This window comes from Capra hircus, chromosome 14 (genome assembly GCF_001704415.2).
Source record: "Capra hircus breed San Clemente chromosome 14, ASM170441v1, whole genome shotgun sequence".
NCBI classification, from domain to species: domain Eukaryota; kingdom Metazoa; phylum Chordata; class Mammalia; order Artiodactyla; family Bovidae; genus Capra; species Capra hircus.
The window spans coordinates 30,475,234-30,763,591 of NC_030821.1; the positions used below are offsets into that span (position 1 = coordinate 30,475,234).

At 36.2% G+C, this 288,358-nt stretch overlaps 1 protein-coding gene across 1 annotated transcript; it reads right to left on the reverse strand.

Moving 5' to 3' along the window:
- Positions 32,722–240,403, reverse strand: LOC108637478 (CUB and sushi domain-containing protein 3-like). Its single transcript, XM_018058092.1, has 7 exons — positions 240,397–240,403; positions 239,473–239,560; positions 206,561–206,685; positions 109,571–109,692; positions 67,409–67,512; positions 34,188–34,300; positions 32,722–32,828 (listed from the first exon to the last, which is right to left on the reverse strand). Exons 1-7 carry the CDS (start codon positions 240,401–240,403, stop codon positions 32,722–32,724), a joined length of 666 nt encoding a protein of 221 aa, XP_017913581.1.

Below are 288,358 nucleotides of genomic sequence, written 5' to 3' on the forward strand. Positions count from 1 at the left end.
ACATGTCATACTTCCAAGTTACAGTTAATAAGATTGGCTCCATTGTATTGCCAGTGAAACTCTATTTGACTCGAGCCAACTATCTTGAAGATGAACATTTTAGTTAATAAGGTGAACTATGTGAACAATAATGTATTTATAATTATTTCCCTGTAACATGATTTTTTTTTCCCCTTGAAAAGTTATAGTTGTCAACTACAGCCTTCTGGTCTGCCTCCTATTAGCAGTAGAAGTCATTTAGTACAGTTGCTTTGCGTAAGTTACCACCAGATGGCATTCTTGTGTCTTTGATCATGCACACATTTCTAAACTAAAAACTACATTGTGGTTCTTGTTAAGTTCTTTGGGCACATTATTTCACTTCTCAAAGTATTCATAGTATCATAATAAATAAAGAGTACGGGACTAGATGGTTCAATTCAAATACAGACTATTAATATGACCAAATAACTGCTCTGTCCATGGTACTATACTAAATGTGCTGAGGGGTAGAGAAGTGAAATATCAAATCTTTAACTATTTGTAGATAGTAAGCATTCAGCAGAGTTCTTTATATGCCTTCTGGTTAATTAAATTGTCAGATTCTTTGTTGTTTTCTATTCTGTCTGTAAACATGTTGAAAGTAAGTAGTCGGACACGACTGAGCGACTTCACTTTCACTTTTCACCTTCATGCACTGGAGAAGGAAATGGCAACCCACTCCAGTGTTCTTGCCTGGAGAAGCTCAGGGACGGGAGCCTGGTGGGCTGCTGTCTATGGGGTCACACAGAGTCGGACACGACTGACGTGACTTAGCAGCAGCAGCAACAGCAGCAGTAGGCAATTATAAAAGCTTCAATGTGGCATTCTAAGAACTTTATACTTTATTATATGTTACTCAAAATTACTTTTCTAAATTGATTTCCCATAATATAATCCTCACAGATTTATCAAAGTTTTTTGTTTTTGTTAATTAGCTGGTAGGCTTTTGGATGATTTGTGTTAGTAAAGCAGGGAATTTATGCTTTATAAAGATAAATTTGGAATAAAGAAGGCATATACTAGGGATACAAAGAACAGTGAGAAGACTATAGTTAATCAAGTAAAAAAAGAAAAATAAGTAGCTAAGATGAGTATATCCCTCCTTCTGAGAGATGGGATCATTTCAACAAGTAATTTAGAAAAAGAATGGTTAGGAGGTAGAGTAGAAGATGATTCTGAATTTCTAGTTGAGATGACAGAAAAGTTAGTGAGTTATCACCCAAGGGGTGGGGAATATGAAAAAAAGGTTTTAGTAAAATGCAAATAATTTGTTTTGGACATACTGAGAATAAAGATTAGTGGTGATGAAAATATTAACAATTTGATATGGAGTTCAAGAAAGAGGTGAGAGATATATTTTATAGGGAAAATCCTATCAAATATACTTAACAAAATCAACAGTGAACTTTTTTTCTCCTTATTTTGTTCCCACAATATGTTTTATTAATACAACAAATATTTTTGAAGTTTAATTAAAATTTTGAAATTTAATGACCATATTATATGAATAGTAATGTGTCACCTATCATCTAACATCTGTGAATTGAGATGTTAAAATAATGTATCTGAGTGGAAAATAAGGATATTTATTTCTACATTTAGTACAGAAAAAAAAACATACCTATTACATATTATTTATTTTGATTTAAAATAAAATGGAAATGATGGAAATTCACTGACAATCCAGTGCTTAAGACCCCTTGATTCCACTGCAAGGAGCACAGGTCCAAACCATGATTGGGAAACTAAGATCCTGAAAGCCATGTGGTGAGGCAAAAAATAAATATAAGATGGAAATGTTGGCTATTAAATTAAATTTTTACGTTACTTATTAAAATTTGTCAGTCAAGTGGACAGAAATCAAATTTTAGGTATGGAGAATAATTGTTTCATGTGGGAATTATATTACCTTCAAAGTGCTACAGTAATATACATGGGCTCTGGACAGGATTATGAAGTACAGATGCTTCTCTGATTTTCTCACACATGAAACTCTATTTTTTTTTTCCTTGCTGTTGCTGATGCTGCTAAGTCGCTTCAGTCGTTTCCGACTCTGTGTGACCCCATAGTCCGCCGTCCACCAGGTTCCCCAGTCCCTGGGATTCTTCAAGCAAGAACACTGGAGTGGGTTGCCTTTTCCTTCTCCAGTGCATGAAAATGAAAAGTGAAAGTGAAGTTGCTCAGTCGTGTCCAACTCATCACTACCCCATGGACTGCAGCCTACCAGGCTCCTCCATCCATGGTATTTTCCAGGCAAGAGTACTGGATTGAGTTGACATTGCCTTCTCCGATTTGCACACTAAGGAAGATTTAAAGGACTTGTTAAATGAATGTAGGGAGAACAGCTTCTCGTATAAGTTTAAAAAAAATTAAATATACTGTTCATGATTTTATATAAAATCAATATGTAGTTCTTTGAAGGTTTAATAAAAATATCAAAATTAAAACAAGGCAAAGAAGAAAAGTATTCCAAAAAGTAAGTTTCTGAATAAAGACAAATTACTTTTTTCTAAAAATTCATGAGTTTATACTTTGATTATAGTTTTATCTTACTTTAAAAGAAGTATATTAAGAATACTTAATTTTTTCAATTTATCATATTTATGCTTAATGATAAACTTGGAGACTAAGTATTCAAAAGTTTTTCATTTGTTCAAAAATGTTTCACTTGTTATTTCTCCTACTAAGTTTCGTTAAATAGCTATAATTAAGACATTTATGAAACCTTTTATTTTACTGTTCAGTTTAGTTCAGTTCAGTCGCTCAGTCATGTCTGACTCTATGCAACCCCATGAATCTCAGTATGCCAGGCCTCCCTGTCCATCACCAACTCCCGAAGTCCACTCAAACTCATGCCCATCGAGTCGGTGATGCCATCCAGCCATCTAATCCTCTGTCATCTCCTTTTCCTCCTGTCCCCAATCCCTCCCAGCATCAGAGTCTTTTCCAATGAGTCAACTCTTTGCATGAGGTGGCCAAAGTACTGGAGTTTCAGCTTTAGCATCATTCCTTCCAAAGAACACCCAGGGCTGATCTCCTTCAGAATGGACTGGTTGGATCTCCTTGCAGTCCAAGGGACTCTCAAGAGTCTTTTCCAACACCACAGTTCAAAAGCATCAATTCTTTGGCGCTCAACCTTCTTCACAGTCCAACTCTCACATCCATATATGACTACTGCAAAAAACATAGCCTTGACTAGACGGACCTTTGTTGGAAAAATAATGTCTCTGCTTTTGAATATGCTATCTAGGTTGGTCATAGCTTTCCTTCCAAGGAGTAAGTATCTTTTAATTTCATGGCTGCAGTCACCATCTGCAGTGATTTTGGAGCCCAAAAAAATAAAGTCTGCCACTGTTTCCACTGTTTCCCCATCTATTTGCCATGAAGTGATGGGACCAGATGCCATGATCTTCGTTTTCTGAATGTTGAGCTTTAAGCCAACTTTTTCACTCTCCTCTTTCACTTTCATCACGAGGCTTTTTAATTCCTCTTCACTTTCTGCCATAAGGGTGGTGTCATCTGCATATTATTGTTAGAAGTGAATTAATTTTTAGTCTTTATATATGCATTTACTCTTTGAAAAAATAAAATATAGTAAGAACCACATTAGCCCTGGCCCTTTCTGCCTTTATTTCTGAGCTATAATATGACATTCTATAAGTGCGTGCATGCTCAGTTGTGTCTGACTTTTGCAACCCTTTAGACTGTAGCCCACCAGGCTCCTTTATCCATGTGATTTTTCAGGCAAGAATACTGCAATGGGTTGCCATTTCCTCCTCCAGGAGATCTTCCTGACCCAGGGATCAAACCCACATCTTTTGCATTGCAGGGGAGTTATATAAGTGATAATTTTCTGATGTATCAAAATGTGAAGATGATATTTTGTTATATACTGTTTGCACAATGGTGATTCTTCTTAAAAACATGAATTGTTAAAATATGTAACAATAGTAAATAAAGAATAGTTAAGGATTGGTGAAAATCTGTGTAATATAACCAACTTAATTATTTTTAGTAATCAGTAGAGCACTGGAGAAGGAAATGGCCACCCACTCCAGCGTCCTTGTCTGGAGAATCCCAGGGACGGGGGAGCCTGGTGGGCTGCTGTCTATGGGGTCGCACAGAGTCAGACACGACTGAAGCAACTTAGCAGCAGCAGCAGCAGCAAAGTCTGTGCTGTAACAATCTTGAACTATTTTCAAAATATTTTATGTGTTCAAAACAATTTAAAATATTTGCTCTTTACATTAGTATGTTTGAAAATTACAGTACCTTTACAAAAGAGGTCAGTGAACAAATTTGTGCAAAACAGTTCAGACTCAAAGAAGCACCATGGCTGTGTTTGGATAAAAAGGCTAGCAGAAGGCTCTGAGTAATATGTGAGGGAAGGACATCCCAGGACAATTATATAAGATGAACAAGGAAGGGAGACCTAAAATAGTTTATGACTTGTTCCAGAAGCAAAATATCATTGATGCTTATAGGTAATGAGGGAAATGAGGGAAAGGGGCTCATAGATTTAATCATGGAGAATCTTTAATACCTTGATGAAGATATCAGATTTTACTCGAGATAAATGTTATACAGTAAAGGTAAGATGAAGGGGAAGTAACAGGGAAGGACTTATATTTCAGATATTCACTCAGAGCAGAAAAGAAAATAGTTTGAAGAGAACAAGGAAATCAGATTGGAAGATGTTTTCTCTCTCTCTCTCTCTTTTTTTTTTTAAATTTTTTTGGTGCCAACAATGTTCCATTACTTTACCATTTTTTTAAATTTCTTTTAAAATTTATTAATTTTAATTGGAAGCTAATTACTTTATAATATTGTAGTGGTTTTGCCATACATTGCCATATATTGACATGAATCAGCCATGGATATACATTCAGGCATGAAATGGTGAGGTACTGAGACTGAAAGAATACTAACAAAGGGATGGATATGAGAAATAAGCAACAAACAGCTAGGTGGAGGAACTGATGAGAGAAAAAGTGAGGGGTTTAGGATGACACTAAGGTGAATATGATCATAAAGTGTCTGAATTAATGAGTGTTTTTTTTTATTCAAATCTCTGAGTGAGGATATACTTTTTCTTGGACGATTGAAAAGTGAACCCTGCAGTCCAGTGTGTGGAAAGTGACTAGAGTCCCTGGCTTTCCACATGAGCATCACGCTGTAGTATCTCATCTTAATTTCTAGGGCATGTGTCCATACTATCTCCTCGCTCTTTATTCATTCTTCAATCCATGAACATTTTCAAAGGGTTTACCATGACGAAGGGCTTATTTGCTAGCTTTTTCCCCATGCACCCTATTCCTAAATTTCTATTTTAATTTCTCATCGGGAAACCTTTGTTAATTTACACAAGTTCCTTTCTTTGCATCTGGACTCTCCCTACTGTCATTTATTTCTAATCAGATCTCCTGGATATATTTTCCAAATGCTTATTAAAAACTTAGGAACTATTACAAGCTTCAACTAGCACTACTAGCTAATCATTTCTGAGGGAAACCAGTGCAGCATCTAGAGTTCTCTGTTGCTGAGTGATCTGGACCACAAACTCCTCTCTAAAGTGTTTTGTTTCTTTTATGCCCATTAGCTAGCCCACCCATACTGCTCTCATTTCCCTTTGATCCTTCTTTACTGAGTTTTCTATGATGAAAATATTTCTATACGATCTGTAATTGTACTGGAGAACAGTTCTCAACTCTGTCTACCCTCCAGCAGTGAGAAAGGAGTTGGGGACACAGATTTACTCTGTGAGAAAACATTTACACACTGTAACCAATGTAACATAGAAACAATTAACCTACTTGACTTGAATCTAATCCATGTGACTCCATGCTTGGAAAATTAATGGCATTAAATTTTTCAGAAGAGAGTACACATGTTATAAATGTGTTATATAACATATAAACACATGTTATATATGTCATGAAGACAGATGAAACATAACACTTAAAGTAGAACAAAGGTCACTCACTAAATCCAGAATCAGAAATCAACTTCTCTTTTATGCTTTCTTGTATATTTCTTTCTTTTTATATCTTCTAGGAATTTTAATTTAGTAGGTTATATGATATATTTTGATAATATATATACACACACACACATATATATCAACAGGTTCCTGCTATAACAAAGATGTCTTAGAAATTCATACCTGAGAAAATTTATTAATGACGGCTATGCTGCACCACTTTTTAAAAATCAGCATCTTTATTACTTCATAGAGTAGACAGTAAATGGTAAAAGCAAAGCCCTGAGAAAGCGTTTTCGTTGTTCTTCATGGTGCCAGGGGTAGAAAGGATGATTTCCTTTGATAGTTGGCCACTTTGCTCTGGCCATGGGACAATTTAATTCAAAAGGACAAGCAGCATCAGAGAGATAGAACTTATGTTCTAACTTGAAAGATCAGTCTTTCTAATGGCACAGCAAGCTGCCATCATTAAGAACTCTAGAATTAGAACCGGCGTGTTTAAATCCCAGTTCAAGTACTTATTAAATTTGTAACCTTGGGCGAGATAGTGAACCTTTAAAACAACTGCAAAATGTAAATAATGCCTTAGCTTTTAAGCCTTTTGTGAAGATTAAGGGGGGTCAGGAGTAATAGACAAGTACTTAGGGACTATGCCACAGATTCAATGTGCAGTAAGTGGTGGAGCAATCTCTGGTAATTTTCCTGCGATAGAAAACTTTGGGATTCCTGAAGTAAAAATAAAGTAAGAAGATTTAAAAAAATATGCAGGAATAATTCTGGAGAAAATTAGAGATTATGAAGCTATATATGAACAAAGAATGGAAAAGGACAGTATGGAAACAAATTAAGTTTATAGAAATGTATAGCAAAAGACAACAATCTTAGAAATGATACTATAATGATTTGACATGGGGCTAGCTTGCAGGGGGAGAGTGATTAATCTTGGTAGCAGAAATGCATAACAACACATAGTTATGTGGCCATATACAAGTTACTTCTCATCTGTAAAAACTGGTTAGTAACAATAACTATGCCACTAGGACTTTACGAAGTTTAAATTAGAGTTAATATAAGTACAACACTAGATGCATGCTTCATACCCACTGATTGCATTGTAGATATGACTGTTATAATTATTTCAAACAATGCCCAATTGTGTAGATATCTAAATAATTTGCATACAATATCTGCTTAAATATTGACTCATACTTTGATAGTATCAACTGAAATTATTTTCATTAATTATCTTCTATTTCATATCCATTGAATGAAGTTTTTTTATTTATAAGACCTTTCCCTTCTGTTATATTATTATTTCTTAGAGTTCACTGAGCAAGGGTTTTATATATCTGAACTTATTAAAACAGTTCCTAAAACTAGCTGTACATTGGAATCCCCTAGGGAAACTTAAGAATGCTAATCTCTGGATCTACTTTAGATAAATAAAATCAGATTCTGTCTCCAGTGAAGGGGTGTATTATTAAACTTCCCCAGGTGATTTTAATGCACAGCGAAGAGTGAGAATGTAGTGTTGTAAAGGAATTTGACAGTTTCTGTTCTTCCTTCTTTCAACTAAAGCTTGCATTATTTACAATGATGTCTATCTATTGATATCTATCTATTTACCTACCTATTATCTGACTGGAGAGTTTCACACCCAGAAGGCACTAATAAAGTTTTGATAAATACATCAATTTTTTCTGGTAAATATAAGGTTTTCCTGGTAGTTCAGTCAGTAAAGAATCTGCCTACAACGTGGGAGACCCAGGTTCAATTCCTGGGTCGGGAAGATCCTCTGGCGGAGGGAATGGCAATCCACTCCAGTATTCTTACCTGGAGAATCCCATGGACAGAGAAGCCATGGAATCACAAAAAGCTGGACATGACTGAGCAACTAACACAAATATATCAGTCAGGATCCTGGCAGGCAACAAATGGCACATTGAATCTGGGTGTGGGCTGCTGCTGCTGCTGCTGCTAAGTCGCGTCAGTCCTGTTTGACTCTGTGCGACCCCCTAGACGGCAGCCCACCAGGCTCCCCCGTCCCTGGGATTTTCCAGGCAAGAACACTGGAGTTGGGTTGCCATTTCCTTCTCCTTGGGTATGGGAAGAGGGTGATAAAACTAGCAAATAATGCTGTTCCTTGGGCTAGTGACAGCAGGAAGCTGCTATCATTTCTTATGCTCCTGCTGCTGCTGCTAAGTTGCTCCAGTCGTGTCCGACTCTGTGCGACCCCATAGATGGCAGCCCAAAGGCTCTGCTGTCCCCGGGATTCTCCAGGCAAGAACACTGGAGTGGGTTGCCATTTCCTTCTCCAATGCATGAAAGTGAAAAGTGAAAGTGAAGTCGCTCAGTCGTGCCCGACTCTTAGCGACCCCATGGACTGCAGCCTACCAGGCTCCTCCATCCATGGTATTTTCCGGGCAAGAATACTGGAGTGGGTTGCCATTACTTTCTCTGATCATTTCTTATACCTGTCTTTTTATTGCCTCAACAAATATCTCCCTCTCACTTTCAGCTAAGAAACTAAAACCCACAAAATGGTTGTTACTAATCTGCTACAATATATTAAGGCCCTGTCAATGAAAGAAATGGCACATTTACTTACATTCCAGCACAAACTTACTATCTCTTGGTCTTCTCACACATAGTTTATGACCAGTATTTTGAGTAGCACTGTACAAGATTATCCACATCAGCATGAGAATTAGCTGAATATATTCCATGTAAAACCAAAACAAACAATCAAAAACCTCCTTTTGTCCCACATTTCCCTCCAGCTATTATCCTTCTACAGAGCTGACTGTGTTTATTGCCTCTAATTTATTTTATGGAGCACTCACAAAGTTATTTCAATCAGGCTTTATCAAGTCACTCACTCTGTCAAATCAGTAATCAATTTTCAACCTTCACCTTCCACGAATTTTCAGTAGCATCTTTTTTCAGTAACATCTGACATAGTAATTCATCTGTGCCAACTTCTACTCTAAGTTATTGATTTAGAGTATTATATACACAGTCACCAATTCCACATGCCTCTTTAAAGATCAGTCAACATTTCAAACTTATTATATGCAAAACAGATTACTTATTTTTTGTCCCTGAATCTGTCCTTCTCATCATCTTATCTCTTCTCACAGTTACCATGTTTTGTTTTGCTTTCTCCCCAAATCCACACCATTCTCTCATCTGGACTCTTGCAATACCCCCTTAAGTACTCTCTCTGTTTATCTTCTTAAGGTATTTCCTTAACACATCAACCAAAGGGATACTTAGAAAATATAAAATATATGTTTATTCTTCTTCTCAAAACCCTACAGTGACTTCTCAATTCTGGATATAATTCAGAACTTATGAAGATCTATATGATCTAAACACAGCTCACTCTACATTTTCCAACTATCTCTGTGATATCATCTCCTACCACTGTCCCCTGTAGACACCCTCACGGCCAGATTGGGCATTTTATTTTTTATGGAAACACTTTAATGTTACTCACTTTTCAAGAGAGACTTAAAAGACAATCACTTTTCAACGTTCAAATTTTTCATCACCGATTTAAAAGACAGCGCTAAATGTTAAATCTTATGAATCATATGAAAATGTTAGAAATGATATGGATATATGTGTGAGCTTTCATCATGTATTCCATGTCTGCAATCATCACAAGACACATAATTTGATAACAATATGTGTGATGAGTTATACCTTAAAAATTACAATTTTAGAGGAAATTTCATTTTTTTACTATCTTCTAATGAATCCTCATTTGACTTTTTCAGTGTAAAAAGTCTTCTGAGAAGTGACATCCCCATCATGGTGGCATGAGACATTTTCTATTCAAACTGGTATCAGTAAAACATTCATAACTCAACAAAAGTCCCTCTACCCAACATGCCAGGGCCCTGGAAAATTCCACACACCTGCACATCAAAGTGGGTGGGTTGGGACTCACAGAGGTGGCGGAACCAGAGGAACAGTACAGATGGTGCTTGTGATCCCAGACAGATGGCCAAGGCTGCTAAGTCTGCTAGCCCCAGAAAACCTGGAAGCATCAGGATAGGCAGTGCATGACACTTGGACCTTCCAGCTGCATCCAAACACCTGGCCACAGGAAATCAGCAGCAGTGGCAGCTGAGCGCAATCCCAAGCTTTCAGCTGCAGAGGTGCATGTGGCAGCAGGCCCTCTGCTGCCCGTGGTGGTGCTTACAAGCACAGCAACCCTGAAGAGGCATCTGCAAACCCAAATCACACCTTCCACTTCCCCTGCAGCAGTGTAGCCAGTAACTCAGGAAACTCCTCTTCCCACCCCAGCCTCCCCCAGGACAGAGTTCAGTCATTCGGTCATGTCCGACTCTGTGAATCCATGGACTGCAGCACGCCAGGCCTCCTTGTCTATCATAAACTCCCAGACCTTGCTCAAACTCATGTCCATTGAGTCGGTGATGCCATCCAACCACCTTATACTCTGTTGTTCCCTTCTCATCCTGCCTTTAATCTTTCCCAGCATCAGGGTCTTTTCCAACGAGTCAGTATTTTGCATCAAGTGGCCACAGTATGGGAGCTTCAGTTTTAGCATCAGCCCTTCCAATGAATATTTGGGACTGATTTCCTGTAGTATTGACTGGTTGCATTTCCTTGCAGTCCAAGGGACTCTCAAGAGTCTTCTCCAACACCACAGTTCAAAAGCATCGATTCTTTGGTGCTCAGCTTTCTTTATAGTCCAACTCTCACATCCATACATGACTATTGGAAAAACCATAGCTTTGACTAGATGGACCTTTGTTGGCAAAGTAATGTCTCTGCTTTTTAATATGCTCATTCTATGAGCATATTAAAAAAGTTATGTTATCATAGCTTTTCTTCCAAGGAGCAAGGATCTTTTAATTTCATGGCTGCAGTTACCATCTGCAGTGACTTTGGAGCCCATGAAAACAAAGTCTGTCAACTATTTGCATTGTTTTCCCATCTATTTGCCATGTAGTTGTGGGGCCGGATGCCATGATTTTATTTTTGTGAATGCTGAGTTTTAAGCCAGCTTTTCACTCTCTTCTTTCACTTTCATCAAGAGACTCTTTAGTTCCTCTTCACTTTCTGCCTTAAAGTTGGTGTCATCTGCATATCTGAAAGTTAAAGTTGAAAGTTAAGTCGCTCAGTTGTGTCCGACTCTTTGCAACCCCGTGGACTGTAGCCCACCAGGCTCCTCCATCCATGGGATTCTCCAGGCAAGAATACTGGAGTGGGTTGCCATTTCCTTCTCCAGAGGATCTTCCTGACCCAGGGATCGAATCCAGGTCTCCTGTATTAGAGGCAGATGGTTTAACCTCTGAGTCACCAGGGAAGCCCTGCATATCTGAGGTCACTGATAATTCTTTCCGCAATCTTGATTCCAGCTTGTGCTTCATGCAGCCTGGCATTTCGCATGATGTACTCTGCATATAATTAAATAAGCAGAGTGACAACATACAGCCTTGTCGTACTCCTTTCCCAATTTGAAACCAGTTCTTTGTTCCATGTCCGATTCTAACTGTTGCTTCTTGACCTGCTATAGATTTCTCAGGGGGCAGGTTTGGTGGTCTTATATTCCCATCTCTTTAAGAATTTTTCACAGTTTGTTGTGATCCACACAGTCAAAGACTTTGGCATAGTCAATAAAGCAGAACTAGATATTTTTTCTGCAATTATCTTGCTTTTTCTACAATCCAGCAGATGTTAGCAATTTGATCTCTGGTTCCTCTGCCTTTTCTAAATCCAGCTTGAACATCTGGAAATTTTCAATTCATGTACTATTGAAGCCTAGCTTGGAGAATTTTGATCATTACTTTGCTAGCATGTGAGATGAGTGCAATTGTGTGTTAGTCTGAACATTCTTTGGCATTGCCTTTCTTTGGGATTGGAATGAAAACTGGCCTTTTCCAGTCTTGTGACCTCTGCTAAGTTTTTGAAGTTGCAGTACTTTGGTGCAATCTAAAAAACGACCAAATGATCTGTTTATTTCCAAGGCAAACCATTCAATATCACTGTAATCCAAGACTATGCCCCGACCACTAATGCCAAAGAAGCTGAAGTTGAACGGTTCTTCAACTTCATGGATGAAGAAGAGACACTGACTATCCCACTGCCCCAGGCAGTGACCTGTGGTGATAGTAACACCAGCAACAGCAAGGCATCAATGACCTCAGAGGTAAACACAGTGACAGAGAGGCCAGCGGGCAACACTTCAGCAGATGCCCTGGAGGGTAGAAAGTACAGATTCTCAAATATAATCAGAGGCAGCACAAGTTAAGAAAAACTACAATCTTGTGTTAGGTTGCCACCTACTGGAAAACAAAAAAGACCTCTTATTATAACCCAATAAAAAGAATGTGAGGGGTGGGGTGCGACTTATATCTAAAGAAGAAAGGTGTTCACTACTTCAAATGGGCCAGGAGAAAAACAACTAAACTCATCATGTACCATGAAGAAACATAGTAATATGGTATTAAAAAAAAAATTCTCTAGAAACCAAAGTCATGAAACATTGTAATCTTACTGATAGAGAATTTAAAATAGCTGATATGAAGAAACTTACCCAGTGTCAAGAAAACTAAAAAAAAAAAAAAAAAAAAGCAATTCAGTGAGTTCAGAAATAAAATTAATGAACAGAATGAATACTTTACCAAACATATTGAAACTCAGAACCAAACAGAAATCTGGGAGCTGAAGAACTCAAAACATGCATTAGGAAGCAGTGGAAATAGAGCAAATGATATAAAACAGAGAATTAATCAGGTTGAATATAGAAATATAGAAATTATATTTGTAGAAAAGGAGACAGAATAAAGACCTTAAAATAAAAAGAACAAATGCTTCAAGAACTATCTGACTACTCAGAAGGGCAAAGTTTGGATAATGGTATCCTGGAAAGAGAAGAGACAGAAAAGGGAGCAGGAGAAAGACAAATACTGCATGGTTTCATTTACATTTGGAATATAAAAAAAAATAAAATAGCAAAACAAACCAAACAAAAACAGACACATAGATACAGAGAACAGAGTGAATGATTAATAAAGGAAAAGAAGATTGTGGGGGGAGGTAAATGGGTAAAAGGGATCAACTATATGGTGATAGATGCAAACTAAAGTTTTGTTGGTGAGCACACTGTAATACATACAGAAGTCAACATATAATATGCATATGGAACATACAATGTTATAAACTGATGTTACCTCAATTAAAAAAAAAACTTTTATTTTGTCCAGACTCAAAATCATATAAAAATTACCTTTTACAGTCAGTGAACATCTGACTAAAATAAAGAAACTATATGACACTGACAACCTAGAACTCACCGCATGACACTTTAAACCTATTACTTTCCTGTGCCACTGATGACTACAATGAATCTAACTTAAACTAGATTTTTACCAGAAGAAAGCTCTACATTTTAAGAGACTAAAATAAAAGAAAAAGCTTTTGTTAATAATGACTTAGCACAGAAGCACAGTTGTGGTTTTCAAGTTACTGCAAATATTACTGAAATGCAATCTGTCTTTCAAATCTCAACATATTTCAGGTACATTAAAAAAAAATTCCTCAGCTCCTTCAAGTAAATAATATTTCATGTTCACTGAGTGTTGCCTTGCTCACTCATAAATGTGCTGAAAATATTCATCTAATCATTTCCAAAATCTCCATCACTATTTTATTACTTGATTGTTATCTTGACATTTAAGGTTTCCTATCAATGTCAAATTATTAATTTGTATTTAATTTTTAGAAGCAACACTTTTTTTGTGAAACTCAGAGTAAGGAAATTCAGAATTCAGTCATATTCTATCTGAAACAGCCATTTGACTCTAACCAACTTACATACTTCTCTAATTTCTTTTGTCATCTGTAAGCTAGTTTCAATCTGGTAAACTGCAAGATCTGTGACAACTTGAAATGTGAAGTCTATGTGATTATGTCTGGAGAAAAATGGTGCCTGCCTGCTTCTGACTTGCCCCTTCAATGTCCCTAAAACTAGATAAATAACCAAGAATGAAAATAAAACCATGCATGACTTCTGCCTTCAGAATACTGCATTCCTACTTGTCTGTAGAGAAAAAAAAAAAAAAAAAATCCTACAGAGTTCAACTGCACAACAGTGACTATAGAGTAGAGAAAGTAAGCTTAAGAACATCTGTAAAAAGGCACAGAGGACATAAACAAAACAGACGAAATCATCCCCAGATAGAGCAAGTCAAACATTAAGTGTCAAAATAGTAAACACAACACTTGGGCTGAGCCATTAACACTGTTGATTAAATGAAGAGGCTTTAAAGTATGTGGGGCTAAAAGTAGCAGTCTCAGAGAGCCTTAATTACAAAAAAGACACACTTTTAGCAAAAGAATAGTGTTAAATGAGGAAATGAGGCAGTGAAGGAAAATAATTTTATTTAAAAAAGTTTAAAAAAATCTTTCTAAAAAGAATTCTAAAGAAATAAGACATGGTGATCCTTCTCTCACCACCGCCCCCCCCCCCACAATCATCCATTAAAAAATAAAAATAAAATAAATAAAGAGGACAGTAGAGAGCATTCTTGAACTACGAATGCTGTCCATGAAATGAATAGAAATAAGAAAAAGCCAACCACATCTATAAAAAACTACTGTGATACATCAGAAATGGGAATCAACACATTTTGATGATAAAAATTTTCCTCTGAAAACAATCATGAGGTTTAATAAAATTGTCATACAACACCTAAACTAAATTAAATATATTCAAATGATGAATCAGGGATCTTAAAAACCTTGAATGAGAAAATAACCAGTAGGACTTAAAATGGACATAAGACAGTTTATAACAAAATAAAAGTTGATTTAACTAAGAAAGAGGAAAAATGATTAAAATTATACTAGAAGTGAAGATAAATAGACAAGTCATTCCAGGAAGAAAGATTCAAATGAAAATCTTACATAGGAAACTGAATAAAAGAAGGAGGAAACAGAATTCAGGAAAATGAAATAAAGAAGGAAAAGGGATCAGTGTAAGCAGTTGAAATGCAAGACATATAGATAGCATGTTCATTTAGTACTCAGCAAGAAGAAAATTTAATCAGTGGAACAGAATTCATATTTATATGTATAAACTAAAAAAAATTCCAAATATAAAGAAGCCTAAAGTCTGTATCTGACCTTTCAAGCCTAGACCTAGAAGGTAATAGAAAAAACTGACCTAGTATAGTTACTTCTCAGGCTGATTTTTTTAAACAAACAAACAAAAATATTGTAATGAATCTTTTATTTAAAGAAAAATAAATGCTTTGAGGGCCTCCAAACAGTTAAGCTGAAAAAAGTTACAGTCACAAGAATTAGACTGGTATCAAGAGTTTTCTAAAACAATATGCAAAATAGGGCAACAGTGAAGGATCATGTCCAAAAAAGTTAAAGGAACAGATGCACTCACAGGATATTATGTCCAAATGTCCAATTAAGCTGTCCTTCAAGAAAAAAAAATACACACACACACACACACACACACACACACATATATATGGTCTTGAACATGAAGAACTGACAGAATATTTCACACATGTTCCCGACTAAAAAATGTTACTAGCAGAAGAACTCTGTCTGATGAAGAGATGATTGGAAAAATTTTGGCAAGGAATATGAGAAATTTGTTTTAATTTTAGAACTTAGATTAAAATAAGATTAAATGTAAGGGTAATTCATAGATAAATAAGAATATATTAAATATTATATTTTCTGGCAAAGTAGAAGGAATGCAACAACAACAGAAAAAAAGAAGGGAGAACTTTGAGCTTTTAGGAAAGCAGGACAGCCTTTATTGTCATTTCTGGATCTAGGGCTTCGTGAAGCTAGAATAATTTTGGTACCCTCCTCATCCCCTTGTCCTTTTACCGCAAATGTTCTAAGCACAGTTTTGTTTCCTAATGTAAAGAGAACAGAAGAAATCAGGTATGAAAACCCAAATCTTCTTAATTCTTCCTTCCACTTCATGCTTATATATTTATCTGCATTCAGACTCATCATTAGACATTTATTTCTTATATTTGACATGTCTATTCCTGCTTAGGGCTTCTCTATATAACACCATATGTTACAATTTTCTCAAGGACATTTGTGTGCATTGCTGAGTTTCTAGCTACCCAATTACCACTAAATCTATCAAGAGATTTATTTTAGATGAGCAAAGCCTTTCTGGATTGTGGACCTTATACTATAACATACTAATGTATATTATAATTACTACAGTTAGAACTGGACATGGAACAACAGACTGGTTCCCAATCAGGAAAGGAGTACGTCAAGGCTGTATATGGTCACCCTGCTAATTTAACTTATACGCAGAGTACATCATGAGAAACGCTAGGCTGGATGAAGCACAAGCTGGAATGAGGATTGCCGGGAGAAATATCAATAACCTCAGATATGCAGATGACACCACCCTTGTGGCAGAAAGTGAAGAGGAACTAAAAAGCCTCTTGATGAAAGTGAAAGAGGAGGTGAAAAAAGGTTGGCTTAAAACTCAACATTCAGAAAACGAAGATCGTGGCATCTGGTCCCATCACTTCACGGGAAATAGATGGGGAAACAGTGGAAACAGGGCAGACTTTATTTTGGGCTCCAAAATCACTGCAGATGGTGACTGCAGCCATGAAAATAAAAGACGCTTACTCCTTGGAAGAAAAGTTATGACCAACATAGATAATATATTGAAAAGCAGAGATATTACTTGGCCAACAAAGGTCCATCTAGACATGGCCAAGGTTTTTCCAGTGGTCATGTATGGATGTGAGAGTTGGACTGTGAAGAAAGCTGAGCACTGAAGAATAGATGCTTTTGAACTGCGGTGTTGGAGAAGACTCTTGAGAGTCCCTTGGACTGCAAGGAGATGCAACCAGTCCATCCTAAAGGAGATCAGTCCTGGGTGTTCATTGGAAGGACTGATGTTGAAGCTGAAACTCCAATACTTTGGCCACCTCATGTGAAGGGTTGACTCACTGGAAAAGACCCTGATGCTGAGAGGGATTGGGGGCAGGAGGAGAAGAGGACAACAGAGGATGAGATGGCTGGATGGCATCACCGACTCAATGGAAACGAGTTTGAGTGAACTCTGGGATGGACAGGGAGGCCTGGCATGCTGTGATTCATGGGGTCGCAAAGAGTCGGACATGACTTAGCGACTGAGCTGAACTGAACTGAGATAGCATATTAAAAAGCAGAAACATTACTTTGCCAACAAACGTCCATCTAGTTAAGGCTATTATTTCCAGTAGTCATGCATGGATGTGAGAGCTCGACTATAAGGAGAGCTGAGTGCTGAAGAATTGATGCTTTTGAACTTTCGTATTGGAGAAGACTCCTGAGAGTCCCTTGGACTGCAAGGAGATACAACCAGTCTATCCCCTAAAGGAAATCAGTCCTGAATATTCATTGGAAGGACTGATGTTGAAGCTGAAACTCGAATACTTTGGCCACTAATGCAAAGAACTGACTCCTTTGAAAAGACCCTGATACTGGGAAAGATTGAAGGTGGGAGGAGAAGGGGATGACAGAGGATGAGATGGTTGGATGGCATCACCGACTCAATGGACATGAGTTTGAGTAAACTCTGGGAGTTGGTGATGGACAGAGAGGGCAGCCATGATACAATCCATGGAGTCACAAAGAGTCAGACATGACTGAGTAACTACAGTGAATGGAACTGAACTGAACATTTTAGCTGATAGTAACTACTTGTTCTTTAAATCTTCTCATAAGATTTGAGAATCTTCACAAGATTCTCTCATACTAAAGAATCAGCCTCCCAAATAAAGAGCCAAGATTTCTTTCTTGAGTTCCAGCTGCATTATTAACAGCTCCAAAATGATGGAATACAGTGAAATTATATGCAACAAGCCTAAATATATTTAATTTCCCGACATCTATATCAGATCCTTCTTCCTACAACATGTTTCCTTAATGTCACGGCTGTTCACCCAGTAACTCAAGCAGAAAGCTGAGCATTATCTTTGACTATCCCTTCTATTTCAACACTACAGTCACGCATCTGTTCAGATTCCAGGGTTTGCCAATTTTGTTTTGTAAAGGTCTCCAGATTCTATTGTCTTTTTACAAGCTCTATTGTCATTATCTTGGGTTTGGGCTTATCTCTTTTCTTCATGATTAAGAAAACTTAATTTACTTTTCCTTTTAATTTCCTTTCTGTACAATTATCAAAATGATATTATCCAAATATAACTCATACACTATTCAGTCAGTTCAGTTCAGTCGCTCAGTCATGTCCGACTCTTTGCGACCCCATGAATCACAGCATGCCAGGCCTCCTTGTCCATCACCAACTCCCAGAGTTCACTCAGACTCGCATCAGTCGAGCCAGTGATGCTATCCAGCCATCTCATCCTCTGTCGTCCCCTTGTTCTACTGCCCCCAATCCTTCCCAGCATCAAAGTCTTTTCCAATGACTCAACTCTTCACATGAGGTGGCCAAAGTACTGGAGTTTCAGCTTTAGCATCATTCCTTCCAAAGAAATCCCAGGGCTGATCTCCTTGCAGTCCAAGGGACTCTCAAGAGTCTTCTCTAACACCACAGTTCAAAAGCATCAATTCTTCGGCGCTCAGCCTTCTTCACAGTCCAACTCTCACATCCATACATGACTGACTAGACGGACCTTAGTTGGCAAAGTAATGTCTCTGCTTTTGAATATATTATCTAGGTTGCCCATAACTTTTCTTCCAAGGAGTAAGCGTCTTTTAATTTCACGGCTGCAGTCACCATCTGCAGTGATTGTGGAGCCCTCAAAAGTAAAGTCTGACACTGTTTCCACTGTTTCCCCATCTATTTCCCATGAAGTGATGGGACCAGATGCCATGATCTTTGTTTTCTGAATGTTGAGCTTTAAGCCAACTTTTTCACTCTCCTCTTTTACTTTCATCAAGAGGCTTTTTAGTTCCTCTGGTTGTGTCATCTGCATATCTGAGGTTATTGATATTTCTCCCGGCAATCTTGATAAACTATTGATAGACTATTACCCACTACTTAAATCCCTTGATAGTTTACCTATAGCTTAGAGGCCAACCTCTACTTTCATCTGCTGGTACTTCATTCTTACCAGTATGCTTCAGAAATAACAACTACTTGTACTTGACCTCTTTTGGCTAGGAGTTCAGGATTCTTGTACCTTTGTCTGTGCTCTTTTCTCTGTCTAGGATGTGTATACATTTACAGCTTTGTTGACTTGATATTAACTCCTATCTAAATCCTGCCTTGTCCCTTGTCAAATTATTAAGTCTCTGCCTGGTGCTATCATTGTGCTTTTATTATTACATTCACGACAATACATTTGCATTTGTTTTTATATATGTCTATCTCTTATCTGACAAGGCAGGGATTATGTTAAAGGAAGAGCACGTGCCCACAGCAAATCTCATCATGATCTATAACCTAGAGGCATTTAATGAATGTTAATTGAATGAATACACAGATGAAGAATACAAATTATAATTTAATATATCACTGTAAAGCATTTATAATTTTAATATCTTACCTTTCACTTCTATTCTTAAGAATAATTTATAAAGCTTCTTTTGAACTAAACTAAAACCATTCTTCTTTTATATGTAAATCTTGCTATATAAATATTTTTGTGAATAAGTTAATATATTTAAATATTCACATAGACTGTTTCATCATGAAACTAGTTAGAGACAAGAAAAATACATGGATTTGTAGTCACAACTGAGTGGACCTCAAAGTCACATGATTATTTAAATGTTGCAATTGGAACACTGAAATTATTTACAGATGTGAAGATTAAATAAGTTAATATATTTCCAACTTCTGGTATGATATTAGGTGTATAATGGATGTGCAAGAAATGTTAATTATTGTGCCTCTTTTGACAGTTCCAAAAAAGCCACATATGGAAAAAAAAAGTACATTTGCAGAGGTCAGCTTATCTTTTAAAGAGTAAGAGAGTCCAATTGCCATATTCCTATTATCTCCTTATCCAAACTATGGGAGACATAACAGCAGCCCTGTTGATACCCAATGACCATACTCTTGTAATTTATATTATCTAGTGCACTGCTGCTGCTGCTGCTGCTACTAAGTCGCTTCAGTTGTGTCCAACTCTGTGCGATCCCATAGACGGCAGCCCACCAGGCTCTGCCATCTCCGGGATTCTCCAGGCAAGAACACTGGAGTGGGTTGCCATTTCCTTCTCCAATGCATGAAAGTGAAAAGTGAAAGTGAAGTCACTGAGTCATGTCCAACTCTCAGTGACTCCATGGACTGCAGCCCACCAGGCTCCTCCATCCATGGGATTTTCCAGGCAAGAGTACTGGAGTGGGGTGCCATTGCCTTCTCCGATCTAGTGCACTAGATTCAACAAAACAGGGTTCTAACCCACGTGACTATTATTTTAATCATATTATATTCTTCTGCTTTATTGACTTACATTTCTTATTTATTTTTCCTCTATCAAACTCCCCAAATACATACACACACGTGCAGACACACATACAAACACACTTCACTAAATTATTCTTCTTAGGAAAATAGGATCAGCTTTTATATATAAACTTCAAATTGGCTGAGATTTAAGTGATGAGAATTTGAACTGTTCAGAATGCTGCTGTCCAAATACCATCATTTAGGCTAGGTCAGATTTCCAAATCTCATTTTAGAAGGTATGTTTTATGGGATGTCTTACATTCTCCATTTTGTTGGAATTTCAATTCCCTATCATGATATCGAAAGTTGATGGGAATATTACCTTAAAACATTGTGAGCAACAGATTTGACATTGTGAGCAACAGATGTGAGGCAGCGTGAGCTTCACCAAAAATCCTATTATATATTCCTAAAAGCTAAAAAAAACATTTAAATTAATTTTAAAATTATGCTTCAGTCTCAGATCAATGAATATTACATTGTTTCATTATGTTTCCCTCAGTAGCCTTGTCTGCTAATTCTACATTATAACTACTTGAGGAATACAATCATGGGTAAGGAGTTGTAGCTGATTCATTGCTGTAAAGACCAATGAAAATATAATTCAATTTATTTCAAATCTCATCCTACATATGTATTGACCTTCTGATTTATTCTGTAAAAGAACCCTAAACAGGGCTGTGACTTTGGATCTGATGATTTAGTGTAACAGCCTTTACACATTTGTTGGTATTTTGTTTTCACTTTAATTTTCTTATTTTTAAGCTAAAAATATTTTCAGAATGTCATGCATCTTTTGTGACCAAAATTTGACATTGTACTGCTCCCCTCCCCCTGCTCCAAAAGACACACAAGCATCACTGTCACACAACATATTTTTAAATATGTGTAAAAATTCAGAAAACTTTCTCAGGCATTGTCAAGTTATTTTCTTAAGTAGAAGCAAAATACGATTTCCCTTCTCACATAATCTCAGAACACACAAACCATAAACAAGAAAAAAAAGTACACCTCATGTAAATATATAGTGACTGCCAATTTAATTATTTACTTTGTACTTACATTGTATGTGTTGCTTGAATTTTTATATTTGTATGAGTCATTTCATCTGTTTAGGGATGAAATGTATCCCTTTAATTATCTAAATTGATTTTATAATCAAATTAAAAGAAAATTCACATCTCCTTATTATTACAAGGGATACATCAAGCAGAAAATGATAATGTTATTATTCTGAGTGGTTTTTGTAAGTCAACTTGATTCAAAGTTTTCATCTGAAATAAAAATGTAGTCTGAGATATTGTGAAACCTACCGTCAATATGACAGTTAAGGGTACTAGCTAGAATATACTGTTTACCGATGCTCTCAGAAAAATTTTTATTTTTTTTCCATTCCTTTTCCTCCACCCCTCCCACCCAGCCTGCAAAGCAACCATAGAAACTGAATAGCAGACCAAGTTAGAAGACTGTATTAAACAGATCAGTGGGAAAAACCACCTGAAGATGTTAAATACTTCTACTAATATAAAATAGTAACATTTTATAACTATTTCTAGATATCTCTGGGAGCACTATTTGATTTCTTTATTATTTTTTGAATTAAAACAAATTTAGAGAAGTTTTAAGTTGACCGAAAAATTGAGAAGAAAGCACTGACAGTCTCCATATACTCCATACTATCACACAATCACAGCCTCACCCACTCAATGTACCACACTAATGAGCTGACACAGACACATCATCATCAGAAGTCTATAGTTTATATTAAATTTCACTGGTGGTGTTATACATTCTATGGTTTTGACAAGTGTGTGATAACATGAATCTCACTGTAGTACCAGACAGAATAGGTTTACTATTCTAAAAGTCCTCTGTGTTCCGTGTATTTGTCCTTTCCTCCCCACAACTCCTGGAAACTACTGATCTTTTTACTATCTCCATAGCGTTGCCTTTTACATAAAGAGGTATAGTTGTAATTATATAGTTTGTGACCTTTTCACATTCAATTCAGTTCAGTCGCTCAGTCATGTCTGACTCTTTGTGACCCCATGAATCGCAGCATGCCAGGCCTCCCTGTCCATCACCAACTCCCGGAGTTTACCCAAACTCATATGCATTGAGTCGGTGATGCCATCCAGCCATCTCTTCCTCTGTCGTCCCCTTCTCCTCCTGCCCCCAGTCCCTCCCAGCATCAGAGTCTTTTCCAATGAGTCAACTCTTCGCATGAGGTGGCCAAAATATTGGAGTTTCAGCTTCCTTAATTTAGTAATACACATTTAAGGTTCCTCTATGTCTTTGTATTGCTTAATAGCACATTTTCTTTCAGGACTAGATAGTATTCCACTGTCTGGATGTATCACAGTTTATTTATCCATTCACCTACTGAAGAACATCTTGGGTGCTGCAAATTCTGATAATCATTTATAAAGGGACAATAAATATACATATGCAGTATTTGTGTGATTTTATTTTCATTTCATTTTGGTAGATAAATATTAAAAAATTGTGACTGCTGAATCATATATTTAAAAATACATTTAGCTTTGTAAGAAACTGATGACTATCTTAAAAAGTGGTTGTATTACACTGTATTTCCTTCAGCAGTGAATGAGAGTTCCAATTGTTCCACATCCACATAAACATTTGGTTTTGTCAGTGTTTTGGATTATGGCCATTCTATTAAGTATATAGTGGTATCTCATCATTATAATTTGTACTCCCTTAAAGCCTTATGATGTTGAATATCTTTCTATATGCTTACATGCCATCTGTATATCTTCTCTAGTGAGTTATCGGTACATGTCACTCATTTCTAAACTGAGCTGTTCATTTGCTTATTGTTGAGTTTTAATAGTTGTTTGTGTGTGTGTCTGTTTAAACTACTCCTTTATCAGATGTGTTTTTTGCAAAATGTTTTCTGCTATTCTGTATCTCATATTCTCATTTTCTTTATGCTGTCATTTGCAGACAAGAAGTTTTTAATTTTAATGAAGTCCAGCTTATATATTACTTCTTTCATGCCTCTGGTGCCATACTCAAAGTTATATAGATTATTTTCTATAAGTGATATAGTGTTGCATTTTACCTTAGGTCAGTAACCCATTTTCAGTTGCTTTATGTTAAGGGTTTAAAGCTTGTGCCCTGATTCTTTTTTTTTTTTTGCAGGTAGATGTCCAGTTGTTCCAGGACCATTTATTGAAAGGATTATCTTTGCTCCACTGTACTGCCTGTGCACCTTTGCACAGATCAGTTATCTTTATTCCTGGGTTTTCTATTCTGTTTTCCTGATCCATTCTGTTGACATGAAATTGAGATATTGTGGGAACTCTTTAAGTTCTGTAAACATGTATCATGTTGTTTTTTTTTTTTTTTTTTTTTTTTTAGGAACAATATCCACAATAGCATTGATATATATTTTCTTGCCAAAAATATTTAGTAGATTTCTGATTGCTGTGAGTACCTCCATCTCTTTATATATTTTCTAGCTGTATCTTCTTTTAACTACTATCATTAAAGGGGTGTTTTCTCTTTTTCCATTTCAGAAAGAACCCTTATCTTGAATCCCCACTTTATCCTTTTCATTTCAGAAGTTACATCCCTGGTCCAGTTCCGTTTCATCTTGCTAAGACCACTGCAACAACCATTGTGATTTTATTCCACATTAAACCACCTTCTTCTTAAGGTTAAAAGATATATAGTTGACACTTAATTATGTGAGAGGTAGGGGCACTCACCCTCCAGGCAGTATAAAAATCTGAGTGTAACTTTTGGCTGGCATTTTGTATAGATGTTCCTCCATATACGTAGTTCCTCTGGATCTGCAGCTTCGTATCTGTGGATTCCACCTACCACAGACTGTGTAGCATTGTAGTATTTATTACTGAAAAAAATCCTTGAATAGTGGGTTGGTACTGTTCAAGACCCATGTTGTCCACAAGAGTCAACCCTGTATCCATGTATGTATGTATACATATATATATTTCTAACTTTCCCAAGGACTGTCTTCCTGTTTTGTTGTTATGCTGAGCTTCCTTCTGAGGAGCTACCTGGGAACAATGCTAGCAATAGGCTCTGTTACCTCTGTACTACTTGGAAGTGGTCTGGTTGGTGGTGGCTAGGTACAGACAAAAGTACAGGTATAATACACATGTGTGTATATGTGTATATACATGTGTGCATACATATATATGAATAAATATGCAAACATACATACATATATACACACAAGAGTAGACTCCTGAGAGTCCCTTGGACAGCAAGGAGATCAAACCAGTCAATCCTAAAGGAACTCAACCCTGATTATTCATTGGAAGTGCTGATGCTAAAGTGGAAGCTCCAGTACTCTGGACACCTGATGCAAAGAGCCAGCTCACTGGAAAAGAATCTGATGCTCAGAAATACTGAAGACTAAAGAAGAGGGTGGTAGAGGATGAGATGATTAAAAAGCATTACCAACTGAATGGACATGAACTTGAGCAAACTCAAGGAGAGAGTAGAGGACAGGGAGGCCTGGCATGCTGCAGTTCATGGGGTTGTAAAAGTCTAACACAACTTAGTGATCAAACAAGAAAATATATGTCTATGTGTGGGTCTGTGTGTGTGTGTGTGTATATATATATATATATATATATGTGCTTATATATGTATATACACTTTGATAGATTAAGATAGACATTCAAAACTTTCAGCAATGATTCAATCAATGCTTTTTTATTAATATGAGAATTCTTTTTGCAAACTAGATTATTTAAAAACATTTACTCTCTTTTCCCACATTTTTGGACAGAATCCATTGTCCTACCTTTAATTCTGGTCTTGCATATTGACTTGACTTGGCCAATGAATTTCAGCAGACAAGAAGCAAGAAGATATTTACACATGTCTGTATGGTTGGATTTTTATCCTATGTCATTGTCTAGGGCACTGGTGTCAGAAGAATGAATGATGCATGAATTCAAATTCATCCTAGATCAGCCCACCATCAGCCTATGCTTAGCACAGACTTGTGAAAATAAATAACTGTTGTTTGAGCTAATAAGTTTGAGAATGGTTAAGATTACCACTATGTCCAAGAAATAACATAGCATTACATTCAGATAATAATTTATTTATATGAACAGGTACCTCTTTGCACATAGTCAGATTGACACTATTCCAAAATTCTGAATTAAAACTATCACAATTTCTTTCTCAGTTGAGATAAGCATATAGAACATAGGGATCTTACTTAATCAAATGAATAACTTTGTTCTCCTCTGCCATTAATGATGACATTCTGAAAATATAAATACCAAACATATCTCACATTTTACCTTCTGCTTATAACAGATAAGGAAAAACATTTTAGTCTTCAATAATTCTTTTACTTCCTTTGATACTTCTCTTTGATTTGAAATATCTTCCCCAGTTAAAGTGGATATAATGAATAACCACAGCACAATATGTATAAAAATAATTATTACTGGCATTGAGGGAAAAGACACATTACTTTGATTAGAAATCTTGATGACTATAGATTATCTGACAGAGGCTTTGTACAGCCTACAAGAGTTTGTCAATCAGTCAACTCAATATATATATATATATATATATATATATATATATATATATATGTAGTCCAAAGAAATAGAGGAAAACAATAGAAAGGGAAAAACTTAGAGATCTCTCCAAGAAAATTAGAGATAACAAGGGAACATTTCATGCAAAGATGGGCACAATAAAGGACAGAAACAATATGGACCTAACAAAAGCAGAAGATATTAAGAAGAGGTGGCAAGAATACATAGAAGAACTACACAAAAAAGATCTTAAAGACCCAGATAACCACAATGGTGTGATCACTCACCTACAGCCAGACACCCCAGAGCTTGAAGTCAAGTGGGCCTTAGGAAGCATCACTACAAACAAAGCTAGTGGAGGTGATGGAATTCTAGCTGAGTTATTTCAAATCCTAAAAGATGATGCTGTGAAAGTGCTGTACTCAATATGCCAGCAAATTTGGAAAACTCAGCAGTGGCCACAGGACTGGAAAAGGTCAGTTTTCATTCCAATCTCAAAGAAAGGCAATGCCAATGAATGTTCAAACTAAAGCAAAATCGGACTCATTTCACACACTAGGAAAGTAATGCTCAAAATTCTACAGCTAAGTTTCAACAGTACATGAACCAAGAACTTCCAGATGTTCAAGCTAGATTTTAAAAAGGCAGAGGAACAAGAGATCAAATTGCCAACATCCACTGGATCACAGAAAAAGCAAGAGAATTCCAGAAAAATATCTACTTTTGCTTCACTGACTACGCTAAAGCCTTTGATTGTGTGGATCACAGGAAACTGGAAAAATCTTAAAGAGATGGGAATGCTAAACCACCTTACCTGCCTCCCATGAAACCTGTATGCAGGTCAAGAAGCAACATTTAGAACCAGACACAGAACAACAGTATGGTTCCAAATTGGGAAAGTAGTATATCAAGGTTGTATATTGTCACCCTGCTGATTTAACTTACATGCAGAGTACATCATGTGAAATGCTGGGCTGGATGAAGCACCAGCTGGAATCAAGATGGGCAGGGAGATATATCAGTAACTTCAGATATGCAGATGACAGGCACCACCTTTATGGCAGAAAGTGGAGAGGAACAAAAGAGCCACTTGATGAAAGTGAAAGAGGAAAGTGAAAAAGCTGGCTTAAAACTCAACATTAAAAAAACGGAGATCAAGGCAACTGGTCCCATCACCTCATGGCAAATAGATGGGGAAACAATGGAAACAGTGACAAACTTTATTTTCTTGGGCTCCAAAATCACTGCAGATGGTGACTGCAGCCATGAAATTAAAAGATGCTTGCTCCTTGGAAGAAAAGCTATGACAAACCAAGACAGTATATTAAAAGCAGGAACATTGCTTTGCCAACAAAGGTCCATCTAGTCAAAGCTATGTTTTTTCCAGTAGTCATATATGGATGTGAGAACTGGAGCATAAAGAAAGCTGAGGGCCAAGGAACTGATGCTTTTGAACTGTGGTGTTGCAGAAGACTCTTCAGAGTCCCTTGAACTGCAAGGAGATCCAACTAGTCAATCCTAAAGGAAAACAGTCCTCAATAGTCACTGGAAGGACTGATGCTGAAGCTGAAGCTCTAGTACTTTGGCCCCTTGATGCTAAGAGCTGACTCATTAGAAAAAACCCTGATGCTGGGAAAGATTGAAGGCGGGAGATGAAGGGGACAACAGAGGACGAGATGTTTGGATGACATCACTGACACAATGTACATGAGTTTGAGCAAGTGCTGGGAGATGGTGAAGGATAAGGAAGCCTGGCTTGTTGCAGTCTATGGGGTCACAAAAGTCAGGCACGACTGAAGAACTACACACACACACACACACACACACACACATCTTGGATATATGGAGAAATATAAAGTGTAAAGCAATATAGTTCAGTTGGTAAAGAATCTGCTCAGTTGGTAAAGAATCCGCCAATCAGGAATCTGGAATCAAGGAGATCTCAGTTTGATGGGGAAGATCTGCTGGAGAAGGGATAGGCTACCCACTCCAGTATTCTCGGGCTTCCCTCATGGGTCACCTGGTAAGGAATCCGCCTGTAACACGCCTTCAACCCCTGGGTTAGGAAGATCCCCTGGAGAAGGGAAAAGCTACCCACTCCTGTATTCTGGCCTGCAGAATTCCATGGACTGTATAGTCCATGGGGTCACAAACAGTCGGACATGACTGAGCAACTTTCACTTCACTCACAGAAGTAACAGTTTATCATTCCACTTTGGGCTCAGGCAGTACCGATAGTGACTGTGAGAAAAAACTGATCTTTATATAGGACTCAGTTTTCTCAGATGCAATAATTATAATTGATTCAACTACCTCAAAGTCTCTTCCAGCTCCAAAGTTCTATGATTAATTATTTAACTAAATACTAGTCCCTGTCCTCAGAGGAAAATTGCAAAAGCTATCTACCTGGGAGTGGGTGGAATGATCTTTTTCTTCCATGGGAAAAAATGAACATCTTTCAGTCTCACAGATTCAGTTTCACAGTATGTTTTGCACCAAAGTATGACTCACACTTTCCCACCTCTCTAGCCATATCCAGGACTACACCACAGTTTTCTCTCTCTCCATTTTGGCCATATATCCAGGAATTCCATCAAGTACTCAAATGAACTTGTCATCTAAACACACTCGTCTTGCTGTCCAAATTCTAGCCTTATTAACTCTTACTCAGCTTTATATCTCAGTCTGTGTTTACCTTCTCAAGAAAGCTTTCCCTGAGGTTTGCATTAGATGCCTTGGGATAGTCTCCCAAAAGTACATTCCCTTTTTCATTTTCATCACTCTTCGTATTTACCACTATTTTTAATGTGTTAGCCTTCATTCCATTATTCTGGAAGCAGTGACTAAGTATCTTATTTTTTGCTATGTACCCTGTCCTTCACCATGCCTGGTATATAGTGGAAACTCAACAGTTATTTCAAAAAACATGATTTTTAATACTCTACTGCTACTCATTCTCATTCTGGGGGTATAGATACAAAAAGGTTAACCCTCACTGCAGACTGTGACAAAGTCAAACTGAATATTTTAGGAACAGTAGTTTCCTGAAGAAACTTGATGTACTCAATGCAAAGTAAAATAAGTACTTTCAGCTAAAAAAAGGTAACAATAAAAAAATAAATTTTATTATAAGTTTTCATGAATCATGCTAAACGCCCTCTTTATTCTGAACATGGACTGAAATGTTATCATAACAATCACCCACAAAATACTACATGCTATTTAGCAATTTTCCCAAGAAACACTTTTACAGGCAATATTTCAGTAAAGAAAATGAAAATTATATGAAGAGAAGAAATATTTCAAAAGACACAATAATGAAAAAACCCAAGGGGGCTCACTAGTTCTGTGTTAATAGGCCACCACCAGATAGAAAAAATTTCTAAGACAGAAATTTTCCTGAGAACTCAAACAAAGAATGTCCCATTGAAGGTGTATCAGTTTACTATAATGAATAAATATTGACTATAATATTTTTGGACAGTACAATGAACATATCAATATTTACTTTATAAAATATAATAGAGTGTCAGAATTCAAAGGAAATATTTAGTCCAAGCTCCTTGTTTTAAAGACAGAGAAACTTTCCTTTCAGCATTTACTGAATCAGCTATATACATGGCACACCTTAGAGGAAAACACTTATTTGCACAAATGAACTTAGATTCTGATCTAATCCCACAAACATTGAAATATATCTCCATAACATGCTAACATTATGTTTGTATGTGAAAATAATTGAATTCCTAGAAAATTTAAAAAATATTTTTGATACAATTATAATTATTTTCATTATTTCCAGAGTGCATTTTTAAGAGACTATCAATCATCACCTAAGTATGTTCTTTAGATGACTTTGATCTAATTTAATTGAATTCACTTGAGATAGAGTGAATATATATATATATATTATAGGCCTATATTATATATACATATATATACATATATATAGGCCAATTTCTGAACTATAACAGAAATATTAAGGCAGATAAAGTAATCAAAATATTTAAAATATTTTCCATTATTCTACAGCATGGTTTCAGTGATAACTAATTATGTATCAGTGCCATAATTAGTCATATAAGAACCAAGGAATTAATGCTACTTTTTAAACATCTCAATAAATCTCATGAAATGATTTGAGAATTAAAAAAAAAAAAAACTGGAACCAAAACTTAATCCATAAATAATAGCATTAAGGCATATGTCCTAAGACTAGTAAAGAATTTTATTCATTATAAATGTATACTGTCAGTAGAATGTGATTAGAGAACACTAATATTTTCATGTTTCCTTTCCTGATAAAAGCAAAGAATGTATTGAATATTACTTTCTCAACTGTAACTGTTCATTTCTATGAGTATACATTCTCCCTGGGATCCAAGTAAGGTGTTTTTCCACCTTAAATTTTTTTTGAAAATACAGAAAAGAAAAAGAAAGAAATATATCTGATTCTACTAGCATTGAAATATAATGTAAATATTCTCTTTTTTTTCTATCTTGAAAGAATTAAACAAAGAGATCACAAATGTGTTAATCAGGACTTAACTAGTGACATAAACTGAACTCATCATGGCTTAAACAAGGAAAAGTTTATAGCCTTATGCAATTAGATAACCAAGGTCTAGTATTCCCTTCAGGCAGTTAGAAGTTTCTATTTTTTCTACAGTACTGTTTTTCATTCTTTTCATCTACTGGTTCTTCTAGTAACAAAAGTTGGACACCAGTAGGCACCAAGTTGGCACCAAGTTAAATGATCCTTAAGAGCATATAATCTCAGAAAAGCGATTTTCTTCCACCTGGAATCTATATCAATTGCCCCAGGTCCTAGACTGATAACTGTATCAAAAGGAATTCTGATTAGCTCGGCCCAAGCCTATAGACCCATACAGAACTAGAAGAGATAAGGTTGATCAAAGCCTAAAATAGAGCTGATAGAAGAAAGTGGGAGGATTGCTGGGCAAGCTAAAAAGCAGATGCTGCCAGAGAGAGAAAAACTTACTCTTTGTAATTAGTTTACATCACATGGGGTCACAAGAAGTTAGACATGACTGAGCGACTGAACTGAACTGATAAATATTTGGATAATATATCTTTACTATTCTTTATTTTTTTTTAGAAAAAGTTTTTTTAATAAGCTAGGTATGAACTGTTAATATTTTTGAAAATTATTATCTATATCCTAGAAAAATTTCTAACAAGATATAAATGACCAACATTAATCCAGGAAGATACGAAGAGGCTTACAGTCATAGAAAAACAATTAAATTTCCTAAATATTTAACATTGAGTAAATGACCAAATAGTCTTATAGCTATGTTCTCTCTTACAAGGACAAAATACAGAAGAAAATGTATGCTTAGTTTATAGGAGATCTACGTTAATGTTATCTCATGAAAAATCTATAGGTGATTAAAAAAATGTCTTTAGATCAAATAGAGAAAGTTTTTGTTTTGCTTTGTTTTGTTTTTAAGCAGGTGTCCCATTTAGAACCAACATACTACTTAACTGAGAACATGGTAATTATGAAAATTATTTTTAGTAGGCAAAGTTGCTAAACTTATATGCACATCAAAATTTGAAACTTCTCAACATGAATCCTGCTTCAACTTTGAGCTCAGGTTTTAAATTATGGGAGATGTAAAAACGTGATTTTCACAGTAGGAAAACTAAACTTTTGAGGATGTACCTTACCCATCGTATTATATAGGTCAACTCATTTTTCCAGCTTTATTGAACAAATAATCATTAATTACCTATGAGAACATAGCAGGGGCTTGCTAGTGGAAATTTAAAGATGAACATGATGCATTTTTGAGGATGGCATGGCAACCCACTCCAGTATTCTCACCTGGAGAATTCCCATGGGCAGAGGAGCCTGGTGGGCTAAGTCCATGGAGTTGAAAGGAGCTGGACAGGACTGAGAGACTAAACAGAGGGGGAGTTCTTCTGTAATGTGTGGAGTTAAGGAAGGCTTCACAGAAAAATACTTGAACTTTGTCTTAAAGGATGAGTGATGTGATGTTGAGTTTAGAACTGAATATGGATCCAGACAGAATTTACTGAGTGTAAGGAGAAGTATGAAACAACTTGCTGGGTTCAAAGATCATTTTATAAAACTTAAGTGTAGAAAGAAAAAAAACAATCTGGAAGATAAGCACTATGGAGGTTCTGGACTTCATCTTTAGACAACAAAAAGTCTGGAAACATTTTAAGCTGGAGGGTAATATGATCACCTTTCTGTTGCTGGAAGATCACCATTAGCAGTGTGGATGTGAGACTGGAAGAGACCAGGTTGAAGGGTGGGAGAAGAGTAAGGACATTATTCATTAAGAATTTTCTGGGTTTGTTTGAAATATCTCATCTTGGTGGATGTTAGCACAGGGATTGTTGGATATATTCTTTTTCTGTCACTATATTATGTTCTTGCTAAGATAGAAAATATCTGGCTATTCTTTATTTTTCTTTCTTTCTTTTTTTGCATCACCTCATGGCATGTGGGAGGGATCTTATCTTAGTTCCTCAATTAGGGATTCAACCCTTGCCACCTGTAGCAGGAACACAGAGTCTTAACCACTGCACTGCCAGGGAAATTTTAGTTGTTCTTTCTATATTCAACAGCTCATTCAGTAGGTGGCACATAGCAGATCCTTAAGCAGTACATATATTTTAAAATTGTGTTAAAAACTTAGCAGAAAACAAATTGTGCTACTTTACAATGTACTTCCAGTTCGTGAACTGCAGTGGAGACTGCTGAAATATCGATGGCACTCTCCTGCTGCTCTAAACTGTTCATCAACTTTGAAACCTGTATTCTTTGCTGAAACAGTGTCATTAATGATTAACACAGCTTGAATGATTCTAGACTTTCTAATATTTAACTTTCATAGGGTGAAGAAAATAATAAAACAAAGAGGAATATAATTTACAGGGGAAAAATCAAGAAAAATAAAACAATCAAGGCATAGATACTTGCAACAGAAGCTGACCATACTTTAACCTTTGTAACTTTGTTTTATTTTCTGGGGATAGATGTGGATTTTAAATGGAGTAAGGATATATTTAAAATTATAATCAGGCTAACCTTTTTATTTTTTAAAACTGACATTTATACGGATTTCCTGAACTATTCAAATTAATGTAGCATCAAATTTAGTCTCAAGTTAAAAACACAGAATGCATGTGTCCTGTTCTTCCTGACAACACAATGCATTCCTTTCCCTGTGTCCAGATAGAAAGGCATGACAAGCCAATCTTTGAAAAAAATAAACTCTGGTTAAAAATTATTATTATGCAAGTAAAAGAATTCTGTCTACTTTACAATCCACTGTTGAACTGATATAATAGAGAATAATACTTTTATAATAGAAAAAAATAAAATCAGATAGCAATATATTCTGATGTTCTGTTTAACATTTTCATCTTTTAAAGCATAGATTTTAATTAAACTTAATAACGTACATATGTTTTCCACCAGAATTTCAAAACTGCATTTTTGATATGTACATTGAGTGTATACCTGCACATCCATTTCTCTATTTGACTTTAAAAAGGTTAATCATGTGTCAGAGATATTTGTGATTTCAGTGTCTGCATCTACCTCAAATGGAACTGAAACAAAAGATTGTGTTATACACATATAATTTAACATTAATCTGCAAAACTATCAATATTGGGATGAGTAGTTGCAATTTAAAACATCTGTGGTCCATAATTTACATAGAAGTTGATAATCTGAACACTCATACCATGCATATAATCTGAGAGATTCACAGATGCATTACAAAATAAAAATAAAGAATTAAGTCCTTTGCTATGTGTTTAAGTAATTAGTAGATTTTTGCCAGGCAATTTGTATAAAGTTTATAAAATCACATTGCATATTCTTGGAAAGGCTAGGAGTCCAAAGTGACTAAAGCCTAGGCACTGTATAGTGGTATAGCAGACTTAAAGGAGAGATGAAGTATGTAAGATATACTCATTTGAAAGGAAAGGCAATTTTTCTTAAAGAAAAGTGAAATCAACATTTGTAATTAATTTAAAAAGGAAAGTGTTACATTGAAATATACTCTTGCTTGTATGCTGGGAAACTTTTATAGATGCAATTAAACTTGAATTTAAACGTATTCCCTGGTGTTATTAAGGTAACATATTTCCCATAGTAACAAGTTATCATTACCTTTGTAGTTAACCTTGAAGCCAACAGATCCAACACTTTCATCTGTTTGAAGGTGCAGCCACATTTGGCTACTCATGCTTACTATCAGGTCTGGCACAAAGCTTCCAGTCAGCCTAAAAAGAGGTGGATAGAGAGAGGAGAAACAGATTATTAAAATACCACTGCACTGGCAGGGAAGTTTCTAGTTGTTCTTTTTATATGCAACAGCTCATTTGAATACCCTCTGTAAGCAAATTATGAGACAGATGAGTTTCTCACAACTTTTCAGCTAGAAACAAACAACTGGCAGATTAATTTACAAGACTGATAGAACAGACAAATAACATAATTTAGTGATCAATGTTTACTATAAACAAGTACTATTTTATGTGCTAAACTAGGTTATATCTTTCAAATCCCTGAGGCAAGGTATTAAATTTTAAATACTGAAAATCTTATACTTCTTTTAAATTGAAAGAAAAAAAGAATCTATAAAAATCTTTAACTTGTTGCTGCTGTTTTCACACCAGTAATGTACTTCATTTTAACCTTTCAAGTTTCACAGAACTTCGTTCTAAAGAAGCACTGTGAAAAATATTTAAGTACTGTGCAAAACAATAAAATGACAAGGAGTATAATATAACCCTTTGCAATACTGATGTCAGGCTAGCCATGTCAAGTATGTTTTACTGGAAACAATTTTATTTTAAATAATATGCTGCTAATTTGATATGGCATCACTGAATCTATGCATCAATAAGCTCATTAAGTAATGTTCACTTTTATAACCTTAAGAAGAGAAATTACTTAATGATTCCACTGTCGTTAATAATGCTCGGTCACATGTTTGAACTGAGGCAATAGTCATACAAAAGAGGAGAGCAAATGAGTAAATATGACCTTGAGGGAAAAAGTCTGTCAAAAATACAAACAGTTAAAACAACAAAAAAATAACTTTTTGTATTCTTGACAGACTTTTCCCCTCAAGGTCATATTTACTCATTTGCTCTCCTCCTATATCTGCCATACAACCCAGCAATTCCACTGCTGGGCATACACACCAGGGAAACCAGAATTGAAAGAGACACATGTACCCCAATGTTCATCGCAGCACTGTTTATAATAGCCAGGACATGGAAACAACCTAGATGTCCATCAGCAGATGAGTGGATAAGAAAGCTGTGTTACATATACACGATGGAATATTACTTAGCTGTTAAAAAGAACACATTTGAATCAGTTCTAATGAGCTCGATGAAACTGGAGCCTGTTATACAGAGCAAATTAAGTTAGAAAGAAAAACACCAAAATGGTATATTAATGCATATATATGAAATTTCGAAAGATGGTAACGATGACCCTATATGCCAGACAGTAAAAGAGACACAGATGTAAAGAACAGACTTGGACTCTGTGGGAGAAGGCAAGGGTGGGATGATTTGAGAGAAGAGCACTGAAACATGTATATTATCATATGTAAAGTAGATCACCAGTCCAGGTCCATGCATGAGACAGGGTGCTCAGGGTTGGTCCACTGGGATGAACCTGAGGGATGGGATGAGAAAGGAGGTGGGAGAGAGGGTCAGGATGGGGAACACATATACATCCATGGCTGATTCATGTGACTGTATGGCAAAAACCACCACAATATTGTAAAGTAATTAGCTTCTAATTAAAATTTAAAAACAAAGAATACAAAGAGGAAAGAAGAATGGATCCACTGCTGAGTAAAATATCCATCATGATAGGGAATTCTAAATTACATACTTAAAAAATATATTTTTAAAAGAAGAAATTCTCAAGTGTTTACCTACTTTATTGCTAAAAACATGAAATTTTCTGAAAAATTACAGGAGAGAAGGTATAAAGTTTCCCTTCCTAATATTGATAAAAAGAGCATCCTAATATAAAGCTGTGTTCTGGATGAAGGCTATGCTATAATTACACTAGCAGAGGGCAACATAGAGGACTGTCGCATTCTTAAGGCCACCATGGCCGCAGAATGTCCAGTTCTTAGTCAACCACCAAAACTATAAACCATGATCAACAGACTGCATTAGCAATACAGCTATGCCACCAGTGTTGACTGTTACAGAATTTATTGGAATCATCACAAATGAACTCAGTTAAATATTGTGGTGTAATTATGAAATTGTGCATAATATTGAGGAATAGTGTGAGATATAAAGATATATAAGATATTATAGAATTTTAGACTATATTCACTTCATTCTTGCCAAAGGAAATAAAAGTTTTATAATATAAAGAACACACATACATTATCCTTTGTAATATATGTGCATATCATATGCACATATGCATACATATATGCATTATCATTTGAAAATTCCATGGCACATGAACCTTCAATCTTCAAATTGATGAGTTCAGAAACACTCATTTTCTGAGCTACAGTAAAGAGACAGGCTTATGGGCAAGAGTGAGGACTCAAGCTCAGAGTAAAGTAAACCCATTATGAAATGGTCATGAGAGTTTAAAACTATAGGATATACATCAGCTACACCATATCGAATATGCCACCAATCTATTTCCTAGTGAATATTAAAAGGTGTGTTTTTTTATAAGATTAAATTGTTCCTCTTTATTATATCCATCTCAGTCCTATACTTTTTTACCAACCAAAAAACTTTAGTACATTTAATTTTGTCAGTTCATAGAGAACTGCTAACACATATAGGCTAATTGTTTCACTGACAACTTGTACTCCTATTGGCCATAATTCTATCTGGTTTCCAACGAATTGGTGGTGTAATAGTAAAAATAAATTTTAAAATAACAATTAAATTAAAAATTTCCCCAGTATCAAAATTTAAAGACAATTCCCCCTTTCTCTGTAGCATTTCTTTTAGAAAACTTGCAATTATAAATGACAAAATTCCTTACAGATGTATGTCAATTTTTTAAGCTAAATATGGCTCTTGTCATTTTTTCATATTACATAAATATATTTATTTGAGGCTTTAGGGTTATCTCTTTGAACTGTAAGCATCAAGGAAATGTCACTCTGTCTCCCTATTTCTGCAGGAGCTTAAGCCTAGCATATAGCCCCGTGATGTTAACTCCCTGCTTGCTGTAAAGATAGAAGTTCTATCCTCCCTTTTGATAAGGACAAACATCATGTATACAAGCAGATTGTATCTGTCTGATACATAAGGAGTGAGATTTAGTTTTACTCACAATTTCTTTAGCAGATTGCCTGTGATGTCTATCACTTGTCTGGTTTAATGCTTATTCAATATTAAAAAATGGAAAAGGTCAATTTTCATTCCAATCTCAAAGAAAGGAAATGCCAAAGAATGTTGGAATTACCACACAATTGCACTCATCTCACAAGCTAGCAAAGTAATGCTCAAAATTCTACAAGTCAGACGTCAACAGTATATGAACTGTGAACTTCCAGATGTTCAAACTGGATTTAGAAATGGCAGAGAAACCAGAGATCTAATTGCCAACAAGGGTTGGATCATAGAAAAGGCAACAAAGGTCCAGAAAAACATCTACTTCTGCTTTATTGACTACACCAAAGCCTTTGACTATGCGGATCACAAAAAATAGGAAAATTCTTTAAGAGATGAGAATACAAGACCTCTTGACCTGCCTCCTGAAAAATCAGTATGCAGGTCAAGAAGCATCAATTAGACCTGGACATGGAAAAATAGACTGGTTCCAAATCTGGAAAGTAGTACATCAAGGCTGTATATATTGTCACTGTGCTTATTTAACTTATAAGCACAGTCTATTATGTGAAATGCCAGGCTGGATGAAGCACAAGCTGGAATCAAGATTGCCAGGAGAAGTATCAATAATCTAAGATACCCAGATGACACCATATTTAAGGCAGAAAGTGCAAAACTAAAGAGCCTCTTGATGAAAGTGAAAGAGGAGAGTAAAAAGGTTGGCTTAAAACTCAACATTCAGAAAACTAAGATCACGGCATGTGGTCCCATAAATTCATGGCAAATAGAAGGGAAAACAATGGAAACAGTGACAGACTTTATTTTTCTGGGCTCCAAAATCACTGTAGATGGTGATTGCAGCCATGGAATTAAAAAGACGCTTACTCGTTGGAAGGGAAGTTATGACCAACCTAGACAGTATATTAAAAAGCAGAGACATCCCTTTGTCAACAAAGGTCTATCTAATCAAGGCTATGGTTTTTCCAGTAGTCATGTATGGATGTGAGAGTTGGACTATAAGGAAAGCTGAGCACTGAAGATGCTTTTGAACTGTGGTGTTAGAGAAGACTCTAGAGAGGCGCTTAGACTGCAAGGAGATTAAACCAGTTGATCCTATAAGAAATAAGTCCTGAATATTGATTGGAAGGACTGATGCTGAAGCTGACGCTCCAATGCTATGGCCCCATGAAAATGCAAAGAACTGACTCACTGGAAAAGACCCTCATGCTGGGGAAGATTGAAGGCAGGATGAGAAGGGGATGACTGAGGTTGAGATGGCTGGATGGCATCACTGATTCAAAGGAGATGAGTTTGAGGAAGCTCTGGGAGTTGGTGATGGACAGGGAAGCCTGGCATACTGCACTCCATGGGGGTCACAAAGAGTTGGACACAACTGAGCAACTGAACTGAACTGAACTGAATATTAAGAGTGCTTCATTCTTTCTACATTTTTGGAGAGTCTTAACTTGGTTTGCATGAGATATTATTTTTAATTATATTTCCTCAATAGTTTGGTGATGAGGATGGGATACAAATGACAGTTCCACAATTAAATGGACCAGCTGATGCTCTTATATAAAAGACTGAATTATAAAGTCTCCCTTATAGTGCTCTGCTCTTTTGGAATACTAGTTAGATGAACCACGCTCTCCAAATTTAAGATTTACTACTGAGTAACCCTGGTTAAATTGGGCTCTAAAATCCCTTCAGGACCATGATTAGCTTTGATGATGAAAATATATGGGAAGCCAGGAATGCTGCCTAAAGTTCTTTTTTTTTAATTTAAACATTTTTTATTTTGTATTGGGGTATAGGCAATTAAGAATGTTGTGGTAGTTTTAGGTGAACAGTGAAGGGCCTCAGCCATATATATACATGTATCAATTCTCCCTCAAATCCCCTCCAATCCAGGCTCACCTGCAGTTTTTAAGCAGCTAGTATCTCTGTCACATTTGGAATACTTATGAGAATACAATTTTTCAAGATGTATGAGGGATTTAAGGGGGGCACATTATAAGCCCATTAATTACTGGTATTTGAAGAACTAAAAGGCCTCTTGATGAAAGTGAAAGTGGAGAGTGAAAAAGTTGACTTAAAGCTCAACATTCAGAAAACTAAGTTCTTGGCATCCAGTCCCATCACTTCATGGCAAATAGATGGGGAAACAGTAAAACAGTGCTGACTTTATTTTTCTGGGCTCCAAAATCACTGCAGATGGTGACCACAGCCATGAAATTAAAAGACGCTTACTCCTTGGAAGGAAAGTTGTGACCAACCTAGACAGCATTATGAAAAAGCAGAGCCATCACTTTGTCAACAAAGGTCCATCTAGTCAAGGCTATGGTTTTTGCAGTAGTCATATATGGATGTGAGAGTTGGACTATAAAGAAAGCTGAGCACTGAAGAATTGATGCTTTTGAACTGTGATGTTGGAGAAGACGCCTGAGAGTCACTTGGACTTCAAGGAGATTAAACCAGTTGATCTTACAGGAAATAAATCCTGAATATTGATTGGAAGGACTGATGCTGAAGCTGAAACTCCAATACTTTGGCCATCTGATATGAAGAGCTGACTCATTGAAAAAGACTCTGATGCTGGGAAACGTTGAGGGAAGGAGAAGAAGGGGATGACAAGATGAGATAGTTCGATGGCATCACTGACTCAATGGACATGTGTTTGGGTGGACTCCAGGAGTTGGTGATGGAAAAGGAGGCCTGGCATGCTGCAGTTCATGGGGTTGCAGAGTCAGACATGACTGAGCAACTGAACTGAACTTATTGGATGGATATTATTCTAAGAATAATGATTTGGATAGCCAGAAGGAAAGACTGAGGAGAATGAAGAAACAAATGTGAGAATCGAAGAGCTCTCTTTCACAGAACCCTCTTCTTCCTTTCTTTGCTGTTCTGCTCTCTCTCTCCCCTTGCATCTCTCTATTCTTTTTTTTTTTCCAATTTCTAGTTTTTTAAATTTTTTTAAAATTTAATAGACACCTGGGAAGAAGGATGTGATGATCTTTTAGATACATGGTTCCCTTCATGAGTAAATTTCCCTAAAGAGAAGCCCAATGGCATGACTTCTTTAGTTCCTACTGAATTACCTGCCTTGTTTGAGAACACAGGCTTTTAAGTCTCATATTCTAGCTCTGAACCCACGCCATATCTTAGCATATAGTCTACCTCCAGAAGTCTGTTATCATCCATATATCATGTATCTAGGAAAGCAAATGTTATAAGAAGAGTTACTTAGGGAAGTGTTGAAAACTTAAATAAAAATTCTACTCCTATATGAAAGTGGCAAGATGTAGTATAGTTTCACCAGTTACTTGGGGAAAAAAAGGAAAAAATAAGTATTAGTTTGATAAATATACCAACATAAGAAAAAAGCCATATAGCCATATAATTCTACTATTTTTTCTTTGTCAAATATGTGGAAAATCAGCTCTTTTGATATAATCATCAGTGAAGCTTATGCCATTGAGGAAGTTACCCAGCCTTCTTGAGAGCTGATATTCATATGAAAGTTTCTTTTCCTGTTTTCCAGAAGTTTTCAGAAGTTTTACACAATGTGTTTTCAATTTACATACCTACACTTGTATAGGTGCATAAGCTACTGTGGGGATTCTGAAACCAGCAGACTTTGGTCATTTGATGGAGCAAGCACACTGGGGACCAGAAGATAACTCACCCCACTGAGGAGTAGTGGCTATCCACCACACTCTGCAACTATGGAAGAAACAAGGGCTTGGATGACCCGTCAGAAGGGCTTGGATGACCTGTCAGAAGAGACTGCTCACAGTCTTTTTTCTAAAGATGAGCTGGGAGAGACTGCGGTGTTGTATCTAGATAACAAGTGAGTTCCCCATTACTTTCTATAGGTGATCTGTTGGAATCTTCTCAAATACATGCCTGGGTCCAAGGGAAGATAAAAATTGTCCCCTGGTTCTATCTTTATCCTTGGCTCTCTTGCTGATTGGTTGTGGTTGCTGAGTCGCTAAACTGTATTCAACTTGTTTGTGACCCCATGGGCTGTAGCCCGCCAGACTCCTCTGTGCATAGAGTTTTCCAGGCAAGAATACTGGAGTGGGTTGCCATTTCCTTCTCCAGGGGATCTTCCCAACCCAGGGATTGAATCTGTGTCTCCTGAAGTGGCAGGCAGATCATTTACTGTTGAGCCACTAGGACACCCTCTCTTACTGATTATCTAAATTCAAACTAGGAGAAAGGAAGAAGGTTGGCAAGGACAGACTACTCTCAAATCTTAGAAGCAGCTACTCAGGAAACAATATTGAAAAATATGAAGACAAAAAAGTTAAAAACTGCTGTGTTAACTGTTCCATTAACACTATTTACTAAAGGAAATAACCTTTACTCTGGCCAATCTGTGAAGACAACACAAAAGAGAAAACCATATGTCGTTATTCCAAGAAATTCGGATTGGGGAAAAGAGACTCTAGAAGATGCAGAAACTGCAGAAACAAGAGAATGAGGAAAGCCCAGAAAGCTAGGGAATAACTGTCAAATGGTTTACAACTGACAGACTGAGGGAGTCTCAGCAGTAGGAACTGATAAAATTTATGTTTGAATAACTTTTCCTCAGACTAACATAGCCTTGCTTTTTATGATAGATACAGGTGCTACTTATTCTGAAAGTGCCCCAGAAATCCTTCACTTTCCATCTGGTGATAGACCAATTCAGGTTGTTGGTATTTTAAATCAGGTTTATATGTGTTCTTTTCTTCTGTGATTCCCACATGAACAGATCTCATGACTGAGGAACATGTTTTCTTACTCTCACTTTATTCTCCTGTAAAGCTATTGGGGAGAGATCTCCTGTGCAAATTAAAACTACCATATTGTATACTCCATATGGAGTATCTATTTAATGTCCTGGGAAAAAAACTGTCTTACTTGGTTATGGTGTGCCTTCTAAAAGAGAAGAAATGTAGCAGCGAGTGGCAGTGTTATACTGTGCTATGTTGGAAAAGTAATCTGAGCAGAAATAAAGTAATGTATCATTTTTGGCCTTGCAATAATAATACTGGTTTAATTTGAGGTGTAGAACCAATAGAAATAGCTTATTAAAAAACATAAGCCATGATCATGTGTCAAACAATAGCCTCTGTCGATAGCTCAATTAAGAAAAAACAAATCCAGCTACAAAAAGAATAAGAAAAACAAAGGATAATAATAAAAGTACACTAACACTGTAATATTAATTCTACCAAATTTCCAGCAAACAGGAAAGGTAAATTCGATGAAGATGGTAAACCTTAATACAAAATCTTAAAGAAGTAAATAAAGCCATTGCTCTGTTAATACCTTCAGTTTTAAATACTATAACTATTATAACTGTGTAACAACCCTCTATGGACTTTCCAGGTAGCACTAGAGGTAAAGAACTTGCCTGCCAATTCAGGAGATGAAAGAGACTCAGGTTTGATCCCTGAATCAGGAAGACCCTTCTGGAGGAGGGCACGGCAACCCACTCCAGTATTCTTGCCTGGAGAATCCCACAGACAGAGCAGCCTAGTGGGCTACAGACCATAGTGTCACAACAGTCAGACATGACTGAAGTGATTGAGTGTGCCTGCACTACCTTCTACAAAGTTTTTCTGCAATTTACCTATGCTCTGCTTTATTTTTTTCCTGTTTCTCTCATCTAAACAGATTTATATTCTTGTTTGTTTTTACTTATGAAAAGAAGTTCAGTATTTATGGCAAAGAGTTCCTCAAAAGTTTCCATACTCTTCTATTATTCCTTTAGCCATTTATAGAAAACTTAGGGGAAACTTGTTTCCTCCAGAAGGATCTATAGGCATTCAATATATAGATGGCTTGCCAGTAGCACTGAAAACTAAACAGTAATGCAAAACTGAGGCTTTGACTTTATTACAATTTTGCCCTTCACAAGGACATAAGGCCTCACTGGATAAGCTGCAATACTGTCAAACTGAAGGATATTTACAGGATATATTGATGCTGAGGGTCCCCAAGAATTACAATATAGGGTGAAAGTGTGAAATTGAAAGTTTCTCAGTCATGTCCAACTCTTTGCCACCCCATGGACACTGTGGCCAACCAGGCTCCTCTGTTCATGGAATGTGGCCTGCCAGTCTCCTCGGCCCATCATATTCTCCAGGCAAGAATATTGGAATGGGTAGCTGTTCCCTTTCTCGGGGGAATCTTTAGAACCCAGGGATGGAAAAAACAAATTCAGCTATAAAAAGAATAAGAAAAACAAAGGATAAAAGCCCTTCTTCTTCTTTTGTCATTAAAATAAAAGTGCTACTTTTGGAATTTTAACTCAAAAGTTGAGATGAGACCATACATTAATAACGTGTTTCTCAGTTCTTCTGTAGGCCATGACACTGTGGATACTGGGGTGCTGTGAGAGCAGCAGGCATGTCTTTAAAAAGGCTTAAGAATGTTGTTGGGTCACTTGACTTATTTACATGCCTTACTGTTGTGACAGCTACCTTCCAAGAATATAAGATCCATAATTTGTGAATGTGGCATCAGACTAATTATGAATAAGTACTATTAGTCAATCCTAACATTGTATTTTCTATTCATTTTTTTTTTACCGGATTCTGATCAAATAGATGATCATGGTAAAAGAAGACAGCACTAGGCCCCGGCATGTTTTAACTGATTCTTGTTCATAATGCTCTTTTAATAACAGGTCATATACACAGGAGATGTGAGTTCGATCCCTGGCTCAGGAAGATCCCCTGGAGAAAGAAATGGCAACCCACTCCAGTAGCCTTGCCTGGAAAATTCTATGGAGGAGGTGCCTGGCTGGCTACAGTCCATAGGGTTGCAAAGAGTCAGATATGACTGAGTGACCAAGCACTCAAGCACACACATGCTCAGGATAAAAGTGACAAACTTAAGGCTTCAGATGCTATGGTGACTTGGTTATGAAATTTTGGAAGCTTATATTTGGCCTTGAATAGGTTGAAACTAGCAGCCTAGTCAATAACAGTAACAAGAATTGTGATTTTTGATATATATACACACATATGCATACACACACACACACACACACCTGTGTCTGTCATGCAAAAGAGCAAGTTTGGAAAGCTAGAGGATTCTCTACCTTTAGGGCAAGTAAAATATCTCATGAAAAATTGATAGTTGATTTTTTAGAGGTTGTAAAACTGTCTGCTCATATCAGTAATCCATTGTAGAGCTCATGCAGGGCAGAATAAAAACTTCTGAAGGCAATGATTTTGTTGACAGAGATGTAAAAGCCACTGCTAAAATGTGGCAGATTTCAAACTTTGGAGCCTCACATTTAACACAATAAGAGATTTTTGTTAACTTCCAAGTATATACTTCAAAAAAGGAAATGTACAAATGAATTGAAAATGGGGCTAAAAGAAATTCAACTGAACTTTTGGAATTATCTGACAAAATCATTTCTAAGAAGAGTCTTTATTTTCTTAGTTAGTAATGTTGTGCTATCAACATAATTTTCTAAGTAAAAGAGGAATTTTAATGGCACTAGACTCTTATTTACCTAAAAGGTGAAGATATTCATACCACATTTAAGAGATGAGCAATCTGTCAGCAGAATTATTTATAGGTCACTCCTGAAGTATGGTATAGGCAGTTTCCCCAATCAAATCTACCAGAAACTTAGTGCTTTTGAATTTCATAGAATCAATGCCTGTAGAAAGTAACAGACTTTGTCTAGTTACAGTGTATATGATGTCTGAATGATCTGAAATTTTTCCCACTTCAGATGCCAATACTCAGGTAGTGGTAAAGTCTTCCTCAATACACATATTTTCTATATTTTTGATACTAGAGCACCATGAACCAGAGAGAAGACGTCATCTTATTCCCCCTGTCATCCAGTAATTATGTAAATGTTTAAAGATTCCCAGAGAATGAATGAAAACCATTTGCTAAAATTTAGCAATACACAGATTAAAACATCCTGGAATTTTACTTCTAGGCTTGTTGAAAATTAGAGCAAACCTTGCAGGCAAGCATCATATTTTTTCCCTTTGAACTTATATTTGGCAGACCTATGAATCTGGGGCATAGATCATGTACTGTGCCCGATATAAGTGAATCCTCTCATAATCATATTCAATACTTCAAAGGGCCTCTTTCCTCCCTAGAAGCCCTAAGATGTACAGTTACAAGGACCTTGAAGGACCCACTGGAAGAAGTATGCCACCTCTATTGCCTAGAATATTCTGCTTACATAAAGGTATTCCAGAAGATAGACAGGCTGCTTCTGTGCTGGAGGAACCGTTTGAAGGGCTACTAACCACCCATATGGCTATCAAAGTGAAAGAAAAACCCAGGTTAAAAAAAAAAAATCTATGTTTGCAAAGTGAAGCCAGCATCTCAGAAGGACTGAACAGTGTTTCCTAAAAAGAACTGGAAATAAATTTTTTTAGAACCACTGATAATGGCACCAAACTTAACTGAAAGAAGGTATTCCAGCAAACTACAATTCTCATGAACCACTGTGCTGTCCTATTCACAACACTATTATTTCAAATATTTTAAGACTAGAATTTCATTAAAAAACACATCCTAATTTTTGTTCTGTATCCCATTAATATTTCCCACAATCATTACTTACAAACTGATCTAAACAGTACTCCCAATAACTGAGACAGCCTTAATATGACTCCTAGCTTCATTAAGCTTTAGAGGGGTTATCATCCTGACTATAGGCTCTGGCCCAAAACTTTTCTTAAGAGAATTTACTTTAAAAAACTTTGGTTGCAGATCTTTTCTCCATCTTTGATATGTAAATCTTGTTCATAATGCTCTTACAACCAGGAATATCTCTCTCAAGGACTTGGAAGCCATCCTCTTGAAATAAAATCATCATAGGAGATAGCACTCCTACTTTCCTGAGTATAGAGCCCAACTTTATTAAGCAACTATTAGCAAACACAAATGGGCTATTAACGTTGACTAATCTCCCACCTGACTTCTCTGTGGCTCAGTGGTAAAGAATCCTCTTGCCAAGCAGGAGATGCAGGTTCAGTCCCTGGCTCAGGAAGATCCCATGGAGAAGGAAATGGCAGCCCACTCCAGTTATTCTTGCCTGGGAAATCCCATGGACAGAGGAGCCTAGCAGGCTATGTACGGTTCATGGGGTCTCAAAAGAGCCGGACACAATTCAGCAACTAAACAGCAACAATCTCCCACCTAAAGTTTCCTAAACCTACAATGTTTGTCGCTCAGCCATATCTGACTCTTTGTGACTTCATGAACTGTAGTCCACCAGGCTCCTCCGTCCATGGAATTCACCCAGCAAGCATACTGGAGTGGGTAACTATTCCCTTATTCAGGGGGTCTTCCCAACCCAGGGATCAAACATAGGTCTCTTGCATTGCAGGTGGATTCTTTACCATCTGAGCCACCAGGGAAGCTCAACGTTTTTTAGTACTTTTCTACTAGCTCACCCCAGCACTTAGAAACCACCTTACCTTTTCCAGCAGAGTTCAAATTGTCTTCCCTATAGCAATAATCTTAACTCTCATTTCAACAGTCTTTAGCCCTATTGCAATATTCCTGACTTCTGTAGCAGCAGTGTTGAATGAAGTTCTCCCTGACTGTTTACTTGGCCTGACATAATTTGTCTCTTGTACCAGTAGAGACATGATCTGGTCTTACAGATCCAGCAGTCCAATTACTGACAGAGTAAAACTGAGAATATCTTACTAATTTTTCTATAATACCAAAATAAAAGTAACTGATATGCATTCAGATACTCAATCTCTAAATTTCACATACATACACACACAAACAGAAAAAAAAAAAACTGTGTTAACTAGTTTGATTGCAAAGAAGATGCAGCATGAAATGTATAACATGAGAGACAAATGAAAATCTGGCATTTATACTTTAAGAGTGCAGGAGACAGGTCTAAAGTCACTCGATTAACTTTAATATACAAGTTCCTTCCAGTCCAAGTATAGATAAACAAAAGTAGATGTTTATTCAAACATGTAGAGGCTAAATGTTATGCTATATTAAACAATTAATGGATTACTGAAGAAATCAAAGAGGAATTTTAAAAATACCTAGAGACAAATGAAAATGAACACATGACAATTCAAAATCTAGGGAACCCAGCAAAAACAATTCTAACAGGGGAGCTTACAGTGATAAAAATTTACCTCAGGATAAAAGAAAAATCACAAATAAACAACCTAACCTTACACCTAAAACAAACAGAGAAAGATGAACAAATAAAATGCAACATTAGTAGAAGGGAAAAAATAAATATCAGAGAGAAATAAGTAACAACACAATAGAAAAGATAATGGAACTAAAAAAAAATCTAAATTAAAATAGGTCTTTGAAAAGATAAACAAAATTAAAAAAAACTTTTAGCCAGACTCACTACGAAAAGAGAGAGAGAGAGAGAGAGAGAGGGTCTAAATCAATAAAATCAGGAATGAAAAGAGGTTATAACCAACACCACTGAAATGTGAATGTTCATATGAGACTGCTATGAGCAGATACACACCAATATGATGGACAATCCAGAAAAAATGGATAAATTCTTTGAAAGACACAATCTCCTAAGATTGTACCAGTAAGAAACAGAAAATATAAACAGATCAATCACCAGTACTGAAATTGAATCAATAATTTAAAAAACCCCAACAAATAAAATTCAGGGGCCACATGGCTTCACAAGAAATTCTACCAAACATTCAAAGAATTAACATGTGTTCTCCTAAAAATTTGTATAGGAACATAATAGACCCAAAAGAGGCAAAGCAATATTGAGAAAGATAAACAGACCTGGGGAAATAAGGTTCCCTGATTTCAGACTATACTACAAAGGTAGAGTCATCAAAACAGTATGGTACTTGCACAAAAAATAGACACTTCAATCAACAGAACAGGTAGAAAGGCTGAAACTAAACCCACAACTGTGGTCAAGTAGTCTATGAAAAAGGAGAAAAAAATACACAATGGACAAAACACAATCTTTTCAATAAATGGTTGGATAGCTACATACCAAAGAATTAAATTAGAACATCTGCTAATAACATCTACAAAAATAAACTCAAAATGGATTGAAGACCCATTTGTAAGACTAGATACTATAAAACTCCTAGATGAAAATAGAACACTGTTTGACATAAACTGCAGCAATATTTTTTTGGTATCCATCTCTTAGAGTAATGGACATAAAAATAAACAAATGAAATCTAATTAAACTTAAAAGCTTTTGCATAGCAAAGGAAACCATAAACAAAACAACAAGACAACCTACAGAATGGGAGAAAATATTTGCAAACAATGCCATTGACAAGTGATTAATCTCCAAAATATACAAACAGCTCATGCTGCTGCTGCTGCTAAGTCGCTTCAGTCCTGTCTGACTCTTAGCGACCCCATGGACTGCAGCCCACCAGACTCCTCCGTCCATGGGATTTTCCAGGCAAGAGTACTTAAGTGGGGTGTCATTGCCTTCTCCGACAAACAGCTCACACAGTACACAAATAAAGCAAACAATGCAATCCAAACAAATAAAAATATAATAAAAGAAATAAATAAAACTATGCAATGCAAATAAAATAAATAAATTCAAATAAAACAAAATAAATAACTGCAAATAAAACAAAATAAACCCAAATAAAACAAACAAATAAATACAAATAAAACAATGCAATCCAAAAATAGGCAGAAAACCTAAACAGACATTTCTCCAAATAAGACATATCGATACTGATAGCCAAAGGCACATTAAAAGATGCTCAAAATTGCTAATTATTAGGAAAATGCAAATCAAATTTACAATGAGGTATCAACTCACACTGGTCAGGATGGTCATCATCAAAAAGTATACAAATAATAAATTCTGGTCAAGAAGCAACAGTTAGAACTGGACATGGAACAACAGACTGGTTCGAAATTGGGAAAGGAGTATGTCCAGGCTGTATACTGTCACCCTGTTTATATAACTTATATGTAGGGTACATCATGCAAAACGCCAGGCTGGATGAAGCACAAGCTTTTTGGTATTAATAAGCTCTGCTACCCAGATGACACTACCCTTTTGGCAGAAAGTACAGAACTAAAGAGCCTCTTGATGAAAGTGAAAGAGGAGGGTGAAAAAGTTGGCTTAAAAGTTAGCATTTAAAAAAAGAAGATCACGGCATCTGGTCCCATCACTTCATGGGAAATAGATGGGGAAAAAATGGAAACAGACTTTATTTGACAGACTTTATTTTCTGGGGCTCCAAAATGACTGCAGATGGTGGCTGCAGCCATGGAATTAAAAGACACTTGCTCCTTGAAACAAAAGCTATGACCAAACTAGACAGAATATGAAAAAGCAGAGACATTACTTTGCTGACAAAGGCCCAACTAGTCAAAGCTATGGTTTTTCCCGTAGTCATGTATGGACATGAAAGTTGGACTACAAAGAAAGCTGAGCACTGAAGAACTGATGCTTTTGAAATGTGGTATTGGAGAAGACTCCAGAGAGTCCCTTGTACTGTAAGGAGATCAAACCAGTTGATCCTACAGGAAATCAGTCCTGAATATTGATTGGAAGGACTGATGCTAAAGCTGACACTCCAATACTTTGGCCACCTAAAAGTGCAGTGAACTGACTCACTGGAAAATACCCTCATGCTAGGAAGGATTGAAGGCAGAAGGAGAAAGGGATGACAGAGGATGATTGGATGGTTGGATGGCATCACTGACATGATGGAGGTGAGTTTGAGCAAGCTCCTGAGTTGGTGACAGACAGGGAAGCCTGGCATGCTGCAGTCTATGGGGTCACAAACAGTCAGATACAACTGAGCCACTGAACTAAACTGAACTGGAAAAATGCTGGTGAGGGTGTGGAGAAAAAGAAACCCTGCCACTACAGTGTTGATAGGAATGTTAACTAATGCAACCACTATAGAGAACAATATGGAGGTTCCTTAAAAAACCTAAAAACAGAGTAACTACATGATCCAGCAATGTCCCTCCTGGGTAGATATCTGGAGAAAATTATAATTAGAAAAGATACAGCACACCAACATTCACAGTAATATTGTTCATAATAGCCAAGATATGGAGACAATCTAAAAGTCCATTGACAGATAAACAAGATATAGTATATACATACACACACACACACACACACACAAACACACACACACACACTAGAATATTCAGATCAGCTCAGTTCAGTCACTCAGTTATGTCCGACTCTTTGCGACCCCATGAATCATAGCACGCCAGGCCTCCCTGTCCATCACCAACTCCCGGAGTTCACTCAGACTCACATCCATCGAGTCAATGATGCCATCCAGCCATCTAATCCTCTGTCATCCCCTTCTCCTCCTGCCCTCAATCCCTCCCAGCATCAGAGTCTTTTTCAATGAGTCAACTCTTCGCATGAGGTGGCCAAAGTACTGGAGTTTCAGCTTCAGCATCATTCCCTCCAAAGAAATCCCAGAGCTGAACTCCTTCAGAATGGACTGATTGGATCTCCTTGTAGTCCAAGGGACTCTCAAGAGTCTTCTCCAACATCACAGTTCAAAAGCATCAATTCTTCAGCACTCAGCTTTCTTCACAGTCCAAATCTCACATTCATATATGACCACTGGAAAAACCATAGCCTTGACTAGACGGACCTTAGTCAGCAAAGTAATGTCTCTGCTTTTCAATATGCTATCTAGGTTGGTCATAACTTCTCTTCCAAGGAATAAGTGTCTTTTAATTTCATGGCTGCAATCACCATCTGCAGTGATTCTGGAGCCCCAATACTAAAGTCTGACACTGTTTCCACTGTTTCCTCATCTATTTCCCATGAAGTGATGGGACCAGATGCCATGATCTTCATTTTCTGAATGTTGAGTTTTAAGCCAACTTTTTCACTCTCCTCTTTCACTTTCATCAAGAGGCTCTTTAGTTCTTCTTCACTTTCTGCTGTAAGGGTGGTATCATCTGCATATCTGAGGTTATTGATATTTCTCCCGGCAATCTTGATTCCAGCTTGTGCTTCTTCCAGCCCAGCATTTCTCATGATATATTACCCAACCATAAAAATATTACCCAACCATAAAGAAGGAATTTTTTAAAATAGTCTGATATGACTGAGCAACTGAACTAAACTGATAAAAAGGAATTAAATTATGGACTTGAAGCAACTTGGATGGACTTAGAGATTATCATACTACATGAAGTATGTCACACACAAAGAGACAAATACCAAATGATATTCTGTATATGTGGAATAATATTTTGTGAATGTACACCCAAGACAGGTGCGTCATGGTGGAGGGTCTGACAGAATGTGGGCCACTGGAGAAGGAAATGGCAAACCACTTCAGTATTCTTGCCTTGAGAACCCCATGAACAGTATGAAAAGGTAAAATGATAGGATACTGAAAGAGGAACTCCCCAGGTCAGTAGGTGCCAAATATGCTACTGGATTTCAGTGGAGAAATAATTGCAGAAGGAATGAAGGAATGGAGCCAAGACAAAAACAATACCCAGTTGTGGATGTGACTGGTAATAGAAGCAAGGTGCGATGCTGTAAAGAGCAATATTGCATAGGAACCTGGAATGTTAGGTCCATGAATCAAGGCATATTGGAAGTGGTCAAACAGGAAATGGAAAGAGTGAACGTTGACATTCTAGGAATCAGCGAACTAAAATGGACTGGAATTTAACTCAGATGGGTGAATTTAACTCAGATGACCATTATATTTGCTACTGCAGGCAGGAATCCCTCAGAAGAAATGGAGTAGCCATCATGGTCAACAAAAGAGTCTGAAATGCAGTACTCGGATGCAGTCTCAAAAACGACAGAATGATCTGTTCATTTCCAAGGCAAAAGATTCAATATCACAGGAATTCAAGTCTATGCCCCAACCAGTAACACTGAAGAAGCTGATGTTGAACGGTTCTATGAAGACCTACAAGACCTTTTAGAACTAACACCCCAAAAAGATGTCCTTTTCATTATAGGGGACTGGAATGCAAAAGTAGGAAGTCAAGAAACACCTGGAGGGTTACAAACAGGCAACTTTAGCCTTGGAATACAGAATGAAGCAGGGCAAAGGCTAATAGAGTTTTGCCAAGAGAATGCACTGGTCATAGCAAACACCCTCTTCCAACAACACTAGGGAAGGCTACACATGGACATTGCCAGATGGTCAACACCAAAATAAGATTGATTATATTCTTTGCAGCCAATGATGGAGACGCTCTATACTGTCAGCAAAAACAAGACCAGGAGCTGACCGTGGCTCAGATCATGAGCTCCTTAATGCCAAATTCAGACTTAAGTTGAAGAAAGTAGGGAAAACCACTGGACGATTCAGGTATGACATAAATCAAATCCCTTATGATTATACACTGGAAGTGAGAAACAAATTTAAGGGACTAGATTTGACTGACAGAGTGCCTGATGAACTATGGACTGAGTTTCGTGACACTGTACAGGAGACAGGGATCAAGTCCATCCCCATGGAAAACAAACGCAAAAAAGCTAAATAGCTCTCTTGGGAGGCCATACAAATAGCGGTGAAAAGAAGAGAAGTAAAAAGCAAAGGAGAAAAGGAAAGATATAAGGATCTGAATGCAGAGTTCCAAAGAATAGCAAGAAGAGATAAGAAAGCCTTCCTAAGTGATGAATGCAAAGAAAAAGAGGAAAACCACAGAATGGGAAAGACTAGCAATCTCTTCAAGAAAATCAGAGATACCAAGGGAACATTTCAAGCAAAGATGGGATTGATAAAGGACAGAAATGGTATGGATCTAAAAAAAGCAGAAGATATTAAGAAGAGGTGGCAAGAATACACAGAAGAACTGTATAAAAAAGATCTTCACGAACCAGGTAATCATGATGGTGTGATCATTCACCTAGAGCCAGACATCCTGGAATGTGAAATCAAGTGGGCCCTAGAAAGCATCACTATGAACAAAGCTAGTGGAGGTGATGAAATTACAGTTGAGCTATTTCAAGCCCTAAAAGATGACGCTGTGAAAGTGCTGCACTCAATAGTCCAGCCAATTTGGAAAGCTCAGCAGTGGCCACAGGACTGGAAAAGGTCAGTTTTCATTCCAATCCCAAAGACAGGCAATGCCAAAGAATGATCAAACTACCACACAATTGCACTGATCTCACATTATCTCACTCATCTCACAAGTAATGCTCAAAATTCTCCAAGCCAGGCTTCAGCAATATGTGAACCATGAATTTCCAGATGTTCAAGCTGGTTTTAGAAAAGGCAGAGGAACCAGAGATCAAGTTGCTAACATCCGCTGGATCATAGAAAAAGCAAGAGAGTTCCAAAAAAACATCCATTTCTGCTTTATTGACTATGCAAAAGCCTTTGACTGTGTGGATCACAATAAACTGTGGAAAATTCTGAAAGAAATGCGAATATCAGATCACCTGACTGTCCTCTTGAGAAACCTATATACAGGTCAGGAAGGAACAGTTAGACCTGGACATGGAACAACAGACTGGTTCCAAACAGAAAAAAGAGTATGTCAAGGCTGTATATTGTCACCCTGCTTATTTAACTTATATGCAGTGTACATTATGAGAAACGCTGGGCTGGAAGAAGCATGAGCTGGAATCAACATTGCCGGGAGAAATATCAATAACCTCAGATATGCAGATGACACCACCCTTATGACAGAAAGTGAAGAGGGACTAAAAAGCCTCTTGATGAAAGTGAAAGAGGAGAGTGAAAAAGTTGGCTTAAAGCTCAACATTCAGAAAACTAAGATCATGGTATCCGGTCCCATCACTTCATAGGAAATAGATGGGGAAACAGTGGAAACAGTGTCAGACTTTGTTTTTGGGGGCTCCAAAATCACTGCAGATGGTGACTGCACCCATGGAATTACAAGACACTTACTCCTTGGAAGAAAAGTTATGACCAACCTAGATAGTATATTGTAAAGCAGAGACATTACTTTGCCAACAAAGGTCTGTCTAGTCAAGGCTATGGTTTTTCCTGTGGTCATGTATGGATGTGAGAGATGGACTGTGAAGATAGCTGAGCACTGAAGAACTGATGATTTTGAACTGTGGTGTTGGAGAAGACTCTTGAGAATCCCTTGGACTGCAAGGACATCCAACCAGTCCCTTCTAAAGGAGATCAGCTCTGGGATTTCTTTGGAAGGAATGATGCTAAAGCTGAAACTCCAGTACTTTGGCCACCTCATGCAAAGAGTTGACTCATTGGAAAAGGCTCTGATGCTCAAAGGGATTGCGGGCAGGAGGAGAAGGGGACGACAGAGGATGAGATGGCTAGATGGCATCACCGACTCGATGGACATGAGTTTGAGTGAACTCCGGGAGTTGGTGATGGACAGGGAGGCCTGGTGTGCTGCGATTCATGGGGTCGCAAAGAGCTGGACATGACTGAGTGACTGAACTGAACTGAATGTTACTTATGTGATTGATGAGAACCTAGGAGAAACTATTTGGGCCTAAGTTAAAAATTTAAATTTAAGCTCCTGATGGAATTACTCTTAGTACTGATTAGGTAATATTTTATATGAAGCTACAAAATAATAATCAAATTGCTAATCATTTACAAATATAAGCAATATAGACATCCCTATATTTTCTTTTTTTTTCCACTATAATTTAAACAATTAATGTAGGTTGAGAGAAAATTTTTGACCATTGCTAACCAAAAATCTGCTTTAATGATTCACCTGTACACTAAACCTAAAAGTTATTCCTCCAAAGCTAGTATTGTATTGAATTTTTAAATTAATCTCATATTGCTAGCAATCACATTGATTTGTATTTTACCATGGACTTACTATATATTTAGATAATTGAAACAGTCAAGATAAAATAGAAACAGCAAGAGATAATTAGAACATTGTACTTTTATTATAAAATAGTCACAAAAAGAAAAAATTATAAATGCAAATACATATTGAAAAAAAAACATCAAAGTTCTCCTAACAACAAAAACTTCTTGGTACTTGGCTCCAGGATGTATCTTCCTCTTGTTATAAAGGTAGGAGTTTATATTTTTCCTTTTCATAAGAATAATTAATACAGGAAATTATTATATTGGCTTATCTGTATAAATGGGTTAGACTTTTTCTCTTTCTGCAGTCTCTATAGCAAATTGCATATAATATGCATCACAGTGTAACTTAATCCATATTTGATAAATAGCTGTGAAAAGAAGTGAAAAGCATAGGGGAAAAGCAAAGATATACCCATCTGAATGCAGAGTTCCAAACAATACAAAGGAAAGATAAGAAAGCCTTCCTCAGTGATCAATGCAAAGAAATAAAGGAAAACAATATAATGGGAAAGACTAGAGATCTCTTCAAGAAAATTAGAGATACCAAGGGAACATTTCATGCAAAGATGTGCTCAATAAAGGACCGGAAAATGGTATGGACCTAACAGAAGCAGAGATATTAAGAAGAGGTGCCAAGAATACACAGAAGAACTCTATAAAAAAGATCTTCACGACCCAGATAATCATGATGGTGTGATCACTCACCTAGACCCAGACATGCTGTATTGTGAACTCAAGTGTGCCTTAGGAAGCATCATTATGAGCAAAGCTAGTGGAGGTGATGGAATTCCAGTTGAACTATTTCAAATCCTAAAAGATGATGCTATGAAAGTACTACACTCAATAGGCCAGCTAATTTTAAAAACTCAGCAGCAGCCACAGGACTGGAAAAGGTCAGTTTTCATTCCAATCCCAAAGACAGGTAATGCCAAAGAATGCTCAAACTACCACACAATTGCAGTTATCTCATACACTAGCAAAGTAATGCTCAAAATTCTCCAAGTCAGGCTTCAGCAGTACGCGAACCGTGAACTACCAGATGTTCAAGCTGGTTTTAGAAAAGGCAGAGGAACAAGAGATCAAATTGCCAACATCCACTGGATCATGGAAAAAGCAAGACAGTTCCAGAAAAACATCCGTTTCTGCCTTATTGACTGTGCCAAAGCCTTTGACTGTGTGGATCACAATAAACTGGAAAATTCTGAAAGAGATGGGTATACCAGACCACCTGACCTGCCTCTTGAGAAACCTGTTTACAGGTCAGGAAGCAGTAGTTAGAAATGGACATGGAACAACAGACTGGTTCCAAATAGGAAAAGGAGTATGTCAAGGCTGTATATTGTCACCCTGCTTATTTAACTTATATGCAGAGTACAATATGAGAAATGCTGGGCTGGAAGAACCACAAGCTGGAATCAAGATTGCCAGGAGAAATATCAATAACCTCAGATATGCAGATGACACCATCCTTACGGCAGAAAGCAAAGAGAAACTAAAGAGCCTCTTGATGAAAGTGAAGGTGGAGAGTGTAAATGTTGGCTTAAAGCTCAACATTCAGAAAACGAAGATCATGGCATCTGGTCCCATCCCTTCATGGCAAATAGATGGGGAAACAGTGGAAACAGTGGCTGATTTTATTTTTTGGACTCTAAAATCACTGCAGTGGTGATTGCAGCCATGAAATTAAAAGATGCCTACTCCTTGAAAGGAAAGTAATGACCAACCTAGACAGCATATTAAAAGCAGAGACATTACATTGTCAACAAAGGTCCATCTAGTCAAGGCTATGGTTTTTCCAGTGGTCATGTATGGATGTGAACGTTGGACTATAAAGAAAGCTGACTGTCGAAGAATTGATGCTTTTGAATTGTGGTGTTGGAGAAGATTCTTGAGAGTCCCTTGGACTGCATGGAGATCCAGCCAGTCCATCCTTAAGGAGATCAGTCTTGGGTGTTCTTTGGAAGGACTGATATTGATGCTGAAATTCCAATACTTTGGCCACCTGATGTGAAGAGCTGATTCATTTGAAAAGACCCTAATGCTGGGAAAGATTGAGGGCAGGGGGAGAAGGGGACAACATTGGACAAGATGGCCGGATGGCATCACCAACTCAATGGACATGAGTTTTGGTAAACTCTGGGAGTTGTTGATGGACAGGGAGGCCTGGCGTGCTCAGTTCATGAGGTTGCAAAGAATTGGACACAACTGAGTGACTGAACTGAACTGATAGTAAAATGTATTCATTCTTTTCTTCATTTTGAAGAAAGGAGTTACTGGGTTGGTAGGTTACTTTAAGTGTATTTTCTGAATAATCAGTGTCTCACTTAGAATCCTGCTCTTTGCATCCAGTCTCAAAGGCTAATTAATGTTAATATGCTTTCAAAGACTTTGGTTTTGACACAAACTATAGGATATACCTGCTTTAGGCAACTTTGTATCCAACCCATTCCCTGACAGTAAGGGGTCCTTATGGGCCACAGGGGAAGGAGTTAATTCATTTTGAAAAACTCTGAAAAGTCTTCATATACCTTTTATGTGTTTTTAGTACATGTTTTTAAACAAATTATCTCTAAACTTAATTATTAAAAGCTTCTTTAGTATGTATTTATTTACAACCTGAATGACCTCAGGGTTTATAGTGCATTCTAACCTCCCTAGTTAGCCCCTTCATGCTAGAATAAGAGTTAAAGCTCTAAGTAAGTGCACTGAGAAATATCCTTCAAGCACTCCTGTACAATATAAAATAAAAAGACAAGTTCTATTAAATTTCATTTAGACTCAATGCCTGATTTTCTTCATAATCACTAGGCATTATGGGTACATCCATTAGAAATAAAAACTATAATAGTCCTATATTCCAACATATTTTTGTATTTTACAAATATGTAACTTTTGCCTTTTATAGAAATAGATTTATTATTCTTTCTTTTAATACAGTGGTATCAAGGATGGTTTATACCTTCATTTTTGGATACATACAATTGACTGAGGATAATGATGATGGCTACAAAAGATAGATTAACAAACATCCTGGAATATCACCATTAAAGTGACAGCAAAAAGTGTCATAACCTCACTCACATCTGTTAGGGGATGGCTATTAGTAAAAAGGCAGAAAGTAACAAATGCTGGTGGAGAGGAGAGAAAAAGGAACTCTTGTACACTGAGAAGGCAAGCAGTAACGAATGCTGGTTTGGGAGTGGAGGAAAAGGAAATCTTGTAGAATGTTGGTGAGGATATAAGCCAATACAGACCCTATGAAATAGCATAGAGATTCCTTAATAAAGTACAAACAAAACTACCATAAGATCCAGCAATCTCACTTCTGGCTACAGATATCAAAAGGAAATGAAACCATTATCTAAGAGTTACGTATAATCCCATTTTACTGCAGCATTAATCACAATTACAGGGGTATGAAAACACCCTAAGTGTCTGTCAGTCTGTCAGTAGATGAATAGTTTAAGAGAATTTATACATGCACACACACTAAAATATGGTTCAATCTTAAAAAAAGAAGGAAATCCTGTCATTTGCAGCAACATGGGCGAACCTGGAAGGCATTATGATAAGTGGAATAAGTCAATATAGAAAGACAAATGCTGCTTGGACTCACATAGAAGGAATTCCCCCACCAAAAAAAAAAAAAAGAGAGAGACAGCGTGAAAGAGTCTTAACTCATAGAAACAAGAGAGCTACCAGGTATTGGAGAGTGGCGGAAATAGGTAGAAGTTTGTAAAAGTTTACATATATTTAGTTATAAGATGAATAAGATCTGAAAGTCTAATGTGTAACACGGTAACTACAATTGGTAACACTGAACTGTATAACTGAAATTTGCTACAAGTAGAACTTAGAAGTTCTCACTGGAAAAAAAAATAAGGTAAATATGTAAGGTGGTAGTACATATGTCAATTAATCTGATGGAAGAATCCTTTCACAAAGAATACATATATTAAATTATCTCATTGTATAATTTAAAATGTCTTATTTTTTCATCAATTATACCTCAGTAAGTCTGAAGAAAATTAAAAACAAATGAAAAAGAAAGGAAAATAGATAAAAATACTAGAAGAACAACATACAGATTTCAGAATTAAAATACAGGGACTTCTCTGGCAGTCCAGTGGTTAAGACTTTGTGCTTCCAACGCAACAGGTGTGGATTTGATCCCTGGTTGGGAAGATAATACCCCATAAAGTGTAAGGTGGGGCCTAAGAAATACATAAAGTACTGTGGAATGATGGGACTACATGTATGTTAGTTCAATTAGGTAACTGAGTAGTGAATAATTGTGGGTTTTGCTTCACTTAAGGTCTTGGGTTTCAGAAATTTTAATTTATTAGCTAATTCTAAAGCATAATATATGTGAGAGTAGTTGGAACAGTTCTTATAACAGATACAAAGAGATTTCTATATTAATATTTGTTTTTAGGAAAGATTTGAAGGTCAAGACCTCAGCACATACATCTTTGTACTCTTCTATGGATACTTCATTTACATATTTAGCACTCTAACAAGGTACTATGCTTAAAATAGTTGGCATTTGTAGGAAGAACTCTAATATGTTTACATACCTTTTCTATATTTTGTCTTAATTTGTTTTCTATAGTCACTTTTGAAATGCCTACCATAGTACAAATATTCTTGTTGAAGAAGAAAAAAATATCTACTAAAAGCATCTTAAGACAATTTGTCCCAATTGAATCCAACACAAAAATAAATACACAAAAACTCCAAATTAAAGCCATGCTGCTGCTGCTGCTAAGTCCCTTCAGTCGTGTTGAACTCTGTGCGACCCCATAGACTGCAGCCCACCAGGCTCCTCCATCCCTGGGATTCTCCAGGCAAGAACGCTGGAGTGAGTTGCCATTTCCTTCTCCAATGCATGAAAGTGAAAAGTGAAAGTGACGTCGCTCAGCCGTGTATGACTCTTCGAGACCCCATGGACTGCAGCCTACTAGGCTCCTCCATCCATGTGATTTGCCAGGCAAGAGTCCTGGAGTGGGCTGCCATTGGGCTTCCCTGGTGGAGAGTACTGGAGTGGGGTGCCATTGCCTTCTCTGCAAATAAAGCCATAGTGATTGCTTAAACTGCAGTAAAATCATCAGTATTTTCACAAAACAAACTAAAGTATAATAGTAAACTGCTTTCTTTTTTTTTTTTTCTTCAGTAAAATCGTCAGTGTTCTCATAATGGAAAATGTGACTATAATCACACTGAGGAAATAATGAAGAGTCATAAAAATAAATTATCTCTCCTATTTAACACTTTGTTGCTAGTAATCAAATGTCACAGAGATTATTTCATACTGCAGCCTAAAGGAATCTCCAGGAGCATGCATTTATTTTTGCCCAATAGCAAGTCATTTGAATGACTGCACATCAAATTTTGTCCACATGAGACAACTGCTACTGTCAGTTTGATTGTTTTCTTGCATGTGGTATCAGTGAACACTGTTGAAATTCTGAAGCCAGAGACTAAATGTCCCCCTGCTGCCAAAATTTATATGTTGAAACCTAATATCCAATGTGAGGTTATATGAAGGTGGGGACTTTGATAGGTGATTAGGTCACGAAGGTAAGCTCTCATGAATATGACTGTGTCCTTATATAGGAAGCTCCTGAGAGAACTCTGCCCCCATCTGCTATACGTGGACACAGTAAAAAGATGACCATCTATGAACCAGAAAGTGGGTTGCCAGCAGACACAAAATCTGCTGCCACCATGACCTCTGACATAGCCTCCAGAACTGCGAGAAATATATTTGTTGTTATAAACCACTCAGTCTATGCTATATATATATATATATACACCATTACAACAGCCTGAAGGCACTGATACACCAGGTAGTCCTCTGCATAGTGCTCTACACCTCATGGTATGCCCTTGTTAATGTTTGCAAAGATTTCCTCCTGCTGGCATGTTTCAGTTGATGTGTCTTGATGCAGATTTAATTTTTCCTCTCCTATTATAATTCATGCAACACCTAACAATGTTAACACAAGCCTTAGGCATTTTGGAAAATCCAAGATGAGTAATAGTCGCTGCATTCAAGGAACTTAAATGACTGTGAGCATGTATTGAATGTGTGTGTGTGTGTGTGTGTGCGTTTAATGGAGAAGGACAAGAAGGTGTGCAAGGCAGAAATAAAAGCAGTGAAAAAATATTTTTTTTCTTGATTTTTAAAAACTATAATATAAAATGTGAAGGATTTTTCTGCATGGTTATTTTCTAAGTCCTTTTTATACTGTTACCATCCATTTCTAAAAATATCACCTTGTTGTTATATTCAGTATATTCCCTTCTTTCATTATCCTATGGTGTCACTTAGTATTTAGATTTTCATTATTAAGAGTAGAAGGTACAAGAACAAATTTGGAAAGGTATAAGTCCCTGGTTGTAGAAAAGTTTGCTCAAGGAAAATATCTTATACAGCAGTCTGACAGCAGGGTGTCATTTTTAAAGAATAAATTGTTGACTAGTTTAAAAACTTGTATCTTCAGCTAAGTAGCTTGTCCAAACATACGGGCCAATGAGCTGAAAGAAATAATAATAACCTATGAGAAAAAGGAAAGCTACATTTTCTTAAAGCTAGTGTGAATATTATGCATTTAATATTATTAAAATAAAGAAAGTATTAATTTAAAATATATCAGCACAAAATAGGGTATGCATGTGTGTGTACATGAATGTATATTTAAAGCATACATATTCAAAATAAAAAGATGTCCCAGGGAAGAGTGCTGTTAGAACATACTACCAATATATCTGAGAATTAAATTTTACATTGTAAACAGATACAGCACACTCAAATTATTTTCAAGTTGCTGAATTGCAAAAATGATATGCTTTGTACTTCAGGGAAAGAAATCATAAAAATTATTTTTTAAAACTTTCCATAATTCATTTTTAGAGGATTATTTTAGCTGTTGGACATGTTATGACTATATAGACTATATTTTTTATGAAGTAGAATATCACAATCGATTTTAAATTTTAGAGCCTAAATATTAAAAGAAAACTGGAAACAGAAGCATCATGTAATTCCAATGCTTAATTCAATTCCATAAAGTAAATAAAATGGGATGGATTTTTCCTTTATTTGTTAAATATTTTAAAAACTGAGATATCATGTGTTTATTAACCTAACCAGAACTTATAAACTTAAATATATAGACTGAATTCATCCTCTTAAAAAATACTTTGAAATGTGATATTACATGGGTCTCTGTTTAATGAACATAGTGTCCATGTTTTACTATGTTCCTGACTTTCAGCTATCTAAATTTTTAAGTAAATTTATTAGTTTTAATTCCAAAAGTTAAATCTCTAGCACATGGATCACACTTAACAAAAATGCAAAACAGAATACATAGACAAGTAAATACATTGCTAAATAAAATGTTTAAATGGGGACTATTTTACCCATTAGAAGAACATTATTTCAAATAAATTATTTTAAATTAATTTAAAGAAATAGTTTATTGACAATTTATCATGCCATATGCAATACTTTGAGTTTGAACAAGCTTCAGGAAATGGTGAAAGATAGGGAAGCCTGGTGTGCTGCAGTCTGTGGGGTCGCAAAGAGTCAGACATGACTGAATGACTGAACAATAAAAATGCAACACTATTTTGAAACTTGGGCAAGATAGACCCCTTCCTTGACCCTTTCCTCTGAATATTCTGTAGCCCACCTCTTGCCCAGGGTTGTGCTTGCCCACACCCCCTAGGAGATCATCGACTAATTTCCAGCTGCAACATGGTAAGAACAGAAAATAATAGGAATTAGGACTAAATCTTCTAGAGTAATTTGAAATAATAATTTTGTCTGGTGAATTTCTTTAAAAAAACCTGAAATGCATTTATATGTGTTTTTATTTTATTTTTTCTAATTTTTTTGTTTCATTTTGTAAAAGTATCAGTGCAAAACAAATTTAAAATAAAAGCAAATCTTTTAGTTTACGGTTTGTTTAAAAAGTACTGTTCTACAACTCCCTGAAAACTAGTACTCCTGGAATTTCCTGCTTCCTGGACCCTCATAAGCCTCTTTCCAGGTCCACGTTCTCAGGGTCAGAACACATGACTATATGTGCACTCTTAGACCCAGTGGGCACCATTTGCAGGGAGGTGTGGGCAGTTAGAATGTATAGTCTGGGAAGTCTATATGCATCATGAAGGACAGAGCTGAGTTTGGGAATAGAGGCTGACCAGGTGCAGGCACCGCACTCCAGTACTCTTGCCTGGAAAATCCCATGGACAGAGGAGCCTGGTGGGTTGCAGTCTATGGGGTCGCACAGAGTCAGACACGACTGAGCGACTTCACTTTCACTTTTCACTTTCATGCACTGGAGAAGGAAATGGCAACCCACTCCAGTGTTCTTGCCTGGAGAATCCCAGGGACGGGGAAGCCTGGTGGGCTGCCATCTCTGGGGTCGGACAGAGTCGGACCCGACTGAAGTGACTTAGCAGCAGGTGCAGGCAGGGGCTGGGACCACTTCCTCATGCTTTGATGTTCCAAAAAGAAAATGTACAACTGTGCTCATTTCACAACTAGCAACATTATGCTCAAAATCCTTCAAGCTAGGCTTCAGAAGCACATGAACCTAGAACTTCCAGATGTACAAGCTGGGTTTCAATGAGGCAGAGGAAACAGAGATCAAGTTGTCAGCATTTGTTGGATCATGGAGAAAGCAAGGGAGCTCCAGAAAAGCATCTACTTCTGCTTCATTGCCTACACTAAGTCTTTGACTATGTGGATCACAAGAAACTGGAAAATTCTTAAAGAGATGGGAATACCAGACCAACTTACCTGCCTCATGAGAAACCTGTGGGGTCAAGAAGCAAAAGTTAGAACTGGACATGGAATGACAGGTTGGTTTAAAATTGGGAAAGAAGCATGACAAGGCTGTTTATTGTCACCCTGCTTATTTAACTTGTATGCAGAGTCTGTTCTGTTCTGTTCAGTCGCTCAGTCGTGTCCGACTCTTTGCGACCCCATGAATCGCAGCACGCCAGGCCTCCCTGTCCATCACCAACTCCCAGAGTTCACTCAGACTCACGTCCATCGGTCAGTGATGCCATCCAGCCATCTTATCCTCTGTTGTCCCCTTCTCCTCCTGCCCCCAATCCCTTCGAGCATCAGAGTCTTTTCCAATGAGTCAACTCTTCGCATGAGGTGGCCAAAGTACTGGAGTTTCAGCTTTAGCATCATTCCTTCCAAAGAAATCCCAGGGCTGATCTCCTTCAGAATGGACTGGTTGGATCTCCTTGCAGTTGAAGGGACTCTCAGGAGTCTTCTCCAACACCACAGTTCAGAAGCATCAATTCTTTGGCGCTCAGCCTTCTTCACAGTCCAACTCTCACATCCATACATGACCACAGGAAAAATCATAGCCTTGACTAGACGGTACATCATGGGAAATGCCAGGCTGGAATCAAGATTGCTGGGAGAAACAGCAACAACCTCAGATATGCAGATGATACCACTCTAATGGCAGAATGCGAAGAGGAACTAAAGAGCCTCTTGGTGAGGGTGAAAGAGTGAAAATGCTGACTTGAAACTCAGCATTAAACAAACTAAAATTATAGTATCCAGTCTCATCACTTCATGGCAAATAGAAGGGGAAAAAGTAGAAGTAGTGACAGATTTTATTTCCTTGGGCTCCAAAGTCACTATGGACAGTGACTGCAGCCATGAAATTAAAAGACATTTGCTCCTTGGAAAAAAAGCTATAATAAACCTAGACAGCATATTAAAAAGCAGAGACATCACTTTTAAGATATAGATCCATACAGTGAAAGTGACAGTTTTTCCAACAGTCATGTATGGATGTGAGAGTTGGGCCATAAAGAAGACAGGGTGCTGAAAATCGATGCTTTTGAATGGTGGTGCTGGAGAAGGCCACAGTCCTTTGGACTGCAGGGAGATCAAATCAGTCAATCCTTAAGGAAATGAACAATGAATATTTATTGGAAGGACTGATGCTGAAGGTGAAGCTTCAGTACTTTGGCCAACTGATGCGAAGAGCCCATTCATTGGAAAAGACTCCGATGCTGGAAAAGATTCAAGGCAAGAGGAGAAGAGGGCAGCAAAGGATTATATGGTTAGACAGCATCACTGACTCAATGGACATAAATCTGAGTAAACTTCAGGAGATAATGGAGGTCAAAGGAGCCTGGCATGCTGCAATCCAGGACGACTTAGCAACTGAACAAAAACAGCAGCAGTTTGAGTGGATACAATTCTATTAGGTTCTCTTATCATAGAGTCTTGGAGTTCAAAGAAATTTTTATCTAATTTCAATTTTGTAAAATCTCTGTTAGCTAGTCAAATGACTTTTATCTGAACACCTTTAGGAGGTAGCTGGGGCCTCTCAGGTGGCTCAGCAGTAAAGAATCCACCTGTCAACGGAGGAGATGCAAATTTGGTCCCTGAGTCAGGAAGATCCCCTGGAGGAGGAAATGGCAACTCACTCAAATATTCTCTCCTGGAGAATTCCATGGACAGAGGATCCTGGCAGGATATAGTCCATGGGGTTACAAAGAGTCAGTGCTCACTACTGAACACACATGTACACAGGAGGTAGGTGCCACCTAAGTTCTGTTGCAGTCATCTTTACCCAAGGAAAAAAGAGTTATATTTTCAGAAATATGTAATTTTTCTCTGAGGAAGAAAAACATGTTTAAGAAACATATCTGTGGTTACAGACAAATACAAAAATAATCACATAGACTTTTCAAAATTAAGATAATTTCTCAGAGTGAAAGAATTACAAGTGAGGAAGTAGAACTCCTTTGTAAACTAGGGACAATATGATGACAGGAACATGAGAAGAGGAAAATGTAACTTTTTAGTCATTCATTCTGCCAGTAGCAGATACTCAGTCTGTAAGATATAACTAATTCCACTTGAATTCACAGGGATTATAAGACTTCTCATCAACATATTTGTTCTTTATCTGGTATTATGTTGTCTATCTAACTTTTGGACCACTCTAAAAATCAATTATGAACCTATTTTTAAAATTATACTTCCGATCTGCTATTTGGTCTGATACATACAACACAGGGTTTTTAAAATTACTTAAAAATATATTCACATTATCTTCCAAAATAAAAGGAAATAGAGACAGCATCTACCCTTTATAAGAATTAAAAAACCCAGCAAACCCACTAACAAAATACTTAGAAGATTTTCTCTGAAGCAACTAAGATCAAAATCAAATGAGCACAGGCTCAAAATTCTCAAAAAAAGAAGGAATGCAGAAAATGATGGACTGTGACATGTTTACAAAGAAGTTCTTTAAATTAACAGAGTTCTTTTTCTTTTAGAAAATGTATGGCTTATTTAAAATATTAAGGGTTTTCCTCTTAGTACCTAAAATTATAGTAAAGATCATTGCCCTTTATTGTTTTGAGCTTTGCAAAGCTGACGCTCCAATGCTTTGGCCACTTGATGTGAACAGTTGACTTATTAGAAAAGACCCTGATGCTGGGAAAGACTGAAGGCAGAAGGAGGAGGGAAGCTGAGAATGAGATGTTGGATAGCCTCACTGATTCATTGGACATGAACTTGGGCAAACTCCGGGAGACGGTTGAGGGACAGGCAGGCTTGGTGTGCTGCAGCCCATGGGGTCACAAAGAATCAAGACACAACTTAGTGACTGAACAATAAATTTCTAACATCTCCCTTTACTTAATATAAGTTCATCCTTTTTTCTTTTTTCTTCACATTAAGAACCTTTTTAGTATATTAGCTCAACTCTGAGAGCTATTCACTTCTCTACTACTACTACTACTTCATGTCAAAGCACGGATTAACTCTCACAGATACTGATGATGACCAGGTATGATTATGCCTCCAATAAATAGCAACACCCACCAGTTCTTAGTACTAGTAGTACTGTCTCTGGGATCAATTTAATAACTTTTTCTTTTAACACTTTATTCTATAACTCTGTGAGGGTAGAATTATTTTCCAAAATAAGACCAATCAGCCTGTCTGTAGCTTCACCCTAGGCCCCTTTCTGGCAATGGATTCTAAGTAACTATGTGTGGATCAAGTATATTAAGCCTTATTTAAAAGGGCTAATAAATATACTATATGCAGATTGATGATAATATATAATATACTATGCTCCTTCTGTTGGAGGTATTGAGAAGAATCAGTGGGCAAAAAAAAAAAAAGGTAAAATTTGACAAGTAACTGACAGGCTAAGTCAAGAAAGAAACATTGAGAACTTACACTTGGAGCACTGTCCTTGGGTCTCCAACTTCACCCCCATCACCAATTGTCAAGGTATCATAGCCAATTTCCAGATCGAATTCTTCAAAATTTATCTGGATAACCTACCAATGAACAGAAACAAGTATCTCAAATGTATCTCATCATATATTAAAAGCAAACAAGAGAACAAAGGCAAAAAAACATTAAAATGCCCTGCAGACATATTATATATCTACATGTCCATAGCTATCTATATAAGAATTTCATACTATGACAGAAATCATATGAGAATATTTATAATGTTCAATCATTATAATTATAATTTTTATTTATAGTATCATGCCTTCTGTAATAATTTTTGAATGATATAACATAGTTTCTGTTTATAGAACATTCTTATCTGAGGAATTTGAATGTAAATCTAACTTGAGAAGGTTTTATAAAAAGCACATGTAGGTGGAGAGTGGTTTACTATAAATAAAAATAAGCTAGCATGGAAAAGCATAGAGTATAAAATTGCCACTAGATAGTAAAGCTTAAAAAATGTTAGAACTAAATTTGAACCTAGATCACTAAATTTAAAGGCATCAGGATTATTTTTGTATATACTTTGGTAATAGAATCCCTAATTTATATTATATCTTTCCAGCAAAACTGGCAGCACAGTTCTTTGGGAGACATATTATATCATGATAAGCAATTTAATAATAGCTCTTATCAAAATAGAATCATGTTCTTTTTTATTGTTTATATATTTATGTAAAAGTTCATATTTAATTAAATTGAAATTCTTAAATTCAGAACCCCATATAACATTTTAGGGAATAATTTAATTAAGAATCTGTACAGAAGAAATTACAGAAATATTGTTCTATAAATAACTATGCTTAGAGCAAAAAGTAATTTATAATAGTTTCAGAAGAGCTGAGGCTACAACAGTGCTAGAGAAAAATGAAAAAGGCCTTAATTTTTAAAAATTATTTAAAATATGAAAGATTCCACATCCTATTTTTACCTTTTTAACAAAAAACATTTTTTTATTACATCTATTTCTTGATTTTTTAAAATTATTTTTATTAGCATTAATTAAAACATTTGTTTTGGTAATATTTAATACAGAATATATAAAAACACAATTTTAAATGGCTATGATTTAAAAGAAAAGGTTTGCCTATTCTACATTGAGTTAAATATAAGTACTCTCAATTAATAATTTCCTATTAATAGAGATTAAGTTGTTCCCATTGCTTTTGCTATAATAAGCAACATGGTTATTTCTGGCTCAAATGTACAAGTATATCTCTACATTAAGTGTGTACTTTTGAGTAAAAATTGGGAGTAATAACAGTCAAAATTAAATTTCAAAATATCGTGCCATATGATTTGAAAACTATCTTATCACTTTAAATGTCCACAACTTGTGTACACTCTATTTCATTAGTTCTACAAATCTAGAGGGTATAAAAAGTGAAGCTTTTTTTTTTGCATTTTCTTCATTAGTAATCAAATTATCTTTTTATGTTTGCCATTTATGTTTCTTTTCAGGTTTTCTGAACCATCAGTACTGTCTTTTTCTGAAAAGTTTTCCATCATACAAAACCAAAACCTGTTACCGTTAAGCAATAACTCCCCGTTTTCCCTTTTCCCCCTTATCCTGGAAACTTCCAATATGCTTTCTAACCCTACAAATTTGCATATTCCAGATATTTTATGCAAGTAGAATAACACAATATTTGCCCTTTTGTGTCTGATTTACTTCACTAAGCAAAGTATTCAAGGTTCATCTGCATTGTAGAGTGTGTATCAGAACTTCATTCCTTTTATTGTTGAATAACAGTCCATTTGTTTGTTGTTCAGTCATTCAGTTGTGTCTGACTCTTTGTGAACCCATATACTGCAGCATGCCAGGCTTCCCTGTCTTTCACCATCTCCTGGAACTTGCTCAAACTCATGTCCACTGAGTCAGTGATGTCATCCAACCATCTTGTCCCTGTCATCCCCTTCTCCTCCTGCCTCCAATCTTTCCCAGCATCAGGATCTTTTCTAATGAGTCAGATCTTCACATCAGGTGGCCAAAGTGTTGGAGCTTCAGCTTCATCGTCAGTCCTTCCAATGAATATTTCAGATTAATTTCCTTTAGGATTGAATGGTTCATACTCCCTGCAGTCCCAGGGACTCACGTGTGAAAGTGAAAGTTGCTCAGTCATGTCCGACTCTTTGCAACCCCATGGACTATACAGTCCTGGAATTCTCCAGGCCAGAAAACTGGAGTGGGTAGCCTTTCCCTTCTCCAGGGGATCTTCCCAACCCACAGATCGAACTCAGGTCTCCCACATTGCAGGCAGATTCTTTACCAGCTGAGCCACAAGGGAAGCCCAATACTACAGTTTGAAAACATCAGTTCTTCAGTGCTCAACCTTCTTTATGGTCCAATTCTCACATCTATACATGACTACTGGAAAAACCATTGCTTTGACTATACAGACCTTTGCCAGCAAAGTAACATCTCTTCTTTTCAATATGCTCTCTAGGTTTGTCATAACTTTTCATCCAAGGAAAAGCGTCTTTTAATTTCATGGCTGCAGTCACCATCAGCAATGATTTTGAAACCCAAGAAAAAGACTGTCACTGTCACAGGAAATAAAGTCCATTGTACATTTATACCTAATTTGGTTTAACCATTATTCAGTTGATGGACACTTGGCATGCTTCCATCTTTAACCTATGAAGAGTATTGTTATTATGTAGATTGGTGTGAAAGTACTTATTTTGAATCTCTGTTTTCAATTATTGTATATATGCCTAGGGGTGAAATTACTGGGTCATAAATTTAACATTTTGAAGAACTACCAAGCTGTTTTCCAGAACTTTTGAACATTCAAAATTTCTACCAGGAATTCATGAGGGTTCCAACTTCTCTATATACCTCACTGCTTTTTGTTTTGTTTTTATTATATCCATTCTAGTAGGTATAAAGTTGTAGCTTACTGTGGATTTAATTTCATCACTCTAATTAATGATGTTGAACATCTTTTCATGTACTTATTAGCCATCTGCATATGTTTTTGGTAACTGTCTACTTGAGTCCTTTATTCTATTGTTTTACCTCTTTTAAAATTAAGTCATTTGATATATTGTTGCTGAATTATAAGAGCTCTTTACATATTCTAGATATTAATTGCTTATTAATTGCCTATATCAGCTATATTGTTTGCAAATATTTTCTCCCATTGTGTGAATTATCCTTCCATTCTTATGATAGTGTGCTTTGATGCCTCAAAAATTTTAATGAAGTCCACTTTTATTTATTTTTTGTTGCTGTTGCTTGTGTTTTTGTGTCATATTTAAGAAGCCATTGCAAAATCCCATATCATGTTATTTTTTCTTTTTTCTTCTATGAATTTTACACTTTAGGCACTTAAATTTAGGTTTTTGATCCATTCTGATTTAACTGTTGTATACAGTACAAGTAAGAATCAAATTTCATTCTTTCTGCATGTGGCTATCCAACGTTACAAGCACCATTTATTGAATCTCCTGCATTGCAGGTGAACTCTTTACCATCTGAGCCACCAGGGAAGCCCAACTACAAGTAAACCTCACCGTATTGCACTTTGCTTTATTGTGATTGACAGATATTGTATATTTTACCAACTGAAGTTCTGTGGCAAAACTGTGTTAAGCAAGCCTATCATTATCATTTCCTTTAAAACAGTATTTGTATACTTTATGTCTTTGTGTCATGTTTTGGTATTTATCACAATATTTCAAATGTTTTTATTACTATTACATTTGTTATGGTTATCTGTGCTAGTGACTTTTGATGTTACTTTGTAATGGTTTTGGGTAGCTACAAACCATACTCACTTAAAACTGTAAACTTAAATGATAAACGTAAAATGTATTCTGATTGCTCAACTGACAGGCTCTTCCTCATCTTTATCTTTCTCTTTGAGCCTCCCTATTCCCTGAGAGACAATAACACTGAAATTAGGCCAACTAGTAACACTACAATGGTTTTAAGTGCCCAAGTATAAAGAGGAGTCCCACATACCTCATTTTAAATCAAAAACTAGAAATGATTAAGGTTAGGTTAGTGAGAAATGAATGTCTACAATCAAGACAGGCTGAAAGTTAGGCCTCTTGCATTAGTTGCAAGTTGTAAATGTAAAGAAGCTGTTCTTGAAGGAAATTAAAAATGCTAGTCTAATGTACACATGGCTGATAAGAAAGTGAAACAGCTTTATTACTGATATGGAGCAACTTTTAGTGGCCTGAATAGAAGCTGAAACCAGTCACAACATTCTCAAAACCAAAGTCTAATTCAGAATAAGGCCCTAAACTCTCATCAAGTCTCATGAAGGTTCAGAGAATTGAGTAAGCAGCAGAGAAAAGTTTGAAGCTAGCAGAGGTTGGTTCATAAGGTTTAAGGAAAAAGAGTCATCTCCATAATATAGAAGTACAAGATAAACAGCAGAAGTCGCAGCAAATTATCCAGAAGATCTTGCTAAGACAATTAATGAAGGTGGTTACAGTAAACAATAGATTTTCAGTGTAGACAAAACAGTTGCCTTTGTTGGAAGAGGAGTGAAGTGAAAGTTGCTCAATCGTGTCTGACTTTTTGTGACCCCCATGGGTTATATACAGTCCATGGAATTCTCCAGGCCAGAATACTGGAGTGGGTAGCCTTTCCCTTCTCTAGGGGATCTTTCCAACCCAGGGATTGAATCCAGGTCTCCTGCATTGCAGGTGGATTCTTTACCAGCTGAGCCACAAGGGAAGCCTGTGTTAGAAGAAGATGCTATTTAGGATTTTTATAGCTAGAGAGGAGAAGTCAATGCCTGGCTTCAACGTGCAAACTGACTCGCTCATTAAGGGTATGGTGTTTAGTTGCTCAGTCATGTTCGACTCTTTGTGACTCCATGGACTATAGCCTGCCAGGCTCCTCTTCCAGAGGATTCTCCAGGAAAGAATACTGGAGTGGATTGCCATTTCCTTCTTGATGTTAAGGGTATAGGTAGCTGATTTGAAGCCAATAATGATTTACTGTTCTGAAAATCCTAGAATTCTTAAGAATTATGCCAAATCTATTTTGTCTGTGCTCTATAAATGGAACAGTAAAGTCTGAAAATAGCACACCCATTTACAATACAGTTTACTGAATATTGTCAGTCCACTGTTAAGACTTACTGCTCAGGAAAGAAAAAGATCTATTTTAAAATACTATTGTTTATTGACAGTGCAGCTGGTCACTTAAGAGCTCTGATGAAACTGTAAAACAAGATTAATGTTGTCATGTCTGCTAAAACAACAGCCATTCTGCAGCCCATGTATGAAGGAGTAATTTTGATTTTCAAGTCTTATTATTTAAGAAAAACATTTTATAAGGCTATATCTGACATAGATGATGATTCCTCTGAATAGATCTGGGTAAAGTAAATTCTCTGATAGATCTGGGTAAAGTAAATTAAAACCTTTCTGTAAAGGATTCACCATTCTAGATGTCTTTAAGAACATTTGTGATTCATGGGAAGAGCAAAATATCAACATTAAGTTTGGAAGAAGTTGATTACAAACTTCAGTGGAGGATGTCACTGCAGATGTGATAAAAACACCAAGAGAACTATAACTAGAAATTGAACCTGAAGATGGAACTGAAACGCTACAATTTCATGGTAAAACTTTATGATGAGGAGTTGCTTCTTATGGATGAGCAAAGAACATGATGAAATCCCTTCTTGGTGAAGATTCTCTGAAAATTGTTAAATGAAAACAAAGAATTTAGAGTATAAAAACTTATTTGATAAAGCAGTAGTAGTATTTGAGAATTAAGTCAATTTTGAAAAGTACTGTGGATAAAATGCTATCAAACACATTGCCTGCTACAGAGAAATCACTGGTGAAAGGAAGAGTCAATCAATGTGGCAAACTTCAATAGTGTGGTATTTTAAGAAAATAAAATAACAATATTTTATAACAAAAAAAAAGAAATTGCTAATAGTAGTCTCTAATGATCCTTTGTATTTCTATGTTGTCTGTTGTGATCTCTCCATTTTCGTTTCTAATTTTATTGATTTGATTTTTCTCCTTTTGTTTTTTGATGAGTATGGCTAATGGTTTGTCAATTTTATTTATCCTCTCAAAGAACCAGCTTTTGGCTTGGTTGATTTTTGCTATAGTCTCTTTTGTTTCTTTTGCATTTATTTCTGCCCTAATTTTTAAGATTTCTTTCCTTCCACTACCCTGGGTTTCTTCATTTCTTCCTTTTCTAGTTGCTTTAAGCGTAGAGTTAGGTTATTTGATTTTTTTCTTGTTTCTTGAGGTATGTCTGTATTGCTATGAGCTTTCCTCTTAGCACAGCTTTTGCAGTTTCCCACAGGTTTGGGGTTATTGTGTTTTCATTTTCATTCGTTTCTATGAACATTTTTATTTCTTTTTTGAATTCTTCTGTGATTTGTTGGTTATTCATCAGCATGTTGTTCAGCCCATATGTTGGAATTTTTAATAGTTTTTCTCCTGTACGGCAGAAAGCGAAGAAGAACTAAAGAGCATCTTTATGAAAGTGAAAGAGGAGAGTGAAAAAGTTGGCTTAAAGCTCAACATTCAGAAAACTAAGATCATGGCATGTGGTCCCAGCACTTCATGGCAGATAGATGGGGAAACACTGGAAACAGTGGCTGACTTTATTTTTTGGGGCTTCAAAACCACTGCAGATGGTGATTGCAGCCATGAAATTAAAAGACGCCTACTCCTTGGAAGGAAAGCTATGACCAACCTAGATAACATATTGAAAAGCAGAGACATTACTTTGTCAACAAAGGCCCATCTAGTCAAGGCTATGGTTTTTCCAGTGGTCACGTATGGAAGTGAGAGTTGGACTATAAGGAAAGCTGAGTGCCAAAGAATTGATGCTTTTGAACTGTGGTGCTGCAGAAGACTCTTGAGAGTCCCTTCAACTGCAAGGAGATCCAACCAGTTCATTCTAAAGAAAATCAGTCCTGAATATTAATTGGAACGACTGATGCTGAAGCTGAAACTCCAATACACTGGCCACCTGATGCGAAGAGATGACTCATTTGAAAAGACCCTGATGCTGGGGAAGATTGAGGGTAGAAGAAGGGGACGACAGAGGATGAGAAGGTTGGGTGGCATCACCGACTCAATGGACACGGGTTTGGGTGGACTCTGGAAGTTGGTGTTGGACTGGGAGGCCTGGCATGCTACAGTTCATGGGGTCGCAAAAGTCGGACACGACTGAGTGACTGAACTGAACTGATACTGTAAACATAACTATTATATACACTGCAAAATGAAACAAAATAAAAAGTTGTGGGACTCAATTTACTATGGTATTTATTTTATTTAGTTAAAGCTGAACACACATTATCTCCAAGGTATCCCTGAATTCTCTCCCCATTGAATGGTTTTGGCACCTCTGTCAAAGACTGATTATGGATCGGAGGGTTTAGTTCTGTACTCTCTTAGCTTTGTTTATCTGAAAATATCTTGATTTCTCCTTCCTCTCTGAAGGAGTTTTGGTGGGCAGATACAGGATTATTGGTTGACAATTTTGTTTTCATTGTTAAAAGATTTTTTTTTCCTTGTGTTTCAGCATCTTTTCTTCTTCTTTCAGAAATCAACTGTTAATATTTTTAGGATTTCTGAAAGAGTCACTTTCCCCCCACCGCTTTCAAGATTCTCTATGTTTTTATCCTTCAACAATAGGACTATAATATGTTTAGGGAAACTGCCAACATCCACTGGATCACTGACGAAGCAAGAGAGTTCCAGAAAAACATCTATTTCTGTTTTATTGACTATGCCAGAGACTTTGACTGTGTGGATCACAATAAACTATGGAAAATTCTGAAAGAGACAGAAATACCAGACCACCTGACCTGCCTCTTGAGAAACCTATATGCAGGTCAGGAAGAAACAGTTGGAACTAGACACGGAACAACAGACTGGTTCCAAATAGGAAAATGAGCACGTCAAGGCTGTATATCGTCACCCTGCTTATTTAACTTCTATGCAGAGTACATCATGAGAAACACTGGGCTGGGAGAAGCACAAGCTGGAATCAAGATTGCCGGGAGAAATATCAATAACCTCAGATATGCAGATGACACCACCCTTATGGCAGAAAGTGAAGAAGAACTAAAAAGCCTCTTGATGAAAGTGAAAGTGGAGAGTGAAAAAGTTTGCTTAAAGCTCAACATTCAGAAAACTAAGATCATGGCATCTGGTCCCATCACTTCATGGCAAATAGATGAGGAAACAGTGGAAACAGTGTCAGACTTTATTTTTTTGGGCTCCAAAATCACTGCAGATGGTAACTGCAGCCATGAAATTAAAGACGCTTACTCCTTGGAGGAAAAGTAATGACCAACCTAGACAGCATATTGAAAAGCAGAGACATTACTTTGCCAACAAAGGTCCGTCTAGTCAAGGCTATGGTTTTTCCAGTGGTCAAGTATGGATGTGAGAGTTGGACTGTGAAGAAAGCTGAGTGCCGAAGAATTGATGCTTTTGAACTGTAGTGTTGGAGAAGACTCTTGAGAATCCCTTCGACTACAAGGAGATCCAACCAGTCCATTCTGAAGGAGATCAGCTCTGGCATTTCTTTGGAGGAAATGATGCTAAAGCTGAAACTCCAGTACCTTGGCTACCTCATGTGAAGAGTTGACTCATTGGAAAAGACTCTGATGCTGGGAGGGATTGGGGGCAGGAGGAGAAGGGGACAACAGAGGATGAGATGGGTGAATGGCATCACTGACTCGATGGATGTGAGTGTGAGTGAACTCTGGGAGTTGGTGATGGACAGGGAGGCCCAGCGTGCTGCGATTCATGGGGTCACAAAGAGTTGGACACGACTGAGCAACTGAACTGAACTGATGGATAAGTTTAAGCTTATCCTACATAGAGTTTGCTGAGCCTCATGAATGGATAGATTCACATTTCTTTCAAATTTGTGAACTTTTTTGTCATTATTTCCTTCAAATATTGTTTCTATACAGTTATTTCTATCTTCTTCGCCTGAGAGTCCTATAACACATTTGTTGTCCATTTGCTCATATTCCACAGTCCCTTTGGTTCCTTCCATTTATTATTTAATTTTTTGTTCTTCAGACTTAATTTCAACCATTCTATCTTAGTTTACTAATTCTTTCTTCTGCTGATCACACCAATTATCAAAACCCTCTAGTATTTCTCTTTTTAAATTTCACTTATTATAGTTTAAAGCTCTAGAATTTCTACTTGGTTTCATTTTTACAATTAATATCTTATTGATATTTTCATTTATTCATATATCATTTTATTCATTTATCAAAAATCATGCTGTTTGTGCATAATTAATGCAATTGCTTTTTATTTGTGTATAATAATTTCAATGACTGAATGTCTTCAGGGATATTTTCTGTCAGTTTATTTTGTTCCTTTGAATGACCATATTCTCTTGTTTCTTTGCATACATTGTGATTTTCTTTGTTGTGGCTGAAAACTAGCTATTTGCATATCATAATGTGGTAATTCTGGAAATCAAACTCTCTCTCTTCCCCAGAGTTTGCTGTTCTTGATTTCTGAAGATTCATTTCCATCCAGCATTTTAACTGAAATTTCTTTAAATTCAAGGAGCTAAAAAAAATACCCATTTCAGTAGGTTGGGGCTTCTATAACAAAATATGAACTAGGTGGCATTTAAACAATAGAAATTTATTTATCACAGTTCTCAATGCTGGGAAGTCCAAGATCCAGGCATTGTTTGTTTTAGTGCATGGTGAGAGCAAATTTCCTGGTTCACAGAAGACCATCATTTTTGCTGTTACCTGAGTTGGTGATGGACAGGGAGGCTTGGCGTGTTGCAATTCATGGGGTTGCAAAGAGTTGGACACAACTGAGCGGCTGAACTGAACTGAACTGAACATGGCAGAAGGGAACATGGTAGTACAATGGTCCTCAACCTTTTTGGAAGCAGGGACTAGTTTCATGGAAGATAATGTTTCAGTGGACCAGGGAGAGGGATCAAGGGGGAATGGTTCAGTTGGTATGCAAGTAATGTTTCAATGAGGAACGAAAGAGAAAGCTTCACTTGCTTCCCCCTCACTCACCTCCTGCTATGTGGCCCTGTTCCTAACAGGCCTTGGACCTCTACTGGGGCCTGGGGGTTGAGCACCCTGGTCTAGGGAGCCTTTTGGGGTCGGGAGAAATCTCAATAACCTCAGAAATGCAGATGGCACCACCCTTATGGCAAAAAGTGAAGAGGAACTCAAAAACCTCTTAATGAAAGTGAAAGTGGAGAGTGAAAAAGTTGGCCTAAAGCTCAACATTCAGAAAACGAAGATCATGGCATCCGGTCCCATCACTTCATGGGAAATAGATGGGGAACCAGTGGAAACAGGGTCAGACTTTATTTTTTGGGTCTCCAAAATCACTGCAGATGGTGATTGCAGCCATGAAATTAAAAGATGCTTACTCCTTGAAAGAAAAGTTATGACCAACCTAGATAGTATATTGAAAAGCAGAAACATTACTTTGCCAACAAAGGTCCGTCTAGTCAAGGCTATGGTTTTTCCAGTAGTCATGTATGCATGTCAGAGTTGGACTGTGAAGAAGGCTGAGTGCCAAAGAATTGATGTTTTTGAACTGTGGTTTTTGAGAAGACTCTTGAGAGTCCCTTGGACTGCAAGGAGATCCAATCAGTCCATTCTGAAGGAGATCAGCTCTGGGATTTCTTTGGAAGGAATGATGCTAAAGCTGAAACTCCAGTACTTTGGCCACCTCATGCGAAGAGTTGACTCATTGGAAAAGACTCTGATGCTGGGAGGGATTGGGGGCAGGAGGAGAAGGGGATGACAGAGGATGAGATGGCTGGATGGCATCACTGACTTGATGGATGTGAGTGTGAGTGAACTCCGGGAGTTGGTAATGGACAGGGAGGCCTGGCGTGCTCCGATTCATGGGGTCGCAAAGAGTTGGACACGACTGAGTGACTGAACTGAACTGAACTGAACTAATCTTACTAATGAGGGCTTCACCCTCTGGACCTCCCAAAGGCCCCACCTTCTAATACCATCACATTGAAGGGACAGAAGCATTTAGATCACAGCAAGAACTCTCTCAGTCTTTGAAAATCGGCTCAGTTCTGGGATACTCTGTTAACACCTAACCAGATCATTTACAATTTAGTCTTGGCCTTCACCTGCAGCTGGCATTAAACATATAGATCAACTAGTGGTGAAAGCTTAGGCTCTGTTCAGGTCTTTCTGAGTATGTGTCTTATAGTGGGCATGCATGTTACTATCTAAATTCCATCATATATTGGAGGGCTTTTGAATGTCCAGAGTTCCCAAAGAAACTCTGTTATTTCTAGCAATGCACTCAGGGTGGCTTGCTTCACTATGTGTTTAGTTATATTTAGCAGTAAACCGATTTTTACTGGGGCTTAAGCTGTGAGAATCCTGAAGGTCTTAAATTGAGTATAATTTCATTCAGTTTCTGCTAACTGGATACAAGGGTCACTATTAAGGTGGTGTCAGTTTAACATCGTTTGAAGCTTTTAACTGAAAGCTGAGGTTTCAAGTTCAGCCTCTTGATCCAGAGACTGGGCCCCAGTCTTATTATCCTAATTCCAGAGATTTATTGCCATTTGCCACAAGGAAAACCAAGCTTTCTTTCCGTCTCCAAGCTTTCTTTCCACTTCATCTCCTACCTTCATTTCAGTTCACTTATTTTTATTATATATGCATGATTGTACTTGTGTTTATATGGTATCCAGAATAGCTTTATCGGTTTCCTTTATTGTGAACCCCAATGCATTGAAAAATGTTTTTCTTGTATTTCAGTGGGAGGCCCTTTCAGAGTACCTCATCTGTCATCATTTCAAAAGAGAAATCATATGATCCAGTTTATGTCAAGTCATTTCACAATAGAGCCATGCTGCTGCTGCTAAGTCGCTTCAGTTATGTACAACTCTGTGCGACCCCATAGACAGCAGCCCACCAGGCTCCTCCACATCTGGGATTCTCCAGGCAAGAATACTGGAGTGGGTTGCCATTTCCTTCTCCAAGGCATGAGAGTGAAAAGTGAAAGCAAAGTCGCTCAGTTGTGTCCGACTCTTTGTGACCCCATGGACTGCAGCCTACCAGGCTCCTCCGTCTATGGGATTTTCCAGGCAAGAGTACTGGAGTGGGGTGCCATTGTCTTCTCCACGTAGAGCCATGAATGAATTGCATTTAAAATCAGGGAATGTCCAGTATTATATGATTTTAAAAGTCTAATAGGCTAGCAGATACAAATTAGGAATTTAGTAAGTGATTGATTGGTTGATTGCTATTTCTATGCCAAACCCTTGATAGTCATTATCGTTTAATCATGTTCTACAAATTTTGGACACCCATTTAATGGTAGATTTTCTTTTCCCTGAATTTTAACTGAGATTCATGCGTGTATATATGTAACAATGAGAACTCTGCTTCATTTTAAATTAAGTGATGAATTAATTACTAATATCCATATACTTTCAGCTAAGCACTTAACCACTGACTTGTCACTGAAATTTCAGACACTTATAATTCTTGAACTGTTTCAATGACACCAAATCACTGAGAAGCTAAAATTCTTACTGAATTTGTAGAACACTTTCATTTTAGTTTGATTCTTGCAAGCTTAGCTTAAAATCATTATTGCACTGGTTATTTAGAAGTAAAATCTATGCATAAAAGAATAAAAACTACACTGGCCTCATTTGGAGACATTAATATAAATAAAGTATTATAGTAAAACTCAAGAATGACACACTGAGATATTTCCTTAAAGGGAAAAAAACAGTAAAATATACAAAGTAATTTGTAAAAACAAAAGTAAAGCAACAAACCATTTTTGTTTACAAAAAAATGTAATAAGTAACATAAAGAGTTTGATGTGAAATTTCCATTTTCTATATTTTCCTGTAATAGCAATTTTTCATCCTTTTATCTTTGTATAATATGATCTATCCATGGTATAATATGAAAATGAAATGAAAAGCAAATGAAAATCAGTATTCATCAGTGTAATATAAATACTTTCTCTACATATATAGCTGTTAGTAGGGGTGAAATATTTAGTAAGAAATATGGGAAGAATATAATGCATATTAGTAGAGAAAGAAATGTCATACATTTTGCCTTTATTATTTGTTTCTAATCATTTGTGAGTGGGAAAAAATTAAAACTGCATTTGGGTCACAGGACTGTTGGATAAAAAGCTAAATATGCCCCTAAATATAGGATAATTTATAACTGTATTGATTTTTTTTTAACCAAATAAGCCACACTCTTGGCTTCCATTTATGGAGTGCCAACTCCAAAGGGTTACATGATGCTAATTGAGGGTTATGTTAAGATATTTAAACTACTAGAGGAGTCAACAATAATCTCACACATTTTTAAAACTGACTTTCCAGAGGTAAAAAATATGTAAATAATATTAAATATTAAATACTTAGTACATTCATTTCCCATAGTGCTTAAGACATGGATTTTCACAAGATATTTTGATAGAACTGGTATAGAATCTATTTTTCATAACTGTTACTTTCTCCATCATTTCAGTTCAGTTCAGTTCAGTCGCTCAGTCGTGTCCGACTCTTTGCGACCCCATGAATCGCAGCACGCCAGGCCTCCCTGTCCATCACCAACTCCCGGAGTTCACTCATACTCACATCCATCAAGTCAGTGATGCCATCCAGCCATCTCATCCTCTGTTGTCCCCTTCTCCTCCTGCCCCCAGTCCCTCCAAGCATCAGAGTCTTTTCCAATGAATCAACTCTTTGCATGAGGTGGACAAAGTACTGGAATTTCAGCTTTAGCATCATTCCTTCCAAAGAAATCCCAGGGCTGATCTTCAGAATGGACTGGTTGGATCTCCTTGCAGTCGAAGGGACTCTCAAGAGTCTTCTCCAACACCACAGTTCAAAAGACTTCTCCATCATTATGTTTTATAAAGTCCCATGGAAATCTACTTAGTTATATTCTTTATATCGTTTACCTACAAATTTATTTAAATATTAACACTGTGAGTCCTGGGATCAGCACCACACATGCACTGCTTTATTTGAAACCTAAACCTATATGCAATGTTCGTTTATATATTAGTTTGGCCACTCAGAACCTGAACCTCCTATCGTTTGTAGACTTAGGATACTTGGTAGGAAGCACAGTATACTCCCAATATGGTCAGATGTTATATTTCCCTTCATTGACTGCATTCAGACTTGAGACTTAAGCTCCCCAAACCATGGATTCTGGCAGAGGGTGGCAAAAGCAGAAAACATCCAGTTTTAGAAGCAATGGTAGTTGTTGTATGTAATGGCACTAATGTCCTCGGGCAGCATTATACAAGAGGAGAAAAAAAAATATTTCCACAAATTAGAACCAGAAGCTATATCAGACAATGAAAAAGTTCTAGTGAGGTAAAATGAGTACGGCTACATTCCAGGTTGATCAAGGAGCTCATCCCCCTTCCATAGAAGATAATCTTCACCAACCTCCTTAACCAGGAGGATACTATATTGTTCTATGAGCCAATGACCTCTGAAGCTAAAACTATCTTGGATATCACATTTGTTGGGGATTTCATGATAACTCTCTTTTGGCTATAGGTCTCCAGATAATGAGGAACTATAACTGGATATAATGGAAAAGCCAGAACAATACTTGGAGATACTAGACTTATATGTAAGTGGCTAACATTTTTGTTTTTTTCTATTAATGAAGGCAGCATTTTTTCATATAAAAAGTTTTTCAAAGTGAATGTAAAGAAAGAAGTACAGATAGGGATGAATACTTGATAACAAAATGGGTGAATTGTGGCAGAAACTATTAATTGTTTATTCTACAGCCATCTTACTTGTTCATTCAAGACCTTTCTCTTCCAAACAGGACATTGATTTTGTTCAGCTACCTATCTTCCTATTTATATCCTCATGCTTTAGTGACTTCTGACCCCATATTAAGTTCCATGGAATGGCTGCTAATGAGTCTATGCCAATTTTAGCAGTTCCATTTCATCTGTCAGGGGTAAGATTAGATATTACTAGGTGACCTAATTCTGGTTAGAGGAAGGTGAGAAGCAGTCTTCTTGGAATGTTGGTGGGGGTTGGAGGGTGTGGGGAAAATATTCCTAGGAGATCAAATGAAATACAAACAATCAGTCTGCTTTGGAGGTGACTGGATCTGGATATATTCACTAGAGCTACTGCAGCCATTTGAAATGCATAGTTTGAGGACAAAGCTAACAAAGGGAGATGCCCAGAGCCAGGAGATGAATGTTATTACTGTATGCCTGAGGCTTACATACATCTAGACAGAATGTTGTGCTAAATAATGTATTTCTCTACTATTTAAACCATAGCTTCCCCATACTTAAAACATTCTAGTGGATACACTGGAATATTCACTTCTAAGTTTTAAAAAATGCCTTGCCCAACAACTTGTCTGAGTTTATTTGGCCAACAGTGATAGGACAAAATTCAATCTCAGACTTGCCTGATGTCACAATTCAAGTGCTCAAACTTCACACTATTCCACATTTGCATAATAAAGGTATGTAACTTAAGAAATACTTTCGGTCAGCCAAATATCTGATATGTAATAACATAATCTCTAAGTAAGTTCTTTGATGTTGCACATATGCCTCCTGTCTAAAAAAGTGATGGCAAGGAAAGATGATGTCTGAAATCTGACAAGTAACAAGTATTATATCAATTCCTTGGGGGAAAATATAGAAAGCATGGATTAGTATAAGTTATTTTATCTTCCATTATAAAACCTGTATTTTTAGGCATCAAAATAAATCTGGAAGCTGTTGAAATTTCTCAATATTTCTCTAGTCATCAGCTGCTGCGTTGGCTAATTTGTACCAATATGATTAGTTCAGTTCAGTTCAGTCGCTTAGTCATGTCCGACTCTCTGCGACCCCGTGAATCGCAGCACGCCAGGCCTCCCTGTCCATCACCAACTCCCGGAGTCCACTCAAACCCATGTCCATTAAGTCAGTGATACCATCCAACCATCTCATCCTCTGCCGTCCCCTTCTCCTCCTGCCCTCAATCTTTCCCAGCATCAGGGTCTTCTCCAATGAATCAGCTCTTCACATCAGGTGGTGCAATCAAATTAACCATTGATATTTACCAAAACAAATTAATGATGCTTTAATAGTAACACCAAGTTAGTCATATTAGTGAGACAACATAACATAGTTAAGGGCACAGGCAAAGCTGTGGATTAAGTTTCTCTCTGTCATGGAATGTTATATGGTTTGAGGGAAGTCTCATAACTATAAAAGATAATTCATAACTCATAATTTCTAAGGTTGAAGTAGGTATTACACAAAACAAGCTTTGAAAACAGAACATACTATGGTTCATATACAGTATGTCTTTAATAAATGGTAGTTTTTATTAGCTAATCATAAAATAAATGCTCACATCTGTTCAAAATGGATCTTGAGAATGAAGTTCTATTTTTGGCAACCTTACTATGATTCAAAGAGTAGAGTTTTTCCCCCAGATCTACACTGCTAGAAATTTATCTTTTCTGGAAGCAGCTTTTCTCTATTATGTTCATTTCAGAATGACTATAATTCATTCTATTATTAACAAGTATATTTCCTACCGGGTGAGGAAATTCAGAATGCACAACATATGCATAAATATAAAATATACAATGGGTAAACTATGATTTTAAAGCTTAAGGTATGCAATGTCATATCACATAATCAATTTGACATCTACTTAAAAGCACTTCCTTTTTCATAAATATTTCAGACCTTGGTAATCACAGTCCAATTTGGAGACAAGACATAAATAAGATAAATGCAATATCCTATGCTAAGTGCTTTGGAATATGGACACATAGGGTTACACGGAGCAGAGATGAGAGCCACCCAATCTGTTTAAAGAATAAAGTGGAAAGATTTCCTCCAGGAGAGAACCCCCAGGTAGTGCAAAAGAAGGCAAAGATAAGAAGTGGAGAAGAATGTTGTAGAATAGAGCAAGAAAAATGTCACAATAGAAAGAAATATTTCATTAGTTTCTTTAATACGAACTGTGAAACAGGAAGTGATGAAAAGCAAGGTTAAAAATGGAGGTAGGAACTATATCATGTTAAGGACCTCTAAGTTTATCTTACAAATGAGGAGCAGCAAATAACAAGTTTTGAATAGAGTGTTGTGCCAGGGTCCAGCCCCAGCGGATCCAGGGAATTCAAAGGTGGGGACGGTGTCAGCGTCCTTGGAAAAATACATATTTAATTACAGATATATAGAGAGATTAGAAACGGATAGTGTAGTAGGAAAATTAGCGGAGAAAAAGAGGCTGAATAACTTGGATTACGTGAAATAGCATCCATGCTCCAGATGGGAATTCAGCCAGAAAAAAGAGGAGCAAGAAAGAACGACATGGGGGTATCAGTCTTTCCGGAAACTGATCCAGTTTCTTTATTTTTGGGTTTGCTTATATACCTTGTGTTACATATAGGGATGAATACAGGGTCACGCGGGGGTCAGCAGTCCTGACCTTTATCAAAATCAGGTGCTTCACATAAAAAGGTCTTAGGGATTTTACATCATCTGGCCGTGAGACCTGCTGACATTTTATGATCCTTTCTTTCTGATAACCAAAAAACTCATTTCTTCCAAGGGTGTTTTTTCTTAAACCAGGCACCACCCTCCAAATAAAGTTACATTCCTATAGGGTGAGGGTGTAGTGAGTTACAATCAAGAAAGGAATTTATTTAACTCAAGGTTAACATGATTAATCTTAAAGGTTAATACTTATTTCTCCTATATGCTTAAAGGTTAATACTTATTTCTCCTAAATGCTGGTTATATTCATTATAAGGGCAGGGAGCATGGAGATTTAGCAGCAAACATCAGCTCAACAAATGATAATCCTTTCACCAATGTTCCCCTTAAGATCTATTTAGTCTTAAGATAGTGATAAAGTTACATTTTTACATAGCAAGGACACAGTGATTTATAACAAAGTACAGTGATCTATTACAAAAGAGAAAATTCATTAACTCAAAAAGTCTAGTATTGCTAACCTTAAAAACTACTATATTTCCTTTTCTATATTCCAAATACATTGATTAATATATTCCCAGGTGCCTAAGGATATGGAGGCCTGGAGGCAATCATTGACTTAACAAGAAGAAAAAGCCCTATGCTAATTAAGACCCTCAAAATACTCCAAAGCTCTCTGCGCTGTTTATGGTTGAGAGGTAGTAAACAATCATGTGCTAGTGGCAGGAGTATGGATAATCCTGTCACACAAGCTAGTCTGTCAGCAGAGAGGTTTGACCTGAGACATCCTTGTCCCACCCAGGGCAGGGAATTAGCAGCAATTATTGACACAACAAATGAAAAACCCTTCACCAATATAATTCCTAACCAACCCACTTACTAACAATTTCCAACTCCCCAAAAGAATTTGCCTTTAGTAAGTCTAAAACATCTCGTGCCTCTCAGGTTGGGAGGCTGTAAATAATCACATGTGGCCAGACGAACCTATACAGGTGGGCTAGATAACCTTCAGAGGAGTCCGTAAGCTGAAATACTCTTGTCACGCCCAGGAATTTTTATTGCCTTGGAGCTGCACGTTTACTCCTTCTCCGAGAGAAACGGTTATGGGGGAGAGCCCCCCGTAAAGTCAGAGGTGTAGGTGAGAGGATAAAACAGACTCTGGTTTTGGGGTAGATGCTCGGGAACAGGGGTTTTTCTGAGGCTTGATCACGCCTTTGCGTATGCCAAGCCTCCTTCCTCATGACCTTTGCCATGGGCGGAGTTCCTCACACTGGCCCCGGCAGTGTTGACAGGGTTTTATTTGCTGTTCATATGTTCACTTTGGCAGTAGGAACAATTTGGATTTGAGTGGAGTTGGGCTGGCAACCCACTCCAATATTCTTGCCTAGAGAATCCCTATGAACAGAGGAGCCTGGCAGGCTATAATTCATGGGGTCGCAAAGAGCTGGACACAACTGAATGACTAAACACTGCACAGCACAGGCCGAGTTAGAGAAATTGAGGGTATAAACATGAGCTGTAAAAATAGGGGTGAGGAGTGAAGTAAATCTAGATTTTTTACCCGAAATAAAAATGATTGAAGTGATTTTTCCCCTTTTTATCTTTTCACAAATATAGCACTTATGAAAAGCTCACTAAAAAAAATCTGTGCTTCGCAGGATTATTTTATCCAATTTTATAGGGCATTGTCTAACTCAGATGAAGCAGAATATGTGACACATTTATTAAAACATCATGTATTTCAGGATTTCCCTGCTGGTCCATTGGTTAAGAATTCACATGCCAATGCATGGGACATGGGTTCAATCCCTGGTCTAGAAAGATTCCACATGCCACGGGACAACTAAGCCTTTGTGCCAAAACTGTAATTGTAAAAGTTAAAATAAAACATATAAATACCAGGATACTGTAGACAAATCTTAAAAAAAATTCATGTATTTCAGAATAATTCTCAGATTTGACTGCTTTGTGATATGTATTGTATGTAATATGTATCACATGTGTACATGTAAAATCAGTGTTCAATAACTGTATAATTAGTAACCACCATAATTTTTGTAAAAAAGAAAATAGACAAAGGTAAATTTAAATGAAATTTGTGAAACGAGTAAATATTGTAAGATAAAGAGCTTCCTTGGTAGCTCAGACGGTAAGGAGTCTGCCTGCAATGCAGGAGACCCGGGTCAGGAAGATCCCCTGGAGAAGGAAATGACAACCCACTCCAGTATTCTGGCTTAAAAAATGCCATGGACAGAGGAGCCTGGCAGGCTACAGTCCACAGGGTCACAAAGAATCGGACACAACTGAGAGACTAACACAGAAGGTTTAAATATGACACATATAAATCCAGCATTTATTTGAAACTAATCTTATTTTAGAGGAAAAAATTAATGTCTTATATTCTAGAAAGATTATACATTATAATATTATATATCTTAACACAGAAGATATATTCCAAAATTCTGGACTAGACTTTTCAAAAACAAGAGGTGCCAGCCTAGGGAATTCTCTGGATTCATCCATTTTTTGCCAACATTAGGTTAATAGTTTCAGTTCTTAAAAAGGCTCATATTTTAGAGATAAGGGAAGAGAAGAGTTTGGAGACACAGTAAGATATTGATGAGTTGATAAGCTTTCAGCTTTGTTTTATTTTTTTATGCCTTTTGCATCTGTGCACTGGTTTTCTCCTTTAGGGGACTACTGGTATGTAGCAATGACAGATTAAATATGGTACTACAAATGTTTCACTGAAGGGAAGAAACTATATACAATGAAAAATGTTTCAAATATTAAATATATAACACAACAGTATAAAACCATTGGTTATTTTCTATTATTTATTCATGCTTAGCTACTGGAGGATATAATTTAAATTTCATAACACATATAAATGATCAACTTGAAGTTACAAATTTTGAATAAAGTACTGGCAGAAACTGTTATTGGTTTTAGGAGGATAGTCATTACAAATTTGTATATGTTAGATGGTACACATAAAAAAAATAAAAATGAGTATGGCTCATCAAAGTCAATTTGGTAAGAAGTGCTATTTTACTATTTAGGCATCATGCTTCTCATTACATTTTTGGATGGATCTCAGAGGGCCCTATATGATCTGGGCTTTATTTAGCTCTAAGGAAATGGCAACCCATTCCAGTATTCTTGTCTGGAGAATTCCATAGACAGAGGAGCCTGGTGGGCAACAGTCCATAGGGTCACAAAGAGTCAGACACAACTGAGTGACCCCCCCACCCCCACCGCTAAACACACACACACACACACACACACACACACACACACACACACACACACACACACACAGAGCCTCGATTTCTTATAGTTTACTCCTTACCTGTATGCCACAGGACTCTGTCATCATTTTAGTTTCCAGAAGACTGATATCTTCACAAGCTTTTATAAACACTTCTTCTACTTTTGTCTTTTGCATCACTAGTCCTTTCCATCCTTCAATATCGGACTAAATCTCATTTGCTTAGAAAGATACTCACTGACTGTTCTAAGCAGCCTCCCTTTTATTTCACCCAGAGTGTTTCCTTCAAGTTGTGACTGCTAATTTACACATTAATTCTTTCATTTTCAATTTAAATCACTAGCTGGAAACTTCCTCAGGGCAAATAATTTGTTGTTTTAATTTTTTTAATCTATTGTAGCCCCAGATTTCTAGTCAATGAAATTGCAGAATTTCCCAGGAAAAGTTTGGGATTTATACACTGATTTTCATCTGGCCACTCCCAATATATATGAAGTTTTACATGGTTGCTTTCAGATGCTAGAGATCATCACAGAAGAAAGGTATAGCTATCACATCCTATATTTTCAGATTTAGGATATGCCTCCCTTCTATATATATATATATATTTTTTTTTTCTGGTATTATGTGAGTGGTTATATTGTTAGGTAGGAGGGGCTGAAATTCAAGCCAGATATTCAATGTTCAACAAAAGGATTAGACAGAAGTGTATACTTTGACAATATGTATCCTATGTGACTGGTTATATGAGAATAATCAAATCATACAAGTGACTTTTCTCCACACTGGTTAGAGATTTCAGAAGTTCAAAGAGCTTTAATACTAAGAATGGCAAATACAATATTGTATTCCTCCTCTCTCTTCACTACCTAGCAGCAGCTGTTGCTGAGGGACTAAGAAACTAAAAGAAAAATAAAATGCACCAGAACGATGATAGTGACTTTTACTAACTCCAAGACTTTCATTAGATAACCTTCTACTTTGCAGTAAAATAGCTCAGGGTTATGAGGCAAAAGCTCAGAGCTCTCTCAGTTCCTTTTTTAATCTCTCTTGGCAGAAGCCTATTCTGACTTCTTAGAAACATCTGCTGATGGCTTCTGACAACTAATATCAGCAGGGAATCGTCACAAGAATATTCCAAATTCTGAAATTTGTGAGAACATGTGTTATCTGCACAGTAGGAAGCAAGATCAAAGGGTGATAGAAGCAGTATGCCTCACCACACTCTGGGCATGTGGTGGTGGTGGTCGTGATGGTGGCAGTCCTAGCTGCAGCCCTAGTAATGCCATTATTATTAACGTTTTTGAGCATGTACTATATTCTAACCATATGGAATGCTTTACTTCATATGATCCTTCCAAAAGCCTTATGAGAAAGGCATTATTATATTTATTTTACTGTTGAAGAAACATAAGCCCAGATAAATTAATTTTTTGGTGGCGATCTGTGATTAATTATACTATTATGCCATATGTTTATTTGCATAGGCACTTTTTATATTTGCATATTAGAACAGGAGGAAATTTCAGCATTACGGATAGAAAATATAAAAAGGAAATAGAACATTTACTTTCTATTCTAAATTATTCAATGAGCTATACCACATCTTCAAGAAATAGTAAAATACTGAAAGTCAATGATTATTACTGGGAGTATTAAATGCTCATGTTGTAAAAAATTGTACATTGCTTCTGTTTTTAAGATGTTAAATGAAACTACAGCTAAGTTAAGTATAATTGCTATCTAGAATACTGGTGATGTAATTATGTAAATGACAAGTATATGTGATGAAGAAACAAATTCTTAAAATTTTATTTGAAGAATAAGAGAAATATATGCTTTCTACAATAAGTAGGTATTCCACCCTAAGAAGAGAGAGTTTATATTGTTTTTTTATACTTTTTCAAGCCTTCATTTTTAAAAATATACATTATAAAATTATCATAGAGAAACTAAAAAACTTATAGAACAAAAAGATATAAACTTAAAAATCACATACTATCAGCTATTTAAGAAGTTATTAAAATTATTTGTAATTCATGAATAAACTTAGCTTAAGTACATTTAAAGCCAATAGAGTGTCTTACACAAAGTTATAAATATTTGAAAACTGTTTCACTAAAATAAGGAAACAAGCTTTTCATAATTAATTTTACTATGCCTAAATTATATATTATTTAGGTGATTTATATAATGTGAAATGGCATACAATATTTGCTTATACGCTAGATATTTATAAACATGATTCAATGTCAAATATTTAATATTTATTGTGCACCAGACATTTTCTGCATTCTGACTCATCCTATCTCTTCCTTTCTCATGTTATGGAAAAACTCTCGCTTCATAACTCTTACTTGAGATTTATGACGCTTAACAGGACTGGTCCTTGAATTAATGTAACAAACACATCATTTAGTTTGCTGTTTTTACAAAAAGAGATTCTTCTTTACCTATTTTCTATTTTGTTCCACTCTGCCTTTCTGCCTGTGTTCACCATTAAAAACATAGTGATGGTTAGATAAGGAGTTGAGGAAGTAGGAAACAACTAATATTCTCAGTATGAATAAAATACTGTGTCTCAATATCACTTTAACAGGATATTCACTGCACTCTTCTACATTAACAAATGAAGATGCATGTCAATATTTCTATCCCCTTTGTTTGTATTAATGCAAATTTACTTATTGTTCTTAGAATCTCACTGCTTAAGCCACTGAAAGGTATTTGCTGACCAATTCAAGTGGTTAGTAGACAATGTTCAAGAGATACTCTGGGCATGAGTGCTTTCCATAAATATTTCAGATCCACCTCAGTAGAAAGTAGCACTTTCAGTGCTAGGGATAGAGAATGGAAGGGGTGAAATAGGAGTGGTATGGAATTACAGAATAATTAAATGATAACCAAAACTGTCTACTGATAAATGAATCCCTCTAGGAAGAAAAAAAGATATTATAGGACATAAGTCAAGACACCAAAGTCAGCCTTTATCACTTTTCTATATCTTGGATACTAATTAGAATTGTCTCCTTTGCTGGACAGAGCTTCAAATATAAAAATACTATCACTTGAAAACTCCTCTGCTCTTTAATTCCTTTGCTCTTTCTCATCCCCACCTGTGGTAAAATAATGACATCCCAAGATGTCTATGCCTTCATCCAGTGAACCTGTGAATATGTTACCTTACATATTAAATAGAGCTTGCAGATGTGATTAAAGTTATAGGCTCTGAGGTGGAAAATGTATCCTAAATTACCCAGGTGGGCCCATTCTAATCACACAAGTCCTTAAAAGAAGAAGAAAGCAGAAGTGTATGCCAGGGAGATGTGACATTAGAAGGCCTAGACCTGTCTTTGCTGTACTTAAAGATGGAGGAAGGAGACTGGAAACAGTCCATTATTGAGAGCCAGCACTCAAAATCTGAGGATCCTGGTCTTATAACCACAACGAATTGCATTCTTCCAACAACACAAATAAATAGAAAACATTCTTCCCTAGAGCCTCCAGAAAGGAACCTAGCCTGCTAATGACTTAATTTTTATTTCTTAAGACCTATACTGGATTTCTGCCCCACAGAACTGTAAGATAATGCATATGTGTGGTTTAAGTCACAAAATTTATGCTAATCTTTCTGATAACAGCAACAGAATCATTACCATCATAGTACTATCCAATCTCATAACTCTTATGTTCTTAGTGTGGCTACTTACCTTTCAAATTTAGACAAGAGACAAATCATTCTAGTTCTCTAAAGTTGTTTTTGAATATGCAAAATATATACAATAATATATCAGCTACCTCATAGAGTTAAAGGAAATATTAAATGAAATTATAAATAAAAAGAACTTAGAATAGACATATGCACACAATTCATGTTCATTTTAATGTTACAAGATTATTCAAAATTTTGATAATAAAGTATTAATACTATTGATACTGTTGTTTCCTAACATTTGTCCTCTTACTAGGCAGTACTTAAACAAGAATATTTCTTACTTACTCATCAATATTGGGCTTCGCTGGTGGCTTAGTTGTTAAACAATCTGCTGCAATGCGGGAGACCTGGGTTTGATCCCTGCATTGGGAAGATCCCCTGGAGAAGGAAATGGCAACCCACTCCAATGTTCTTGCCTGGAGAATCTCCCAGGACATAAGAGCCTGGTGGGCTGCAGTCCATGGGGTTGCAAAGAGTCGGAAACAACTGAGCGACTAAGTACACATCAATATTGGACTAAATCTTACCTTTTCAAATATCCCACTACTACTTCTTCTCTAATAGTGGAATTTCCAGCTGATACCAAGTTACTCTAAATAAACACTATATTTTCCATCTCTCTCTCCATATATATATATATATATATATATATATATATTTAATATTATGTTACAATGTGTCTTTTACCTTCTTTTTTCTTTATCACCTCCCCCCAACTCCAGGCTGGAATATGTGACATATTATGCTGGAACCTGAGACATTATACTAGAACTGGGGACAAGGGTCATTCCTTGGGATATGACACAATAGTGAGTTAGCTGATGTCCCTGAGAAATTCCTAGAGCAGAGCAACTACATATCTTAGGCCACATATCTACCTGGCTTCAGTCCCTCTTGTTTTGAGTTTTCTCTCACTGTCAGCTGAACCTAATTCTAACCTGTAATTTTATGTATCCTGGTGATTTATGCTTCGTGCTCAGTTGTGCCTGTCTCTTTTGTGACCCTATGGAAAGTAGCCTGCTAGGCTCCTCTTTCCATGGGATTTTTCTGGCAATAATACTGGAGTGGTTTGCCTTTTTTCTTCTCAAGAGGATCTTCCCAGATCAGGAACTGAACTCGCATCTCCTGCATTGCAGGCAGATTCTTAACCTGCGGAGCCATTGGGGAAGCCACATGTATCCTGGGAACTCCTAAGCAAAAGTTTTTGCCCAGAGATTCATTTTCCTCTACTATGCAATCCTCAAAAGACTTTATTTGAGTGCATAAAGTATACTAATTGCTATCATTTATATACTAAGACATCACTTAATATTTATGTGAAATTGTTATGCAGCACAACTCTGATTATGCATATCATTTAAAAACAATTACAACAATGAGGCTCAGGATCTAGGGGACACTGAACAGTTAGCAGTGGGAGAAGTAGTAAAAATAAACAAAAAACTAAATATTATAAACGTGGTTTGCATTTGGAATACTTCGTCTCTTTTTTTGGGTAGGAATCAGAGAAATTCCTATCCATGGATTGTAGTCCACCAGGCTCCTCTGTCCACGGGATTTTCCAAGCAAGAATCTTGGAGTGGGTTACCTTTTCCTCTTCCAGGAGACCTTCCTTACCCACAGATAGAACTCAGGTCTCTACACCTCCTGTATTGGCAGGCAGATTTTTTACCACTAGGACCACCTGGGAAGCCCAAGAAAAGCTAATATACATGTAAATAACCCAGTGAGATTTTTCACTTGAGAATATCTAATCAGTTCCTTCAATAAATATTCACTTGAAAATTTTCACATGAAAACTACTATACTAGATGATAAGAATACAAAATTGAAACATTTTTTTTTCTTTTTGCCCCTTTGGGCCAAGCTAAAGAAAATGTATAAGTAGACAGATAATTACAGTATCAATAGTATACAGATAATTATAATATCAATAGTGAACTAGTGTGCAGTGTAGCATCCTAAGCCAAGCTAGGAAGGAGAAGAGGAAATGCTCTCATGAAAAACTCAAACATGAACTGGACCTTAAAGAATGGACAGGAAAAAACAGGGTCACAAAATTTAGTGAGATGCAAACAGAGTAGAAATATGTATTCTTCAAAGGGGGAGCAGCATGTAGACAGCTCTGGTGATGCAGTGGCATAAAAAAGTATGTCGGGGCATGGGCCTAGAAAAGTAAGAGTAGTTAATTAAGAATGTCAGTGGATTTGTCCATGAAGACATATAGATGTATTTAAATACCTGACCAAGAAAGGAGCTTATCATTTTGTTTTAGAATAGAATACACACTGAATTTGTCAATAGATTTAGAGTGCTGAGCTTAGTTGCTCAGTCATGTCCAACTCTTTGCAACCCCACGGACTGTAGCCTACCAGGTTCTTCTTCTGTCTGTTAGACAGTTAGAATAGGAAAAAGGAGTCCAGAATGGCAGTGGCTAAAAGACAAGGAAGAGAAAAGTCTGTGAAAATAGAACAAAGGAAGGTCTGAGGACCAGAGTGAGGACCTCAGGTAGAAAAAACAGCACTCCTGGCTAGCCCAATTTACATAGGGCAGGTCCAAGGGGAGGAAAAACCATATAAAAAGAGGAGCCAATGGGCCAGAGGCCTCTCTCTCTGTCTCTCTTTCTTTCTCTCTCCCGCCAGCGAGCTATCTCTCTGTCTCTGTCTGTCTGTCTCTCTTTTCTCTATGTGTCTTTTGGGTTGGCATGCCCTCATGCCTTGAGGATGCATTTTCCTTTATTTTCTAAATAAAACAGTAAACATGGAGCTGTAACACTGTTCGAGAGCTGTGATGCACCGAGGGCTTAAACACCCATCACTTCAAATTTTTGTTGTGACGAGACAGAACCAAGGAGATTACACTCTCCTGACATCTGTGGTGCTGTGGGGGACTCTCCAGGCAAGAATACTGGAGTGGGTTGTCATGCCCTCCTCCAGGGTATCTTCCCAACCCAGGGATCAAACCCAGGTCTCTCACATTGCAGGCAGATTATTTTCCGTCTGAGCCACCAGAGAAACAGAGTAGGCAGCAAAATGAAATTAAGATTCACTAGTTGGGAAGCTGGCTGATAACTCAAAGGAGAAATAAAGGAAATGCGGGTGACAGATTTAAGCAACATTGAAGTTCATTAATTACCTGTAGTGAATTCACTGGAACCTATATTTAAATGTATGTAGGAGAAGGCAATGGCAACCCACTCAAGCACTCTTGGCTGGAAAATCCCATGGACAGAGGAGCATGGTAGGCTGCAGTCCATGTGGTCACGAAGAGTCAGACATGACTGAGCGATTTCACTTTCACTTTTCACTTTCATCCATTGGAGAAGGAAATGGCAACCCACTCCAGTGTTCTTGCCTGGAGAATCCCAGGGACGGGGGAGCCTGGTGGGCTGCCATCTATGGGGTTCCACAGAGTCGGACACGACTGAAGAGACTTACCAGCAGCAGCAGTGAAAGGTGAAGACTACAAAATGAAAAATGTCAAGAACACTAAATTTTAAGAAGATGGAAAAGGAAATTCAATACCCAGAAAAATCTGCAAAAGTAGGAGAAAATTCAGGAAATCAGAGAGTATTTGGAAATCTAGGGAAAAGAGAAAGTTTCTAGGGAGAGAGAAAGTTTCAAGAAGTAGGCAGTAGTCAATAATGTCAATTACTCTGTACCTATATCTTTCTTTGTCCTTTTAGTACTGTATTATTGTTTAAAATATGTTTTTATTATAAAATATAACATATGTATTATTGAAATTTAACACAGAATTTTTGTTAGCATAATTGTAAAGGGGAAAAATAACTGCAGTCATCTATCCAGAAACACTATTTTTTAACACTTTGAAATATTTACTTTGTTTTGATTTTATTGATATTTGTTTATTTTTATATGGCTATTCATTGTATTTGCACAGAGTAGTTCATTTAAAAATATTTCAAATAAACCATTTAGATAAGAAGTCAGGTCCCCATGGTAAGGGTTGAGAATAGTCAAGAAGTGTACAAGTATGATTCAGTCAAGAGGAAGATAATTCAAGGATGGGATGTCCTATAAATGATGATTGCAAGCCATTTATTTTAGCTTGGGTATCTTCTAGAGTTGTGTCTCCCCGACTGCCATACTAATGTTTATACTAAAATCTTTGCTTTACTCTTATGCTCTTTCTCATTCATGACTTGGTAAGACTGGCTTTGATTTCAATTTATCCCTGAACTACGACCTCAGGTTTGCTCCCATTAGTTTCTACTCAACTAGCAGTGAATACTCTAAGGTCTCTGTCCAGATCCCTTTGGATGCTTCTTGCCTTTTGTTATCTGTATGCTATTTTCTCTACTCATTTGCCTTTAAATGCATATAGCCATAAGTTTTCTGAAAAATGCCTTTGGTTGACAAAAACAGCTTTGTCCACATTAGCCCTGAAGGACCTGGGTAATTCGTAGCCTATGATTGTGGGATATGGAAGTAAGACAGCCCAGGACCCTTGTTTTGAGTTGGGACAAACTCTTAAGTACCATTTACACTGAGTGGGATCATGCGTGACTTGGATTTTGCATTAAATTGCATGGTTGCTTAACTTCTTTCCAGTCCTGCTTCTTCCATCCCCTTAATAGTTTCCTGGACACACAGTCTTTTTTTTTTTTTTTAATTTTAAATGGAGGCTAATTACAATATTGTGGTGGTTTTTGCCATACAGTCACATGAATCAGCCATGGTTGTACGTGTGTTCCCCATCCTGACCTTCCCTCCTACCTCCTCCCCATCCCATCCCTCATGGTCATCCCAGTGCAACAGCCCTGAGCACCCTGCCTCATGCATTGAACCTGGACTGATGATCTATTTCACATATGATAATATATATGTTTCATTGTTATTCTCTCAAATCATCCCACCCTCGCCCTCTCCCACAGAGTCCAACAGTCTGTTTTTTACATCTGTGTCTCTTTTGCTGTCTTGCATATAGGTTTATCATTACCATCTTCCTAAATTCCATATTTATGCGTTAGTATACTGTATTGGTGTTTTTTTTTCTGAGTTACTTCGCTCTGTATAATAAGGTCCAGTTTCATCTACCTCATTAGAACTGATTCAAATGCATTCTTTTAATAGCTGAGTAATATTCCATTATGTATACATACCACAGCTTTCTTTTCCATTTGTCTGCCAATGGACAACTAGGTTGCTTCCCTGTCCTGGCTATTGTAAACAGTGCTACAATGAACATTGGGGTACATGTGTCTCTTTCAATTCTGGTTTCCTTGGTGTGTATGCCCAGCAGTGGGATTGCTGGGTTGTATGGCAGTTCTATTTCCAGTTTTTCAAGGAATCTCCACACTGTTCTCCATTGTGGCTGTACTAGTTTGCATTCCCACCAACAGTATAAGAGGGTTCCTTTTTCTCTGCACCCTCTCTAGCATTTATCATTTATAAACTTCTGGATAGCAGCCATTGTGACCGGCGTGAGATGGTACCTCATTGTGGTTTTGATTTGCATTTCTCTCATAATGAGTGATGTTGAGCATCTTTTCATGTGTTTGTTAGCCATCTGTATGTCTTCTTTGGAGAAATGTCTGTTTGGTTCTTTGGCCCATTTTTTGATGGGTCATTTTTCTGGAATTAAGCTGCAGGAGTTGCTTGTATATTTTTGAGATTAATCTTTGTCAGTTGCTTCATTTGCTATTATTTTCTCCCATTCAGAAGGCTGTCTTTTCACCTCGCTTATAGTTTCCTTCATTGTGCAAAAGCTTTTAATTTTAATTAGGTCCCATTTGTTTATTTTTACTTTTATTTCCATTATTCTGGGAGGTGGGTCATAGAGAATCCTGCTATGATTTATGTCAGAGAGTGATTTGCCTATATTTTCCTCTAGGAGTTTTATAGTTTCTGGTCTTACATTCAGATCTTTAATACATTTTGAGTTTATTTTTGTGTATGGTGTTAGAAAGTGTTCTAGTTTCATTCCTTTACAAGTGGTTGACCGGTTTTCTGAGCACCACCTGTTAAAGAGATTGTCTTTTCTCCATTGTATATTCTTGCCTCCTTTGTCAAAGATAAGGTGGGCACACAGTCTTAATATTACTTGCATATAAATCCTTGTCTTGGGTCTGTAATTTGCAGAACAGACAGCTGCAGCCTTCAGGAAAGTGACACTTTCCATGCCTAGCTGAGGTCTCAGACCTGGCACTGAAGCTTGGCACAGGTCCGCAAACTACAACTATTTGGCACAAAGAACTAGTACTTGCAAGTGGGCAGGCTAAATGAAGTGGCAAAAGGCTAGCTGTCATGATGGAACAGTGACAATATAGAAAAACATTGTTATGGGTGGAAATCAAGGGTGTTTTCTGATGCCTGAAGAGTTCCTGGGAAAGAACACTGAATGTGTGTTTTACAGATCTAAACAAAAATCATGGGCTTAAATGTCATAGTGAATATGTGAATGAAATATTTCATAATCTTAATTACTTTATCATATAATAAAATGATCCTTCAGTCCTTATTTGAAAAATAAAGGAAAGATGGAATGATTTGCATGGAAAGGGATATCATCCCCTCCTAGAAAAAGTTGTCCTTTACCTGCATTTAAGTTTGGGACAGATGTCCATGAAAAAATAAGAGAAGAAACTCTCATCTGTGATGTCACTTAAACAAAAGTCCGTGTAAAGATAGTATGAAATTCACTAGTGAAAATTTATCAGAACTATATGAAAAATCATACCTTATAATAGCTATAGAAAAAATAATATACAGGAATAAATATTATTTAATATATTGCAAGTATGAATAGTATTGTGCTTCCCTGGTGGCTCAGATGGTGAAGAATCCACCTGCAATGCAGGAGACCCAGGTTCTATCTCTGGTGAAGTAAATGGCTACCCATTCCAGTATTCGTGCCTGGAGAATTTCAAGAGAAACTTGGCAGGCTTAAAGTCCATGGGGGTCATAAAGAGTCAGACATGACTGAGCAACCAACACTTTCATAGATAACATTTATTTATAAAGCAATATAAATATCAACAAAATATTTGCTTTCCATTGTATACTAATTTTAGACTATGCTGGATTGAAATGCCTAATAAATTTTCACATATTTTATATGCATTGTTACCCTAATTAGTGATTTTACTTACACAACAAATGTTAACAGGAAAACACTATGAGCTCAGTACTTTTCTTATGTTTAAATATCCGTATGCTAATATATGACTTAAATTTACAAGATAATTCCCAAAATACAAAGTGGTGGTTTGGCTTAGTAATATTAACTTGTGAGAAGCTCCAACATTCCTTTGATATGGTATGGCAGGGAAGATTATTCCTGTTTTATGGATGAAGAAACTGAAGGTCACTTAGGTTGATTTCATATCTTGGTTTTCATAAATAATGCTATGATGAACAAAAGGGTGCACATATGTTTTCAAACTAGTGTTTTATGTTCTTTTGAAAAAATATCCAAAAGTGAAATATCTGGGTCATATGGTAGTTCTCTTTTTTTTCAGGAACCTCTACATTGTTTTCCATAGTACCTACATAATTTTACAGTCCTATCAATAGTGTATGAGGGTTCCCTCGTTTCCACATTTTCTTCGACATTTATTATGCCATGTCTTTTTGATAACAACCATTCTAACAAGTATGCAATAATACTAATATATCATTGTGCATTTTTTACTTGCATTTCCCTAATAGTAATGTTAAATATCTTTTCATGTTCCTATTGACCATTTATATGTATCCTTTGGAAAAATACACATTCAGATCCTCTGTTCATTTTTCTAATGTTATCTTTTATTATTGAGTTGTATGAGTTCTTTGTATATTTTGGATATTAACTCCTCATTTGCAAATATCTTCTAACATTCAGCAAGTTGTCTTTTCATTCTGATAATGTTTTCATTCAGCTGTGTAGAAGCTGTTAGTTTTATGGTGTCACATTTTTTTCATTTTTGCTTTTGTTTCTTTTGCATTATGTGGAAGACCTGGGTCTGATCCCTGGTTTGGGAGGATCTCTTGGAGAAGGGAACGGCTACCCACTTCACTATTCTTGCCTGGAGAATCCAAGGACAGAGAAGCCTGGCAGGCTACAGTCCACAGGATCTCAGAGACTCAGAAACAACTGAGTGACTTTCACACTACAAAAACATCATGAAGACCACCATCAATGAGATTACCGCATACATTTTATTCTAGGAATTTTAAGAGTTCAGGTTATACATTCAAGTCTTTAATCTATTTTGAGTTTGTGTATGTGTGTGTGTGTGTGTGTACACTGTGTAAGTTAGTGGTCTATTTTCACTCTCTGTATGTGTCTGTCCAAATTTCCTAACACTATTTATTGAAAGGACTGCCCTTTATCCTTTGATCCTTTGTCTAAGATTGAGTGCGTGCGTGAAGCCGCTCAGTTGTGTTCAACTCTTTGTGACCCCCATGGACTGTAGCCCACTAGGCTCTTCCATCCATGGAATTTTCCAGATAAGAATACCGAAGTAGGTTGCCATTTTCTTCTCCCATGTCCTAGATTAGCTGTCAGTATAAGTGTGATTTATTTCGGGGCTCTCAAATCCATTCCATTGACCTCTGTGTCTGTTTTTTGTTCCAGTGTCACACTGTTTTTATTATTATATATTTGCATTATAGTTTGAAATCAGGGAATTTGATACCTCCATAATTCTTTCTCAAGATTGTTTTGGTTATTTTGGGGTCTTCTGTGGTTCTATACAAAGTTTAGAATTAAAGCTGATCCTTCATGTGTTTGAACCGTATAGTTTCTTTTATAAGTGGAGATTTTTTCAATAAATATGTACTATAGTACTACATTCTGTCTTCTCCCTGATGGATGAGGATAAGAGGTTTGTACAAGCTTCCTGATGGGAGGGACTATCTATGGATAAAACTGGGTCTTGCTCTAGTGGTAAAGCCATGCTCAGTAAATCTTTAATCCAATTTTCTGCTGATGAGTAGGGCTGTGCTCCCTCCCTGTAGTTTGGCCTGAGATGGCCCAGTCTTAGAGTCTGTAGTCTTGATGGTAGGCTATAGGCTCCATGGTAGGAATAATGGAAATGTTCTCCAAGAGGACTTATGCCAGCATGCTGTACCTTCCAGGACTGCTGCTGCCAGTGCCCCTGACCCACAGCAGGCCACATCTCCACCCAAGACTTTCAAACACTCACAGGCAAGTCTTGTTTAGTCTCTTTGGGGTCACTGTTTCTTTCTTCTGGGTCCTTGTGTACACAAGGTTTCATTTATGCCCCCACCTCCCACCAACAGTCTCTCTTTCCCTAGACCTGTAGAAGTTCTGTAAATCAAATCATGCTCACCTTCAAACTCAGATTCCCAGGGGAATCCCTGTGCTTTTGCTGGATCCACAGGTTGGGAACTCTGCTTTGGGACCTAGAATTTTGCAACAGTGCAAGAACTTCTTTGAAATAGCTGTTCTCCAGTTTGTGGGTTGCTCACCTGGCTGCTCTATGGTGGGACTAATAGTGACTTCCTCCAAGAGTACTTATGCCAAAAAGTGTGGCATGTGGTCAGATATGCAGACGACACAACCCTTATAGCAGAAAATGAAGAGGAACCAAAGAGCCTCTTGATAAACTTGAAAGAACAGAGTGGAAAAGCTGTCTTAAAACTCAACATTAAAAAAACTAAGATCAAAGTACCTGGTCCCATTACTTCATGACAAACAGATACAGAAACAATAGAAACAGTGACAGCCTTTATTTTCTTGAACTCCAAAATAACTGCAGGCAGTGACTGCAGCCATGAAATTAAAAGATGCTTGCTCTTTGGAAGAAAAGCTATAGTAAACCTAGATAGTATATTAAAAAACAGAGATATCACTTTGCCGACAAAGGTCAATCTAGTCAAAGCTATGATTTTTCCAGTAGTCATGTATGGATGTGAGAGTTGGACCATAAAGAAGGCTGAGAACTGAAGAACTGATGCTTTTGCAATGTGATGATAGACAAGACTCTTGAGAGTCCCTTGGACACCAAAGAGATCAAGCCAGTCAATCCTAAAAGAAATCAACTCTGAATATTCACTGGAAGGACTGATGCTGAAGCTGAAGCTCCAATACTCTGGCCACCTGATATGAAGAGCCAACCCACTGGAAGACTCTGATGCTAGGAAAGACCAAAGGAGGGGAAGGGGCTATACAGGATGAAATGGTTGGATAGCATCATCAACTCAATGGACATTAGTTTGAGCAAACACCAGAATATAGTGAAAGGCAGGGAAGCTGGCCATGCTGCAGTCCATGGGGTCGCAAAGAGTTGGACACTAACGGCCAATTGAACAACAACAACATAGTACTAGAGTTGATTCATCTGCAGATAAGAAACCATGGTATAGAAAAGTCTGACTGTAAAGTTATATGCACATTTTCAATTGTGCAGCAGTCAGCACCCCTAGTCCCCATAATGCTCATGGGTAAATACGTGTGTTATAGCTCTTTGAAATATGTTATTGATATTTATAAGCACTGCATTGAATCAGTAGATTTATTTGGGTAGTATGGACATTTTAACAATATTAATTCTTTCAATCCATGGGCATGAAATATTTTTCCACTCTATCTTTTTCAATTTATTCCATTACTGTCTTATAATTTTCAGTAGATAAGTCTTTCTGGACTTCCCAGGTGGCTCAGTGGTAAAGAATATACCTGCCTATGCAAGAGATGCAGGGGACACAGGTTTGATCCCTGAATTGAAAAGATCTCCTGGAGAAGGAAATGGGAACCCACTACAGTATTCTTGCTTGGAAAATCTCATAAATAGATGAACTTGGTGGGCTACAGTTCATGGGGTCACAAGGAGTTGGACATGACTTAACAACTGAGCATCCCCCTCATCCCCCATAAATGTTTTTTACCTCTTTGGTTAAATTTACATGTTTGTATTTTATTTGATGTCATTATAAATGCAATTATTTTCTTAATTTCTCCACAGCATACTTTTATTGATTGATTTTTATATCCTTTGATTGGCCAATTATTAGTTCCTTTTTTTTTTAGTGGAGTCTTTAGAGTTTTCTATTTGCAACATTAAGTCATCTGCAAATAGTGACAGTTTTACTTCTTCCTTTCCAATTAGATGACTTTTATTATTCTTTTACTTTTGCCTAGTTGCTGTGGCTAGGATTTACAGTACTGTGTTGAATAAAAATGGTAAGGTTGGGCATCTTTGCCTTTTCCTGATTTATAGGAAAAGCTTTCAGTTTTTCACTGTTTAATGTGATTAGCTTTGGATTTTTCATATAAGCCTAAATTATGTTGAGGTTAAGTTCCCTCTATATTCACTTTGTTGAGAGTTTCTATAATAAGTGGATGTCAAGTTGTCTAGAGTTTCTTCTGCATCTATTGAGATAATCATATGATTTTAATCCTCCAATCTGTTAATGTGCTACATCATCTTAAATGACTCAAAGATGTTGAACCATCCTCACATCTTTTGAAAAACAAAACTTGATTGTAGTGAATGATCCATTCAAAGCATTGTTGATTTGGTTTGCTAATATTTTGCTGAGGATTTTTGAATCTATGTTTATCAGTGATATGGGCCCATAATTTGTGTGTGTCTATGTGTGTGGTGGGGTGGTCCTTCCCCTGGTTTTCATATCAGGGTAATGCTAGATTTGTTAAATGCATTTAGATATGTTTGCAAGGCTTCCTTCCTCTTTATTTGTGTGTGTGTGTGTGTGTGTGTGTGTGTGTGAAAGTTTAACAAAACTTGATTATTAAATCATTTTTTAAAGTTTTGTATTGGTAGAATTCTGTAAAGAAGCCACCTGGTCCTGGGCTTTTGTTTTTAGGGAGATTTCACACTACTATTTCAATCTCCTTATTAGTAGTTGGTCTATTCATATTTTTATTTTCTTCATGATTCATTCATAGAAGAATACGTATTTCTATGAATTTACCTATTTCTTTAGATTGTTGTGTCTGTTGGTGCATAGGTTTGTTTGTGTAGGTTCTTTCTCAGAACCACTTTGCTATATTCCATAGATTTTTCTTATGCTGTATTTATGTTCTCATTCATCTCTAGTTTTTTTTTTTTTATTACCCATTGGTTATTTGGTAGTATATTGCTTAACCTTCATATTTTTGTCCTCTTTTTCACCATTTTTTTTCTCGTGATTGATTTATATGTTATTACCATTGAGATCAGGCATGATTGCAATCTTCTTAAATGTCCTGAGATTTGTTTTGTGACCTAACATGTGAACTATCTTGGAGAATGTACCATGTGTGTCTTGTTCCATAGACAAGAATTTCTATTTTGCTGATTTTGGATAGGGTGTTCAATATATCTATCAAATTCATTTGATGTAGGGTATTGTTTAGGTCTATCCAGAGAGTAAAGAATTTGCCTTCAAGGAATGAGGCCCAAGTTCAATCCCTTGGTTGGGAAGATCCCTTGGAGAAGGGAATGGCAGCCCATTCCAGTATTCTTGCCTGGGGAACTCCATGGACAGAGCAGCCTGGTAGGCTAGAGTCCACAGGGTCACAATGAGTTAGACACAACTGAACAACTAAGACACACACACAGTTTCTTTATTGATTGTCTGCCAGGATGACCTGCATAGTGATGTAACTGAGTTGTTAAAACTCCCTTATTATTATGGTATTGCTTCCAATTTCCCTTTGTAAGTATGCTGATATTTGCTTTATATATTTCAGTGTTATGTTAGGTACATATACATTTATAAATGCTCTATCTTATTGGTAAAATGACTCCATTGTCTTTTATTATAGTCTTTGTTTTAAAATGTATTTTTTTTCTGAAATAAGTATATCAGTTTCTTGCCCTCTGAAATTCCATTTCTTTATGAAATGTGGATAAAACAGCATATACTTCAGTGCTGTGGGAAGTAACTGAGGTAAATGCATATAGAGTACTTAGTAGAGTTAATAAGTACTTAAAAATGTTAACCCATTATTATTAGACACAATATACTATTTTCCAGAAAGCTGTCTCCTATGTAGACTGCATGCACAATCCTGCTGCAGAGGGGCTGCAGCTGCTCCCGAAGTGTGCTGGTGGGCAAAGCTGGCCCCTAATGGCTGAAGGACCTGGTTAAAATAGCTGCTGGACACTGGTGGACAGAATCACATTCCAGATGGTTTTGTTATGTTTAGGGGACTTATCTTTCTTATGAAGGATCTTAGGGTTGGGGTGCATGAGGTGAAGTTGAAATCTCTTGCTTCTCAGGGTAACTATCCATACCTTGTGCCTACAAGACTGTGAACTGCTATGGCTAGGATATGCTATGTTGCTTTGCCTTTTTTTTTTTTTTTCCCTTGGTATGGTGCACTGCTGCACTCAGTGCCCCTGACTCATCCCAACCCAGGGATTGAACCCAGGTATCCCGCATTGTAGGCAGATGCTTTACCCTCTGAGCCACCAGGGAAGCCCAACTTCTGAGAATTGCCCTGCCCAACAGAACAAGCCTGGCCCTTCAGAAATGGTGTGGACCTAACAGAAGCAGAAGATATTAAGAAGAGGTGGCAAGAACACATAGAAGAGCTATACAAAGAAGATCTTCATGACCCAGATAATCACGATGGTGTGATCACTCACCTAGAACCAGACAACCTGAAATGAGAAGTCAAAAGGACCTTAGGAAGCATCACTATAAACAAAGCTAGTGGAGGTGATGGAATTCTAGCTGAGCTAGTTCAAATCCTAAAATATGATGCTGTAAAAGTGTTGCACTCAATAGTCCAGCCAATTTGGAAAACTCAGCAGTGGCCACAGGACTGGAAAAGGTCAGTTTTCATTCCAGTCCCAAAGAAAGGCAATGCCAAAGAATGCTCACAATACCACACAATTGCACTCATCTCATGTGCTAGTACAGTAATGCTCAAAATTCTCCAACTCAGGCTTCAACAATATGTGAACTGTGAACTTCCAGATGTTCAAACTGGTTTTAGAAAAGGCAGAGGAACCAGAGATCAAATTGCCAATGTTCACTGGATCATCAAAAAAGCCAAAAAAAATCCAGAAAAACTCTGTTTCTTCTTTTTTGACTATGCCAAAGCCTTTGATTGTGTGGATCAAAATAAACTGTGGAAAATTCTGAAAAAGATGGGAATACCAGGACACCTGATATGCCTCTTGAGAAATGTGTATGCAGGTCAGGAAGCAACAGTCAGAACTGGACATAGAACAAGAGACTGGTTCCAAATAGGAAAAGGAGTACAGCAAGGCTGTACATTGCCACTCTGCTCATTTAACTTATATGCAGAGAACATCATGAGAAACGCTGGGCTGGAGGAACCACATGCAGTAATCAAGACTGCCGGGAGAAATATCAATAACCTCAGATATGCAGATGACACCACCCTATGGCAGAAAGTGAAGAAGAACCAAAGAGCCTCTTGATGAAAGTGAAAGAGAAGAGTGAAAAAGTTGGCTTAAAACTCAACATTCAGAACACTAAGATCATGGCATCTGGTCCAATCAATTCATGGCAAATAGATTGGGAAAGAGTGGAAACAGCGGCAGACTTTATTTTGGGGGCTCCAAAATCACTGTAGATGGTGACTGCGGCCATGACATTAAAAGACGCTTACTCCTTGGAAGGAAAGTTATGACCAACCTAGACAGCATATTAAAAAGCAGAGACTTTACTTTATCAACAAAAGTCAATCTAGTCAAAGCTATGTTTTTTCCAGTAGTCATGTATGGATGTGAGAGTTGGACTATAAAGAAAGCTGAGTGCCAAAGAATTGATGCTTTTGAACTGTGGTGTTGGAGAAGACTCTTGAGAGTCCCTTGGACTACAAGGAGATCCAACCAGTTGATCCTACAGGAAATCAGTCCTGATTATTAATTGGAAGGACTGATGCGGAAGTTGAAGCTTCAATACTTTGGCCACCTGATGCAAAGCACTGATTCATTGGAAAAATCCTGATGCTGGGAATGATTGAAGGCAGGAAAAGAAGGGGATTACAGAGGATGAGCTGATTGGATGGCATCACTGACTCAATGGAAATGAGTCTGAGCAAGCTCCAGGTGTTGGTGATGGACAGGGAAGCCTGGCATGCTGCAGTCCATGATACACAAAGAGTCAGACACGACTGAATAAATGAACTGGACTGTACTTAGTATGACTGCATCTCTATTTCTCCTACCTGCCCTTTGTTGTTATCCTTTCACCCTTTGTTGTGGAGATTGTTTTCATCCTGTTTTTGGGCTCTCTTCAGAGGAAATTATCCCATATTTAGCTATCTGAGGGAAAATGTGCTTTCCACCATCTTGAATCTTCCCCAAAGGTTGCTTTTAAATTATCAAATATAAAGAAAAATAAGAGCTATTATTTTTGAATAAAATCATAGATATTGAGGCATTAAAATGTTGGTTAATTTGGGTTTAAACCAATGAAGAGAGATCTGTGCTTGTGCTTTATGCCAGTAATTGTCTTACCAAGAGTTCAGACATGGCAATCTATGGAAGAAAACCTTCCAATTGTATTTGTCAAAATACACAGTTATGACCTGTTAGTGCATCATAAAATTAACTTAGTGAGATGTGAACAATATTTAAAAATAGATTAAAACATGTTAAAAAATAGAGAAGTGCTTTCATATAGTTAGGGGAAATTATTTTCTCACACTGTGTGTGTGTGTGTGTGTGTGTGTGTGTGTAAGTGAGTGAGTAAACTGTTAAATATTAATTGAGGGTTATGCTTGAAAATGCTTGAATTTTCATAGGATACCTTACAATGAATGTAAACTAATAGATCCAAAATGAATATACTCAATCAGCTTTCAATAAAAAGAGTAAATAATCATTAATATATCTTCCTTAGAAAATAGATATTTTAAGTGAGAAGAGAATAGATAAAAGTTTCATAGATAGTTAAGAAAAACAAGGAGAACTGTCATGACCTCTGTGAAAATTCAAGTAAGTCAATAATGAAAACTAGTTAAACTTAGCAAATTAGACATCTTATTGAACAGGAGATAATCACCACTTTGTTCTATAAATTATAGGTAATTACTATCACACAAAAAAAGTTCTATCTCAATACAAGATTAATACAGAACATTTGTTCCATACTTTATAATGAATTTGATTCATGTTATCTTAGTATAAGATACTTATGTCTTAGGGTGAGATATGTCATAGTAAGTAACCCACATGTTATATGATATGTAACATTGACTTTTGCTGTCTACATGATCTTAGACAAATTATTTAGCCTCTTTATTAAATGCAGACATGAAAGTATATTTTCCTATTAAGGGAATTTTTTAAATTAAATAAGTCATTAAAAGTACTGTGAATGACACCTGGCATGTTGCTAAATGTTCAGTAAATGTGATTTTATTTTTCAAGTAGTTCTTGATTTTTTTTCCCTCAGAAACCCATAATTTTCTCGGAGAAGATATTCAATAAATAAAATTTGTTGATTTGAACTGAATTGATGACATGGGTTGGATAAGTAAAATGACTTCCTTTGTGCATATGAAGGATTAGATTTAGTGATTTTTTTCCAGGTTTATACACATAGTTTAGGGAAGGCTAGGCTTCTGACCTAGTTCTTATGACTCATAAATCAGGGCTCTTCCATGAGGCAAGTCTAATTTACCACTGAGTTAATTTTTAAAACAACTTTGCTACTCTTGTGATTATATTTTATGAACATAAAACCCAAAACTTTCTGGAAAATAGCATATTCTGTACCTAACAACTAGCTAACATTTTTTAAGTACCTACTAACTCTACTAAATACCCTGTATGCATTATCTCATTTACTTCTCATAACACTGAAAAATATGTTCTTATTATCCACATTTCAGAGAAAGAAACTGAATTTCAGAAAAGTTAAATAGCTTGATCAGAGTTGTTATTTCGCAAGTTCTAAATCAATATTTGAACCACAAATTCGACCCAGTTTTATGGGTTCTATCACCAACCTTTTCTTAATCTAACCCAGTAAAGATATTACAAAATCTGAGACAAATTTTGATTCTTCCTTTGTAGGTCCTTGCTACATACCCTTAGGAGGAGAAGCAGGATGGAGAGAAAAGGAACAGAAACCTTGCTAACCGTTCCCTGCTTTTTTGTTCATTCAGCATTATAATTTTGTTTGAGTTCTGTGGTATATATGTATTTAGATAGGTTACTAATTTTAGTCAAATAGACAATATAACTTTTAGAAATCCCCAAATAATGAATCTTCTATTAGTGTAGAACACATTAATAAATTTTATAATAAAGAATAGCTGAGTGATCTGTGGCAATAGAGAAACATTGAAAGGAAAATTAGCTATGTATAAAAATAGGATATACCTGAATGATAAGACGAGTAGAAAGATATGAAGTGATAAGTCATTATTTATGGTATCTTTGAAAAATGAATATATTTACAAACTGCAAAAGCATATTTCAGAAAACATTTCTTTATAATTCTAATGTGTTCTTTATATGTTAGTTGAGATAGAATTACAGTATTTAATTGTTTTTCTTATTTCTCATTTAAGTGTAGGTTTTATATAATGTATAGGTAGGAAATATTTCAGAAATCATACTTCAGCTATGAATTTTCTTTATTGCCCTTTCCCTCATGATTTCCTTGCTTTTATCTTTTATCTTTATGATTATGCTTTTGCACCAGAGATGGTTTTCACTTACCTTATTTGTATTCACTGCTGTGATGACCCAGACACATTGTGCATTGCTGTCATACTGGAATGGAAAGTTGGGAGAGGTAAATGTTCCACTTGGTCCTTGAAGATTAGAGCCACATGTCTTCACTAAAAGAGAAACCACATTTTAAAAGGTGAGCATATGTCACATGCAAAATCACAGCATTAAAATATCTTGCAAATAGACTTTAAATTCAAAATTGCACAATAATAACCACATTCAGTTCAGTTCAGTCGCTCAGTTGTGTCCGACTCTTTGCGACCGCATGAATCGCAGCACGCTAGGCTTCCCTGTCCATCACCATCTCCCGGAGTTCACTCAGACTCACGTCCATTGAGTCCGTGATGTCATCCAGCCATCTCATCCTGGGTCGTCCCCTTCTCGTCCTGCCCCCAATCTCTCCCAGCATCAGAGTCTTTTCCAACCACATTGAAATACGTATAATGACATTCTAATGTGACTTATCAAAATGAGAGTGGTTTTTACATCCTGAAGTTCACAAGTCATATTTTAAACATTAATTGAAAAATAGTTATGAATAAAAGTGTGAGGCATGATAAATTATTCTATGACTGTAAATAGGTTAGTTTAATTAGAGAGAGGTCATATTTATTCAGTATTGTGTTAAGAAAATTCTATAAAGAGGAAGAAATAAAGCTTTGGATTGATTAAGCAATCTAAATAGTGTTTTCCTTTCTATTTATTAAGTACACTAGGACTCATAATAGCATAATACCATAAAACTTGTAATTGAGCCATCAATATTAAAACTACTTTTTCTGTTCTTAGGACTGTGAACTAGGCCATTCAGACTGCAAAAAAAGCTACACTAAAGTAATTTTAATAAATACCTACAAAATCTGTGTTATAATAGTTCTTCAGTTTTCTAACTAATCTCTCTTCTAGTTAACCAAAGAGTTACTGACCACACTGTATCTGAGGCTTGACTTCCTTCTTGAGAGCCACAAAAGTTTCTAGGTGGTATTACTTTTGATATGCAATTTTTGCCTCGTTCCATTAAAATACTGCCTAAGTCATCTTTTTCCCCCCAATACATCAAATGTAATTCACTGTATTTTTAAATCATGTACAGTTTAACTTAGATTTTTCATATGCACATATGACTTTACATATAATCATTTTAAAGTTCATTAATGGAGGTCCCCAAAGTTATTTTGATGTGTCTAAGATCTTCAACTAGTATAGTTAAGATTTGAGCTCAGGTCTTCCCACTCCAAGTCTTATCTTTTTATCATGAAATGTGTGTCTTCCTAGTATGTTAAAAATGTAATTTTTTGCTAGTTCCCCCCCCTTTCGCTCATATTTTAGCATAAATCTATTTTTGAAAACTTTCTGGTGATTCAATGATTATTTTTAATCTCCTCTTGTTTGTGTATGATTTCTAAATTTTAAACAATATAAATGCTATTTTATAAAAAATAATTAAGTATATTTTTCCCTCAACATTAATTACCAATCTTTGCTTTTTTCATTTGCTGCCTCCCTCCTTGTAAGTCTACCATGCTCACTACTCCATTTTCTTCTCTCCTGTTCAATTTTCAATTTCCAATTTCTGCATTATTAATACTTTGGCTGATTTTAGGCTACCAAAGTTCTATCAAGGCCTTACAAAATTTCTGATGCCTCATAAAATTTTTTCCTAGATTTATTGAGACATATTGATATATAACATTAAGTTTAAGGTGAACAACATGAAGACTTAATTAACACTTCCATTACCTAACATAATCAGCATTTGTATGTGTGTGTGAATGTTTAGTGAGAATGTTTAAGATCTATTCTCTTAGTAACTTTTGAGCATGTGATACAGCATTAGTAACTACAAATCACCGTACTGTAGATTATACTTTCAGAAGTTATTCATCTGATCAACTGGAAGTTTTCTCCCTTTAACCTAGCACCTCAAGACTCACTTTTAAGAACTGCTATTCTACCATCGGACAATTGCATTCATTTTCCATGCTAGTAGGTAACGGTTAAAATCTTGCATGCTAGGCTTCAGCATTAGACCAACCAAGAACTTCCAGATGTCCAAGCTGGGTTTAGAAAATGAAGAGGAACCAGATATCAAATTGCCAACATTTGCTGGATCACAGAAAAAGCAAGAGAATTCCAGAAAAATATCTACCTCTGTTTCATTGACTATGCCTTTGACTATGTGGGTCATAACAAACTGTGGAAAGCTCTTCAGGAGATGATGAGGGACGGGAGGCCTGGCATGCTACATTCCACAGAGTTACAAAGAGTCAGACCTGACTAGGCAACTGAACAACAACAATATTCTACTCTCTGGTTCTGTGAGTTTGTCATTTTTAGATTCCACATTGAGAGCATTATACTGCAACTTCTTTAAGTCTTCCATGTTCACTAGTCTATGTTTTCCTTCACATTCCCCCCGCCCCTTTTTTTAAACTTTATTGGAGCATAGTTACTTTACAATGTTGTTAGCATCTGCTGTACAGCAGAGTGAATCAGTTGTATGTATATATATACCCCCTCTTTTTAGACTTCCTTCCCGTTTAGGTCACCAAAGATCATCGAGTAGAGTTCCCTGTGTTATACAACAGGTTCTCATTAGTTATCTATTTTATACACAGTAGTGTGTAAATGTCAATCCCAATCTCCCAATTCAAATCTCATACCCAGTTCATACCAATTCATAACCCTCTTTGGTTAAAACAAAATATGGATGCTCACAATCTATGGCAGCACTCAACATTATCTCAGAAGTTCTAGGTAATGCAATAGAGTTGGGAAAATTTTGGAAAGCACTACAAAATTCAAAAAAACAAAAAGTATCATTTTTTAACTAAATATGCTATTTGCCTACTTAAGTTCAAGAAAGTTAATAATGTGTCTACAGTTTATACTACTTTATATTTTAGACACATAAGCTTCCTTTGAAGAAGAAATGCATGTGAAAATATAAAGTTATCTTTTATAACTGTAAGAGTTGGCAATTCAAATTGAAAGATCACATTCACACAAGCAACAAAATGAACATGTAATTTTTAAAAACATTTGGCAAGAAAGGTAAAAGTCTTCCATAAAAAGAAGCATAAAAAATTTCAGAAGGAAATGAAATAAAACCTGTTGAAGTACCAAGACAGGTTGTGTTCTATGTAAGAACCCATATAACTGGAAAGAAAGGTTGCATTCTGCATGGAAAGGCTTTTTTTCTCAAAAATGTTAACATCCTGATTTTAGGGATTTAAAATGAATTGATACAAATCATGTAATTTTCATATATTCTATGTATCTAAGATTATCTTAATTCAGTGTTTTTTACAGTTATTTTACAATATTCTATATGTTTTATTCATATGTCACCTATGTTTTTAAAAAGGTAGAGAATAATGGTTAATTTATCATTTTCCAGTTTTGTTTTGGAAGTGAAATGAGTTTATATATATGGAAACATTGTGAGCTACGTAATTATCTGTAAAGAGGATAATGCTGTTTCAAGAAAATGATATAAGTATAGTAGGAGAAACCAAAAAAAAAAAAAAAATCAACCCTAGCTTCTCTATCAATATACTGTAGTCTTATTGTTCCCTCAGGTCAAGCACATACAGTTAACTATGCTCGGAAGAACATCTATGAAAAAGGTTAAATACAATGAAATATGATTTGGTTCAACTATAACCTTCAGGCATTTAAATTTGTGCTAGATATAATGTTTCAACTACTTGAGCAAGACAAGCAAAAGTTTTATTTTCTGTTGAGTAAGAAACATTCAATTCACAGGTTAAATATTATTTTTGCATGCAATATACCAACTGGGTCCTGTCTATAGTTGTCTCTGAGTCTACTGAACCCTGAAGTATCTATTTTAGTCTCTCTTCCAGAATCTTTTTTGTTTTTTTTTGTAATATTAAGGGACTTTGTTGATCTTGTTCCAACATATTCTCAGGATTTGAACATTTTATAAAGCTCCTTCCACTCACTTTCAATTCCTACAACACACTGAGGATATTTGCACTTTAAGACCTTAGTACTTGTTGTATTTCTCACTTTATATAGGTTTCTCCTCAAAGAGTTCTTAATAGTCTGTACTATCTGAATAATCTATCTAAACTTTGATTTTTAACCTTCATATACAATTGTATACATAGATATCCATATTTATGAAAAGTATATACATATACAAACGTGTACAGACACACACATACATACAATTGTTTACTGTCTCTTTTCATTATTAGAATGTTTACTTCATGAGAGCAAGGACTCGTTTTATTCACCATGTTGTCTCCAGTGCCTAGAACAGCATGTGGCACATAGTAGATATTCATTAAATATAGGAATGAATGAATGAATGAACCCATGACTAAAATAATGAGAGTTAACAACAAAGATTTAATTTTGTTTCTGACTGGTATCTCCCCACTACTCCCCAACCCATCTGGCTTTTGGATATAGTGGCAATTTAAGCTACCACCCTTTTGTAGATATTCTCTTCCACAAATGTTTCACTAACAGCTCTGTGAACAAGTAAGTTCTACTGTCTCCTGCTCTGGGCTTCCCTGGTAGTTCAGATGATAAAGAATCCACCTGCAATGCAGGAGGCCTGGGCTCAATTCCTGGGTCGGAAAGATCCCCTGGAGGAGGGCATGGCAACCCATTCCAGTATTCCTGCCTGGAGAATCTCCATGGACAGAAAAGCCTGGCAGGCTACAGTCCATGGGATCACAAATAGTTGGACACAACTGAGCATAGTTTCCTGCTCTAAGGCTGTCCCTTGGGTATGTTGGAAGACTTCTAGCAAGTAGTAATTCTTCGTTATGAGGGGTATGATATGAGGGGTATGATGTGTCTTTAACAGAATCATTAGTATGAAGTCCAAGTAGCTTTGTAGTCTGTGTACCTCCACTATCCCTGCCTCTTCTACCTCCTTTGTGTTCACACTTGAGCAAATCCAAACCATCTGAATCCCATTATTTCACCTGTAAACTTAGACAGTTAAACTATATCACCCACACCCTCTGACAGGCATACAGTGACTTTACAATTATATTATGCATTTATCTCTGTGCTCTTAATGGCTTCTCCAAATAGGTGCAAAGAGGTTAGTAGAGCTTGGAAGTTATGTTGTTGTCCAATCTCAGTGATATAGCCTTATTGTTATTAAAATGGTTTGATGGCATGTAAAAAAACAGAAATTTGTGTTTTTTAATATAAATTTATTTATTTTAATTGGAGGTTAATTACTTTACACTATTTTATTGGTTTTGCCATATACCAACATGAATCCGCCACAGGTATACACATGTTCCCCAAAACTCAATGTGAATTCAGGTGTATTTGTAATATTTCTCTTTTATTTCACCTGTAGGTTAATATTGTGATCTTCCCTAGCAGAAGTATTTCCATTTATATCTTTGAATATCTACAGTGATCTCTTTGCTCATTATCTAGGGATGTGGACACACAGTGTTAGATTATTTCTGAGAATAATCTGACATCGGCCATGAAATAAACTGTATTTTTTTATGCTACACAAGAGGTGGTAGACAAAGCAGGTGATATTAATTTTAACTTTGTAGAGTTTCTATCACTTCTAGAAATTCTAACTTGTAATTTGGAAAACTGGATGTTTTAATAAGGTATGATGATGAACACATATAACAATGAATAAGCACGAACAGCCCAAACTTTGTGAGTTTCATTAAGTCAGAACAGCTTAGACTATGTGAGATGTACCAACAAAAAATTTACTTTTTTAGGATTTCTGATGGGGCCCTGTGAGGTATGATGATAAATATTGCTAGGAAAACACCTAAAATGACTAAAACTGAATGTGTTTGGTATTTAATGATGAACAACTTCTAGTATTCATTGAGAACTGAACATGGAGTGACATGTGGTTACTTCCCCACATGAAAGGGAACACTCCCTGATCTCACAGAGGTAAACTACAGTAAATATTACTCATAATTTCCTTCTAATCTGTCTCAAGGAGATCCAACCAGTCCATTCTAAAGGAGATCAGTCCTGGGTGTTCTTTGGAAGGACTGATGCTAATGCTGGAACTCCAATACTTTGGCCACCTCATGCGAAGAGTTAACTCATTGGAAAAGATCCTGATGCTGGGAGGGATTGGGGACAGGAGGAGAAGCGGATGACAGAGGATGAGATGGCTGGATGGCATCACCAACTTGATGGACATGAGTTTGAGTAAACTCAGGGAGTTGGTGATAGACAGGGAGGCCTGGCGTGCTGCGATTCATGGGGTTGCAAAGAGTTGGACACGACTGAGTGGCTGAACTGAACTGAACTGAATCTGTCTTTGCCCAAACACCACCAGTGGTAACTGAACTCTCTTTTTACTATCTGTGCTTTGCAACAAAGTTGATAGCTTCTGTTTTTATCATGAGATTAATTAAAGCATAAAGTAGGGCTTTTATTATACTGATTTGAATTATTTTCTTTCCAAAAAAACTATCTCCTGGGACTGAGTAAGAACCAGGAGAGGAAAAATAAAGTGGGGATAGCACCTGACTGAATAATTTTTTAAATGTAAATTTTTTTTGGATTTCATGGTAGGGAAGTAAGCAAATGATATGTTATAAACAAGAAGTATTTGATCTTGGGTGCTTTAAAAAATCAGACTTATTATAGTTTTAGAAATTTTAGTAAGAATGTAGCACTTAAACCTTTTTATGTCCATGATATAAACTGATATTTAGCTTATATTGTAAGCTTACAGCAACTGATACAATATAAAATGATAACACAATATATGGCAATAAATGATAACACAATATATAATGTAATAGATTAATGTTACAATGCAAATTAATATTTTTATTATTTACTAATCAAACACATTCCAGATATAAAAACACATATGATTGAACAGTTGAGAACTTTTGTCTAGAGAATGTAATCATTAAGCTGTTCACTGAAAATAAAAAAGAACTTTCAAATTTAGTGGATTTTTTTAGATGCTATATTTTTAACTAATTTGTGAAAGCTGAATGCTGTATGCTAATTATTCTGAAAATTCACATATTCCAAAAACATTAAGTGAGTGGATATTCTGCTTGATACAGTGCCAGAGACTGAAAGTGGCAAGATAAAAAAGAGAGTCAAGGTCTCTGCCCTCATAGAGTTTATAGTCTAGAAGAGACGAGAAATACTAAACTAGGAGATAACATTGGATTTACAAGATACTACAGGGAGGCCTGCAATGCTGTGATTCATGGAGTCGCAAAGGGTGGGACACGACTGAGCGGCTGAACTGAACTGAACTGATGGGCATAATAGACCAGGAAAGGTTATTGAAGTAGATAACAGATCAGGAAAGATTACTAGGAAGTAACATAGAAAAATAATTGTTTTACTTCTATGTTTTGTGCCCCTTCCCATCTAGTAATTTGGCATTTTTTTCTCCAGTGGCTTTTATAGACAACTATAAAAAGCAAACATAAGAAAATTGACGGTGAACTTGTATATAACAAAGTACTTGTTTCTATGTAACACTTTTAGAGACATTATCTCTTAAAATTAATATGTGATCATTACTATTAGAGATAGTTGAATGGAAACGCTTCAGGGATAATCTAAGGAAAAAACAATCAACCCATGTTGGCAGATATATATGTTTTAAATATAAAACAACCTACTGATAAAATTACCAACATCCACTGGATCATTGAAAAAGCAAGAAATTCCACAAAAACATCTCTTTCTGCTTTATTGACTATGCCAAAGCCTTTGACTGTGTGGATCACAATAAACTGTGGAAAATTCTTCAAGAGATGGGAATACCAGACCACCTAACCTGCCTCTTGAGAAACCTGTATGCAGGTCAGAAAGCAGCAGTTAGAAATGGACATGGAACAACAGACTGGTTCCAAATAGGAAAAGAAGCACCTCAACGCTGTATGTTGTCACCCGGTTTATTTAACTTATATTCAGAGTACATCATGAGAAACACTGGGCTGGATGAATCACAAGCTGGAATCAAGATTGCTGGGAGAAATATCAATAACCTCAGATATGTAGATGACACTACCTTAATGGCAGAAAGTGAAGAACTAAAGAGCCTCTTGAAGAAAGTAAAAGAGGAGAGTGAAAAGTTGGCTTAAAGCTCAACATTCAGAAAACTAAGATCATGGCATCTGGTCCCATCACTTCATGGGAAATAGATGGGAGAACTGTGGAAAGTATCAGACTTTATTTTTCTGGCCTCCAAAATCACTGCAGATGGTGACTGTGGCCATGAAATTAAAAGACGCTTACTCCTTAGACTCTGATGCTGGGAAGGGTTGGGGGCAGGAGGAGAAGGGGACGACAGAGGATGAGTTGGCTGGATGGCATCACTGACTCGATGGACGTGAGTTGGCAATGGACAGGGAGGCCTGGCGTGCTGCGATTCATGGAGTCGCAAAGAGTCGGACATGACTGAGCGACTGAACTGAACTGACTGACTCCTTAGAAGGAAAGTTATGACCAACCTAGACAGCATATTACAAAGCAGAGACATTACTTTGTCAACAAAGGTCCGTCTAGTCAAGGCTATGGTTTTTCCAGTGGTCATGTATGGATGTGAGAGTTGACTATAAAGGAAGCTGAGCACAGAAGAATTGATGCTTTTGAACTGTGGTATTGGAGAAGACTCTTGAGAGTCCCTTGGACTGCAAGGAGATCCAACCAGTCTATCCTAAAAGAGATCAGTACTGGGTGTTCATTGGAAGGACTGACATTGAAGCTGAAACTCCAATACTTTGGCCAACTGATGCGAAGAACTGACTCATTGGAAAAGATCCTGATACTGGATAAGGATAAGATCCTGATCCTGATAGAGGATAAGATGGTTGGATGGCATCACCTATTCAGTGTACATGGGTTGGGGTGCACTCCTGGAGTTGGTGATGGACAGGGAGCCCTGGCATGCTGTGGTTTGTCAGGTCGCAAATAGACACAACTGAGTGACTGAACTAAACTGAACTGATAAAAAATGACTTTGAGAAAAATCAAATGGGTCAAGAAACTTAGAAATTTAAGTTGGAAGTTATAGGAAGTACAAAAGATATATGAGTTCAAACAGAAAATAAATACTTTGAAAGGTATGAAAAATATTTTATAAATTAAAAATTAAAATGGAGGACTTTGTAAACAAGCAAATAAAATGCTCTGAAAAAGAAAAAAAATTGAAGAATTAATTTTTAACTGAGATCAGAAAAGATTTGCTATAAAAAATGAATAAAACTTGGTAGAAATTTATTATCAAAGTTGACAAAGGAAAATAGGACAAATGAGAATTCCACCAGAACTAGTGTCTGTTCTCTTAACAGACATAAATAGGAATTGTGAAGTTTTCAGACAAATAATAAACAGCTTTAAATAATGTACAGATATATGAGTTAATTATCAGAATTTTAGTCTCTCTGCATCATATTTGGCATAGTTCTTGAAGGACAATGTTCAACTATACTTTATCTTTCTCTTGCATTCTTTCTTCCTGGGAAGGGAAACTCCTAAAAGTTTGGAAAGCTTCACATGAAGTTATTTTTATTATGAAGTGAAATCCTACATTAGCATTTCCTCTATAACAATCTAAACCCAAAAATGTAGATTTAAGCAATGCCTTGAAATATGGTTACAATTCTTTCAATATTTCAGAATCTCATTTTGTTCTTGTTTTATTTGTTTAGTAACTATTTAATATAGTACACAATTTCATTACCTGAAAAATACAGAATTAATAAACTAAGATCTGTATTGAACTTCAAATAAATGCATATAGAAACAGTTCTCCAAATCAATTAAAATTCTCATATTGTTGACTGTTAGTCATGAAACACACACACACATACATATACACATGCATCTGAAAGTGAATGATAAAACCTATTTAAACTAGTGCCTGGAACTGAATAAGCAGTACTTATCCCTGAATAAGTAGTTCAGCTCAGTAACATTTAATTGGACATCCTAGTCTCCATGTCTTCATGAGATGCTGATAAAATATCAGAAGTAGAGTAACAATTAGGACTAATCATCAAATAGATCTGAGTGTCATCTGCAGAAGAATGAAGGTCTAATCCATGTCTTCACTGAAAGGAAGCATATAAATATGGAATAATACTGAAATGAACCCAGAGCAGGGAACTGAAAAACAGAGAAGAGGCTATGAAAGGGACAGAATTAAAATTAGCAAGAAGCAGACTGCACAGGATCAGATAAATCTGATTAAAACTCAGCAAATGCAATTTATATTAAAAAGGAGAATCAAGCACACAAATTTTCAAAATATAAAAGTTTTTTTTTTCTTTCCTAGTTCTTGGATGTTAGTAATTTAATCTAGTCATTAAGGTCATATTTACATATGATACGGCCTCTCCTTGAGGTTTGCAGCATGCCATTGGTATTAGGATGAGAGCACACATGGCATCAAGTCAGTGATTTTGATATGTGATTTATGTGAATTAATGTTTTATTATGCTTTATGATAAAAGTAAAAGAAAATCCAACATAAACTAAGTTTATCAATAAGAGGGACAGATTAGGTGGTAGGATAGAATGAGATAAATTATCATGTACAATATACATAGAAACCATAGCATTCTTAAGGCCATCCAGTGGGAGAACAGGGTGGAAGAGAAATGGGAAGTTGGAAGAAAAGAAAGGAATAAGAATACGATGTGAGTAGGAAGACGGTATGTGGTGAAGAAGCCAGAGTTAAAAAAAAAAAAAAAAACCCTTGAGCAACTGGAAGGACAAAGAATTTAACAGGTAAGAGTATGTAATACTCAATTTCAAGCTGTTTGCCTACTTTTCATGTAGACAGCCCTCCATTTCAAATTATCCAGAAGATTAATTGAGCAAGTTATCACCAAGTTATCTATCACCTGTATATTCAAAACCTGTTCTTATTTGCTTGTTTAGATAAAATTAGGGACAATGTCTCTTTAAATTTATATAGAATGTAAGTAATTCAGAAAATCAGAAACTTTAAGACAGAATTAACCATTTGACAGTAAGTATCCAGTTACTGTCAAGGAATTCACTGAAATCTCAGAGAAGACTCAGTTCAGTTCAGTTCAGTCCCTAAGTCATGTCTGACTGTTTGCGACCCCATGAATTGCAGCACGCCAGGCCTCCCTGTCCGTCACCAACTCCCGGAGTTCACTCAAACTCATGTGCATCGAGTCAGTGATGCCATCCAGTCATCTCATCCTCTGTTGTCCCCTTCTCCTCCTGCCCCCAATCCCTCCCAGCATTAGGGTCTTTTCCAATAAGTCAACTGTTCGCATGAGGTGGCCAAAATTTAGACTTCCTTTATTTTTTAAAATTTTTATTTTACATCAGAGTATCATTGATTAACAATGCTGTATTAGTTTCAGGTATACAGCCAAGTGATTCAGTTATACAAGTATCTATTATTTTTCAAATTCTTTTCTCACTAAAGTTATTATAAAATATTAAGTAAAGTTCCCTGTGTTATATAGTAGGTCCTTGTTGGCTATCTATTGTAAATATAGTACTGTGTGTGTCAATCCCAAATTTCCAATATATCCCTCTCCCATTATTCCCCTGGTAACAACAAATTCATTCTCTAAGATTTTTAGTCTGTTTCTGTTTCATAAATGAATTCATTTGTACTTTTTTAAGATTCAGTATATAAGCAATAAATGATATTTGTCTTTCCCTGTTTTACTCAGTATGATAACCTCCAGGTCAACCCATGTTGCTGCAAATGGCATTATTTCATTCTTTTTAATGGCTGAGTAATATTCTATTGTGCATATGAACTACATCTTTTTTATCCTTTCATCTGTTGATGGACATACAGATTGCTTCCATGTCTTGGCAATTGTAAACAGTGCTGTGATAAACACTTGGGTACATGTATCCTTTTGAACCATACTTTTCTCCAGATATATGCCCAGGATTGGGATTTCTAGGCCATATGGTAACTCTATTTTTAGTTTTTTAAGGAACTTCCATTCTATTCTCCTTAGTGACTGCAACAATTTACATTCCCACCAACAATGTAGGACAGTTCCCTTTTCTCTACACCCTCTCCAGCATTCTGACTGGTGTGAGGTCATGTCTCATAGTTTTGATTTGCATTTCTCTCATAATTAGCAACACTGAGCATCTTTTCATGTGCCTCTTGGCCATCTGTATATCTGATCAAGAGAAATGTTTAGACCTCCTTTTAAAAAAGAAATTAGACTATCTGCTGTACATTTAAAAAGGCAGGAAACTTCAGTTGATGATTTGTAATTTTAAAATGCACCATTCTCTAAGTTACTTCCGTAGCTTTCACATGCTATTTTTATCTCAACTATTATTTTTTAGCTCATCCTACTAAAATTCATTCTTCCACATCCTTATTTGTACTAGGGGATTTATACTTTTTTTTTTTAAGTTTACCTACAAATAATTATTTTCCTCTATGTCAGCAACTATATCTTTTATCTCTGAGTGACATGAAGTTGGCTTAGTATATAACACATAGTAAATCCTCAGAAAACATTTAAGAAACTTAATTGATGAATAGTTAAACAAAAGTAAAATATACCTAAGTATAAGAAATAAAAAGGCCAATGTTTATAACTCAAATGTTTCAATTAAAATGCAAGAAAAAGAGTCAGTTCATCAAAGAAGTAGGGAAATTGGGTATCACTTGTAATTCTGGACAATCCTTCAACCTAGTGAAAGGTGAAATGAATACTCTATGATGATTTATGGGCTTCCCTGGTGGCTCAGAGGTTAAAGCATCTGCCTCCAATGCGGGAGACCTGGGTTTGATCCCTGGGTCAGGAGGATCCCCTGGAGAAGGAAATGGCAACCCACTCCAGTATTCTTGCCTGGAGAATCCCATGGACGGAGGAGCCTGGTAGGCTACAGTCCACGGGGTCGCAAAGAGTCAGACATGACTGAGTGACTTCACCATTCACCATGATCATTTACTATAATTCATTTAAAAATGATATTTATTCAATACCAAACATTGACTTAGAATGTTTCCATGCAAAAATGAATAAGATAAGATAAGATCCTTTCTTTATTGGATTTGAAGTCTTAAGAAGGAGTTAGATACAAACTGGTTATTTTAATTATGTATTATGAGTGATAAATAAAGGTAAACAAGTATTTTGGGACCATAAAGTGGACATTTTTACAACCTGGGAGTTTATAGAAGGTATCCTTGAGATAATGTCAGAGCTCAATCTTGAAAGGTTAAGACACATGAACTTAGATCAAAAATTCAGGAAGGGCTTCCAGGCAGAGGGAAAAGGGGACACTAAATAACATGTTGTGCAAAAGAAAACTATGCAAATCACAGAACATCTAAGATTGTTTGTAGCTGGATTCTTTAGATAGAGACAAAGAAGTACATGCCTATTCAAGGAGGGCCATAGATGACAGCCTCTTGCAGTTGTTGGATCATTCATTTTTGGTCAAAATTAAGAGGATATTTGGTGATGTAGAAGAACATTTTACTTAACTGTGTCTATATTTTTAAGTTGATCAGTTCAAATGCCAAATGCAGACTGGATTTAAGTAAAACAAGATGCCCAGACACAAGAATGAAAAGTCAAGCCATATACTTTTCCCCCATCAGATCAATTCAGTTTGGTCGCTCAGTCGTGTCTGACTCTTTGAGACCCCATGAACTGCAGCACACCAGGCTTCCCTGTACATCACCAACTCCCAGAGCTTACTCAAACTCATGTCCATTGAGTCAGTGATGCCATCCAACCATTTCATCCTCTGTTGTTCCTTTCTCCTCCCACCTTCAATCTTTCCCAGCATCAGGGTCTTTTCAGACGAGTCAGTTCTTCGCATCACATGGCCTAATAAATACTGGAGTTTCAGCTTCAGCATCAATGCTTCCAATGAATACCCAGGACTGATTTCCTTTAGGATGGACTGGTTGGATCTCCTTGCAGTCCAAGGGACTCTCATGAGTCTTCTTCAACACCACAGTTCAAAAGCATCAAGTCTTCAGCACTCAGCTTTCTTTATAGTCCAACTCTCACATCCATACATAATTATTGGAAAAAACATAGCTTTGACTAGACGGACCTTTGTTGGCAAAATAATGTCTCTGCTTAATTATCCCCCATATACTTATGCTTTTGAACTGTGGTGTTGGAGAAGACTCTTGAGAGTCCCTTGGACTGCAAGGAGATCCAACCAGTCCATTCTGAAGGAGATCGGCCCTGGGATTTCTTTGGAGGGAATGATGCTGAAGATGAAACTCCCAATAGTTTAGCCATCTTATGTGAAGAGCTGACTCATTTGAAAAGACCTTGATGCTGGGAAAGGTTGAGGACAGGAGGAGAAGGGGATGACAGAGATTGAGATGATTGGATGGCATCACTGATTCAATGGATGTGAGTCTGAGTGAACTCCGGGAGTTGGTGATGGACAGCGAGGCCTGGCGTGCTGTGATTCATGGAGTCACAAAGAGTAAGACATGACTGAGCGACTGAACTGAACTGAACTGATACTTATGCTATTGTATTGGTATATAGTTCTATTTAGTTTTAACATAGGGGCCAAATATATTTATTTACTTAATTATTTACTCAGTTATTCATTCAATTAATGTTATTTATTATAGATACATGAGTCCACTCAACAGTATGAGAATTAGTGATCATATAGTTGCAAACCAGGCCTTGCCTTCCTAAATACCTCACACTTTATAGAGACAACATGAAGCATCTCATTTTAAGATTAATTAAATAATCTTTTACAATGCTACAAAGGAAAAGTACAGGTTGCCTGAGAGTATATATTTGAGAGACTTGCTATAACAAGAGTCAGATCATGAAGCACTCTTCTTCAGAAGACTTATTAATACAAGGCAGTATTTTTTGACATGACAAAGAAGGACAAAGCATGTGAAGCAAAATCCAGGTTATATAAAATATTTTTAATTAAATATTTTTTTCTTTCAAATATATCCTAAAACCAAACCAAGTGTTAATATTTTCTTTGAATCCTATAAATATGTTTTCATGAATTGTTAGGTGATGCTGCTGCTGCTGCTAAGTCACTTCAGTCGTGTGCGACTCTTTGCGACCCCATAGACAGAAACCAGCCAGGCTCCCCTCTCCCTGGGATTCTCCAGGCTAGAACACTGGAGTGGGTTGTCATTTCCTTCTCCAGTGCATGAAAGTGAAAAGTGAAAGGGAAGTTTCTCAGTCGTGTCCGACTCAGCGACCCCATGGACTGCAGCCTACCAGGCTCCTCTGTCCATGGGATTTTCCAGGCAAGAGTACTGGAGTGGGGTACCATTGCCTTCTCAATGTTAGGTGTTAACTGTGGCCATATTTTAACCCTTAATGTTACTGCTAGGAAATTTTTAAAGAAGTTCAAAGTAGTCTTTTTTATCTTTAGTATCTTCTGCTCCTCAATCTTTTTATTTATACCAATAGGCTTGACAAATCCTTGGCTTTATGAAAACTCCATAACAGTCATCCAATTCCAAAAATAATGGGGCTTCATTAGAAGTCTTTTACTGCTCAACAAGTACATTATTCCTCTAAAGTGGTATCCAAGATTTTTATAAAGGAAAAAGAGAGAAGATAAAAAAAAAAAAAGGACTGGGAGACTATTTCTTGGAATTGAGTCAGTGAATCCCAGGACATGAAAAATACTGATATACAAGAAATTATATTTCTCTATACAAAAAAATTATTTAAAAATACTAATAATTATTTCAAGAAACAAAATATGATTCTATAGAAGGTCAGTTTTCAAGACCATTCACTGTGTTTACACAACTCATTCCTATTCCAAGGGAACTAGTAGGTACAATGGCACTATTATATTAATCCAAGTGAAAGTTTTAAAAATTAGATATAAAAATTATTATATAATATATATAATACAAAAGTCTTGGCACAAACCTACCGTAAGAGAAAGGAGAAATAATAAATCAGTCCTAAATTATGTAGACATTGGATAGAATGGAAAATTAATCTATCCTTTGCTTGCTCTACTGAAAGAAGTTGGATGAAACTTAAAAAATCTGAGGCCCAGAAACAGGTTAACACTTCATAAGAAACTCTAGGAAAGAGTTTCCATAGACTGATATGTTTACAGGCAAATTATCTTAATCAAATCTTTCAAAATTTTAAATTAGTAAAAATACAAAAGGCCAATATTTATTCAATTTTGAGGAGTGAAATATAAATGTGGAATATGAAAATTAGATATCAAATGCTGAAAGGTGTACAATTGATCACCTGGTAATTAGGTTGGGAGTGGGGTATAAAAAGAAGGGAGTATGTGGCCATCTGCAAACATTCCCAGATTAAAGGAGGAGACTTCTACTGAAAAATGTTTAGACACATCTGAACTAGATCCAAGATTGCAAGTTCTCCCAATTTTTCAAGGGAAGTTTATGTGAAATCTTAATTTATTCAATGTTGATAAATTTATTTAAAATATATTGACCCATAATAGCCAAAAAATCCATAAGCTAATTCTGGACCCCTTACTTATAATGTCTCAGTCACATATTCATTTTTGCATGAAATTAAAACAGCTTATGATTTCAATTAAACAAAGGTGGAAAACATAATTACAAACTATTTCAGTTACTAGACTGCAACAAACTGTTTTAATACTGCTAATTGAAAAACATAATTTTAAAAATTGCTTTTAAAATGAAAATCTCTTAACCATTTATATATTTTATTCTCCTCTTCAATGTCATTTATTAAATTACAATTTTTATTTTGGAATAATTTTGTATTCATAGAAGAGATGTAGAAATCATACAGAAAGTCTCCAAGTACATCTTACTCAGTTCCTTTTAATGCTAATGTTTTGTATAACCATAATCCATTTATCAAAAGTAAGAAAGTATCATTGGTATATTACTATTAACAGAACTCTAGACTTTATTGGTAGTTCAAAAACTTTTTACACTAATATTACTTTTTTCTATTCCAGGACCTAACCCAAGATATCACATTACATGAATTTATGTTTCTTTTGTCCCCGCCTAGGGTTTTCCTGGAGACTCAGTGGTAAATAATCCACCTGCCAATTCAGGAGTCCTGAGTTCAACTCCTGGGTCAGGAAGATCCCCTGGAGAAGAAAATGGCAATCCACTTCAGTATTCTTGCCTGAGAAATCCCATGGACGAAGGAATCTTGGAAGGCTACCATCCATGGGATCACAAAGAGTTGGACACGACTTAGCAACTAAACAATAAAATTATCTTCCTTCAATGTAATTTTAAATTAATATTTATATTTTGCCAACTTTCCACCAATGGGTGTGTGTGTGTGAGACAGAGAGAGAGAGGCAAAGACAGAAGGAAAGAGAGAGACAGGATGAGAGGGAAAGAGAAAGCACACAGGCTTTTAGCATAGTAGGTCCATATCCAAAAATATGTTGTTGATGTTCAGTTGCTCAGTCATGTCCAGCTCTTTGTGAGCCGATGAACTGCAGCATGCCAGGCACCCCAATTCTTCACTATCTCTTGGAGTTTGTTCAAACTCATGTCCATTGAGTCAGTGATGTCATCCAACCATCTCATCCTCTGTCATCCCCTTCTCCTCCTGCTTTCAGTTTTTCCCAGCATCAAAGTCTTTTTCTAATGAGTTGGCTCTTTGCAACACATGGCCAAAGTATTGGAGTTTCAGCTTCAGCATCAGTCCTTTCAACGAATATTCAGGTTTGATTCCCTTAGGACTGACTGGTTTGATCTCCTTGCAGTCCAGGGGACTCTCAAGAATTTTCTCCAACACCACAATTCAAAAGCATCAGTTCTTATGTTCAGCCTTCTTTATGGTCCAACTCTCATATCCATAAATGACTACTGGAAAAAACGTAGATTTTACTAGATGGACCTTTGTTGGCAAAGTAATGGCTCTGCCTTTTAATATGCTCTCTAGGCTAGTCCTAGCTTTTCTTCCAAGGAGGAAGTGTCTTTTAATTTCATGGCTGCAGTCACCATCTGCAGTGATTTTGGAGCCCAAGAAAATAAAGTCTTTCACTGTTTTCATTGTTTCCCTATCTGTTTGCCATGAAATGATGGGACCAGATGTCTTGGCCTTCATTTTTTTTGAATGTTGAGTTCCAACCTTAGACTAAATATGAGGATTAATTTCTGAGTTGACAAATCTTGGTGACTTGGGGGAAAAGGTGAAGTTAATAAGGTAGTAACATGTCATAGAAGTCGTTTCTTAAATCTGTCTGTATTGCAGTATTAGAATGTTTCTAGCCAAAAGAGATCCCTTTACAAGGCCATAATTAGAAACTCAAATAAATAAATAAATAAACACTACAGGGTGTTTTAACCCACAAATACAAGAAAATTCAGTGCTCTAGAGCATCCTCTACATTGTTGACATTAAGGATTAGACAATCATTTATTTTGTTGTGAGTGCTGTCCCGTGCAATGTAATATGTTTAGCAGTATCTCTGTCTTCTCCCAACTAGATAGCACTAGCATTCACCCCCAAGATGTGACAGTCAAACACTGTACCCTGGGACACTGCCAAAAGTCCCACAGGTGGCAAAAATTTCCCCTCTTATTTAAAACCACTGACTTAGTGGGATATCTTTTGTTTTACCTAATCTTTCTTTGATTGTTTCTCACTCATTTGTTTCTTTTTATCTTCTATTTTATCAATGAATTTTGGTGAAAGAGAAATATGGAAGTAGGGCATAAAATTCCGCTTGCATTACAGTGGGAAGCTATCAAAGTAAGTTGTTTAACAGAGTGTTTGGACACTCAAGAAAGAAATTAAAATTTTATTAATTTAAATCAAATAATTCTGCACAGGTCTTTCCCACATCGTTTATCTAGTCCTAATTCTTACATTAGGATTTAAATTGGTAATCCCCTAAAAAGCCTCTCCTGATAGCCCCAGTCCCAGCTCATCCTGAATAGAGCACTCTTCTCATCTTCCAATTTTTTATAAATAATTTACTCTCTTCTACAATCTTTTTCCCCTCCGTATACTATAAGCTCCTGAGAATGATTATTACATAGTATTTCTGATTGGTCCTGTAGGCAGTCAATAAGTATTTACTAAACCATTCAATATCACAGTTATCCAAGTCTATGCCCCAACTAATAATGCTGAAGAAGCTGAAGTTGAATGGTTCTATGAAGACCTACAAGACCTTTTAGAACTAACACCCAAAAAAGATGTCCTTTTCATTATAGGGGATTGGAATGCAAAAGTAGGAAGTCAAGAGACACCTGGAGTAACAGGCAAATTTGGCCTTGGAATGCAGAATGAAGCAGGGCAAAGACTAATAGAGTTTTGCCAAGAAAATGCACTAGTCATAGCAAACACCCTCTTCCAACAACACAAGAGAAGACTCTACACATGGACATCACCAGATGGTCAACACCAAAATCAGATTGATTATATTCTGTGCAGCCAAAGATGGAGAAGCTCTATACAGTCAACAAAAACAAGACCAGGAGCTGACTGTGGCTCAAATCATGAACTCCCTATTACCAAATTCAGACTCAAATTGAAGAAAGTAGGGAAAACCGCTAGACCATTCAGGTATGACCTAAATCAAATCCCTTATGATTATACAGTGGAAGTGAGAAATAGATTTAAGGGCCTAGATCTGATAGATAAAGTGCCTGATGAACTATGGAATGAGGTTTGTGACACTGTACAGGAGACAGGGATCAAGACCATCCCCATGGAAAAGAAATGCAAAAAAGCTAAATGGTTGTCTGGGCAATCCTTACAAATAGCTGTGAAAAGAAGAGAGGCAAAAAGCAAAGGAAGGAGAAAAGGAAGATATAAGCTTCTGAATGCAGAGTTACAAAGAATGGCAAGGAGAGATAAGAAAGCCTTCTTCAATGATCAATGCAAAGAAATAGAGGAAAAGAACAGAACGGGAAAGACTAGAGATCTCTTCAAGAAAATTAGAGATACCAAGGGAAGATTTCATGCAAAGATTGGCTCGATAAAGGGCAGAAATGGTATGGACCTAACAGAAGCAGAAGATATTAAGAAGAGGTGGCAAGACTACATGGAAGAACTGTACAAAAAAGATCTTCACGACCCAGATAATCATGATGATGTGATCACTAATCTAGAGCCAGACATCTTGGAATGTGAAGTCAAGTGGGCCTTAGAAAGCATCACTACGAACAAAACTAGTGGAGGTGATGGCATTCCAGTTGAGCTGTTTCAAATCCTGAAAGATGATGCTGTCAAAGGGCTGCACTCCATATGCCAGGAAATCTGGAAAACTCAGCAGTGGCCACAGTACTGGAAAAGGTCAGTTTTCATTCCAATCCCAAAGAAAGGCAATGCCAAAGAATGCTCAAACTACTGCACAATTGTACTTAACTCACATGCTAGTAAAGTAATGCTCAAAATTCTCCAAGCCAGGCTTCAGCAATACGTGAACCATGAACTCCCTGATGTTCAAGCTGGTTTTAGAAAAGGCAGAGGAACCAGAGATCAAATTGCCAACATCCGCTGGATCATGGAAAAAGCAGGAGAGTTCCAGAAAAACATCTATTTCTGCTTTATTGACTATGTCAAAGCCTTTGACTGTGTGGATCACAATAAACTGTGGAAAATTCTGAAAGAGATGGGAATACCAGACCACCTGACCTGCCTCTTGAGAAATCTTTATGCAGATCAGGAAGCAACAGGTAGAACTGGACATGGAACACCAGACTGGTTCCAAATAGGAAAAGGAGTATGTCAAGGCTGTATATTGTCACCCTGCTTATTTAACTTATATGCAGAGTACATCATGAGAAACGCTGTACTGGAAGAAACACAAGCTGGAATCAAGATTGCCAGGAGAAATATCAATAACCTCAGATATGCAGATGACACCACCCTTATGGCAAAAAGTGAAGAGGAGCTAAAAAGCCTCTTGATGAAAGTGAAAGAGGAGAGCAAGAAAGTTGGCTTAAAGCTCAACATTCAGAAAACGAAGATCATGGCATCTGGTCCCATCACTTCATGGGAAATAGATGGGGCAACAGTGGAAACAGTGTCAGACTTTATTTTGGGGGGCTCTAAAATCACTGCAGATGGTGACTGCAGCCATGAAATTAAAAGACACTTACTCCTTGGAAGAAAAGTTATGACCAACCTAGATAGCATATTCAAAAGCAGAGACATTACTTTGCTGACTAAGGTCTGTCTAGTCAAGGCTATGGTTTTCCCAGTGGTCATGTATGGATGTGAGAGTTGGACTGTGAAGAAGGCTGAACGCCGAAGAATTGATGCTTTTGAACTGTGGTGTTGGAGAAGACTCTTGAGAGTCCCTTGGACTGCGAGGAGATCCAACCAGTCCATTCTGAAGGAGATCAGCCCTGGGATTTCTTTGGAAGGAATGATGCTGAAGCTGAAGCTCCAGTACTTTGGCCACCTCATGCAAAGAGTTGACTCATTGGAAAAGACCCTGATGCTGGGAGGGATTGGGGGCAGGAGGAGAAGGGGACGACCAAGAATGAGATGGCTGGATGGCCTCATGGACTCGATGGATGTGAGTCTGAGCGAACTCCGGGAGATGGTGATGGACAGGGAGGCCTGGCGTGCTGCTATTTATGGGGTCGCAAAGAGTCGGACACGACTGAGTGACTGAACTGAACTGAACTGAGATGAATGATACATTCAGGCAAAGGGGTCTTGATTGGGACACCAAGCTAAGGGATTTGTCATAATAAGGAGCAGAATGAGGGTTACTGGAAATGAACAAAAGCAGCCTCATGGGGGGAAAAAATGAGGCATACTGTATCTAGGGCTGTCTGTGTGCATATGATTTATACATTTACTTTGAGCAACTAACATCAATAACAGAATGGAATATGATGAAATACTTAAGATAATGATATAAGTTTTTCCCTTCACAAAATTGACAACACTTGAAATGTGTTTCTTACTCGCTAAGACTCTTCTGTATCTCATGGTGTCTAGTGAGGATGAAATTATACCTAAAGTTAGTAGAAAGAAATAAATAATAAAGATCAGAGCATTAGAGAAGGCCTTTTACCAAAGCAATCTACAGATTTTACACAATCTCTAACAAAATATCCATAACACTTTTCATAGTTAAAGAGGAAATAATCCTAAAATTAATATGGGACAGTAAAAGATTCCAAATTGCCAAAGCTATCTTTATAAAAAAGAACTAATTTGGAGGTATCATGCTCCCAGACTATACTACAAAGTTACAGTAATCAAAACAGCATGGTACTAGCACAAAAACAGACACACAGATCAATGGAACAGAATCAATAACTCAGAAATGAACCTCCATGCCTATGGTCAACCAATCTACAACAAAGGAAGAAAGAATATACAGTGGAGAAAAGACAGTCTATTCAACAAGTGATTTTGGGAATAGTGGATAGCTTCATGCAAAAGAATCAAACCACACTACTTTTTCACACCATACACAAAAATAAATTCAAAATGAATTGAAGACTTAAATGTAAAACCAAAGGAAATCTGACAAAAAAAACATAGGCAGTAAGCTCTTTAACAACAGTCTGTATTGATATCTTTTTTAATATGTCCCCTTAGGTAAAGGAGGCAAAAGCAATAAATAAATAAATAAGCAAATGGTACTACATCATCTAAAAAGCTTTTGCACAGCAAAGAAACTACCAACAAAAGGGAAGAACACAACCTACTGAATGAGAGAAGACATTTGTAAATTATATATCTGACAAGAGGTTAATATCCAAATATATAAAGAACTCATACAACTCAACATTAAAAAATCAAACAATCTGATTAGAAAATGAATAAGGCCAGAAATAAACCCATGGACCTATAGTAAATTAAACTATGACAAAGGAGGCAAAAATATATAATGGAGAAAAAGAGCCTCTTAAGTGATGCTGGGAAAACTCAACAACCACGTATTAAACAGTAAGATCAGAACATTGCCTCACACTGTACATAAAAATAAATGAAAAATTATTTAAAGACCTGAATGTACGTCCTAGAAGAGAACAAGGTGAACACTCTTTGTTGCAGATCATGGCTTTATTTGTTGGATATATCTCCTAAGGCAGAAGGAACAAAACCAAAAATAAACAAAGGGGACCTAATTAAACTTAAAAGCTTTTGTACAACAAAGGAAACCACTGACCAATGAAGAGACAAACTCCAGAATGGAGGAAAATATTTGCAAATGATACAACTGACAAGGGGTAATATTCAAACTATATAAATAGCTCATACAACTTGATATCAAAGCAAAATCAAACAACTCAGTCAGAAAGTGGCAGAACACCTGAATGGACATTTCTCCAAAGAAAATACACAGATGGCTAACAGGAAAATAACAAATGTTGGTGAGGATGTGGAGAAAAGGAAGCCCTTTACACTGCTGGAGAGAATGTAAATATGTGCAGCCACTAAAGAAAACAGTATGGAAGTTCTTGAAATAGAACTACCATGAGTGGATCTAGCAATCCCATTTCCGAGTACATATTTAGAAAAAACAAAAACACTAATTCAAAACAATACATGCTTCCCAGCATAATCTATAATAGTCAAAACATGAAACTAACCCAAGTGCCCAGCAACAGATGACTGCATTAAAAAAAAATGGTATATATATATGAATGAGATGGTAACACTTTCATTGTTTTGATATGCATTTCTCTAATGATCACAAATGTTTGAACATCATCATGTGTCTGTTGGCCACCTATTTGTCTTCTTTGAAATATATCTATTTTAATATAGATAAATATAGATAAAAACATAAAAATAATATACATGCAATATATAAATATATATATACACATACACACATATACAAACAATGGAATGCTATCTAATCAAAAAGTGAATGAAATACTGCCATTTGCAACATGGATTGATCTAGAGGATATTATGCTTAGTGAAATAAGTCAGAGAAAGATAAACACTGAAAGACATAAATTATATGTGGAATCCAAAAATAATACAAATGAGTATTTTTCTACACAGGTAGAGAAAAGAAATGTGGTTACCAGGAGAGGAAAGGGAGGAAGAACTAAATAGGAGTATGAGATAAACAGATACAAACTTCTATGTATAAAGTAGACAAGCAACAAGGATATACTGTAGAGCATAGGAAATTATTAATATACCTATTATGCTGTATAATGGAGTATAATCCACTAATGGCAAATAATTATTCTTCTATAATGGAGTATAATCTACAAAAAATAATGAGTCATTGGCCCATTTTTTGATTGGGTCGTTTATTTTTCTGGAATTGAGTTGCATAAGTTGCTTGTATATTTTTGAGATTAGTTGTTTGTCAGTTGTTTCATTTGCTATTATTTTCTCCCATTCAGAAGGCTGTCTTTTCACCTTGCTTATATTTTCCTTTGTTGTGCAGAAGCTTTTAATTTTAATTAGATCCCATTTGTTTATTTTTGCTTTTATTTCCAGAATTCTGGGAGGTGGATCATAGAGGACCCTGCTGTGATTTATGTCAGAGAGTGTTTTGCCTATGTTCTCCTCTAGGAGTTTTATAGTTTCTGGTCTTTACATTTAGATCTTTAATTCATTTTGAGTTTATTTTCGTGTGCGGTGTTAGAAAGTAATCTAGTTTCATTCTTTTACAAGTGGTTGACCAGTTTTCCCAGCACCACTTGGTAAAGAGATTGTCTTTACTCCATTGTATATTCTTGCCTCCTTTGTCAAAGATAAGGTGTCCATATGTGTGTGGATTTATCTCTGGGCTTTCTATTTTGTTCCATTGATCTACATTTCTGTCATTGTGCCAATACTATACTGTCTTGATGACTGTGGCTTTGTAGTAGAGCCTGAAGTCAGGAAAGTTGATTCCTCCAGTTCCATTCTTCTTTCTCAAGATTGCTTTGGCTATTTGAGGTTTTTTGTATTTCCATACAAATCTTGAAATTATTTGTTCTAGTTCTGTGAAAAATATCGCTGGTAGCTTGATAGGGATTGCATTGAATTTGTAAATTGCTTTGGGTAGTATACTCATTTTCACTATATTGATTCTTCCAATCCATGAAGACATACAGATGGCTAACAAACACATGAAAAGATGTTCAACATCACTCATTGTTAGAGAAATGCAAATCAAAACCACAATGAGGTACCACTTCACACCAGTCAGAATGGCTGCGATCCAAAAATCTACAAGCAATAAATGCTGGAGAGGGTGTGGAGAAAAGGGAACCCTCCTACACTGTTGGTGGGAATGCAAACTAGTACAACCACTATGGAAAACAGTGTGGAGAGTCCTTAAAAGATTTCAAATAGAACTGTCATATGACCCAGCAATCCCACTGCTGGGCATACACACCGAGGAAACCAAAATTGAAAGAGACACATGTACCCCAATGTTCATCGCAGCACTGTTTATAATAGCCAGGACATGGAAACAACCTAGATGTCCATCAGCAGATGGATGGATAAGAAAGCTGTGGTACATATGCACAATGGAGTATTACTCAGCCGTTAAGAAGAATACATTTGAATCCATTCTGATGAGATGGATGAAACTGGAGCCAATTATACAGAGTGAAGTAAGCCAGAAAGAAAAACACCAATACAGTATACTAACACATATATATATGGAATTTAGAAAGATGGCAATGATGACCCTGTATGCAAGACAGCAAAAAGACACAGATGTGTATAGCAGACTTTTGGACTCAGAGGGAGAGGGAGAGGGTGGGATGATTTTGGAGAATGGCATTGAAACATGTATACTATCATGTAAGAATCGAATCGCCAGTCTATGTCTGATGCAGGATACAGCATGCTTGGGGCTGGTGCACGGGGAGGACCCAGAGGGATGTTGTGGGGAGGGAGGTGGGAGGGGGGTTCATGTCAATGTATGGCAAAACCAATACAGTATTATAAAGTAAAATAAAGTAAAAATAAAAACTTAAAAAAAATAAAAAAATAAAAAAATGAGTCACTAGGCTGTACTTCTGAAACTAACATGATACTGTAAATAATATTTTAAATTAACTATATGTTAATGAAACAAAATGGCCAGAGGATCTGAATAGATATTTTTCAAGGAAAACAAACAGGTGGCCAACAGACACATGAAGATGTTCAAATGCTAGTAATCCTTAGAGAAATGCATATAAAAACAACGAAAGTGTTACCATCTCGTATCTCTCAGAATAGTTATCATCTAAAAGACATCACCATCACCAACTCAATGGAGATGAATCTGAGCAAACTCCAGGAGAAAGTGGAGGACTGAGGAACCTGGTGTGCTGCAGTCCATTGGGTCACAGAGTTGGACACAACTTAGCAAGGAACAACAAAAGACAAGTATTGACAAGGATGTTGAGAAAAGGGAACCTAGGTGCACTGTTTGTGGGGCTGTAAATTGGTGCAGCCACTATGGAACTCAATATGAGTGTTTCTCAAAACATTAAAACCAGTTAATGTCATGTAATTCAGCAATTTCACCTCTGAGAATTTTGCTGAAGAAACAAAAACACCAAAACTAACCTCTAACTATATGGACTCCACATTCATTGTGACATTATTTACAATAGCAGAATATAAAAACAACATAAGTGCTCCTTGATAAAAGAATGAAGAGAATGTGGTATGTAGACATGCAATATGTTATTCAACCATGAAAAACGGAATATTGCCATTTGAGACATGTCTGGATCTGGAGGCGCTTATGCTTTGTGAAATAAGTCAGAGAAAGACAAATACTGCAGGATCTCACTACCATGTGAAATCTAAAAATAAAACAAACTAACAAAATAAATGAAAACAGACATAGATGTAGAAGAGGGTCAAACAGTTGCCAGAAGGAAAGAGGTTAGGGAAGTGAGTGAAATAGGTGTAGAGGGATTAAGTGTTACAAACCTCCAGTTATATAATAAATAAGTCACAAAGGTATAATAAAGAGCAAAAGAAATATAGTCAATAATACTGCAATAGCTATATATTGGAAAAGATGGATACTAGAATTAAACTATGATCATTTCATAATAAACGCAGTTACCTTTTTTGTAGTATACCTGAAACTAACATAATATGTACATCAACTACATTTAAATTAAAAATTAAAACAAAATAATTAATTAAAAATACAAAGTCGCTTAGAGTAAAACTTATTCTCACCACACACACACACATGCACACACACAACACAAACAAAAGTTATTTACTTCAGTTAACAGATGTCTTAATGATTTGGATATTGATAATCATTCTGAGAGAGTCAATTCCTAGGCAGGTTGATAATAAGTCTGGGATCCCTGAGGAAGAGAAAGGGGTCTGGGGCTCTCAAGGAGGAGATAGGGGTCAGGAATTCTCAAGGATGATGAAAGGATAATTTTTTTCTTTTTCCTCTACATTCCTTAGTCTTAGTCACATAAAACGTTTTTTTTCTTTAAACCTCGAACTGCTGATTATACAACTCAGTTTAAACTCTGTACTAGGGATTATATAACAACAATGTATCCTGATTGAGGACACTTTCTCCTTCCTGAAAACTTTCCGACTCATCCTGATATCTCAGAATGTATATATGGGAGTGGGTCTGGTATCGTTAAGTTCTACTCCTGTTATCCTAAAATGTAAATTGTGGGGGTGGGTCTGGTAAAATTTTCACAAACATGAGACATTATTTTGATTTATTGTAATAATTAATTGAAAAAGTATTTAACTCAACTCCCTTGCTAACACTAGCAATGGGTGCATTCTCTGTCCCCCTTAAGATGTCTAGGTCAGAAGCTTTCTATGTTCCTCTTCTTACTTTATTAAAACTCTCCTACACAAAAGCTCTTGAGTGATCAAGCCTGATCCCTGATCCCAAAGCTAAATTTTCTTCAGAGATCACGAATCCAACACTGTTCACCGTAAGCTATCAATTCCACATATGTATGCATATAAAATCATGACACAGTCTACTTTAACTGTCAATCTATGCAATTCAGTTCAGTTCAGTTCAGTCGCTCAGTCGTGTCTCACTCTTTGTGACCCCATGAATCGTAGCATGCCAGGCCTCCCTATCCATCACCAACTCCCGGAGTTCACTCAGACTCACATCCATCGAGTCAGCGATTCCATCCAGCCATCTCATTCTCTGCAGTCCCCTTGTCCTCCTGCCCCCAATCCCTCCCAGCATCAGAGTCTTTTTCAGTGAGTCAACTCTTCGCATGAGGTGGCCAATGTACTGGAGTTTCAGCTTAAGCATCATTGCCTCCAAAGAAATCCCAGGGCTGATCTTCTTCAGAATGGACTGGTTGGATTTGTCAATTATTTTTCAGTATGTATATGAGCCAAAAAATATGAGTAACTATAAATATGTGATATAAAACTATAGAAATTCAACTTTGCAACCAAATTGCTTAGTAATAGATATTGAGTTTGACAATACCTTTGTGTATGTGAAAATTTGATTTACCCTTAATGCCCTACACAAAATATATATCCAAAATTTCTTGCCTTAAACTGTATAGTCCTTTTACTCCTGGCTGTAACCACATTGAAATTCTTTCCCTGATTCTTTTCTTTTTCTTCCAAAAGGAGAAAGAGTAGATTTTTGAAGTCTGAAGATAAATGGATCAGTCCTTAACTCAGATATATCCCTGACCTCTGTGTTGCAGAACCCTTGACTTTCAAGAAATTCTGGGAAATGGGCTCAACTGTTCAATCTCATAGTATAAATCCATGCCTTTAACCCTCACAGTTGTGGATGGGACTGGTGATAGAAGGAAGGTTTGATACTGTAAAGAGCAATATTGCATAGAAGCTGGAATGTTAAGTCCATGAATCAAGGCAGCTTGGAAGTGCTCAAAAAGGAGACGACAAGAGTGAACATCAATATTCTAGGAATTAGCGAACTACAATGGACTGGAATGGGTGAATTTTACTGAGATGGCCCTTATATCTACTACTGTGGGTAGGAATCCCCTAGAAGAAATGGAGTAGCCATCATAATCAACAAAAGAGTCCGAAATCCAGTACTTGGATGCAATCTCAAAAACAACAGAATGATCTCTGTTCAATTCGAAGGCAAACCATGCAATATCACAGTAATTTAAGTCTACACTCTGACGAGTAATGCTGAAGAAGCTGAGGTTTAACAATTCTATGAAGACCTACAAGACCTTCTAGAACTAACACCCAAAAAAGATGTCCTTTTCATTATAGGGGACTGGAATGCAAAAGTTGGAAGTCAAGAAACACCTGGTGTAACAGGCAAATTTGGCCTTGGAGTACAGAATGAAGCAGGCCAAAGACTGCTGCAGCTGCTGCTAAGTCGCTTCAGTCATATCTGACTCTGTGCGACCCCATATAGAGCAAAAACGATACCTAGTTGTGGATGTGACTGGTGATAGAAGCAAGGTCCGATGCTGTAAAGAGCAATATTGCATAGGAACCTGGAATGTTAGGTCCATGAATCAAGGCAAATTGGAAGTACTCAAACAGGAGATGGCAAGAGTGAACATTGACATTCTAGGAATCAGTGAACTAAAATGGACTAGAATGGGTGAACTTAACTCAGATGACCATTATATCTACTACGGAGGGCAGGAATTCCTTAGAAGAAATGGAGTAGCCATCATGGTCAACAAAAGAGTCTGAAATGCAGTACTTGGATGCAATCTCAAAAACGACAAAATGATCTCTATTTGTTTCCAAGGCAAACTATTCAATATCACAATAATCCACGTCTATGCCCAAACCAGTAACGCTGAAGAAACTGAAGTTGAACAGTTCTATGAAGACCTACAAGACCTTTTAGAACTAACACCCAAAAAAGATGTCCTTTTCATTATAGGGGACTGGGATGCAAAAGTAGGAAGTCAAGAAACACGTGGAGGGTTACAAACAGGCAACTTTGGCCTTGGAATACAGAATGAAGCAGGGCAAAGGCTAACAGAGTTTTGCCAGGAGAACACACTGGTCATAGCGAACACTCTCTTCCAACAACACAAGAAGACTCTACACATGGATGTCACCAGATGGTCAACACCAAAGTCAGATTGATTATGTCTTTGCAGCCAAAGATGGAAAAGCTCTATACAGTCAGCAAAAACAAGACCATAGGAGACTGTGGCTCAGATCATGAACTCCTTATTGCCAAATTCAGACTGAAATTGAAGAAAGTAGGGAAAACCTCTCGACCATTCAGGTACAACCTAAATCAAATTCCTGGAGATCCGATTATACAGACGTGAGAAATAGATTTAAGGGAGTAGATCTGATAGATAGAGGGCCTGATGAACTATGGACTGAGGTTCGTGACATTGTATAGGAGACAGGGATTAAGACCATCCCCATGGAAAAGAAATGCAAAAAAAGCAAAATAGCTATATGGGGAGGCCTTACAAACAGCTGTGGAAAGAAGAGAATGGGTCCATCGCCTTCTCCAAGGAAAGATATAAGCATCTGAATGCAGAGTTCCAAATAATAACAAGGAGATAAAGTCTTCCTCAGTGATCAATGCAAAGAAATAGAGGAAAACAAAAGAATGGGAAAGACTAGAGATCTCTTCGAAAAAATTAGAGATGCCAAGGGAACATTTCAGGCAAAGATGGGCTCGATAAAGGATAGAAATGGTATGGACCTAACAGAAGCAGAAGATATTAAGAAGAGGTGGCAACAATACACAGAAGAACTATACAAAAAGAGCTGCACAACTCAGATAATCAGAATGGTGTGATCACTCACCTAGAGCCAGACATCTTGGAATGTGAAGTCAAGTGGGCCTTAGAAAGCAACACGATGAGCAAAGCTAGTGGAGGTGACGGAACTCCAGTGGAGCTGTTTCAAATCCTAAACGATGATGCTGTGAAAGTGCTGCATTCAATATGCCAGCAAATTTGGAAAACTCAGCAGTGGCCACAGGGCTGGGAAAGGTCAGTTTTCATTCCAATCCCAAAGAAAGGCAATGCCAAAGAATGCTCAAATTACCACACAATTGCACTCATTTCACATGCTAGTAAGGTAATGCTCAAAATTCTCCAAGCCAGGCTTCAGCAATACGTGAACCGTGAACTTCCCCTGATGTTCAAGCTGGTTTTAGAAAAGGCAGAGGAACCAGAGATCAAATTGCCAACATCCACTGGATCATCAAAAAAGCAAGGGAGTTCCAGAAAAACATTTACTTCTGCTTTATTGACTATGATAAAGCCTTTGAATGTGTGGATCACAATAAACTGTGGAAAATTCTGAAAGAGATGGGAACACCAGACCACCTGGCCTGCCTCTTGAGAAATCTGTATGGAGGTCAGGAAGCAACAGTTAGAACTGGACATGGAACAACAGACTGGTTCCAAATAGGAAAAGGAGTACGTCAAGGCTGTATATTGTCACCCTGCTTATTTAACTTATATGCAGAGTACATCATGAGAAACGCTGGACTGAAAGAAACACAATCTGGAATCAAGATTGCCAGGAGAAATATCAATAACCCCAGATATGCAGATGACACCACCCTTATGGCAAAAAGTGAAGAGGAACTAAAAAGCCTCTTGATGAAAGTGAAAGAGGAGAGTGAAAAAGTTGGCTTAAAGCTCAGCATTCAGAAAACGAAGATCATGGCATCCGGTCCCATCATTTCATGGGAAATAGATGGGGATACAGTGGAAACAGTGTCAGACTTTATTTTGGGGGGCTCCAAAATCACTGCAGATGGTGACTGCAGCTATGAAATTAAAAGACACTTATTCCTTGGAAGAAAAGTTATGACCAACCTAGATAACATATTCAAAAGCAGAGACATTACTTTGCCAACAAAGGTCCATCTAGTCAAGGCTATGGTTTTCCCAGTGGTCATGTATGGATGTGAGAGTTGGACTGTGAAGAAGGCTGAGCACTGAAGAATTGATGCTTTTGAACTGCGGTGTTGGAGAAGACTCTTGAGAGTCCCTTGGACTGCAAGAAGATCCAACCAGTCCATTCTAAAGATCAGTTCTGGGTTTTCATTTTAAGCACTGATGTTGAAGTTGAAACTCCAATACTTTGGCCACCTTATGCGAACAGTTGACTCATTGGAAAAGACCTTGATGCTGGGAAAGATTTAGGGCAGGAGGAGAAGGGGATGACAGAGGATGAGTTGGTGGGATGGAATCAACAACTCAGTGGACATGGGTTTTGGTGGACTCCGGGAGCTGGTGATGGACAGGGAGGCCTGTTGTGCTGTGATTCATGGGATCACAAAGAGCTGGACACAACTGTGTCACTGAACTGAACTGAATCCCCATAGATGATGGTAAACATTAGTAAAAATAACATGTCATGAGGATTTTTTAATATCATATACTACATGAGGAAGTTTATCTCTTTTATAGCATTTAATCTGTTAGAACAAAACAACAAACCCATTAATTATGAGATAAATATTACTTTCAAGAATTATAGCTCAGTGGACACAGAGCCTGCTTATTAGTTCCTCAGTTTTGTCCAAGTCTTTGTGACCCCATGGACTACAGCCCACCAGGCTTCTGGGTCCATGGAATTCTCCAGGCAATAATACTGCAGTGGGTAACCATTTCTATTCCAGGGGATCTTCCTGACCCAAGGATTGAAACCAGATCTCCCGCACTTCAGACAAATTACTGATCGTCTGAGCCACTTTTACCCTGGGTTCAAATTTTGCCTCTATTGTTTAATAACCATACGGTAACTGAATTACTGAATTTCTCTGTGCCTCAGTTTCCTCATTTTTAAGAAGGAAGCAATCATACTGTATCTCATAGGTTTGTTGAGAGGATCAAAGGAATTGATTTATTTAAAGCATGTCTAACATACACTAAGCTCTATTTAAGTGTCACTCTATTAATTATTAATATTTGAATTTTACAAAGAATGTAGATGAGATTAGAGAATTTAAATTACTTACACAAGTTTATATGAATCACAGAAACTAGATACCAATGTCTAAACTCTTTTCTAGTATCCCATAAATATGATTTGTTTTTTTGCCAATTTTTGTTTATTTTTGAGGCACAATTAGAATATTACTGAGAAAATATGCAGATCAACCACAGCAGCTCTTTTTATTTGCAAACATGAATATATTTTAATATAAATGTTATTATAACATTATTTATATGTATTTATAGTATGTTATTTTTTCATGTTTGAATACGTGAAAATATTTCTTGTGCATATATATGCCACTCATACCAATATTTAGACACACCTTCTAATTGCTTGATCCTGGAATACTAAAGCTTATAAATATATAATGCATAATTCTTTCCACATTTTCAGCATATTATTTTTATGGCATGGATAGTGCATTTAATAAAATTTTACAGATCATGAGGCCTGCAAAGTATGAACAGTTGACTACCTAATAAACTTTTTGATAAAGCTCTTTATGTAGAAAAATAGCCTGCATGATCCAAGAACTCAGGATTGTCATGGATTTCCCATAGCATGTAGACTGTCACCAAAAAGAAGACAGCAATAAAATCATAATTATTTACTTCATAAATCAATTCAAACTGTTACTGTTATAAGACTGGTAGTACAATCCTGTTATTCAGTGAAAAATGTGTTTATAATACACTCCTGGGTGGGAAGCTGTGTGACATTTTTACCCCTATTGTAAGTTACAATAAGTTATCTCAGCAACTGCTATTCACAGCAAATACAGTCACGAAGAACTGACTCCACGCTGCTGCTGCTGCTAAGTTGCTTCACTTGCGTCTGATTCTGTGCAGCCCCATAGATGGCAGCCCACCAGGCTCCTCCGTCCATGGGATTTTCCAGGCAAGAGTACTGGAGTGGGGTGCCACTGCCTTCTCCCAACTGACTCCATATAAAAGATACTAATGCAGGAAAAGATTGAAAGAAGGAGGACAAGGGGATGACAGAGGATGAGATGGTTGGATGGCATCACTGAATTGATGGACATGAGTTTGTGCAAGCTCTGGGAGTTGGTGATGGACAGGGAAGCCTGGCTTGCTGCAGTCCATGCGGTTGCAAAGAGTCAGACATGAGTGAACTGACTATTCATCTCTCTGTGCATATATAACCACAGAACAGAGAAAAAAAAGAAAAACAAGAAGAACATAAAACTGAAGGCAAACCAAACCAAATTAAAACACAACAGTGAATCTTATGAAGAAATTGACCTCAGTGTCTATTCACTAGAAACACAGTGATTTTATCACTCCCTAGAGATTAGCACAAACAATGCCTAAACTGTTAAGGAAATAATCTGTATTCCCTTTGGGACTGGGGCTATACACAAAGCCAGGTAGGAATGAAAGAGAGGGGTTTGCTATCCTTGAGTTTTCTGTTGGGATCATTCCCTAGAGACACAAATTTCTGAATATTCCTCAAGTATGTATAATTTAACTATATGACCTCAAGCCATACTTCAAGCAGGGATTGATTAGGACTATTTCTCACAGGAGGGCTTATGTGTGACAGATTTAATTGGTCATATGGTCCCAGGGAGAAGAAATGAGAAACAGGACAAAAATGAGAAGCCAGGACAAGGACATATTAATTAGCTAATAGGGCTACCAATATGAATAACTTGTATTTGACCCTATGGAAACTTCTGATAAAACTTGTAAAATGCCTGTTAGAACAGCAGAGGCAACTGCAGAAGAAAGAGGGGTGCATTTATTTGTTTGTTCCTACCTTCCTTTTGGGCTTCCACAATGGACCAGCAGTAAAGAATCCACCTGCGATGCAGGAGGTGTCAGTTTGATCCCCGGGTTGAGCAGATCCCCTGGAGCAGGGTATGGCAACCCACTCCAGTATTCTTGCCTTAAGAATCCCATAGACAGAGGAACCTGGCAGGCTTCAGTCCATAGGGTCGCAAAGAGTCAGACACGACTAAAGCTGCTGAGTACACACCATTACACCTTCCTTCTAGGTCAATATTGACTCATAAAGCATTAGCTTCTCTACAATTTCTGGAAGCACTTGTGTGAGGGTCAAGGTAGTTCACAGACTTCCTGACCAACATGTCAGAGAGATCACAGGTGAAGAAGTAATATTCAGAAACAGAGGCCTGATCATGTTCATGTGCACAAAATTTAAACGGTCACCACAGAAGTGACTGGAATAAGAAGAAGAGGATTTATACAGTGGACAGAGGTTTTGGACACATTTCCTCTCTCATTAAGGTCATAATATTAAGAAGACCAATTAACAAAAATTAATTCCACTGAATATTTTTAGATAGTTAAATCATTTAAGAAGTGGAATTTTTTAGAAAACTGAAAGAAATCTCTAGTTTGCATTATTGTATTATCTAATGGGAAAGGGAAGGTTAAATGCACTCTGGGTTTTTCTCCAAAACTTTCCCATCAGAGCCCCTATATTTTTCAAATTTTCCTTCTAGTTCTTATAATTGAAATGCTAGGAAAATCCCCCACTCTATTTCTGTCCCAAATAATAGATTTAGAGACCAACAAGATACCATCATTACCCTGATGATCTTCAGCTGTACCATTCATTTCCTCTGGACTCACATGGCACCGAGCCTCTGCTGCCTTTGCAGCCAAGTCCAGAGGAAAGATGAGCTGGCATACTTCCAGATCATTAAAGACAGCAAGTTCTGGCCGGTATGCATGAGAAACACCAAGGGAATTGAAAAGAGGAAGTTTGGGCCTTCTCAAATGAGGTGACTCACATAGACCTGCCTAGTATCAGTCTATTTCTAGATCTCAATCTGCCCAAGCATTTTCAGGCAGCACCTATGAATGTGAATGCCTCTTGTCTTCTCTCACTTAACCCGAACATTCAATGATTCAATGTTTGCCCAAAAAAACTTCAAACAGACTTATGAGCAGGTAAACCGAAGATGGTTATGTTGGTCTGGTGGAAAAAAATTTTAATTTCCTCAAAAGAAAAAAAATATGTATTTCTGAAGTATTAAAGTCTCTATCAAATCCTTTAAAAAAAGTAATTTATAGTAGAATATTCAAATGAGCTGAGATCTTATAGACTCTATTCCCCACCACCACTTTCTCCGTGCTGTAATGGGATATATTTAAAGATAGGTCCTCAGAACAGAAATCCTTATAATCAGGCTCAAGTGTTTCCCATGTAAGACTGCTATTTTCTGATATGCCGTGACACATCACCAAATCATCACTGTTGACAAAATGGAGTTGCCTTCTGAATATATTTATAAGTGTTAATATATGTGAAATGAGCACAGTTTTAAAAAACACACAAAAAAGTACTTGTCGATTTTTAAGTGCACCATTTTTGCAGTGTCATAGTAGTATACTGTAGCCAGTTTTGTCACTAATGGTTTATTTCCCATTAAAATTCATGGGAGAAACAAAACATCGGAGACGTTCTTCCCATCAAAATGCATCAACTGACTAGCATTTTTCTCATGTGTTTAAATTGCTATTATCTAAGATAGACCAGGGTTCTTTCAATGGTTTTAGAGGCAATGATAATGTCTTTATTATAAGACTCTGGTACAGAGAGTTTAAAAAAAAAGGATACTCAGAATTAAACACACAATACTGCAGGAGACTCCTGAATTCAAGATGGTATTCAATTTCCTGAAATTTCTACACAGTAACTTTCTGAGATCTATGTCCTCTTTAAACTTTCATCATTTTTCACTTTTAAAAAAAGCATATACTGAAACATTAAAAATTCAGCTTATATGATCTGCATAGATGCTCAATAATTGTTTGCTGAAAGGTAATGTCTGAGTTATATATCTTATTTTCTCATCTCTTAATAGATGTGTTTATTTTTGGAGGAAGGTTGTGGAAAGAAGGAGGTTAAAAAATTTACAGTATATAAAAAAGGACAGTTAATGCATTTCTCCTCAGGATTTCCAAGAACAAAGGATGCTACATTATTTTATTATATTTATACTATTTATATCATTTATAAGAAGATTCATTTACAGTTTTGTTGTTTAAAGGCACACTCATGTATGTATGTGTGTGTGTGTGTGTGTATATGCATTTACACATACACATATAGCTGCTTTAATATCCACAATATTCTAGAGAGGAAAGCAGAAAAAGTATGATTTTACCATTTTTACAACAAGGTACTTGGTTTCAAAGACATACAACAAACATCCTCAGACTTCTGACTCAAAAATCCTTCCTTTACTCTTGCTACTCAAAGTGTGATCTGCAGGGCAGTAGCATCAACATCACCTGGAAGCCTGTTTGGAATGCAGATTGTAGGCTCTAAACCAGACCTATTGAGTCAGTGTCTGCCTTTATTAAGTTCCTCAAGGGATTATTCTGCATATCCAAGCTTGAGAAGCACTTTCTTCTGCCACAAAGCCTCCTTCACATGAAGTTCCCCATCAAATAATTAAGCTTATTGATGGGACACATTCCTTACTCACATTTTATATCTAGTATCTCTAGCTTTATCATCTGAGAAAAGGAATATTTTAACAGGGTGATGTTTCTTGGTGATATCTCTAGCAGTGGGTCATTATTCAAATGCCATGAAGCTTATACAGAGAAGATCCTACTTTCTCAGGTATCAGGTTCCATCTAGGCCAAGTGAACTCTGCTTAGCACGGTTCTGCTCTCTTTCCAACTGAAGCTAAAACTAACAAGGATGACGTGCATCCAATCAAAGTATATAGGGTTTTAAGACTTGATGTCCCTGGTGGCTCAGACAGTAAAGTGTCTGTCTACAATGCGGGAGACCTGGGTCCGATCCCTGGGTCAGGAAGATTCCCTTGAGAAGGCAATGGCAACCCATTCCAGTACTCTTGCCTGGAAAATCCCATGGACGGAGGAGCTTGGTGCAAGTTACTGTCCATGGGGTCACAAAGAGTCAAGCACGACTGAGTGACTTCACTTTCACTTTTCAAGACTAGTATAATTGTGATATCATGCACCCAAACTGTTGTATGTACAACTATATGAAGTTGGTTTACCTATTTCTGTTTTACACATCAGGAAACTGAAGCTTATAATCTGTCTGTGGTCATATAGATAGGGGTCCAAAATCACTGCGGATGGTGATTGCAGCCATGAAATTAAAAGACGCTTACTCCTTGGAAGAAAAGTTATGACCAACCTAGACAGCATATTACAAAGCAGAGACATTACTTTGTCAACAAAGGTCCGTCTAGTCTAGGCTATGGTTTTTCCAGTAGTTATCTATGGGTGTGACAGTTGGACTATGAAGAAAGCTGAGCACTGAAGAATTGATGCTTTTGAACTACAGTGTTGGAGAAGACTCTTGACAGTTCCTTGGACTGCAAGGAGATCCAACCAGTCCATCCTAAAGGAGATCAGTCCTGGGTGTTCATTGGAAGGACTGATGCTGAGGCTGAAACTCCAATACTTTGACCACCTGATGCGAAGAGCTGACTCATTTGAAAACACCCTGGTGCTGAGAAAGATTGAGGGCAGGAGAAGAGGATGACAGAGGATGAGATGGCTGGATGGCATCACTGACTCAATGGGCATGGGTTTGGGAAGACTCTGGCAGTTGGTGATGGACAGGGAAGCCTGGCATGCTGTGGTTCATGGGGTTGCAGAGAATCGGACGCAACTGAGCGACTGAATTGAACTGAACTGGTATGCGAAGTCAAATGTATTTGCCTCTGATTCCAAAGTCTGTCCTCTTAAGCAAAAGTATACCCAACTTCCTAAATTAAGGTGAGACATTGTTCACTGTGCGGGATGTGTGTGTGTGTCTGTGTGTCTGTGTGTCTGTGTTGCTTCAGAAGCAGAAAATGTGGGGAGATATTATATACACTCCAAAAGTCTTGTGATCTTTATTTATCTAGTATTGTACATGTTTATTAAATATGAACTGATATTATATGAATTAACATCTATTTTCTCTGTTAATTACTAATATTTGAAATCCATTTTTCTGTATTTATTTTCCCCATTAATATTATAGTACTTATATTATTAAGTATCCCCCTCACTTAACATGATTTCTCTGGATATACTATTTAACCTTGGTGTAGTTGAGTGAGTATAGTCAATAGGCTAGGAATGTTTTCAAACATTTTCTGATAGGTAAAAAATATAATTACTGCTATGGACATATCAAAGAAAAGGCTATTCCATTACTTCAATACTGCATATTTTGATATCTCTAGTGAAGATTGTGAGACCCTACCAAGACAATAAATGTTAATTTCATTTACTCATTCTGTAAAATAGGGGTGATTATGGCTTGCTGATAATGATTTTATTGCGATATCAAGACAAGCAATATACATGAAATGTTACTATCATTCAATAGAATGTTTTTTTTCTTTTACCATGTACAAACTGAAAATTTTACCTATGTATTATGACACAGTACACTATGGAACATTGATAACCTAATGTCAGCACCTTTGTACTTATTTTTTTTACTGCTTGGGTGACTGTTTCCTCAAATGACATATATATATTTTTTCTTTTTCAATTCAGGACACTGCTTAAAAGACAACTGAGAGAGGGACTTCTCTGACCACTGCATGCAAAACAGCAGGCTATAATTCTCTTGATTTTTCTTCAAACTATTTGTCCTGCAATTATCTTCTATTCCTGTATTTGATTTATTATCATGAGTCGCCTATCCTAGAACATGAGTTCTACAAGAATAGAAATATGGATACTTTATTAACCATTCCATAATATCTTCAGAGCCTAGAACAGTTGCTTTCAAATAGAAGAATCATAGCAAATGTTTGCGGAATGAATGAATGAACTAAGTTTATGTACAGACATAGGAAAGTGAAAGTCACTAAGTCATGTTCACCTATTTGTGATCCCCTGGACTGTAGCCTGCCAGACTCCTCTGTCCATGAAATTCTCTAAGCCAGAATACTGGAGTCAGTATTTTTTTTGCAGGTAGACTTTTTACTGTCTGAGCTACCAGAGAAGTCCAGGAGTACTGGAATGGGTAGCCTATCCTATCTCCAGGGGACTCTTCCTGAGCCATGAATCGAACTGGGGTCTCCTGGATTGCAGGCAGATTCTTTAGCAGCTGAGCTACCAGGGAAATCCACGTACAGCAATAGGCAAGGAATTAATAAAAATGGCACTACTACTTATATCAGCTAATGTTCTTAATTATACACCAAGAATTACATGCTTATATCAACACACTCTTACAACAACCTGTGGGAGTAATATCATTAGCTCTGTTTTCCACATGAGGAAATTAAAGTTTAGACTAGACTAGATTAAGTTATTAAGTTTAAGCTCGCTCCAGGAGTTGGTGATGGACAGGGAAACCTGGTGTGCTGCAGTCCATGAGGTCGCAAAGAGTTGGACATGACTGAGCAACTGAACTTAGAACTTAGATTAAGTTATTGATTCTCAATCTTGGTTACAAATTAGAATTATCGGGTAACTCTAAATATTGGTACTCGGCTTTCAGCTTCAGAGTTCTGATTTAAGTGCAATCTCTTCACTTGTTGTTCAGTTGCTCAGTTGTGTCTAATTCTTTGTGATGCCATGGACACAAAGGCACACCAGGCTTCCCTGTCCTCACTATCTTCCAGAGCATGTCCATTTAGTCGATGATGCCATCCAACCACCCCTTTGCCTCCTGCCCTCAATCTTTCTCCAAAATCTCTACACTAAAAGCAACTAAACTAAAATCTCTAGGACTAGGGACAGGAAATCAGCATTTGTTTTAAAGTTCCCATGTGAATCTAAAGTATAATCATCATTGAGAATCTGTCACTGGCTTCAATAAATTTACTGAATTCTCCATGGTCACATGTTTAGGAAGTGGTGGAGTGGAAATTCAAACCTAGTTTCTCTGACTTCTACCCAATGCTTCCTCTATATTTTACACAACTACTAAGGTAGAATGTGAGCTTCTCAGGTAGTACTAGTGGTAAAGAACTCACCTGCCAATGCAGGGCATATGAGATATGGGTTCAGTCCCTAGATTGGGAAGATCCTCTGAAGAACGACATGGCAAGCCGCTTCAGTAGTCTTGCCTGGAGAATCCTATGGACAGAGGATCTGGAAGGCTACAGTCCATAGGGTCGCAAAGAGTCGGACATGACTGAATTGACTTATCCTGCACACATGCATGCAAAGTGGAATGTATGGTATTTAGCACATTGTCACCTGCAATACAGGGCTTCCCAGGTGGTGCTGGTGGTAAAGAGTCTGCCTGGCAATGTAGAAGACAGAAGAGACATGGGCTTGATCCCTGGGTCGGGACGATCCCCTGGAGAAGGGCATGGCAACCTACTACAGTATTCTTGCCTGGAGAATCCCGTGGACAGAGGAGCCTGGTAGGCTACAATCCACAGAGCTGCAAAGACTCAGACATGATTAAGTGACCGAGCATGCTTTGAGACAATATAGATATATATCATATATCTATAATTGCATAATTTTAAGGATTGTGATGTTCTTACAACCAGTTTAGTTGTCTTAAGTTAAAAAAACAAAAAACAGAGAGCATTTACTGTCCCCTGTTGCTCTGTACTGTATAGGAGGCTTTTACTGTCCCCTGTTGCTCTGTACTGTATAGGAGGCTTTATGGAGTACAATACAGACATAGATTTGACATGTTCTGACAACACAGGTGAAAGAACAGGCCCTTAAAACTGTTCCTTCAAAGACTATAATAATGTTTTAAAAAAGCAGAAATGTCTTACAAAAGCACTGTGCTATAACTTGATAAAACAAAATAAAGGAGATTTCCAGTGCTGGTACACTACATTTCAAGCCAAGTCTGAAAACTTAAAAAAAAAAAAAAAGTCTCCAGAATACAAAATTTATTTTTATTTTTTAAAACATGATTCCAAATATTTTTTATTTTTATTTTATTTTTTTATTTTCCAAATTGTTAAGTTCTAAGAGATCATAACATCTTCAAGTGTGACAATGCTTTTAAAGATGATAGCCTCAAGAGTGAGAGGTTTGCTTGTGTGAGCAAGACTTTCAGCCAGATATATAGATCACATAGCACCACAGCACTGCATTACACAGTGATAAATGACACAGACTCTGAAGTGAGGAAGACAGGTGCATTTACCACCACCACCACCACAAAGAAGAGTATGAAGACAAAGGAGATAAGGTAGAGAGAAATATTAGGATAGCACCTGATTCATATTAAATATTCAACTTTGGTTGCTGTTTTAGAGTCATCATGTGCTGCTTTCTAGAATTAACAAAAATTTGGATGCATTGGATGAATTCAAATAGAATAATTCCACAGAGGTAAAAGTCTGTTCATCTTAGTAGCTTTTTCTAATGTATTAATTGCTATGGGAGATATCCAGGAAACTAAGTACTGCATAACTTAGTTGGAAAAGTAAAGGATATGAATGAGAAACACAGTACAAACTAGCACATTAAAAGTACTTATGATAAACTAATACTCATCAGTGCTGGAATGAATAAATATTAGCAGTATTTGGAAGAAGAAATAATTATTTTGGTTGGAATGAAAAATAACTATCTTTGATAAGGAAACACTTAGAAGGCTACCAAAGTAATAAGAAAGTCTACACTTTCCATTTATTTGTACCTTCACCTATTCTATATATTTTTATTTAGTGCTTACTACTAGCCATTCTGTCTTTGAAGTGCTCTGGTGATATAAAGGTAAACATGACTCATACAACATCTGATCACATGGAGTTTACATTCTAATAAGAGATGTCAGCAAACAAATGGTTTATTATTTATGCAACATTATAAATACATGATCATTTTAGTTAATGACGTATTTCAGGGAGATACTTTTAAAATTTCATTATTATTTTATTTCCCCAGCTTTACTGAAGCATGACTGACAAATAAAAATTGCATATATTTAGGTTGCACAGCATGATTTTCAAGGTGTAAAACAGGATTTAATATATATACATTTTGAAATAATATTGCAATGAAGCTAATAAACACATTCATCATCTCACAAAGTTACTGTAGGTTTTATGTGTGTGTGTGGTGAGAACATTTAAGATCTACTCTCTTAGCAACTGTACAGTGTAATAATAGTTATTAAAGAGCTATTATATAAAAGTTACATAGGTATATAAGTAGAGTTAATAACATCACATGTGACTAATAATTATTACACTACTATATTATTAACTATAGTCACCATACTTTACATTATAACTTATCTGATTAAAAAAAGTTTTTAAAGATGAAACAGGATAATTAATATGAAGTAGGAACCTCAGCAATGGTGGTGAGGGGAGTCTAAAAATAGAAATTAATGAATAAAATGAACCAAATTATAAGTGCTTTCAGGAAAATATTCTAGAAAGGGCATACTCCAAGAATACAATCCTGAGGAGAAAATTAGTTGATTTATTCTACAATCAAAAAAGATCACTTTTCAGAATATTATGAATAAAGCAGAAAAGAAATGCAGAGAAAGAGGAACGGAAAGAAAAAAAGGATTGGGCAGACATAAGATAACTGTCAAAGGTGGACCTGACTATGTCTGGCAATTGCCTGGGAGAAAAGTTAAGGAGAAATGTCAAGAGCTCAAACCAGAATTATTTCTCCCTTGTGTGTCTTAGTTGCTCAGTCATGTCCGACTCTTTGGACACCATGGACTGTGGTCTGCCAAGCTCCTCTGTCCATGGGATTTTCCAGGCAAGAATACTGTAGTGCATTGCCAGGGGATCTTCCTGACCCAGGGACCGAACCCAGGTCTCTTGCATTGCAGGCAGACTGTCTGAGCCACCAAAACATTCGAGAAAAGGAGACTGTGGAAAACCATGGTATTTCAAACAACTCAAACTGAAGATGGTGAGACATCATAGGGGCAAGAATCAGCTGGAGATACAGTGCTTAGATGAAAAGTCGAGGTTAGATAGGTTTTAGAAGTAAAAAACTTACAAGTAATAAATAAATTCCTGAAAAAGCAGAGGATACAAAACAGATGCTTAAACATCAATTACAAGTCAAAGAAAAAATAAGTGCAGAGATCACATCCATTATTGCTCAGTGTATTATCTGCAGAAACTAGTGTGATATGTCTGGCATACAGGATACACTAAAGCAACCAATGATGTATAAATATTTGTAGACATTAAGATGAATACAATGTATTTCAGTTAGCAGTATAGAAGGAAATCACAATGCCAAGATTTAAGAAAGTAAAAGGAGGAGAGAAGTGGACTAGATGTTTATCTGTCAGGCTGTTTTGGCTCTACTGATCACATTATCTGACTAATTCATCTTGTGTCTCATCTGATTAAGAACTGAGAAAATCTGTCATTCTGGTAAATAATTTCCCAGATTGATCTGAACATAGGTATTAGTGGATTGATATGTTACTGTCTAGGAAAGGAGGTATTTTTATAGAGAATTACTGAAGATACAATAACTTTGTGTGTGTGTATAGGAAAAGGGGAAGTAAGAATAAACAGAAAAGTGAGTGAGAATGGCATAGTAGAGAGTAAGAGAGACAAATACACTCTAATTAAAACATTAAAAGAATAATATGCAGATGCAAGAGGAAATTTTATTTCTATTATTATTGAATCTACAGGTTAAAAAACAAAAATGCTAACAAGATGGACACTGAGTAGCCCCCATTTTCAGTAATTTATTTATTTATAACAAAATGGAACATCTCAAGTAAAAATAGGTATCGCCTCCTATCCTTATGTTTCCTAGCCAAATCTATTCAAACACAAATATTTGAATAAATATGAATTATTTTCTCACTATTGTGCATAAATCACATTGTAATATAATTTTAAGCAATATTCCAATATTAAATAACTTCATAAGTGTACATTCCTAAAGCACACACACACCCACACACAAATAGGAAAAAGCTATCAAGAACACAGTCACATCCTCTTTAGTGCCTAAGGATGGTGATATTGGAGAAATGATTTCAAAGAAAATGTCCTTTTTATGCTTGAAGAATTCAATTTTCCTGCCAATAATATAATTATGCTTAGTTGCTGATGGCAATGGATATCTCTTGCTTTTGCATTAATCAAATTTAGCACATGGTATGCATTACTATTTTCACTTGTCACTGTGGTTCTTAAACCCAGTTTTATGCTACCTATGAATAAAAGTCTTTTGTTAGAGATTAGTGCTCTAGTGATTATTTTGCTTTTTAACAAAGGGAAATGTTATATTTAGACTTTCTTTACTTCTTATTCTACATAATTTGAATAGTGCTTAAATGTCATAAGGCAACACAGTATACACACAACATTTAATGCAACATTAAGATAAAATAAAAGTTAGTAAAATTTATAACATATAAACATACACATAAAAGATAATATATGTATAAACGTGTACATAAACATATGTATGTGTATGTTCGTGCATACACACATACAAATATTATTAATGGTAACTGCATGCAAAATTACAGAAAACAAGGAAGTATTTTGGTAAAATCATATTATGCCTTACTACTATTTCATCACACATGAGATAATATGATCACTATAAGAAGACAGATCATATTTTCTTTCATAAAACATTACATCCTTGGCTATTGGAAAACACTGTGGGAAATCCAAGAAGACAAAACTTGAAACATTGGTTTTAATGTTTTATATTACTATTGTGTAACATGCAAAGTTTCAATTACTAACTCTACATAAACTGAACTTGCTCTTCAAAGTGAGCAACATTAGTAAGATAAATGAACTTAATTTCAATTTAACATAGACAGAGCTCACAGTTTATATAAACATTTAACATTCTTTAAAATACCAAAATGCAAAACTTTTGAATCTTAATTCCAGTGCATTATACGGTCCAAGTGTACTCTACTTCACCACTCTCATCTACCTTATAACAATCAAAACACGAATCTTAAAATCATTCTGGACTATGAAGAACCTAAGAATTTTGTCTCTTCACTTACTAAACACTGATACAGAAACATATCATCCTTAGCTCTATTCTCAGATACCTGAGTAAACTGTCAATTTATCAGACTGTTTTATGTCATTTGACAACATACTGAATCTGATTGATCAAAAGCATATACACAGAAATTTATATTTTACATTGATACTTAAAGCAATGATTCTTCTAAGCCTTTTAGTCTTTAAAATTATTTTTAAAAATCACTAAAGATCTCTTACTATGTATTTTTCTTTATCCATACTCACTTAACCCAAAATTTTGCTCAATTGCCTATTGGATCTATATCTATGTTTACATTTATGGGTAAGTATTCTGATCAACTTCAGCATTTAAAACAATTATTGACTGATATTCATTTCATTGATCAGCATACCTTGCCTTAGAAATGGAAACCTGTAATGTTTACTGAAATAAGTTATAGTAATTCCATCTTTGTAGCTATTTTCTATTTTGTCTCAAATGATACCAGTGGCTACAGCTTTCAAATTATTGCATTTGTAACACTTTCTGTATCAATGGATTAGAAAATGATCAATCCGCTTTAGAGCTATTACATAGTCATGGTCCATGACTCACAGCAGGTGGCTGAGGAGAAATTTAGTGCCCTCAGGATCAAGGAAGTTTTTTTCTCGACTATTAAGAGACAATTCTCCGTGGGTCTCTTATGGATCTGCATTTCCTGCATGTGGAACCATTTGTTCTGGACTATTTTTTAGAATGCTTATATAGCAAGACAGTCTTAGGAGGGAGACCATGTCTCTCATATGATAAGAGTTCCTTACAATTTTTGAAGACAGGTATATATCTCTCTCCAAGGCAATGGGGCTTAACAATTGCCCTTTTAAAAAAGATTAGAATTCCCTAAACTCATTGTTCCTCCTTTGTAATGCATACCATGTGCAGCTGATGTCCTGTCCTCTTCATTGGGGCATGTGGAAAGTGAGGCTCAAGGAAGTGGCATGAAAGCTGATATTTTAGGTATCCTCATTGTTACGAGCAATAAACTGTGGCACAGGCATCATTTGACTTCTGCCGCCATCCATGAATCTGTAGAAGTCTAACATTTTTTAAATTTGCAAGTATGGCAAAATCTCAGATCTTTCCTTGATAGTTTTTGATAGTTTGGGCTATGAAGATGAGATGCTGATAAAGAAAAGACTTTCTAGAAAAGGAAGCATGACAGGCAAGAAGTATCTAGGAATCAACACCAAACAAATTGATCAAACTGAATGGTCAACTGGGTAATAAACTGTCATCTATTTTATCATCTGTTAATGAGGAGGCATTGGGGAGGGGTCTGTAGTTTGCATACTGTAAAATAAGATCAAAGACAGCTGTGCTAATAGAATGCTGGTATGTGAACTCTTTTCTACATAGGAAATTTCTCAACAGTCTGGCAGATATTCTCAGGTGCACAACATACTAACAACTAACATTTGTATTTGGAGGAGGGGGCAGAAGTTGCTATCCATTTTCAGAGAGGTTTTAGAGATGATTACACTGAGTTAAACAGGTGAATTTATGATGACTAAAGAAGAAAACTGGAGAAAGAAATGGCAGTCCACTTCAGAATTCTTGCCTGGGAAATCCCATGGACAGATTAATCTTGCGACTACAGTCCACGGGTTGCAAAGAGCTGGACACCACTGAGTGACTGAGCACGTGCACGGACATGCGCACGCACACACACACACACACACACACACACACACACAGAAAGAAATCAGACTGATTGTTAGAACTTTGGTTCACTTCAGAGGTGAGAGGGCAGGGGGAATAATGCTTGATAAGGAAGAATGACAACGGCAGGACCATCTAATGACTTACACTCTTCTGCAATGTATAATGCCAACCACAAATTTGGAGATAACTTTAAAAACAGTTTCAGACTTTATTTTGGGGGGCTCCAAAATCACTGCAGACGGTGACTGCAGCCATGAAATTAAAAGATGCTTACTCCTTGCAAGGAAAGTTATGACCAGTAGAGCTGGTCATATGGCTCTCTGAGGAGAAGGCAATGGCAACCCACTCCAGTACTCTTGCCTGGAAAATCCCATGGACAGAGGAGTCTGGTGGGCCGCAGTCCATGGGGTCGCTGGGAGTCGGACACGACTGAGCGACTTCACTTTCACTTTTTACTTTCATGTGTTGGGGAATGAAATGGCAACCCACTCCAGTGTTCTTGCCTGGAGAATCCCGCGGATGGGGGAGCCTGGTGGGCTGCCATCCCTGGGGTTGCACAGAGTCGGACATGACTGAAGCGACTTAGCAGAGTTCACAATGGACAATGGAAGCTAATGTGATCTTGTGAGAAGGCCGCCTTGGGCCAATTCATCATAGTGTTGTTGAGGATTCTACTGATCAATATGTATAGTACTGATTTGTTAAACACTTATACTATTAATGCCCATAAACACCAGAGGGAATTCTCCCAGCTAGGAAGATCATCACTTAGAAAAGTACTATAAACTTTCATTCAAAAAATCTTAATGACTCTTTTAAAGTTCCCATAGACTATAAACCAAGAGACACTGGAACATATCTATGGACATTAAAAAAAAAAAAAAAAGGCAAAATTGTCATGCCCTAAAGGTATTGAAATCATACAGAGTGTATTCTTTTATTACTGCGGAATTATGTCAGAAATCAATATCAAAAATATTTGAAAATAAACCACATATTTCCAAGTACAGTGTGACATTTACCAAGAGAAATCTTTGACTTAGCCATTGAAAGCCTCAGTAAAATTAAAAGACTGAATAAACACCGAGGGTGATTGCAGAGAAGAATGTACAATATCAAAATGAGAAATTAATATCAAAGATACTTAAAAGATCCCATGTATTTGTAAATTAAATGTCCACTTTTAAACGATGGGTGTATCTAACAAGCCATAACAAATAAAATTAGGAAATAATTGTAACAGAATAAAAATGAAGAGAATTCATCAGAATTTGTTGCATGCATCTGAAGCTGTTCAATGCACCTAAATACAATGTGGAACCTTGAATAAAGCATGAAAACAAATAATGGGCATAAAATTTTATGCAATTTGAACAAGATCTGTACTTTAGTTAGTAGTATTATATCAAATGTTAATTTCCTATTTTTTTTTACAACATCAGTTCAGTCGCTCAACCGTGTCCGACTCTGCGACCTCATGAATCGCAGCACGCCAGGCCTCCTTGTCTATCACCAACACCCGGAGATCACTCAGATTCACGTCCATCGAGTCCGTGATGCCATCCAGCCATCTCATCCTCTGTTGTCCCCTTCTTCTTCTGCCCCGAATCCCTCCCAGCATCAAAGTCTTTTCCAATGAGTCAACTCTTTGCATGAGGTGGCCAAAGTACTGGAGTTTCAGCTTTAGCACCATTACTTCCAAAGAAATCCCAGGGTTGATCTCCTTCAGAATGGACTGGTTGGATCTCCTTGCAGTCGAAGGGACTCTCAAGAATCTTCTCTAACACCACAGTTCAACAGCATCAATTCTTCGGCACTCAGCTTTCTTCACAGTCCAACTCTCACATCCATACATGACTACTGGAAAAACCATAGCCTTGACTAGACAGACCTTAGTTGGCAAAGTAAGGTCTCTGCTTTTGAATATGCTGTCTAGGTAGGTCATAACTTTTCTTCCAAGGAATAAGCATCTTTTAATTTCATGGCTGCAATTCACCATCTGCAGTGATTTTGGAGCCCCCAAAAATAAAGTCTGACACTGTTTCCACTGTTTCCCCATCTATTTCCCATGAAGTGATGGGACCAGATGCCATGATCTTCGTTTTCTGAATGTTGAGCTTTAAGCCAACTTTCTCACTCTCCTCTTTCACTTTCATCAAGAGGATTTTTAGTTCCTCTTCACTTTCAGTATTTATTTATATCTTCAACATCCAATTAGAAGTTTCAAGCTTCACTCATTTTTTTAAATTATTAAAGTAATAAGCTTCCTACACTTTTATATTAGATGCCAGAATAAACTGAACTATATCAAAGATTTGAAAGAGTCAATACCTAGGCAGGTTGATAAGAAGTCCAGGGGTCCCCAAGGAGAGAGGAGTCTGGGGTTCTAGAGGAGGAGATAGGAGTCTGGAAGACTCAAGGAGGAGGAAAGGACAAACACTTTTTCTTTTTTTTCCTTCTACATTTCTTAGTCTTAGTCACATAAAACGTTTTTATCTTTAAGCCTCCAACTGACGATTACACAACAAATAACTCAATTTAAACTCTGTGCTAAGTATTATATAACAATGTATCCTGGTTGAGGACAGTTTCTCCTTCCTGAAAACCTTCTGGCTAATCCTGTTATCTTAAAATGTAAATTATGAGAGTGGGTCTAGTAAGATCTTTACAACCTCCAGACATTTTTTTGATTCATTGTAATACCTAATCAAAAAGTATATAACTCCCTTGCTAACACGAGTGAGGTGGCACACTTTCTGCCCTCTTCTGATGTCAGAGAAGGCAATGGCACCCTACTCTAGTACTCTTACCTGGAAAATCCCATGGACAAAGGAACCTGGTAATCTGCAGTCCATTGGGTCGCAAAGAGCTGGATATGACTGAGCAACTTCACTTTCACTTTTCACTTTCATACATTGGAGAAGGAAATGGCAACCCACTCCAGTGTTCTTGCCTGGAGAAACCGAGGGACGAGGGAGCCTGGTGGGCTGCCATCTGTATGGTCACACAGAGTCGGACACGACTGAAGTGACTTAGCAGCAGCAGCTGATGTCTATGTCAGAAGCTTTCTCTATCTCTTTTCAGTTCAGTTCAGTCGCTCAGTAGTGTCTGACTGCGACACCATGAGTTGCAGCACGCCAGGCCTCCCTGTCCGTCAACAACTCCTGGAGTTCACTCAAACTCATGTACATTGAGTCGGTGATGTCATCCAGCCATCTCATCCTCTGTCATCCCCTTCTCCTCCGGCCCCCAATCCCTCCCAGCATCAGGGTCTTTTCCAATGAGTCAACTCTTCGCAGGAGGTGGCCAAAGTATTGGAGTTTCAGCTTTAGCATCAGTCCTTCCAATGAACACCCAGGACTGATCTCCTTCAGAATGGACTGGTTGGATCTCCTTGCTGTCCAAGGGACTCTCAAGAGTCTTCTTCAACACCACAGTTCAAAAACAACAATTCTTCAGGGCTCAGCTTTCTTCACAGTCCAATTCTCACATCCATACATGACCACCAGAAAAACCATAGCCTTGACTAGACGGACCTTTGTTGGCAAAGTAATGTCTCTGCTTTTGAATATCCTGTCTAGGGTGGTCATAACTTTCCTTCCAAGGAGTAGGCGTCTTTAATTTCATGGCTGCAATCACATTGCAGTGATTTTGGAGCCCCCCAAAATAAACTCTACCACTGTTTCCACTGTTTCCCCATCTATTTCCCATGAAGTGATGGGACCAGATGCCATGATCTTCATTTTCTGAATGTTGAGCTTTAAGCCAACTTTTTCACTCTCCTCTTTCAATTTCATCACAAGGCTTTTTAGTTCCTCTTCACTTTCTGCCATAAGGGTGGTGTCATCTGCATATCTGAGGTTACTGATATTCCTCCAGACAATCTTGATTCTAGCTTGTGCTTCTCCCAGCCCAGCGTTTCTCATGATGTACTCTGCATAGAAGTTAAATAAGCAGGGTGACAATATACAGCCTTGACATACTCCTTTTCCTACTTGGAACCAGTATGTTGTTCCATGTCCAGTTCTAACTGTTGCTTCCTGACCTGTATATAGGTTTCTCAAGAGGCAGGTCAGGTGGTCTGGTATTCCCATCTCTCTCAGAATTTTCCACAGTTTATTGTGATACACACAGTCAAAGGCTTTGGTATGGTCAATAAAGCAGAAATAGATGTTTTCTGGAACTCTCTCGCTTTTTCCATGATCCAGCGGATGTTGGTAATTTGATCTCTGGTTCCTCTGTCTTTTCTAAAACCAGCATGAACATCTGGAAGTTCATGGTTCACGTATTGCTGAAGCCTGGCTTGGTGAATTTTGAGCATTACTTTACTAGCATGTGGGATGAGTGCAATTGTGTGGTAGTTTGAGAATTCTTGGCATTGCCTTTCTTTGGGATTGGAATGAAAACTGACCTTTTCCAGTCCTGTGGCCACTGCTGAGTTTTCCAAATTTCCTGGCATATGGAGTGCAGCACGTTCACAGTATCATCTTTCAGGATGTGAAATAGCTCTACTGGAATCCCATCACCTCCACTAGTTTTGCTCATAGTGATGCTTTCTAAGGCCCACTTGACTTCACAGTCCAGGATGTCTGGCTCTAAGTGAGTGATCACACTGTCATGATTATCTTGGTCATGAAGATCTTTTTTGTACAGTTCTTCTGTGTATTCTTGCCACCTCTTCTTAATATCTTCTGCTTCTGTTAGGTCCATACCATTTCTGTTCTTTATAGAGCCCATCTTTGCGTGAAATATTCCCTTGGTATCCCTAATTTTCTTGAAGAGATCGCTAGTCTTTCCCATTCTTTTGTTTTCCTCTATTTCTATGCATTGATCACTGAGGAAGGCTTTCTTATCTCTTCTTGCTATTCTTTGAAACTCTGCATTCAGATGCTTATATCTTTTCTTTTCTCCTTTGCTTTTCTCCTCTCTTCTTTTCACATCTATTTGTAAGGCCTCCTCAGACAGGAATTTTGCTCCTTTGCATTTCTTTTCAATGGGGATGTCTTGATCCCTGTCTCCTGTACAATGTCATGAACCTCCATCCATAGTTCATCAGGCACCCCGTCTATCAGATATAGTCCCTTAAATCTATTTCTCACTTCCAGTGTATAATCATAAGGGATTTTATTTAGGTCATACCTGAATGGTCTGTTGGTTTTCCCTACTTTCCTCATTAGTCTCAATTTGGAAATAAGGAGTTCATGATTTGACCCACAGTCAGTTCCTGGTCTTGTTTTTGGTGACTGTATAGAGCTTCTCTGTCTTTTGCTGCAAAGAATATAATCAATCTGATTTCAGTGTTGACTATCTGGTGACATCCATTAGTAGAGTCTTCTCTTGTGTTGTTGGAAGAAGGTGTTTGCTATGACCAGTGTGTTCTCTTGGCAAAACTCTATTAGCCTTTGTCTTGCTTCATTCCATACTCCAAGGTCAAATTTGCCTGTTACTCCAGGTGTTTCTTGACTTCCTACTTTTGCATTCCAGTCCCCTATAATGAAAAGGACATCTTTTTTGGGTGTTAGTTCTAAAAGGTCTTTAGGTCTTCATAGAACTGTTCAACTTCAGCTTCTTTAGCATTACTGGTTGGGGCATAGATTTGGATTACTGTGATATTGAATGGTTTGCTTTGGAAACTAACAGAGATCATTCTGTCATTTTTGAGACTGCATCCAAGTACTGCATTTCGGACTCTTTTGTTGACCATGATGGCTTCTCCATTTCTTCTAAGAGATTCCTGCCCGCAATAGTAGATAAAATGGTCATCTGAGTTAAATTCACCCTTTTAGTTCATTTTAGTTTGCTGATTCCTAGAATGTCAACATTCACTCTTGCCATCTCCTGTTTGACCACTTCCAATTTGCCTTGATTCATGGACCTAACAGTCCAGGTTCCTATGCAGTATTGTTCTTTACATCATCAAACCTTGCTTCTATCACCAGTCACATCCACAACTGGGTATTGTTTTTGTTCCATCCCTTCATTCTTTCTGGAGTTATTTCTCCACTGATCTCCAGTGGCATATTGGGTACGTACTGACCTGGAGACTTCTTCTTTCTGTATCCTATCATTTTGCCTTTTCATAGTGTTCATGGGGTTCTCAAGGCTAGAATACTGAAGTGGTTTGCCATTCCCTTCTCCAGTGGACCACATTCTGTCAGACCTCTCCACCATGACCCATCCATCTTGGGGGGCCCCACACGCAAGTGCAGGAGGGCAGAGAGGAGCTACTCCACATTCAAGGTCAAGAGGGGTGGCTGTGAGGAGATATCCCTCATCCAAGGTAAGGAGCAGTGGCTGTGCTTTGCTGGAGCAGCCAGGAAGAGATACCCCACACCCAAGGTAAACGAAACCCAAGTAAGACAGTAGGTGTTACAAGAGAGCATCAGAAGGCAGACACACTGAAACCATACTCACAGAAAACTAGCCAAACTAATCACACAGACCACAGCCTTGTCTAACTATTGGATGGTATCACTGACTCAATGGACATAAGTTTGAGTAAACTCCAGGAGTTGGTGATGGACAGGAAGGCTTGGCATGCTGAACTGAACTGAAGTGACTGATATATAGCTTTTTATTTTCCAAGTCTTCTGTAAATGTGTTATCATACTTTCATATTAAAAATAAATAAATAAATTTTAAAGACACCAAAATTAATGACTCTTTTGAGCTGTGTCTGTAACTAATAGCCTCAGGTAAAGGAAGGCCCTGTCACAGGCAAGGCTACTAGGTATATTACTTTTGAAAACCAGCTGTTAACTTTTTTATTGGATCCTTGTCAAATATGAATGCCTGATCCATCGAATTACTGTGACTCATCAACTTGCTGTTCCATTTTGGGTGGGTCAACTTGGATTTACTTTTTAACAGGTAAGTAATAAGCCTTCCTTGCCAAATGCAAGTGGCATTTTAAAAAATGCATCCAGCCTGGCCTCAAAGACATGTAAGTTTTATAGGTAAAAGTGACAGCTTGTTCTTTTGGTGGAAACTTTATTTCCTACTCCACTCTTTCAAGCAAAGCCTCTTGTTTCATGTACCATCAATTCAGAGTTTGCTCTGAATACACTGGCCTGATTCTGCTATGGTACTTCCTGGTGGGCTGTGGCTGTCCAAACTCAGTTTGTTGTTGTCCTTTAGTTGCTCAGCTGCGTCTGACCCTGTGACCCCATGGACTGTAGCCCACCAGGCTTCTCTGCCCATCAGATTTCCCAGGCAAGGATACTGGAATAGGTTGCAATTTCCTTCTCCAGGGAATCTTCCTGACTCAGGGATCTAACCTGAGTCTCCAGCATTGGCAGGTGGATTGTTTATTTCTGACCAAATCCTCAAACAAGCATCATTGTGTACTGTACATTGAGTACATTGCCTCTGTACTCAATAAGCAGAACTCAAGGCCACTGACAAAGCTCAGATCAAGATGTCCTTGATGAACCTTATATATTTACTGATACTTGGATTGTTGTCAATAGCCTAACTGTGTAACCTGCCACTTGGAAAACTACAGATTAGTCGATAAAAGACAATCCCTTTGGGGCTATGAAATGTGAAAAAAAAAAATGGAGCTGATAGACAAGCCATGTGAGTCAATGCAGATGTCCACGTCAAGGGTTTATTTTCTAATGAGACCTACTGGAACCAGATTGCTGAACAAGCCTAAACTATCCAAACTGCCATCATTGCTGCCTAGATCCATCATCCTAGTAGACATGGCAATGCATACTATTATAAACTGGGCACAAAGCAAAGGATTCTATATATTTTGTACAGATAAGACTATCAAATCTCACATTTGTTATTCCCGTCAGAAGATGTCCCATTTGTCTTTTGGTAAGGGAAATCACTTTGCATGAGTCATATTCCTCCCTGCTCTTTGCAGATTGCCTCCACTGAAACTTTGGCCTCAACTCTGAGTTATCAGTAATGTTTAGTGCTTTATAAGTGTTTGGCAATTTTCCACTTGCTGATCCAGTGTGATGAGCCAAATCCAGACATACTCTGGAGCTCTTAAAACAACACCTTGTCGTGTGTTTGGCTTTCAGGACCATTTCAGTCTGAATGTATTTAAATTATCATCACAGAAGCCACTCAAATATGGGCTGATGGCAACAGTGTTTGGTGGGGGACTTCCCTGGTCGTCCAGTGGTTAAGAATATGCCTGGCAATGTAGGGGACATGGGTTCAATCTCTGGTCCAGGAAGATCCCACATGCCATGGAGCAACCAAGTCAGTGCACCACAACTACTGAGCCAATGCTCTGCAACAAGAGAGTACCCCTTGCTCACCACACTAAAGAAAGCCTGAGTGCAGCAAAGAAGACTCAGTGCAGCCATAAATAACAATTATTTTAAAGAGTATTTGATGGGCTTTTCATGTTTTGTACCACCCACAAGCATCTAAAATTATTGAGTGTTGAGAAAGACTCTACAGAAATAAGCAAAAAAAAAAAAAAAAAAAAAAAAGAAATTCTAACTCTACCTATTCTTCCCCCCCCTTTTTTCTGGTCCACAAATTTATCAAAGACAGTTTGGTCATTGAATGAAGCCATCTCAGAAAGGGCTCATTGTTTCTAAGCTACTTCCTGGGTAGTGGTAAAAGAGCTGGGGCACATACAGATCTATTTTGCAAATCTGAGATTCTACCTTGACCATTCCAAGTGTGGAACACTTTGTTTTCTTCCCCTAACAGCAGATACATTTCTGCTTGCCTTGTACACTCCATATAGTTTTGGCAGTTTGGGTGAAAAATGGCTTAGGAGATGACAACTTGTCTCTACTTTAATGACCTATATTCTTTGGTTGGACTGGCATAATCCTAGATTTAAGGATAACTGTCATTTGCATCTGTACAAAACAATCACCAAGTTCCTCTACAGAGGCCCACACTGACAAATGTGGGGGCATATAAGGTGCCTGTAAGTTGTATAAAAATGTTATACTTTTATCTGACACTTTTGAATTAAATGTCTATACAAGAATACATGATAATCAGAGAAAATGTGGAGTTATCACTCCTGGAATAGGACACACTGCTTTTGTGGTAGTGAAGAGGGAGTAAGATTCTGGTATAGTGAAATAGAGGTATGAAGGAAGGAGGAACATTAATGATTTTGCTTTCCAGAGTCACTCCTGAAGACTTTTCAAGGGAAATATCTTGGTGTGGCCTTCGTAAATGGTTGAGTCCATAAATTTCACTTATGATAGATCTGCCATCTCCTGCCAAGTGTCTTTGACAATGGTTTGATCATGGTTGTTGTTAACTTTACTAAGAGGACTATGTGAACAATAGGAGATGACCCTACCTTCTACCCCTTCCAGATAAAACATCTGTTTATACCTCCATATATTCACTTCACATCTACTCTTAAAATTTTCCATGGGGTAGACAAATACCAAACTTCTGGTAGCATAGAAAAACAGGACAAAGAGTCCTTCTCTAAACAAGAGTAAACCCAATTATCTGAACTTAACTGAGAAACCTAAATTTTACCAACTATCTGGTGGCACTTTGAAGATATACTCAATCTGTGTCCCATGAGTGATATATGTCTTCCTTGTAGGGTGTGGGCAACAATTTCAAACAGCACTTTCTTTCCAGGGGGAAGATGTATGCTTAGGGACTGTTCTTGTGTTGAAGATGCATATTGCCAAGTCTTTTTTCTCAAAATATGGTGACAGCTGCCGTAGGGGTATTAATAAAAGAAATTTAATGTAGCCATTCATTAAGAAAGGCACTGCCAAAGAATGTTCAAACTACTGGAAATTGTACTCATCTCACATGACAGCAAAGTAACACTCAAAATTCTTCAAGCTAGGCTTCAACAGTACATGAACTGAGAACCTCCAGATGTTCAATCTGGATTTACAAAAGGCAGAGAAACCAGAGATCAAGTTGCCGACATCCGTTGCACCACAGAAAAAGCAACATAGTTCCAGAAAAACATCTACTTCTGCTTTATTGACCATACCATATTATTTGACTGTGTGGATCAAAACAAACTGTTTCTTAAAGAAATGGGAATACCAGACCACCTTACCCACCTCCAGAGAAATCTTTATGCAGGTCAAGAATCCAGTTAGAACTGGGCATGGAAAAACATGGGAACAACAACAAACTGGGAAAGGAGTATGTCAAGGCTGTATATCATCACACTGTTTATTTAACTTACATACAGAATACATCATGCAAAATACCAGGCTGGATGAAGCACAAGCTAGAATCAAGATTTTCAGAAGAAATATCAGTAATCTCAGATACATAGATGATAACACCCTTATGGCAGAATGCAAAGAAGAACTAAAGAGACTCCTGATGAAAGTGAAAGAGGAGAGTGAAAAAGTTGGCTTAAAACTCAACATTCAAATGACAAAGACCATTGCATTCAGTCCCATCACTTCATGGCAAATAGATGTGAAAACAATGGAAATAGTGAGAATCTTTATTTTGGGGGGCTCCAAAATCACTTCAGATGGTGATTTCAGCCATTAAATTAAGAGACACTTGCTCCTTGGAAGAAAATCTATGACTAACCTAGACAGCATATTAAAAAAGCAGAAATGTTACTTTGCCAACAAAGGTCTGTGTTAGGTAGTTAGAATAGGAAACAGAAGTCCAACATGGCAGTGGCTAAAAGACAAGGAAGGGGAAAGCCCACAAAAATAGAACAAAGGAAGGTCAAAGGAAGGTCCAAGGACCTGAGTGAGGACTTCAGGTAGAACAAACAACACTCCTGGCTAGCCCAATTTGCAAAGGGCAGGCCCAGGGGGAGGGAAACCATACAAAAAGAGGAGCCAAATGGCTCTCTCTTTCTCTCTCTCCCACGCGCTGGCACGCTCCTCCACTCTCTTCACACATTTGGGTTGGCATGCCCTCATGTTTCGAGGATGGATTCTCCTGCTATCTTCTAAATAAAACAGAGCTGTAACACTGATTTGTCTAAGAGCTATAACACGGTTTGTCCAAGACCCTAGAGATGTGACTCACTGAAGACTTTAATGTCCATGGCTCCAAATCTTTGTTGTGATGAGACAGAACTGAGGAGCATACACTCGCCTGACAGTCTGTCTAGTCAAATCTATGGTTTTTCCAGTAGTCAGGTATGGATGTGAGAGTCAGCCTATAATGAAAGCTGAGCACCAAAGAATGAATGCTTTTGAACTGTGGTGTTGGAGAAGACTCTTGAGAGTCCCTTGGACTGCAAGGATATTCAACCAGTCAATCCTAAAGGAAATCAGTCCTGAATTTTCATTGGAAGGAGTGATGCTGAAGCTGAAACTCCAAAAATTTGGCCATCTAATGTGAAGAGTTGACTCATTTGAAAAGACCCTGATGCTGGGAAAGATTGAAGGTGGGAGGAGAAGGGGATGACAGAGGATGAGATGGTTGGATGGCATCATCGACTTGATGGGCATGAGTTTGAGTAAGCTCCGGGAATTAGTGATGGACAGGGAAGCCTGGCATGCTGCAGTCCATGGGGTCACAAAGAGTTGGACATGACTAAGCAATTGAACTGAACTGACTGAATGTAGCCATAAAATAACTATAGAGATCTCATCATTTGGGGTTATGTCGCCTACTTGGGGGAGCTCCTGACTTTAGCTGAAGTGATCAATGACATTACCTATGTTCTGGAAGGCACTCAGGTAAGCCTCAACTTACTGGCCAGGGTTGTGAGTGATAGTAGAATTCCTTGATATATCTACCTTAGAGGCTGAGGCAATTGTTAACACATTTCATAGTATTTGTATTAATGCACTGACATAAGTGCAAAGAGCAATAAAGAAATGGAAGGAGAAATCCACCTGTATTTCTAAAGTAGACACTGATGGTTCATACAATTTGTTCTGTTAGTTGAGTCTGGGTCTCTGGAGGCTGGCCTCATTTTATAGTTTGGAGTCCTGTTGATAATAATCTTAATTAAATGTTGTATGATGAAAAATGAAAAGATTTGTTTCCAGCCTCTGGCATTCAAATTAATCAGAGTGTCTGAAAAAGGGAATTCTCATGGGGAAATATACTAGGAGCCGAGACATAGAAATAAGGGGTAGATACTATCAGGAGGCAATTTTCCATGGGTCTATGATAGTCCTTGCAAGCAAAGAACTGCTTTTGTTCTCAAACATCTATTTAAGGCAATTTGTATATAGAGTAGCACTAGAAGAGAAGTCAAGGGCAGAGCAGAAGTTAAGCATACTTTCAGCTGGGGGATAGTGTTTCTCTCTAGAACAAAGGAATAGGCATGCCCATTATAAATTATTTGGATTCCCTGTTTAGGGTGCCTTTCCTATACTGCAACTCACTGCATGAACAGCTGTTATCTAATGCTCTTCATGTGTTCCTGTAGAGACTAGGGCTCAGAGAAGTGGCAGCAATGCCACTGCTCCGGCGAAAACTCTTGTGAGTAGTAAAGTATCCTTTGTCTCTGTCCTAGGGGTCTTTTGACTTCTGGTAAATATGGCCGATACCCCTCGTCCAAGGTAAGGAGCAGCAGTTGCGCTTTGCTGCAGCCGGGAGGAGCGACGCCATGTCCAAGAGCGGTGGCTGCACAGGCGCCGGAGGGCATTGAGGAGCTATTCCACGTTGAAGGTTGGGAGGTGTGGCAGTGAGGAGATACCCCTCGTCCAAGGTAAGGAGCAGCGGCTGCACTTTGCTGGAGCAGCCGTGAAGAGATACCCCACATACAAGGTAAGAGAAATCCAAGTAAGATGGTAGGTGTTGCAAGAAGGCAGACAGACTGAAACCATAATCACAGAAAACTAGTCAATCTAATCACACTCGGACAACAGCCTTGTCTAACTCAATGAAACTAAGCCATGCCCTGTGGGGCCACTCAAGACGGGCGGGCATGGTGGAGAATTCTGACACAATGTGGTCCACTGGAGAAGGGAATGGCAAACCACTTCGGTATTCTTGCCTTGAGGACCCAATGAACAGTATGAAAAGGCACAATAATAGGATATTGAAAGAGCAACTTCCCAGGTCAGTGGGTGCCCAATATGCTACTGGAGATCAGTGGAGAAATAACTCCAGAAAGGATGAAGGGATGGAGCCAAAGCAAAAACAATACCCAGTTGTGGATGTGACTGGTGATTTAAGCAAGGTCTGATGCTATAAAGAGCAATATTGCATAGGAACCTGGAATGTCATGTCTATGAATCAAGGCAAATTGGAAGTGGTCAAACAAGAGATGGCAAAAGTGAAGGTTGACATTCTAGGAATCAGTGAACTAAAATGGACTGGAATGGGTGAATTTAACTCAGATGAACATTATATCTACTACTGCAGGAAGGGATCCCTTAGAAGAAATGGAGTAGCCATCATGGTCAACAAAAGAGTCCGAAATGCAGTACTTGGATGCAGTCTCAAAAATGACAGAATGATCTCTGTTCATTTCCAAGGCAAACCATTCAATATCACCATAATCCAAGTCTATGCCCCAACCAGTAATGCTAAAGAAGCTGAAGTTGAATGGTTCTATGAAGACCTACAAGACCTTTTAGAACTAACACCCAAAAAAGATGTCCTTTTTATAATACGGGACTGAAATGCAAAAGTAGGAAGTCAAGAAACACCTGGAGTAACAGGCAAATTTGGCCTTGGAATATGGAATGAAGCAGGGCAAAGACTATTAGAGTTTTGCCAAGAAAATGCACTGGTCATAGCAAACACCGTCTTCCAACAACACATGGACATCACCAGTTGGTCAACACCAAAATCAGATTGATTATATTCTTTGCAGCCAAAGATAGAGAAGCTCTATACAGTCACCAAAAACAAGACCAGGAGCTGACTGTGGCTCAAATCATAAACTCCTTACTGCCAAATTCAGACTTAAATTGAAGAAAGTAGGGGAAACCACTAGACCATTCAGGTATGACCTAAATCAAATCCCTTATGATTATACAGCAGAAGTGAGAAATAGATTTAAGGGACTAGATCTGATAGATAGAGTGCCTGATGAACTATGGACGGAGGTTCATGACATTGTACAGGAGACAGGGATCAAGACTATCCCCATGGAAAAGAAATGCAAAAAAGCACAATGGCCCTCTGGGGAGGCTTTACAAATAGCTGTGAAAAGAAGAGAAGCCAAAAGTAAAGGAGAGGAGGAAAGCTACAAGCATCTGAATGCAGAGTTTCAAAGAATAGCAAGAAGAGAAAAGAAAGCCTTCCTCAATGATCAATGCAAAGAAATAGAGGAAAATAAAAGAATGGGAAAGACTAGAGATCTCTTCAAGAAAATTAAAGACACCAAGGGAACATTTCATGCAAAGATGGGCTCAATAAAGGACAGAAATGGTATGGATCTAAAGCAGAAGATATTAAGAAGAGGTGGCAAGAATACACAGAAGAACTATACTAAAAAGATCTTCACAAACAAGAAAATCACGACGGTGTGATCACTCATCTAGAGCCAGACATACTGGAATGTCAAGTCAAGTGGGCCTTAGAAAGCATCACTATGAACAAAGCTAGTGAAGGTGATGCAATTCCAGTTGAGCTATTTCAAATCCTGAAAGATGATGCTGTCAAAGGGCTGCACTCAATATGCCAGCAAATTTGGAAAACTCAGCAGTGGCCACAGGACTGGAAAAGGTCAGTTTTAATTCCAATCCCAAAGAAAAGCCATGCCAAAGAATGCTCAAACTATCGCAAAATTGCACTCATCTCACAAGTTAGTAAAGTAATGAACAAAATTCTCCAAGCCAGACTTCAACAATATGTGAACCGTGAACTTCCAGATGTTCAAACTGGTTTTAGAAAAAGCAGAGGAATCAGAGATCAAATTGCCAACATCCGCTGGATCATCGAAAAAGAAAGAAAGTTCCAGAAAAAACATCTATTTCTGTTTTATTGACTATTCCAAAGCCCTTGACTGTGTGGATCACAATAAGCTGTGGAAAATTCTGAAAGAGATGGGAATACCAGACCACCTGACTGTCTCTTGAGAAACCCAAATGCAGGTCAGGAAGCAACAGTTAGAACTGGATATGGAACAACAGACTGGTTCCAAATAAGAAAAGGAGTACGTCATGGCTTTATATTGTCACCCTGCTTATTTAACTTATATGCAGAATACATTATGAGAAACGCTGGGCTGGAAGAAGCACAAGCTGGAATCAAGATTGCCAGGAGAAATATCAATAACCTCCGAGATGCAGATGAGACCACCCTTATGGCAGAAAGTGAAGAGGAACTAAAAAGCCTCTTGATGAAAGTGAAAGAGGAGAGTGAAAAAGTTGGCTTAAAATCAAGATTCAGAAAACTTAGATCATGGCATCTGGTCCCATCACTTCATGGGAAATAGATGGGGAAACAGTGGAAACAGTGTCAGACTTTATTTTGGGGGTCTCAAAAATCACTAAAGATGGTGACTGCAGCCATGAAACTGAAAGACGCTTATGCCTTGGAAGAAAAGTTATGACCAACCTTGATAGCATATTGAAAAGCAGAGACATTACTTTGCCAATAAAAGTCCATCTAGTCAAGGCTAAAGTTTTTCCAGTGGTCATGTATGTATGTGAGAGTTGGACTGTGAAGAAGGCTGAGCACCGAAACATTAATGCTTTTGAACTGTGGTGCTGGAGAAGACTCTTGAGAGTCCCTTGTACTGCAAGGAGATCCAACCAGTCCATTCTGAAGGAGATCAGCCCTGGGACTTCTTTGGAGGAAATGATGGTGAAGCTGAAACTCCAGTACTTTGACCACCTCATGCAAAGACTTGACTCATTGGAAAAGACTCTGATGTTGGGAGGGATTGGGGGCAGGAGGAGAAGGGGATGAGAGAGGTAGAGATGGCTGGATGGCATCAGTGACTAGATGGAAGTGAGTCTGAGTGAACTCTGGGAGTTAGTGATGGACAGGGAGGCCTGGCATGCTGCAATTCATGGGGTCGCAAAGAATCAAACACGACTGAGCGATTGAACTGAACTGAAATATGGCAACCTAACTTGTTAAATTGAAAGTATAGTAAAATATCAGACCTTTCCTAGCTCTTTGCACATTTGTCTGGCAATCCTTTTATGGCATACATTGAGTTCTCAGGCTTAAAAAGAATGACAACAACCTACATCATAAGTAATGCATAAGTTAATGCCATTATCTTCATTATCACCACCATAGTTTGGCCTCAGATCAAGCAATAGGGAGAGAACACAGCCTCGCCCATCAATAGTAAATGTGATTTACTGAGCTTGGCCATTCTCAGAAGAAGACCCAGTTTACCCCTTAGTTAGTCTCTTCCTTCAGGAAGCTTCCATAAGCCTCTTTTTCTTCTCCATCAGAGGGCAGACTGACTGAAAACCACAATCACAGAAAACTAACCAGTCTGATGACATGGACTACACCCTAGTCTAACTCAATGAAACTATGAGCCATGTAATGTAGGGCCACCCAACATGTTCAGGTCATGGTGGAGAGTTCTGACAAAATGTGGTCCACTGGAGAAGGGAATGACAAACCACTTCAGTATTCTTGACATGAGAACCCCATGAAAAGTATAAAAGGCTAAAAGATAGAACACTGAAAAATGAACTCCCCAGGTAGGTGGTGCCCAATATGCTACTGGAGATCAGAGGAGAAATAACTCCAAAAATAATGAAGACTCAGAGCCAACACCCAGTTGTGAATGTGACTGGTGATAGACGGAAAGTTAGATGCTCTAAAGGGCAATATTTCATAGAAACCTGGAATGTTAGGTCCATGAATCAAGGAAAATTGGAAGGGGTCAAACAGGATATGGCAAGAGTGAACATCGACATTTTAGGAAGCTGTGAACTAAAATGGACTGCAATGAGTGAATTTAACTCAGATGACCATTATATCTATTACTGTGGGCAGGAATCCCTTAGAAACCATCATAGGCAACAAAAGAGTCTGAAATGCAGTTCAGTTTGGTTCAGTTCAGTTGTTCAGTCATGTCCAACTCTTTGGGATGCCATGAACCACATCTCGCCAGGCTGCTCTATCTATCACCAGCTCATGGAGCCTACTCAAACTCATGTCATTTGAGTTAGTGATGCCATCCAACCATCTCATCCTTTGTCGTCCACTTCTCCTCTGCCCCCCATCCCTCCCAGCATCAGGGTCTTTTCCAATGAGTCAACTCTTCGCATGAGGTGGCCAGAGTATTGGAGTTTCAGCTTTACCATCAGTCCTTCTAATGAACACCGAGGACTGATCTCCTTTAGAATGGACTGGTTCGATCTCCTTGCAGTCCAAGGGACTCTCAAGAGTCTTTTCCAACACCACTGTTCAAAAGCATCAATTCTTCGGTGCTCAGCTTTCTTCACAGTCCAACTCTCACATCCATACATGACCATAGGAAAAACCATAGCCTTGACTAGACGGACCTTTGTTGCCAAAGTAATGACTCTGCTTTTCAATATGCTATCTAGGTTGGTCATAACTTACCTTCCAAAGAGTAAGCATCTTTTAACTTGATGGCTGCAATCATCATCTGCAGTGATTTTGGAGACCCCCAAAATAGTCAGCCACTGTTTCCACTGTTTCCCCATCTATTTGCCATGAAGTGTTGCAGTACTTGGAAGCAATCTCAAAAATGACAGATCTCTGTTTGTTTCCAAGGCAAACCATGCAATATCAGAGTAATCCAAGTCTATGCCTTGACCAGTGATGTTGACAAAGCTGAGGTTGAACAGTTCTATGTAGATCTACAAGACATATAGAACTAACACCCCAAAAAGGTGTCCTTTTTGTTATAAGGGACTGGAATGCATAAGTAGGAAGTCAAGTAGGAGTAACAGGCAAATTTGGTCTTGGAGTACAGAATGAAGCAGGGCAAAGGCTAATAGAGTTTTGCCAAGAGAACGCAAAGGTCAGAGCAAATACCCTCTGTCAAGGCTATGGTTTTTCCTGTGGTCATGTATGGATGTGAGAGTTGGACTGTGAAGAAAGCTCAGCACCGAAGAATTGATGCGTTTGAACTGTGGTGTTGGAGAAGATTCTTGAGAGTACCTTGGACTGCAAGGAGATCCAACCAATCCATTCTGAGGGAGATCAACCCTGGGATTTCTTTGGAAGGAATGATGCTAAAGCTGAAGCTCCAGTACTTTGGACACCTCATGCAAAGAGTTGACTCATTGGAAAAGACTCTGATGCTGGGACAGAATGGAGGCAGGAGGAGAAGGGGACGACCCAGGATGAGATGGCTAGATCGCATCACGGACTCGATTGACGTGAGTCTGAGAGAACTCCGGGAGATGGTGATGGACAGAGAGGCCTGGCGTACTGCGATTCATGGGGTCGCAAAGAGTCAGACACGACTGAGCGACTGAACTGAACTGAACTGAACTGAACAACACAAGAGAAGACTCTACACATGAACATCACCAGATGGTCAATATATAAATCAGATTCATTATATTCTTTGCAACCAAAGATGGAGAACCTCTATACAGTCAGCAAAATCAAGACTGGGAACTGACTGTGGCTTAGAACATAAACTCCTTATTGCCAAACTCAGACTGAAATTGAAGAAAGTAGGAAAAACCACTAGACCACTCAGGTATGACTGGAATCAAATCCCTTACAATTATACAGTGGAAGTGAGAAATAGATTCAAGGGATTAGATCTGATAGACAGAGTGCCTGAACAACTATGGAAGGAAGTTTGTGACATTGTACACAAGACCACTCCCAAGAAAAAGAAATGCAAAAATGCAAAATGATTATTTAAGGTGGCCTTACAAATAGCTGTGAAAAGAAGAAAAGCAAAAGGCAAAGGAGAAAAGGAAAGATACACCCATTTGAATGTAGAGTTCCAAAGAACAGTAGGAGAGATAAGAAAGCATTCCTCAGCGATCAGTGCAAAGAAATAAAGGAAAACAATAGAATGGGAAAGTCTAGAGATCTCTTCAAGAAAATTAAAGATACCAAGGGAACATTTCATGCAAAGATGGGCTCAATAAAGGACAGAAACAGTATGGACCTAACAGAAGCAGAACATATTAAGAAGAGGTGGCAAGAATATACAGAAGAACTGTATAAAAAAGATCTTCATGACTCAGACAATCACCATGGTGTGATCACTCACCTAGAGTCAGATTTCCTGTGATGCAAAGTCAGGTTGGCCTTAGGAAATATCACTATGAACAAAGCTAGTGGAGGTGATGGAATTCCAGTTGAGCTATTTTAAATCTAAAAGATGATGCTGTGAAAGTGCTGCACTCAACAGGCCAACCAATTTGGAAAACTCAGCAGTGCCCACAGGACTGGAAAAGGTCAGTTTTCATTCCAATCCCAAAGAAAGGCAATGCCAAAGAATGCTCAGTACTATTGCACAATTGCACTCATCTCACATGCGAGCAAAGTAATGCTCAAAATTCTCAAAGCGAGGCTTCAACATTATGGGAAGCATGAACTTCCAGATGTCAAGCTGGTTTTAGAAAAGGCAGAGGAACCAGAGATCAAATTGCAACATCCATTGGATCATTTAAAAAGCAAGAGAGTAACAGGAAAAAAAAAAAAAAAACCACATCTATTTCTGCTTTATTGACTAAGCCAAGGCCTTTGACTGTGTGGATCACCACAAACTGGAAAATTCTTAAAAATATGGGAATATCACACCACCAGACCTGTCTCCTGAGAAATCTGTATGTAGGTCAAGAAACTACAGTTAGAACTCTACATGGAACAACAGACTGGTTCCAAATTGGTAAAGGAGTACATCAAAGCTGTATATTGTTACCCAGCTCATTTAATTTATATGCAGAGTACATAATGAAAAATGCTGAAATGAATGAAGCACAAGCCGGAATCAAGATTGCCAGGAGAAATATAAATAACCTCAGATATGCAGATGACACCACACTTATGGCTGAAAGTGAAGAAGTTCTAAACAGCCTTTTGATGAAAGTAAAAGAGGAGAGTGAAAAAGTTGGCTTATTTTTTTTTAGTTTTTTATTTTTTTAATTTTAAAATCTTTAATTCTTACATGCATTCCCAAACATGAACCCCCCTCCCACCTCCCTCCCCATAACATCTCTCTGGGTCATCCCCATGCACCAGCCCCAAGCATGCTGTATCCTGCATCAGACATAGACTGGCGATTCAGTTCTTACATGACAGTATACATGTTTCAATGCCATTCTCCCAAATCATCCCACCCTCTCCCTCTCCCTCTGAGTCCAAAAGTCCGTTATACACGTCTGTGTCTTTTTTGCTGTCTTGCATACAGGGTCGTCATTGCCATCTTTCTAAATTCCATATATATGTGTTAGTATACTGTATTGGTGTTTTTCTTTCTGGCTTACTTCACTCTGTATAATTGGCTCCAGTTTCATCCATCTCATCAGAACTGATTCAAACGAATTCTTTTTAACGGCTGAGTAATACTCCATTGTGTATATGTACCACAGCTTTCTTATCCATTCATCTGCTGATGGACATCTAGGTTGTTTCCATGTCCTGGCTATTATAAACAGTGCTGCGATGAACATTGGGGTACATGTGTCTCTTTCAATTCTGGTTTCCTTGGTGTGTATGCCCAGCAGTGGGATTGCTGGGTCATACGGTAGTTCTATTTGCAATTTTTTAAGGAATCTCCACACTGTTCTCCATAGTGGCTGTACTAGTTTGCATTCCCACCAACAGTGTAGGAGGGTTCCCTTTTCTCCACACCCTCTCCAGCATTTATTGCTTGCAGATTTTTGGATTGCAGCCATTCTGATTGGTGTGAAGTGGTACCTCACTGTGGTTTTGATTTGCATTTCTCTAATAATGAGTGATGTTGAGCATCTTTTCATGTGTTTGTTAGCCATCTGTATGTCTTCTTTGGAGAAATGTCTATTTAGTTCTTTGGCCCATTTTTTGATTGGGTCGTTTATTTTTCTGGAATTGAGCTGCATAAGTTGCTTGTATATTTTTGAGATTAGTTGTTTGTCAGTTGCTTCATTTGCTATTATTTTCTCCCATTCAGAAGGCTGTCTTTTCACCTTGCTTATATTTTCCTTTGTTGTGCAGAAGCTTTTAATTTTAATTAGATCTCATTTGTTTATTTTTGCTTTTATTTCCAGAATTCTGGGAGGTGGGGAAAAAGTTGGCTTAAAACTCAACATTCAGAAAACTAAAATCATGGCATCTAGTCCCATCTCTTCATGACAAATAGACGGCCAAACAGTGAAAACAGTGAGAGACTTTATTTGTGGGGGCTCCAAAATCACAGCAGAAGGTGACTGCAGTCATGAAATTAAAAGACACTTGCTCCTTTGGAGAAAAGTTATGAGGTACCTAGACAGCACACTAAAAAGCAGAGACATTACTTTGCCAACAAAGGTCCGTCTACTCAGAGCTATGGTTTTTCTAGTAGTCATGTATGGATGTGAGAGTTGAAATGTGAAGAAAGCTGAACACCGAAGAATTGATGCTTTTGAACTGTGGTGTTGGAGAAGACTCCTGAGTCCCTTGGACAGCAAGGAGATCCAACCAGTCCATCCTAAAGGAGATCAGTCCTGAGTATTCATTGGAAGGACTGATGCTGAAGCTGAAATTACAATACTTTTGCCAACTGATGCAAAGAACTGACTCATTTGAAAAGACCCAGATGCTGGGAAAGGTTGAAGGTGGTAGGATAAAGGGACAACAGAGGATGAGATGGTTGGATGGCATCACTGACTCAATGGACATGAATTTGAGTAAGCTCTAGGAGTTGGTGATGGACAGGGAGGCCTGACATGCTGCAGTCCATGGGGTTGCAAAGAGCTGGACACGACTGAGCGACTGAACAGAGCTGCATGCATCAAAAGCTTTACCAAATGAACTATCCACATAACTTCTCATGCTTTAAAGAAATCAAGACTCTACAATAGCTGAGAATTCTCAACATCATTAAAAACAAACAAACAAACACAATCTAAGCTTTATTTATTGGAAAGATAAACAGCTATCTTTTGTACTTATTTCCTAGTTTTCCCTAGCCACTATGAACTACTAAGATCAACTATTACTTAAGTCTTGGAGCAGTGAGACAAGAGTTACTTGGAGGCAACGTAATTTCACATTCCATAGTAGATTGTTCAATTTTTTATAAGTCTTCTCTTTCATCTGACCCTAGGATTTGTCACCAGTCATCTTTTCCTGAAATTTCAACCTCTTTCCATATTGATCAATATTCCACTGACTCTTCAGATCTTTCCTCCACTTCTTACCTTGACATTCAAATTCTTTCTGAGCAATGTTTTTGTTTCCCTTTACTCTTCCAGGTGTTTCCCTGGTGGCTCAGATGGTAATGCAATGCGGGAGACCTGGGTTCAATCCCTGTGTTGGGAAGATCCCCTGGAGAAGGGAAGGGCTACCTTCTCTAAGTATTCTGGCCTGGAGAATTCCAGGGACAAAGGAAACTGGTGGGCTACAGTCCATGGGGTCACTAAGAGTCAGACACTATTGAGTGACTTTCACTTTCACATTTTTACTTCATTTTCACTTTACTCTTCCAAATCATGGCCACAGGGTCTGAATATCCATGTTAAACTGCCTGTTTCTTTCCAAACTAGCCAAGGTATGAATTAACTGTAACCTCAACCATTCTAGGGTACATTATTAAAGCATAATTAAGTGTGCCAGTGTTTATCATTATGTCTGTCCCTGAACAAAATAAAAGATGAAACTATGAATATCTATCTGCCAACTAGATTGATATTTTGGAATTTTGAGAGAAGCTTAGTTTTACAAAGAAAGGCAAAGGGGTGAATTTTCCAAAGGACAACTCAGGTGAAATGAATCAAAAAAGGGAGAAAGTAATTCAATAAAATTATTTGTACAAAATCCATAAATACTGCTGATTTAGGGTTTAGGTGGCACACAGAAAAGCAGTTCCTATTTAAGTAGGCCAATATATAAGGACTGTCTGGTACTGATGATTACTTTTAAATTTGTAAAAATGTCACAAGAACCCAAATTTATATAAGCCTTTGCAAAGTTTGGCTAATATTCATTATGTGTATGGTTTGTATATTGTTCACTTTGCAGTGTTTTGGGTTCTTTCAGTGTGGTAAAATGAAAATGGTATGAAATTTAATGTCAGACTTCCAAATCTGAACACTGGTTCCAACATGTAAGAACTATTTTCTTGAGCAATTTCTTTGACTTATTCTCTCATCTATAAATGGTTATATTTTTCATAATATAGATGTGTGTGTTAAGTGGTTCAATCATGTTCAACCCTACAAACCCATGGACTATCCATGGGATTCTCTATCCATAGGATTCTCTATCCATGGGATTCTCCAGACAAGAGTACTAGGGTGGGTTGCCATTTCCTTCTCCAGGGTATCTTCCTAACCCAGGGATTGAACCTGGGTCTCTGGCATTGTGGGCAGATTCTTTACCATCTGAGCCACGAGGGAAGCCCAATATAGATAATATATGTAAAAGAGCACAATTCCTGTTACACAGGGAAAATTAAAGCAAAATATCGATCTATGTTATCATCATAAACATACAATAGTCACAACATTGTAAAGCAACTATACTCCAATAAAAATTAATTTTAAAAATAAAATAATGTAATAACCAAAAAAAAAAAAAAACAATAGTGAAGATAGTTCTTGAGCCCAGTTACTCTGAGTCTAATATGGGCTTCTTTTCACTAAAAGGACATACTGGGAAGGTAATATAAAGTATGGTTACATTAACCTTTCTGAAGCAGTGTTTATGTCTGGGATTAAGAAGAAATAAAAGAAGTTCAGGGTCAGGTTTTGGAGGTGCCAAAATATGAGGCTAAGGAATTATGATTTGTATAATAAAAACCAGTGAATTATCAGCAGGATGGAATGGCATCCTGAAAGTTGTTTTCTGTTTGTTTGCTTGTTTTATTTTTTTTTTTTTTGAAATATGCTCTATTTTATTTTTTCTCATATTTTATTATTATTATTCTTTTACTTTACAATATTGTATTGGTTTTGCCATACATCAACATGAGTCTGCCACGGGTATACATGTGTTCCCAATCCTGAACCCGCCTCTCACCTCCCTCCCCATACCATCTCTCTGGGTCATCCCAGTGCATCAGCCCTAAGCATCCTGTATCCTGCATCCAACCTAGACTGGCAATTCGCTTCTTACATGATAGTATACATGTTTCAATGCCATTCTCCCAAATCATCCCACCCTCTCCCTCTCCCTCAGAGTCCAAAAGTCCATTCTATACATCTGTGTCTCTTTTGCTATCTTACATACAAGGTTATCATTACCATCTTTCTAAATTCCATATATATGTGTCAGTATACTGTATTGGTGTTTTTCTTTCTGGCTTACTTCACTCTATATAATCAGCTCCAGTTTCATCCATCTCATCAGAACTGATTCAAATGTATTCTTTTTAATGGCTGAGTAATACTCCATTGTGTATATGTACCACAGCTTTCTTATCCATTCATCTGCTGATGGACATTTAGGTTGCTTCCATGTCCTGGCTATTATAAACAATGCTGCAATGAACTTTGGGGTACACATGTCTCTTTCAATTCTGGTTTCCTCAGTGTGTACACCCAGCAGTGGGATTACTGGGTCATAAGGCAGTTCTATTTCCAGTTTTTTAAGGAATCTTCACACTGTTCTCCATAGTGGCTGTACTAGTTTGCATTCCCACCAACAGTGTAAGAGGGTTCCCTTTTCTCCATACCCTCTCCAGCATTTATCGCTTGTAGACTTTTGGATAGCAGCCATTCTGACTGGTATGAAATGGTACCTCATTGTGGTTTAGATTTGCATTCCTCTGATAATGAGTGATGTTGAGCATTTTTCATGTGTTTGATATAGAGGATCATGTCATCTGCAAACAGTGAGAGTTTTACTTCTTCTTTTCCAATTTGGATTCCTTTTATTTCTTTTTCTGCTCTGATTGCTATGGCCAAAACTTCCAAAACTATGTTGAATAGTAGTGGTGAAGGTGGGAACCCTTGTCTTGTTCCTGACTTTAGGGTAAATGCTTTAAATTTTTCACCATTGAGGATAATGTTTGTTTTTTAACATGAGTGCTCTCTACTAGTGATATGTGAAATAAATGTAAGAAGAGAGAAACTAGAAGTGAGGTTAGAAAATGATTGTAAAAACACAGCACAAACCAGAATCTTCCAAATTTTCAGCCCAGACCAGCATTTTTTGTGAGCTTGTGTTACATACTATATTTGTACATTTGATGATAAATGAAGATGGGAATATTAGAAATTCTGACCAGCTCTGCAGTTAAAGTAACAACAAATAACCTACTTGTCCAAATATCACTGGACACTGTTTCTATATGCTTTATTAATTATTAACATTCAAAGATAACTTTAAGAAATACTAGCCCATATATGGAGAAGGCAATGGCACCCTACTCCAGTACTCTCGCCTGGAAAACTCCATGGACGGAGGAGCCTGGTAGGCTGCAGTCCATGGGGTCGCTAAAAGTCGGACATGATTGAGCAACTTCACTTTCACTTTTCCTTTCATTCATTGGAGAAGGAAATGGCAACCCACTCTAGTGTTCTTGCCTGGAGAATCCCAGGGACGGCGGAGCCTGGTGGGCTGCCGTCTATGGGGTTGCACAGAGTCGGACACGACTGACGTGACTTAGTAGTAGTAGTAGCCTATATATCATTTTATACATATATGTGTGCATAATAAATTGTTTCAGTCGTGCCCTCCTCCAGGGGATAATTCCCAAACCATGGATCAAACCCATGTCTTTTATGTCTCCTGCATTGGCAGGTGGGTTCTTTACCATTACCACCACCTGGGAAGCTCTTATACATATATACATAATTTTCTTACCTCATATAAATAAAAGTATTTTAAATTACCATTTTTAGCATATTAAACATTTAACCCTTCCTACCTTTAGGCAATTATTCTTACCTAGCAGCACTTGTCTTTTTAGAGTTCCTTAGCCAAGCTTCTATTGTACCACCCCAGTTTCTCTAGACGTATTCCCCTGTGTAGTTTGTTCATTTGTTTTACTCTACTCTTCAGCACCTGAAAGGACTGAGCTGTAATATATTTATAAGTTTGTAGGTGCATTTCAATATCTTGCAATTTGATTGAAGTTGCTGTTTTGATTTTCTGAATATACTGACAATGCCCACTATTTTCTTTGTTAGTTAGTATAATTTCCAAAATAAACTAATCATATTACTTCCAATTTTTAACTTTATCAGGTTTACTAGGGAAAATAAATATGTTCACATTAGCCAGTCCTGTCATTACTTCCTGGGAGAGGAAATAATTAAAAAGGTAGGTAACAAAACAAATGTAGCCTTTTTTGTTCATAGCTGAGAATAAATGCTGCTGTGTATAATTAATAAATATTTTATGGTTTATGAAAATAAAGAAAACGAGTCCTTTCATGACAATGTCACAAGACATTTTTCTACAACATGTTCTTTATGATATTTCCATTTTCTTTTTAAAATACTCTAAATAGGTAGGAAAAAAATGCCATATGCCATTCTCGCATAATTTAGAAAGAAATTCTATGCAGAAAAGAACAAAATAAAGGCAAACAGTGTTAAATTAGAAGCTTTTCAGAAGGAATTCTTACAGTCTCACAGAAAGCCACATTTGATCCTTGGTGAAACAGATTTAGAAAAGCAATTCCTCATTTCCTTTGTTTATGCTTCTTACACCTCAAGATTTTATTGGCTGTTTTCCCCTTAGAATTTGGTGAAAGTATCCAGGGAGATGTGAGATGTGTTTATGTTTATTAAAAGTAGCAATATCATAACACCCAAAGTAGGTATTTTTAGAATAAGCATGTAACTGTAGATCCTGCTAAGCATGAATATTTATTCTTCAAAAGCTAAAACAGAAATTTAACCAGGCTCAAGAAAATGAGCATGAATTTAATCATTAATATTAAATATGTTTAGAACCTCATTTTAAAACATGAGGAACATATGAACTCATCTAAGATGTCTCCTTTATACTCCAGAACTAAGAAAGCAATTTTCCAGTGAAATTGTACTCAGCAAAAAGTTAGTCTTAAATATTGACCTTAGTTGTATAACATAAATGTGAAATTTGAAATATTTGTTTTTTAAGTATAATAATTAAAATGATAATCTGGAAAAGTAAGTGGTGCATAAACTGGATTATAATAGACAGCAAGGAAAGAAGATGCAAAAGTAATGCATATGTTGAAATGTTGTGAATTTTGACAGACTCTAAGAATTAATGTTTCATAAAAATCATATTTAGTTATTTAATTTTCTTCTCAAAATTATTTCCATGCTGCAAACCCACATTTGTCTTGTCTTGTTTCTTTAAATATAGAAACTGAAGATAGCCGAAAGGGAGACTGGGAGTGCAAATGCATACCTCATTCATTTATGACTCCATTTCATTTCCTCTCAAGAAACACATTATCTCACAAGTAAATCAGTGCCATTTCCAGCTGGAAGTACATGATAAGTATGAAAATGAGTCCATCTTTGACACTTAGTATGCAAATGTATGTTGCTTTCCATATCTGGATATGTCCAGGAAGAAAAGGAAGTGGTGAGCTGCTATTTGAGCTCAGTGACCTGAATGCAACAAATTTCTACTTTGTTGTTCTGTAGAACAGGAATATGATATATGTGTAACTAAATGTTCCGACTAGCCTGCCAGTGAGTACATTCCCTCCTTGGGAAGGAGACAGAGACCCCTTAAGAAAAGAGAATATAATTTTAAATTCTTTGAACTCTCAATACAGTTAAATTGACCAATTTATCTCAGAGGAGATGTATTAACTGAATTATCCTTCAGAGACTTCAATTTAATTGGTGTGGTTTTGGACTCAGGCATGTGTTTTTATTTTAAAAGCCCTCCAGGTGATTGTAATGTGTTGCCTGGGTTCATGAAGACCACTGGGCTAAATGAAACCCTCAGCATATAATCCTGTGTCTCAGAAGTAGACTGCTTGGTGAATTCTCTTACCCTGTATTCCTATCAATTTCACCTTTAGTTCCCTCCTAGTTCATCAAATAATTGCTAGATTTCTTGCTCTCCTCAGATAATCTTACTTCACAGGTGAAAAAAAAAAAAAAAGAGAGGAGGAGGAAGAAGTGCACCATTTGAACATGATGCCTTTTCTTCAGTTTTCTTTGTTCCTGTTTTAGTCACTAAATCGTGTCTGACTCTTTTGCAACCCCATGGATTGTAGTCTGCCAGGCTCCTCTGTCCATGGGATTTTTCAGGCAAGAGTACTGAAGTGGGTTGTCATTTCTTCCTTCAGGGGATCTTCTTAATCTTCTTGAATGAAAAGCCCTATATTCATTTAACTGCAGTGTCTCTTACTGAGATGTACTGTGATACATACATTTCTGTTACGTTTTTCCAACTAAAGTAGAGCACTGCTATTCTTGAGGGAAAGATGACTTCATCTTTCTCACTTTACCTAATAGCATTGAAATATCAGTGCTGTTAAACAAATGACTAATTTCCAAAATAAAGGAATATTTAGTAATACTTAAAGTGAAAAGTGATATTTTCATGCTCAATAGAATTTATTTCCCCAAAGTTAATATTATCATTTCTATCTTCTTTCCTTCCTTTGTTTTAAATTTTCTTTATGAGTTAAATATGTCTGAGTATCCTTGTCTCTGTTCCTTTAGGGGTGTTTTCTGGTTGTTTTGTTTTGAATGTAATTCATTTTCAGTGAGACTATAAATTCCTCAAGGGCATGATTTGTTCAGATCTATTCTGTGCTTCCTACTTTGTGTCTAGCATAGCTGGAAACAAAACATTCATTCATTCAAGTATTTGTGAGCATAGCTGCCGTGTGCCAGGCATTGCTAGTTGTTGGAGGTGCTGATACTAATGCACCTACATCCACAAAAAGTATCAAAAGCCCCATTAAGCAGCAGAACAGAGTTTATACCTTAATAAAAGGAAAAGTCTGTCATAATGTGATAAATTCTGAATGTTCATACTTAGAGTAAAAACCATGATTTAAAAAAAAATTAAATAAATTTGATTTTTTTTTCCTTTTTCACCAATCATGTTTGTGTGTTTTGACTATGCCTTTCATTTATTTTGGTGTATATGTCTTTCCCATGTTTGTAATTTTTTTTTCATTTTTCATTGTATTGTTCACTTTTCAAGTTAAAACTCTTCATTTTGAGTGCATATACAAAGTATCAGACATTCTAAAGATCATGTGATTATTTATCTATAAACTCTTCTGCCTAGGAGTTCCTCTATTACTATTTTAAAGCAAAAGTGAGTTTACACTATGGAGAAGTTGAGAGTCCTCACTCCACTATCTTTACTTTTCCCATCTTTTTATGTGATCAGAATTAGTAGGAAGACTGTTAAGGCATCAAATATATTCCAAGTGCTTTGTGCTTACAGCACATCCTCTCAGCAAACACAGAAAATTAGGCCTTGTACATTATACAGGAATTTTGAGGGATCTCGCAGATTTACTGCAAACAAGCCACATCAATTTAGAATTTCTTTGAAATTGCCTTTCAAATGGATAGTTTGTCCTACAGATTTTGAAATCCTTATTCTGATTTAGTTAGTTGCCATTTGTTCATCATTGCCTAAAGCTAACACATTTCAAGTGTTTTCCCTTGGTTGTTTGTTTCAGCTGAAACATCCAGTATTCATTTGGTTATTATTTTTATTTCCTGAGTTACATGTGCTTTATTCACAACACACTCTACATTATCAAATTCCTAGGTCTTTAATATTATATCTGATAAAAATTAGGGGAGCTTCCCAGGTGGTGCTAATGGTAAAGAACCCATGGTCAGAGATGCCTCGAGGGTTGTTTCCTATGTATTTTCACTCTTAGAACAGTTGGTTAAGTTTAAGGATTAAATTTTTATTTCCCATTTAAAAACACAGAATTTTAATTTCTAACATATAGCAGAATCAATAATCACATTTATTCAACTTTATTTTCTAAAGGTATATTGTTTAAAAACAAGCTATCATTGGAGTATTGTTGTTGCTTAGTTGCTAAGTCTTGTCCAACTCTTTGCAGCTCCATGGACTGTAGCCTGCCAGGCTCCTCTGTCCATGAGATATTCCAGGCAAGGATATTGGAAGGGGGTTGTCATTTCCTACTCCAGGGTATCTTCTTGACTCAGGAACTGAACTCATGTCTCCTAAATAGGGAAGTGGATTTTTTACCGCTAAGCTACCAAGGAAGCCCATTACTGAGGTATATTTATTTAACAGTAAGAAAGTCTGTGAACACAAATAGTCTCTAAACAATGCAATTTTTCTTTTCAAAATTACACTTTTAATAGTGAGTGGGGTATAAAATATCCATAGAATGTAAATTACTTTGAAACAGTTTAATGATTAATAACCACAGTTTTAGTTCAGTTCAGTTCAGTCGCTCAGTCATGTCTGACTCTTTGCAACCCCATGAATCACAGGACGCCAGGCCTCCCTGTCCATTACCAACTCCCGGAGTTCACTCAGACTCATGTCCATCGAGTCAGTGATGCCATCCAGCCATCTCATCCTCTACCGTCCCTTTCTCCTCCTGCCCCCAAATCTCTCCCAGTATCAGGGTCTTTTCCAGTGAGTCAACTCTTCACATGAGGTGGCCAAAGTACTGGAGTTTCAGCTTTAGCATCAGTCCTTCCAATGAACACCCAAGGCTGATATCCTTTAGGATGGACTGGTTGGATCTCCTTGCAGTCTAAGGGACTCTCAAGAGTTTTCTCCAACACCACAGTTCAAAAGCATCAGTTCTTCAGTGTTCAGCTTTCTTCACAGTCCAGCTCTCACACCCATACATGACTACTGGAAAAACCATAGCCTTGACTAGATGGACCTTTGTTGGCAAAGTAATGTCTCTGCTTTTGAATATGCTATCTAGGTTGGTCATAACTTTTCTTCCAAGGAGTAAGCATCTTTTAATTTCATGGCTGCAATCATCATCTGCAGTGATTTTGAAGCCCCCCAAAATAATAAAAGCAGCATTTGTCTATTTTTTCTTTGAACTGTTATCCAAAATATAGTTTAATTGAGCACAATGCTAATTTGTTAGCAACAGCTTACCAATAATTAATAATTATTGATAATTATTATTATCAGTATCATCAGCATCATCTTTACTGCCTGCTGTGTGCCAGGAACCGAGACAAACACTGGGCTTCCAGAGGCAACATATGGACTGGTTCGAAATTGGGAAAGGAGTATGACAAGGCTGTATATTGTCACTGCTTGTTTAACATATATGCAGAGTGCTGTTGTGCTGTGGTTTGTCGCTCAGTCACATCTGACTCTTTGTAACCACATGGACTGTACCCTACTAAGCTCCTCTATCCACAGGGATTCTCCAGACAAGAATACTGAAGTGGGTTGCCATGCCCTCCTCCAGGGGAATATTCCCAACCCAGGTTTGCAGGCAAATTCTTTACCATCTAAGCCACCAGGGAATCCCAAGAATAGTGGAGTGGATAAGCCTATCCCTTCTCCAGGGGATCTTCCTGATCCAGGAATTGAACAGGGGTCTCCTGTATTGCATGTGGATTCTTTACAAGCTGAGATACCAGGGAAACCCTACATGCAGAGTACATCATGCAAGATGCTGGGATGGATGAATCACAAGCTGGAATCAAGAGTGCCGTGAAAAATATAAACAACCTCAGATATGCAGATAATACCACTCTAATGGTAGAAAGGGAAGATGAATTGAAAGAGCCTCTTGATAAAGGTGAAAGAACAGAGTGAAACAACTGGCTTAAAACTCAACATTGAAAAAGCGAAGATCATGGCATCCAGTCCTATCACTTCATGGCAAATAGATGGGTAAAAAGTAGAAACAGTGAAAATTTTATTTTCTTGGGCTTCAAAATCACTGCAGAGGGTAACTGTGCAGCCATGAAATTAAAAGGTGCTTGCTCCTTGAAAGAGAAGTTATGACAAACCTGCTGCTGCTGCTAAATCACTTCAGTCGTGTCCCACTCTGTTTGACCCCACAGACGGCAGCCCACCAGGCTCCCCCGTCCCTGGGATTTTCAAGGAAAGAACACTGGAGTGGGTTCCCATTTCCTTCTCCAATGCATGAAAGTGAAAAGTGAACGGGAAGTCGCTCAGTCATGTCCGACTCTTAGAAACTTCATGGACAGCAGCCCACCAGGCTCCTTCATCCATGGGATTTTCCAGGCAAGAGTACTGGAGTGGGGTGCCATTGCCTTCTCTGTGACAAACCTAGACAGCATATTAAAAAGCAGAGACATCACTTTGCTGACAAATGTCTGTATAGTCAAAGCTATGGTTTTTACAGTAGTCATGTATGAATGTGAGTGTTGGATCATAAAGAAGGCTAAGCACCAAAGAACTGATGCTTCTGAATTGTGGTGCTGGAGAAAACACTTGAGAGTCCCTTAGAGAATAAAGAGTCCAAACCAGTCAATCCTACAGTAAATCAGCCCTGAATACACATTGGAAGGACTGATGCTGAAACAGAAGCTTCAATATTTTGTCTACCTGATGAGAAGAGTCCGCTCATCAGAAAAGACTCTGAATCTGGGAATGAAAGGGGGCAACAGAGGAGGAGATGGTTGGATGACATCACTGTATCAATGGACATGGCTTTGAGAAAACTCCAAGAGATAGTGAAGGATAGGGAAGTCTGGTGTGCTGCCGTCTATGGGTCAGAAAGAGCTGGACATGACTTAACAACTGAACAACAACAAAAATATACACTGAATTATTTTTTCCCCACTCCCACAAAAATTTATGTTTGAATCTTAACTCCTAATGTGATGGTATTAGGAGGTAATATCTTTGATGGAGGTGATATTGATTAGGTTGATTAGGTGATGGGGGTGCACCTTCATGAATGAGATTAGAGTCCTTATAAAAGAGACCCAAAGAAATCCCTCACCCCTTCTACTACATGAGGTTATAGTTTGAAGGTTGCAGTAAAGAAGCTGGCCTGGACTAGATATGATCTTAGACTTATCTGCCTCCAGAACTTGTGAAAAATAAAAATTATTTTAAATAAGCTAGTCAGTTTACAGATTTTTCATAGATATCAGTGTAGACTAAGGAAAATGTTGAACTGAAAATAACTTTAACACACTCTAACTTCTGGTAAAGCAGTAATTGTACTTAAAATTATTTAGCATTTACAACTGGAAAAATGCATAGTAATCACCTTGTACATACTCCTTCATCAATTTATAAGACAGCATATTTAATTTCAAGAAAGGCTAAACAGAATAAGTAAGGTCATACTGCCAGGAAATGGTGAGTTGGAAACAGAAGGTTGTCACATATATCTGTGAAGATATTCCCCCTATATGCCTGTCTGTGCTCATGCTCAGCTGTGTCTGATTTTTTACAACCCCATGGCCTGTAGCCTGCCAGGCTCCTCTGCCCATGGGGTTTTCCCGGCAAGAATACTGGAGTGGGTTGCTATTTCCTCCTCCAGGGATTCTTCTTGACCCAGGGTTTCTTCTTGACCCAGGGATCGAAGCTGAGTCTCCTGCTTTACAGGTAGATTCTTTGCCCACTAAGCCACCAGGGAAGCCCCTTACACCTAAGTGAAGTCATTTATTTGCTAACTATTTGCAATTTTTTTCTAATAATGTTTGAGAAAAGCAAGACATATGAAATGAATTTCTGACAATTGTTAGTAGGGCACCACAGAAATGCAAACTTTCTAATTGTTCAAGTAGTTTTAAATTTTATTTTTATTTTTTTTCTTTCAGAATTTTATTTATTTATTTTTTTAAATCTCCTTGTTCTTTTTTATTTTTATTTTTTTTAATTTTTTAAATTTTAAAATCTATAATTCTTACATGCATTCCCAAACATGAACCCCCCTCCCAGTTTTAAATTTTAAATGATAACACATAAATGCCTCACTATCCATCTCCATTAAGTAACATGAAATACCATTTTATCATTCAAATATGCTCACTGTTAGAGATCAGTAAAATGTATTTGCTTATCAAAATTATATAATAAATTTCAAAGTACTGTTTATAGAAAAGATGGCCAGCAAGGCAAATGAATGCATTATAAATATCCATATTTAAACCTTCTGTCTATCTTCTTCACCATATGTCACTCTATTAATTGCTAATATCATCCTCGTTATGCATCATCTCATCTGTAACATCATTCCATGAAACTAAGAAGGCATCAAAAACAACCAAAGAAAAACACCTGCTATATATGTTTCTGGTTGATAAATTTCAGCAGGCTCTTTCTGGTTTGCTCTTGGGCAAAACTTTCTAATTGCCTTTGCATAACAGGAAGTCTTCTACCAGGGCAAACTTCTCTTGTTACAATCAGCACACTACTATCATTTTAAATTGTTTATTGTAAGTAATTAAATCTTCCCACAATATTTATTCGAAATGTTTATTTAGCAACTATCATGTGTACAAAATATGGGCATAATGGTCACTATGCTAAACATTGTGAAGAAAAATAATATATGAGTAGGAACTTGTAATATCTGTAAAAGAATTTTGAAAACTGTAAGAATCACACCTTACTAAATATTGATTAATGAGGGTCATAGCTCCAAGGTTTGGCCAGCAATTATCTATCATATAAACTGTATACTAATTTTTATTTTGTGTATGAAGGAAATTATTATGATTCTTCATTATGATTCTTCTATTTAATAAAGGCAGCATATAAACAGACAGCATTAGAAACTTTTCATGACAACAGACAAAATAGATCTATTAAAAATTCGAGCACTTTAGAAGTGTTGATCATTTTGTTCTTTCTGAAGTGGTTTTTGGTTGAAGGAGTAAGTCTACTGTCAATGAAATGATCAGAAACCACTATCAAAAAGAATATTAGTCTCCAATTAAAATAAATAAATTTATATTAAAAAATAAATAAATGTTAAATTGTGTGGTAAAGACAGTAAATGTGAAGTACTGTTAAAGAGGTGGGGATAATAGATAAATGAAATAGAAAAGAACTTTTTCAGGAGATGAAAGATGAATAAGACTGAAAACTGGGCAGATATAGTTAACAGGAACTTCCTTTCATCTAGGAAGTCAGACATATATAAAAATTAGAGCAGTGAATCTGTTCATTATTGAGAGGCAGATATACACCTTTGGTAAGCATTAAAGAAACAATTGGTTTGGTGGTTTCAGTCGTTAAGTTATGTCCAAGTATTGCGACACCATGGACTATAGCCTGCCAGGCTCCTCTGCCCATGGGATTCCCCAGGCAAGAATACTTCAGTGGGTTGCCACTCCCGATCCGGGAATCAAACCCAGGGATCTTCTTGACCCAGGAATCAAACCCCGGTCTCCTTCATTGCAGGCAGATTCTTTACAGCCAACTCTGCAACTCCAGAGAAGCCTGGGCTTCTCTGTCCTCCACTATCTCTCAGAGTCTGCTCAAATTAATGTCCTTTGAGTCAGTGATGCTATCTAATCATCTGATCCTGCACCATCCCCTCCTCTTTTTGCCTTCAATCTTTCCTAGCATCAGGGTCTTTTCCAATGAGTTGCCTCTTCCCATCAGGTAGCCAATATATTAGAGTTTCAGCATCAGACCTTCCAATGAATATTTATGGTTGATTTCTTTTAGGATGGACTGGCTTGATCTCTTTGCTGTCCAAGGAACTCTCAAATAGTCTTCAATGCCACAGTTCAAAAGCATCAGTTCTTTGGCACTCAGCCTTCTTTACGGTCCAAACTCACATCTGTACACGACTACTGGAAAAACCATAGCTTTGACTTATACAGACCTTTTTTGGCAAAGTGAGGTCTCTGCTTGTTAATATACTGTCTAGGTTTGTCATAGCTTTTCTTCCAAGGAGCAAATGTATTTTAATTTAATGGCTGCAGTCACCATCCGCAGTGATCTGGGAGCTCAAGAAAATAAAATTTGTCACCATTTCCACTTTTCCCCATCTACCTGCCAGGAAGTGATGGGACCAGATGCCATAATCTTCATTTTTTGAATATTGAATCTCAAGCCAGATTTTCACTCTCCTCTTTCACCCTCATCAAGCAGCTCTTCAGTTCCTCTTCACTTTATGCCATTAGAGTGGTATCATCTGCATATTTGAGGTTACTGATATTTCTCTTGGGAAACTTGATTTCAGCTTGTCATTCCTCCAGTTCAGCATCTTGGGTGATGTCCTCTGCACAGAACTTAATAAAGAATAAGAGTATAACAGCCTTGTCATGCTCCTTTCCTAATTTTGAACCAGTTCATTATTCATGTTTGGTACTAATTGTTGCTTCTTGACCTGTACAGATTTCTCATGAGGTAGGTAAGGTGTCTGGTACTCCCATCGCTTTGAGAATATTCCTCAGTTTGTTGTGATCCACACAGTTAAAGGATTCAGGGTAATCAATGAAGCAGATAGTAGATGATTGTTTTCTGGAATTTTCTTGTTATCTCTATTATAGAACAAATGTTGGCAGTTAAATCACTGGTTCCTCTACCTCATTGAAACCCAGCTTATACATCTGGATGTTCTTAGTTCACATACTACTAAAGCCTATCTTGAAGGATTTTAAGCATAATCTTCCTAGCACATGAAATGAGTGTAACTATATGGTAGTTAGAACATTCTTTGGTATCGTCCTTCTTGGGACTGGAATGGAAACTGACCTTTTCCAGTCCTGTGGCCACTGTTGAGTTTCCCAAATTTGCTGACATATTGAGTGCAGCTCTTTATTAGCATCATTTTTTTTTTAGGATTTTAAATAGCTCAGCTGGAATTCCATCACCTACACTAGCTTTGTTGGTAGTAATGTTTCCCAAGGCCCACTTCCCTTCATACTCCAGGATGGTTGGCTCTAGGGAAGCAACCACACCATTGTGGTTATCCAGGTCACTAAGACCTTTTTTGTATAGTTCTCTTGTGTATTCTTTTCACCTCTTCTTAATCTCTTCTTCTGTTTGGTCATGAATGTTCCCCTCCTTTATCACACCCAAACTTGCAAGAAATTTTCCCTTGGTATCTCCAGTTTTCTTGAACAGATTGCTAGTCTTTCCCATACTATTGCTTTCCTCTGTTTCTTTGTATTATTCATTTAAGAAGCCCTTCTCATTTCTTCTTGCTATTCTCTGGAACTCTGCATTCAGTTGGGTATATCTTTTCTTTTCTCCTTTGCCTTTTGCTTGTCTTCTTTCCCCAGCTATTTGTAAAGCCTCCTCAGACAACCACTTTTTCTTCTTGCTTTTCTTTTCCTCTGGGATGGTTTTGGTCACTGCCTCCTATACATTGTTAAAAACCTGGGCATAGTTCTTCAGGTCTCTCTCCACCAAATTTAATCCCTTGAATCTATTCAGAACCTCCACTGCATAATCATAAGGGAACTGATTTAAGTTATACCTGAATGGTCTAATGGTTTTCCCTACTTGCTTCAATTTAAGACTGAATTTTACAGTAAGGAGCTCATAATCCGAGCCACAGTCAGCTTCAGGTCTTGTTTTTGCTGACTCTATAGAACTCCATCTTCAGCTGCATAGAACATAAGCAATATGATTTCAGTATTTACTATCTGGTGATGTCCATGTGAAGAGTCATCTCTTGTGTTGTTGGAAAATTGTATTTGCTATGACAAGCATGTTCTCTTCACAAAACTCTGTTAGCCTTTACCCTGCTCTGTACTCCAATGCCAAACTTGCCTATTATTCCAGGTATCTCTTGAATTTTCAGGGGCTTCTCTGGTGGTGCCATTGGTAAAGAATCTGCCTGTCAGTGAAGAAGATGCAAGAGACATGGGTTCAAACCCTGGATCAGGAAATTTTGCATTCTAATCCCTTTTGATGAAAAGGGCTTTTTTTTTTTTTTTTTGTATTCTTGAGGGTGTTATAGGTCTTCACAGAACCATTCAACTTCACCTTCATTGATATCAGTGGTTGGGGCAAAGACTTGGATTACTGTGATGTTGACAGATTTTCCTTCAAAACAAATGGAGATCAACCTGTTGTTTTTGAGGTTACACCCAAGTATTGCTTTTCAGATTCTTTTGTTGACTATGAGTGCTACTCAGTTTCTTCTAAACAATTCTTGCCCACAGTTCAGTTCAGTTTACTTGCTCAGTTCTGTCTGACTATTTGCAATCCCATGAATCACAGCACGCTAGGCCTCCATGTCCATCAAAATCTTGCGGAGTTCACTCAAACTCATGAGCATCGAGTCGGTGATGCCATCCAGCCATCTCATCTTCTGTCATCCCCTTCTCCTCCTATGCCCAATCCCTCCCAGCATCATGGTCTGTTCCAATAAGTCAACTCTTCACATGAGGTGGCCAAAGTATTGAAGTTTCAGCTTCAGCATCACTCCTTCCAATGAACACCCAGGACTGATCTCCTTCAGAGTGGACTGGTTGGATCTCCTTGCAGTCCAAGGGACTCTCAAGAGTCTTCTCCAACACCACAGTTCAAAAGCATCAGTTCTTCAGTGCTTAGCCTTCTTCACAGTGCAACTCTCACATCCATACATGACCACAGGAAAAACCATAGCCTTGACTAGACAGACCTTTGTTGGCAAAGTAATATCTCTGCTTTTCAATATGCTATCTTTGGTGGTCATAACTTTCCTTCCAAGGAATAAGTGTTTCTTAATTTCATGGCTGCAGTCTCCATCTTCAGTGATTCTGGAGCCCCCCAAAATAAAGTCTGCCACTGTTTCCACTGTTTCCCCATCTATTTCCCATGAAGTGATGGGACTGGATGCCATGATCTTCATTTTCTGAATGTTGAGCTTTAAGCCAACTTTTTCACTCTCCACTTTCACTCTCATCAAGAGGTTTTTTACTTCCTCTTCACTTTCTGCCATAAGAATGGTGTCATCTGCATATCTGAGGTGATTGATATTCCTCCTGGCAATCTTGATTCCAGCTTGTGCTTCTTCCAGCCCAGCGTTTCTCATGATGTACTCTGCATAGAAGTTAAATAAGCAGGGTGACAGTATACAGCCTTGACGTACTCCTTTTCCTATTTGGAACCAGTCTGTTGTTCCATGTCCAGTTCTAACTGTTGCTTCCTGACCTGCCTATAGGTTTCTCAAGAAGCAGGTCAGGTGGTCTGGTATTCCCATCTCTTTCAGAATTTTCCACAGTTTATTGTGGTCCACACAAAGGCTTTGGCATAGCCAATAAAGCAAAAATAGATGTTTTTCTGGAACTCTCTTGCTTTTTCGATGATTCAGTGATGTTTGCCATTTTATCTCTGGTTCCTCTGCCTTTTCTAAAACCAGCTTGAACATCTGCAAGTTCATAGTTCACATATTGCTGAAGCCTGGCTTGCAGAATTTTGTGCATTACTTTACTAGCATGTGAGATGTGCAATTGTGTGGTAGTTTGAGCATTCTTTGGCATTGCCTTTCTTTGGGATTGGAATGAAAACTGACCTTTTCCAGTCCTGTGGCCACTGCTGAGTTTTCCAAATTTGCTGGCATATGGAGTGCAGCACGTTCACAGCATCATCTTTCAGGATTTGAAATAGCTCAACTGGAATTGCATCACCTTCACTAGCTTTATTCGTAGTGATGCTTTCTAAGGCCCACTTGACTTCAAATTCCAGGATGTCTGGCTCTAGGTAAGTGATCACACCATCGTAATTGCCTGAGTCATGAAGCTCTCTTTTGTACAGTGCTTCTGTGTATTCTTGCCACCTCTTCTTAATATCTTCTACTTCTATTAGGTCCTTTATGGACTTTAGTTCTAATGGAATCTGTTAGGTCCATTTCTGTCCTTTATTGAGCCCATCTTTGTTTTCTTGAAGAGATCTCTAGTCTTTCCCATTCTGTTGTTTTCCTTTATTTCTTTGCATTGATCACTGAGGAAGGCTTTCTTATCTCTCCTTGCTATTCTTTTGAACTCTGTATTCAGATGCTTCTATCTTCCTTTTTCTCCTCAGACAGCCATTTTTCTTTTTTGCATTTCTTTTCCATGGGGATCGTCCTGATCCCTGTTTCCTGTACAGTGTCATGAACCTCCATCCATAGTTCATCAGCCACTCTGTCTATCAGATCTAGTCGCTTAAATCTATTTCTCACTTCCACGTAGATAAATGATCATCTCAATTAAATTCACCCATTCCTGTCCCTTTTAGTTTACTGATTCCTAAGATGTCAATATTTAATCTTGTTATCTGCTTGACCACATCCAATTCACCTTGACTCATGGATCTAACATTCTAGTTCTCTATACAATATTGTTCTTCATGGCATCAGACACATCCAAAACTGAGTGCCATTTCTGCTTTGGTGCAGCCACTTCATCGTTTCTAGAGCTATTAGTAACTGACCTCCGTTTTTCATCAGTAGCATAGTGGACATCTTCTGATCTGGGACAGGGGGCTCATCTTCCAGTGTTATATCTTTTGCCTTTTCATCTTGTTCATGCAGTTCCTCAGTCAAGAGTACTGAAGGGCATTGCCATTTCATCCTCCACTGGACCAAATTCTGTTAGAAATCTTCACTATGACCTGTCCATCATGGACAGCCCTGCATGGCTTCACTGAGTTATGCAGGCCCTTTTGCCATGACAAGGCTGTGATCCATGAAGGGGGCAACTATCAGTACCTCTGTCATTTGAGGCTTGCATTTCATTCAGCCCAGGCACTAAATGCTTTCATATAGTTTACCTTATTTTATGCTCATACAAATTCTCAACTCCCTATGAAGTAGACACTGATATACTATAATGCTCCTTTTACAGACAATAAATCTGGTAATTATAAAGAAGGAAGATTATTTAAGTAGAAGGTCAGGGATTTAAACTGGAATAGTGTGTTACCTGAATTCATATTCTTGATTATTTCATTTCACTGGTTTACAGTATGAAGTTAAGAAATAACATGTAGCCTTTGAACATTCTTCATGTATAACAAAATTAAGTTTAGGAAGGGATTAGAATGCCAGCAATATGTATGATAAATTATAGTCGAAATTAAAAGGTGTGAGACAGATGTGGTAATGGAATTATGGAACAGTGACAGTGGTAGTGGAGGTTTAATGGTACTTTCAGAGATACTTCAGATAAAGTGAAAGTGAAGTCGCTCAGTCCTGTCCGACTCTTTGCGACCCCATGGATTGTAGCCCAGCAGGCTCCTCCATCCATGGGATTCTCCAGGCAAGAGTACTGGAGTGGGTTGCCATTTCCTTCTCCAGGGGATCTTCCGGACCCAGGGATCAAACCCGGGTCTCCAGTATTGTAGGCAGACACTTTACCATCTGAGCCAATACTTCAGATAAGAAGTGACTAAATAAATTAGATTCACAGACCGAATTCCAGTGTGTCTTGGGGGTGGAGCTTCCCCCACAACACAAGGCATGGAGACACCAGTCAGGTGCATTACAAGTCAACACAATTCTGACACTATCTTGGAGATAGTATCAGATTCCACAGGTTAATATTCAATTTAAAATACTGTCTCCAACTACCCACCACCCCTCCAACTTCAGATGCTATTCTCAAGCCATGTTGTTACCTACACTACTACCAATCAGCTACAAACTAGAGATTCCCACAACCTTCTTCTTGGACTTCAGATACCAATCACCAGCCCATGTTTATTACCTATACTTCTAATTGACTGGCTATGAGTCAGAGAGTCCCAAGATCATCCTATTTTGGGGTTTGATTAATTTGCTAGAGCAGCTCACAGAACTCAGAGAAATATTTTACTTACTAGATTACTAGTTTATTATGAAAAGAAGTAACTCAGGAATGGCTAGACAAGATAAATGCACAAGGCAAGGCTTGGGAATGGTGTTTGAAACATTCATATCATCTCCAGGTATATTACTCTCCTCAAATCTCCAAGTGTTCACCAACTTAGAAGTTCTCTGGACCCTGTCCTTTGTGGTTTTATGGGGGCTTCATTACATATACATGATTAATTAAATCACTGGCTATATATGACTGATTTAATCTTCAGCCCCTCTCTTCTTCTTAGAGGTCAGGGAGTGAAACTATATGTTGAAATAGAAAATAATCACATGGTCTGTCCTTATGGTGTTTCCTTGTTTTCAATGCCTGACTATCTCCAAATATGGAAATAATCCTCCTCTCATCTGAATTTTGCAGAGGATTTTACCTCTCTTGTACACAAAACAGTCTACTATGTATTATACCTACAAGGTATACCTTGTAGGTCTATCTATGAGGTATTTATACCTTGCAAGTCAATACAAAATAATATAAAAATTTACATACCTTGTATCTCATGTACTGTTTAATATGACATACCTACCTTCTATATACCTACATACCTACATTCATTAATGCTTGTGGAATCCAAAAGAAATTAATCAGTATGTTAATAAGTGAATAAACAAATAACTGGATGATTGATTGAATAAAGAAATTAAAAGGTGACTCCTTGGTTTTTATTCTACTTTTTAAAATATTTTCCCTCCCCCACTTTTGGCTTTCTTTTCTAATCGTGTCTTAATCACCTCTTCCGTTATTCTCAAGAATGGCCCATACCATTGTGCCTTAAGAGAAAAAAAAAATCATTATTTGGGGCAAGCCAAATAAATATTGACTGAAAATTAGTCAAAAAAGTTTTCCCCAATCTATCAAGATTAACTCTCTTAAATGTTACCCAGGTAACATTGCCAATTCTCAAATGTTTCTTTGAACAACATGTAAGTCTAAAATAAATTTTCTATATACGTTCCATTCAACACATAAATCTTATTTGCATAAGCTCTAGCATTTGGGTATCTACTGCATTTCCAACAAAGGACAATTATTTCCATAACAGTAAATTGTCAAATATCTCATATACATATTCCATTTAGGGAATGAAAATTATTGTCTGAGGTTATGTAAAATCTATTAACATTAATTTTTGAATTGTTCTTTTTCTTTTGATTCATAATTTGCTGTTTGTGTGAATTTAAGTCCCTTTAAAAGCACAATTTCTTGATTGCTCAACCATGCAATACATAGACAGCGCTATATTAATGACTTCTCAAAGTTGCAGTGCACTGATACTGTTATTGATGCTGCTATCTGGAAAAAAGCATATTTATTCTGTCCAAGCACCCATGAGACTTGAAAACTGTTCTTCATTCAGACTCACAGTGAATAGTCATTTTAAAACTTTAATTACTATTTCAGCATGTTTCCTCCATTACTGTTTCAACACTATAGCCAGTAACTTCTACCAGCAAATTTTTTTTCAATAAACCATACACACATGTGCCCTGCATGCAATGAGTAAAGTTGTGTATAAATGATTAATATCTGTAGGAAATGCAATATTAAGATGAAATAATAATAATAAATGAATTTTGAACATACAAATATTATACCTTCCAACTAATGACTGATGACTATTGAGTGAAAATATATATGTATCTCTCTCTCTTTCTCTCTCTCTCTCTCTCTCTATATATATATATATATATATATACACACATACACACACAGATTTTGTGCATGTATATTTACATTCATATAAATATATCAATCATGTATCTTAGAACCAAAGAAAATATGCATACATTAATATTCAAGAAACATTTCTTGAAATTTAAGTCAATACAGAACTTTTCTTTCTACTACAGGGTTTATAAAAAATAACAAACTAATATAATACTAGTTTTGCCTCTGAGCAATTTACCATCATAATAAATATGAATCATTATTTTTATTGAAGTGAGAGTCCTGAATGAAAAAGATGGTTTATAGTATCAATCTCACTCTAGGTAAACCTTAAATCACATGATCTGGCTATAATTTCTGTTTCTATGTGAGAGTTTGTTCCTGCATTAATCTTTTTCTCTAATCTGTCCTCTACTTTCCCATTCTTTCATTCCATAAAAGAAATGCAAACATCCAATTTATGTAAAACTGGATGTGTGGACACCACTACCTTGAATCCTCAATTTTCACTTTTGTCCCTTATAACTGTATCTTGAGTGGAGAATATCATAAGAAATCAATTTTAAACAGCTTACTGTTCTTTCATTGTCGGGACATTGGTGAAAGTAATTACCACAATATTTATTCACTCAGTGTCCACTTTATAAAAAGCAAAGCAAAATATTTCATATCTCGAAGCCAGGAATAAGTTTGATTTTGTGGTGTCATTGTTATATTTCATAGACAGTGGCTTTCATGTAAACTTTACATTTTTTATATTTCTTTAGCAGCTGTCATATTTAACGTGTAAACCATTCTTAATTTTTTTTCTTAAAATTTAAAAGCTTTTGCACAACAAAGGAAAACATTTAAAAAAAAAAGACAACCTATACCTGGGAGAAAACATCTGTAAACAATGCAACCAGCAACAGATTAATATCCAAAATATGCGAACAGTTCATATAGCTCGGTATCAAAAAGGCAAACAACCCAACCAAAACATGGGCAGAAGATCTAAAAAGATACTTCACCAAAGAAGAGATACAGATGACCAGCAGGCACATGAAAAATGCCCAACATCACTAATTATTAGAGAAATTCAAGTCAAAACTTCAATAATGTATTACCTCATACCAGTCAGAACAGCCATCATCAAAAAGTCTATAAATAATAAATGCTGGAGAGAGTGTGGAGAAAAGAATCCCCACTACACTGTTGGTGAGAATGTAAGTTGCCACAGCCACCATGGAGAACAGTAGGGCACTTCCTTCAAAATTCTAGCAATCAGAATCCAACAACACATTAAAAAGATCATACACCATGACCAAGTGGGCTTTATCCCAGGGATGCAAGGATTCTTCAATATCCGCAAATCAATCAATGTAATTCATCACATTAACAAATTGAAAAATAAAAACCATATGATTATCTCAATAGATGCAGAGAAGGCCTTTGACAAAATTCAACACCCATTTATGATAAAAACTCTCCAGAAAGCAGGAATAGAAGGAACATACCTCAACATAATAAAAGCTATATATGACAAACCCACAGCAAACATTATCCTCAATGGTGAAAAATTGAAAGCATTTCCCCTAAAGTCAGGAACAAGACAAGGGTGTCCACTTTCACTGCTACTAGTCAACATAGTTCTGGAAGTTTTGGCCACAGCAATCAGAGCAGAAAAAGAAAGAAAAGGAATCCAAATGGGAAAACAAGAAGTAAAACTCTCACTGTTTGCAGATGACATGATCCTCTACATGGAAAACCCTAAAGACTCCAACAGAAAATTACTAGAGCTCATCAATGAATATAGTAAAGTTGCAGGATATAAAATCAACACACAGAAATCCCTTGCATTCCTATACACTAATAATGAGAAAGTAGAAAAAGAAATTAAGGAAACAATTCCATTCACCATTGCAACGAAAAGAATAAAATACTTAGGAATATATCTACCTAAAGAAACTAAAGACCTATATATAGAAAACTATAAAACACTGATGAAAGAAATCAAAGAGGACACTAATAGATGGAGAAATATACCATGTTCATGGATCGGAAGAATCAATATAGTGAAAATGAGTATACTACCCAAAGCAATTTACAAATTCAATGCAATCCCTGTCAAGCTACCAGCCACATTTTTCACAGAACTAGAAATTTCAAGATTTGTATGGAAATACAAAAAACCTCGAATAGCCAAAGCAATCTTGAGAAAGAAGAATGGAACTGGAGGAATCAACTTGCCTGACTTCAGGCTCTACTACAAAGCCACAGTCATCAAGACAGTATGGTACTGGCACAAAGACAGACATATAGATCAATGGAACAAAATAGAAAGCCCAGAGATAAATCCACACACATATGGACACCTTATCTTTGACAAAGGAGGCAAGAATATACAATGGAGTAAAGACAATCTCTTTAACAAGTGGTGCTGGGAAAACTGGTCAACCACTTGTAAAAGAATGAAACTAGATCACTTTCTAATACCGCACACAAAAATAAACTCAAAATGGATTAAAGATCTAAATGTAAGATCAGAAACTATAAAACTCCTAGAGGAGAACATAGGCAAAACACTCTCAGACATAAATCACAGCAGGATCCTCTATGATCCACCTCCCAGAATTCTGGAAATAAAAGCAAAAATAAACAAATGGGATCTAATTAAAATTAAAAGCTTCTGCACAACAAAGGAAAATATAAGCAAGGTGAAAAGACAGCCTTCTGAATGGGAGAAAATAATAGCAAATGAAGCAACTGACAAACAACTCATCTCAAAAATATACAAGCAACTTATGCAGCTCAATTCCAGAAAAATAAACGACCCAATCAAAAAATGGGCCAAAGAACTAAATAGACATTTCTCCAAAGAAGACATACGGATGGCTAACAAACACATGAAAAGATGCTCAACATCACTCATTATTAGAGAAATGCAAATCAAAACCACAATGAGGTACCACTTCACACCAGTCAGAATGGCTGCGATCCAAAAATCTGCAAGCAATAAATGCTGGAGAGGGTGTGGAGAAAAGGGAACCATCCTACACTGTTGGTGGGAATGCAAACTAGTACAGCCACTATGGAGAACAGTGTGGAGATTCCTTAAAAAATTGCAAATAGAACTACCGTATGACACAGCAATCCCACTGCTGGGCATACACACCGAGGAAACCAGAATTGAAAGAGACACATGGACCCCAATGTTCATCGCAGCACTGTTTATAATAGCCAGGACATGGAAACAACCTAGATGTCCATCAGCAGATGAATGGATAAGAAAGCTGTGGTACATATACACAATGGAGTACTACTCAGCCGTTAAAAAGAATTCATTTGAATCAGTTCTGATGAGATGGATGAAACTGGAGCCAATTATACAGAGTGAAGTAAGCCAGAAAGAAAAACACCAATACAGTATACTAACACATATATATGGAATTTAGGAAGATGGCAATGACGACCCTGTATGCAAGACAGGAAAAAAGACACAGATGTGTATAACGGACTTTTGGACTCAGAGGGAGAGGGAGAGGGTGGGATGATATGGGAGAATGGGAATTCTAACATGTATACTGTCATGTAAGATTTGAATCGCCAGTCCATGTCTGACGTAGGGTGCAGCATGCTTGGGGCTGGTGCATGGGGATGACCCAGAGAGATGTTGTGGGGAGGGAGGTGGGAGGGGGGTTCATGTTTGGGAATGCATGTAAGAATTAAAGATTTTAAAATTTAAAAAATAAAAAAAAAACAAAGGTATAAAAATAGAGTTGCCATATGATCCTAAAATCCTAGTTCTGGGCATCTATCTGGAGAAAAACAGAATTTGAACATACATCCCAAAGTTCATAACAGGACTATTTACAACAGTCAGGACATGGAAGCAACCTAAGTGTCTATTTACAGATGAAAGGATAAAGAAATATGATACATACATACAATGGAGTATTGCTCAACCATAAAAAAGAATGAAATAATGTCGTTTGCAGCAACATACATGAACCTAGAGATCATCTTACTACGTTAAGAAAATCAGACAAAGACAAACATTGTATTCCACATTTAAATGTGGAATCTAAAAAACAGATACAGATTAAGTTGTTTAGAAAACAGCAATAGACTCACAGACCGAAAGCAAACAAATATAGTTACCAAAATGGGTATGGGGAGGAAGATAAATTAGGAGTTGAGATTAAAATATATATACTACTGTGTATAAAATAGATAACCAACAATGACCTACTGTATAGAACAGGGATTATACTCAATATCTTGTAACATTTTATAATGAAAGACAATGTAAAAAATAATAAATATTTATATGTATATCTGAATCACTTTACTGTACACCTTAAACTAACACAGAACTGTAAATCAACTATATTTTAATAATTTTTTTAATGTTTTTTACCAACTTGTACAAATAAGCTTTTGTTTAGGATCATGCAACTTCCCTTAGGATCATATTTTATCTTATTTTCTCATTATCTCTGTTTCACATTATTATTCAACAGTAATAATTAAATACTATTTCATTATCTCTGAAATAATATTTTAATGTTATTTCACTATATGGAATTTTGTAAGCCTCTGATAATGAGAAAGGTAAGGAATAAACAAATAAATAAAATTACTTGAACCCCAGAAAAATCTAGGCTCTCTCTTCTTCTTACTTCGGGTTATCAATGCCAAGGGAGTAGAATATAACTATTTGCTTCCACTTTACTATTTTCTATTCCCTCTCTAGTGATCTGAAATTGGACTTCTCTCCACAAACTATGACATCATTCTTAAAGACTTTGTCATTTTCTAAACATTTGAGTTTGGGAGAGTGACTGGATATCTCTGTGTCTCACAACACTCATTTCTAAAATGGAGATAATAATGCTTACTCCATTGGTTTGTTTACAGGATTTAAATGAGTCAGAGTATATGCAGTGGTTAGCACAGTGCCTGATGCATAGTAAGTTCCTAAAAAATTAAGACTATGATGAAACTGCCTATATAATTTCACTATTCAGTTTTTTTATACTTACTAAGAGCATGACTATTTTTTTAACTCTCATACACTTTAGTCTCATAGTCTCATCATCTTTAACAACTTCTTACCGCTTTCTCCTTCCATATCCAGCTAGTTGTCAAATACTTTGTCTTTTTCCTCTTACAATAGCTCTCAAAATTATCTTTTCTCTATTCACCAGAATCTGTCTGAGAGGACTCTAGAGGGTGGGGCAACTGAGTGAAAATGTTCCCTCAGGGAGAGGAAGTGCTAATGGAACTTTGAGTACTAAGACACTGCAATATGCAGAGATGCCATTATTGAAAATTACAACAGCAACAAACAAGCAACAAGAGCACCAGTAAGCCAGAATCAGGTGTTCATTTTCAAATGTAGCTAAATAAAGTTTAGAATAAAAGGGCATCATTTAATTTATATGAAAACAATTCTTAAAAAGGCAGTATAAGTAAATCTTATCTGCAGTTACTGGTAATATGAAAACCCAGAGAATTCATTGATTTGTCTTAGTTTAAATTAACTAATTATAGAACAAGTGTTCTACCTCCACTGCCACTGACATCATGACTACTGTACATTTAAGCAATTAAAATGGCAGAGCATACAAAAGGAGGTACAATTATTGTCTAAAATTCCATAACTACATTAATGCCTATAAAGGGTGAGTTATAATTTTAAAAAAGGTAAAAAGAGTTATCATTGCCTGTATTACATATTTTAATGTTCCAGTTTGTTACCGTATGATTATTAGACTGCAAACTGCTTGGGATTTGACACAGTGGTTTGCCTATTACATATTTTCAATAATATTGTCAAATATATGAGCTAAATGTTTCCTACATTACAATTCAGTTTCAATTGAAATTTATACTCAATGGAATGAATTCACACTATTAAAATACATTGCTGCTGCTGCTAAGTCGCTTTAGTTGTGTCTGACTCTGTGCGACCCCATAGACGGCAGCCCACCAGGCTCCCTCGTCCCTGGGATTCTCCAGGCAAGAACACTGGAGTGGGTTGCCATTTCCTTCTCCAATGCATAAAAGTGAAAATTGAAAGTGAAGTCACTCAGTCGTGTCCAACTCCTAGCGACCCCAGGGACTGTAGCCCAACAGGGTCCTCCGTCCATGGGATTTTCCAGGCAAGAGTACTGGAGTGGGGTGCCATTGCCTTCTCCAAAAATATGTTAAGAAAGCATTTTTATTTTAAAGACTCTTCATTACCTTTACACACAGGCCTGTGATCACTCCAAGCAGCAAAAACTTCAGCTATCCGTTGGCAGGTGATGCTCTTAGCACCCTGTAGGACATAATCTTCATCACAAGAGAACTGCACAGTTGATCCAAGGCTAAAATAGAGCAAAGGATTAAAAACACAGTATTAGAAGCATATAACATAACGATTAGGTTCCAGTTCTACTGGCTATATTGAGTAGGTGAAAAATGTCCCACAGTGACAAAAAATATTCTTTGGGGGAACCAAAATATGAAAATATGACTTATACAAACATATAATAAAATCATAAATATGAATCTACTGTAAATCAACAACATGCTGATATTGGTAGGAACTGTAGAAAGCTCTCATCAAGTTTAATTATCTTCTTAGTTGTAGAAGCCAAAGCTAAACTGACTAAATTTCTCGTCTGAAATACGTGGTAAATGTGAAGCAAAGAGTAGACTTCTAAACTTGAATTCCACTGCTTGTGTTCATACCACATGACAGTACTTCTTTAGCAGATATTTACATAGGTATTTACTTGTAATACTTGCAAATACTTACAGGTATTTGCCCATCCATGTGTGTATTTTTTTTTTTTTGAAATAAACTGACCATGTATTTTCCCCCTAAAATCCTTAAACAGTAACTTACCAGTGGGAAAAAATAACAAATTCTATTTTCTTAAAATGGCTTAAATTTCTTCTAGCAATAAGTCACTGGCAGCTTCTCCACCTCATCTCTAACACAATGCCACGTCATCAGCACCTATAGCAGCTGACAGTTTTTGCACATGCCATGCTGTTTTCTGCCTGCACTATTCTCCCTGCCCTCTGTGCCTGGAGAACATTATCTGTACCCTCTCACAGAGGCAGTGCCTGAACAGCTCCTGTTCAACTTCCTGAACTTATCATGCAGGGGGATTTCATGATCACATTTGCGTTGCTAAAAGAGATCTCTGGAACAGTGTGGAGGGCAGTTTAAAAGGAAGATTAATCAGAGAAAAGTAGGCTAGTAGAACCGTAACTCAAGTAGTTTAGGTCAAGGGTTGGCAACTGTGTCCATCCTGCAGGCTAAACCTGGTCTACTGGCTGTATATATATATATACAGCTGCTAAGTCACTTCAATTGTGTCTGACTCTGTGCGACCCCATAGATGGCAGCGCTATACACACAAACAAATATATACACTGTATGTATGTATATATGTATATAAATATATGTAAATAAATTTGTAATATCTGTACATATATATTTGTAATAATAAATATATTTGTAAATATATGTAAATATATGTATGTATATGTATATGGTATATATGTATATATACATATGTGTGTGTATATATATATAGTTCACATAAAATGAAATGTTTATCTTTAATATACATTTTAATGCAGATTTGTCCAAAACGTCCAAGTCCAGAGATACTGTATTTCTATAATTGGACAAAACTATCCTTGGGTAGGGCTTCCCAGATGGTGCTAGTGGTAAAGAACTCGCCTGCCAATGAAGGAGACATAAGAGGGTTAGATCCCTGGGTTGGGAGGATCCCCTGGAGGAGGGCATGCAACCCACTCCAGTATTCTTGCCTGGAGAACCCCGTGGACAGAGGAGCCTGGCAGGCTACAGACCACAGGGTCGCAAAGAGTCAGACACAACTGAAGCAACCTAGCTCGCACGCATTGGTTTCCATCATGGCTACTTAAATTGCTTATAATTCTGGAGAAGGAAATGGCAGTTATGTACTGAACTCTTACACATGACACATTTATTGTATTCCAGGGATGAAAAAGAATGTAATGTGATCAAAAAAAGAATATAATGTGATTAGAGTACACAAATTAAGAGGACAGGGATATGAAATGAAGGAAGAAAAAAAAGAGACTGAGGGCAGATCATTTATAAATCAGCACACCATAGTAAGAGTTGTAACTTTTACTCTGGGAGAATTGAGGAGTAGTTATAAGACTATGAACCAAAGGAATGGCATTATGAAATTTAATGTTTTAAAGTGACAAAATCATCTCTGGTTGCAGATTAAATGTTAAGAAGAAAAAGGCAGAAGTAGGAATTTGATAACAGCATGTTGGAGTAACCATGGTTCTCAGGGAGATGATATGGTGTGATCTATACTAGGGAGGTTCAGTTCAGTTGCTTAATCATGTTTGACTCTTTGTGACCCCAAGAACTGCAGCATGCCAGGCCTCCATGTCCATCACCAACTCCCAGAGTTTACTCAAACTCATGTCCATTGAGTCGGTGATGCCATCCAACTGTCGTCACCTTCTCCTCCCACCTTCAATCTTATCCCAACATCAGGGTATTCTCAAATGAGTCAGTTCTTTGCATCAGGTGGCCAAAGCACTGGAGTGTCAGTTTCAGCATCTGTCCTTCCAATGAATATTCAGGACTGATTTCCTTTAGGATGGAACAGCTGGATCTCCTTACAGTCCAAGGGACTCTTAAGAGTCTTCTCCAACCCCACAGTCCAAAAGCATCAATTTTTCAGTGCTCAGCTTTCTTTATAGTTCAACTTTCACATCCATACACCAGTACGAGAAAAACCATAGCTTTGACTAGATGGACTTTGTTGGCAAAATAATGTCCCTGCTTCTTAATATGTGGTCTAGGTTCATCATAACTTTTCTCCCAAGGAGCAAGTTTCTTTTAATTTCATGGCCGCAGTCACCATCTGCAGTGTAGCAGTTAGAAATGAACGATGGTAAAACATTTAAAAAGTGACTTTAGTACAAGATCTGGCTCACAGAAGTCTGGCCCCCAGACCTTAACAAACTAAATTAATAAACTAAATTAAAGATTCCATCAAGGGCACTGTATTTGTCACAGATGATTATAATATTCTAGTTTAACCAGGCTGTTCTTACTAAAAACAATATATTGCATCTTGTTTAAGTAACAAGTGTTTTAGCTTGTTTCTTTTGATTATAGAAAACTACATAGACAATTTGTTATAATAAACACTTAAGTGTTTTGTTGCTATGCCTATACCAAAGACTGGCAGTGATGGTCTCTGAAGTGTCAACCTTACCCCTTACCAAAGATTAACAATTCCATTTTTTTTTTCCTCCAGTTAATACACTGGGGGAGGTAGTTAAGAATTGACATTAACAGTTTAAACTGCAGATTTTTCAAATCCTAACTCTTCCCTTTTCCAGCTTTATGGCTTTGAGAAAATAATAATCTCTCTAAGCCTCAGCTTCCTTACATGTCATACTAATGATACAAAATAATATTTATAAAGTATACAATGGCAAACACATTTCAGACACTCAATTATGTTTCTCAATCACAGAAATAGTTGTGAAAGCCATTAATTTCTTCTCCACTTTTGAAAAAAAAAGACTCTTCTTTGGGCATCTGCAAGCACCTTCATCCAGGACCATAGCTATACTTTAACATATTCTAAAGCAAAAATAAAAAAGTGAAAAAACAACACAGAGAAAGCAGAAGTTAATAAAATAAGCACTCTCTTTAGCAGAATCCAAGGGCAATAATATCCAGAAAATGGGTACCTTTAACAAATACCTTTTTATTTTATGGTCTGCTTTAACATTTGAGTTGAAATTAAAGAAAGTGTTTCATTAAAAATATTTATGTCAAGGGAAGCAGTAAAAGAATACAACCTCTGTAATTTTCACTGCAATTTCTTTGCCACTAATGAAGATACACCTGTTTTGCCAGGTTGAATAAAACATTACAGTTTAGTAGGTTACATAATCTGATAAAACATTTTGAAATAAATGATTGAATACCTCTTCAATTTGAAAATAGCAAATCGCAAAGCATGTGATATATAAGAGCGTAGTTTGAAAAGCAATCATCGACCTAGCCTATGTGTAAATACTACCATATTTTTTAAAAATTATACTTATTATTGCAAAAACTCATTAAAACCTCAAAACTGTCAGAAAAAGAAGATATGTGAGTTTTCAAAATATATAACTGTTTCCTGTTTTAATCAAATAGCTAATATAATTTCATACAAATAGAAAAATGTGAACAACTAAAGAGATAAGGAAGAACAAATGATGGTGTCTGAGTCAAACAAGAAGATTTAAGAAATAAGAAGCAGGGGATCTTGAGAGAATGACATAAACAGTGAATTTGTAACTAAATTTTTTTTCCACTTATTGATTTTTGGCTTATTTAAAGATCTAGATAACTTCCTGACAGAGGCAGAAATTTATCACTAAAGCAGGTGCATATTTTTTTCAAAATTATCACTATACTAGTGGAAACTATCCAAACATGAAAGATGACCTAAAAATTAAAACATCTTCAAACCATTTCTATAAAGAAAAAAAAACATTACTAAACATGTAGAAGATAACTATCATTAAAATGACCTCAAAAATCACTCAGATAATATGTTTTTTAGACTTTTAGCAGGGATACTGCATGCCAGAATAAATGGAACTATGTCAAAGTTTTGAGGGAATATAAGTTAGAAATTTAGCATTCTATTCATACTTATTCAAACAAGTGGAATCAAAATGTCATACTTTTTTAGCTAGGCAAATATTCACAGTTTCGAGTATATATATATATATATATATATATAATATTATACATATCATTTGTATATATATGCATACAAAGTTTTTACTACACTAGACAAAGGCTTAAAAAAACAAGAAATTAACACATGATACAGTATTAGCTAAAGTACAGATTTTTTTCAAATTTCACAAAATTTTATGCTTGTGTCCACTATTTGTTTTCATAAATTATTCAAGATTTCACATTTATTTAATTGCATTGAGCAGCTTTAGCTTCATGTAACAATTTCTGATAAATTATCTTTCCATTTGTACTGTCATATATTTTTTCTAATTTTCCTTTAATGGCTGCTTAGATACACCCATCATTTAAAAGTGGACATTTAATTTCCAAAAGCATTGGGTTTTTAAAGTAGCTTTGATATTAATTTCTCATTTTGATACTAATTTCTCATTTAAATTCTCTCTTCTTTGCAATCACCCTCTGACTTTTTTTCAGTCTTTTAACTTTATTAAGGCTTTCAAAGTCTAAGTCAAGATCTCTCCTTGTAACCAGAGAGTGTTAACAAATTTTGATCTCTTTCTGTAATGATCTTAGTGTCTGAGTGTCTCACAGCAAGATCACAAATTCAAAGTGTTCCAAATTGAACTTGCCTTTCCTGAGATCCATTTGTCTTCCTAAAATTCCAATCTTAGTAAATTCTACTACTATCTATTTAGTAATCCAAGACAGAAACATCTACACTTGCAAAGAATTTTCATTAATTAAATTATTCAATATACATTCATTGCTTATTGTAGGCCTGACAACCTCAAATGTCTTATAGATAATCAAGGCCAAAAGCTTGATCATGAATAGGTGAGTACATGCTAGCTTAAAGCCATTTATATTTTAAAAGGATTTTTTTTTTTCAAATACTATGCAGAGCCAACAAAATAGAAAACTTGCTGACTATGGTTACTGCACTCTTTGGGATATGTTAGGTACTGACAAAGAGATGCAGAGAACACAATACTGAAAGAAGATATGAGACTCTCGTCTCAGAGTTCATTGACATTTAGGGGAGACAAATAGGAAAAATAAACTGTGGTACCATATAATAAGGGTGGAGACTGCTATGAAAGAAGAAAGAAAGGCACATAATAAAGCCTTGTTTAGGGGTTGAAACTTTAGCTTAATACTGAAGACTGAGCAGATATAGCCAAACAATAAATAAGAAAGCCATTTCTAGGTAAGGAATGCACAATAGAAAACTCCCAGGGGTTACAGTGATGATAGATTTTGGGAACCACAAAAGTTTTTGAACAAGAAACAACTATGGCTACAGTCTGCATATATATGTGTGTGTGTGTGTGTGTGTGTGTGTGTGTGTGTGTGTATAAGTGAAAAGTTGAGGTCGGAGTGAGATGAGGAATAAAGGATTGATGATATATGAGATTAGAGAACAAAATTGAGACTAAGTGATAGAAAGCGTTTCTATACCCCGTATATCTGGCAGATTTTATCTGTTCCCTTTCAACAGTTACTCCTAACCTCTCAAACAGAACCATACCTTATTTAGGACATAGGAAGATTTTCTTGATTTTCATGACACCCCCAGGAAGTCTCATGGTTAATTTAAACCAGTTATGTATGCTGATTTCATTTTGCTAAGCGACTGGCTGTTTCAAAGCTGTGTGGTGGTTTTGGTGGTTTTGTCTGACTCTTGCAACCCTGTGGTCTATAGCCAACCAGGCTCCTCTGTCCATGGGATTCTCCAGGCAAGAACACTGGAGTGGGTTTCTGTTTCCTTCTCCATCAAAGGTGTGTAGTACAACTATTTTTGGCCAATGAAATGGCTGATCAAGACTTCTCATGCTCGACAAAAATATAAGAACTCAAAAAGAGAAAAATCTTTGCCAATTTTCCTTCTTCCTTCTTTAAAAGCAGGATTGATACCTAGAGCAAGACTAATAGCGGCCATCTTGCCATCACAAGACAATCAGCACAATACTCAAAATTAACATACTAAGAATGATACAGAAAAGGACTTAGAAACATAGAGGTTTGGTCATGAATGGCATTACTGAGAAGACAAATATATGTTTAAGGTATTTCTAGAATTCTCATTACTTGAGAAAAATGCAGGTCAGTTCAGTCACTCAGTCGTGTCCGACTCTTTACGCCAGGCCTCCCTGTCCATCACCAACTCCCGGAGTTCACTCAGACTCACGTCCATCGAGTCAGTGATCCCATCCAGCCATCTCATCCTCTGTCGTCCCCTTCTCCTGCCCCCAATCCCTCCCAGCATCAGGGTCTTTTCCAATGAGTCAACTCTTCTCATGAGGTGGCCAAAGTACTGGAGTTTCAGCTTTAGCATCATTCATTCCAAAGAAATCCCAGGATTGATCTCCTTCAGAATGGACTGGTTGGATCTCCTTGCAGTCCAAGGGACTCTCAAGAGTCTTCTCCAACACCACAGTTCAAAAGCATCAATTCTTCGGTGCTCAGCCTTCTTCACAGTCCAACTCTCACGTCCATACATGACTACTGGAAAAACCATAGCCTTGACTAGACGGACCTTAGTTGGCAAAGTAATGTCTCTGCTTTTGAATATACTATCTAGGTTGCTCATAACTTCTTCCAAGGAGTAAGCGTCTTTTAATTTCATGGCTGCAGTCACCATCTGCAGTAATTTTGCAGCCCAAAAAAATAGTCTGACACTGTTTCCACTGTTTCCCCATCTATTTCCCATGAAGTGATGGGACCGGATGCCATGATTTTCATTTTCTGAATGTTGAGCTTTAAGCCAACTTTTTCACTCTCCTCTTTCACTTTCATCAAGAGGCTTTTTAGTTCTTCTTCACTTTCTGCCATAAGGGTGGTATCATCTGCATATCTGAGGTTATTGATATTTCTCCTGGCAATCTTGATTCCAGCTTGTGTTTCTTCCAGCCCAGCGTTTCTCATGATGTACTCTGCACATAAGTTAAATAAGCAGGGTGACAATATACAGCCTTGACGTATTCCTTTTCCTATTTGGAACCAGTCTGTTGTTCCATGTCCAGTTCTAACTGTTGCTTCCTGACCTGCATACAGATTTCTCAAGAGGCAGGTCAGGTGGTCTGGTATTCCCATCTCTTTCAGAATTTTCCACAGTTTCTTGTGATCCACACAGTCAAAGACTTTTGCATAGTCAATAAAGCAGAAATAGATGTTTCTCTGGAACTCTCTTGCTTTTTCCATGATCCAGTGAATGTTGTCAATTTGATCTTTCATTCTTCTGCCTTTTCTAAAACCAGCTTGAACATCAGGGAGTTCACGGTTCACGTATTGCTGAAGCCTGGCTTGGAGAATTTTGAGCATTACTTTACTAGCATGTGAGATGAGTGCAATTGTGCGGTAGTTTGAGCATTCTTTGGCATTGCTTTTCTTTGGGATTGGAATGAAAACTGACCTTTTCCAGTCCTGTGGCCACTGCTGAGTTTTCCAAATTTGCTGGCATATTGAGTGCAGCACTATCACAGCATCATCTTTCAGGATTTGAAACAGCTCAACTGGAATGCCATCACCTCCACTAGCTTTGTTCGTAGTGATGCTTTCTAAGGCCCACTTGACTTCACATTCCAAGATGTCTGGCTCTAGATTAGTGATCACATCATCATGATTATCTGGGTTGTGAAGATCTTTTTTGTACAGTTCTTCCGTGTATTCTTGCCACCTCTTCTTAATATCTTCTGCTTCTTTTAGGTCCATACCATTTGCAGATTTATCTGTAGAACTGTCTTTGGGTATTTTCTTACTTGTAATAGCTTATATAAAGGAGTTTAGATGTTAACTTAGGATAAACCATTTTGTTATTTAATTTCCACTTTTTTTTCTGATTTAAATTTACTCAGCATTTGTGGAGAAAGGTGTAAATCATGGTGCTATCCCATCAACTGCTAATATACCCATTCCCTCTTAGAAATCTTTGTAATCTTTTTAATTAATTTATTTTCATTGAAGGATGACTGCTTTACAGAATTTTGCTGTTTTCTGTCAAACCTCAACATGAATCAGCTATAGGTATACATATATCCCCTCCCTTTTGAAACTCCCTCCCATCTCCCTCCCCATCGCACCCCTCTAGGTTGATACAGAACCCCTGTTTGAGTTTGCTGAGCCATACAGCAAATTCCCATTGGCTATCTATTTTACATAAGGTAATGTAAGTTTCCATGTTACTCTTTCCATACATCTCACCCTCTCCTTCCCTCTCCCCATGTTCATAAGTCTATTCTCTATGTGTGTTTCTCCATTTTTGCCCTGTAAATAAATTCTTCAGTACCATTTTTCTAGATTCTGTATATATGTGTTAGAATACCATAGAATACCGTAGTATATATCTTTTTTTTTTTTTCTGACTCACTTCACTCTGTCTAATAGGTTCTAGTTTCATCAATATCCTTTGTAATTTTTATCAACCAACCCACTTTGTACTTTACATTCAGCAATACAAACTGTCCTTGAATATGCTGTATGGTTTAGAACTCTGGGCATATGCATATGCTCTACTCTCATTCTGATATTTTTGCTTGCTGTTCTCATCTATCTTGAAAACTTATTATTCATATCATAGTGAAGATGTCACCTCCTTTGGGAAGCTTTTCTGGTACACCTCCCTAGAACCCTCAAAGAGTAAATGACCTGTTTTTCTTTACATTTTTGCTGTTCAGTTGTTCAGTTGTGTCCAATTCTTTGCAACCCCATGGACTATAGTATGCCAAGTTCCCTGTTCTTCACCGCCTACCAGAGCTTGCTCAAATTCATGTCCATTGAGTCAGTGATGCCATCTAACCATATCATCCTCTGTTATCCATTTCTCCTCCTGCCTTCAATCTTTCCCAGCATTCGGGTTTTTTCCAATGAATCAGCTCTTCACATCAAGTGGCCAAAGAATTGGAGCTTCAGCTTCAGCATCAGTCATTCTAATGAATATTCAGAGTTGAGTTCCTTCAGGATTGACTGGTTTGATCTCCTTGCAGTCCAAGGGACTCTCAAGAGTCTTCCTCGACACCACAGTTCGAAAGGATCAATTTTTCGGTACTCAATTTCTTTATATTCCAAATCTCACATCCATACATGACTACTGGAAAAACAGAAGCTTTGACTAGACAGACCTTTGTTGGGAAAGTAATGTCTCTGCTTTTTAATATGCTCACTCAGTTTTTCATAGCTTTTCTTCCACGGAGCAAGTGTCTTTTAATTTCATGGCTGTAGTCAATATCTGCAGTGATTTTGGAGCCCCAAAATAAAATCTCACAGTTTCCATTGTTTCCCCATCTATTTGCCATGAAGTGATGGGACCAGATACCATGATCTTAGTTTCCTGAATGTTGAGTTTTAAACCAGCTTTTTCACTCTCCTCTTTCAGCATCATCAAGAGGCTCTGTAGTTCCTCTTTGCTTTCTGCCATTAGGGTAGTGTCCTCTGCCTATCTGAGGTTATTGATATTTCTCCTGGCAACGTTGATTCCATATTGTGATTTATCTTTCAGTTACCTGCTAGTACCTGTGAATGGCGAAAATCAGCAATATGCCTAGGAAACTGAGCCTGTAAGGTTCATTCCCTAACTCTCCGGCATGAAGGAAACATCTAGGAATAGACTTGAGAGTAATAAGGCCAAGGATCAGCACAAAGATAGTAAGCAAATGAAGAAACAAACACAATAGTATCAGACAACAAGTATTAGGTAGAAATGATAGAATGATATAATTAGAACTGTGTGGAGGTGTCAGAAAATGACTAGAGAGTTTGTATTTAATTTGACATCTATTATGAGACACTTACTCCTATAGAGATTTTACAGAAAGGGTCTCAAGTAGGAAAAAATGTTTCAGAAACAGAAAAAGAGGCTAGTTGGGATGGCTGGATCAGATTGAGAGGTGGGAAGTATGATCCAAAGTTAGCTCAATGAGAGAGAAACAGAACAGGTTCTAAAACAATTGCTTTTATAATGTGATTTATCATTCTATGTGCAAGAGGGAAGTTGTTGGAGGATTTCCAACAGAGAAGTGACGTGATTTGATCCATGTTTTTAAAAGATCATTTTGGCTGCTGTGTGGTAAATGCATCATAGATAAAATGGTAGTAGAAGGATCATTCATGGTTGGATTGATGGTTTGAGGGAGACATGATAGTGATTTGAAAATTAGGAAGATTCCAACTGAAATAGAGAGTACTGGATATTTTTAGAATACCTTTGAAACTGGAATCAAAAGAATTTCCTGACAAGTTGGTTATGGAGGAATATACTTAAAAGTCGTTAATATCTCTACAAAGAACCTTTTATAAGGAGAATGCTAATTTAGTCTATGGCACTGCTAAGTCTTCTCTCATATTTCTACATTTGGTTTATCAATCAGTTAATAGATCTTTTCCTTCTTCCTACTCCAAATCTCCTGCCTCACTTTGGTTATTCATCTTGTTTAACCTAAAATTTTTCTCATTACTCAGATATCTTTTTGTTTTATTTCCTCTTCTGTCTTATTCTCATTTCATTACTATAAGAGTATCTCATATTACATAATTAGAATTATAATCCCTTTTTCCACTCTTTCCAAGTCACACAGTATTTCCATCATAACAAGTCTTAAAAAAACAAGTTATATATACTTAATAAAGCTGCAATTTTCTCTATAAAAAGGTACAGAATACTAAATCTGAGTAGCTGTTCAAATGCAGCATGAGAAAGTCTGACAATACAATAGTGAATTTTATATTTATGCTCTTCTTGTCATTAATGGTGACACTATATATTTTTTTAAATTTATTTTATATTGGAGCATAGTTGATTGAAAATATTGTGTTAGTTTCATTTGTACAACAAAGCAATTCAATTACACATTTACATGTATCTATTCTTTTTGAAATTATTTTCACATTTAGATTATTACAGAATATTGAGCAACATCTCCTGTGCTATTTGTTGTTGTTGTTGTTCAGCTGCTAAATCATATCTGACTCTTTGTGATCCGCATGGACTGCAGTAGCACACCATGCTCCTCTGTCCTTCATTATCTCCCAGAGTTTGCTCATATATTATGTTAGTTATTTATTGTAAATATAGTAGTATGTACATGTCAATCCAAAATTCCCAATATATCCCTCCCCCCACAGGTCTGCCCCGGCCTGGTAGTCACTGATTTGTACTCTAAGCCTGTGACTCCATCTTGTAAACAAGTTTAACTTTCTTTTTTTTTTTTTAGATTTCACATATAAGCAATATCATATAATACTTCTTTTTATCTTTCTGACTTCTCAGTATGATATCCACCATGGATGGACATGGCATTATTTCATCATTTTTAATGGCTGAGTAATACTCCATTATATATACACCATATCTTTATCCATTCATCTGTCCATGGACATTTATGATTTTCTCATATTTGTCTACTGCAAACAGTGCTGTGATGAAAACTATGGTGCATATATCCGTTCAAGCCATGTTTTTCTCCAGATATATTCTGAGGAATGGGATTCCTAGATCATATGGTAGCTAAATTTTAAGTTTCTTAAGGAACCTCCCTACTGTTCTTCACAGTGGCTATACCAATTTACATTCCCACCAACAGTGTAAGAGGGTTCCCTTTTCTCCATAGTCTCTCCAACATTTTATTATTTGATAATTTTTGAAGATGGCCATTTGAATTGACATGAGATGACTTTTTTTTGTAATTCTGATTTGTAATTTTGATTCCCAAGAGTTGGACATGACTGAGTGACTGAACTGAACTGAATGTTTCCTCTATACACACTTTCTGAATTCTTTTTACCATAAATGGGTGCCAAATTAATCAAAAGATTTTCCTGCATCTATTGAGATGACCATACGGTTTTAATTCTTCAATTTCTTGAAATAGTGTATCACCCTGATTTGAAGATATTAAAAATTTCTTAATAAAGTTACACTTGATCATGGTATCAGTTCAGTTCAGTCTCTCAGTGGTGTCCAACTCTTTGCGATCCCCAAAACTGAAGCACACCAGGCTTCCCTGTCCATCACCAACTCCTGGAGTTTACCCAAACTCAAGTCCATTGAGTCAGTGATGACATCCAGCCATCTCATCCTCTGTCATCCTCTTCTCCTCCTGCCTTCAATCTTTCCCAGCATCAGGGTCTTTTCAAATGAGGCAGTTCTTCGCATCAGGTGTCCAAAGTATTGGAGCTCCAGCTTCAGCATAATTCCTTCCAATGAATATTCAGGACTGATTTTCTTTAGGATTGACTTGTTTGATCTTCTTGCAGTCCAAGGGACTCTCAAGAGTCTTCTCTAACACCACAGTTCAACAGCATCAATTCTTTGGTGCTCAGCTTTTGTTACTATCTCACTCTCACATCTATACATGACTACTAGAAAAACCATAGATTTGACTAGACAGACTTTTGCTGGCAAAGCAATGTCTCTGCTTTTTAATATGCTGTCTAGGTTGGTCATAGCTTTTCTTCCAAGAAGCAAGTGTCTTTTAATTTCATGGCTGCAATCAGCATCTGCAGTGATTTTGGAGGCCAAGAAAATAAAGTCTCTCACTGTTGCCATTGTTTCCCCATGTATTTGCTATGAAGTGATTGGACCAGATGCCATGATCTTACTTTTTTGAATGTTGAGTTTTAAGCCAACTTTTTAACCCTCCTCTTTTACTTTCATCAAGAAGCTCTTTAGTTCTTCTTCACTTTCTGCCATAAGGGTGGTGTCATCTGCATATCTGAGGTTATGCATGGTATATGATCTTTTTAATCTATTGATGGTCTATGACGATTTTAACCTATTGATGGATTCAGATTGCTAGCATTTTGTTACTAGTAATTTGTTTGCTAGTGTTTGAGGATTTTTGCATCTATATTCATCAGTGATACTGGTGTGTAAATTTCTTTCTTTGCGGTACCTTGGTCTGATTATGGTATCAGGGTGATGATGATCTCATAGAATGTGTTTGGGAGTATTCCTTCCTCTACAATTATTTGGAAGAGTTTCAGAATAGTAAGTATTAACTCTTCTTTAAATGTTTGATAGAATTTTCCTCTGAATCTGTCAGGTCCTGGACTTTTATTGGTTAAGAGTTTTTAAAACAGCTTCAATTTCATTACTTGTGACTGGCCTGTTATTTTCTATTTCTTCCTAGTTCAGTCTTGTGATATTGTATCTAATAAGAATTTGTAGATTATCCATTTTATTGGCATAGAGTTCTTATGATCCTCTATATTTCTGTTATAGCTGTTGTAATTTATCCTTTTTCATTTCTAGTCTTATTGATTTCAGCACTTTCCCTTGTTCTCTTGATAAGTCTGGCTAAAGATTTATCAACATTTTTTTTAACCCTTTAAAAGAACCAGCTTTTGGTTTCATATATCTTTTCTATTGTTTTCATTTCCCTTCATTTATTTCTCCTCAGATCTTTATGATTTCTTTCTACTTTGTGTTTTCTTTGTTCTTTCTCTATTTGCTTTAGGTGTGACATTAGGCTTGTTATTCATGTTTTTTGTTTGTTTCCTGAGGTAAACTGTATTGCTATAAACTTCCCTCTTAAAACTGCTTTTGCTGTGTCCCATAGGTTTTAGATTTCAGTTCTTTAATTTTCATTTGACTCTAGGTAGTTTTTGTTTTCCTTTTTTATTTCATCGGTTTTCCATTTGTTTTTAGTAGCATATTATTTAGCTTCCATGTGTTTGTAATTTTTACTTTTTAAAATAATTTATTTTGTTGATATGTTTTCGGATGTGCTGGATTTGTTGCTATGTGTACTTTTCTCTAGTTGCAGTAAATGGGGGCTACACTCTAGTTGTACTGCACAGGCTTCTCATTGTGGGGGCTTCTTTGTGGAGCACAAGTGCTAGGGGATGTAGTTGTGGTACATGGGTTCAGTAGTTGTGGCTCCTGGTCTCTAGAGCACAGACTCAGTAGTTGTGGCTCATGGGCTTAGTTGCTCTGAGGTATGGGGGATCTTTCTGGACCAGAAATCAAACCTGTGTCTCCTGCATTTGCAGGCAGATTCTTTACCATTGAGCCACCATGGAAGTTGTTGCTGTTTTTCATTTTTATTTTTCTTGTTGATGCTTTCTAATCCCATACTGTGGTTGGAAAACATGCTTGATATGATTTCAATTTTCTTGATTATAGTGTGATGCTCACTTTATAGCCCAGCATGTGATTAATCCTGGAGAATGTCCCAGATGCTCCTGAGAAGAATGTGTATGCTGCTTCTTTTGGATGGAAAGCTCTACATATCAATTAAGTCTATCCGGTATAATGTGTCATTTAAAGCCTGGTTTCTTTATTGATCTTTTGTCTGGATGATCTGTCCATTGATGAAAGTGAGGTGTAAAAGTCCTCTACTATTATTGTGTCACTGTCAATTTCTCCTTTTATGGCTGATATTAATAGTATTGGTTTATTTGCTGGAGTGCTCCCATGTTGGGTGCATATATAAATTCAATGATAAAAATTGTTATATCTTCTTCTTGGATTTATCCCTTGATCATTATGTACTGTCCTTTTTGTCTTTTGTAACAGTCTTTATTTTAAAGTCTATTTTGTCTGATATGATTATTGCCATTACAGCTTACTCTTGATTTCCATTTGCAGGGAATACCTTTTTCCATTCCCTCACTTTCAGTCTGTATGTGTCCCTAGATCTGAAGCAGGTCTCTCAAAGAGAATATATAATATATGGATTCTATTTTCCTATCTGCTCAACCAGTCTATATCTTTTGATTGGAGTATTTAATCCATTTACATTTAAGGAAATCACTGACACATATATTCTTACTGCCATTTTCTTAAAGATTTTCAATTTGTTTTTGTAGGTCTTTTTTCTATCCTTCCTCTTTTGTTCTCTTCTCTTGTGACTTGTTGACTAACTTTAGTGTTGTGTTTGGATTTCTTTTTCTTTCTTTTGTATCTGTTGTAGATTTTTAGTCTGCAGTTACCTTGAGGTTTTGATATAATATTTCTTTAATTTGTTGTCATCTTAATTTCAAATGCATTTACAATGCCTGCATTTGTGCTACCCTCTTATCAAAGTGCTGGTTTTGACATCATATTTGTGTGCAGATGATTTCCTTCCTTAACTTTATGTTTGCCTTTATTGGTGAGCTTTTCCATTCATACTTTTCTTGTTTCTAGTAGTTGACTTTTCTTTTCCACTTAGAGAAGTTTTTTCATCCTTCGTTGCAAAGCTGCTCTGGTGGTGAATTCTCTTAGCTTTTGCTTGTCTGTAAAGTTTTTTATTTCTCTGTTGAATCTGAATGAAAGTCTTGCCGGGGAGAGTATTCTCAATTGTAAGTTTTTCCCTTTCACCATTTTAAATATATTGTGCCACTCCTTTCTGACCTGCAGAATTTCTGTTGCAAAATCAGCTTATAACCTTACACAAATTTCTTTGTATGTTATTTATTGCTTTATCCTTGTTGCTTTTAATATCTTTTCTTTGTCTTTATCAGTTTGATTACTCTTGATTTTTGGTTTCCTCCTTGGGTTTATCTTGATTGGGACTGTCTGCACTTCCTGGATTGGGTAACATTACAGTGATTTACAGCATTCTATCTTTCAGCTCACTTATTCATTCTTCTGCCTTAGTTACTCTATTGATTCCTGCCAGTGTATTTTTCTTTTGAATTATATCACTCATCTCCATTTGTTCTTTAGTTTTTATAGATAAAACATTTCTTTATTTAACATTTCTTAATGTCTTCTCAACCTGTGCTTCCATTCTCTTCCAAAATCTTGGATGATCTTCACTATCATTACTCTGAATTTTTTTTCCAATAGATCTCCTATTTTCACTTCACTTACTTGTTCTCTGGGGTTGTATCTTGCTTCTTCATCTGGGACATATTCCTCTGCTGTCTCTAACCTTCTGAGATTGTGGTTTCCATTTCATAGGCTGAAGATTGTGCTTCTTCTTGCATCTGCTATCTGCCCTCTGGTGAGTGAAGCTAAGAGGCTTGTGCTGGTTTCTCAATGGGAAGGCCTGGTTCCTGTCAACTGGTGGGTGGAGCTGAGTCTTGTCACTTTGGTGGGCAGGTTCATGTTCATCAAGATTCTAAGCAGCCTGTCTGTTGATGGGTGGAGCTATGTTCCCATCCTGTTGGTTTTCTGGCCTGAGGCATCCCAGAACTGGAACCTACAGACTGTTGGGTGGGGCTAGGTCTTGAAATCTAAATGAAAGCCTCCAGGAGGGCTTGAATCAGTGAGTGCTCTCCAGAACTGCTGCTGAAAATGTCTATGTCCCTGAAGTGAGCCACAGCCACCCCAGTCCTCCAAAGGAGACCCTGTGGGTCTGGTCCAATCTCTTATGAGGTTACTGCATTTTTCTCTGGTTCCTGGTATGCCTGGGACTTTGTGGAGGTCTGTTTCTATTTCCCTCAAACTTGTGAAAATCCTGAGATAAAACCCTGCTGGTCTTCAAAGCGAAATTCTTCAGTATCTAAGCAGTAAATTATCCACCTGCAATGCAAGAGATGCTGGTTCAATCCCTGGGTCAGGAAGATCTCCAAAAGAAGGAAATGGAAATCCACTCAAGTATTCTTGCCTGCAAAATCCCATGGACAGAGGAGCCTGTCAAGCTACAGTCCATAGTGTTGCAAAAGAGTTGGACACAACTTAGCGACTAAACATACATATGTTACTAGCATGTGAAATAAGAGCAACTGAACAGTAGTTTGAACATTCTTTGGTATTGTCCTTATTTAAGATTGGAAAGAAAACTGACCTTTTTCCAGTACTGTGGCCATTGCTGAGTATTCAATATTTGATGACATATTGAGTGCAGCAATTAAGCAGCAGCATCGTTTAGGATTTTAAATAGATTAGCTGGAATTCCATCACTTCCACTAGCAGTGCTGCTGCTGCTGCTGCTGCTGCTAAGTCGCTTCAGTCATGTCCGACTCTGTGCGACCCCACAGATGGCAGCCCACCAGGCTCCCCAGTCCCTGGGATTCTCTAGGCAAGAATACTGGAGTGGGTTGCCATTTCCTTCTCCAATGCATGAAAGTGAAAAGTGAAAGTGAGGTCGCTCAGTTGTGTCCCCATGGACTTAGCGACCCCATGGACTGCAGCCAACCAGCCTCCTCCATCCATGGGATTTTCCAGGCAAGAGTACTGGAGCATTAGATCATAGTAATGCTTCCTAAGACCTACTTGACTTCATACTCCAGGATGTCTGGCTCTAGGTGACTGACCACACCATCATGGTTATCCAAGTCATTACGACCATTTTGGTATAGTTCTCTTGTGTATTGTTTTTACCTCTTCTTAATCTCTTCTGCTTCTGCTAGGTCCTTGTAGTTTCTGTCTTTTATTGTGCTCATCCTTGCAGGAAATAGTCCCTTGGAAGCTCCAAGTTTCTTGAAGAGATCTCTAATCTTTCCCATTCTATCATTTTCCTCTATTTCTTTGTATTGTTCATGTAAGAAGGCTTTCTTATCTCTCCTTGCTATTCTCTGGAACTCTGCATTCAGTTGGGTATATCCTTCCCTTTCTCCCTTGCATTTGCTTCTCCTCTTTTTCAGCTATTTGTAAGGCCTCCTCAAACACTTTTCCTTCTTGCATTTCTTTTAAGATGATTTTGTTCACTGTCACCTGTACAATGTCACAAACTTTTGTCCATAGTTCTTCAGGCACTCTGTCTACCAAGTTTAATCCCTTGAATCTACTTGTCACCTTCACTGTATAATCATAAGGAATTTGATTTAGGCCATACCTGAATGACCTTGTGGTTTTCTCTACTTTCTTCAATTTAAGTCTGAATTTTGAAAAAAGGAGCTCATGATCTGAGCCACAGTCAGCTCCAGGTATTGTTTTTGCTAACTATATAGAGCTTTTCCACCTTCAGCTGCAAAGAATATAATCAATCTGATTTCAGTATTGATTTGGGTTGATTTTATTGCAACTGTGTCTTCCCTACCAGCTTGTTGTTGCTCCTCCTTTGTCTTTGTATATAGTTATTTTTTCTGGAAGTTTCCAATTTTTGTTGTTGTTTGGTTGGTTTTCGTTGATGGTTGTTCAGCAGTTACTTGTGATTTTGGCATTTTTGAAACAAGAAGTGAGCTCATGTGCTTCTACTCTGTCATACTGCTGATCAATTAGAAGAGATTATTAATATACTATCTCAACATTTTTTTTCAAAAATTGTATTTGATAATGTATGGAATAAAATATATGAAGTGATCTCACTTTTATAAATCTAAAATTACTATTAGTATACACAAACAATTCCCACATACACAAGGAGAAGTACTTTCTTTATCCATAATTTTATTAATCAAAAATTATACTATAAATGTAATATTTTAATATATTTCTAACTATGTATATTTTAAACTTTATTTCAACAAAAGATTACCATGATTTAAATGAAACCATTTAAAAAGAAAACCATTTCTTATATCACCTTCTGTTTTCAACATTTTTAGTAAAACATTGCAATAACAGCTTGTTTTTCCATTTTTTCCCTCCAGTAATGAGGAAACTATGAAGATAAAGCAAACAAAATATATAAAATTATAAGCTTAGAAAGTGTGCATAGTATACAGACTAAGGTTCGTTATTTAAGATTGCCTTCCCATGTCAAAAATTTTGTTATTTCCTAATGTCCTATCAGCTTAGATAACATACTTTGAATAACTTTCAAAAATCTCTTCTTGCTATTTATTCTACATATTTATGCAACTTAAAAGACTTTTAAAAATTAGAGTGTTTTCACATCATAATTGTCCTGTGTAGTCTGAGCCCTACACAATAGAGTATATATGCTTGTATTACTCTTTATTTTCATACCTAGATAAGATGTCTTTTAAAGGAACTTTCTCAAAGAGATGAGAAACAGCTTTCAATAGGGATGATAGTATTATAATTCTTAACTGCACTGGTCTTAAAACATACCATCAGAGAATGTTGCAATACAGATTTATCCAAATTCAACTCATCAAGCTTTTCTTAAGCATTTAAACTGTTGTTGGATTGGTGATCAAAAATATAATAAGATAATATCTTTCTTCAGTAAACAAATAAATTCCAGTATTGTAAGGGAAGCACACAAGTGAATATCATTCAAACCATATGAACAAGAGAACATGGATACAAGTTATGGGAAAACCCAGTCCATTTGAAGAGTGGATACAATTCTCATAGGCAAACATATTCTAGGATGGGAGAAGAGCATGCGTTATATTACTGAGCTGATGAAGTGTAGAGACATTTGGAAGAACCGTTTGCCTTAAGCAAATGGTTAATTTCAGGGAACAGTAGTTTGTGTTTTTTAATGTTTCTTTTTAAACTACACATCACACAACTAAAATGATATGTTTTCTGAAGACACACGTTTAGCATGTTGTAACACAACATGGTAGAAATGGAAATATAATGTCAGAAAGTTAGATTTGGACTATATTAAGGAGAAATTTAAATCCAAGAATGCACATATAAGTGAGGCAGGAAGAGCACCAAATTGCAAGTCATAAGCTCTGGGTTCAAGGCATGCCTTTATTACTGCTAAGTGTGCAAACTTCTGGCATACAAGTTTACTCATGAGCAAAACGGCAACATTGACATGTACAATGTTTTAATTAGTAACAACATAATGGTTGTGAAAGTACTTTTAAGTTAATGTATGCTATATGTCAGGGATTCTCCGGTGGCTCAGAGGATAAGGAATCTGCCTGCAATACAGGAGTCATAGGAGACAGGGGTTTGATACTTGAGTCAGGAAGATCCCCTGGAGGAGGGCATAACAACCCACTCCCAATATTCTTGCTTGAAGAATTCCATGGACAGAGGAGCCTGACAGGCTACCATCCATAGGGTCACAAAGAGTTGGACACAACTAAAGAGCCTCTTGATGAAAGTGAAAGAGGAGAGAGAAGAAGTTGGCTTAAAGCTCAACTCTCAGAAAACTAAGATCATAGCATCTGGTCCCATCACTTCATGGGAAATAGATGGGGAAACAGTGGAAACAGTGGCTGACTTTATTTTTTGGGGCTCCAAAATCACTGCAGATGGTGATTGCAGCCATGAACTTAAAAGACGCTTATTCCTTGGAAAGAAAGTTATGACAACCTAGACGGCATATTACAAAGCAGAGATATTACTTTGTCAACAAAGGTCTGTCTAGTCAAGGCTATGGTTTTTCCAGTATTTATGTATGGATATGAGCATTGGACTATAAAGAAAGCTGAGTGCCAAAGAATTGATGCTTTTGAACTGTGGTGTTGGAGAAGAACCTTGAGAGTCCTTTGGACTGCAAGGAGATCCAACCAGTCCATCCTAAAGGAGATCAATCCTGGGTGTCCATTGGAAGGACTGATGATAAAGTTGAAACTCCAATTATTTGGCCACCTGATGTGAAGAGGTGACTGATTTGAAAAGATCCTGATGCTGGGAAAGACTGAGGGCAGGAAGAAAAGGGGATGACAGTGGATGAGATGGTTGGATGGCATCACCGATTCAATGGACATGGGTTTAGGTAGACTCTGGCAGTTGGTGATGGACAGGGAGGCCTGGCATGCTGCGATTCATGGAGTTGCAAAGAGTTGGACACGACTGAGTGACTGAACTGAACTGAACTGAAGTGACTTAGCATGCATGTGCATATGCTATATGTCTATGTGAAATAACCGATATAATTTCTTAATTCAGTGAACTTTGGGAGATAACACATTTTTGATACAGGAGTAATGTATCAGGAGCTGTATAATAAGAATATTTATCTGAAAGACAAGCATATTATACCTCCAACAGAAGAGGTAACCATTGCTACTGCAATGGTTAGAATTCTTAAGGGTATAAGGTAAGAAAGAGTCAATATGAGTTGAAAATAATAAATTAATGAGATTGAAGAAGCAGAATCAATAAATTGCTGTATTTATAAAGATTTTTAAATCTGTATTTACTGGGAAAATCATAGGAAAATCAAAAAGAAAAAGAAAAGATAAATAACCAAGCATTTATTCAGCCCTACTTAATTCTGGGTACTTAAATATGCCATTTTATGACAGATAATCTAGTCCTTCACTAAAGCAGAACAGTTTGGTGTTACTCTTTCCACTTTTATTGAAGAAACAGAACTTTGGGAACAATAATGAGCTTCTCTAAATCAAATAAGAGTGACCGTATCTAAAATTAAAATTATTCTAATTCCAAATTTCATGTTCTCTCATTTGCAACGATGTATATGTGTTGTGGAGAAAAAACTAACTTAATTTTTTTTTAAGTTAAAAAAAGTAAATATCCATATCTCAGGTGAGTGAAAATAATAAAGACCCCACTCCAATGTTCTTGCCCAGAGAATCCCAGGAATGGGGGGCCTGGTAGGCTGTCATCTACGGGGTTGCACAGAGTCGGACACGACTGAAGCGACTTAGCAGCAGCAGCAGGAGAAACATAGAAAGTCATGAATATTGAATCTTTCAGAAGTAATGCTATTCTTAAAGCCTAATATACAGTAGAAGATGAGAATTTTGAAAATGGAACATTGAAAAAGGTTTATTTTTAGGGAATGGGAGGAGAAAACAAATTACCCAAGAAAAGAATGAAAAATGGATGGGCAAAGAGTAGATTTGGGGAAACTAAGGTATTTCTTGGTCATGCAAATAACCAAGACCATGTAATAAAGATATTACAATGATGACAGTAGAGTCAAGGGAAATGAGGACTACACAAACTAATTTAATTTGGGATGGATAAGTCATTAATAATTAGAGATGACGCAAAAAGCCAGATTACAAAACATTAGGAAGTAGTTGTATGATAAGGTAGTGTCACATGGGTAGCTATTCTTTAAAAGTTAAAGATTTGCACCTTTGCAAATTTCTATTAATGATCTCTTTGCAAATACTAAAGTTAGATACATAAATGAACATATTTAGAAATCATGCTAAGACAGGGATTGAAGATGGGTCCAAATTCAAAAGTGTGACAGATGCATGATCAGAGTCAGCTTTTCCTCATTATGGTACTGTTTTAATATTCAGTTCAGTTCAGTCGCTCAGTCATATCTGACTCTTTACAACCCCATGAACTGTAGCACGTAAGGCCTCCCTGTCTATCACTAACTCCTGGGGTTTACTCAAACTCTGGTCCATTGAGTCTGATGCCATCCGACCATCTCATACTCTGTGGTCCCCATCTCTTCCTGCCTTCAATTTTCTCCAGCATCAGTCTTTTCAAATGAGTCAGTTCTTCACATCATGTGGCCAAAGTATTGGATTTTCAGCTTCAACATCAGTCCTTCCAATGAATATTCAGGACTGATTTCCTTTAGAATGGAATGGTTGGATCTCCTTGCAGTCCAGGGGACTCTCAAGAGTCTTCTCCAACACCACAGTTCAAAGGCATCAACTCTTCAGGGCTCAGCTTTCTTTATAGTCCAACTCTCACATACATACATGACTACTGGAAAAACTATAGCCTTGACTAGATGGATCTTTGTTGACAAAGTAACGTTTCTGCTTTGTAATATGCCATCTAGGTTGGTCATAACTTTCCTTCCAAGGAGTAAGCGTCTTTTAATTTCATGGCTGCAATCACCATCTGCAGTGATTCTAGAGCCCAGAAAAATAAAGTCAGCCACTCTTTCCACTGTTTCCCCGTCTATTTGCCATGAAGTGATGGGACCAAATGCCATGATCTTAGTTTACTGAATGTTGAGCTTTAAGCCAACTTTTTCACTCTCGTCTTTCACTTTCATCAAAAAGCTCTTAAGTTGTTCTTCACTTTCTGCCATAAGGGTGGTATCATCTGCATATCTGAGGTTATGGATATTTATCATGGCAATCTTGATGTCAGGTTGTGCTTCATTCAGACCAAACGTTTCTCATAATGTACTCTGCATACAAGTTAAATAAGCAGCCAACAATATACAGCCTTGACATACTCCTTTCCCTATTTGGAAATGGTCTGTTGTTCCATGTCCAGTTCTAACTCTTTTTTCCTGACCTGCATAAAGATTTCTCAAGAGGCAAGTCAGGTGGTCTGGTATTGCCATCTCTTTCAGATTTTTCCACAGTTTGTGATGATCCACACAATTAAGGCTTTGGCATATTCAATAAATCAGAATTAGATGTTTTTCCTGAGCTATCTTGCTTTTTCAATGACCAGCGAATGTTGGCAATTTAATCTCTGGTTCCTCTGCCTTTTATAAATCCAGCTTGAACATGTGGAAGTTCACAGTTCACGTATTGCTGAAGCCTGGCTTGGAGAATTTTGAGCATTAATTTACTAGCATGTGAGATGAGTGCAATTGTGTGGTAGTTTGCGATTCTTTGGCATTGCCTTTCTTTGGGATTGGAATGAAAACTGACCTTTTCCAGTCCTGTGGCCACTGCTGAGTGTTCCAAATTTGCTGGCATATTGAATGCAGCACCTTCACAGCAACATCATTTAGGATTTGAAATAGCTCAACTGGCATTACATCACCTTCACTAGCCTTACATCACCTCCACTAGCCTTGTTCATAGTGATGCTTCCTAAGTCCACTTGAGTTCACATTCCAGGATGTCTGGCTCTATGTGAGTGATTACACTGTCGTGATTATCTGTTGTGAAGGTCTTTTTCGTACAGTACTTCTGTGTATTGTTGCCACCTCTTTTCAATACCTTCTGCTTCTCTTAGGTCCATACCTTTTCTGTCCTTTATGTGCCCATATTTGCATGAAATGTTGCCTTGGTATCTCTAATTTTCTTGAAGGGATCTTTAGTCTTTCCCATTCTATTATTTACCTCTATTTCTTTGCACTGAACACTCAGGAGGGCTTTCTTATCTCTCCCTGCTATTCTTTGGAACTCTGTATTTAAATGGGTATATTTTACCTTTTCTCCTTTGCTTTTCACTTCTCTTCTTTTCACAGCTATTTGTAAGGCCTCCTCAGACAGCCATTTTGCTTTTTTGCAATTCTTTTTCTTGGGGATGGTCTTGATCCCTGTCTCCTGTACCTTGCCACGAATCTCCATCCATAGTTCATTAGGCACTCTGTCTATCAGATCTAGTCCCTTAAATCTATTTCTCACTTCTACTGTATAATCATAAGGGATTTTATTTAGGTCATACCTGAATGGTCTAGTGGTTTTCCCTACTTTATTCAATTTAAGTCTGAATTTGGCATTAAGGAATTCATCATCTGAACCACAGTTAGCTCCTAGTCTTACTTTTGCTGACTCTATAGAGTTTCTCCTTCTTTGACTGCAAAGAATATAATTAATCTGATTTCGGTGTTGACCATCTGGAGATGTCCATGTATAGAGTCTTGTGTTGTTGGAAGAGGGTGTTGCTTTGTACAGTGTGTTGTCTTGGCAAAACTTTGTGTGTCTTTGCCATCCTTCATTCTGTACTCCAAGGCCAAATTTGCCTGTTACTCCAGTTGTTTTTTGACTTTTCTAGTATACTTATATACTTTTATACAATATACTTTTCTAGTATATTGGTATAATAGACTCAAACTTTTCATTCTCCTAGCATGGCAGTAATTTCTGTGAGGGAGAAGTTTAGAGAAAAGGAAAAGAGGCATTTAAATTGAGACGTGTTATTTGACAGTTAAGAACAGCTGCCCCATCTCACTCTCCATAGCCACATTATAGTTGCCCTTTTATTTTGCAGTGACCCTATAACTGCAATGTCAGCTTCACTCACTGCAGATCCTTCCCCTTTTCATCTGTGTGCATGCCATTATCATCTTAGTCTTAACAAAAGTATCTGTGATAATGTGTTCTTCAACTCACACCGGCAGAGCAGTCCTATGGACTACTTATTCACAGATAACTCAATTTTGCATCTAAAACATCTCAAAATATGTCCAATATTGCCATATTTATCGAGCATATTTTTATGGTGACCTAATAGTTTGCCTCAGATATGTCTGATTTTCCTTGACATCTTCACTCAGTTGTATCATTTCTTCCCCCTGGAGTATTCTGTCCTAGCATTTGTGCTAGTGTCATCCTATTCATTCTTCAAGGACCCACTAGAAAACCTCTTTCATAAAGCTTTTCCTGCTTCCACAATCTGTTACAATCTGGTAAACTCCTCTAGCATTGTGCATATCTTCATTACTGTACTTAAACATATTTTTCCTTGTCTTATAAGACTTTTCTAAGTGTAAAATCCTTTAAATCAGAAATCCAAGGATTATTATTAATATGAATAATATTATTCATGTTTTTGTAAACATGACAAAAATAGTTCAATATGTAGCGAACTAAACTGCTTAAGATAGCAAACCTGGAGCTTCATCATTTTTCTGTTAATTTCTTTGATCATATGATTTTATAGCAGGACTTCAAACTCATCATAAAACTAAATGACAAGTAAGGCAGCAGTTTCTAAAACAGAAATATTCTTGCATGCACAAAACCAATATTTTTATAAGCAATGAGGAAATATATAAGAAAACCCTTGACAAATAAAGGCATATTATAAACTTTAATATTTTAATTGTCATTTTATGTTTTAATCTCCAAGGTGAGATCCCCAGAGTCTGTGCTTTGAGATCTTAAAAGTTTTGTTTTTAATTTGAAATTCCTATGGAGCATAACAGGCTTTTAAATGGAGAAATGCTGCCAAAGAAATAATGAACCTGACAGCAGTTTCTGTGTTGAACAATAAATTAAATTTTTAAATCTTTTGAAATCATAAACAAATTCTGGGAAAGCTCAGCTTGAGATGCTTGGGTTTATATACACTTTCCTTCTCCAGGAGAGACCTTGTTTGTCTTTTTGAGAGCAAAAAGTAATGTTTGATCCAAAATTTGGGTTTTCATTTGGAATATAAAAACCCCGCTATATACCAAGACTGAAATAGCAGAGAATATGTTTCTTATTTGGTAATAATAAAACCAAAAGTGAGTTTCGGTTTTGGAAATGAGAAATAGATTCAAGGAATTAGTTCTGATAGGCAGAGGGCCTGATGAACTATGGACGGAGATTCATGACATTGTACAGGAGGCAGGGATCAAAACCATCCCCATGGAAAATAAATGCAAAAAAGTGAAGAACAATTTAAGGGCCTCTTGATGAAAGTGAAAGAGGAGAGTGAAAAAGTTGGATTAAAGCTCAACATTCAGAAAACTAAGATCATGGCATCTGGTCCCATCACTTAATGGGAAATAAATGGGGAAACAGTGGAAACAGTGGCTGACTTTATTTTGGGGGGTTCCCAAATCACTGCAGATGGTGACTGCAGCCATGAAATTAAAAGACGATTACTCTTTGGAAGGAAAGTTATGACCAACCTAGATAGCATATTCAAAAGCAGAGACCTTACTTTGCCAACAAAGGTCTGTCTAGTCAAGGCTATCGTTTTTCCAGTAGTCATGTATGGATGTGAGAGTTGGACTGTGAAGAAAGCTGAGTGCCAAAGGATTGATGCTTTTGAGCTGTGGTGTTGGAGAAGACTCTTGAGAGTCCCTTGGACTGCAAGGAGATGCAACCAGTCTATTCCAAAGATCGTTCCTGGGTGTTCTTTGGAAGGAATGATGCTAAAGCTGAAACTCCAGTACTTTGGCCACCTCATGCAAAGAGTTGACTCATTGGAAAAGACTCTGATGTTGGGAGAGATCGGGGGCAGGAGGAAAAGGGGATGAGAGAGGATGAGATGGCTGGATGGCATCACCGACTTGATGGACTTGAGTTTGAGTGAACTCCAGGAGTTGTTGATGGACAGGGAGGCCTGGCATGCTGCAATTCATGGTGTCACAAAGAGTCGGACACAACTGAGCGACGGAACTGAACTGAACTGACTTTCCTGTCTTTCCCTCACTCCTGCCATGCACCTGGCAGCTTGTAATTACTATCAAGCTTTACGTCTGATTTGCTTGGAAATAGTGTTTACAATATAAAAAAAATTGGAAGCCACTCTACCTCCTAAATATTTTTTGTGCATTACAAATAAAAAAATATTCCACTTGAAAATAATATAGGAATTGTTCTCCCTAGATCCCATGCCAATACATTCAGGGGCTGTCATTACTTTAGCAATGGTGGTTGGCACATCTTTAGAAACTGTCTTGGTAGAGTTTTTTAATGTATGAATAATAGAGAAAAACATTCTTAACAGATATGAAGCCAATAAACAAAAGGTATTTTATATTTACATGGGACAGAGGCTGGTCCTTCAATTAAGTAAACCAGTCTTCCTCTGTATGTGGAGGTTGTGATTCATTGTGTATCTGCCTCATAAAGGCTAATTTTCCTTTGAGATGACAGGGGCCCAGTAAAAGGAAGTTAATTTAAGCTCTGAACTAAGTGTATCACTTTATAATGCGCTGATACAGTGTATCTTTTGACAGTGATTTTTATTCCTCTACGGACTTTCCCTTTTCTTATTCTTTGGGGTGCTTCTCATACCTTTTATATACGAATGACCATTGTTTCATACTTTTTAAACACAGAAAAGTTGTTATTTTTCCTTCTGAAAAAGATTAATCTAAAAATATTGTATCTACTATTTCTGAATCGGTCCTGATTGTAGCTGACATTGAAATTGAAAGACAATCTAATCCACTCCTCTTGTAAAGAGCCACCAACTCATATCTCTGCTTGATATTTTCTTTTTTCCAGATCCATGTTTTTATTAGTTATGCCTAAAAGAATCACTAGCAATTTCCTGAATGTACTGATGTTTATCATGCCTTTGCACAGTCCTTTTCACGCTTATACCTGGGAAAATCAGGAATTCTTTTTTTTTTTTTTTTAAATCAGGAATTCTAAATAGAAATCATATAACAGGGTATATTCATTATTCTCAATCTCAACAGGACTCTAAAAATTACTTAACAAGGCAATGTTTCTATATCAAACTTGATTTCCCAATATTGGTGATTACTATTTCCAGCTTTTTCTCTCCAAGTTCCTTTCCTATACATCCCCATCTCCTGTGAGACAGGAACGTGTGTGTGTGTGTGTGTGTGTGATATAGGGTCTTGCTTGATGCATCATTACCAAAGTAAAATTATTAAACATGAGCTCTCTCATTTTCCTGTCACAAAACCTCGACCCACCCTTGGAATTGTGCTTATTTTCTCCAAAAGAGTTATGTTCTTTCACTTATTGTTTTTCCTATCATCAGTATTTTCCTCTTACAGGATTATTTATATTAACCAACAAATATGCTCTGGTTTCTTATTTCTCTAAAAAGGAAATCTCTTTTGACTTCCTAGTGACTACAGAACTTACCCATTATTCTTCTGCTTTACAGAATTTGATGTTCCAAAGCTATTACCTATCCGAACTGTCTATTCACTCTTTAGATTATCTCAATTTGTCTCAACCTCTGTCACTCCAATGAAATCACTCTTCCCAACAACCTTCATGTTGTTGAACTTAACAGTCTTCTGTTCTCATCATTTTCAATTTTTCAATTGTATTAAACATTCTGGACCCCCTTTTAAGGACTTCTTTCTCTTGCTTCATTTACACTTATTTCTCTTGCCACTCGTGAGAATGATAAAATAGCTTCTTAAATTTCATCACATCATGAAATGGCATAGATTTTTGCCCTAGGTCACAGATTCTAGTTCACTGCAATTACCATATTACAAGTCTCTACCATCTTAAATCCAGACTACTTCAGCGGCCTTCTAACTAAAACTTCTATTTACTTTATTTATCTAAAGTATGAAGCATAATGTACTGAAAAGACAAATTGAATCTGTTCCTTCTCTCACAACTCTTTATAGCCTTCCTTAAAAGATAGGTAAGCTAAATGAGGAGTCTGACATGCTACAATCCATAAGTCTGCAACAATCAGACACAACTTGGTGACAGAATGACAAGAAGAAAGCTGAATGAGTGAAGAAGCCTAGGTGTGACCATTGTGAACCAGAGAGCTTGTTCTGCCTAAAGGGAACACATGTTAATAGGTTCCAGTAGATGTTGCAAGGAAGGTACATTGGTTTTAGGGGCAAAATCTAAAAACTGAATTACAAAAATATTTGAATGATTGTATGAGTGTGTGTGTGTAAAATCTCCTGATTTTCAAATGTTGACTCTCATATTTTAAAAAACACTGTGTGTTTAAAACAAAACATATCTTCAGACCAGATTAGGTAGAATGGCTGCCAATTTGCTTCCTCTGCAGAAGAGATTGTTTTCTCCACATCTCAACTTCATTCTACCACTTTTCTATTGCATTCTGTGTTTTTCTCCAATTTACATTCTATAATTTAGACTCTCTGATCTTCATTTTCCTGAAATAGCTCATCAAGCTCTCTATGAGTGTGAGGCTCTTCCTTTCCTGTAGAAAAGAGGCATTAAATTCTTCTGGTATCAATGAAAGTGGGACCTTCTTACATTGGGTGGGATCCTATCCTGACAATTTTATCCTCAATTTTTGACTTCACAGTACTTTCTTTTGAGATTCATTTAATTATAGTCTTTTTGCACCATTAAATTTGAAGTACTATGTGGGACATGTACTATGTCTGCTGTTATGTGTGTTATTTGTCCCTGGTTCAAAGCCAGGCACATAACAGGCAAGCAAAACAAGTAAATAATGAATGTATAAAAATATAATTGGTCTCTGGACTTCATGTCTTTACATAACAGATTCTAATCACACTTTATCACATAGTTCAACATTTCCTCTGTGAACTTCATCTAGTTGCCAAAAATACAGTAACTGTTCTGTCTCCATAATATTTTTAAATATTCTTAAATCATAAGAGTATATCTTAGCCTGATTGAAAGCTCCTGGATTCTTAACATCTATCAGGGAGCCTAAAAAATTATTGCAGGATAATCTGATGATTTGAAATTTACTAAAAGGTAATTTAAGCCACTATATTACTATTACTAATAGTAACAAGCCTATTTCTAATAAACCCCATATTTTTGTAAAAAGTGAGACCAAATAGACACTAACATCAATGATAATTATTTCCAGTTACCTTTCCATACTGTAATAGCAGCTAGAATTAAATGCTTATTAGTCTTAAGTTTGCTACCATGTTTACATATCTCATGCAATATTCCCCTCAATCCTAGGAAACAGGTATTATCGTTTTTAGATCTGAGGAAAACATCCTCAGAAAAGACGATATATTGATGGTTGATTGTAAGAATGGGATCTGAATGAAGTTTGTTTGGTTTCAAAGCATAATGTAACACAGTGATTAAAGGGTCAGGATATAGAATCAGGAAGTAATGAGTTCATATTTCAGCTCCATAAAATTATTAGCTGGATAAGCAGACTTTCAGTTTTATTATTTGTAAGTGAAAATAAAACTGTTAGTTGCTCAGTTGTGTCTGATTCTTTTTGACTCCATGGACTGTAGGCTCTCCTTTCCATGGAATTCTCTAGGCAAGAATACTGGAGTGGGTGCTGCTGCTGCTGCTAAGTCACGTCAGTCTGTCCGACTCTGTGTGACCCTATAGATGGCAGCCCAACAGGCTCCTCTGTCCCTGGGATTCTCCAGGCAAGAATACTGGAGTGGGTTGCCATTTCCTTCTCCAATGCATGAAAGTGAAAAGTGAAAGTGAAGTCACTCAGTCATGTCCGACACTTAGCGACCCCATGGACTGTAGCCTACCAGGCTCCTCCATCCATGAGATTCTCCAGGCAAGAGTACTGGAGTGGGTTCCCACTGCCTTCTCCGAAAGCCATTCCCTTTTCCAAGGGATCTTTCCAACCCAGGGATCGAACCTGGGTCTCCTGCATTGCAGGCAGATATTTTACCATCTGAGCCAAAGTGGAATAAAATAACAAACAGGTTTTTTATTATAGGTTTTATTATTATAGGGTTTTTATTAAATAAAGAATACATGTACAAATACCAGGTATACTGATGATACTTTGCAGTCTATAAAATATCACTTTTAACTACTGAGATTGAGATTTAGTTGATTTTTAATATACTTACTTAGTTTATTAAACTCTAATTCTAACTGGATTCTGGGTCTTTTGAATTTCTTTTTAATGTGATTTTCAAACAATATTATCCATATTAATTATCAGCCTGGTTAAAGTTCTGCAATTTTTTAGAAAATTACAATTTTATTCATATTGAAATAATATTGTTTTCCCCTCCAAGAATATCAAAATATAACTTTATGTCAAATGATCCATGGAGACAAAATATTCATAGGTTTTTATTATAAGAACTACCTTTTTAGTCACCGGGAATTTCTTCAGCATATCATTTGTCCTTTACACAAACAGAATAAAGAAGAATGCAAATGTGTAGTATGTGAAACTATAACCATTATCACTTTTAAATTTAATATATCATGAATATTTTGTGAAAATAGTATTTGTGAACTAAATTATCACTTAGTATTTTATAGGATTTTTGTATCTTTTGTTTGTAAAATGTTACATTCAGAGAACTACTGAAAATTCAATATTTTTAAACAATATTGTGTCATAGTGTAAATTAATAGTTACCATACTATTGAGTGCACTATTCCTCTGACACATTTAACCATGAGTGCTCTGTGTGCTAAATCGCTTCAGTCGTGTCTGACTCTCTGCAACCTCATGAACTGTAGTCTACCAGTCTCTTCTGTCCATGGGATTCTCCAGTGAAGAATACTGGAATGGGTTACTGTGCCCTCCTCCAGGAGATCTTTCCGAACCAGGGATGGAACCCATGTCTTTTTTATTTCCTGCATTGGCAGGCAGATTCTTTACCTCTAGCACCACCTAGGAAGCCTAGTCTACTATGTATATTTTCTAAGCTGTAAGTAAACTTGTTAATTTCAATTTTTAAAATAAATACTAAATTTAAGATGGAGATAAAACTTATTCAAATTAAATTTTCTTTTAAATAAAATGTTTATAGAACATTTGCAGGAAGATTTCACACACAGTATCTAATTTGAAACATCATTCTATGTGTTAATTTGATTTACATATTACAGAAGAGGAAACTCTGGCAGACAGGATTGAAAAACTTACTCAAGATCAGACAATTAATAAATATCAGAATATGAATTCAAACTCATGTATTTCAAGTTTAATCTCATGATTTTTCACTTACTGTGCTGTGCTGTGCTGAGTTGCTCAGTTATGTCCAACTTCTTGTGACCCCATGGACTCTAGCCTGACAGGCTCCGATGTCCATGATGATTCTCCAGGCAAGTATACTGGAGTGGGTTGCCATGCCCTCCTCCAGGGAATCTTCCCAACCCAGGGATCCAACTCACTTCTCCCACATAGCACATGACAATAAATTAATCATTTAAACTTCAAACAGTTCCCTAATAAATTTGATGTTATTTAATTAGTCACTTCAGTGAAATATTATTAATCATAACACATTAGTGAAATCTAGCTGCCACACTTTTAAGTCACATCTTCATGTCCATATTATTAGTTATATTTGAAATTTAAATTAAAATAAACTTTAACAAAGTTAATAATGAAATAAACAATTTAAAATCGTACCTAAAATCTGATCCAACTCTCTTCCCATTTTCTGGTTCTCCTGGATCTGGGCATAAATTGGAAGCTGTCTTAATACCTCCCTCATTTACTGAAACAACAGGAAAACAAGAAAAGAAAGAATCAAAACATGTATGATTAGAAAATCAAGAGTGATATTAATTTCAAATTGTACATAAAATATATTCTTGTATTTTATTATTCTAATCACTATAATTTACAAATAGAAAGTTAAATATAATTTTATAAACCAATAATGAGAGCAAAAACACTTTTTAATTTGTGGATATATAAAACATAATTTTCATGTTTCTATTCAATGACATACTACTTTGAATATTAACACATTAACAGTTAACACTTAATTTTTAATTACCATCAAATTGTGAAATCTCTGGTAATGCACTCCCTAGGTATCATTGCCAGAGTTTCCATTATTTATTGGCAGCAGAGAAGTCACTACCAGTTATATCAGTGTGATCAGATACTTGTTATTTTTAAAGTTGTTATTTATAAAAATAAAACTTTATGGAAAAAGTTTAAGGATAATGGCACTTTTTAACTGGTATATAACAAGGAATTTATTCTGCCAATGTGAAAATAAAACTGTGGTGCAAATTATCAAGCATGTCATTGAATTATGCTATAATGCTGAAAATCTAATAAATTAAGGGCTTTACCCTTTAACAAGTCCCGTGACTATGTCTTAGTTAGTCATTGTACACTTTCAAGAGTTTCTTCAGAACAGCATATTAATAAATTATGCATTCATATTTTCAGTGAATGTGATCACAGTAAATAAATAATTTCCTAAGAAATCTTTTTTTTAGTGGGAAGATTATTAAACCAGATGAAGTCTGAAATATCTGAGTGACACTGTTTCACGAATTCAATCTTATAGCAAACTGGAGAATAACTTCTATTTGCTCTTCATCAACTTATCTGCTTTTTAAAGAAAGGAATAGGACCTGAGTAGAGACTCCAGAAATAAAAAAATCTAAACTGTGCTACGGTTCTTGTCCTACACTGTGAATTGGAATCACCAATAGAGTTTTTTTGTTTTTTTTTTTTTCTTTTTTGAAAGAACAGATGCTTACTTTTCTGCCTAGATATTCTAATGCAATGACTCTGGGCAGACACTGTGAACCAGTTTGTTTTGTTGTTGTTTTCTTGTTTGTTTTTTAAATAATCTTCCAGGGGATTCTAATGAAGAGTCAATGTTTAAAAACACTGGATCCCTGCATCATTTAGCATGGATTGTCAACTTATTTAAATTGATTTATCAGATAGCAAGATAAGTATCTTGCTTATCAAGATAAGTATGACCAACAATCGTAACTCTGATAAAGCCGTCATATTTTCAACTAGGTATGAAATTTTGTGTTTGCACTTTTATTCTATAAAAATTACTTTCTCAAATACCCTCACATATATTTTTATTGCTCTCAACTTAATTATAAATGCACTAATGCATACACTACATGTGACTTTTTGTTTTCATTTTCTGGGTCTGCTGACTTGCTAATTTATTTTTACTTCTCTGGTTTTTGTTATTATGTTTTCTTTTGGCCACTCTTTTACTTTAGCTTATATCATATACAGAGGGCAGATTTAAAGGCACTGATCTGCAAGTCTCAATATGCTGAATTTTCTTCATGACTTGAAAAGTTCTCTCTTTGCTAAGGACTTCCAACCTAAGGTTGTATCATTTTTTTTTCTCCCCCAGCTCCTTCCTGATCTTTCAGTGGCCTACTAGGTCCCTACCAAAAATCTAATCATTTCATGTGCATGCTCAAATCTAACTTAATCCTGATTTTTTTTTTCTATTATCATTCTCTTCCAATTCATCTTGAGTACTAGAAAAGAATTAAACTTTCTCAAACACAGCTTTCATTACTGTCCAAATATCCTATGATTCTAGATTTCTAAGCATGTCTATTATATTTCCCAATAGCCACCAAGATACATCCATAACCCAAGTCCAACAGATTCTTTATTTTTATGCAAGTTTAATGGTTAGCCATGCTCCATCTTTGTTTTGTGCCTTCTCCAAGTCTTCATGTTTTCCTTTTCTTCCTCTTTAGCTATCACAATTCTATATATAATGTTTAGGACTCAGCTCAAGTCCCACCTTTTGCAAAACACAATCTCTCATTTCTTTTCAGATATTCTAATCCTCCCTGGTGGCTCAGATGATAAAGCGTCTGCCTGCAGTGAAGGAAATCCAGGTTCAATCCCTGGGTCGGGAAGATCTCTTGAAGAAGGAAATGGCAACTCACTCCAATATTCTTGCCTGGAAAATTCCATGGACAGAGAAGCCTGGTAGGCTACAGTCCATGGGGTCGTAAAGAGTCTGACATGACTGAGCGACTTCACTTTCACTTTTACTTTCCTTTTTATATAACATGAACAATTTTATATTTAATTTTTAAGTTATCTTATCATACTCTTTAATAGTTTCATATTCCTTTGCTGTATATACAAATATATACTTGATAAAGATAAGGAAAAAGCTATAATTACTTTAATATCCCTACAGTACCCAGATGGGGGTAATGATTTCTCAGTGAATATTTCCTAGTAGTTTAATTAAAAACAATGTGTTATACACTGTTTACAGTGAGTAGAATATTTTTTTCTATGGGAAGCACTGTGTTTCTTATCTCTGACTTTTGAAAATGTTGTAGTATATGTCATTAAAATGTGACTTTTTAACATATGATAAGAGATAAGAAAAAGTAGTGGCATGATACAGGCTTCTTACATTATTAAATTTATAACACAAATTATATATAAGTATAGAAATGGGGGAATATATTTGAAAATAAATAAATGTCTTATTTTTCCACTTTATCATCATTATTACCTAGTTTAATATAAATTTTAACAGCAGCTAACACTTACATCATACTTACTATATGTCAGTAACTAATCTACACCTTTTGGAGAAGGCAATGGCACCCCACTCCAGTACTCTTGCCTGGAAAATCCCATGGATGGAGGAGCCTGGATATGCTACAGTCCATGGGGTCGCTAGGAGTCGGACATGACTGAACGACTTCACTTTCACTTTTCACTTTCATGCATTGGAGAAGGAAATGGCAACCCACTCCAGTATTCTTGCCTGGAGAATCCCAGGGATGGGGGAGCCTGGTGGGCTGCCATCTATGGGGTCGCACAGAGTTGGACACGACTGAAGCGACTTAGCAGCAGCAGCAGCAGCAGTCTACACCTTTTACATGTATCAACTCATTTAATTTTCACAAGAATCTGAAGGGTAGCTACTATTATTATACATTTCCTACAGGTGAGGAAACTGAGATATAGAGAGGTCAAAACATATTTCTAAAGTCCTATTTCTACTTTCTGCCGTGGTGTAGGTTGCAACCTTGGCAGACTGATTCAAGAAATTCTACTCTTAACCCTTGAGTACTCCATCCTATACAGAAAGTTCAGAAGGGAAAAATGGTATCAATAATTAAAATTTAAAACACTTTTCCAAATATTTTATTTTTCTTCCCTAGCGGCTCAGACAGTGAATAATGCAAAGCATATTTATAATTTTCACCATGTTCACTTAATTAATCCCAGTTCTTAAGATTTAATTGTCAAATTACTTTTGTCTATTTGGAAAGTACCTTTCAAACTACTGTTTCTGGATATCTACAATAGGTGAAAAAGTTCCCAATTTAAAATGTGAATAAAATAGGAGAGCTTCTGCAAGATATATGTATTTAAGGTTTTTTAGTTAAAGTATTTAAAACTAAAAAAACAAAAAAGTATATCATCTATTTTTGTTATATTTGCATGCATGCTAAGTCGATTCCCCGCCAGGCTCCTCTGTCCATGGGATTCTACAGAAAAGAATACTGGAGTGGGTTGCCATGCCCTCTTCCAGGGGATTTTCCTGACCCAGGAATGGAACCCATGTCTCTTATGTCTCACGCCTTGACAGGTGGGTCCTTTACCACTAGCACCACCTGGGAAACACCTTTTAATAATCAAGTAGCATAAAAATGCTGGTTCATTTCTTATATTACTTCTCTCTTATGTTACCTCTCTTTTATATAACCTCTCCTGCATTAGCAGGTGAGTTCTTTACCACCAGCACCACCTGAGAAGCCCTTCTGATATTTAGATACTACATAATTTTCTGTAGCTAGTGATGCCAAGACATTCAAATGAAGTTAGTATCCATTCAATCACCTGTTTTCACTAAATAATGGCATTCAAACAGTTGGACAAATATATATCACTTTTACTTCTTTCAATTTGAATAATAACTTGTAAAAGAATATGCATGCTCTTTAAAAATTAATTACATGGACAGGGCCCTGTCTCTTGAAAAAAACATGACTATGGGAATATTCTTTTTGCTCTGATCTTAATGATAATAATAATACTGTTATTATTATCATTACTACTGCTACTACTAATACAATATGAATCCCTTTCCCCACATATCAGCAGGAAAAAAAACAGAGAGGAGAGCAGAATTTAAAATTTAAAGCAGAATTTTAAAAATTGGATGAATTGTCATTTCATGTAACACTGAAGTATGTTTATTATATATGTATTTATAAAATATGCTATAAGAATCTTTTTGCACTATATTATACTATGTTTTAGCTTGAAAACACTATAAAATTAGTCAATATCAGAATAAAATACTATTATTATAAGCAAGTTTTCTGAACCATCTAATTTTATATAGTATATAATATTAAAAAAAGTGGGCAAAACTAAGTTCAATTAAGTCATTTTTAAATATAAAAATATTTTATTCTATAAATTAAAAATAGTTTTTACTTTATTTGCAAATCTATTATCTTTGATAAACAACAAGATATAGACAGAGACTACATAGACATCAGGTACCAAAGTTGGAAAAATAATTTGAATTAGCCATTTAAACAATGAAATTCTTCCCATGAAAACTGTTGCAGTTTCCTAAATCTCTTATTAATTTACTTCTTAGTTAAAATTTAAAGGTGCTATTATGGGAAGACACACTTGAAAACGTCTTTAGTTCATGTCCTCTGTAATTATGCTCACTTCTGGAAATTCTTGTGATAGAATTGTTTTTTCAAATAATATAAGCTTTATAATTTTATTTTATGTGAATGTTTAATGTCAGATAAAAACTGTCTTCTTTGAAAATTTGGCCCTGTTTTAAATAACTTATTCAAACAGATGAAAACCCAAATGCTTACTTGATAACAAGTGTATGATAATGATAAAAAATTAAAGCATTATAAACCTCTCTGTGATCAGTCATAGATAATATATATTTTAAACTATTAATAGGTACTAAACATTTGAGGAAAAAATTGTAGAAAAATAAAATTTAAAATTATATTGGTTTATTACTTTGTGACTATCAAAGAATTGACAAAAATAATTTTGTTTTATTGAAAATGGATTTATATTCAAAAATAAAAATAAGAAAGCTCAAGAGTGTATTTTATCTCCTACATAAGCTATAACGGATGAATGCAAAATTTATTTTAAAATTATGAAGCAAATAACATATTTTTCTTTATGAGTAATTTTCTTATTTTTGTCTCAATAATTGTATTCCTGACAATTTAAAAGTAATTTTTTAGTTAAAAAAGAAAAAAAATATATATATATTTAATTAGGGTTTATTTGTCTCCCCACACTCATGTCTTAATCCCCTTTTTGTTCACCCTCATAACCACTGTACAAGAACAATGAAAATAATATGAATGTCCACTAAGGCAATGTACCAAGTATAAAGAGCTACATACAACTTTTTTTTATTTTGCTAAATAAATTTGACATGTAACATTGTTTAATGTTAAGGTATACATCATGTTATTATGATACATTTATATATACTATAAAATCTTTGCTGGTGATGTAGAGTTATATACATCTTAATTCCTTGATAAATCTCAGATGTTCAGTAATAGCCTGATTTCCCCCGGACATGGAAAATTTTGAAGTATGAAGCATATAAAATAACATTTGTCTAGCCAAAATGAGGAAAAGGAAAAAAGGAATAGCTTATAATTCTCCTTAGTTTCCAAAATAAATACATTAACCATACAAAATATTGAGGGAAAAGTAGTAAACAGAATTATTTAAGTCTGCAAACATTTATTTCATGTTGACATGATAAAACTTGATATGTCAGAATAATTTCATCTAACAAAATTTTTCTGTTCATATTTTCTATTATAAGAAAAATTTTTTCTCTCTGAAATGTATCAAATAGTTATACCTAAAATATTATAGATTATTTATTGTTCTTAAAAACTAATATATCTAGTTTGAAAATATGTTATAATCCTAAAAATATAACACTGTAATTATAACAGATTTATGCTGTTGTATGGCAGAAACCTGGTGGCTTTCTTCCCTGGTGGCTTCGTGGCTCAGATGGTAAAGCATCTGTCTACGATACGGGAGACCTTGGTTCGATCCATGGGTGGGGAAGATCTCCTGGGGAAGGAAATGGCAACCCACTCCAGTATTCTTGCCCAGAAAATCCCATGGACAGAGGAGCCTGGTAGGTACAGCCCATGGGGTAGCAAAGAGTCGGACATGACGGAGCTTTCACTTTTCATGGCAGAAACCAACACAAAATTGTAAACACTATAAGGCAATCTTCCTCCAATTTACTAACTAAATAAACAAATTAAAATAAACAATAAATCATTATTATATGACTAAATACTTTGAAATGAACTAATGCTTTCCAAACAGGTAATCCCGTTTGAGGATTTCCTACTAATATCTCCTATGTTTGGTTTCATATTCGCAAATCTAACAAAATGTGAAAATCATATATTAAAATTAGAACACTTTAAAATATTTGATACCAACAAGCTCCAAGTTTGCTTTTGATAATTGCTGTAATTGCTCAATTATGTCATTTACTGTTTCAAATAAAACTCAAATATGGGGGTAGAACCTTTATCTGATATAGTAAGTGACTGTTTTAGAAATAATTTTAAACTTATTTCCTCAGATCATTTGGAATTGAATAAAAATAAATAATGCTAAAATATATATATTCTCTAAAAAAGAATAACATGTGTTTATAAGAATTAACCTTATTTATTATCAATAAGGCATTTTAGAAATCAGATGTGGTGTCATAAATGTCTTCTTTCAAAATTTATAATATGTATCTATAAACTACTATTGATTAATATTGAAAAATGCATAGTTCTCTTAAATGCATAGCTCTCTTAAATGTTTTATTGTATGTTCATTTATATTCATATAATAATGAATATTCTAGTTTGATGATTCTTAATCTGAGGGTTATGGATGAACTTCAGATGATCTATAAATCCCTGAATATTAAGCAAAACTGTGTACTGGGGCACACATAAATATATGTAATTCAGTTCAATTCATGAGATTTACCTTAAAAAAATTAATTAGTTAATTCATTTACAAAGTTCTTGACTTAAAGGATTTGTATAAATTAACTCAAACTAAAATATCCTTTTTCCCTTAAGTGAAAAATTGCTATTAAAATTTTCCCTTACAAAAATAATTATGTTGAAATGTAGATATGTTCAAACAAAAATTCCTACAAGAAATCATCAATTTAATTATTTTTACTCATTTTTTAATCTCACATACTAGAATTAGAAAACTAGAATGTTAACATGCTAGATCAAGAGTTTTTGTTTTTTACATTTTGAAACAATCTGAGCTCCAACGTCTACCACATTAACCTAAAATTCAGTATGCATTTGAATATAAGAAAATATTGAATAATAACCATGCATGTTATATAGATATTAATGCAGTTAATTTGCTAAATACACGAACATTTTTATAAAACACACAAACAACATAGACAACCACAAACTTCACTCTTGCACTAGAGAAAGAAACAAAAAAAGGAGTACACTCACAGATAGAAAACTTGTTGCTGTTGTCTTTCCCTGGAAACAATTTAAATCCTCTAGATTTAAAATCTATGGCCTTTTTCACTAGTTAAGAAAACAAACAAAAACATGTATCAGGATACACAATTTCAAAATGAAATTCAAGTTAACAAATTTTGTTAGCATGGTATTATGCAAGGTAAAGAAACTGCTTTCATAAGCCTGATGTAGGGTACCCGGAAGAAAATAAAGGAAAAAAATAGCAATCTGATTCCTAAATAGTAAAAATACCAAACAGTATAAAAATTTTAAAGGTTCTATAGGGAGAATCCTGCAAACATATATAGGTACTTTTAAACACTAACGAGCTTTTGTAGAAAAGCAAAAATAAAAGAAAATTAACTATCATAAATAATTTGAATTCATCTAATTTTATGCAAAATTAAACTAGAAAAATAAAAATACTGATATAAAAGTGGGAAGAATTTAATGAATCTCCTTTAAATAAACTAATGTATTTTTAAAGTAATTTAGCTTAACTTAAATATTAGGACAAATTTAAGAAAATGACATCATTGATAAAACTTAAAATGTATTTTATTATTTCTTCTGATAACCATTTCCAAATTTCATAAACACTGCTTTTGAACAATGATCAATGTTCAGACTATATTGTATGAAATTTATGAAAGTGAATCACAACTTTTTGGATTTCATCAAAAATATGTTGCTACTATTTTTGATATTATGATATTAAATCAACATCATAAAAGGCTAGCATATTTCACTGTTACCAAAGCAGGTATGACTGGATTTGCCTAAAGAAACACATAAACTCAATGAAGTAACTTGGAATATTTTAGAAACATTTTTTCAAGTATTTTAGTATTTTAGATGAAAATATTATCTTTTAAGTGTAAATTATTTTGTTAACTACAGCTCCTATAAAAGTGATAAACTAGTCCAGAAGACTACTTTCTACTTTATTTAAGTTTTAATGACACCAAGTGAAATAAAGTTAAAGAAATTTTATTTAAAACCTCACTAATTAAAAAAGTATTATGTAAACTGATCTAATGATACATTTAAATAACAATTATTGTATTTAAAAACACAGGAACAAGAATGCAAGGAATATATTTAGCTTCCTCAATTATAATTTGAATTGCTTTACATATTGCTTTTTATGGGGACTACAGATAGAAATGATAGCCTGAAACATTTTGGCAGTTAGGTTTTGTTCATTCCATGAATTTGAAAACAGTAAAACTGATTGCTGTTAGAAGGTTTAAAGTGATCATTACACTAATTCTTACTTGCCATTTTACCCAATTAGTTCAAATGAAGGGTATTTTATTGATTTTGAAGCATTTTGAAGGGATTTTTTTTTTCTGCTCACTAACTTTCAAAGTACAAAGGTAGAGACAGAGTCTGATGGCTTACTGAAATATATAGTTATGAGCTACTGATACATAATATTTTTTTTAAAAAGATGAAAATGATCCTTGAAGTAGGATTTAAAAGATCTGATTCTTTAGTAGCTATTGATTTTGGACAAGAATCTGCCTTTTTATCTCAGTCTATTCTCTTAAAATAAGTAGTTAGGACTAGATGACTGCTTTACAATTTTGAGATTCTTTATCTGAGGCCCTTTATTTAGAGTAAAAGAATGGCTCTGTCTTTCTCAGGTTATATTTTTTGTTGTAATCCTCTTACACACCCCAACCCCCTAAGGTAAGCTAAAGTTTAGTCCTACTGTTGTATTTGTCTGGTAGCTTTAAATTTAGTTCTGCTACTTGTAAATTTTCCTGCTGTCTGAAAATTATTTTTAACAAAATTTGCATTTTGTATTTTGAGGCATAATTCTAGATTCTCCTGATCTAAATATGAATTATAAGTAGAAATTCTACCTCTACTTTTCTCTACATTATGAAATTAATATTACAGAGGGGTTACAAAATTTCACAGTAATTTTAACACATATCTGAAATTCTTAAAGAGTAAAGAAAACATGAAAAGATTATAAACTCAAAGAAGAAAATTGGAAAAGTCCAGAGGCTCAAAGAGCTCAGTTACTAGAAATAGTCAATTATGAAAACTACTCTGTGTGAGTGTATGTGTGTGTATGTATGTGTAGAAACGAGGTTTATGTAATGTTCTTACATTTAAACTTGATTATTTGGCTGTCAGGGACAATATCTAGCTAAGAAAATGCCATCTCAAACCAAGAAGTTTTAAATAGCTTCCTGGTTCTGAAAGGACCTGGCCTTATTTTTCAAAAGCATCTATTTATCAATTTTTACTGAAGAAAAGTAAAAAGTAAAAAAATAGTTATAAAACAGATGCAGAAGATGGAAAGCCAGGAGAAAACCCATTTTAGGGATAAAAAGGAGTGAATAGAAAAATAACATAAAATTTAAATTAACCAAAATTTTAAAATATGTTAAACAGTAAACCCATAATTTAGATAATTTTATAATTTCAATACAAAGAGCATATCACATATCTTTTCTTGAACACTAATAAACTGAGAGGACAAATACTGCAAGTACCAACTGTACGATATGCTCTAAATCATAAATCAGTGAGATGTTAATTTTCAAATATATGCCATAAAAGATATATTTATTATATTTTACAAGGAATATATATTAAATATTGCCATGAGATCAAGAATAAGTGCTTCTAATCATCACATTTATCTAATAAAATTAATCTAACTTTTTCTACAGGTGTATTTCAGCTATAAGCATGTCACATTTATTTTATCATAGAGATATTAAAATATGTTGTATATCATTTTTTAAATGATAAAAGACAATGTGCTGCTTGTGTTGATCTCTTCCACTGCACTGTTTCTCAAAAGCAGCATTATTGTACTTAAGAGGCTTTTGTTGCACAAATGCATGATTGAATGTATATATGCAATATTGTAAATTCTATTTAACTGGAGCATTTTGTTCAGATAGTTTCCTTGATTAGTCATGAATTAGGAAGGAAAGAAATTAATGCTCAGGATGAAATATTTTTATGTGAAAAGCTTTTTAAACTATGCATGTTCTGATAACTTTTTAATATATTTCATTAAATGCAAGACATGGAGACATACATGCAGAGATCCATCACCTTCATTTTCTTCTGCTTTTCACTTTTCACATGCTAAACAATTTTGTTCATTTTCACGTATTACTTTTTTGGTTTGATATTGCCATATTTAACATAATGAAATATTTTTCATAAATTTATAAAATTTCATAAATTTATATATTTCATAATTTTTCATATTACTTCATAATATTTTATATTATGGAAAATATCTATCAGAAAGGAATATATTAGGCTCATAATAAAATCCATCTTTTTAGTTGTAAGCCCAAGACACTGAAAAAACTTTTGTTCTTATAATCCTTATTTATGCAGTTTTAAATCACTGTAGAGAATTATCATTGTAGTGTTTTCCAGATAAATATTGTTCTGTTATTTTCACAATGAATTTTAATTTATAAAATGGATTTTAAAAACTTACCAAAATACTGATGTTGTTTGGTGTTACATAAACCTCATGTAACTTCCACATTAATCACCTAAAGTTACTTATTTAAAATTATTAAATTTACAATGTCTTATTAAAAATAATCATATATGTCTACATATGGATAATGCGCTAGATTTTGTTTCAAATATCAACACTTTTGTGTGTGTGTGTGTGTGTGAAGCAGGTGGCGTATGAGCTTATTTTTATGTTAGAGAATCTTCATTTGTAAAATCAAAGTGCTGGTGCCACTTTAAACCATTAGGAAACTAACCACATTACGCAAATGGACTAACAGGAATTCAGCCATCAGCTGGAGGTTTAGAAAAGATGATCTTCAAGTGTTCCTTCTATCACTGAGCTTCTAAAATTTAGTCATAAAACATTTCATGGCTTCAATTTTCTTATTTTAAAATTGATACACTCTTTACTATATAACCTCAAAGTCACACACCAATATTTTTTATTCTATTTCACTGCTATGTATATACAGTGAAAACTTGTAATTTTTGAGAACATTTATCTTTGTAAAAGAAGAAACAGACATGTTTAGTTTTAGTTAGCAGAACATTTTTTCATTGGAAAGTACTGTTTTAGATTTGTATGGAATTCCTGTAGAGAAACATTGGCCACTATTTATTAAATATTATCTGAACATCTAAAAATCTTTTCATTTTCTACTTAAATTATATTTAAATACAACAATAAAAATAAATGCAAAATTCTGTTTATCTTAATTTTCCAAATTTGAAGTAGGCATCTTGACTATAATTTATCTTGCAAGTGGTAATAAGTTCATTGTAAATCTGTGATTAAGTGAGAGTATTACAGCCCTTCTTAAAAGGAAAATAATTTTTTTGTGAGAGAGTTTGAATCCTATTGATTGGGGGGTTATTTATGATTCAACTTCTCAAATAGACAATGACTTTTTCTCCTTTTAAAACTGGATAAGTAATTCCTACTTTTTAGGTTGAAATAAGTATTATGCCTTTATCTTTATATTCAATAAATAAAATACACTAATAAAATTTTGCCAGTTTCTGTTTTGGTTATCAAAATTAACTAATGTGTGTTCATGTGTGCATGTATGTGTTCCAACTTGAGAATATGGCTCATCTCAACATTGACAATAGATACATTTACATGTATAATGAAGAAATTCAATCACTTGGTAGGGATTTTATTACAGATCTTTAAAACACAGCCTGTTATTTGTAGTATTTCTCTCACTGGACCAGAAGTTGGGAAACCTGTGTTCTAGTCCCATAAGACATGGAACAAGTTGTTTAACTTCTCTATATATTCCTAAGAGGTTCACTAATTTACCCATATTATTTAGGTATAGAATTTAGAGCAAAGGAAGAAGGAAAGACTAATCAGAAATATCAGTTTTATCTCAAAGATTAAAGTGTGTTTAGAGACTACAGAAGTAATTTACTATGTTCTGAAAGTAAGTTTCATTGGTTTGAAAGTAAATGGTGGTTCCCTGTTACAGGCCTAAAAATGTTACCACTGTTTTGTTTTGTTTTTTTCTTCCATTCTACACTGGTAGAATAATTCTTCATAATATATGTAACATGAAGGCTGATAATTGATCATTCCATCCCATATTATCGTTAGAAGAAGAAAGATGTATGGCAAAACCAATACAATATTGTAAAGTAATTACACCCCAATTAAAATAAATAAATCTATATTTTTTTAAAAAAGAAACTACACTGATGCCAGTAAAAATTAGGTAGTACTACTCTGATACTCTTTACTATCTTTCATGTAAAATTTACCATTGGATATAAATTTCTTAGAAAAAGAATATTAGCTTTATAAATATTTATGTAGTGTAATTTTAGAAAGTGACTAAAGGTATGTTGCAAGTAAATCATGTTTCTGGCCTATACAGTAAAAAAGTATAGAAAATTCAGCAGCGTATTAGTAAGTGGTTCATGAGTGTTTCCAAAAATATTTTATTTTAGAAGATGTTAGAAGAAAATAAATAATACTGGCTTCCATTTGATAAGAAAATTAGTGGTGCAATGAAACATGTTCACAAACACTGAAAGTTCATTTTTAAAGACTTACATTTTAGGGATATGCAAGGTCCAAATAGTTTAAAATGATAGAAGTAGATCAATTAATTTTATAAGAAATGATGAATATTAAATTTCATAACTACTTAAATATAATGCATTTTACCTTTTAAAAATCACTAGAGTTAAGGAATATAGTTTAGATACTTTAATAGTTTTTAAGTCCAAAATATCTATTTATGCTACCCCACTAGCTTGTGACTAGCACTTATGATCCCCTCTTTTTAGTTGAAAGAGAATTTATAATCATATATTGTGTTATATACTTAAATTCTACAACAAATACCAAGAATCAGGACATGGAAAAGTTCAGTAAACGTTAGCTATTTAATTATTTATAATTTTAAGATCTGGTCATTTTCAGAAGACATTTCAATTGGGGATGCACTATCATAAAATTTCTCAACTATTTTGTGTTATGTCTTTATCATTGTTTAGAGATGTTATACAAATTCATAAATTTTCCCTGGATTTCCAACTTTAATTTCATTTTTTTATATCATTATAAACCCCTCCAAATCCTTTGGCCAAACTAGTACATTTGGTATAAATGTATAGAAACATTCTTAAATGTTGACATATAATCATAACAGTTCTTACAAACATATGTGTAGGTATTCAGCATAATTTATGTCATTCTTGTAACAGGCCCATTTTCATTTTTACAAAAGATTCTAAGGCTATAAGGTCTCATAGTTGTAAAAAATCAGCCTAAACCATAAGTCTTTGAAATTTTATTTTTCAACCACTTCAGACTAAGAAATAAGTCTAAAATTTTTACTTAGAAAACTGAACCAAGTATAAGTGTGAAAGAAGACATCGTATTTTGTAAAATCAATTTGCTAATTTTCATAGGTCTTCCAGATTGAATTAATTTTTTATTTTTATTTAATAAATAGTGGATGCTAATTATTGGATAAAGATTCTAAAATTTGTATATGGGCTCTCTTGTCTTCCAGAAATGGAACAACTTCAGAAATCCATTGCACTTATGTAGACACCTGCAGATGCACACACAATGCTTGGCGTAACAGGTCTTACAGTTACGGTGTGCAGTAAAATGTCAGGATTATAAGAAAAATGTGGGATTTTTATATTCTCTTTAGGGATTCTTATAATTGGCATAATAGAAGTCACCATATAGAAACAGTTACTGTTGGTATGATTCACAGATACTTTTAACACTTTTACAACTGTCTCAGCCTTAATTTAATTAAGTTTAATCTTCATTTTCTGACAGCTTTAAATGAACTTTTAAAAATTATCTTTAGTCCTAGTTAAATATTAATATCTACTCAATTCAATAATTTTCTTATGTACTTTTTTGCTTTGATATCCTATGATTTTTGAATGGTGATTATTTTATATTTCTTTTATTTTTAATTTTTTCTCTTTTCACTAATTAATTTTACTAAAATATATTTTTACTATATAGTGTAACATAAAGAATGATAAAATTCAATTTTTCTTCTTTTTTTTTGACTGCTTAGAATGCCTCTGGTTTTCACATGAAAGCCTTAGAAAATACGAAGATTAGGCAAAACTTCTCAGATGATCTCTAAAAAAATATATACCTGCAAATTTATAATGTTTTTTAAGTTAAAATGAGTGACATAATTTTATATACATATTTGTTTTATACATAATGTCAGAGATCATTTATCTACAGTATAATGCAAGCCAACTGTTTCAACAAGAGTGACCATGGGTAATGCATATCATAAGCTTGATGGCAGTGGAATATATTCTTCCACTACAAATTTCTTAAGTACACTGAGTAATTTTAAATAAAATATCTAGAAGATGTTATTACTTTAATAAGCAACAATATCCCCTCTTTCTTCTGATATAAGATTATTATAGTCTATCTAAAGTTCTTCACGGAGGGAGGCTTGATATCTCTACCGATTGTTTTAAACAAGCATAGATGGACTCTGACAGTGTATTTGACACAGGGTTATGCTGCTATAATCATGGCTATTGAAGACAACAGAGCACTCTCATCATAACTTATCTATGTTTTTCTCACAGCCCATCCATACCTTTCCACACTTTTTATGCCTTGCCACATGCTTTTCCAGATCTATTCTCCTCCTTATTCTTTGTACATTGGTTGACCTGAATAAGCTACATCCTGCTATACAAACTGTGACATTACACCAGCAGCACCAACATCAACTAAGGACTTGTTAGAAAAACAGATTATCAAGCCCTCCCAGACTTAATGAATTAAAATTAGCTATTAACAAGACCACTATGTAATTCTTATGAACATTTAAATTTGAGATGCTCCAGGTTCTATCAACAAACTCCAGAGAACTGCAGCAGGAAGATGGAGGGAAGAAGGAAAGTAGGATCAGGATTGTTCTAAAAGGTCTCTCCGACTATGTTAACTGGAGATGGGCCCTTAACTGAAAGTTACTAGTCTTTTTTACGCCATACATCTATCTATATATATATATATATCTGTCCAACATCTCTCCCTTCCTTCATCCCAATGGGTAGGGAATAATGACAGCCTAGTTGCTACTACCCTAGGTGCATGATCCCTGTGGTTCTTTACATATGCTTATTTACAAGTAATCCCTTTGTAAATAAATCTTCCTTGAATTAGCCCATATTCAATAGTTTCCCTACAGTCTCTATAGATATACCACTGGCACAAGGAAATCATTAGAGATTTGTGTTTTTTTTTCAGATACTGTATTAAACGTCATCTCTCAATTTGCTTATAATGACTCTTAAACTTAAATAGATAACATCTAAGTAGAAATAGGGATGGTTATTGCTCATCATTCTACCACTGGTTGCTTACTTACTTCTTTACTTGTTTTGAAATCTAGAGCACATATCTTATGTCCTTTCAAGCAATTATTTCCTCAAGAAGCATAGAGCATTCACAAGGATCGAGGATATAAAAAGGAAGGCAAGTGAATTAGCTGTACTGAATTTGGAGAGTAATTGAAACAAAGGTACAACTGGCAAGAAAAATAAATGTGGGACTAACAGAAACCTAAGATGGACTGGATACTACACATTATTTTAGTAATAACTTATACATGAGATCCATATGAACAGAGCTAAATACAGCTATATGTATCAGCAGTTTCCATAATTCTCTACCAATATTGCATTATACTATACGCTAATGCTCACTCTGTTGCTTCAGTCATGTCCAACTCTGCGATCCCAAGGACTATAGCCTTCCAGGCTTCTCTGTCCATGGAATTCTCCAGGCAAGAACACTGGAGTGGGTTGCCATTTCCTTCGAGGGGATATTCCCCACCCAGAGATCAAACCCACATCTCCTACACTGCAGGTGGATTCTTTACCGCTGAGCCACTAAGGAAGCCAATTAGACTACATATTTTATTTCTAAGGAAATCAGCTATGTAAGAAATTTAAAACTCTGTGCTAACTGTATTCTTACTTTGTTCACATATCTTTATCTGATAAAACTTTTAATGTAACTAAAACGTATTTTCTTCTTGTAAAGGTTCCAGAAGTGGGCAGTATCAGTTAATGGTTGTATGTCTAAAGCATAGGTACTCTGTCCACTGTCTCATTTAAACCAAAAAATAGCCATTCAAAATGGGATTATTTTCCTCCTTTCTAGACGTAAAAGTGGAGAAAGGCTAAGTAGATTGCCCAATACATATACTAGTAAAATACATTCATTCATTTGACTTTAAAACTTCAGTCCTAGCATCAACACCACCACCTGACCATGAATAACAGTATTTCATATATCCAGTCAGAAATAACAACTGAAATATATCCTGGGAAATCACAAATGGACTGGATTAGTTTACTCTATCCACATTATTTTTTTTTTAATGCAAAGCTAATAATAGAAAATTTTAAGTAGGCAACAATATCTGATTTTAAGGATGGTTTACTTTAGTATGGAGCAGAGCCAGTTTCATTAACTAAATTTAGTACTAAATAATATTAACTATTAACTGATAGTGCCAGGCATAATCCCACAGTGTGAAGCCTCTCGATGTCTTATTTTTAAAATATAAACACATGAATAAAAAGGTGTAGCAAAAGCCAACTGTTAGGTGAAACTCAAATTACCATACAGTTTTGTTTTGTTTTTTTTTAGTAAAATCAACTTTGGCTCATTCCTTTCAAATGGAAAAGTTCAGGAGAGTTGATGACTGCCACTGTTCGCTGCTTCTACCCTCCTCACTTTCTGAATGTAAGCCAAGTAAATAAAAATTTTCTAATTTGTCTGGACAAAATCAATCTAGAAATCTCTCACTCTTTAATCCCATTTGGTATTATGAAGAAATGCCATTTGAAGACAATTAAAGAAAAAGAAAAGTCAAGCATCAACACTAAAAAGCAACAGTCCATGGTTTAGAATAAAAATGATTAGATAGGAGGAAAAAAAATACACTATGCAATGCACCCCAAATCTAACACCATGCTGTTCTGCCATATATAAAGGTTCTTCTCTTCCTAAAATTGCGAAGCTTAATTGTGTGATTTCACACTGTGCACAGCAGGGTAGCCATATGCTCTAGAAAACTATATGGAGGGAAGCAGCTTGCTGCAAATGTGGGTGAAAATGTCCCAAAATAACTCTGAACAAGATAAAAATGTCTAACATAGGACCATACTTTCATACTCCAAAAGGCAGAGTCCACTTTGGCACCAGCTTTGAGCACAAATAGAATGTCTAGCCCTTTCAAAATACTTTAACAAGGAAAAAGATTTAAAAACCACAACCCCACAGTCATTGTGATCATCTCATTCACAGGCAAAATAATTAGCTCTGATAACCATTTGGGGAAGCCAGTTACACATAAAATCATTGCCATCTTTGTTCTTTAAAGTTAAGACTCTGTTTCTCTTATGCTATACATATTAGTATTATTTCCCTTGTTTGCTCATTCTATAAAAATGAGATAATATGTTAATATAAACAATAAGGTATCAAAATCTCTGATTAATAATTACTGATGAGCATAAAAATGGGGCTGAAAATCTAAAAAAAAATACCACTTATGAAATAAGATCCTTGTTACAAGATGACAGTTGCAGTTAATGTGAAAAGATGTATGCTTCCTTAGACTTACTTAAAGGAAAACATTGAGGTTATTGGAAGTACTTAAAATCTCTGCATAGGAATAACTCAAAAGCATGGCTTGAGGGGTAGCATTGAATAAAACTGTTAAAATGATTATCTGCAGATACATCATATGTGAAAAAAACAAATTTTCATGGTTAATATTGTCGTAAAGGTCCTCAGTAATTTTGGAGTATTTCTATCTAGTACCTTTAAAGAATGTAAAATCTGTTACCAAGCAATTTCTAACATTTTATTTTTTCTCTTCTTTCTCCCTAAATACAACTTATTCAGCAAAATATAAAAATATATTTACTGTTATGAATGATAGTTTTCATAATTTCACAAATGTGATGAAACATGGAAATGAAATATGAAGATGATATTCAATAAATAATTACATATTTAAATAATAAATTGGTACATTTTGGGACATGGATTTTAATTGCTACAAGTATCAACATTAACACAATTTTCAACAAAATAATATGATTAGGAAAACAGTCAAGAGAACAATGCAAAAAACAACATAAAAGGATAAGATATTGATAAAGAATGCAACAGTTAACATTTATATATAGTATACCCACCTAAATGTTATCAGTTCCCTATGTGTTAAATAAATATTTACTCTAACAGTGTCAAAGTTCTTACACAAAAGATTAATAGTTAATTTAATAAATGAAAGTAGCTTAAAATCATACATAACCAATTTTTTAAATGTCATAAATGTTGTATCTTGTTATTATTTATGATAAACATTCATGAAAATTAATACATCAAATAAACTCATAAAGAAGGACATGGGAATTTGAACAGGCAAGTGCAAATTCATCATTGATATAAAATAGAAGATGATGCATATTTATTCAATCATGAAAATTTTTGATTTGGCAATCATTTTCTGTTTCCTGATTTTCACTATCTTTTGCTTTCACCTATCATACTTTCAAAGATTTGAATCATGTTAAGTAAAAGTAAAACCTTGTTTTTTTCTGTTATTTGATAATACATTTAAAAAATAATTTTAAGATATAGATTTAAGGTAAAAAAAGCAATAAATGAGTTAAAATTAGGCTTGGGAATGCTTTCATCAATTATTCATCAGTTTTTTTCCAGTAAAATCATAAGTAATATAATCTGCTCAGTCATTCCTAAGGGTTGACAGAATTAATTATTGTCATTAAGGTTGATCTGGAAAATCCATCTGCCATAAAATATCCCATCCACTAGTTAATCTCCCACCAGTATAGTCATTTTTATAGAAATAACTTTTACCATATTATCTGAGATGGTTTACTAACACTGTAAATATTCTAGTGGAGAACAAGATTTCATGGAGAGTGGTCAGTTATCATGTACTGCTGGGTATGTACTGGTCTCTCTCCATAATTATAATCTTCATGTAAATTTTTGCTAATCAGTATATCAGCAGAATCTGATATACTGATTATCTTGTTAGAAATGCAGAATCTCTGATCCTGTCAAAATCCCATGAAATCACAATCTGCATTTGAGTAAGACTACAAGGTGTTTTGTGTTCACACTGAAGTTTGAGAACCATAGTGTAAGACTTAGACTCCAAAATCTGTATCAATCACTAATTGCACATCTGTATACTGTACTAGTTTGTCTGCTTGCTCCTGCTTACTTAAAATTTCTTATGTGTGTGCATGCTTAGTCACACAGTCATGTCCAAACTTTTGCGACCCCATGGACTGTAGCCCACCAGGCTCCTCTGTCCACAGTGACTCTCTAGATAAGAATACTGGAGTGGATTGCTATGGCCACACCTGGGGATCTTCCTGCTAAAATGATGTCTTATAAAAAGTTATATTAGATAATATAAAGTCTACCAATTGCTTCCTCTCTCATTTAGATTAAAACAAATCTCTTTACCTAGGCCTCAAAGCCTATATAGTCTAATTCCTGCCAGTTTCTCAGCTGATCTCCACTTTTCTTTTTTTTCCACTGAACTCCAGGCACATCAGGAGAAGGCAATGGCAACCCATTCTAGTACTCTCACCTGGAAAGTCCCCTGGACAGAGGAGCCTGGTGGGCTGCAGTCCACGGGGTCGCTAAGAGTCAGACACAACTGAGTGACTTCACTTTCACTTTTCCTTTCATGCACTGAAGAAGGAAATGGCAACCCACTCCAGTGTTCTTGCTTGGAGAATCCCAGGGATGGGGGAGCCTGGTGGGCTGCTGTCTATGGGGTCGCACAGAGTTGGACATGACTGAAGAGACTTAGCAGCAGTAGCCAGGCACATCAGGCTTTCTTTTTTGCAAGCAAAACTCAAGCTTTTTCTATGTAGTTGTTTTCTCTGCCATTAGGTAGTTATTTGCTTATTTCCTTGTCTTTTTCTCCTCATTTAAATATAAACTCAATGAACCAGGTTTTGTTCAATGTTGTATAAACAAAGGACTAGAAGAAAATATGACATGCGAATAGTCAGTGAATTTTTGTTGAAGAAACAAAGAAAACAATGAGGAAGAGAAGTAAGGATGAATGTATAGAAGGAAGGAAGAAGGAAGTGAAGAAATAGCACTAAAAGGAAGAAAGAAAAGGAAAAAGAAAGATAAAAAGAAAGTAAGGAAAGGAAGGAAGGAGGGGGAGAGTGGAGGGGAGAGAAATGAAGGGGAGGGGATGGGAGGGAGAGGGAAAAGGAAGGGAAGGGAAGGGAAGGATGGAACAAAGGAACAGACAAATGAAAGTGTTGATAAAGGACCTGTTGGACATTAATGTTAAAGTTAATGTTGGACATTAACTACCTAAAAGTTAGGTCCTCAAATGAAAAGGTTCTGGAACTTAAGGCATATATATGGCAGTGGTCCTGGTGAAAAAATGTTTATATGGCTGAGTTCTATTAACTGGGATAAGGAGAGTGCCAATCCAACTATCTTGATAGTAGTGTTGGCCACTTCTATGCTTGCTTTAATTTATCTCTCTCTACAATGAGATAACCATAAAGTTAAGTCCAGGCCAGTTCAAAGCTCAAGAGAAAATAGAAGATGATGATAGACAGAGATTGGATTGGAAGGGACAGTGGTGGTCATATCATTTCAATACTTTGATGCTTAAATACTTTCCAAATACCCAATTTGTCCATCAAGCTACGCTTATATATCTTATCAGTGACTTAGGAATTTGCTGCTTTCTGGAGCACACAATCTATATTTGAACAAAACTCAGTGTTAGAATAGTTTTCTCTATATTTTGTATCTTCCTGTGATTTCATACACTAAGTTCTACAACCTATGGCAGAACAGGTTTGATCTCTCCTACATATAATATATTATAATTTTGAAAGGTACCTATAACTCATCCTAACATGCTCATTCTGTGGAAATTGTTTCTCTTAGAAATGACCAATAATTTTTTACTATTATCTTGTCTCTATAATTTTCCTTTGAAAATAGAGACCATATTTTAAATTTTATGAACTTTAGCTTATATGCTTAAGCATTGAGATAATATGTGTAATAAGCCCTGATACTTGGTAAACACGTATCAGTATCCACAAAGATCTAAGTAACCATCCATAAATGAATTTTCTCATGGTGATGCAGCTTATGAAGATTAATAAAAAAAGAATGTTTTTTATTTATAAATCTATACTCTATAAAGATATTAATATATAGTTTGAAAATAGGTTCTTGCAAACTATTGAAAAGACTTAAACTCTATTTTACACGTGGCCAAATAACCTATTAATGAAAGCCACCTACTAGGCACCCAAGAACTGTTATTTCTACACAATAGAGTTTTTGTAATATTATAGTCCACTGTTTTAAACAAAATGGTTACATATCATAGTATGTGACTTTTGAAATAAACTGGAAATTCAGTGTAGATTGTATATCTGATACTATGTTGTTTTCCTCTTTTTTTTTCCTTTTTGAAAAAATATAAATTTATTTATTTTAATTGGACCCATATATATGTTGTCTATAAGAGACCCACCTCAAAACAGGGGACACATACAGACTGAAAGTGAAGGGCTGGAAAAAGATATTCCATGCAAATAGAGAACAAAAGAAAGTAAGAGCACAATACTCATCAGATGTTTTCCTCTTTTTATTGAGCAATGTAAAACTCCAATGATGTTACTTGAAAAAAATATTGCTTATGGTATTTTTTTAATTCCTGCTTTTGTTTGGATTAAAATTGCTGACCTAAAGTTAATAATGCATGCTGAATTAACTATTCTTACCTTAAAGTTGAAAACAATTAAAAATTCTACTTATAAGCTGGTAATTAAAATATTTTCTTTTATGCTGCCCTTATGGGAGCGTTTATACATCATATTAAATTTCAGTTAAATATAATTTCATGTTACATTACGTGCTGTGTTTAGTCATTCAGTCATGTCGGATTCTTTGCAATCCCATGGACTGTAGCCTGCCAGGCTCTTCTGTCCATGGGGATTCTCCTAGCAAGAATACTGGAATGGGTTGTCATGCCCTCCTCCAGGGCATCTTCCCAACTCAGGGATCAAACCCTTGTCTCCCGTATTGCAAGTAGATTCTTTACCATCTGAGCCACCAGGGAAGCCCTCCTTATCTTATAAACTAAGTTAAAATCCTGCTCAATCCTATTAATAAGATCATTAGCTATTAAATATACTGGAAGCATTTGCTACATTACATCAAAACAAGTACCATCAATGGCATTAAATGCTAATGACACATACTTGACTATATAAGATGATACAGTCATCTAAATTTCTAAGAAAAACAATAGAGTGTTTATAATTATTATATATGTATATGGGAACTTTTCAGAAGAATATATTGACACTTTTACATGAAAGTAGCAACTACCAAGGTTGCTTACTAACAGCAGACAGGAATTATCTACATACTGGGGAAAAAAGAAATCTCATTCTACTGTATTATGTAAGAAAAACAATGGTTTAAAGACTTATCTAGAGTAAAAGACATTAAATCACTATTTTTAATAATATAAATACTAAACTCTTGAGGAAGAAAACCCAAATATGGTTGTCATTTATATTACTTTAACCTTAATATCACCTAATAAAAGGGTCTTCATGCATTAAGGCTTTATGAACCATGAGTAAACAGAAGGATGAATGAATACTAGTTTATCAGTAGGAAGACTGGGTTTTCACATGGCCTTTTTCAGATGACAATTTCCTATAAGAAGTAACAGTGTTGTAGTAAATGATCTAAAAGATTCCATCTATTTTAAAATATAAAATCCTAGAAATTAAGGACCCTTTACTTAATGTTTTAATCATACTACATATTTCTTACTGTTTTAAGTCAACAATGAATTAAAATCTCTTAGAGAAATAATAATAAATTATGCTGTTTAGAGATTGTTAGAAAAGGTATTTTATATAAATATTACTAAATAATTTCAAAAAATCTTATACTTAAAGCAACAAACTATTCTGATGGAATTTAAAATATCACTAGATACTATGGTATCTAATTTTAAACATCTGGATATTCTATAAACTAAAAAGATCAATTGTTTTTAGGTTTATTTATATAACTGCAAATAATCCTTTTAAGGAAGGTTGAATATTTCCTTTACTTATTTTGATATACAGTCATCATATTTCTATTCAGCACATTATCCACTTAAAGCAATTTTTATATATCTTAGTAATATAAACACAATTTACTAGTTGAAAGCTTCTGTTCATCTCTCAGGAATCTGTACAAATATCTTATGTCTTTGCAGCCTTTCTTGACTTTTATATTTAGAGGCAAAAGATCCCTTTCCTTTACTTCAGTAACATTAAAAATAAAAACAAAAAACACTGCTCTAGCAATGTTTCTCATAATAAGCTTCCCTTCATAAAATAAGTTATATAGACTACTCAATAGTACAGCCTGCATTGTACATTTTTATACCTCTACTGTCCAGAGCAATGTCACATGGATAGCAAGAGTTAAATATATTTGATGAATAATAGTAAAAATAAACACAATTACTATCCGCTGAACATAAGCCAACAACTGTGCTAAATTCTTTCACATAATTATGAAATACCTACAGGTAGCTACTCTCAGTTACCAAGAAATTTCAGGTTCTAAATTTGAAGCTATTGTTCAAAATCATACACCTAATAAGGGATAGAGTACAGACTCAGCCTAGTTCTCTGACCTCAAAACTAACCAATAATAGTGAGCAATTTTGTTTTGCCTTTACACTGGGAGAAAATACTTGAGGATTTTTGGCATTTCCACCTAATACTGTGTTTAATCCTCTCTATAACCCTAATATAATACTACAATACTATTTTACTGATAGGGAAATTCAACACTAATATTTCATGGGACCCGAAAAGACTCTCATGCACAGTAGGTAAGAAAAGTAAACTAAAATCCAATCAATAAAATCAAATGTTCATTTTGAAAACTATTGGGCACTAATAAACTGTGGTGTTAACACACTATTTAAAGAAGATTTAAACCAACATTCTTCATCAATATTTTTCTCTTTTACTTCTTTACATTTTATTTCATGTCTAAGACTTTTTTCAAATGGAAAAAATTAGAAGGGGTTTTCTTTCACTGAGAACAAGTAGAAACTGAAAAAAAATTTTTTTAAGAACATACCTTAAATTGAATTACTGATGCTTTATTATAGTACTATAGGAAAAATTAATTGGAGCAGAACCCTACAGAGATTGAAAAACCTTTCATAAATATTCTAAGTTTTTTTTCAAATTAATTGTGCAGCTTTTATAATAAATTCATTACCGTGACTTAATTTTTCAGAAATTAATATGTAGACTTTTGAGTCTATACACTTAACAAATACCAAGTGCCACTTACTAAGTGCAATTTCAGTGTTTATGTTTTCTTTGTTTTCATAGTCATAATACTAAGTACTTTAATTGCCTCAAGTTATTAAGAATAGACCAATTAGAAAGTAGCAATGATCAAAAGACATCACAGACATGAAAGTTTAATTGCAGTGTCAATAGAAAAAAAATGAAAAATGTACATGATCACAGTGCAAAACTTTGTATGCACTTGTAGACATCAAAAAACCTATGCTATCACAATCTCTATTGTATATATGCTTTAGATGATAATCTCAGCAAAATAATCTTCATAATATTACATTCATATTTATTTATATATAGTTTACTGACTTTATTATTTTGTGTTTATCAATAAATTTTCTTTGATTTTATAAATGTAAAAAGGCCACAAGCAAGGCATTTATATCTAGTTTTACTCTGTGAATTTTAAGTAGTACTATAATAAAAAAGCAATATTTCATTTTAAGTTTGTAAGAATACTTTTGGTTTTCAAAGGGGTCAAAAACATTGGTTATTATAACTATAACAAAATAGTTATTTTTAAATTGAACTACATGAACATTTCATTATATTGAAAAATATAATTTTTAGCCTTTAAGTAAGTTGAATGAATACTCTGGCTAGTGGAATTGCAAATATTTATTCACCAGTTTACTAAATATTATCTAAATATGTCTATGAGTCAGAAGCTGTTCTAAGCACTGGGAATGAACCATGAACAAGACTCATCCTCTCCCTACCTACAGAATTTAACATGGTGAGTTACAACAGGAAATTCTAAATTTCCAGGAATTAACAATTTCAGCTAAATCTTGGAAAAGCAATTAGAATGATTTGGTTGAAAGGAAGGAATAGCTTATGGGACTAGCCTGAGTCAAAAAAGAATAAGCTAAAAGTAATTCTGTTTGGCAAAAAACACAGAGATTGATTATCAGAGTTTCATGAGATGAATTTGGAGATATAGACAAAAAAAAACATAAGAGGATCCCATGGGTTATCATCAAGTTTGGTTTTATTCCCAAAGTCACTGGGAAATCAGTGGAAGCTTTAAAGCAATGAAGGAATATGATCAGGTTTTCATTTTTACAAGGTAATTCTGACTACATTGTGGAGAATGGAATAGAAGAACAAGACATTTTTTCCTCTAAAATATCTAGAAAAATTAAGCAAGCTAGTTTTGTATTATCTTTATTGACTCATCTAAAACATCAATTAAAGGACTCACTGCCCACACACATCCTATATCTCCTTTAGTACTCTGCTCAGCCATGAGCTTTACAAAATCTTCCTTGTCTCACCAGGATGGATTTCTCCATGTCCTCTACTCTCTCTCAGTCTCTCAAAGAAGGGGCATGTATCATTTATCCTTATTTTGCACAGAACAGACGTCAGTTGGTATGTCAAGTATGTTGGGTAAGCTGAAATTTATTGTTTAAAAGAATATTGTTTTCATGTCAGCAAATTCCTATTTAGAGATTCGGTCCAGCTTAAGAGTCAAGTCTTTGAGGACTGCTTTATGTCTGAAAATACAACTATATATTGAGATTTGTATAAAAATTTGATGCAAGCATAATAATTTAAGTCACTAAAAATGAACATAACATTAAAAACATTTTCTGTACACATAATTTAAATATCAATAATTAAAAATATTTATTTCCAAGGTAGATGGCATCGCTGAATATCATATTCATAAACACTATTTTAGAAAGAATATGAGTGAAACAGGTCTAAATGCTATGAATGTTAACACAGCATTGGAAGATTATTATAACAATTGAGAAAATTTGAGCACTGAAATTAATCAAGGGTGTAATCTTGATGCTTAATTGAAATTTGGCTGAATGCACTTCAAAATTTTAGACTAACTTTCAAATCACTTTAATAATTGATAACTATTCTCTTTCAGTCTGAATTATTTGTTCAAGTTCCACAAAATATTTAATATATATATAGCACCAAGGTTTCTCAAATCATTTGATGGCAAACTTTACCTGAAACATATGTATTATTAGTTAATAAACAATAAACTCATGTCCAAAGATTACCAGCCTTTTTTTCAGTGGACAACAGAATGAATACAGGGAAATTTATCTATGTTAGTGCATGCAAATTTCCAAACAGAGTGAAAACACTAAACTGAAGGGCTTTTTTCTTAATCAATATTTATATATTTTTACTTCCTGTAATAAAAAAATCTATCTACTTGATTAAACAATTGTAAATCTGATAATGATCCCTATATTCACATGAGTGGAAGTAGTCATGGTAGGAGAGTGAATAGAGAACTAAGGTGATATTAATGTAATCCTTTAAAGGAGATTACCACATGCTAAGTATTCATTTTAGAATGCTTCTTATTAAAGAGAATCAAGGTAACTACTTTCAGTATGAATTTTGATGGAAAATGAATTTCTGAGATGTATGATTTTCAACTTATGCAAAGAGGTCTTAATTTTTTTTCCATAGTCTGTACTAAGTATCTGAATGGTTTTCCATTACCTATATCATGCAAACTATACATAATCATACTACAAAAATCATTGCCATTTTGGAGAATATATAACTTTGAGTTGGAAACAGAGCTGGAGTAAATATTTGTACTTGAAATATGTACATTTCATTAATATTTCCACTGATGAATACATCAGTATAAAGTTTCTTTAGTGTTTCATACTGCACTATTTTTTCCAGTGAAGCTGATACCAAAAAACAGAAAAAAAAATTCTTGCTATACTTCCTAAATTTTGTAAACTATAGGTTTATATTAATCGACTAGAAAATTATCAACATATAATTTGACTTTTTTTAGCTCTAAAAATTAAAGTAGGAAATTAAGGAACACTTAAATCTGGAATCATAATACCAAGGAATAACTGTTGAAAGGGAATGGGAAAGTCGCTCAGTCGTGTCCGACTCTTTGCGATCCCTTGGACTATAAGCCATGGAATTCTCCAGGCCAGAATAATAGAGCATGTAAACTTCCCCTTCTCAAGGGGATCTTCCCAAACCGGGGACCGAACCCAGGTCTCCCACATTGCAGGAAGATTCTTTACCAGCTGAGACACAAGGGAAGCCTGGAATAACTGTTACCTTCTCAAAATGAGAAATCTGTTCTCAGTACAATCATATGGGTCAATAGGTAATTCAGAAGTAGTGGAATAAGCTATATAAAATAATCACCAAACCTAATGTTTCCATTGTTCCCAATCTACTTATCTATTTTCTCAATAATTAATTGGCATTTGTATAACAAAAAATTCATGCAAATATGAAAACTTGGCTAAATCATCAATTTGTAAATATGTATACTTATTAATAAAAAATGGTTATTTTAATTAGATTTTTTCTAGATACCATAATTGGTATATAATACACAATAGTTAGTTTGTTTTTACTATCATTAATGTATTATTTTCTTTTTATATTTACTCCCTCCTCCCTCCAACATTTGAATTTCATTTTGATTTTTTTTTTTAATTCTAACTTTTATGTTTTCAAATTATTCAAGTTCTGGCTTACTGTCTATATTTTTCAGCTACTTTGAATTCTTTCTTGCATTTCCTACATCTTGGCTCTGTTTCAGCTCATTCTCTAATTGGAATCATTACCAAAATATAGCTTTGGCTGTAACTAAATGGGCACAAGTAAAATAACATCCAATACCTCTATGAGTAACAACTGCAAGCTCTTTAGTTCTTTCTATCTGTTCAGCATTTCTTGGTCTTCTCCTTGTACTTTGTGTATCTGCTTGATGAGGTGAGAGCCCGTCCTTGGATGTGTTGGGGTCCAGACCTGAATTTCTGAGATTCTTTACTTGCACTCGCTGTTCCTCGGAAAGTCTATGGATGGTGACAGCTGTAACACTGGATACAGTAACATCTGCAGATGTGCTAGCAACAGCAATAGCACCAGTGGCAGTCCTGTTATGCTCCTCTAACTCACCAGTGGAGGTAGTGTGGGTCAATGTAGAAGAACCTGTGGGACACAGTAGCACTAGATGCTAACTTTTTCTTTTAAATGTTGTTTTTTTTTTTCTGATAAATTTCATAAATTATATTCTCTTCTACCATCTTAAGTATAATTAACATAAAAAGGCAAAACACAAACACGCCACTAAAATGTGAAGTAACCAGATTTGATGTTTTGTTTATATCAATCAATGTATGGAAGAGTTATTACACATAAACATATCACATTTTAACTGTAACACAATAGGGAGAAAAAGGAGAAACAGTAAACCCTTTATCTGACCTTGAATAAATCTTATTCATTATTTATTTACAGATGATTTTTAGCAACAAATGCCTAGTAAGTGACAAGTTTTGACAGAATGGCTAACTATGTAACCACACTTTTCTCAAAAGTATGCTTTGAATAGTCTATGCCATGTCTCATCATGATTTCCGGGAAAAATATCAATTTTTTTTTTTTATTTTAAGACAAGTGAAGAAAGGAGAATTTAAAAATCAAAACAAAATTGAAGACAAAATGATTAAAAAATACTCTGAAATAATTACTCCTTGCAAATATCTATCTTTACCTCATTTGCCAGAAAAAAGCCAACATGATAAAATATTCAATGTCATGAACTATATATATACTTTAGAATTTAGTGGGTTGTTTTGGAAGTTGGGTAATATTTTTCAGACTTTTAAAGTAAAAGTTGAGATTAACCAATTTTTAATTAGTTAAAATACACAAATTATTTTATTTAGAAATTACCAAAAATTAACTATCAGCATGAAAATTTCATTCATACAAAATAGTTTTAAAAAGTAGTTTAAAATTTTCAAATATCTCATAAATATGTCACAGTAAATCTCCATATTCTTAATCTTATAAAAGTTCACTATAATTTTATAATTGTTTTAAAGACTCCAAATTAGGATTTTCTTTTTCTTTCACTTAAACTCTTTTTTCAAAAATTGTACTTGGTAGAGAATAATTCTCACATAATGACAAAAAGATGCAATTTTTATAACAGAAGCATGAAACTGATTGAAAATATGCTTAAATGGATCTTGACAGCTAAAATGGCCTAATAAGAAAAAAATAACTGAATTTGGGAGGAACAACTACTAATTAGAACCAATAGTCAGCTCCTGGTTAGAAAGCTTCTGACTATTTTTTAAAGCCATTGAAGGGTGTAAGTCTTCATATACTTTGCCTTCTCAACAAACTCCATATATATATATATATATATATATATATATATATATTAGACAAAATGCAAAGGAATATTTTTATCACTTTGCAAGAGACAAAACAGCTATATCACATTATGTGATTTGAACAGGTTCTGCCTTCTTCCCCCACCCCTCTTTAGCTGTAGACAGGTGATTAGTAGAACAACTAATTCAGGTTTCTGCTTTAAAGTCAAAAAGGAAGTCAAACAAGAGCAGTCCCTCTTTCAAAAGCAAGCAAAAGAGTACTTTTCCATTACTAATTCTTCCAGCTTGTGTTGTTATTATGTGTGTGTGCTCAGTCGCTCAGTTGTGTAAAATTCTTTGCTACCTCATAGACTGTAGTCCACCAGGCTCCTCTGTCCATAGAATTTGCAAAGCAAGAATACTGGAGTGAGTTGCCATTTCCTACTCCAAGTGATCTTCCAGACCCAGGGGTCAAACTTGTGTCTCCTGGGTGCCCTGCATTAGCAGGTGGATTGTTTACCACTTTTTAAAATTTTATTTAGAAATTCAAAAGAATTAAATGATTATACTTTGTGGTGACCAGTGGTAAATGAATATGACAATTATCAAGTAATTTTAAAGACTTTTAATATATTTTAAAGCCTTAATCAGAAAAAGATGCTATTGAATATTCAAGTTATTTTGTGAAGATCAGAATCTACTAAATGCATATTGGTTATGCAAATTAGCCAGTAATGTTTACTAAGCTAATATATGGTGGAGGCCTTCTTTAGTCACATGATTAATAACTACACTTGCATTACTAATATTTAGTAACTGATCTCATGGTAAATCAGACATTTTGATGTTCATGTACTCATTACTATAAAAACAATTACCTGGTCCATACTATTCTTCTGGGGAATTTAACTGTACCTTTCTTTATGAAAGAAACTAATGCTTTAAACTCTTCCTAACTTTATCATAATGTCTGGGCTTTCTAGTTTTTTTTGTTTTTTTTTTTTAATTTTTATTTTTACTTTATTTTACTTTATAATACTATATTGGTTTTGCCATACATTGACATGAATCCACCACAGGTGTACATGCAATCCCAGGAAACTATTTAAACACAAACATATGTTGCTAAATGCAATCTAAAAGTATGAAAAATTGTGGAATTTGTACTGTCTCAAATCTCAGTGTGTCTATTATGCCTTTAACATAGAAGCAAATTAAACAGCTATTTACTATGTTCCATTATTGAAGGTCATTACATTAATCCTAAATAATCTCTGAGCTTAGTTGGTCAGTTGTGTCCAACTCTATTCAGCTCCATGGACTGTAGCTTGTCAGTTTCTCAGTCCATAGGATTCTCCAGGTAAGAATACTGGAGTGGGTAGCCACTTCACTCCCCAGGGTATCTTCCCAAACCAGGGACTGAACCTGGGTATCCTGCATTGCAGGTGGATTCTTTACCATCTGAGCCACCAGGGAAGCCCAAATAATCCCTGGTATTTGGGTAAGTGAATCTAGGGTAATTCTTAGGAATGTGTCCAAGCTGCTGCTAAAACTGATCTTTTAAGATGAACAGACCAATTTCAAAATGCCCATATTATTGAAGACTCCAGGCAATAAATACATTTCCTAACCAAATTTGTGAGTTAGAACTATCTTTAGTAGCATTTAGACCCAGGATTTGCTAGCTATTCCAATCTTAAAATCTTCAGTAATAGAGCTCTTCCACTGGCTAATGGCAATATTATTCTCTTAACCTGAATTCAGAACAGGGTGTAATATTTGAATAAATCATTGAAAAACCAATTTAATAACCATAATCTAGCTAACTACATATTTCAACAATATATTTTACCAACTAGTTCTTATGTTTTACTAATATTCTGTTTTCATAATTTTTCCTCCCCATACTAGAATGCAAGCTCCCTGAAGGCTGAGATTTAGGCAAATTCCATTCACTGTTGAAACCCAAGTATCTAGGATAGTGCCTGGTACATAGTAGATCCTCAAGGAATATTTATCAAAAGAAAAATGAAAGAATAGATGGATTAAAAAATAATTTTAATGTAATACTAGGAATCATAAATAGGATAAATTTCACACATGAAATATGATTACAGTTTTAACATGGCAATGTCATATTTCAAATAATGTAATGAAATGAAGAATTATTCCAAAGAAAGGAAAATTTGATGGCTTTGTTTTGCTTTCAAAAACATCACTTTGAAAAAGTGTGGAAACTGAAGATTTATTTGGATAAGTAACAGTTACTTGAAGAATCATGTCAACATTCTTAAACCATGATAGCTTACAATGTTAGTGTGAAATGCATTTGTTTAGAATATTCAATATTCTAAATATTGAATATAGAGTAAATATTGAATATAGAGTAAAAACTAGTATATCTCATAATGGCAGGAAGTAGAAGTACATCTAAATTTAATCATGTATTTTTGAGATACATAAACAATGATTTCCTTATAAGGCAATAAAATCATCCATCACCATATAGTTATGTCATATAATATAGCCATTTATCTAAAATGTAGACCAATTTAGAATACTATTTTTGGTACCACTTTAAATTGTCAGTGTGTGAAACAAAGATTTTTAAATTGTCAAAATGCACTATTTAACAGTTTCAAAACACTTAATAATCTTGCATACCTAACTGTTTTATAAGGAAATTGCCGATGCTGGAAAAAGGCTTAGGATTATATATAGCAACAATACCATATTGAATATATTATATATCTAATTGAAAATTAAATATAATAGTTTGGTTTCTTTAAAAAAATTTTAAGTATACTATACAGTTATATAAGTGTTGTCTATAATAGCACAATGTTAAATGATGTTACAAGACATACAACCCAAATTTACAAATAAACTGTACATTCAAAATACCCATTCTTCATTGGAAATCAAATCATGTATACCCAATATAGTTTATCTCAATCAGATTATCCTGTCAACTAAACTGCTTGAGATATATTTATAAATTAGATGTTTACAATATAAACACATCTAAAATATAATTTTATTAATATTTGAAACAAAACATTTCCAAATATAATAAAAATAAAATGAAATGATATACATATATAAACATGCTTCTAAAATCATAAATATATGTCATCATGGAATTATGATAATGGAAAATGACATATGTTACACATGTAAATTGGCAAATGTATATAACAGCAAAATTAAATTATATAATTAAACTTGGACTTTATTAAGTATCATAATACAATTTGTTTTTGAATGCTTTCCTATTTCAACATCTATATGCAAAGGACTAAACACAATTCATGTAAAGCAATTTTTAAATGTGTCATTTAGAAAATGTACTAAATAAAAGTTGAATTTGAATTTCATTTTGATTAAAATGTTGGCCTTACATATTTTTTAAAAATTATGCTATATTGCTTTGTAATTACTGTCTAACTTATCACAAACATAAAGAACATGTTGCTAGAGATATAAGTGGAAAATCCAAAATGCATATAGCTATACAAGTACATGTTAAACATAGGTGCATATTCATAGAAGTGGCTTTTAGATATATTTGTCTTGTTATTTTATATAAAACATATATTCTGTTCCACTAAGTTTAGCATTTCAAATTAAACATTTGAATAAAAGCTTTAATAACAAAATACTCCTAACTGAATAATTTTGTGGTATCATGATATATAATGAAAAAAATGCAATAAACATCTAACATGAAAACATGCAAAAGAAAAATATACAAAACAACATCAAAATAAAATATAAATACAACTAATGCAGCAATTCTATGTGAGTCATCATTTAGATACTCTATAAATGTTAGCATATGTATTTTCAGGAAGCATACTGCAGTTGGGAAAATAAATATTTTGCATTTTAAACATTACAAATGCCAATATCCTAAATCTGTATAGCTCAGTATTTAATAGTATAATTTGGTGAATATGTATGTACTATGAATATTCAATTTACAGAAGGGATGAATAAACTTAAATAGAAAGTAGTCCTTAAAATGTAGGAAAAATATAAATAATCTGTGTTTGACTAGTCATTGTGTGCTTAGTCGCTCAGTTCTATCCGACTCTTTGCAACCCCATGGATTGCAGCCCGCCAGGCTCCTCTGTCGTGGGATTGTCCAGGCAAGAATACTAGAGTGGGTTGCCATGCCCTCCTCCCAGGGGACCTTCCCAACTCAGGGAGCAAACCCAGGTTTCCCACATTGCAGGCAAATTCTTTACCATCTAAGCCACCAGGGAAGTCCTTGGCTAGTCATTACCTAGTATGAAATTGTTTCTCTGACTACAAAAATAAAGACAAATCCTGAAAATTTAGATTATTACTTAATTTTAAAGGGTAGATCTATATTGGTTTTATAAAGTTTTGATTTAAAATTAAAATGCTGCATGTACTTTGAACATACGTAAGATAATGATATTAAAATATCTAAATAACTAAATATAATGTATTCTTAATTATAAGATTCACCTCTAAGAAAGAAACTACTGAACCATTAAACTATGGCATGACAACACAAAAATGCTGTCACCTAAATTCAGATTTCTGACACACTGAAATATGAAAGAAGTTGATTATAGTATAGTAAAAAAAAATCACTAATTTGAATAACAGATTTTCTATGATCAAGAATTAAATAAATTCAGTCAGTTCAGTTCAGTCGCTCAGTTTGTCCGACTCTTTGCGACCCCATGAATTGCAGCATGCCAGGCCTCCCTGTCCATCACCAACTCCCAGAGTTTACTCAGACTCATGTCCATCGAGTCAGTGATGCCATCCAGTCATCTCACCCTCTGTCATGCCCTTCTCCTCCTGCCCCCAATCCTAGGCCTGATATTTTAATATACATTATTTTTTTCTGAATTCACTGATATATTGATATATATATATTTATATTATGTATCTCTATTTAAATTTCTAAGCACTAAATCGGGGCATCAATATTACCTTTTGCAAGTGGATGTGTTACTGTTTATCAGTATCTCTCTGCTTTAAAATTTATCAGTGATCTCTCTGCTTTAAAATTCAAAGTGAATAAATATTTTCAATCTAGGCTGAAACTGATGATATCAAGATTTAGTGATACATTTACCAAATCCACATTTACTAGGGTAAATAAGTGATCATAGAACAAATATTTAACAAAATACATACTAATGCCAAGCTGTTTACATATAAGATTAAAACTCCATATTCTGGATTAATTAAAGTTTGATAAACCCACATGCCAAACAAACATAAATACCTTTACCTAAATGAAATATAGAAAATACCAAGTTATAAAAATCATATAAAGAGTACTCTGTTGGTCAACCAAAAAAAATACATATATATATATGTATATAGTATACATATGTAGACTATATGTGTATATAAATGCATGTATATGACTATAACATATATTACCACATTTTGTAATACAATGTCAGAGAACAGACATCTAATTTCTTAGTACTAAAAATATAGTAAGCTCATGACAGGGAAAAATTGTTTAAGTAGAGGGTTGCAATGATCTTGAAGCTTTTCTCTCTTAAAGAGACATTTTTTGCTTCACCTAGTTAATTAAAACGAAGTTGCAAAATGGAATTTCAGTATCTTGTCACTCTTTTTCATACATTTTTAGAAGTCTTGACAGTGTACAGTGGTGAGTCCAAGGTGTCTTTTTTAAAAAAATGTTACATGCCCAGTTACAAACACATACACCACTCACAAGAATAAATATTCACAAAATACAACTGAAGCCTCTTTTGTGTATCTAAGCATAATCTTCCTCCATAAAGTGACAATACTGGCAATAAAACTTGAGGACCTAGCTTTTGAAATAAGAATCACAGCCTCCTCACATTTTATAAGAGTTAGAGAAAGGGATAGAATGCCCCTTTACACCTTTCTAAAACAATTTCCTAGAATCCTGCATTTTGAGACCTCTTTCCAATAGCAGGTCTTATCTCTTAGCAAAAGAAGGATATATCTTTCTGGGTTTTCCCCAAACAAACAAATGTAACTTTACACATACTTTCCTTCTGTGTCTAATTTCCTTCCATATTAAATCTTGTGAAATAGCTGTCAATTCTCATTGAAGATTTAAAGGCCTTGTTAGGAAAAAGAGATCCTATTATACATATCTTATGTTCCAAAGTGTAATATAAGAAACCCCTTCACTTCCAGAGTCTTGCTGTTTTTAATAAATGATATTTATTAATGATATTTTGAAAGTGAATATCATGTCTGATACTTGTGTATCTCTCATGACTCCTTGAATGTTTCATAAATATATGAAGGAAGAATGAATGCGAATAAATGTACTACTTTGTATTTCTCAAAATTAAAAACATTTTACTATATGGCATTAAATGTATTTCAAAGATATAAATATAAGAAAGAAATTTGACCTATCCAGATATAAACTCTCTAAAAACATTATAATTGTAGTTTATATTACATAAGTATGAAAAAAGGAAGGAACACCTAAGAACACCTAAATCACTCCTTCATTTGTGATTTTTCAAATGAGGGTAGCATTTCCCTCTTCTATTCTCCAGCACCGTTTTCTCTCCCCAAAATATTTTGTAATGATGATATTTGATATTGTGTACAAGTTGGCTTAAAGCTCAACATTCAGAAAACTAAGATCATGGCATCTGGTCTCATCACTTCATGGGAAATAGATGGGGAAACAGTGGAAACAGTGGCAGATTTTATTTTTTGGGCTCCAAAATCACTGCAGATGTTGACTGCAGCCATGAAATTAAAAGACGCTTACTCCTTGGAAGGAAAGTTATGACCAACCTAGATAGCATATTCAAAAGCAGAGACATTACTTTGCCGACTAAGGTCTGTCTTGTCAAGGCTATGGTTTTTCCAGTGGTCATGTGTGGATGTGAGAGTTGGACTGTGAAGAAAGCTAAGCACCGAATAATTGATGCTTTTGAACTGTGGTGTTGGAGAAGACTCTTGAGAGTCCCTTGGACTGCAAGGAGATCCAACCAGTCCATTCTAAAGGAGATCAACCCTGGGTGTTCTTTGGAAGGACTGATGCTAAAGCTGAAACTCCAGTACTTTGGCCACCTCATGTGAAGAGTTGATTCACTGGAAAAGACTCTGATGCTGGGAGGGATTGGAGGCAGGAGGAAAAGGGGACAACAGAGGATGAAATGGCTGGATGACATCACCGACTGGATGTACGTGAATTTGAGTGAACTCCAGGAGTTGGTGATGGACAGGGAGGCTTGGCGTGCTGCGATTCATGGGGTCGCAAAGAGTCGGACACGACTGAGCGACTGAACTAAACTGAACTGAACTAAGCAGAGGGAAAGAAACAAGGGAAAGCAACTGGTGGAGTTACCCTTTATATGTACCATGTTTGAAAGAAAAAAAAAAGAAAAAGAGAAGGCTTTATCCTGACCTAGCCCATCATGACCCTGTGTCCTGCTTATCTCAACTGTCTCAGTGTATCCATGTTTATCCTCCATTTCTTTCTGAAATGGCCTTCCAGTTTGGGGTGGGGAGGAGGGATTATCACTTTTTATTAGCTCTAGGTGTTTTTATTTTTTAATAACTAAATATAAAGCATACACAATGCATGTTTTACATATGGGATATGATTTAAATGGAATCAAGGAGCTATACTTACTACCACATTTTTCTGTGTATACAGATGCTACTTCAAAAAGAAAATGCTCTTTAGGATTATATATTGCCTTCTCAAACTGTTCTGTTATAATCAGACAAACACCTTTTTGGTTGAAAGAATTCACATTTGAGAGTGATTGCTTAACTAGTTTGAATTAGTTCATTGTAAAGTTTTCTTCTCCTCAAAGGAAATAACAGGGGCAGGCTGAGAAGTATGTTTTGGTGAGGAGAATGAAGCTTGCAGCAAGATCACTGAAAACTCCTTGCTGATGCATTTATAAGTTGATACCTGATCCCGTGTGGTTGTTACATGATTTGCAAGAACTAGGTTCATTACTCGAAGAAGGCAATGGCACCCCACTCCAGTACTCTTGCCTGGAAAATCCATGGACGGAGGAGACTGGTAAGCTGCAGTCCATGGGGTTGCAAAGAGTCGGACACAACTGAGCGACTTCACTTTCACTTTTCTCTTTCATGCACTGAAGAAGGAAATGGCAGCCCACTCCAGTGTTCTTGCCTGGAGAATCCCAGGGATGGCGGAGCCTGGTGGGCTGCCGTCTATGGGGTCGCACAGAGTCAGACACGACTGAAGCAACTTAGCAGCAGTAGCAGTAGCAGGTTCATTACTAACAAGTGGATGTAAGGGAGGTGTGGGCAGGTAGGAAAGGGCTGGCATTTTGGAGGAAAGACTATTTTTCCACAATAAAGGTATTTATTGTGGAAAGGTTGCTGAGCAACAGGTGAATATCTGCATAAATATGCTGAAGTAGAACAGTTTCATAGGAAATTAAAGCCATAAAGTCTTATTTTCCTGCACAACATTCTGTAAAACACTTTTCATTCTGCAGCAGCTAATTAATTAGTAGCACGAGTGATTTTTGAAAAAATACCAATTGAAAAATTACCAATCTTGGCTTTAAAATATAGTATATTGAAGAAAAAATTTAAAAACCTTTGGAAATGGTAAGAACCTTGAGTTTACCATCAAAAGCTACCATTAACTAGAAAGGCAAATATACATTATATATTGGAGTATTACATATAATTAATTATATGTTAGGGTATTTAAAATATATACTACCACATTGAAAGATAAGCCTTTGTATTTATTCATGTAATTATTCTGTCAAATTCCTTTTCTACAAAGACTGTATTTTATTTCAAGACTATTAGCAAAATGACTGTTTTTAAATAATGTCAATAAACCAAAGGTATGACACCTATATCAATTATTAAGAGTATTTATTTGAATAAGATCATATACAGCTTAACTGACTGACTTTCAAATGAAAGAGATTAATTAAAGCAAAGTTTTCTTAAACATTAAAGTGATTTAAATACTCAAAAGCTTTATATCTATTCAGATGATTTTGGTATATTCCAATTACAGATAATAATATGAATACAAACAATTGTCTTGAAGTATATCTTTTAACTTTTTTGAGGATGATGTAGATTTGGCTTTTCATCTGTGGCATGGTATCTAATCTCCCCAAACTTCTGAATACAGGTTATTAGGACACTATAAACATACTCATCATTCTAATGGTTAATTTAGATGACTAGATAACAGACTATTTAAATGAACATATTATAGAGCAATCAGCACATACTGGGCACTTACTGTGTTCTAGACATAGTTCTAATCAACTCATTTCATCCTCAAAAGTACCCATGAGCTGAGGATATTGAAGTTCAAATACTTGTACAACATATACTAACTCAGTTTGCTAGTAAATTAAAAAGCTAGGATTTGGACCCCAACTGTGTAATCCCAAAAACACAATAATGACTCGTGAAAATCATCACGCCTCTACTTAACCTCCCCAATACAAAACAGCACATGTAAACACTTGTGTCTGATCAACACGTAAGTTATTTATTTATTTTCTGTCATCTCTGTATTTCTCCATCCTCCTTCTCCAACAGAAGTCTGACTTGTTCCAGGTCCCTCTTGCAAAAACCCTTGCTAGAAGGAAGGATGGTTTGGCGGGACTTAAAGAGAAATGTGATCTAAGATCGTTTCATTGCTTTTGTTTCCTAACAGTCTAGGATTTTTGAGGTGATTACATCAAGTGATAAGAGAAAGGCAGTGACTTGGATAGAGGTTGGGGGCCAAGTGGAGGCAATGAAGATGGCATACACAACCCCCTAGAGGTATCTCAGGAAAGTGGAAGAGTCCAGGAACCTGAATGCTCACCTTTGGCTAAGATTCCTACTCAGGTTTGTGAGCACAGGATCACCTGATTTCATGGGAAATTCAGGCTTGAATAATAATGACAGGTGCCATTGTCCAAGCACTACAAATGCCCCGTGGATTCTTCTGCAACTCAAGTGAAGAAGGTGCCAAAGTTTTTTCTGCCTTCACACACAGTGAACTGGAAAGAACTCTCCTCCTATCAGGGCCAACAGGGGCTCTCAATTTTATTTGAATTTAAGAGAACAAAACAACATTTCTTGCTCATGCAAGCCTGTGGATAAATCCAATTTCATATACTTGTTTCACTTTCAAATACAGAAAATGTATATATACAATCCAATAGCCTGTCTTGCTGTTTTTTAATAATCCAGTTTCAGCTTGACATAAACTGCCTCTGTATTACTCTTTCCTCCTTTAACTGTTATAGGTTTTCCCCTCATAACATATCTTAGTAATCTAATTTCACTTATCTTTGAAAATTATCTGTTCACTTATCTTTGAAAATTATCTGTTGCTTAATATTTATAAGACTTGTATTATTATCCCTACGCCTTCTTAATATGTTGCTAAATTGGATCAAGGTTTTGATCTTTTTTTTTTCCCCTCTCTGGATTAAACCAAAGTGTTTATAACTTTCTTAATCTGAATTTTTACCTGTAAGGACTTCTCTAATCTTCAGAAAATTCCACAGTAGAAATCTTTTCTCTCAGTTTCACACAAATTTTAGTACTGGTGGAGAGTAGATAATTCACTATGAGAAATTTTGCCCCTACGATCTAGGAATCAACCAGTCCACTCCTCACTGATTCCAAGCTCTTATCAATTACAAATCACTCTCTTCAAGTTCCATGATAAATAATTTTCATTTAATCTTTGTAAAATCATATTCAATAGTAACAATTAAAATCAATACAGTCTGAGATAACCTGATTAAGGGCATTCATTCCTGTATTAACTTAAGTTGTTTATCTTAAATCATTCATTCTTTCTGGTATTTATCTAATAAGAATATACTAAGTGCCAGTCTACATCAGGCATTGAATGATTCAGAGGTGAATAGTACATACAGTATGTTTCCTAAGAATGAATACATTCAAGGGGAAGAGATGAAGAATGAACAGATTAATATAATAGCTAGCACTAAAATGCAAAGTGACATTTGAGCTAAAACCTCAATAAAAATGAAAGAATAGGAAATAAAAATAAAAGACTTGATACATCCAGCACTTTTATTCAGACTATCAGATTTACTAGCTTGTATTCTTAGTCTTCATGATATACCGCTTCCTATTCACTTAGAACTCAAGAATTTCACTTTTTTCTCTATAAATATGTGGCATGGTCTCTTGTGCACTATATATCTATGAAGTAATATGTATGTATTTACATTCCAGGTAATACTACATTTTGAAAGTGAAATTTATATATCTGAATTCAATTTAGGGAATAAAAATTAAAATAATACCAGTAGGGTCACTAACTGATGAATTCAATGAACACATATATACTGAGCTGCTAGCCATTAGTTACTGCTAGCATGCAATGATGAGTGAGAGAGAGAAATCCACACACATATGGTCACCTTATCTTTGACAAAGGAGGCAAGAATATACAATGGAGTAAAGACAATCTCTTTAACAAGTGGTGCTGGGAAAACTGGTCAACCACTTGTAAAAGAATGAAACTAGATCACTTTCTAACACCGTACACAAAAATAAACTCAAAATGGATTAAAGATCTAAATGTAAGATCAGAAACTATAAAACTCCTAGAGGAGAACATAGGCAAAACACTCTCAGACATAAATCACAGCAGGATCCTCTATGATCCACCTCCCAGAATTCTGGAAATAAAAGCAAAAATAAACAAATGGGATCTAATTAAAATTAAAAGCTTCTGCACAACAAAGGAAAATATAAGCAAGGTGAAAAGACAGCCTTCTGAATGGGAGAAAATAATAGCAAATGAAGCAACTGACAAACAACTAATCTCAAAAATATACAAGCAACTCCTGCAGCTCAATTCCAGAAAAATAAACGACCCAATCAAAAAATGGGCCAAAGAACTAAATAGACATTTCTCCAAAGAAGACATACGGATGGCTAACAAACACATGAAAAGATGCTCAACATCACTCATTATTAGAGAAATGCAAATCAAAACCACAATGAGGTACCACTTCACACCAGTCAGAATGGCTGCGATCCAAAAATCTGCAAGCAATAAATGCTGGAGAGGGTGTGGAGAAAAGGGAACCCTCCTACACTGTTGGTGGGAATGCAAACTAGTACAGCCACTATGGAGAACAGTGTGGAGATTCCTTTAAAAATTGCAAATAGAACTACCGTATGACCCAGCAATCCCACTGCTGGGCATACACACCGAGGAAACCAGAATTGAAAGAGACACATGTACCCCAATGTTCATCGCAGCACTGTTTATAATAGCCAGGACATGGAAACAACCTAGATGTCCATCAGCAGATGAATGGATAAGAAAGCAGTGGTACATATACACAATGGAGTATTACTCAGCCGTTAAAAAGAATTCATTTGAATCAGTTCTGATGAGATGGATGAAACTGGAGCCAATTATACAGAGTGAAGTAAGCCAGAAAGAAAAACACCAATATAGTGTACTAACACATATATATGGAATTTAGGAAGATGGCAATGACGACCCTGTATGCAAGACAGGAAAAAAGACACAGATGTGTATAACGGACTTTTGGACTCAGAGGGAGAGGGAGAGGCTGGGATGATTTGGGAGAATGGGAATTCTAACATGTATACTGTCATGTAAGAATTGAATCGCCAGTCCATGTCTGATGTAGGGTGCAGCTTGCTTGGGGCTGGTGCATGGGGATGACCCAGAGAGATGTTGTGGGGAGGGAGGTGGGAGGGGGGTTCATGTTTGGGAACGCATGTAAGAATTAAATATTTTAAAATTTAAAAAATAAAAAAAATTAAAAATTAAAAAAAAAAGAGCAAACAAACAAGAAAAATCAATAAAATGTGACTGCATTTTGTTGGTGTGCTAGATTTAAGGTGGCCATTCTTTGGAACTGTTTGCAGCTAGAGACACAGTCTATTTCCCTATGCCACTGGATCTAACTGGTCTTCCTAATTACAATGACCAGCAGAGCATAGCAGATGATTATCATGTGAATTATCATATATTAGTTCCACAAGTCTTTGTAGCGTCCACCTTTACACTCTTATGAGACTACCATGGAAAGAACTCTGACTTGTCTACCAGAAAATGAAAGGAATAAGAAGAACCAAAGTGCCCCAATGACAACACTGAGTCACTTCCATGAGTGAGGCCATATCAGACCTTGCAGTACATGAAACCCTCCAGCTAATTGCAAATATATACTTGAGTCCAGAAATATCTTGCAAACTAAAGAATTGTGAGCAAAAGTAAAGCGTTGCTGATTTAAGCCTCTAACACTTGGAGTGGCTTTTACAGGCTGTGTAAACATAATTGACAAAATATGCAAAATGTAGAATTTGATTTGAAATTATAATAGAATATATAATAGAAGCACTAAATTGGTCTTGGGGGTGACTTACTAAAGAGAAGTTTTCTGAAGGAAATAAATGATATTGACAGCAGAAAGATGAACAACAATTTTCAAGGTGAAGACAAAGAAAAGTGATTCAGACAAACTGTGTTATATGTATCAGTTTAGAACAGTTGCTCAATCGTGTCCAACTCTTTGCGACGCAACGAATCGCTTCACACCAGGCCTCCCTGTCCATCACCAGCTCCCAGAGTCCACCCAAACTTATCTCTATGGTTATCTCATTGTCAGTCAGTCAGTCAGTTCAGTCAGTCAGATCCGACTCTTTGCATCCCCATGAATCACAGCAAGCCAGGCTTTCCTGTCCATCACCAACTCCCGGAGTTCACTCAAACTCACGTCCGTCGAGTCAGTGATGCCATCTAGCCATCTCATCCTCTGTCGTTCCCTTCTCCTCCGGCCCCCAATACCTCCCAGCATCAGAGTTTTTTCCAATGAGTCAACTCTTCACATGTGGTGGCCAAAGTATTGGAGTTTCAGCTTCAGCATCAGTCCTTCCAATGAACACTCAGGATTGATCTCCTTTAGGATGGACTGGTTGGATCTCCTTGAAGTCCAAGGGGCTCCCAAGAGTCTTCTACAACAACACAATTCAAAAGCATCGATTCTTCTGCACTCAGCTTTCTTCACAGTCCAACTCTCACATACATACATGACCACAGGAAAAACCATAACCTTGACTAGACGGACCTTTGTTGGCCAAGTAATGTCTCTGCTTTTTAATATGCTATCTAGGTTGGTCATAACTTTTTTTCCAAGGAGTAAGTGTCTTTTAATTTCATGGCTGCAGTCACCATCTGCAGTGATTTTGTAACCCAAAAAAATAAAGTCTGCCACCGTTTCCACTGTTTCCCTATCTATTTCCCATGATGTGAGAGGACCAAATGCCATGATCTTAGTTTTCTGAATGTTCAGCTTTAAGCCATCTTTTTTCACTCTTCTCTTTCACTTTCATAAAGAGGCTTTTTAGTTCCTCTTCACTTTCTGCTATAAGGGTGGTGTCATCTGCATATCTGAGGTTATTGATGTTTATCCTGGCAATCTTGATGGCAGCTTGTGCTTCTTCCAGTCCAGCTTTTCTCATGATGTACTCTGCATATAAGTTAAATAAGCAAGGTGACAATATACAGCCTTGACATACTACTTTTCCTATTTGGAACCAGTCTGTTTCTCCATGTCCAGTTCTAACCGTTGCTTCCTGACCTGCATATAGGTTTCTCAAGAGGCAGGTCAGGTGGTCTGGTATTCCCATCTCTTTCAGAATTTTCCACAGTTTATTGTGATCCATACAGTCAAAGGCTTTGGTATAGTCAATAAAGCAGAAATAGATGTTTCTGGAACTCTCTGGCTTTTTCGATGATCTTGCAGATGTTGGCATTTGATCTCTGGTTCCTCTGCCTTTTCTAAAACCAAGAACCAGAATGGGTCAATTTAACTCAAATGACCATTATATCTACTACCATGGGCAGGAATCCCTTAGAAGAAATGGAGTAGCCATCATGGTCAACAAAAGAGTCCGAAATGCAGTACTTGGATGCAATCTCAAAAATGACAGTGATCTCCATTTGTTTCCAAGGCAAACCACTCAGTATCACGGTAATCCAAGCCTATGCCCCTACCAGTAATGCTGAAGAAGCTGAAGTTGAACAATTCTATGAAGACCTATAAGACCTTTTAGAACTAACACCCAAAAAGAGATGTCCTTTTCATTACAGGGGACTGGAATGCAAAAGTAGGAAGTTAAAAAGCACCTGGGGTAACAGGCAAATTTGGCCTTGGAGTATGGAATGAAGCATGGCAAAGGCTAATAGAGTGGCCAAGACAACACACTGGTCATAGCAAACACCCTCTTCCAACAACACAAGAAAAGATTCTACACATGGACATCACCAGATGGTCAACGCCGAAATCAGACTGATTATATTCTTTGCAGCCAAAGATGGAGAAGCTCTATACAGTGAGCAAAAACAAGACAGGGAGCTGACTGTGGCTCAGATCATGAACTCCTTATCACCAAATTCAGACTTAGTTTGAAGAAAGTAGGGAAAACCACTAGACCATTCAGGTATGACCTAAATCAAATCCCTTACGATTACACAGTAAGAAATAGATTTAAGGGACTAGATCTGATAGACTGAGTGCCTGATGAACTATGGACGGAGGTTCATGACATTGTACAGGAGACAGGGATCAGACAGGGATCAGGGAAAAGAAATGGAAAAAAGCAAAATGACTGTCCAAGGAGGCCTTACCAATAGCTGTCAAAAGAAGAGAAGTGAAAAGCAAAGGAGAAAAGGAAAGATATAAGCATCTGAATGCAGAGTTCCAAAGAATAGCAAGGAGAGATAAGAAAGCCTTCCTCAGCGATCAATGCAAAGAAATAGAGGAAAACAATAGAATGGGAAAGACTAAAGATCTCTTCAATAAAATTTGAGACACCAAGGGAATATTTCATGAAAAGATAGGCACATAAAGGACAGAAATGCTATGGACCTAACAGAAGCAGAAGACATTAAGAAGAGGTGGCAAGAATACACAGAAGAACTACACAAAAATATCTTCACGAGGCACATAATCACGACGATGTGATTCCAGAGAATCTCCAAAAGGAATCACTGGGCTATATAAGGTTTTTACTGTCCTTCCAGCTCTATAAATTTATGAGACTAGAAATTTTAATTTAAATAATACACTTATTTTAATGTTACTCACTTGACATTTTGTCTCTCTCTCTGTTTCTCTCTCTACCCCAACTCCTTTTCCTCCCTTCCTTGCTCCTTCCCTTTCTCTCTTAATATGGTTTCTATATTCTTTCTTTCCTCCTACAAACTGTGCTAGACATTTAATACATTCCAGGCATCCCTCTGATTGCTAAAATGATCAAAGGAAGGGAAGAGATACCACGAAAGTACACATACACATAGTGATTTCAGCAATGTTAGTACCATGAAGGCACAAACACAGTACAGAATACCTAGGTTGTTAAAAGTAGCCTAATTCAATTGACTTATCCTCTCTAAAAAGGAGATTTTTGTTCTAACTCCTTATTGATGGATAAAAAAAAAATCCTGTCACAGGAAGACTTGAGGGCACACTTTTCTACTCAGAGAAAATGGCAAAGAACCTCAGACATGAAAAAGATGGTAATACCTAAGAAGGCATGAGAGAATGTTAATAAATAGTAGGAAATGCGGGATTTGTGTACCATTTTATGAAGTCTAAATATTATTTTTTAATTTATTCTAAGTAATTAGTATAAAAAGAGTTGATTTAAACAAATCACTTTGCTATTGACATGCATGTGTGTGCACTTTCATGTATGTGTACACATGCGCATGTGTTCAGAAGTTGATTATGGTAGTAGTTTGCTGCTCTGACAAGAAATACATGACAAAGTGGCATGTGGAAGAAAATGAGGTGGGTTTTCTGGCTTCTTTTCCCACTAAAACATTCCAGAGATGAGAAAGTTTAAAAATATCTACTACAGAGCTTTTACACCAGAGTTCACATTTGCAAAGGCTGAAAAGTAAATATGTCAGAATAGAGAGCCCATATTAAGAGCCAGGAGCAGATCCATGCAGAATGAGGAACTGTCTGGGATGATATGGAAAGTATAATGAGCATTGAGACTTAAAAAATATCCAAATGGCTAATTGAAACCAATGTTCCAAATAAATAACAGATAAAATGATGAGAATGCTAAAAGTTGAGCAGCACAGTCCCTGAAAGAAACAGATGCTGTGAGCAGCAGGGAAGACACCAGCATAACTGGCACAAATGTGACAGTGAATATGCTTTTTTTCCATGACCCTTAAAGCCTATCATATGTGCTGGCAAAGTATATGCAAGGTATTCATCTTCCAGATTTAAGGAATGAGAACTATGCCAAGGCTAAATGGGACATAAAAAGAAAATGATAACTAGGGTATTCTACAGAATGACAGGAGATGTGGTATCTCTTGAATTAAGAAAATGAGCTAATATATCTAGCAAGGAGACTACATTCCTTCATTGGTTCATTCAGCAGATATTTAATGACTGTTACCATGTGCTAGGTATTATTATTATGCTGAGAATATAAAAGGAAAAAGCATACTCCATATTTCTTTCATGGAACTTACATTTTTTTTAAGGAAAAGAGATACAATAAACCTATAAATTTACAAATAAAAGAAATGTCCAATAGTGAACTGAAGAAAATTTTAAAGTGGCATAAAAGAGAGTACCTTGTACCTGTTCAATGAAACCCTCTTTGAGAAGAGGATATTTATATTATGACATAAAAGACAAGAAGGAGTCAACCACATGAAGGATGGAGGATAAAATTTCCAGAAAGTCAATGTCACTAAGTAAGAAGCAGGAGAAGCATAGGAATGAGTTTGTTGATACAGGCAAGGGCTGAACATGTAGAGTCAGCTATATTAACGAAGGTTTTAAATAATTGTGCTGGGAAGCCATGGTGAGGTTTTGAGTTTGACATGCTTTTTTTTTTTTTTTAATCACTGAAGTTTCATATAGATGATAGATTATAGAGAGGCAATAGAATCAGAGGACAGAACAAAGAGAAGTCTACGGAGAAGGCAATGGCAACCCACTCCAGTACTCTTGCCTGGAAAATCCCATGGATGGAGGACCCTGGTAGGCTGCAGTCCATGGGGTTGCTAAGAGTCAGACACGACTGAGCGACTTCACTTTCACTTTTCACTTTCATGTATTGGAGAAGGAAATGGCAACCCACTCCAGTGTTCTTGCCTGGAGAATCCCAGGGACGGGGGCGCCTGTTGGGCTGCCATCTCTGGGGTCGCACAGAGTCGGACACGACTGAAGCGACTTAGCAGCAGCAGAGCACATATAAAGGATAGAGTAATATTTCTTAATGACTAGAGACAAGAGATGACTCAACAATAAGCCA

Coding starts and splice junctions, on each gene's coding strand:
- LOC108637478 (XM_018058092.1), bottom strand. Junction 67,513..109,570: donor CAGCAGTGAATACAAATAAG/GTAAGTGAAAAC, acceptor GTTCATTGGTAG/GTTATCCAGATAAATTTTGA. Junction 32,829..34,187: donor CTTCAAGGTTAACTACAAAG/GTAATGATAACT, acceptor ACACTGTTTCAG/CAAAGAATACAGGTTTCAAA.